Source organism: Heterodontus francisci, chromosome 3 (genome assembly GCF_036365525.1).
Source record: "Heterodontus francisci isolate sHetFra1 chromosome 3, sHetFra1.hap1, whole genome shotgun sequence".
Lineage (NCBI taxonomy): Eukaryota > Metazoa > Chordata > Chondrichthyes > Heterodontiformes > Heterodontidae > Heterodontus > Heterodontus francisci.
In genome coordinates, this window is record NC_090373.1 from 98,654,079 (window position 1) to 98,942,436 (window position 288,358).

Sequence of the window (288,358 nt, forward strand, 5' to 3'; positions counted from 1 at the left end):
AGAGACAGTTTGAACTCTGGGCTCACACCCACACGCACTGGATTGAGACTGCCATTTTTTATTTCATATGAGACCCATACACACAGTAAATAGAACAAATTTTCCTTCCATCCATCTGTGCTGGCTTTGAATCTGGGTCCTTGACGTGAAACACCAATGGCTAACTCACTGCACAATCCAGTTTCTCGGTGAAATCCTAAACCTTTGGTCTTCTGCTAACAATACAGGTGAAAGCTAAGTGTTACAAATATTGTCTGCATTATTTATTGATGGTATTTATTTTCCAATGAAATTTACAGAATTTTATTTTTAAATGCATTTACGGAGGATAGCAAGCAATGGTGTTCAAACAGCAATAATTGCATTAGGAATTCAGATGTCATCATGCACAGATTGATCCTAAAGTGGTTTCTATCCTTCAGGGTATAATTTGTCTCAGACTGTTTCTTTTTTTCAATTCATTCTCTGCATATGGCTATCCCTTGCAAGACCAGCATTTATTGCCCATCCCTATTGCCCTTGAGAAGGTGGTGGTGAGCTGCCTTCTTTGGACTGCTGCAGTTAGGCAAGTGGGGAATATTCCATCGCAGTCCTGACTTGTGCCAGGATCAGTCTCATGGCTCTTGCCTCCTCCACCACCAGGGCTTGAATATCTCCCGATACCTCAGTACAAAAAGCCTATTATTATAAATCTGATTTGCTTTCTTTATTGTGAGACATAAAGAGAATGGTGTGTTGTTCTATTGTAGACTTCTGTGATGAATTCAGCACATTGGCAGTCTCCCAGAGCTTTCTCTGTGTTCCTGGATTAATATTATTTTGTTAGGAATCATTTTATTATTATGTACGTAGCAATGTTCCCTCTAAGCCATACGAGTGCACAGTGAGCAGCAATCTGGAATGTATCATGCAGGGAACAAACAGGCCTCGCACAAGCAGCATTCCCTTTCAGACGTGTACATGCGCATCCACGTAGCAATCTTGAAGGGACCGCGCAGTGGAACAAATGGGTCATGCACAGCAATGGGAAATTAAAGGGAACATTGGTTTACAGTACTTACAAAGACATGAAAGAGAGGTGTGTTTCCTCCAAAGAGGTTATATGAGGAGCTGCTTATTTCTCTTATATTTCAATTTTATGAGAAAGCACCCCCCCTCCCCCAATGCTTTCTTTTCTTGTTAAAATCTTGGGATGTAGGCATTGCTGATAAGGTAGTCCATTTATTGCCCATCTTTAATTGCCCTTGAGAAGTAGGTTGTACACTTTCTTCTTGAACCACTGCTGTTTGTGTGGCGAAAGTGCTCCTACAATGCTGTTAGGTATCTTAGTTATGAATTTGACTCAGCAACAGTGGGGGAACAGCAATATATGTCCAACTCACGATGGTATGTGACTTTGAGATGATGATCCCATGCCCTTGTCTTTCTAGGTGGTGGAGGTTGTGAATTGAGAGAGATTGACAAAGAAACCTGTAGATAGTATACACTATAGCCACAGTATGCCAATGGAGGAAGTGAATATTTAAGCTCATGGATGAGATGCTGATCAAGTAGACTACTTTGCCTAGATAATATCAAACTTCTTTGGGATTCCAATACAGCTCATGGAATTTGACATCAATTTGGGCCAGCTGTGACATTAACGGCAGCCCCCAAATAGGTCCTGGGGGTGGGCGAAAATGGGAGGAGACGGGCAAATATGAATAAGCTGAGGCCTGCAGTATGCTATGGAGCCAGCGAGACCACTCCTGCTCCTCCTGGATCCACATTAAGGTAAGTTAACATTCAGAAACTTATCTTTGTATTGGTGGCCTCCAGCAGTTTCTTCATTCAGAAGAACTTAAAGATGTTTTGAGCTATTGTCTGAGATGCCTATATATTGTCTGAGCCAATATGGTGTTATTCAGGCACGGGACACAGCCTCACGAAAGTGGTGCTATTTCAGTTCTGCACCTGAAAAATGGATGTGATAGGGCCCAATTCCATCCCACAAACTCTGAAACTAACAACCAGAAACAATGGTCTTATGGGGTGGCAAAGCTGCACAACACGCTGTATTGTAATGCACAAAGTCAGAGAGTGGGGATCACTGGATCACATGTTTAGCTGTCTCCTCACAGTGATTTACCCACCTGGGCCATCCTAGGGAAGCACTGATTGGAAGGACAGGAGACTAAATCTGAAGAGTTGTCACTGTGAGCTGACAAACACATCCCAAACAGCTGGTTATTGAGTGATATTGGCAAAGATCTTCGAGCAGCCTGTGATGACATGACTCAGGTAGTTCCCAGACAAATTAGGAGGAAAATAATAATACCTTACAAAAAACAGAACTTTTTTTTTGCAGAATTTGCTCCATGCTGGGATTCTAAATTCACAGAGAGTAAGAGATCAGATTCATCATTATGAATATATCACACTGCTCAAATCAGTTTTGAAGATTTGGAAGAGGGGAAACAGGTATATATTAAAGGTTCCAAATAAACAAAATCTTTGTGAAGATTAATAATTAAACTTTAGGTATAAATTCAGGTAAAAATGTTTTTAGCTGTAAAATTTCAGTGACTGGCTGCTTTCTGTCCTGATAAAAATCAAGTCCCGTGATCAACTCCACATCCCTCACTCGTGCGGTGTGAGTCCAGATTCGCTGTTCAACCCATTGCGATTCCTCTTTGCCATCCTGCCAAAGAACACAGGATTCATTATCTACTAAGTAATAACTTTCACCTTTTTTCTGTTAAGATTATTAACATTCTTGTAATAAATCTTCTGCATTGTTAGATAAAATTAAGAGACTTCCTACTTACTGCTTACAGTTCAAAAAACATACTGGTTCACATCATTTTTATTGTTATGAAAATGCTTCCCTTTTTTATATTTGATACTTTTGAGGACTTGTGCTTTAAAAGTGAAAAGATTCCATGGATGTGCCTTTTAACAAGTTCACTGAAAGGACACTTGAGATGCTGTTTGAAAACAACCTTTGCTGGAAACCATGTGCTTTAGGTTCAATAAACAAAAGAACCTGGGTGACCTGGGGAAGATGTTTACAGAGAAGTGACATGTCAAGATTTATGTGTGGTCAGGAGGTTCTGAACTGCTGTTTGCGGTTTGGATATTGTTTTCCAGTTCAGTTGACGTGTGAACTATTTTAAAGATAGTTGGAGATCAACTTGACAAGGAAAAAACATGCAGCTCACCTATTTCTCTACCTCTTAGAAGAAACCTTGCAAAGATCCAGTGTGGGGGAGCTAAAATTCCTGATGCTGCATCTCTCCTGAGAAGCTGGAAAAACCTGCCAGATTATTTTTCTTTTTTCTTCAAGTATTAGCTAGATTTAGCCAAAGTATTCTTTTTTGTAACAGACCTCGGCAGACAGAATTTCTGTATTTTTGCCAGTGTGTGTATGAGTGTGTGTGGGGAATTTAAAAAGGGAACCTCCATATTTCAATTTGTGTGTTAATGCTTTATTTCATTGCTGGATAAGTCCTGTTTTATAATAAACTGATAAATTTGTTGTTTATTAAAGAAATCTGGTTGGCGTATTTTAATCTGTGACAAAGATTAGAGTATATGATTGACCGCATCTGTAACTGGGTAAACATTTAAATATATGTTGTGACCCATGGAGGAGTGAAACTAAATAAGACAGTGCACTCCTCCTGCTTCAGTCGTGACATTATACATACATGTCTTTAAGTAGTAAATCGATAAAATTAAAAGTCTTGTATGTAGTGTGCATTCACATTGTTTCCCTCATATAGATGTCCCCTCTTTTGGGGTTTTGAGCTTACGTTGTGCACTTGGGTCTTCCCTGAATGAAGAGGCTCAACCAGATAGCAGAGACCACAGGCTGAATTTTATCAGCGCTTTGAAGTTGGCGCCTTCCGACATGGAAGCAATGCTGCAGACACCCCATGATATTACGCGCAGGGGGTCATTTAAATGGAGAGGGCGGAGTGGCAGCCCCCGATGATGTAGAGGAGGCAGCTGCCGTGTTCCTGGCAACGTCCGGTGCCATCGTGCAGGCGTGGCGCCATTTTTAAAGGGCTTCAAGCCCTTAGAGGAAATTTAAATGCTTAAAGGAAGCGGTTCTTTAAAAATTTAAATAAAGATTTGTCCACACCTGCAATCTCCTCTCTCACCCACCCTCCCAATGCAGAAACAGTTTTTTGGCCTATCCCCCCCAAAAAGAGTGAGTTCTCACTCACAACCTTTCTCCCTGAACTTTATTCCCTTTGACCCTAACCTCCTCCCACTATCCCCACAGCCAATGAAAAAGGTTTTCCGCGCTCCTGCCCCACTCCCGCCCTAATAATCTCAGTCTTCCCCCTACCTACCAGTGTCTCACTTCGGAACACCGTATGGAGTTCCGAACGCGCGCGAGTTACAGTCGGTAGCCGTAAAATCGGTATGTGATGGCTGCCGTGACCAGGTAAGCTTATTTGCTTGTTTATTACACTCATTCAAATATTTAAATGAAGGCCCTAACTCAAAGCGTCATGGGTCGTGGCAGGGCAGTCCTGCAAGTATTTTACGGGCCTCCCCGCCACGATCAGGGAACAGGGAAAAAATAAACAAATAGATGCATTCTTAAGAAATACACCAAACCCACCATCGAAGGTAGAGGAAAACAATTATAATGTGACTGATAAACTATCCTTCCCCATTCTTCTCGACCTGTCTGCAGCATTTGACACTGTTGACCACACCAACTTTCTTCAATGTCTCTCCTCCATCATCCAGCTGGGTGGGACTGCCCTTGCTTGGTTCCATTTTTACTTATGTAATGTAGACAGAGAATCACCTGCAATAGCTCCACTTCCCACTCTTCTGTAGTGCCCCAAAGATCCATCCTTGACCCCTCATATTTCTCATCTACGTGCTGCCCCTTGGCGATATCGTTTGAAAACGTGTTCGTTTTCATATTTATGCTGGCACATCCAATTCTGACTCATCATAACCTCTCTCAACTCCTCCACTCTCTCTAAGTTGTCAGACTGCATGTTCTATATCCAGTACTGGATGAGCAGAAATTTCCCCCAGCTAAATATTGAGAAGACATTGTCTTCAGTCCCAACCACAAACTCTGTTCCATAGCCACTGTCTCCATTCCCTCTCCCTGGCAACTGTCTGAGGCTGAACCAGACTGTTTGCAATCTTACTGTTATACATGACCCCAAGATGAGCTCCAAACCACAAATCAGCAGCATCACTAAGACCACCTATTTCCACCTCTGTGACACAGCCTGATTCACCACCATCACCCCAACCCCTCCTCCCCGCCCCAGCTCATTTACTGCTGAAACCCTGATCCATGCCTTTGTTACCTCTAGACTTCACTAGTGCAATGCACTCCTGGAAGCCCTCCCAGGTTCTATCCACCATAAACAAAGTCATCTTAAACTCTAATGCCCGTGCTCTAACTCGCATCAAGTTCCGATCATCCATCACCCTGTGTTCACTGACATACATTACCTTTTGGTCAAATAATGCCTTAATTTTAAATTTTTCATCCTTGTTTTCAAATCCCTCCATAGCGTCACTCCTCCCTATCTCTGTAATCTCCTTCAGCCCTACAACCCTCCAAGATATCTGCACTCCTCCAATTCTAGTCCACTGAGCAGACGCGATTTTAATTGCTCCACCATTGGCGGCCATGCCTTCAGCTGCTGAGGCCCTAAACTCTGGAATTCTCTACCTAAACCTCTCCACCTCTCCATCTCTCTTCCCTCCTTTAAGACAGTCCTTAATACCTACCTCTTTGACCAAAGTTTTGGTTATCTGCTGTAATATCACCTTATACGGCTTAGTGTCACATTTTATTTGGATAACACTCTGATGAAGCACCTTGGGACATTTTACTATATTATAGGTGATAAATAAATGCAAGTTGTGTTTGTAGTGTGAATAACAGAATAAGATTTTGAGAGGGAAAGGACTAAAAGGTTTGCTGGCATTTTAAAAAAAGTGTTGCAAAGTGAAGTGGTTACAAAATTTCTCCATGGGTTCTGCCAATTTCCTGCCAGACAACCTCTGTGGAATTTCAGGAAAATATGTTCATGGTCTTTTTATATACAGAAGAGAATTTTCAATATAGAATTAATGGTCGAGCACTTTCTAGAAGGGTGGTGGGCACAGATTTAATAACTTTAGAAGGGAATTGGATAAATCAGGGAGGGGGAAATATTTGCAAGGGTGTGAGGAAAGGGCTGGGGAGTGGGATTAATTGGACAGCTCTTTCAAAGAGCTGGTACAGGCAGGATGGGACAAATGACCTGTATCATTCAATGATTCTCTGATATTTCTGCATTCTTCTGAACAAATATTCTGTCCACTATTTGTATTTGCAAGATTCTTGACAACAAACATATTCATTTTTTTGCAAGTCACAAAATCCTTCTGCATTAAAGGGACGCTCTCTTCATGAAAATGTGTTTCATAAGACATTTTTGTTTGTTTACAAAGAAAATGGAATGATATAAATATATACTGAAGTGCAATATTTTAGTTTAAAAATTCAGGTTGAGTTCTGGATTGGAATTTGGGGTAGAATGTGGTAGAGTATGGCTACCCGACCCGAACCCGACGACATGTGTTGGGTTCGGGTCGGCTCGGGTTGCATTTCCAGGTCCGGCATTTGGGCTCAGGTCAGGTTGGGCCAGGTCGGACACATTCTATCACCACTTAAGGTATGTGGCTCCAATGTTAATGTACTTTTTGGACTTGAAAGGTAGTTTTGTTACAGTATTTTTAAGCTTGTGCAGGTAAGCAACAAAGTGAAAAACTGAAGGTAGGTTAACTGATGGTCGGGTCGGGCACGGGAAAAAGTGAAAGGACTCGGGCTGGGTCGGGCTCGGGGTCGGATGTGGTTCTGTCGGGCTCGGGTTGGGTTTCATTTGCAGACGTGAGTCGGCCTTTAGAATGTAGCTCAGTTGTGTATCCACCTCGTTGAAACTAAACAGGGATAACCAATCAGGAGAGGGATGTCTCCACCTCCACATATCCTTGCAGCAGTTTTGGGGAAGTGGTGGGTGGGATGTGCATGTTTGGGTCATTCCAGGCTACCTCAGAAATCTTCGCAGATGTGCCTGCCGAAGGCCCAAAACAGGATCAAGAACGATTTGGAGACTGTCTAGGCTTGAAGCTAGCAAGTTGGAAATGTATCAAGGTCTGTACGCTTTTATAAAGCTGTGAATTTTTCGTCAACATAGATAAGGAGAAATTCACTGTTGATTCATGAACAGAAATTTTTCTGCTTTCTGCAAAATCTGCAAGTACAATTACAGGTCCCAGATTATCTATCGAACTAAGAAAAATACATAGTTCCATGTCTATAATTAGCTCCCCCTGATGATCTTCAGCAGTCATCTGAATGGATCGGATTCCTGACCCTGAAATAGCAATCATGTGCCAGCAGCAGAGGTGTCAATCAATGTTACTTACATTCCTCTTACAGAAAAAAGCTTAAAATAAAGCCTATGTAAATAAACCCATTGAAACTCCACCCCCTTGTCATTACCTGTTCCTTCATTACTTTCTGCATGTATTTTTGGAGGTAAGAAACCTGCAACCTCTGGTGTTTTAGACCATTATAAATATGAGCTTGCACAGCGGCAATACTTCCAACAATTGAAGCATTATGTAGATAAATGAATAAATTTATTGATAGATTTCATATATTACGCACTCTTGCCAGAACTGTTCTGTTTTACTTACTGGGCAGCTCTCGCTGTTATCTGGCCTGTGTGGTAGAATAAAGGACCTTGCAATCAGTGAGCCTTCACAATGCTGAAGAGTCTGTGTGGTATTCTTGCAGTTGGTAAGGACTATATAGTAGTGAGTTGGGATGGGGATCGCTGTGTCCTTGACATGCCTAGAGAAATAACATGCAAAGTAACCGAAAAAAATTCAACATTTATCATTAGGAGTACAGAAAAATAAATTTTAGGACTAAAGAATAAAATTAAAACATTTCTTGAAAATAAGCAACAGTTCAGTATTTTATAGCTATAATCTTGAGAGTTTGGCCCAACTGACAGCATTTGTTACCTGTCCATTAGACCATCAGTGAGCAAGCCACACAAGAATGGGCTGAATTTTATGCACCCTCTGCAGAAGAGTTCAGAGACAGGGGGGCCCAATAAAATTGCGACGGGCAGCAGGGGAGGGGGAGGGCCTGTCGCCTCACTGTCATAATGCAATTTTGTCAGGGGCGGGATAGACCGAAGACGGCCTTCCTGCCCAGAGGCCAATTAAGTGGTTGGTAATAGACCACTTAAGGGCCTCTTCCTGCCGTCGCTGGTATTTAACTAGCAGCAGCGGGGTGGGGCAGGTGCCACCATCACGAGGGGAGGTTGCCCAGTAAAATGAGGCGACTTCCCTGCGGGCTTGGGGATGGGGTCCCTCCTCCGTGGGCAATCTGTGGCCCATGAAGGGCCCTTGCCGGGAAAAACTTCACCTCCCTGAACTTCCCCTCCCCCTGCACTAAACGTCGACCATACCATCCCACCCTTGCCAGGGTTGTCAGTCTGGCCCCGGCAACCCTTCCTCACTCATCTTGGTTCGGGTTCCAGTGCTGGGCCTGGGTCCAGGGCCTCTTGTAGTACTGGCAGTGGCCACTACTCCTGGTGGCGCTGCTGATACTACTCAGCTGCCGGCCCTGTGATTGGCCGGCAACTCTTGGAGGCGGGATCCCCATCCTTAAGGGGACGGGGATCACGGTGACGGGCACTTAAGAGCCTGAGCGCTGGTAGATCGCGCTGATGGGTGGGTGGGGGCTCACCCATCTAGCTTGACGCTAGGAGCCCCGTTGGTGCAATAAAATCCAGCCTGATGTTTCCTGAGCCTGTATACTTCAGTGGCATCAAGATTGAATGTCACCAACAGACGCATTTATGTCAGGACTGTGGATTTTCAGGCCCACATAAATTTCTTCTGATTTGAAATGGGACACTGTTTCCAATCACTGTGCCATCACCTGAGAATTTATTTTTTGTTCCTGCCAGAGACTTAAAGTCTTGAAATGAAATAATACACTGTTCTTGGAAATATCTACTTGTCTATGATCACTGGTTTAGGACTGACTGGCCGCCTCCTGTTGCAGCCCCTTTATGGAGGAATCCTTATTTTATTAGATTCGTAGCCAATAATATTCCATAACTGAGTGAAAACTGAAATCATCTGTGTGAAGGCTAACATGAACGAGGGTTCCTTAAATTAGTTCCATCAGATATTTCAGCAATTCAAGTTGCCCCAAAAGCAATTTTACAAGCTCGCGGCTTTTAAAATAATGAAGGGATGAGGGCTGAATAAAGTTTGGAACATGCTACCAGATTATGCAAGAAGTGTGGATTTGCTGCAAGCGTTCAAAAGGGAGCTAGACAAGTTCCTGGTTAAAATCACGGTGTAAAAAGATTTATATGTGGTATTGAGTGATGTGTTTTATGGTCACATTAGTCTCCTGGTCCTCATTATGGTCGCCGTTAGGGGTCAGAGAGGAATCCCCAAGTTTTTTATTCTGGATTCTTATCTTTTTTTGTCTTTCTGGAAATTACATGGCTGCTGGTGAATAGGGACATTGGGGAACATGATGCTCAGTGATACCATGGGACAATCTCGATGAACCAGCTGGTCTTTTCTTGTCCATCATTTAGTGTAATTTTCCAGGATTCCATTTCTTTCCTGGGATCAGGGAACACAAGCGAGATCTATGCTGGTAGGTGCTATCTGTGTCCTAAGATGATGCCGAGCATGCATTTTTCATTTGAGTTTCTTATTTTTATTTTTCCCCCATCTTTGCTATTTCTCTTTTGATTCTGCCTGATAGATTGATTAGAAAGGGGAATTGCAGGGGTGTAAAAGAGGTTCATTGAACATCTGAATCATATTTTCTGATATTAATGTCTCACATATCGGGCCGGAGGTCAGCTTGTGCTCTTATTGTTGACTATTTCTTATAGCAGTGCAAAGTATTTATTTTTGCAAAAATTAAGATGCATCAAAAGTAGAATCAGGTCATCATTAAATGCATGGACAACTGCATAATGCCAAAGCATAGGAAAATCTTTGGTAAGCACACAGAACTTTGCTGTAAAAGCTGTTAATCATAAAACAAAGAAAATAAAACCCTGCATTTATATAGCACCTTTCACAACACCCAAAGTGCTTTACAACCAATGAAGTACTTTTGAAGTCATTGTTGTAATGTAGGAAACACTGCAATTTGCAAGGTCCCACAAACAGCAATGTGCTAATGATCTGATAATTTGTTTTCGTAATGTTGATTGCGGGATAAATATTGGTCAAGAAGCTGGGGCGATCTCCTCTGCTCTTCTTCGTAACAGTACCAGGGGATCTTTTACGTCCACCTGAGATAGCAAATGGAACTTCAGTTTAACATTTCATCCAAAAAGACAGCAATCTTTTAGGCCACTGGAGTGTCAGCCTAGATGTTTATACTCACATCTCTGGAACCCACAACCTTCTGACTCAGAGGCAAGAGTGCTACCACGGATATCATAATTTCCATGTTCCACAATGAAAACATTCTAGTAACTGAGTGACTAATTGTTATTCCAGAATGAATTCCATTTACACATCCAAACTAAAAGATTTTAAAGTTAGTTATTATAATATATTTTAAAAATATTCTTGCACTATGTTAAATAAATGCAATATATAATGGTAATGCTGAGCAAGAATATATAGTATCAGGACTTTCACGCAGTGTGGTAAACCTCCCTATAAATTGGCTTGCTTCTTCATGATATTTTATTTATGCTATTAGCCAATGACAGATCAAAACTGAGTTTTGTTTTCCAGCAAACTAAATAAAATACAAAATAAATGTGTTTTGCTTACTTTTGAATTTGCTCAAGAGTATCGAAGTGTCCATCATAATTATAGTCAAACACTGGTCCACTCATTACATTGATGCCATTTATCTGTGCAGCATCCCTCGGCAGCAAAATGTTGTGGAAGTATTGCCATATCTCTGTGAAGCAATTAGCCAGATGGAACTTGGTAATTTTGCAATTTAATGAAGGACAAGATCTGTTAAAAATTTCATTTCTATAAATGTCCATAACACTTCTCTTACATCCCATGATAAAAAAAGGCTTGTATCTTGCTGATTGTTTTCTAAGCCGTAATTTTCTATTTATTTCAGTTAACTGCTTCTTGCAATCCCTGAAATAGTCAAATCAGGTATCTCCATTAGCTTTTAGGATCATGTATTTTGATCTTGTGTAAACCCAAATTTTGTGTTTTTAAATTATTCAAATTTTTTGACAGCAGAAAATTTAAAAGTAGTATTATTGTTTATAATTTCCAGCAATATAATTTTGTGGTGCATTTTGAGGTTGTCTATAAAGTCAATGCAATACCAATAAACCTACAATTATAAAAATATTAAAAGTAACATCCTCCCACACATAATCAGTCAGTTATAGAACTGAAAGTCTTCCCAAGTTATCTCCAGCAGGCTCAGTCTTGCCAACCTCTTGGACATCAAACTTAATGTTGCTCTAGCTACATATCACCCTGGGATGCATTTGTGTTGATGAGCTTGAATTTTCTTTCGCATTGATTCCCATTGGTGAATTGGTATGGGTAAAGTAGCATAGTGTTAATGGTCCTAGACTCACGAGTTCAAATTCTACCATGGAAAGTTATGAAATTAAATTTGGTAACTTGTAGGCTCGCACCAAGGGGAAAGCAAATGACCACCAAATCTAGCAGATTATTGTAAAATTCTAATTAGCCCATTAATGTTTTTCAGGAAAGGGAAGTGCAGCCCCTCGACTCTTAATACTCTCCGGGCAGCTAGGATGGGCAATGCTAGGATGTTGCTCATCTCCCAACAGCAAATCAAAATATGGTACAGCATTTCCTTAGATTTCTGGTAATGAAAAAAGATCTGAAGAAGCTGTGCTGACTGCCTTCTGCTGGTAAACTGGGCTGCTTTGGTGTTTCTGGCACTCACACGGAAATGTGACTTAAGTACTAACAACCTTTGTGGTGCCTCCATTCATCTTGTAGGAAATTGGCGGCTTAGTCACATTTGTTTCCTGTATTGGATTTTGGATTCTGATGTTGAGTAAATCACACTCATTGGGCTGGATTTTAAGAAGCCCTTGACGTCGTGATCCGTGGCGGGGAGGGCTTGAAGATGGCTCCGGATGAGGCCCACCACAGACCTTGATGCCGGCAGGGCCCGGCCCGATCCTTCCAGCAGCGGCAAGGCTCTGTGGCGGCCACCCCAACCGCTGGACAACTGCACCACAATTAATATATTCAAATTAATTAAATTAATATGTTTACATATACTTACCTCAGATCTTGAGGGCCCGCCGCGATCTGCGGCACGGCGGTGGGCATTCCTCTGCTTTCAAATCCCCATCTGGGGAAACTAGGCACGACACTGGTGGGGAGGGGGGAGGAGGTAAGTGTATCAGTGTGGCGGGGGGGGTGGGGTGTTCAAATAAACATCACAGGTGGAAGGGATAGTGGGAAGGGTTGTACTTTAAACTTTGTGCCATTTGGTGGGGGGATGTTCAAGGTAAGTGCTTTTTTGGGGGGAAAGAGCAAATAGGTAAAGTAATTGTTATTGGGGGGTGGGAAAGGGGCATTGGAACTTTATTTATTTAATTTTTGGGGATATTTCTTTAAAAATTTAAATATCCCGGCAGGGTTGGCTGTCCTTTAAAAATGGCATCAGCGCCTGCGCACAGCCCACCCCCTCCACGAGATTGGGGGGAGTGGGCCGCCCCTGTATTTAAATGAGCCACCATGCTTGAGATTGCACCAGCTCCTTGACTTGTGGCCCGCATGGGCGGGCTACCATTTTTTGAGCTTGCCACCAAGATCGGCAGTGGGCTCATAAAATCCAGCCCATTGACTTCACTGGTCTATGGCTGGCTTGTACCACCTCCAGGGACAAGAAGTGAGTTTTATTCACAGACTTCCAGACAGAGTTACAATATTCCATCACTAGACTGCAAATTCTGTGCAAGATTCCAGTTATTGGAGCCTACAAATAAATGCATTGCTTGGTATGATAATGAATCATGCAAATTGCTCCTTTATGCTGAATTAATTCATGCCAGACAAGGCAGCAGTGGGAGCACTATAAATTGGCCTTATTGTCTCTGGGTCAAGGAGGCGAAAACACCAACCAGGATTTTCACTTGTGATCACTATTTAGAAACTGCATGTATATGGATGTCAGATGTGGACAGGCTTAACTATGAAGCTTCACTTAGTTCAATAAACTGCTAACACTTACTGTCTAAGATTGTATAGCAAGAATAAACACTTAGATGAGGTAATGGAAGCTGCTGCATCAGCCCAAAATATTAAGCCTCGTCATGCCATGCAAACCCACGTTTCCCAAATTTGGTAAGAAGACAATTATCTTTCACTTCCAAAACACAATTCATCTCCACTCTTACCCCTCGCTCTCTCTGTCATGGAAGTCCTAATCCATATTTTAATCACCTAAAGCTTTCCAATAACATAATCCCATTGGCACCTTTCAAAGGTGCTGCTCCTTGATACTCTGTTCACTCCAGATTTTTTTTTTATATTTCCAAAATATACTTTATTCTTAAAAATCTGTAAAAATTACATTCCCAAACAGTTTAAAACAGCATCAAGTCAAAAAATACAAACAGTGCAAAGGTGATCAGTTTCCTTCTATACAATTTTGAGTTGCCTCACAACCCTTCCATTTCATTGTCATGCCATATACATTTTTACATTTACAGCACAAAAAATTTTCCCGATACAGTTCAAGGGGTTTCCCATGAATCCAGCCCCTCAGTTCAGCTTGGTGGGGGGGGACCTTACACTGTGGTCTTTCCCCATTGAGCCTTTGCTGTGGCTGCCCCAAGCTTTAGTGCGTCCCTCAGCACGTAGTCCTGGACCTTGGAATGTGCCAGTCTGCAACATTCGGTCATGGATAACTCTTTGCGCTGGAAGACCAGCAAGTTTCGGGCAGACCAAAGGGCGTCTTTCACCGAATTGATAGTCCTCCAGCAGCAGTTGATGTTTGTCTTGGTGTGCGTCCCTGGGAACAGACGTAGAGCACAGACTCCTGTGTTACAGAGCTGCTTGGCTTGAACCTCGACAAAAACCACTGCATCTCTTTCCACACCTGCTTTGCAAAGACACATTCCAGGAGGAGGTGGGCAACCGTCTCTTCCCCACCACAGCCACCACGGGGGCATTGTGCAGAGGGGGCGAGACTTCGGGCGTGCATGAAGGATCTGACGGGGAGGGCCCTTCTCACCACCAGCCAAGCTACATCTTGGTGCTTGTTTGAAAGTTCTGGTGATGAGGCATTCCGCCAAATGACTTTGGCGGTCTGCTCGGGGAACCATCCGACAGGATTCCCCCATCTCCTTTTCCCGTAGGGCCTTGAGGACATTCCGTGCAGACCACTGCCCGATGGACCGGTGGTCAAAGGTGTTTTCCCGCAGAAACTGCTCCACGAAGGATAGGTGGTACGGCACGGTCCAACTGCATGGAGCGTTCCGCGGCAATGTGACCAGGCCCATCCTTCGCAACACCGGGGACAGATAGAACCTCAGCACGTAGTGACACTTGGAGTTTGCGTACTGGAGATTTACACACAGCTTGATGCAGCCGCACACGAAGGTGGTCATCAGAATGAGGACCACGTTGGGTACATTTTTCCCGCCCTTGTCCAGAGATTTGAACATGGTGTCCCTCCGGACCCGGTCCAACTCCAGATGTACTTAGAGAAGCCACTGTTTGTGTTCTGCACAATTCTAATCTCATTGGCTAAGCTATTTTCTAATAGTATTCATCCTATCCTTACACTTACATCTATCGACCACTGAAACTGAAGATCTAGATTGATATACTCCTTTTTGCCCTTATTCCTTCCTTTTGTTGCTAACATCGATTTCCTCTTCCTTTTTTTGTGTTTCTCACACAGTGGTATAAATTAACTTTGTAATTCCTGCACTGTGTATTTAAAAGTATACCAGTTCTCCTCCAAGCTTTGTCTTTCTAACAATCTATTTCAGCCCAGACCTGTTTGACTATTCCAAAAGCAAAATACCGTAGATGTTGGAAATCTGAAATAAAAACAGAAAATGCTGAAATACTCATAGGCCTGGCAACGTCTATGGAGAGAGAAACAGAGTTAATGTTTCAGTTCAATGACCTCTCATCAAGGTGATTATTTAAATTTCAATGTGCTTGCAACATGTTTCAATTCTATGCTGTCTGTTTCTTGATCTTTATATGTCCCTCCCCCCATCATACTAGTTTAAATCCTCCTCAATTGTTCTATTTACCATCTCCACCATTAGTATATTGGTTTATGTGTGGTTCAGGTGAAGAGCCTTTCAGTTATATAACATCCTGCTGTCTCAGAACTCATTCCAAAACCCCAAAAATCTAAACCATGCAATCTCACACAACTGCTGCTCCCCACTGCCAGCATTGCACAACATATCAAATATTTCATTACAGTTAAACCTTGTCTCCACCACAAACATTGAGAAATAAAGCAGCATACATCTGTGTTTAATTACGTGTTTCACAAGTCAGTGAAACGTATTTCACCAACATTACAGGGCCTTGCATTACAAAGCTTTTAGTCACCTGGATCCACATTAGTTCATCTGAAAAGACTTATAGGAAAATACAGCAGCCAATTTGTCCACAAAAAGCAATGAAATAAATGACCAGCTAAATATTGGCCAGGATACCAGGGAAATTTCCCTCTCTTCTTCAAATAGTGCCATGAGATCTTTTATGTTCACCTGAGAGGCAGACATAGCCTCATTTTAACATCTTATCTGTAAGACTGCACCTCCAAACATGTGCACACCCTCAGCACAGCACTTGAGTGTCAGGGTGGATGATGTGCTCAAATCTTTGGCACAGGGCTTGAACTGTCAATGAACCATCAACCGTCTGGCTAAAAGTGGTAAGTGTTGCCACTGAGCCAAAGCTGAGGCCTAAATATAGCCCGGGAATTAACACCTCTGTTAAAACAGTAATTTGAGGAGTTTCATAAATGAATATGTTAGGTGTCCATATTCATAGAAAGTTTAAGGCACAGAAAGAGGCCACTTGGCCCATCATGTCTGTGCCGGCCGCAAAACGATCCAGCTATTCTGATCCCACCTTCCAGCATTTCCTCCGTAGTCCTGCAGCTTACTGCTCTTGAGGTGCATATCCAGACTCCTTTTGAATGAGTTGAGGGTCTCTGCCTCAACTACCCTTTCAGGCAGGGAGTTCCAGACTATCACCACCCTCTTGTGAAAAGGTTTTTCCTCATCTCCCCTCTAATTTTTTTACCAATCACTTTAAATCTATACCCCCTTGTCACTGACCTCTCTGCTAAGGTGAATAGCCCCTTCACCTCCACTCTATCCAGGCCCATCAAAATTTTGTACATTTCAATCAGATCTCCCCTCCGCCTTCTCTGTTCCAAGGAGAACAACCCTAGCCTATCCAATCTTTCCTCATAGCTGCATTTTTCCAGTCCTGGCAACATCCTCGTAAATCTCCCCTGTACCCTCTCTAGTGCAATTACATCCTTTCTGTAATGAGGTGACCAGAACTGCACACAGTACTCAAGTTGTGGCCTAACCAATGATTTATACAGTTCCAGCATAACCTCCCTGCCCTTGTATTCTATACCTCGGCTAATAAAGGAAAGGATTCCCTATGCCTTCTTAATCATCTTCTCCATCTGCCCTGCTACCTTCAGGGATCTGTGGACATTCACTCCAAGGTCCCTTACTTCCTCTACACCTCTCAGTATTTTCCCATTAATCATGTATTCCTTTGCCTTGTTTGACCTCCCCAAATGCATGACCTCACACTTCGCCAAGTTGAATTCCATTTGCCACTTTTCTGCCCATCTGACCAGACCATCAATATCTTCCTGCAGCCTACAGCTATCCTCCTGGCTATCTACCACGTGACCAATCTTTGTGATGTCCACAAACTTCTTAATCATGCCCCTACATTTACATCCAAAATGTTAATATACACCACAAAAAGCAGGGGACCCAGTACTGAGCCCTGCGGAACACCACAGGAAACAGTCCTCCAGTCGCTAAAACAGCCATCAACAACTACCCTTTGTTTCCTGCCACTGAGCCAATTTTGTATCCACCTTGCTGCATTTCCCTGGATCCCATGGGTTTTTAATCTTTTAACCAGTCTGCTATGTTGGACCGTGTCAAAAGCCTTGATAAAATCCATGTGGACCACATAAACTGCACTACCCTCATCTATCTTCCCTGTTACTTCTTCAAAAGATTCGATCAAGTTGGTCAAATAAGATCTTCCCTTAACAAATCCATGCTGACTATCCTTGATTAACCTGTGCCTTTCTAAGTGACAGTTTATCCTGTCTCTCAGAATACATTCCAATAATTTGCCCACTACTGAGGTTAGACTGACTGGCCTGTAATTATTTGGTCTATCCTTCGCTCCCTTTTTAAACAAAGGTACAAAGTTAGCAATTCTCCAATCCTCCGGCACCACACCTGTATTCAGTGAGGACTGGAAAATGATGGTCAGACCTTCTGCTATATCCTCTCTTGCTTCTTTTAACAGCCTAGGAGACATGTCATCTGGCCCTGGTGATTTATCAACTTTCAAGGATGCTAATCCAATTAATACTTCCTCTTTCCCTATGTTTATCACATCCAATACTTCACACTCTTCCTCCTTAACTACAATATCTGCATCATCCCCCTCTTTTGTGAAGACAGACACAAAGTATTCATTAAGAAACATACCAATATCTTACGCTCCTACACATAGGTTACCTTTTTGGTCTTTTATGGGCCCTACTCTCTCCTTAGTTAACCTCTTACTCTAAATGTACTGATAAAACATCTTTGGGTTCGCCTTGATTTTGCTTGCCAATATTCTTTCATGCCCTCTCTTTGCTTTCCCAATTTCCTTTTTGATTTCACCCCTCCACTTTCTATACTCCTCTTGGCTTTCTGTAATATTAAGTTCTCGGTGTCGGACATAAGCTTTCTTTTTCTGCCTTATCTTACCCTGTAGCTCCTTGACATTGTAATGCTTAAGATGATTTACAAGCTGTAATTCATTGAACTGCAAATGTGCCTCTGCCGGTATCCTGCACAAACTTGCATATTGTAATCTTTATTCTAGTTAAGAGATCAATGTTGTTTTTGTCTCAGTACATTTTCTTCATTGATTTACCTTGTAATTCAGAAATCCCACATTTTGAGAATTAAAGCTGGCTTGCAGTTTGTATCACACTGGACTTTTCAAAATTACAGTACTGTACATTAATGAGATAGTTTAGCATATTCAGTAAGATGTTAAACTCATGGAATTGGGTAGTGAATGAGTTATCACTTGCTACAATTAAAATCCTTATAATAAAAGTACTGGTCAGGATTTTCTGTTCAAGTGGAGTACATCAGGAAATCCTTAGGAGCCACTTTGCAGGCTCTCTATGCACCCATCCCCACTCCCCAAGCATTCCATTAAACTCCCCATCTCCTGTTTGGCAGCCGCAGAGGCAACTGGCTATTGTGCACCTGGTCAGGGCAATCAAATGTAACTCAAAGTACTTCTATAATATATATTCTATGACATTTTGTATATAGTCTTGCAGTTCATTGAAATTCTTTATGGTCACCTCGCCCAGTGCATTTGAAAGCTCTCTCATCCATTAGAAAAACAGGGAGCCCCGTATACTTCCTTTTTATTTCATATTTCCAGCATCCACAGTATTTTGCTTTTTTTCCTATATCTAGATGAGTGTCGCTCCAAAAAATCATCCTAATTGGAAAAACTATCGGCTGGATTTTACAGCTCCCCCGACATCAGGGGTCGTGTTGTGGAGGGGGGGTGCGCGTCCAGAAAATGCCTCCGGGAGAGGCCCGCCACAGGCCTCAATGCCGGGGAAGCCCGGCTCGATATTGCCGGTGGCAGTGAGGCCTCGTGGCGGTTCCCTGCTGCAAATTTCTGAATATTTTTTAAAAGGCAAATAAATGAATTAACTAATTACCCGCTCCCGCCATCTGTTCTGTTCCAATATTGGTGCCATTGGCTGGTAATCCCATGCCTTCAGATCTCCGTTTGGAGATCTGAGGTGGATCACTGGTGGGGAGCGGGGAGCAGGTAAGTTTCTCTGTGTGGGAGCAGGGGGAATGGCGTCAGAGTAATTTAATTGGTCTGGGGATGGTGGGAAGGGGTAAAGTTTAAGGTTTATGAACTTTGTGGGGGGTGGGGGTGGGGGGGGGGGGGGGGGAAGGTCAAGTGCACCAGATAAGTGTTTTGGGGGTCTGGAGAGGTCTGGCACTTAATTTTATGGTTATTGAGGGGGGGGGGCGGGTTGGTGGGAGAGGGTCTGGATCAAGTAATTTAATTTTTTAATAACAATATCCCTTTAAATTTTAAATTGCAATGTAGGGCTCAAAGCCCTTTAAAAATGGCATCGGCGCCTGTGGCAGTGGCACCGGACACCATTGCCAGAGACGGACTGCCTGCCCCCTTCATGTCATTGGCTGAGGTGGGGGCGTGTGGGGGGCGGGGGTCTGCCCTGGCCATTTAAATGAGCCACCGCGTTTAATATCACGGTGGCTCCACTGTTTAAGGCCGCCAAAGCCGGCGGCAATGTAAAATCCAGCCTAATCCTTTGTAACATTTCAAGCGTGTAAATCAAAGTTCTCTACAGCCATTTAACCATTAGTGCACCACTACCACTGTGACCACATCACACACTGATATTCTCACTTGGACATGCTTCTCTCCATCTCTTCCCTTCTCCTCCTCCTTCTGCCCATTGTCCTATTTCCTCTTACCCCCACCCCATCTCCTACACTCTTCCAACAGGTTATACCATCCACTGTTTCCCTCCCCACATTAAAGAATAAATTTTAAAAGAGAAGCAGAAGAGAAAAGAGACACAGAAGCAAAAAAAGAGAGACAGAGGAACAGTAACACCATTGCATCAGAGACAGGTATTCTTTGATTTCCAGTGTGTCCTGCCACAGCAGATTACCAAATTTCATATGTATTCTTCTTCTTTCTTCTTTTGGGCCTCCTTATCTCGAGAGACAATGGATACGCGCCTGGAGGTGGTCAGTGGTTTGTGAAGCAGCGCCTGGAGTGGCTATAAAGGCCAATTCTGGAGTGACAGGCTCTTCCACAGGTGCTGCAGAGAAATTTGTTTGTTGGGGCTGTTGCACAGTAGGCTCTCCCCTTGCGCCTCTGTCTTTTTTCCTGCCAACTACTAAGTCTCTTCGACTCGCCACAATTTAGCCCTGTCTTTATGGCTGCCCGCCAGCTCTGGCGAATGCTGGCAACTGACTCCCACGACTTGTGATCAATGTCACACGATTTCATGTCGCGTTTGCAGACGTCTTTATAACGGAGACATGGACGGCCGGTGGGTCTGATACCAGTGGCGAGCTCGCTGTACAATGTGTCTTTGGGGATCCTGCCATCTTCCATGCGGCTCACATGGCCAAGCCATCTCAAGCGCCGCTGACTCAGTAGTGTGTATAAGCTGGGGGTGTTGGCCGCTTCAAGGACTTCTGTGTTGGAGATATAGTCCTGCCACCTGATGCCAAGTATTCTCCGAAGGCAGCGAAGATGGAATGAATTGAGACGTCGCTCTTGGCTGGCATACGTTGTCCAGGCCTCGCTGCCGTAGAGCAAGGTACTGAGGACACAGGCCTGATACACTCGGACTTTTGTGTTCCGTGTCAGTGCGCCATTTTCCCACACTCTCTTGGCCAGTCTGGACATAGCAGTGGAAGCCTTACCCATGCGCTTGTTGATTTCTGCATCTAGAGACAGGTTACTGGTGATAGTTGAGCCTAGGTAGGTGAACTCTTGAACCACTTCCAGAGCGTCGTCGCCAATATTGATGGATGGAGCATTTCTGACATCCTGCCCCATGATGTTCGTTTTCTTGAGGCTGATGGTTAGGCCAAATTCATTGCAGGCAGACGCAAACCTGTCGATGAGACTCTGCAGGCATTCTTCAGTGTGAGATGTTAAAGCAGCATCGTCAGCAAAGAGGAGTTCTCTGATGAGGACTTTCCGTACTTTGGACTTCGCTCTTAGACGGGCAAGGTTGAACAACCTGCCCCCTGATCTTGTGTGGAGGAAAATTCCTTCTTCAGAGGATTTGAACGCATGTGAAAGCAGCAGGGAGAAGAAAATCCCAAAAAGTGTGGGTGCGAGAACACAGCCCTGTTTCACACCACTCAGGATAGGAAAGGGCTCTGATGAGGAGCCACCATGTTGAATTGTGCCTTTCATATTGTCATGGAATGAGGTGATGATACTTAGTAGCTTTGGTGGACATCCGATCTTTTCTAGTAGTCTGAAGAGACCACGTCTGCTGACGAGGTCAAAGGCTTTGGTGAGATCAATGAAAGCAATGTAGAGGGGCATCTGTTGTTCACGGCATTTCTCCTGTATCTGACGAAGGGAGAACAGCATGTCAATAGTCGATCTCTCTGCACGAAAGCCACACTGTGCCTCAGGGTAGACGCGCTCGGCCAGCTTCTGGAGCCTGTTCAGAGCGACTCGAGCAAAGACTTTCCCCACTATGCTGAGCAGGGAGATTCCACGGTAGTTGTTGCAGTCACCGCGGTCACCTTTGTTTTTATAGAGGGTGATGATGTTGGCATCGCGCATGTCCTGGGGTACTGCTCCCTCGTCCCAGCACAGGCATAGCAGTTCATGTAGTGCTGAGAGTATAGCAGGCTTGGCACTCTTGATTATTTCAGGGGTAATGCTGTCCTTCCCAGGGGCTTTTCCGCTGGCTAGGGAATCAATGGCATCACTGAGTTCCGATTTGGTTGGCTGTATGTCCAGCTCATCCATGACTGGTAGAGGCTGGGCTGCATTGAGGGCAGTCTCAGTGACAGCATTCTCCCTGGAGTACAGTTCTAGGTAGTGCTCAACCCAGCGGTCCATCTGTTTGCGTTGGTCAGTGATTATGTCCCCCGATTTAGATTTGAGGGGGGTGATCTTCTTGATGGTTGGCCCAAGAGCTCTCTTCATGCCATCATACATTCCTCTGATGTTTCCGGTGTCTGAGGCCAGCTGAATATGACTGCATAGGTGTTGCCAGTAGTCGTTTGCGCAACGCCTAGCCGTTCTTTGTGCAGTACTTCTGGCTGCTTTAAGTGCTGCGGATGTTAAATCGCTGGGGGCTTTCTTGTAGTTCAAAAGTGCAATGCGCTTAGCGGCTATGACAGGTTCCAGCTCTTCATTATGAGATTGAAACCAGTCTGCATTTCTCTTCGCACTTTTGCCGTAGGTGGTCAAAGCTGACTCATAGATGGCGTTTCTGATGTGGGCCCACTTGGTCTCAGCATCCCCTGTGGGAGTGTTTTGAAGGGCTGTTACAAGTGAATTTAGAAATTTTTGTAACAGCTGTGGGTGAGAAATTCTGCTCGTGTTGATGCGCGGGTGGCCCTTCTGCTTGGAATGATGCAACTTCTTTGGTCTGAGTCTAACCTTGCTGCACACCAGGGAGTGGTCGGTGTCGCAGTCCGCACTGTGGAAGCTGCGTGTGATTTGAACACTGTTTAAGGCGGCTCGCCTTGTGACAATGAGGCCTAGCTGGTGCCAACGACGTGATCTTGGGTGCCTCCATGAAACCTGGTGACAGGGTTTAGTGTGAAAGAACGAGTTGGTGATGCAGAGGTTATGATAGGTACACAACTCAAGCAGTCTCTGCCCGTTCTCATTCATCCTTCCAACGCCATAGCGCCCAAGGCAGGAGGGCCATGAGTCATGGTCGGCCCCAACCCTGGCATTAAAGTCCCCCAGCAGGAATAGGTGTTCGGTGTTGGGGATGCTGCTAATGATGTTATGGAGTTGTTCATAGAACTGGTCTTTAGCTTCAGGTGCGGAACAGAGTGTTGGAGCATAGATGCTGAGTAGGTGTACTGGACCAGAGGTGGTGAGCAGTCGGATGGACAGTATGCGTTCCGAGCCATTTGAGGGAGGCTCTATCATGCTGAGCAAGGAGTTTCTGATGGCGAAGCCCACTCCATGCTGTCTTGGTTCTTCAGGATCCCTGCCCTGCCAGAAGAAGGTGTAGTCTTGCTCTGCTAGAGAGCCACTCGCGGGGAGGCGAGTCTCCTGAAGTGCTGCAATGTCCACATTGAGTCTACTGAGCTCGTTGTTAATGATGGCGGTCTTCCGAGAATCGTTGATTTGTGTAAGGTCTTCCGACAGGCCAGGACACATAGTTCTGACGTTCCAGCTTGCAAAGCGAAGGGCTGGTACCTTCTTTCCTTTTTTCATGTTGTTTGGTGCGGTGTATCAGTCCACCTTTCGGGCAATGACCCTGAGCTCCAAGCACCCATTGAAGCAGGCAGACTGTGGCGGGACAGAACCTTATTGACCGGGGGCTGCCCGGTTTGAGGCGGGCGGTAGCTGTCCAGTGAGGTGCAATGACCTCTCCCACCGACAAAGGCAACCCGTGGCGCCCAGTTTCTACGCCAATTTATCTGGACTTATAACCCGTAACTGCTGCCTTCCGTGTTGTTTCAGTCGCTGTGAGGCAACTATGGAGTGACCTCTCCATGGCGCATGCCTGGGCAAATTTATGGAGGTTGAGAGTTGCCCAGTCGTCAAAACCCCCCTCTCGGCCTTTCTGGTGGGGTCCAAAGGAGTGCAGGACACGACATTTGGCACCAGTATGGCTGCAGGAACTGCCGGAAACATGCCAAAGGTGACATGTGCATATATTTATATATATATATATATATATATACATCTTTATGTATGTGTGTGTGTGTATAATTGCCTGGAGTTTCCTGTTGTTTGTTTTTACCAGCACAATTCACCTAAAATCGGCCAAACCAGCATAAACAATTGAGGAATTTTAAGCCTATGTTATGTCAAGTGTAAAGCGATTTTCCTTGATCTTTAATGTTGATTTGAAAAAATTGTGCTGGAAACCTGCCCTGCCCATGGAATTAGCCATGCCCCAGATCAGATTAATAAGCATGGCAAGTTTCCACCAATTGTGCCCATTCAAGGCGGTTCTTCAAATTGAGCTTTTTTTTTTAAGTGCAAAAGCATTAGTAGACAACTTTTTAAAAATACTTAAATTTTACAAAATATTTAATTTACCAAGAAACAGATTAAAGTTCACCAATGAAACTGGTATAGTTTTTTAACATCATTTTCAGTTTTTTTATCAGGTCACTCACAGTTAGTGTATGGACACATATTATAAATTCTTATTTTTTGTGATAACACATTTTCAGCTGTATTATAAATGCACCAGGCTACCAATCTTAAATACATCAAGGAATATGTTTAATGCAGGAAAAGAATAAACAATTACATTCCATGACTCTACCTGATTATGCCGCTTTCCGAAGATTTTACATTTTTGATTATGTATATGATTTTGAACGGAAACCTGAACCATAGTTTCATTTCAGAAAAACGGAGCAATTTTCAGCCAGATTGCACCCAACTTGGTAACTCTACCACAATATATGTATGTACAATACACCTACATTTAATTTTAATACATTCCATTCTTAGTTGCTTAATTCAAATTTTCTGATAACTCATTTTTAGCATTAAATTTCCACTTTACTGTATTGTTTTCAGTGCTGAATTGAAATTATTTGATAATTTAATTTTTAGAAGTGCAAAAATCCCAATGACCAGGAACATACTTTATATAGCATACTTCAAACATTTAGTTATTTAGTAAAGAGACAAATTACACAGGAAATAATTGCATATTAATCTTACTTACTTTTGAATGCCTGATACATCGGCACAATGTTGCTGGTAATTAATGCATCGTATTGGTCAGTTTCTGTTTTATTCAGATCTGGAAAAAGATCATTATGTATTAATTAAAGAAAAAGAATGTTCTAATATGAACGACTGTGAACGTGAATCCTTTCCATCCCCTTGTATAAAACATTCGAAGCATATGGCAAAAAATAGTTTTGTTTTGCAAGGCTTGGACAACACATCTGAAGGGTTCATCTGTGGCTAGCTGTCATTCAGCAAACTGAAGTTTGGCATCAGTTCTAAATAGTGATCAAAATACTCAATCACAATTCCAAAGTTCAGCACTGACCATGGCTCAAGTAGGAGATTGGACTTGAATTCCCAATTCCAGCTGACATTCCTACTTGGGCTGCTCTGAGTATGTAGATTTACCAGTTTATGAATTACAACCTGAAAAGATGATTGACAGGTAGGCCCACTTTGAACGTAGCGTGGTGGTACCAGTATCAGTGATCTCTGTGGTTTAACTGAGAATCTTTTACATTCACATGCTCAGTGTCCTTTGCCAAAAGAAAGCTATGCTTAATGCACTTACTTGGAGGATAAAGAAAATCGTAGGTGATGTTTAACTCTGCTTTATAGTCTGAACACTTCTGGCTGATGTTTTCAGAGATTCGAGGATCAGCCCGCAGGCAGTCTGAAATCGCTGGTGGTAGAGGAGTAAAATTTGCCTGTTGGTGAAATACAGGAAAAGGTAAAAAAAAAATAATATTTTGCTTAAAAGAGGCATTTTGCTGGACTGAGCTCAGTTTCCCGGAACAGCTAGGAATTAACAGGTGTACAGTACATGTCAGCACCAGGTGAGCCCACAGGAGTATTTAAGTACAATTCAGTGACCTGGAACACTCTGAAAAAGGAATGAAAATTTGACTGAGGCCACTTTTATATCAAAATTACACACCACAACTAGCCCAAAATTGGGCCTCTTGAAAGTTTTTTGTATAAACTGCTGCCATCTGTTGTCTTCCATCACTTAGAAAAATATCGGGCCATTTACCTCACCAGAAGTACCCAGAGGAATATCCAAGGAGAGGGGTTGGAGCGGGCAATGTTATTGTGGTGGGGGGGGCAGGTGATGGTGGGGGAACACGATCATGACAACACTGGAGTCAGGGAGCACTCCTGCTCATTCAAACAAATTGTCTTTTACCTGGTGGCTTAGCTTGCAGTGGCCACTGAAGAATCCTGAGCAGGGTAGGCCCACACATTAGACCCCTCATATTTAATGGACCAAACCCTTGTTTTAGGTTGCTGCCAGGAATGCCTGAAAAATTTCATGGCCTAATTTCGAGGTGCAGAATATTGTTCCACAATATTGGACCTCATTGCAACTGTATAATGGGTGCAACAAGGTCCAATTCCTCCCCCAAAGGCGTTTTGGGCAGAAAGTGCACATCTTTGCTGAAAGTTGGCCACTTTCTTCTTTTAGTTTAGTTCTTCAGCCAGATCTGATGGCTTTTTCCACAAGTGACTGGTTAGCGTTTAGTTTTGTGACCCTTTCATCTGGGGGCACCCACCCAAACAACCAATTCTGTTGGGACTGCCCACCAGCATTATGCAAGTTGCCAGATATTTGCCATAGTTTCGGCGGCAGCATGAAATTGAGGATTTTTGATTCCGTTTCAGGGCTTTAAACTAAAAGAAGTTAAGGAGGGGTCACATAAGGGAAATTTAGAAATCTAATGAGAAAGGTCGAGACAGAAGATTTGGATAAAGACAAACAGATTGGGACAAGAAGGGACAGAGAGTTTAATGGCAATAGTGTATCAGTGAATAAGCTCCATGGAAAGAATAATGACAAAACGAAATGGTAAAATTAAAGGCTCTTTATCTAAATGCACAAAGCATTCATAATAAGATAGACAAACTAACAGCACAAATAGAGATAAATGGATTTGATCTAATTGACGTTACAGAGACATGGTTAAAATGTGACCAAGGTGGGATATCAATATTCCAGGGTACACAACATTTCAAAAGACAGGCGGAATGTAAAAGGAGGAGGAGTAGTCCTGATAGTAAAGGATGACATAGGACATTAGTGAGAAAGGATCCTGGCTCAGACGATCAGGAAGTAGAATCAATATGGGTGGAGATTAAGAATAACAAGGGTCAGAAAACACTGGTGGGAGTTGTTTATAGGCCCCCTAATAGTAGTTATAACTTTGGACATAATATTAAGCAATAAATATTTGGAGCTTGTAACAAAGTCAATGTGATAATTATGGGTGCATTTAATCTTAATAGAGACTGGACAAATCAAATTGATAAAGGTAGTCTAGAAGATGAATTTGTAGAATGCTTTTGTGACAGTTTCCTGGAACAATATATCTTGGAAACAACTAGGGATAAAGCTATCTTAGATCTAGTATTGTGTTATGAGGCAGGGTTAAATAGTAATTTCATAGTAAAAGGTCCTCAGGGAAAAAAGTGATCATAATACAATTGAATTTCATATTAAGTTTGAAAGTGACAGGCTTGAGCACAAAACAAGAATCATAAAGTTAAACAAAGCTAATTTCAGAGGTATGAAGCTAAGATTGATTGGGTAAATAGACGAAAAGGTATGGCAATAAATAAACAGTTGGAAACATTTAAAGAAATGTTTCAACATTTTCAACAAAAATATGGCCCATTAAAAAACAAAAACTCAGCAAGAAAGATCCATCCTCGGCTTACAAGGAAAGTTAAGGATAGTATTAGATTAAAAGAAGAGGCTTATAATGTTGTGAAGAATAGTAGTCAGTCTGAGAATTGGTGCTAGGGTGAAGGATGTCACGGAGCGGCAGCAGGAAATTCTGAAGGGGGAGGGTGAACAGTCAGAGGTCGTGGTACACATTGGTACCAACGGCATAGGTAGAAAGAGGGATGAGGTCTTGCAACAAGAATTTAGGGAACTAGGTAGCAGACTAAAAAGCAGGACCTCAAGGGTTGTAATCTCTGGATTACTCCCAGTGCCACGTGCTGATGAGTATAGAAATAGGAGGATAGAGCAGATGAATACGTGGCTGAGGAGATGGTGCAGAAGGGAGGGCTTTAGTTTCCTGGATCACTGGGACTGTTTCTGGCAAAGGTGGGACCTGTACAAGTTGGACGGTTGCACCTGAACTGGAATGGGACCAACATCCTTGCTGGGAGATTTGCTAGTGCTGTTGGGGGGAGGGGGTTAAACTAATTAGGCAGGGGGATGGGATACAGAGGGGAGATACAGTAAGGGGTGATGCACAGTCAAATATAGAAGAGAAACAGAGTCAGTCTGGAAGGCAGAGCAAATATCGACCTATTAAGGTACAAGTGAAAAAAGGCAAGGCTGGATTGCATCTATTTTAATGCAAGGAGTTTTACTAGTAAGGCAGATGAATTGAGGGCATTGATTAGCACATGGGATTATGATATTATTGCCAACACAGAAACATGGTTGAGGGAGGGGCAAGACTGGCAGCTCAATATTCCAGGATACAGAATCTTCACGCGTGACAGGGGCGGGGATAAAAGAGGAGGTGGTATTGCACTGTTGATCAAGGAGTCAATTACTGCAGTAAGGAGGGATGATATCTTAGAAGGTTCCTCAAATGAGGCCATATGGGTAGAACTTAAAAAGAAAAAGGGGGCAATCACTTGGTTCAGAGTGTACTACAGGCCTCCAAACAATCAGGGAGAGATAGAGGAACAGATATGTAGGCAAATCACAGACAGGTATAATAATAATACGGTAATAATAGTAGGGGATTTCAACTTCCCTAATATCAACTGGGATAGTCTTAGTGCAAAAGACTTATAGGGGGCGGAATTCTTAAAATGCATCCAGGAGACCTTTTTGAGCGAGCACATAGAAAGTCCTACAAGAGAAGGGGCAGTACTGGACCTAATCCTAGGGAATGAACCTGGGCAAGTGGTAGAAGTGTCATTGGGGTACATTTCAGAGATAGTGACCATAACTCTGTAAGATTTAAGGTAGTTTTGGAGAAGGACAAAGACGGACTGGAAATAAAGCTACTGAATTGGGGGAAGGCTGATTTCAGTATGATAAAATAGGATCTGGCCAAAGTGGACTGGGAGCAGCTATATGTAGGAAAGTCTACATCAGCTCAGTGGGAGTCATTGAAAGAGGAAATAGTGAGAGTTCAGAGCCAACATGTACCCATTAAGGTGAAGGGTAGGACCAACAAGTCCAGGGAACCCTGGATGTCAAGGGATATAGAGGATTGGATCAGGAAACAAAAGGAGGCTTATGGCAGATTCAGAGCACTGAAAACAGCAGAGGCACTAGAGGGGTATAGAAAGTGTAGGGGGTACTTAAAAAAGTAATTAGGAGAGCGAAGAGGGGACATGAAAAAACACTGGCGGGCAAGATAAAGGAAAATCCTAAGGCATTTTATAAGTATATTAAGGGCTAGAGGATAAGCAGGGAAAGAGTAGGGCCTATTCGGGACCAAAGTGGCAATCTGTGTGTGGAGCTGGAGGATACAGGTGAGGTTTTAAATGATTACTTTTCATCTGTGCTCACTATGGAGAAGGACGATGTAGGTATCGAGATCAAGGTGGGGGATTGTGATATACTTGAACATATTAGTATTGAAAGGGAGGAAGTATTAGCTGTTTTAGCGGGCTGAAAATTGGATAAATCCTCAGGCCCAGATGAGATGTATCCCAGGCTGTTATGTGAGGCAAGGGAGGAGATAGCAGGGGCTCTGACACAAATTTTCAAATCCTCTCTGGCCACAGGAGAGGTACCAGAGGTTTGGAGGACAGCGAGTGCGATACCATTATTCAAGAAGGGTAGCAAGGATAAACCAGGTAATTACAGGCTGGTGAGTCTAACATCAGTGGTTGGGAAACTATTGGAAAAAATTCTGAGTGACAGGATTAATCTCCACTTGGAGAGGAAGGATGTGATTGCATTGGAGAGGGTGCAGAGGAGATTCACCAGGATGTTGCCTGGGCTGGAGTGTTTCAGCTATGAAGAGAGACTGAAAAGGCTAGGGTTGTTTTCCTTAGAGCAGAGAAGGCTGAGGGGGGACATGATTGAGGTATACAAAATTATAAGGGGCATTGATAGATTTGAGAGGAAGAAACATTTCCCTTAGCGGAGGGGTCAATAACCAGGGGGCATAGATTTAAGGTAAGGGGCAGGAAGTTTAGAGGGGATTTGAGGAAAATTTTTTCACCCAGAGGGTGGTTGGAATCTGGAACACACTGCTTGAAGAGGTGGTAGAGGCAGGAACCATCACAACATTTGAGAAGTATTTAGATGAGCACTTGAAACGCCATAGCATACAAGGCTACAGGTCAAATGCTGGAAAATAGGATTAGAATAGGTAGGTGCTTGATGGCCGGCACAGACACGATGGGCCGAAGGACCTGTTTCTGTGCTGTATGACTCTATGACTCTAGAAACCAGCAAAGGGTGACCAAAAAGCTGGTAAAAAGGGTAAAAATAGAATGAGAGTAAATTAGCCAGGAAGATAAAAACAGATTTTAAAAGCTTTTACGAATGTATAAAAAGGAGAGTAGCTAAAGAAACCATTGGTTCCTTAAAGGAAGAGACAGGAGAAATTATCATGAGGAATGGGGAATGGCAGAGACATTGAACAAATATTTTTCGACTGTCTTCACAGTAAAAGACACAAATTACATACCAGAAATAAGGGGAAACCAAGGGGCTAATAAGAGTGAGGAACTTAAGGTAATTAATATAAGCAGAAAAAAAGCATTGGAGAAACTTAAGGGATTAAGAGCTGACAAATCTCTAGCACCTGGTGTACAACATCCTAGGGTTCCAAAAGAGGTAGCTGCAGAGGTAGTGGATGCACTGGTTATGATTTTCCAAAATTCCCTGGATTCTGGAATGGTTCCAACAGATTGGAAGTTAGCAAATGTTCAAGAAAGGAGGGAGAGAGAAAACAGGGACCTACAGGCCAGTTAACCTGACATCAGTCATCAGGAAAATGCTGGAATCTATTGTTGAGAAAGTCTTAACAATGCGCTTATATTGTGCCAATATTGGGGTTTCCACGCCTACTGAAAAACCCAACCCAAAGAGGCTACAAAGAGATATAGACAGTCTTGCTGAAAATAGAGACATGTTGTCAACGCTTTTTGTCTTGCACTCATCAGGACAATCGCAAGGGAAAACAACAACTTATACTGTATGAGAAGAGAGTGCTGATTGGTTGGCAATTGAAGTCTGATTGGTAGAGGCATTACTATGGCGAATGCACCAGTTTATGGTGACTGAAAAGACGTTCTGCCTATCACACAAATGAGTAATGTAATAGATGAATTTCAATGCCAGTGTGATACTATGTATATAGGCCATACATCCCAAAGACTGGCAAATCGTATCAAACAACATGTCTCTTCTGCTGTTCGCAACGGGCAAGGTACGAGCTGTACCCAACCAGCTCGTGTTTGCAAAACTCAAAACACAGTGTCCAACATTAGATGTGATTCCATGATTGGATAACATTTGCTAAATAATCCACAGTGCGCTAAGTATTACGTTGTCAACCAACTTATAATTGTCAGTAGGGCTCGCAGTGTGGCGCATTTGCACATACTGGAAGCTACATATATTAATACACAGGGCCCTGTTCTTTGCAGACAGAAAGAATATGTGCACACATTGCGTCTGTTTCAGCTGAACAAAATAAGTGATAGCCATTCACTGGTTCATTTCTCAGGGCAATGCCTTGACCAATCAGAGTCAAGCTGCCTGGTTTAAATTTTAAACAAGCTTGGCAGTTATCTGTCAGTGACTGTAAACTGGTATATTCGCCATGGCAACGCCTCTACCAATCAGAGTTCACTTGTCAACCAATCAGCACTCTCTTTTCATGCACTGTAAGTTGTTGTTTTCCCTTGCATTGGTCATTCTTGCGATTATCCTGATGAGTGCAAGACGAAAAGCTTCAACAACATGTCTCTATTTTCAGCAATACTCAAGTTCTGTACTACTAAATGAGTATAGGTATAGACAGGTTAAGTGAGTGGGCAACAAAGTAGCAGATGGAGTATAATGTGGGGAAGTGTGAGGTTATTGACTTTGGTTGTAAGCACAGAAAATCAGATTTTTTTTTAAAGGGAATTAAACTTTTAAATGTTGATGTTCAGAGAGACTTGGGTGTGCTTGTAAAAGGAACACAGAAAGTTAGCATGTAGGTACACCAAGCAATTTGGAAGGCAAATGGCATGTTGGCCTTTGTTGCAAGGGGATTGGAATACAAGAATAAGGAAGTCTTGCTACAATTATACAGGGTTTTGGTGAGGCCATACCTGGAGTGCTGTGCGCAGTTTTGGTCCCTATATTTAAGGAAGGATATACTTGCCTTGGAGGCGGTACAGCAAAGATTCACTAGATTGGTTCCTGAATGAGAGGGTTGTCCTACGATGAGAGGCTGAGTAAATTAGGCCTATACTCTCTGGAATTTAGAGAATAAGAGATGATCTCATTGAAACTTACAAGATTCTGAAGGGTAGATACTGAGAGTTTGTTGCCCCTGGCTGGAGAATCTAGAACATGGGGCACAGCCTCAAGATGAGGGGTCAATCATTTAGGACTGATACAAGGAGAAATTACTTCATTCAGAGAGTTGTGAATCTTTGGAATTCTCTACCCCAGATGGTTGTGGATGCTGCATCCTTGAGTATATTTAAGACGGAGATAGACAGATTTTCGATCATTTGGAAATCAATGGATATGGGAAGTGGAATTGAGGCAGGAGTTCAGTCATGATTGTGTTGAATGGCAGAGCAGGCGCGAGGGGCTGTTTGATCTACTCCTGCTCCTATTTCTTATGTTCTTAAGTTTGAAACCTGTGCCGTTATTACATGGAAAGATGATGAGACAGGATGGTTAAATCAGACACCGTCACCCCAAGCCACCCTCACGTACCTCTTGGGAGCTCAGGACACCCTCATGAACTCATTAGTGGCCCTTATTACCCTCGTGCACCTTCTAGTGGCCGGCAATACAGCAGATTTCTTTGCAGCAAGAAGCTGGTCTCCACCCTACCTTTTTGGCTGTAGAAGCTCCATGGTGCTGGACACACAGGGGAGATGGTGGCATAGTGGTATTGTCACTGGACTAGTAACCCAGAGACCCAGGTATTGTTCTGGGGACATGGGTTTAAATCCCACCACGGCAGAAGCTGGAATTTAAATTCAATTAATAAAAATCTGGAATTAAAAAGCTAGTCTTATATTGACTATGAAACTATTGTCGATTGTTGTAAAAACCCATCTGGTTCACTAATGTCCTTTAGGGAAGGAAATCTGCTGTCCTTACCTGGTCAGTCCTACATGTGACTCCAGACCCACAGCAATGTGGCTGACTCTTAAATCCTCTCTGAAATGGCTTAGCAAGCCACTCAGTTGTATCTAACCGCTACAAAGTCAATAAAACAGAATGAAACTGGACAGACCACCCTGTATCGACCCAACCCTGCCAAGTCCTTCTTACTAATCTCTAGGGGCTTATGCCAAAATTGGGAGAGCTGTCCAACAGACTAAATCAAGCAACAGCCTGACATAGTCATACTCACTGAATCATACCTTAGACAATGTCCCTGACACCACCATCCCCGGGTATGTCCTGTCCCACCAGCAGAACAGACCCAGCAGAGGTGGCGGCACAGTGGCATACAGTCAGGAGGGAGTTGCCCTGGGAGTCCTCAACATTGACTTCAGACCCTATGAAGTCTCATGGCATCAGGTCAAACATGGGCAAGGAAACCTCCTGCTGATTACCAACTACCGCCCCCCTCTCAGCTGATGAATCAATACTCCTCCATGTTGAGCCCCACTTGGAGGAAGCACTGAGAGTGGCAAGGGCACAGAATGTACTGTGGATGAGGTACTTCAATGTCCATCACCAAGAGTGGCTCGTTAGCACCACTACTGACCGAGCTTGCCGAGTCCTAAAGGACATAGTTGCTAGACTGACTCTGCGGCAGGTGGTTAAGGAAACCAACAAGAGGGAAAAACAAACCTGATCTCATCCTCACCAATCTGCCTGCCACAGATGCATCTGTCCATGACAGTATTGGTAGGAGCAACCATCGCACAGTCCTTGTGGAGATAAAGTCCCGTCTTCACATTGAGGATACCCTCCATCGTATTGTGTGGCACTATCACCGTGCTAAATGGGATAGATTTCGAACAGATCTTGCAATGCAAAACTGGGCATCCATGAGGCGCTGTGGGCCATCAGCAGCAGCAGAATTGTACTCAACCACAATCTGTAACCTCATGGCCTGGCATATCCGCCACTCTACCATTACCACCAAGCCGGGGGACCAACTCTGGTTCAATGAAGAGTGCAGGAGGGCATGCCAGGAGTAGCACCAGGCATACCTCAAAATGAGGTGTCAACCTGGTGAAGTTACAACCCAGGACCACTTGCGTGACAAACACCATAAGCAGCATGCGATAGACAGAGCTAAGCGATCCCACAACAAACCGATCAGATCAAAGCTCTGCAGTCCTGCCACATCCAGTCGTGAATGGTGGTGTACAATTAAACAACTAACTGGAGGAGGAGGTTCCACAAATATCCCCATCCTCAATGATGGGGGAGCCCAGCACATCAGTGCAAAAGATAAGGTTGAAGCATCAGCAACAATCTTCAACCAGAAGTGCGAGTGGATGTTCCATCTCAACCTCCTCCTGAAGTCCCCAGTATCACTGATGCCAGACTTCAGCCAATTCGATTCACTCTGTGTGATATCAAGAAACGACTGAAGGCACTGGATACTGCAAAGGCTATGGGCCCTGACAACATTCCAGCAATAGTACTGAAGACCTGTGCTCCAGAACTAGCCACGTCCCTAGCCAAGCTGTTCCAGTACAACTATAATACTGGCATCTACCTGACAATGTGGAAAATTACCCAGTTATGTCCTGTACACAAAAAGCAGGACAAATCCAACCCAGACAATTACCGACCCATCAGCTTACTCTCAATCATCAGTAAAGTGATGGAAGGTGTCAGTCGACAGTGCTATCAAGCTGCACTTGCTTAGCAATAACCTGCTCAGTGACGCTCAGTTTGGGTTCCGCCAGGGCCACTCAGCTCCAGACCTCATTACAGCTTTGGTTAAAACATGGACAAAAGAGCTGAACTGAAGCAGTGAGGTGAGAGTGACTGCCCTTGACATCAAGGCAGCATTTGACAGAGTATGACATTAAGAAGCCCTCGCAAAACTGGAGTCAATGGGAATCGGGGGAAACCTCTCTGCTGGTTGGAGTCGTACCTAGCGCAGTGGAAGATGGTTTTGGTTGTTGAAGGTCAATCATCTGAGCTCCAGGACATCACTGCAGGAGTTCCTCAGGCTAGTGTCCTAGGCCAACCATCTTCAGCTGCTTCATCAATGACCTTCCTTCAATCTTAAGGTCAGAAGTGGGAATGTTCGCTGATGATTGCACAATGTTCAGCACTATTTGTGACTCCTCAGATACTGAAGCAGTCTGTATAGAAATGCGGCAAGAGCTGCATAACATCCAGGCTTGAACTGATAAGTGGCAAGTAACATCCGAGCCACACAAGTGCAGGCAATGACCATCTCCAACAAGAGAGAATCTAACCATCTCCCTTTGACATTCAATGGCATTACCATAGCTGAATCCCCCACTATCAACATCCTGGGGGTTACCATTGACCAGAAACTGAACTGGAGTAACTATATAAATACCATGGCTACAAGAGCAGATCAGAGGCTAGGATTCCTGTGGTGAGTAACTCACCTCCTGACTCCCCAAAGCCTGTCCGCCATCTACAAGGCACAAGTCAGGAGTGTGATGGAATACTCTCCACTTGCCTGAATGGGTGCAGCTCCAACACTCAAGAAGCTCGACACCATCCAAGTCAAAGCAACCTGCTTGATTGGGAGCCCATTGACAAATATTCACTCCCTCCACCACCGAAGCAGAGTGGCAGCAGTGTGTACCATCTGCAAGATGCACTGCAGCAACACACCCAGGTGCCTTAGACAGCACCTTCCAAACCCATGACCTCTGCCACCTAGAAGGACAAGGGCAGCAAATACATGGGAACACCCCACTTGCAAGTTCCCCTCCAAGTCACACACCATCCTGACTTGGAACTATATCACTGTTCCTTCACTGTCGCTGGGTCAAAATCCTGGAACTCCCTTCCTAACAGCACTGTGTGTGTACCTACCTCCCATGGACTGCAGCAGTTCAAGAAGGCAGCTCACCACCACCTTCTCATGGGCAATTAGGGATGGGCAATAAATGCTGGCCTGGCCAGTGACGCCCACATCCCAGGAACGAATAAAAAAAATCTTTTTTGTCGGCAAAAGATGAGACAATGAAAATATCCATTACCACATGAAATAACTACAGCAACAATTGTCTTTAATTTTGCTCAAGTTGGTATTAATTTTGGAGTCTCACTAAGAATGTGGGGAAATAAGATTTTTTTCAGTGGTTTTTGTCTTCATCTGGATTATTTTAATGATACAAGGCTTTAACTTGCATAGCACAAATAAACCTTTAATAGTCTCCAAACCACAACCACTTCCCACATCTCGCCCATATATATCAGCATTCCATATGAGTTTTACTCAGGCTTCTTATTTTCTTTTGGTTGTTGATGTATCATTCTAGCTTTTACTTTTTCTCAACTTCTGTCTCTTTTTCCTCATTATCGGAACTTGAACTCCCAATACTGCATTTTTATCTCTTCTCTTTCGCTTTAGTCCCTCTCAGCCACTTGGGTTTATCCTTCTTGCTTGGTCTCCACTCCTCTCTGATCCTTTGTCTGTTCCTCATTTGTCTTTAATTGCACCCTCTCATTCTCTCTTTGTACTTTCCTCTCTCACATAATCTTCCTGTCTCTGCTTCATTACAAGTCCATTTTGAATTTCTTAATCTGACACTTCTCCAACTTTTTCCAGTTCTGATGAAACTTTAACTCTGATTCTTTCTCCACAGATGCTACCTGATTTGCTGAGTATTTCCAGCATTTTCTTTATCAATGTTTTTGAATTTCTTAATATCTTTAAGCCACTTGAATTTAAATGACAAACTTTTAATACAATAGACAACTGATTTGAAGTTAAATTGCATTGTGTAACATTATTATCCAAATAAATTTATATATTTTCTAAAATACGGGATAAACAAACCCGTTAACCCACTCATATGCTAATATCCTTCCAACAGTTTTAAAATGAAAAGAAAAAATAAAACCAGCATCTATTTGGTTATGGGTTTAAACCCCACTCCAGGGCTTGAACACATACTGTAGAATGGCACATTAATGCAGCACTGAGGGTGTGCTATATTGTCAGAAGTGCCATCTTTTATTTGAGACACCAGACGAGGCCTCAGCTGCCTTTTCTGCTGGACATTAAAGATTTCACAGCACTGTTAAAGAGAAATGAATTATTCCAGTATCCTGGCCTCTAATCATCTCAACCAATGTTACCTTAAACACATTGGGCTGAATTTTACAGACCCCTGACATCGAGGGTCATGGCGAAGGGGCTGGAAAAAGTCTCCAGGAGAGAGAGGGCCGCCATGCACCCCACTGCTGTGAGGGTCCGGCCCGATATTGCCAGTGGCGGCGAGACCTCATGGCCCCCCCCCCGCTCCCCCCATCGCTCGACGGCCGGACCTCCATTAACATATTGAAATAAACATAAATTAATGAATTGATTACCTTCACATTCCCGCTGTCTGTCCCGGTGCGATACTTGTGCCAGTGGCTGGCACTCCTGCGCCTTCGGACCCGAGGCGTAACTGGTGGGGAGGGGGGAGCAGGTAGGTTTCTCAGTGCAAAGGGGGTGGGGGAGCGGGGTCAAACTCATACCATTGATGTGGGGGATGGTGGGAAGGGTTATAGTGTAAAGGTTATGTACTTTGCAGGGGAAGGTCGGGTGGGCAAGGGAAGTGTTTTGGGGAGGGAAAGGGCAAGAAATTACTTCTTTGGTTATTGCGGGGGGGGCGGGGAGCGGTGGTGGGAGAAGGGCAAAATAAATGTTATCAACTTTTTTCCTTAAATTTCTCTTTAAATATTTAAATTGAAATGTAGGGCTTGAAGCCCTTTAAAAATGATGTCAGCTCCCGCACTAAGGCAGCTGATGTCAATGCCAGGGACAGACAGCCCACCCCTTCCACTTCATCGGGTGGGCAGTCAGTCCTGTCTATGTAAATGAGCTGCCGCACTGAATATTGCAGTGGCTCCGTGACGTGCAAGCCTTGCGGGCGGACCGCTATTGTTTATACCCACCAATCTCGATGGCGGGACTATAAATTTCAGCCCATTGTCAGCCTATTGCTTATGGAATTTTGTATTGCATAAAATTGCTGCCGTATTTGCATACGTAACGAGAGTGTCTGCACCTCAAATGTAAGTCATTAGATGTGTAGTCCTTTGGGACATCCAATGCATCCTGAGCTGATAAATAAAGGTAGGTTCTTTCTACTGCTTAAGACACTGAGAGTCTTCCCAGGCTAGCAGCAGAGGTTTCTGGAAGGCACATCCCAGTATTTATGCTGGGATATCATCCCCAATGATTTTCAACACCGATGTATTTTCCCTCTTCCTTCTCACCACCTTACTTCACTACTGCCATAGCTTATTTTTTTTATGTATATTTTTTGTCATTGCCATGATTTTCCATATGCACCAATTTTTCAAAAGCCAGTTTTACTGCCCATTTAACTCATCACCTCGTCTATGTCACAGCTGTTAATTTCACAGCATTTTTAATGTTTATTTTATTCATATTGTTAAACTGGACCAGATTCGACCCTTTGTATTAGAGCTTGTTATTGTAACCTGCTGCACCCTTCAAGTCCTGAGCAGCAGTATTCTAGATTTCTAATCAATGAGTGGGAGAGTTACTGGAAGCAACAAGCTTACCAATTTGGGAACAGTGTATGCACTCCACAAAGGCATTAAAATGTCATCACTATATCCAGTCACGTAAGATCCATGGGACAAGAGGCAATATGTGCTGTCCTTCTGTAAAACTCTGGGTCTTCCATAAGGCATGTTAAGAACTTCCGCTTCTTTAACTGAAAAGACACAAGGTTATCAACATGTCTGAGGCCAGATTAGTCCAAAAAACTTAAATTGTTAATCCCTCTCCATTTGTTAATTGTTTTGCGACTTCAACCTGCTGTAGCAAAGTGTGGTATAATGCAATTGTGTCTGTCATTCTCCACAAGGTGAGGTTAGATTTGTTATACACAGTAAAGACATATCACATTCCTAACTTTTAAGATATAAACTTAATTTAATGTGGACTCTTTGAAATTGACTTTTCCTTTAAAAAAAAGTGATTCCTGACAATGCAGCGGCACGCTGACATCATCAGAGTGTGCCAAAATGCGGACATGCACAGTTACATCTTGCCAGGACTTAGTGGCGCATGCGCGAGTGATGTCATCACACATCGCTAACATCATCGTGTATCCACTCCAAGTCCATCTTCGCACATGCACGATAAAGCATCATCGGATATTCAGCCCCTCACTCGGCTGGAGGAAGTGGCTGAGTGGGAGACTTTCAGGCCGGAGTTCTCCCCCCTCATCAACTCGCTCCAGGCCTCGACACTTTCTCCCCTCAGCCGCTCACTCCAGACCTTGCCCCCATTCCCCCGGTCAATTGTTCCTCGCTGCGCACCATCCCGCTTTCCGGCCGCTCACTCCCCCACCACCACCACCCCCCCCCCCACCCCAGCCACTAGCTCTAGGCTGCGCCGCATCTCTCCTCTTGGCCACTCGCTCCTACATCGCCCCGCCACCCCTTGCTTCTTCAGGCAGCGCATGGAGACTGATGAAACGTGGGAGTGAGAGGAGAGAGGCAGCACGGCTCAGTGCTCGCGGTTTGGGCCTGAGGGGGGTGGGGTGGTGGGAGCAAGTGGCTGGACAATGGGGTTGTGCAAGTGGGGAACAATTGGCCAGGGAAGTGGGAGGGGAGCAGCGAGGTCTGGAGCGAGCGGCTGGGGCGGGGGGGGGGGGGGGGGATGGGGGTGGGGAAGCGAGTTGACGAAGGGGGAGAGCGGCCAGTGGGGCAGGAGCTAGTAGCTGCGTTCAGGTGAAAATCAGTCCTGGTCAGTCATATAGACAAATCACAATAACGAATTGGCAGCATATATTATACCCTGCCCAATTTTCTTTCCCATCTATCGGGGTGACAATTCACTATCTTCCAATGGAAATCCAATCATAAAATTCCTTTTGCATTTAATAGGGTAACTGGAATATTAAATGGATCTGAGGATTACAGTTAGTATCCTATAACTAGATAATAGCATATTACTGGGCTTCCATTCAACTTAATGTAAGGTCAGTTTGCTAGAAAGATCTGGCCATGAGCATTTCCTGTGATAAATTGAGCAGCACCATCTTTAATCCTGGCAGCTGCCTGAATGTCACAGACACTGACGTTCCAGCTGAAGAGTCTGCATTTGTGCATGTGCAAACACTGCGCCACCTAGTGGTTGCATCGTCAGCAAACGCAGCCTAAAGAAAAAGTGGATAATTGCAGCAAAGATGGCCAAAGGGCAAATGACCTGGCGTGTGTATTCAAAAACTGCCCCACTGTCTTGAAATAACAAAAAGTTACATTCCAGACTAAGAGGTGTCAACTACATCCATCCTGAAACCATCAAGAGACATTCCTGAATTGAATGGGTTTCTTCTGAGACAAAGAAAGTGTGAAGTAACCGCGTCAAAACAGAATGGTCCCATCCAGACATCAATAGATAGCCATGGATTCCACATCCTGGTCCACTGTGTCGTCACACCAGGGGAGAAGGCTATGTGACAACTAACAGAAACTATAATGTGATGGATTTTGGCCTTAAGAAGCAACCCTCTGGAGAGATAGGAGAGATCACAATAACACCATGGAAAGCAGTCCAGCGAGAGGATGTGGAGATCCAGCCAAAACAAGGAAGAAGCCCTGCTGCGAATTCTACACTTCAACTTGCTGCAACAGAGAACTGAAAGTGACCACCAACTCCAATCTGATGTCTTAACCACCAGAAATCTACAACACCTCAACACAGTCAATTCTACAAATACCTAGGCCTGCACCTTTTAAAAAGACTGTCCTACTTAAAGGACTCAACAGATTTACCGTAAATCACAAACACCTACCGCACTTTGAACTACATCCTACTCTTTTCACTCTATCTATCTAATCTTGTGTATGTGTGTGAGTGAATGCATACGGAGGTCAGGATGTGACCATTTCAGAAATCGAGTAAAAATATAGTTATTTTTTTTAACCTACCATAAGACCTGTCATTTGTTTGTTTATTTAACCCTAAGAAACACTCAGGGACTAACTCATCGGTTGGAATTTTATGTTGGGCGGGAGGCCCTGACCACTGGCCAAAAAGACGGGCGTGAGCCCTCCTCTGCTGGGCCTGGAAGCCAAACCAGGATTTAACGGCCCCCCGCCCCCCCCCCCCCAACAGGCCCTTAATTGGCCTTGGGTGGGACTTCTGCCCCTCTGAGGCAGGAAGTCCTGCCTCCAAGAGCTGCCGGCCAATCAGCGAGCCAGCTGCTCTCAGTCCGAGTCATGACACCGGAAACAGTGGCCACTGCTGGGACTGCAGCCAGGGAGAGGAGCAAGAGGGATGCTGGCCCCAGGAAAAAAGGTAAGTGGGACAATAAGCTGGGCCCCGGCGAGGCAAGAGGGGGGGGGGTCGGTTGGGTGGGGGGGGGTGGAATGTTGCGTAGTCGGGGCGGTTGGGCCATGGGGTGGGAGGGGCCCTCTGAGAGGCACAGGATGCCCAATCAGGAGGGGCCCCCATAGCCCGGTTGTACTTGGCGGCCAGCAGGGGGATTTCAGCCGCCCGCCAGCCATTGGTAAAATACCAGCAGCGGTGGGAGGAGGCCCTTAAGTGACAGTTAATTGCCCACTTAAGGGTCTTGATTGGCCTGGGGCGGGCAGGTTGTTCCTCACCACCGCCGCCCCTCGTAAATTTGCACCTCCACCTGCGGGGTCAGTTGGGGAGGGGGGGCGTAAAATTCCGGCCAGTTTGCGGTCAGTTGGCAGGTGAACAGTGGGAACCACCTACACCCCTTACCACCTGTCTGTAACAGATTGACAGATGTGACGTTATGAGGAGGTGCTGAAGTGAGGACTGTGCATTTGCATGCAAGAATTGAAGATTATCTTAAATTGCTGTTGTTCATTTCTTCATGACTAACCACAGACTGGCATTGACAGAAATTGGAAACAGATCTGGCAACTATCTTGGTCTGACAGTACATACAAGGAAATATCAAGAGGAAGGAAAAATAGCCCTGATAGTTATAATGTGAGAACTCAAGCAAAAGCTTTCGCCTGCATACGAAAGCATCCATTTTAAATTGACGCTTATTCCTTTTAACTTTCAATGAACAAACAGCCTAATCCAAGTTCTTTCTTGCAAACTGCTAGCACACCCATTGATATTCAGATTAGAACACATAAAGAATTGCACCATTGTTTTCAGTGCATTGGTTTTTACGAGGTCACTGGACCTCTGTGTCACTTAGACAATTCCGCAGAAATAAGGACTAAAGAATAAACTAATGCCTGTGTATTTACAGCTATATAACCTGCCTGCACACACTACATGAAAATATACATATAGGGTACTGTCTTAACATTCTTTAAGTTTTGCAGCATTATCTTGGATGTTCCACTAAAATTGACACACACACTTCACCATTGAGCACTTCGTTAACTGAATCTCGGCAAACATGTTCCAGTGAGACAACAACATGTATAATAAGTGTGTAAAAGTTAATTATTATTCACTTTAACTAAATACCACATATTAACTTATAAGGTTTATAAAAAAATCTGACACCAATTGTTACAGAAAGTTCATCTGTAGCAATTCAACACTTAGTCTTAGGAGGCATGTCCTCCGTCCATTACATTTAATGTGGATTCTGACTTCTAAAAGATTGAGGTTGAATGCAAACAAGTTTGGAACACAAAAGTGAGTGGAAGAGTTGGAGCTTAGTTGGTTCGATGTGAAGTCTTGGAGAACAAAAAAGATTCAAAGAATGTTGGTACTTTGGGAGGTCGAGACAATATACACTGAATTTTACAGGCGCACTGAAAATCGTGATGGCATGCTCTGATCTTGGTCGCCCGCATGCACAGAATAGCCGTCACTGAGCCCCCGCAATATTTCGCGCAGGAGCTCAGTTAAATAAAGAGAGCGGAGTAGCCACCCCCGATGACGTAGAGGGCCGATTATTCCATCCCCAGCAACAGTGTGCGACTCCACCACGCAGGCATGATACCATTTTTAAAGGGCTTCAAGTCCTTACCAGTAATTATAATATTTAAAGGTGCCACTGCATGTAAAAGTGGAAATTAAGTTTAAATATAACTTTGAAACCCCTCTCCCACGCCCCCCATTGAGTAAACAATAAATAAAATGACCTATCTTCCCAAACAAACACTTTTTGTTATGCCCAACTTTCACCCCACAACTTAAGCACCTTTGACCCTCAACCCCTTCCCACCATCCTCACGACCAATTGGAATGGTTTACTCGCTCCTGTCCCTGAACTGATAATTTCACTTGTCTGCCCTCCCCACGTGTGTCACACCTTGAGAGTTCCTGCTAGCGACTGGAATATTGGCGTGGGAGGGCCGCCGGCACAAGGTGAGTTAATTTGCATGTTTTTAACTTCATCTTAATATTAAAATAAAGGCCCCACCACTGAGCGGGGTGAGGGGGCCCACACCAAGAGTCATAGAGTTATACAGCACAGAAACAGGCCCTTTGGCCCATCGTGTCCATTCCAGCCATCAAGCACCTAACTATTCTAATCCCATTTTCCAGCACTTGGCCCATAGCCTTATATGCTATTGCGTTTCAACTGCTCATCTAAATACTTCTAAAAGGGTTCCTGCCTTTACAACCCCTTCAGGCAGTGTGTTCCAAATTCCAATCACCCTCTGGTGATATTTCCTCAAATCCCCTCTAAACTTCCTGCCACTAACCTTAAATCTATGCCCCCTGGTTATTGATCCCTCTGCTAAGGGAAACATTTTCTTCCTATCTATGTCCTTCATAATTTTGTATACCGCAATCAGGTGCCCCCGGAACGTTCTGTGCTCTAAGGAAACAACCCTAGCCTATCCAGGCTCTCTTCATTGCTGAAATGCTCCAGCCCAGGCAACATCCTAGTGAATCTCCTCTGCACCCTCTCCAGTGCAATCACATCCTTCCTATAGTGTGCTGACCAGAACTGTACACAGTACTCCAGCTGTGGCCTAACTAGCATTTTATACAGCTCCATCATAACCTCCCTGCTCGGCTAATAAAGGCAAGTATCCCATATGCCTTCCTAATCACTTTATCTACCTGTGCTGCTGCCTTCAGTGATCTATGAACAAGGACACCAAGGTCCCTCTGATCCTCTGTACTTCCTAGGGTCCTACCATCTATTGTATATTCCCTTGCCTTGTTAGTCCTCCCAAAATGCATCACCTCACACTTCTCAGGATTAAATTCCATTTTCCATCGCTCTGCCTATCTTACCAGCCCATCTATAGCATCCTGTAATCTAAGGCTTTCCTCCTCACTATTTAGGAAACCACTAATTTTTGTGTCATCTGCGAACTTACTGATCATACCTCCTATATTCACGTCTACATCATTAATGTACACTACAAACAGAAAGGGGCCCAGCACTGGTCCCTGTGGTACACCACTGGTCACAGACTTCCAATCGCAAAAACAACGATCGACCATCACCCTGTGCCTCCTGCCACAGCCAATTTTGGATCCAATTTGCCAAATTGCCCTGGATCCCATGGGCTTTTACCTTCTTGACCAATCTCCCACGTAGGACCTTATCAAAAGCCTTAATGAAGCCCATGTAGACTACATCAACAGCTTTACCCTCGTCTACAAACCTGGTCACCTTCTCGTACAATTCAGTCAAATTTGTTAGCCATGATCTCCCTCTGTCAAAGCTATCCTTGATTAATCCCTGCCTCTCCAAGTGGAGATTAATCCTGTCGCTCAGAATTTTTTCCAATAGTTTCCCTACCACTGATGTTAGACTCACCAGCCTGTAATTACCTGTTTTATCCCTATTACCCTTCTTGAATATTGGTACCACATTCGCTGTCTTCCAGTACTCTGGTACCTCTCTTGTAGCCAGAGAGGATTTGAAAATTTGTGTCAGAGCCTCTGCAATCTCCTTCCTTGCTTCACATAGCAGCCTGGGATACATCTCATCTGGGCCTTGGGATTTATCCACTTTTAAGCCCGCTAAAACAGCTAATACGTCCTACCTTTCAATTTCAATTTGTTCAAGTTTATCACAAATCCCCTCCCTGATCTCTACACCTACATCGTCCTTCTCCATAGTGACCACAGATGAAAAGTAATCATTCAAAACATCACCTACATCCTCCGGCTCCACATACAGATTGCCACTTTGGTCCCTAATGGGCCCTACTCTTTCCCTGCTTATCCTCTTGCTCTTAATATACTTATAAGATGAAATTTTCCTTTATCTTAGTTTAGTTTAGAGATACAGCACTGAAACAGGCCCTTCGGCCCACCGAGTCTGTGCCGACCATCAACCACCCATTTATACTAATCCCAGACGAATCCCATATTCCAATAACATCCCCACCGGTCCCTTTATATTTCTTTACCACCTACCTATACTAGGGGCAATTTATAATGGCCAATTAACCTATCAACCTGCAAGTCTTTGGCATGTGGGAGGAAACCGGAGCACCCGGAGGAAACCCACGCAGACACAGGGAGAACTTGCAAACTCCGCACAGGCAGTACCCAGAATCGAACCCGGGCCCCTGGAGCTGTGAGGCTGCAGTGCTAACCAGTGCGCCACTGTGCCGCCCAGTGTTTTTTCATGCCTCCTCTTTGCTCTCCTAATTACTTTTTTTAAGTACCCCCCTACACTTTCTATATTCCTCTAGGGCCTCTGCTGTTTTCAGCCCTCTGAATCTGCCAGAAGCCTCCTTTTTTTCCTAATCCAATCCTCTATATCCCTTGACATCCAGGGTTCCCTGGACTTGTTGGTCCTACCCTTCACCTTTATGGGAACATGTTGGACCTGAACCCTCACTATTTCCTTTTTGAATGACTCCCACTGAGTAGACTTTCCTACAAGTAGCTGTTCCCAGTCCACTTTGGCCAGATCCTATTTTATCCTATTGAAATCGGCCTTCCCCCAATTCAGTACCTTTATTTCCGGTCAGCATCCCCAAAATACTCCCCCACTGACACTTCTACGACTTGTCCGGCTTCATTCCCTAAGATTAGGTCCAGTACCACCCCTTCTTTTGGAGGGCTTTCTATGTGCTGGCTCAAAAAAGCTCTCCTGTATGCTCTTTAAGAATGCTGCCCCCTTTAAGCCTTTTGCACTAAGACTATCCCAGTTGATATTGGGGAAGTTGAAATCCCCTACTATTATTACCCTATTATTTTACACCTCTCTGAAATTTGCCTACATATCTGCTCCTCTATTTCTCCCTGACTGTTTGGAGGCCTGTAGTACACTCCCAGCCAAGTGATTGCCCCCTTTTTGTTTTTAAGTTCTACCCATATGGCCTCATTTGAGGAACCTTCTAAGATATCATCCCTCCTTACTGCAGTGATTGATTCCTTGATCAATAGTGCAATGCCACCTCCTCTTTTAAACCCGCACCCCCCTCTCACCCCACCCCCCCACCTGGCACGCCTGAAAATTCTATACCCTGGAATATTGAGCTGCCAGTCCAGCCCTTCCTTCAACCATGTCTCTGTGATAGCAATAATATCATATTCCCATGTGTTGATCAGCACCCTCAATTCATTTGCCTTATTTGTAAGTCTCCTTGCATTAAAATAGATGCAATCCAGCCTTGCATTTTTCACTTGTGCCTTTACAGATCTATATTTGCTTTGCCTTCCAGACTGACTTAGTTTCTCTTCTATATTTGACTGTGCATCACCCCCTACTGTACCTCCACTCTGTATCCTACCCCCCTGCCAAATTAGTTTAAACCACCCCCCAACAGCACTAGCAAACCTCCCAGCAAGGATGTTGGTCCCGTTCCGGTTCAGGTGCACCCCATCCAACCTGTGGCACTGGGAGTAATCCAGAGATTACAACCTTTGAGGCCCTGCTTTTTAATCTGCTACCTAGCTCCCTAAATTCTTGTTGCAGGACCTCATCCCTCTTTCTACCTGTGTCGTTGGTGCCAATGTGAATCATGACCTTGGACTGTTCACCCCCCCACCTGCAGAATGTCCTGCAGCCACTCCGTGACATCCTTGACCCTCGCACCAGGGAGGCAACATACCATCCTGAAGTCACGTCTGTGGCCACAGAAATGCCTATCTGTAACCCTTACAATAGAATCCCCTATCACTATAGCTCTCCCACTCTTTGTCCTCCCCTCTTGTGCAGCTGAGACACCCGTGGGGTCACAGATTTGGCTCTTGCTGCATTCCCCAGAGAAGCTATCTCCCCCAACAGTATCCAAAACAGAAAATCTGTTAGAGAGGGAGTTAGACCCAGGGGACTCCTGCAGTACCTGACTAGTTCTTCTACTTTGCCTGGCGGTCACCCATTCCCTTTCTGCCTGAGCAGTCTTTACCTGCGGTGTGACCACCTCCCTGTACGTGCTATCCACGATGATCTCAGCCTTGCAGATGCTCCACAGTGTCCCCAGCCACTGCTCTAGATCCGAAATGCGGATTTCAAGTAGCTGCAGCTGGAGACACTTCCTGCACACGTGTTCACCCTGGACACTGGAAGTGTCCCTGATTTCCCACATTGCACAGGAGGAGCACTCACACTGCTGAGCTGCCCTGCCATGACTTACTCTTAATTTACTCCCTTAAATTACTCAAATATTGGAGATTATTTACACCAAGGTCCTTGATTCCTTAAAAAAAACTGTAGACCTTACCTTTCTCTTTACTTTAGTTACTAACCCAGCTATTTACTGATACTCCCAGCAGTTACTCACCAACCAATCACCTTGCAGCTTTCCTGTTACGTCATTCTTCGCTTTGTTTTCAAACTCTGGCGCACCTGGACTCCTCTCCACTGCTCTCCCGGAAGATGGGTGGCACAGTGGCGCAGTGGTTAGCACTGCAGCCTCACAGCTCCAGGGACCCGGGTTCGATTCCGGGTACTGCCTGTGTGGAGTTTGCAAGTTCTCCCTGTGTCTGCGTGGGTTTTCTCCGGGTGCTCAGGTTTCCTCCCACAAGCCAAAAGACTTGCAGGTTGATAGGTAAATTGGCCATTATAAATTGTCACTAGTATAGGTAGGTGGTAGGGAAATATAGGAACAGGTGGGGATGTTTGGTAGGAATATGGGGTTAGTATAAATGGGTGGTTGATGTTCGGCACAGACTCGGTGGGCCGAAGGGCCTGTTTCAGTGCTGTATCTCTAATCTAATCTAATCTAATAAGTGCTCTAGGCCGCGATCCTTGGCCTCTATTTAGCCTCTCCTTGCTCTGTGTTCTTCCTGCATGTCTGCTCCTCTCCACTGCTCTCCTAGAAGGTAAGTGCTCTAGGCCGCGATCCTCGGGCTCTATTTATCCGCTCCTCGCTCAGTGTTCTTCCCGCAGGTCCGTTCCTCTCCGCTGCTCTCCTGGAAGGTAAAATGCGGTGGGCTTTCTCGGCATTGGGGGTTGTGGCTGGCCTCCCCTGGAAGAAATTTCCGGGCTTCCCCGCTACAGCCCCCGGCGCCGGAGGGCTTGTAAAATTCAGCCCTAGGATTCTCTTTATTGAGGATTCTCTCAAAAAAAGAGCTGGACTGACCCGGCAACTTGGAAACTGAATTAGCTTACCCCACCACCTCTCGTAACAATGAGCATCAGATGCAGTGACTTCAGCCATCAACACTCTTTTACAGCACAGAAGGAGACCATTTGGCCTGTCATATCCATGCCAGCTCTCTGCAAGAGAAACTCAGCTAATCCAACTGCCCTTTCCCCATAGACCTGCAAATTTTTTCTCCTTTTAAAAGCCTCAATTGTATCTGTCTCCACACTCTCTCAAGGAGTGCATTTCAGATCCTAACCATTCACTGCGTCAAAAAGTTTATCCTCATCTCCAAGTGTGGTGCCCAGAATTGGACACAATACTCCAGTTAAGTATTATAAAGGTTTATCATAACTTCCTTCTTTTTGTACTCTATGTCACTATGTATAAAGCTCAGGATCCCACATGCCTTTTTAACCACTTTCGCAACCTGCCCTGCCACCTTTAATGATTTGTGCACATATACCCACAGGTCTCTTCATTCTTGCACCTACTTTAGAACTACATGGTGTATATGGATTTCAGTAAGGCGTTTGATAAGGTTCCCCACGGTAGGCTATTGCAGAAAATACGGAAGTATGGGGTTGAAGGTGATTTAGAGCTTTGGATCAGAAATTGGCTAGCTGAAAGAAGACAGAGGGTGGTGGTTGATGGCAAATGTTCATCCTGGAGTTTAGTTACTAGTGGTGTACCGCAAGGTTCTGTTTTGGGGCCACTGCTGTTTGTCATTTTTATAAACGACCAACGAAGGGTGTTGTAGGGTACAGAGGGACATAGATAGGCTGCAGAGCTGGGCTGAGAGATGGCAAATGGAGTTTAATGCGGAGAAGTGTGAGGTGATTCACTTTGGAAGGAGTAACAGCAATGCAGAGTACTGGGCTAATGGGAAGATTCTTGGTAGTGTAGATAAGCAGAGAGATCTTGGTATCCAGGTACATAAATCCCTGAAAGTTGCTACCCAGGTTAATAGGGCTGTTAAGAAGGCATATGGTGTGTTAGCTTTTATTAGTAGGGGGATCGAGTTTCGGAGCCACGAGGTCATGATGCAGCTGTACAAAACTCTGGTGAGGCCGCACCTTGAGTATTGCGTGCAGTTCTGGTCACCGCATTATAGGAAGGATGTGGAAGCTTTGGAAAGGGTGCAGAGGAGATTTACGAGGATGTTGCCTGGTATGGAAGGAAGGTCTTACGAGGAAAGGCTGAGGGACTTGGGGTTGTTTTCATTAGAGAGAAGGAGGAGGAGAGGTGACTTAATAGAGACATACAAGATAATCAGGGGGTTAGATAGGGTGGATAGTGAGAGTCTTTTTCCTCGGATGAGGATGGCAAACACGAGGGGACATAGCTTTAAGTTGAGGGGTGAAAGATATAGGACAGATGTCAGAGGTAGTTTCTTTACGCAGAGAGTAGTAGGGGCGTGGAATGCCCTGCCTGCAACAGTAGTAGACTCGCCAACTTTAAGGGCATTTAAGTGGTCATTGGATAGACATATGGATGTAAATGGAATAGTGTAGGTCAGATGATCGGCGCAACATCGAGGGCCGAAGGGCCTGTACTGCGCTGTAATATTCTAATTCTAAAAAATACATCCTTTATTTTATATTGCCTCATTATTACTACCAAAATGGACCACTTCACATTTCTCTGCATTAAATTTCATCTGCCACGTGTCCGTCCATTTCACCAGCCTGTCTGTCCCCTTGAAGTCTATCACTATCCTCCGCACAATACATCCAAGTTTTGTGTCATCTGCATATTTTGAAATTGTGCTCTTCTTATACCCTTTCTTTGCCTCTCTGATTTCCTTTATCATTTTCCCTCTGAACTTTTCATACTCAGCTTTGCTCTCACTTGTATTATCAACCTGTCATCTGTTATATGCCCCCTTTTTCTGTTTCATCTTATTCTCTAACTTTCCCGTCATCCATGGAGTTCTGGTTTTGGTTGCCCTACCTAGTTCCCTCATGGGAAAGTACCTCGACTGTACCTGAACCATCTCCTGTTTAAAGGCAGCCCACTGTTCCGTTACAGTTTTGCCTGCCAATCTTTGATTCCAATTTGCATGGAACAGGTCCATTCTCAACCCACTGAAATTGGCCTCCAATTTAGTATTTTTAATTTGTCCTTTTCCATGGCTACCCTAAACCTTATGATACCATGATCACTGTGGTGGTTATTTCGTACTGTTTATAAATATAATTTTCTTCTCTGAACTGGAAAGCATTTTACTCTGTTTACTACAATGGCGTGAAATTCTGTAACTAGCCACCAGTGATATTAGTGTAACATAGCCATGTCAACACTAAAAAGGATCTTGTGACACCAATCTAAATAACATTGCACCTGAATTTTCTCTATAGCTCCTGTGTCTAAAGAGAATGCAGCTAAACAAATTACATGCAAATAAAAGGATTGAGGGATATATTGAGAAGGCAGGTATTTAGGGTTGACATCTCTCAAAAATGGATGGACCTTTTCCTGTGAATCAGCTGTGGCTCAGTTGATAATACTTTTGCCCTGAAATCACACGTTCTGGGTTCAAGGTCCTCTCCAGGTCTTGAGCATAAAAATCAAGGCTGACACTCCATTGCAGTACTGAGAGAGTGCTGCACTGTTGGAGGCGCTGTCTTTCGGATGAGACATTAAACCAAGGCCCCATCTGCCTTCTCTGGTGAATATAAAAGATCCCATGGCACTCTTTCAAAGACGAGCAGGGGAGTTATCCCTGGTGTAAAAACAGAAAGTGCTGGAAATACTCAGCAGGTCTGGCAGCATCTGTGGAGAGTAGAAATATAAGATTTTCAGCATCCGCAGTATTTTGCTTTTATTTTAGTGTTATCCCTGGTGTCCTGACTAATATTTATCCATCAATCAACACCACAAAAACAGATTACTGATCATTATCACATTGCTATTTGTGGGAGTTTGCTGTGTGCAAATTGGCTGCTGTGTTTCCTGCATTACAACAGTGACTACACTTCAAAAAGTATCTCATTGGCTGTCAAGTGCTTTGGGATGTCCAGTGGTTATGAAAGACATATATAAATGCAAGCTTTTTTTTCATTCCAAATCCTATTCTCTGCAAAGGACTGAATTTTGATGGCAAAGTATGTGGAAACTGAACTGGACCAGCCACATAAATACTGTGACTACAAGAGGAGGTCAGAGGCTGGGAATTCTGCAGTGAGTGACCCATCTCCTGTCTCCCCCAAAGCCTGTCCACCATCTACAAGGCACAAGTCAGCAGTCTGACGGAATACTCTCCACTTGCCTGGACGAGTGCGGCTCCAACAAAAGTCAGGAAGCTCGACACCATTCAGGACAAAGCAGCCTGCTTGATTGGCACCTCATTCACCACCTTAAACATTCACTCCCTCCACCACTGATGCACAGTGGCAGCAGTGTGTACCATCTACAAGATGCACTGCAGCAACTCACCACTCCTCCAAGGACAGCACTTTCCAAACCCCCGAGCATTTCTACCTAGAAGGACAAGGGCAGTGAATGCATGGGAACACCACCATCTGCAAATTCCCCTCAAAACTACACACCATCCTGACTTGGAAATATATCATCGTTCCTTCACCGTCGCTGGATCAAGATCCTGGAACTCCCTTCCTAACAGCACTGTGGTGACCTGCACCAAACAGACTGCAGCGATTCAAGAAAACAGCTCACCACCAAGTTCTCAAGTGCAATTAGGGATGGGCAACAAATGCTGGCCTTACCATCGACACCCACATCCCATGAAATGAATTTTTAAAAAAACACTGGACTTGGTTTGTTGCTAACCCAAACTGATATAATAAAAGTTTTTATCTGATAGTTACATGTAACTTTCCCAAACTTACCCTAATAGGTGTTACATTGATGAGATCATGATTTAAACCTCTCCTGCATGTTGCTGCTGCTGGAAATTGCAAATTTCACAATACAGAGCAGCAAAGAAAAGATGCTGGTGAATACTTAAGCCATTCTATCCTATAGGGGTGGGGGGTACATTAGTCTTTGCATATATATGGGGATCCCACCAAATTAGGCAGTGCATTCACAGTTAATATTCTTCAAAGGTAACACTCGGACTATGAAAAATGAATGAAAATATCCTGTTCAAGATACAAAAAAGGGTCTTTTTCCCTAATTATTATTTGCACATTTACAAAAGATAATGGGCAATATTAACAGATCTGACTGTGTTTTAGGAATATTGGTGAAACATAAAAATTCTTTTGAAGACTGTCCTTTTCATTTGATTTGGGACTAAGAACTAAAGACCGTGAATTTTAGGTGCATTGGGCCCATTTTTCAGTAGTATGTGTGCTGTGCCGCCTCCAAAATAGCTTATATGGGGTGGACACATGATTCTGGTGCCACCCAAGCACATGCGCAGGGAGCATCCACCAGAAGTTTGCAGAGTAGGCAGATTGTGCCCTCAAGATTTGATGCCAGTGCTGTCACTTTAGAGCTCAATGTTCCAGCTAACACCATCTCTTACACACGCACAGCTGAACAGACGTTCAGCAGCAGGAAGGACCCCAGCACCACAGCTATTTAAGGGTATCATCAACTACTTTCAGGCTTGTTGCTGATTGATTTCTACTGGCTCTTGCTGCGATTGTACAAGTGTTTAAAGGTTTCCAGAGTTGTCTAAAGTTTCTGAAGTCTACAGGGTGTGGCATGTGTTGAAGGACTTGGTTCTGACTTCAAGGCTTCTGCACAGGCCACCTTCTCCCGGACATGGTGCAGTGATATGCATTCCCCTTGGAACACAGCATGACAGGGGGAATAAGCAGAGGCGGCACAGAGTAGGACAAGCTGCTGGAAAAGGGAGGAGAAGGAGGAGGGCTTTCAGCAGGAGGCAGAGTGCTCAGGGCACAATTCTCATACCTGAGCCTTAGCCAGGAACAATAGCCAGAATTTTGTTGAGCGGCAGGGGCCCCGACGATGGGCCTGAAAGCTGGGGGCATCCCCACCTGGGCTGCATTTTCCATTTGTCCGACACCTATTTAGTTGGCATCAGGGCTCCCTTCCCTTTAAAAGATGGGCTGCCAGTCAACTGGGAGTGCTGGCCACAGCTGGGACTGCACCAGCAGAGAGAACGCCATGGGAGCAGGCCACCTTCACTAATGGTAAGTGGAGTTTGGGGTCGCCAAAACCACTGAGGCAGGCCCTAGAGAGAGTGGGGTGGGGGAGTGGTGTTGGTGAGGGCGGGGGCGAGCTTGTCGCGAGGGTGGCCGTTGTCACTAGGAGGCCCATCCATGGGCCAGCCTGATTAGGAGGGCCCCCCACCCACCCAACCACCCCACCGAGCTAGCCAGATTTCACCAGGCGGTCTCTTCACGTGACAGAGGGTCTACTCGCCGCTGGTAAAATGCCACTAAAGTAGCTCAATTTGTCTCTGGGAGGGAGGGCCATCCTCCACCTTCCTCGCACCTCGTAAAATGCCATGGCCACGGGAAGGCAATGGGCACTTCACAACCCCCTTGCCTGTCATGGGCACCCCCAACCACCCGCCTCTCAGCTCTCCTTAGAGGGCTGCTAAAGTCCATCTCAATGTGTCTGACTTCTCAGCTTCACTAAATAGGTCATCACTGAATCCTGCCACCTACTGCAACCACAACTGTAGTCTCAGAGCAGGGTCAGAATGGCATTTGCTACAGGGATAGGCACCGACATGTTCCACCATGGACATTTGACAAAATTATTGGCTCAGCCACAGACATGGGGGCAATTAATCTGTATATAAAGTGTATAGCCAGTCTAATGCCAACAAAACACAGTCTGATTTGAAAGACATTTCTCCCTATAAATAAAGTATCTAACCATACAAATATCAATAGAGAGCAGCACATCTTTATTAGCTAGCTAGCAAAGCAAAATAGTATGCAATGCTGTTGACAGAATAGAGCTAGTTACACCATGTCACGGAGTGGTAGATGGACCTTATTGGATGACCTCTGTGGACTTACACTGTGTCAGGATTGCAAATCCATTCAATAAACAAAGAAACTCAAGGAGAGGATTGTTATTATGGTTATTGAAGGGAAGCAGGAAAAAAAGCTGCATTTGCTGACAATGCATTCACTAGGCGACGCAGTACTGGCACATACACAAATGCATCCTCATCCGTTGAAACTTCGCTGTTTGTGACGTCTCAGGCAGCTGCGCCTAATAAAGATGGCACCGCTCAATTACAAATTAAATCCAAATCCCCTCAACGGTTGCGATTGCTGCCTCCATCCCACCCCCAACAGTACTCTGCTCCCTCCTGCCATCTCGCTTCTCTTCACTGCTCACTCCCATGCTCGCCATTGCCTTCCCTCACTCAGCCACTCGCTCCTGGCCTCACCGCTTCCCTGCCTCGGCCGCTCACTCTGCGCTTCATCCCACCACCACCCCCGGCCGCTGGCTCCAGGCTGCAATTCTTCCCTCCTCTTGGCCACTCACTCGCATGTCGCCCCATCACCCCTCCCCCCTCCGCCTTGCACTTTGGCTGCTCGTTCCCCTCCACTTTGTCCCCCCACTTCTGTCTCTCTGTCGGACTTAATATATGACACAGAAAACCTTCAAATGGCATTGGCCACTCAGGTTATCTGCCTTCAAAATGGATAGTAAATGATACACATACAGTTACTGATCTTTGACAAACTTGTAAAACTTGTTCTTTAATCCAATTTGTTGCTGCCTGACCCGCTGCATATTTCCAGCACTTACTGTTTTTATTACAGCCACTTTCTGGTTGGGCTGTCTGCGATTGACTCATCTAACTGTGGTACCAGTGAATACAATTGGTCGTTTAAACATTACAAATTTTTACTATGTCTTCCCCGACAGTTTTTAAAACTGCAAATACAGCATGGATTTTGTGAGATACCTAGCATTCCTTTTGCTTGCACCAGTAGTCAATGTCTGCCCGCATACTTGTTATAGCGATGCAGAGTATTCCAGATCGATGTTCATCTGTCGGGAGTGACCTTGATCACGCTCTCCCTCCTCTCTCTCTCTATCTGTCTCTCTTTCTCCCCCTCCCTCTCTGTGTTCCCCCTCTCTATGTTACCCCCTCTCTATTGTTCCCTCCCCTATCTGTGTCATTCCCCCCGATGCTGTTTCCCCATTCTGTGTTATTCTCCCTCTGTGTAATTCCCTCTCTCTTTTCTCCCCTCTCTGTCCCCCCTCAATCTGTCCTCCCTTTCTCTGCCCTCTCTCTCTCTCTGTCCCCCTCTCGCTGTCCCCCCTCCCTGACCCCTCTCTCTCTGTCCCACCCATTCTCTCTCTCTCCATTCCCTTCTCTCTCCATCTACCCCTCTCTGTCCCCCCTCTCTCCCTGCCCCCATGGCCTCTCTCTCTCTCTCTGTCTGTCTCCCCCCTTCCTCTCTCCCTCCCTCTCCCTCTCCCTCTCTCCCCCTCTCACTCTCCCCATCTCCCTCTCTCTCCCCCTCTCCCTCTCCCTCTCCCTGCCCCCATGGCCTCTCTCTCTCTCTCTCTCTCTCTCTGTCTCCCCTCTCTCTGTCACCCCACTTCCTCTCTCTCCCTCTCCCTCCCTCTCTCCCTCTCTCCCTCTCTCTCCCTCCCACTCTCCCCCCCTCTCTCCCTCCCCCTCTCCCCCACTCTCTCCCTCCCCCTCTCCCCCACTCTCTCCCTCCCCCTCTCCCCCACTCTCTCCCTCCCCCTCTCCCCCACTCTCTCCCTCCCCCTCTCCCCCACTCTCTCCCTCCCCCTCTCCCCCTCTCCCCCTCTCCCCCACTCTCTCCCCCTCCCTCTCCCCCTCCCTCTCCCCCTCCCTCTCTCTCCCCCACTCTCCCCCCCTCCCTCTCCCCCTCCCTCTCCCCCTCCCTCTCCCCCTCCCTCTCCCCCACTCTCCCTCCCCCTCTCCCTCCCCCTCTCCCTCCCCCTCTCCCTCCCCCTCTCCCCCACTCTCTCCCACTCTCTCCCCCTCCCTCTCCCCCTCCCTCTCCCCCACTCTCCCTCCCCCTCTCCCCCACTCTCCCTCCCCCTCTCCCCCACTCTCCCTCTCCCTCACTCTCTCACTCACCTCACTCTCTCCCTCACCTCACTCCCTCTCTCCCTCTCCCTCACTCTCCCTCACTCTCCCTCTCCCTCACTCTCCTCTCCCTCACTCTCCCTCTCCCTCACTCTCCCTCTCCCTCTCCTCACTCTCCCTCCCCCTCACTCTCCCTCCCCCTCACTCTCCCTCCCCCTCACTCTCCCTCCCCCTCACTCTCCCTCCCCCTCACTCTCCCTCCCCCTCACCTCTCCCTCCCCCTCACTCTCCCTCCCCCCTCTCTCCCTCCCCCTCTCTCCCTCCCCCTCTCCCCCTCCCCCTCTCCCCCTCCCCCTCTCCCCCTCCCTCTCTCCCCCTCTCTCTCTCCCCCTCTCTCTCTCCCCCTCTCTCTCTCCCCCTCTCTCCCCCTCCCTCTCGCCCTCTCCCCCTCTCCATCTCTCCATCTCTCCCTCTCTCCCTCTCTCCATCTCTCCCTCTCCATCTCTCTCCCTCCATCTCTCTCTCCCTCCATCTCTCTCTCCCTCCATCTCTCTCTCCCTCCATCTCTCTCTCCCTCCATCTCTCTCTCCCTCCATCTCTCTCTCCCTCCATCTCTCTCTCCCTCCATCTCTCTCTCCCTCCATCTCTCTCTCTTCCCTCTCTCTCTCTTCCCTCTCTCTCTCTTCCCTCTCACCCCTCTCTCTCTCTCTTCCCCCTCTCTCTCTCTCTTCCCCCTCTCTCTCTCTCTTCCCCCTCTCTCTCTCTCTTCCCCCTCTCTCTCTCTCTCTTCCCTCTCTCTCTCTCTCTTCCCTCTCTCCCTCTCTCTTCCCTCTCACCCCTCTCTCTTCCCTCTCACCCCTCTCTCTTCCCTCTCACCCCTCTCTCTTCCCTCTCACCCCTCTCTCTTCCCTCTCACCCCTCTCTCTTCCCTCTCACCCCTCTCTCTCTCTCACCCCTCTCTCTCTCTCACCCCTCTCTCTCTCTCACCCCTCTCTCTCTCTCTCACCCCTCTCTCTCTCTCTCACCCCTCTCTCTCTCTCTCTCTCTCTCCTCTCTCTCTCTCTCTTCCCTCTCTCTCTCTCTCTTCCCTCTCTCTCTCTTCCCTCTCTCTCTCTTCCCTCTCTCTCTCTTCCCTCTCTCTCTCTCTCTCTCTCTCTCTCTCTCTCTCCCTCCCCCCCCCCTCTCCCTCCCCCCCCCCTCTCCCCCCCTCTCCCTCTCCCCCCCTCTCCCTCTCCCCCCCTCTCCCTCTCCCCCCCTCTCCCTCTCCCCCCCTCTCCCTCTCCCCCCCTCTCCCTCTCCCCCCCTCTCCCTCTCCCCCCCTCTCTCTCCCCCCCCCTCTCTCTCCCCCCCCCTCTCTCTCCCCCCCCCTCTCTCTCCCCCCCCCTCTCTCTCCCCCCCCCTCTCTCTCCTCTCTCCCTCTCTCCCTCTCTCCCCTCTCCCTCTCTCCTCTCTCCATCTCTCCATCTCTCCATCTCTCCCTCTCTCCATCTCTCCCTCTCTCCCTCTCTCCCTCTCTCCCTCTCTCCCTCTCTCCATCTCTCCCTCTCTCCCTCTCTCCCTCTCTCCCTCTCCATCTCTCTCTCTCCATCTCTCTCTCTCCATCTCTCTCTCTCCATCTCTCTCTCTCCATCTCTCTCCCTCTCTCCCCCTCTCTCTCCCTCTCTCTCCCTCTCTCTCCCTCTCTCTCCCTCTCTCTCCCTCTCTCTCCCTCTCTCTCCCTCTCTCCCCCTCTCTCTCCCTCTCTCTCCCTCTCTCTCCCTCTCTCTCCCTCTCTCTCCCTCTCCCCCCCCCTCTCTCTCTCCCCCTCCCCCCCTCTCTCCCCCCCTCTCTCTCTCTCTCTCTCCCTCTCCCCCTCTCTGTGCAATTCCCTCTCTCTTTTCTCCCCTCTCCCCCTCCCTCTCTGTGCAATTCCCTCTCTCTTTTCTCCCCTCTCCCCCTCCCCCTCTCTCCCTCCCCCTCTCTCCCCCTCCCCCTCCCCCCCTCTCTCCCCCTCCCCCTCTCTCCCCCTCCCCCTCCCCCCCTCTCTCCCCCTCCCCCCCTCTCTCCCCCTCCCCCCCTCTCTCCCCCTCCCCCCCTCTCTCCCCCTCCCCCTCTCTCTCCCCCTCCCCCTCTCTCTCCCCCTCCCCCTCTCTCTCCCCCTCCCCCTCTCTCTCCCCCTCCCCCTCTCTCTCCCCCTCCCCCTCTCTCTCCCCCTCCCCCTCTCTCTCCCCCTCTCTCTCCCCCTCCCCCTCTCTCTCCCCCTCTCTCTCTCTCTCCCCTCTCTCTCCCCCTCTCTCTCTCTCTCTCTCTCTCTCTCTCCTCTTCTCCCCCCCCCTCTCTCTCTCTCCTCTTCTCCCCCCCCCTCTCTCTCTCTCCTCTTCTCCCCCCCCCTCTCTCTCTCTCCTCTTCTCCCCCCCCCCCTCTCTCTCTCTCCTCTTCTCCCCCCCCCTCTCTCTCTCTCCTCTTCTCCCCCCCCCTCTCTCTCTCTCCTCTTCTCCCCCCCCCTCTCTCTCTCTCCTCTTCTCCCCCCCCCTCTCTCTCTCTCCTCTTCTCCCCCCCCTCTCTCTCTCTCCTCTTCTCCCCCCCTCTCTCTCTCTCCTCTTCTCCCCCCCCTCTCTCTCTCCTCTTCTCCCCCCCCTCTCTCTCTCCTCTTCTCCCCCCCCTCTCTCTCTCCTCTTCTCCCCCCCCTCTCTCTCTCCTCTTCTCCCCCCCCTCTCTCTCTCCTCTTCTCCCTCTCTCTCCCCTTCTCCCTCTCTCTCCCCTTCTCCCTCTCTCTCCCCTTCTCCCTCAGCCCCCTCCCCCCGCCGGTTACTGAGAGCAGGAACAGTGCTTCTGAACTGTGGACAGCTTCGGGACTTTTTGGCGGGCTTTTAAAAAAATTGGAACCTGCCCGAAAAACCCAAATCTGTCCAAAGTTTGGAAGCACCATTCCTGCTCTCAGCACCTGTCAGCTTTGAAACTGACAGGGTGATTTTTTATTTTACAGCAGCTCTGGTCATAAAGAAGAAGCCAATGGGAAATTTCTCATCCCTGAAATTACCAGTCACAGACCTCAAAATCTTCTACCACAGACACTGGTGTCTGTTTATGGACACGTTGCTGACCCCTGATTTGCCAATGGCTGTGATGGTGACTCTGCCCATGAACATTTTTGCATTTGGCTCCTTCTGGGCTGCAGCTGGAGATAATTGCAACATCTCCCAGTTTGCCATCCACTGTTGCATAGGGGAGATCACTGAAGTTCTGTATTCCAAGAGAGCTGTGAAAGAAGCAGTTGGAGTGAGCACACGGCTCTGCAAGGATTACAGGCAATAAACCAAAGGGCGGCTAATGGGCGACAAGGGCTATCCACTGACCAATGGCTCATGACTCTGATGCATAACTCACACACACGTGGGCACCATGTATAGACTGAAAGCCATGCTTCTACACAAAATGTGATCGAGCAGATCATTGGGGTGGTTCAGCAATGCTTCTGCTGCCTGCACTACTCTGGAGGAGCCCTGCAGTACTCAGCTGAGCATGTGTCAAGATTTGTCATGGTCTGCTATTTGCTGCACAACTTCACCAGCATGAAGGCATAGCCTTTGTCACCAACTATACACCCACCAGCTGAGCAGGAAGAGGTGAAAGAGGTGGAAGAGGAGGCAACCAACACAGCCACTTTCTCAAACTTGGTCTCAAACTTGTTTTTCATGTTTTTGCTTTCAGACAGAGCTGTTCATTATTCTGCCATTAACACTCTCTCTGTACAAATGCTTTGTCTTTTACTATGGCTTTAACCACTCCCTTTGCCTTTTGTTCAATGACATCTTGTAATTTAATCTTTCCTTCCTCCACTGTATCACACACACTTTCTCTTTTGCTCTTCTTCCCCCTTTCACTTGCTCAAACCCTATTACATTTCTAACCTTTGCTAGTTCTGATGAAAGTCACAGACCTGAAACGTTAACTCTGTTTCTCTCTCCACAGATGCTGCCTGACCTGCTGCAGATTTCCAGCACTTTCTATTTTTATTATAGCCACTTTCTGGTCGGGCTGTCTGTGATCGATTCATCTGACTGTGGTACCAGTAAATACAACCCCAATTACTAACAGTCCCACACCTGACCTGCCCTCTGTCGCTGAGCACCACAGTGTCCACTTGGCCAGAATTCAAAAATAAAAGCCACCTCAAAACAAACATTCCAAACTAAATTTATTATTTAAACATTGCCATATTGCATATAAACGTCAACTAATGACCCTTGTGTATTTCCTTATTGCCTGCCTTCCGTGTGCCTTTTCCTGGTCTACTGCTCCTACACAGTGCTACCCCAATTGCTGCAGCATAGCTGGTGGAAGGCTGCTGGCTTTCACTGGGGGAGATTGCAGATTGCCTTGCAGAATGATGTCAAGCAACACTGACCCTAGAAGGCCCAGCTTCAGACTACACCAACTTGGGATGGGGGCGAGGGAGGCAGCAGTCTGGCCTGACAGGCAACAGTAAGGGCACTGGCGGAGTGGCAGTGGTGGGAGGATAAATGCTGTCATTCTGAGAGAGGATAATAGGTTCATGTTCCACAGTGTCACTGCCACTCCCCTGGGGTGACGCCTCAGCAATTCTATTAATCTGCTGGTGGGCAGATTGCTGAACTGTTGTAACACCCTACAAATCCCTTGGAATGCTGATATCCACAGCTATGAGGGCAGCAGTCTGAGCCTTCATGGCAGCAAGCTGAGCTTGCAGGACTTCAGTCTGAGTTTCCACTGCAGCACTCAGATGTTGGGTAGCTTCTGCTTGTGCTGCACTGGAAGCTGAGATATCGACCATCAGACCGATCATCATGGCTGGGTCTGCAAGTGTGTTAACTGAGTTGGCCACCACTTCCATGCTGGCTCCAAGCTCTACACAAAGCCCTGTGCCAAGTTGGTGCCAGACTCCTCCATGCTCTTTGACATTGCACACAGGCTTTCTGGCAGGCCTGCCACTGCAACAAATGTTTCATTATGCATATCAATCAGCCTTCTTCTCAAAGGCACCCCATTGAAGTCCTCATGTGAGCCTTCTGCAGCAGAGCTGGTGTACGACCTCATCCTCCAGTAAGATGGTACCTGTGCTACCCTTGTCCCCTGCCCTGGCTGTAGCCCACTCATACGCAGTGTCTAACCATGTGCGGATCCCACCTCTAAGCTGTCCTCTAAAATAAACACAGTGTTACACTCGTAGCCATCAGCTCAGAGACTAAGAGTGAGTGATGATGTTTTGTCTCCATCAGTCTCTTCCTGCTTTATCACCTCTTTCTGTTCCATCACTGCTTGGCCAGGTTACTGTTTTTGGGCATCTGAGAGGAGAAAGGCACAAGGCTCAGGTTTTGGTGAAAGATGGGGAGATTGGAAAGCGAGGTGGTAAAGCAGCCATGCCTGGTGCTGCTGCCTCTGATTATGCACCACCTGTAAGAGAGGGAAGCGTGTTAGTGAGTGTGATGCAACGTGTTTGGGTGATGTAGCTGCCATGATTGAATAGCTGGCAGTGTGAGCAAGCTGTGGTGTGAGGTTTGCAGTCATGTGAGGCAATGAATGTGAGATATGGGTAGTAATTGATAGAGATTGTTGGTAGGTGAGTGATGGGGGTGTGGTGCATTGTGCAGTGTGTGAGGCTAGTGGGGCAGTTGGTGGGGTATGGCATTTGCAGCTCAACCACTTATGTTAGTTCATTGTACTTTCTTATAGCACTGCATCCAGGTCCTGTGTGCTAGAATCCTGGTATTGACAGCCACAACTATCTGGTCCCACTGTCTTCTTAGAGTTTGTCTGGCATGCCTACTGGCCCCCTGTAGATAGGTGACATCCCTTCTCCTCTGCACCTCATCAACCAAGGTCTCCAGTTCAGCATCAAAAAATTTTGGAGTCCACTCTCTGCCATGTTGTACCATAATTCAGTGTTCTTCCTGCTCACACTCTCTTCTGCAACCAGTTCCAGCACTTACCCCAGCCAGAATGCACCTCCCTCTTAAGACGTAGAGGCTGGCTTAACATATTGCAGGCTATCTTTGATTGGTGCTAACCTCACAATTTTGTGCCCACTGCTGAGGCATGCAGTCACTCATAGCATGCTCAGTGTTGGCTACACATTACAATCATTTTAAAATGGCAGGTAGCACAAAGCTTGTGTACCGCCTACACTGGAAGCAACAGGCACTGTTATTGATGTCCTATCAAATTTTGTGGCAAAAAGTCATTACCTGCTGTAAATCTGGTGGTATTCATGGCCACATCAGGTATAAAGTAGGATCATTGTCCATCAAAGATACATTTATTTGTCTACATTTTGGAAGATCAACCTCAGTTTTTAAGTTCCGAAGAAGGGTCACTGACCCGAAACGTTAACTCTGCTTCTCTTTCCACAGATGCTGCCAGACCTGCTGAGTGATTCCAGCATTTCTTGTTTTTATCTCAGTTTTTAAGTACCTGACCCTTGCCCTGACAGTTGGAAAGCATCCAAATGTGTTTTGTTTCAATTTGTTTCCAGATATAAATAGCTGAATATGACAAAACAAATTATATTCAATTGTGTACAACCGATGATGTGGTGATTCAAGGATAACTTTATAAAAAAGATCTGTAATCATGATAATAGAATAACAAACATTTTTTTTATTCCTTCATGGGATGTGGGCGTCGCTGGCTAGGCTAGAATTTATTGTCCATCCATAATTGCCCTTGAGAAGGTGGTGATGAGCTTCAGTACTCGGCGTGAAGGTACACCGGAAGTGCTATTGGGAAGGGAGTTCCAAGATTTTGACCCAGCAACAGTGAAAGAACGGCGATATAGTTCTAAGTCAGGATGGTGTGTGGCTTTGAGGAAGGACAGGAAGCTAGGAAAAGGGGGAGGGGTAGCTCTGTTAATTAATAATGCTATTAGCACAATAGAGAGGGATGACCTAAGTTCAGGAGACCAGGATGTAGAAGCAGTTCGGGTAGAGATGAGAAATCATAAAGACAAGAAGTCACTTGTAGGAGTGGTGTAAAGGCCACCTAACATTAACCACACTGTGGGATGGGGTATAACAGAAGAAATAATGGGAGCTTGTCAGAAAGGTACAGCGATAATTATGGGGGATTTTAACCTACATATAGACTGGAAAAATCAGATGGGCAGGGGTAGCCTAGATGAGGAGTACATAGAATGTTTTGGGGATAATTTCTTGCAACAATATGTTCTGGTGCCAACCAGAGAGCAGGCTATACTAGAACTGGTATTGTGCAATGAGGCAGGAATAATTAGTGACCTCATAGTTCAGGTGCCCCTACGTAGCAGTGATCATAATATGATTGAAATTTACATTCAGTTTGAGGGAGAGAAGAGTGGGTCTAAGACTAGTATTTTAAACTTAAATAAAGGCAATTATGAGGGCATGAAAGCAGAGCAGGCTAAAGTGAACTGGCAAATCAGGTTAGGGAGAGGTCAATAGAGATGCAGTGGCAGACATTTAAGGGGATATTTCAGAATACACAGAATAGATACATTTCAACGAGAAAGTAGAATTCAAAGGGTGGGACCCGCTATCCGTGGTTAACTATAACAGTTAAAGATAGTATCAAACTTAAAGATAAAGCCTATAATTGTGCAAAGATGGGAGGCAGGCCAGAAGATTGGACAGAATATAAAAAACAGCAAAGAAGGACTAAAAGATTGATAAGGAAGGTAAAATTAGAGTATGAGAGAAAGCTAGCTAGAAATATAAAGACAGATAGTAAGAGTTTCTATTGATATTTTAAAAAGAAAACAGATAACCAAAGTGAACGTTGGTCCTATAAAAAGTGAGTCTGGGGAATTAATACTGGATAATAAGGAGATGGCAGATGAATTGAACAGATATTTTGCATCGGTCCTCACTAGTGAGGTTACAAGTAACATCCCAGTATTAGCTGTAAGTCAGGAAATGGAAGGGAGGAGGAACTCAAGAAAATTACAATCATCAGGGAAGTGGTACTGAACAAATTGTTGGAGCTGCGGGCTGACAAGTCCCCAGGTCCTGATGGACTTCATCCTAGGGTGTTAAAAGAAGTGGCTAGTGACATAGTTGATGTGTTAGTTTTAATTTTCCAATATTCCCTAGATTCGAGGAAGGTTCCTTTAGATTGGAAAATAGCAAATGTAACTCCTTTATTCAAAAAGGGAGTGAGACAGGAAGCAGGAAAACTATAGGCCAGTTAGCTTAACATCTGTCTGAGGAAAAATATTAGAAGCTATTATTAAAGATGTTATAGCAGGCCATTTAGAAAAATTCAAGGTAATTAGGCAGAGTCAACATGGTTTTGTTGGAGTTCTTTGAGGGAGTTATATGTGCTGTGGACAAAGGGGAACCGGTGGATGTAGTGTACTTAGATTTCCAGAAGGCATTTGATAAGGTGCCACATCAAAGGTTATTGCAGAAAATAAAAGCTCATGGTGTAGGGGGTAACATAGTGGCATGGACAGAAGATTGGTTAGCTAACAAGAAACAGAAAGTAGGCATAAATGGGCAATTTTCTGGTTGGCAAGATGGAACGAGTGGTGTGCCACAGGGATCGGTGCTGGGGCCTCAATGTTTTACAATTTATATAAATGATTTAGATGAAGGGACTGAAGGTATGCTTGCTAAATTTGCTGATGACACAAAGATAGGTAGGAAAGTAACTTATGAAGAGGATATAAGGAGGCTACAAAGGGATATAGATAGGTTAAGTGAGTGGGCAAAGACCTGGAGTATAATGTGACAAAGTGTGAAATTGTCCACTTTGGCAGGAAGAATTTAAAAAAAGCATATTATCGAAATGGTGAGAAATTGCAGACCTCTGAGATGCAGAGGGATCTGGGTGTCCTAGTGCATGAATCGCAAAAGGTTAGTATGCAGGTACAGCACGTAATTAGGAAAGCTAATAGAATGTTATTGTTTATCGTGAGGGGAATTGAATATAAAAGTAGGGAGGTTATGCTTCAGTTATATAAGGCATTGGTGAGACCACATCTGGAGTACTGTGTACAGTACTGGTCTCATTTAAGGAAGGATGTAAATGCGTTGAAGGCAGTAGAGAGAAGGTTTACTAGATTAGTACCTGGAATGGGTGGCCTGTCTTACAAGAAAAGATTGGACAGGCTAGGCTTGTATCTGTTGTAATTTAGAAGAGTAAGAAGCGACTTGATTGAAACATATAAGATCCTGAGGGGTCTTGACAGGGTGGATGTGGATAGGATGTTTCCCCTTGTGGGAGAATCTCAAACTAGGGGTCACTGTTTAAAAATAAGGGGTCGCCCATTTAAGACAGAGATGAGGAGAAATTTTTTCTCTCAGAGGGTCGTGAGTCTTTGGAATTCTCTTCCTCAAAAGGCAGTGGAAGCAGAGTCTTTGAATATTTTTAAGGCAGAGGTAGATAGATTCTTGATAAGCAAGGGGGTGGAAGGTTATCAGGGGTAGGTGGAAATGTGGAGTAATCAGTTCAACCATGAACTCATTGAATGGTGGAGCAGGCTCGAAGAGTCTAGTGGCCTACTCCTGCTCCTAATTCATATGTTCAAATGTTTGAGGGGAACTTGCAGGTGGTGGTGTACCATGCATCTGCTGCCTTTGTCCTTCCAGATGTAAGAGGTCGCAGGTTTGGAAGGTGCTGTCTATCATCCTTTGCGCTAGGTATTACTTCAACCAGCAGAGAGGTTACCCCCTGATTCCCATTGACTCCAGTTTTGCTGGGGCTCCTTACTGCCATATTCAGTCAAATGCTGCCTTGATATCACGGGCAGTCACTCTCACCTCACCTCTTGAGTTCAGCTCTTTTGTCCATGTTTGAACCAAAGTTGTAATGAGGTCAGGAGTTGTGTGGCCCTGGCAGAACCCAAAATGAGCATCACTGAGCAGGTTATTACTAAGCAAGTGCCGCTTGTTAGCACTGTTGACGACACCTTCCATCACTTTACTGATGATCAAGACTGATGGGACGGTAATTGGCCGGGTTGGATTTGTCCTGCTTTTTGTGTACAGGACATACCTGAGCAATTTTCCACATTGCAGGGTAAATATCAGTGTTGTAGCTGTACTGGAACAGCTTAGCTCGGGGTGCGGCAAGTTCTGGAGCACAGGTCTTCAGTACTATCGCCAGAATATTGTCAGGGTCCATAGCCTTTGCAGTGTCCGGTGTCTTCAGTTGTTTCTTGGCATCAGTGATGCTGGGGACTTTGGGAGGAGGCAGAGATGGATCATCCACTCAGCACTTCTGGCTGAAGATTTTTACAAGTGCTTCAGCCTTATCTTCTGCACTAATGTGCTGGGCTCCCTCATCATTGAGGATGGGGATCCATTGGTTGTGGGATCGCTTAGCTCTATCCATCGCATGCTGCTTATGCTGTTTGACATGCAAGTAGTCCTGGGTTGTAGCTTCACCAGGTTGACACCTCATTTTGAGGTATGCCTGGTGCTGCTCCTAGCATGTCCTCCTGCACTTTTCATTGTACCAGGGTTGGTCCCCCAGCTTGCTGGTAATAGTAGAGTGGGGGATATGCCAGGCCATGAGGTTACAGATTGTGGTTGAATACAATTCTGCTGCTGCTGATGGCCACAACACCTCATGATGCCCAGTTATGTGTTGCTAGATCTGTTCAAAATCTATCCCATTTAGCACGGTGATAGTGCCACAACATGTAGATGGGACTTTGTCTCCACAGGGATTGTGCAGTGGACACTCCTACCAATACTGTCATAGACAGATGCATCTGCAGCAGGCAGATTGGTGAGAACGAGGTCAAGTATATTTTTCCCTCTTGTTGGTTCCCTCACCACCTGCTGCAGAACGAGTCTAGCAGCTATGTCCTTTAGGACTCAGCCAGCTTGGTCAGTAGTGGTGCTACCAAGCCACTCTTGGTGATGGACATTAAAGTCCCCCACCCAGAGTACATTATGCGCCCTTGCCACCCTCAGTGCTTCCTCCAAGTGGTGTTCAACATGGAGGAGTACTGATTCATCAGCTGAGGGAGGGCAGTAGGTGGTAATCAGTAGGAGGTTTCCTTGCCCAATTTTGACCTGATACCATGAGACTTCATGGGTTCTGAAGTCAATGTTGAGGACTCCCAGAGCAACTCCCTCCCGACTGTATACCACTGTCCCGCCACCTCAGCTGGGTTTGTCCTGCTGGTGGGACAGGACATACCCGGGGGTAGTGATTGCAGTGTCTGAGACATTGTCTGTAAGGTATGATTCTGTGAGTATGACTATGTCAGGCTGTTGCTTGACGAGTTTGTGGGACAGCTCTCCTAACTTTGACACAAGCCCCCAGATGTTAGTAGGAGGACTTTGCAGGGTTGACAGGGCTGTGTTTGCCGTTGTCATTTCCGGTGCCGAGGTCGATGCCGGGTGGTCCTTCCGACTTCATTCCTTATCAACTTTGTAGTGGTTTGATACAGCTGATTGGTTTGTTAGGTCATTTCAGAGGGCATGTAAGAGTCAACCACATTGCTGTAGGCCTGGAGTCACATGTAGGCCAGATCAGTTAAGGACAGCAGATTTCCTTCCCTAAAAGGACATTACTGAACCAGATGGGTTTTTACGACAATTTTTTACTATGGTTTCATGACGATCATTAGACTAGCTTTCTTTTGGTAACAAAAAAAGCAAGAATTGCTCAAATATCAGTGTGAAAACAATGCATTACACACTCTGATAATTTGGCAGAGCAACATTTCCAAATGAGAAATGCGTTGTTAGAATTTGGGACATTTCTGTAGGTTAGCAGCGAGCAAAACTGTTGTGATATCTGCAAGATTTGAGTTGGTGAACATTGGTTTGCAAGGTATGAACTCTCACCTTTGAGCTGAGGGATCCTTTGACTCTGCAAATGTTAAATTAATAATGTGTCAACAAATGTATCTTCTATGTCTCGTGGTACATGAGACAACTCATTTCTTCCACTGTTTTTACATCGAGCAGATTGTGCTCTGGGTCATTTCTGAAACAAAGCCCCTTTTTTACATCAATAAGTCTTTAGCATGCCTTACAACTCCCTACCAGGAGGACTGGCTAGATGTGATAGGAGTGGCGCCAATCCATTCCCATGAGATGCGAGTATCTCACTGGATGATCAAACACTAGAGCTTTGACCTCCTGCTTGCCAGATCTATTATGTGGGGGGTGGGCAGGCACTCTGCTCACATCAGACACAAGTACTCCACTAAATGTCAACCCTGTATTCAGGGATTGGTGCTCCCATCTTCGTTTGCTGACATATAATCTGCTTAAATTATGTATGTGGTTATAGGAACAGGAGTAGCCATTTAGACTCTTGAATCTATTCCACCATTCAGTGAGATCATGGTTGATTGTGACCTAACATCATATACCTGCCTTTGCCCCATATCCCCTAATAGCTTTGTTGAACAAAGATTTAGCAAACTTAGTTTTAAAACTGGCGTGGGTTCAATTGCCATTTGCGGGAGAGTTCCAAACCACCAGCACCCTTTGTGTGAAGAAGTGTATCCTAATTTCACTTTTTTTTGTTTGTTCATGGAATGTGGGCATTTCTGGCAAGGCCAGCACTTACTGCCAATTCCTAATTGCTCTTGAGAAGGTGGTGGTTAGCTACCTTCTTGAACTGCTGTAGTCCATCTGGTATAGGTACACCCACAGTGCTGATAAGTAGAGAGTTCCAGGATTTTGATCTGAAAGGTCTGGCTCTACTTTCTTACTCTATGTTACTCTAGGCTACTGTATATTAATCTGGGCAATAGATGGGAAGAAACTTTGATATCGCAAATCGTAAAGTTGGGAAAATAACAGAGAAAAGAAAACAGTAAGATACCTTTTCACAACAATACAAACAGGAGCTTCATGTGATAATACAGCTTATCATTTAAATCATTTAGTATGATTATAACTGCAAATCTCACACCTAGGATTAAGCCAATGTTGACTTCTCCAGTATTTACGCATAATATTCAACGGAATTACCATTGTGTATATGTGCACATATGTGTTTGTGGGGATAGGGCTACAATCAATACTTTGCATTGCTGAAAGTACTATAGAGTGCATTAATCTAACACTACTGAAAACAGAGTACTGAAAACAATTACATCTATTGCAGGAATATGCCATTCCTGAGAACATTTTCTTGGAAAATTAACTGTTCTTACAACACTGGTTTCACTCATGTCGAATTGTCTATCCTTCATGCAGATGTTGCATATTCATTGTGAAGAAAACATTATTCAGAAGAATAACAAGTAATCCCAAGATAAATCTTGTACATGAGTTACTTTTAGCTAGGAATTTATTCTGTAATAATTTGGTAGCTTTTTTTTTCCAATTACAAACTCTAAACTACAAACTTAAGATTCATCATACTCTTGCAGAATTGCTAAACATTTGACATGGCAAAACAATTATAAAAACAATATTTTATCTTACCTTCCATGTCTGTAAGGTTGATTCTTTGATTCATTTCCTGAACAGACAGTGTCTAAGGAACATAAATACATTCTGTTGATATCAAAGTTTACTTGGTGGCTCTGAAAGTAACATTGAACAATTCAGTATAATGTGAAATTAACATGAAATGGAGCAGCTAGTCCTCTACTTACTGAGGCATTACATGAACATCCCAGATTGTCATTTGGAATCAATTGGGAGAGTGCGCAGACAGATAAAGCAGATACCTCTGTAGGAAGAACAGGGCTATGAAAAGGATTCTTTAGCAGATGGTTTAGACTGCCATGAGACCCATTATTAGGTGCAGGTGTGATCTTCAACAAATCTAACAAGGGAAGAAAAATCACAGAGCAATCCTGTTACAAATACACAACTGTGCCTTTGGTTCTTTAGTATTTCTTTCAGTATTTATTCAAATCACATGCTTGAAGAAAGCATTATTTACTCACGACAACTGGCAATCTGTGAGTTAGAGCCAGTGGAAAAATAAACATTATTATGGAGCAAATAATAAGCAACCAATAAGTTTACAATCCGACAAAGGAAGTTTTACGTGGACTCTTTTCAAGGTCGGTACCTTGTTTTATTTCTCCAAAGAAACAGATTTACAGTCATGTGTCACATTAGCATCAACTGAGAATTGACAATAGATTTATTGTTCATGAACCATCCCTCTTCCACCGACACTAACATATCCACTCACTGTCAGCTCAAAAGGAAAATGCCATTGTCGTCAATGCTTTGACAGACTCTCTGGGCTGAATTTTCACTTTGGGGGCTAAAAATAGGAGCCGGAACTGTTTCTGATCCCGAACCCACTCTTGGGGCGAAGCAGTCACTCGTTGAGATTTTGACTGGGGCACCCATTTAATTGGCATGGAGATAGGTTCCCTGTCCAATAAAGGGCAGCGGGTGGGCTCTGGAAGCTGGAGGGCCAATCAGAGGCCTTCCAGCTTCAGATGAGCACCCGGTTGCAGTAAATGGTAAGTAACTGAGAGGGTACTTCAACACGAAGGCACCCTCTCAGGCACTTATTAAAACATTTAATTTAAAAATAGAAAAAGCAGCCAGCCCACCACTGTGGAGGGGGAATTCCTCTGCAGGGCAGCCTTTGGCTGCACCCCACCCAAGCAGGCAGGGAGGGGCTATAGGCCTGCCTGGAGCATTGCACTCCCCCCAGCCAACCACTGGGTGCCCACCTCCGGCAGTTGAACTGCCTCCCCTGTTGCGTTGGGAAACTAGAGGCTGATTGGAAAATCCCAGTCGGCTTCTTTTACCCACCGTTAGAAGGCTCTTAATGAGTCTAATTGGGGGTGGGGAGCCTTGCCTGGCCCTGAACCTGTCTCCCCAAAATGGCCGGTGCCAGGAATGGTGGAAGGAAACGGGTATTTTCGGGCCCCATCCGCCTCCATTCCCGACCTCGATGGGGCCCGAAAATCCTGCCCTCTATTTCAGTGCCAGACTTGAGAATGCATCTTCCCCAACTCACAATCAGATCTGGAGGTCTTGGTGATGCAGCTCCATGCGCCCCTTGGAAGTACTTACTCATTCACACAAAGAAATGAGATCATAGTCACCCATCCCACAATAAGACAGACATTATTTCATCAACATGGAACAGACTGTTCGAAATGTCAGTTTTTTGTTAAGAAAGTATGTAATCCTCATACAAACATAACTGTTATTGGATGTGGAACTTGTTTACATTAGGTCTAGCCAATTGGTTATTTTGTACACAATTCCACTCTGTGGTATGTTAATAAGAATTACAAAATATATTTTCATGCTACTTAAATAGTAGGTTCAGAAAGTATTACAAAAAAAATAGTTTCAGATTTCCTATCTACAGACAATGTCCCAGACACTGCCATCACCATCCCCGGGTATGTCCTGTCCCACCGGCAGGACAGACCCACCAGAGGTGGCGGCACAGTGGTATACAGTAGGGAGGGGGTTGCCCTGGGAGTCCTCAACATCGAGTACGGACCCCATGAAGTCTCATGGCATCAGGTCAAACATGGGCAAGGTAACCTCCTACTGATTACCACCTATCGCCCTCCCTCAGCTGATGACTCAGTACTCCTCCATGTTGAACACCACTTGGAGGAAGCACTGAGGGTGGCAAGGGCACAAAGTGTACTCTGGGTGGGGGACTTCAATGTCCATCACCAAGAGTGGCTTGGTAGCACCACTACTGACCGAGCTGGCCGAGTCCTAAATGACATAGCTGCTAGACTGGGTCTGCGGCAGGTGGTGGGGGAACCAACACGAGGGAAGAACATACATGACCTCGTCCTCACCAATCTGCCTGCCGCAGATGCATCTGTCCATGACAGTATTGGTAGGAATGACCACCGCACAGTCCTCGTGGAGACAAAGTCCCGCCTTCACATTGAGGACACCGTCCATCGTGTTGTGTGGCACTACCACCATGCTAAATGGGATAGATTTCAAACAGATGTAGCAATGCAAAACTGGGCATCCATGAGGCGCTGTGGGCCATCAGCAGCAGCAGAATTGTACTCAACCACAATCTGTAACCTCATGGCCCGGCATATCCCCCACTCTACCATTACCATCAAGCCAGGAGACCAACCCTGGTTCAATGAAGAGTGCAGGAAGGCATGCCAGGAGCAGCACCAGGCATACCTCAAAATGAGGTGTCAACCTGGTAAAGCTACAACCCAGGACTACTTGCATGCCAAACTGCGTAAGCAGCATGCGATAGATAGAGCTAAGCGAGCCCATAACCAACAGATGAGATCTAAGCTCTGCAGTCCTGCCACATCCAGCCGTGAATGGTGGTGGACAATTAAACAAGTAACTGGAGGAGGTGGCTCCACAAATATCCCTATCCTCAATGATGGGGGAGCCCAGCACATCAGTGCGAAAGATAAGGCTGAAGCATTTGCAACAATCTTCAGTCAGAAGTGCCAAGTTGATGATCCATCTCGGCCTCCTCATGAAGTCCCCAGCATCACAGATACCAGACTTCAGCCAATTCGATTCACTCCGCCTGATATCGAGAAACAACTGAAGGCACTGGATACTGCAAAAGCTATGGCCCCTGACAATATTCCGGCAATAGTACTGAAGACCTGTGCTCCAGAACTTGCCACGCCCCTAGCCAAGCTGTTCCAGTACAGCTACAACACTGGCATCTACCCTGCAATGTGAAAAATTGCCCAGGTATGTCCTGTACACAAAAAGCAGGACAAGTCCAACCCAGCCAACTACCGCCCCATCAGCCTACTCTCAATCATCAGTAAAGTGATGGAAGGTGTCATCAACAGTGCCATCAAGCGGCACTTGCTTAGCAATAACCAGCTCAGTGATGCTCAGTTTGGGTTCCGCCAGGGCCACTCAGCTCCTGACCTCATTACAGCCTTGGTTCAAACATGGACAAAAGAGCTGAACTCAAGAGGTGAGTTGAGAGTGACTGCCCTTGACATCAAGGCAGCATTTGACTGAGTACGGCATCAAGCAGCCCGAGCAAAACTGAGGTCAATGGAAATCAGGGGGAAAACCCTCCGCTGGCTGGAGTCATACCTAGCACAAAGGAAGATGCTTGTGGTTGTTGGAGGTCAATCATCTCAGCTCCAGGACATCACTGCAGGAGTTCCTCAGGGTAGTGTCCTGGGCCCAACCATCTTCAGCTGCTTCATTAATGCCTTCCTTCAATCATAAGGTCAGAAGTGGGGATGCTCGCTAATGATTGCACAATATTCAGCACCATTCGTGACTCCTCAGATACTGAAGTAGTCCGTGTAGAAATGCAGCAAGACCTGGACAATATCCAGGCTTGGGCTGATAAGTGGCAAGTAACATTCGTGCCACACAAGTGCCAGGCAATGATTATCTCCAACAAGAGAGAATCTAACCATCTCCCCTTGACATTCAACGGTATTACCATTGCTGAATCCCCCACTATCAACATCCTAGGGGCTACCATTGACCAGAAACTGAACTGGAATAGCCATATAAATACCGTGGCTACAAGCGCAGGTCAGAGGCTAGGAATCCTGCTCCCATAGAAAAGTTACGGCATAGAAAGAGGCCATTCAGCCCATTGTGTCTGCGCTGGCTGAAAAAACTAGTCTTTCAATCTAATCCCACCTTCCAGCACCTGGTCCATAGCCTTGCAGGTTACAGCACTTCAGGTGCTGTTCCAGGTACCTTTTAAATGAGTTGAGGGTTTCTGCCTCCACCACCGATTCCAAACACCCACCAACCTCTGGGTGAAAAGGTTTTTCCTTATGTCCCCTCTAATCCTTCCACCAATCACCTTAAATCTGTGCCCCCTGGTAATTGACCTCCCCACCATGGGAAGCAGGTCCTTCCTGTCTACTCTATCTAGGCCCCTCATAATTTTGTACACCTCAATTAAGTCACCCCTCAGCCTCCTCTGTTTTAAGGAAAACAACCCTAGCCAATCCAATCTTTCCTTTCCTCATAGCTGCAGTTTTCAAGCCCTGGCAACATTCTGGGAGCGGGCGGGAAAGTGGAGTTGAAGCCAAAGATCAGCCATGATCGTACTGAATGGCGGAGCAGACGTGATGGGCCATATGGTCTACCCCAGCTCCTATTTCTTACATTCTTATGTTCTTATGAACTGCTAGACTCAAGGTCTTATTTAATGTTCATTAGCACTGGATTAAACAGACATTTATGACAACAAATTCTTCAGAGCTGAAGGCTGCATGCAAGACCAAGTTTCCAACTTCAATTTCACACCTGCACAAGCAGTTCATTGCATAACGCATTCTCTCTTTATTGAAGTTAGACTTTGTTCTGTTGCCTAATGTCCACTCACACAAAAACAGCTAACTTTCATATGAATCCTTGGAGAAAGGAAATGGTGCTTCCCCATTCAGCAGCCAAGTGCACAAAATTGAAATGGAAAAAATTAAATCACAACTTGCTGGCCGTATAACAACACATTCTGACAGGCACTGAGCTTGAAATAACAGCTCTGCTGTCAGCCTAGGGCTGAAGCATAATTCTAATATAATTTGCAAATAATCGTTGTAGAAGGAAATCTTATGTTTAATTCTGAGTTACAATACTTGGCAGAACAGTTTGAAATGCCATTTATTCCAGTGTAAGTATATGATTGCAAGTATGGCTGGCCCAAAGGAAATGTTTATTTTAGAACAAGTACTAATGTTATTTCACCTCCTTCTTTGTCTTATGCAAGCAAAATGAGCTGGTTGAGGAAGGGGAAAAATCTGAGTGAGACCATTGCAAGATGGAATAGTTCAGTAGATTGACCCTAAAATTATATCACAGCAAGTTGCAGAAGCTAATTGTCCCATCACATTCACCTAGGAGCAAACTTTGCCAGAATTTTACTTTGATCAAATCAGGCAACCTCGGAGGTGGCTGCAGCGACAAATAGTGGGCGATGACGTCGGAATGGGTCCCCGACATCATGACGCAAGATCGATGGCAGGGGAGATGGGGACGCCGCTCGTTGTCCGATTTAAGGCAATTGACGGCCAATTGAAGTGATTAAAAAGTCGATTGACAGCCATTTTATGTCCCCTGTGTCATTTTACATTCTGCACATGGGCCACACGGGGGGGTGGTCGCAGACCTGGCAGCTTTAAATGAGTGGCAACCTCTCTCTCACTGAAGGAGTTTGAGGTACTGGAGTTTTCTGTTTTGTGTGTTTTATTTTGCAGTAAATTCCAAGGTCTGGGCTGATATTGCTGGCTCACCAGGACTCACTTGAGTGAGTAATACTCCTGGTAAGACCACAGATTCTGTGATTTATCCCAGGTAGGGGAGGGGTTTGCGAGTGCCTGTCCTTGCAGCAGGCAGCAAATAGCTGTCCCCAGTGCATCTTTGGGACACTGCAGCCATGGGCATTGTCCACTCTGGAGGAGGGACCCCAGCGAGGAAGGGAACGGCACAAGGAGGGACAGGTGGCCAAGTGGCCAAGGAAATCAGCGACCTGTTGTCCGGCTGCAGCCTGGTAATGGGGGAGGGGCAGAAGGCCACAGAGTGCACCAGGAACAAAGATCTGTGAGGAGATGAGTCTACTCAATAGGCAGGGTGTACCGGTAGCGGTTGCGCTTCCTACAGATGTCAGAGCACAGGTGCCTTAGAAGACTGTGCCTGGCCCGAGAGACTATCACATCCCTATGTAAGATGATGGCAGCAGAGGTCAGCTCCAACTGCATGGGTGACTATCCATTGCCGGTGGCTCTCAAGGTCACAGTCACTTTGGACCTCAGCACATCAGGCTCATTCCAGGCTCCCACAGGAGACATGCAGAATCTCTCAGTCATATGCACATCACTGCATAAGGCTGGTAACTGATGCCATATTCAGGCAGGCCAACCAGTTCATCAAGTTCAAGACTGATTTGACCAGTCAGGGACCATTGCCATTCAAGTGTAAGGTTGGCACACTTCTGGACCCTTGTGCAGGTCAGATATGCCCAGCATATGCCCCAGGACAGAGCTGCAGCCATTAACTCCAGATGAAGGGCTTTCACTTTGCAACATCAACATCTGGATACCCACCCATCTGAGTACAAAGCAACGAGGACTGAGATATACTACTTACCCTGGCAGAGCAGAGAAGGTCATTGACCTGCTTGTGGCACTAATCCATGTCCTCCTCACAACCCCACAGCTGATGACCTCCTTCGCAACTTCTATCCAGGCCTTCCTGGGAGGCCTCCTCCTTCTCTCTGGTGGGAAGAGGGCATCCCGCCTAGCCTCAGCCGCCTGGAGGGGGCATGCAGGGAGTCATCGGAGAACTGTAGGGCTACCCGGTTGGTTCTCTCTGCCATTGCCGCAAGTGGGTAATGGTCCTCCAAGGTCTCAGGTTGGTATTTGTGAAGGTCCAGTTTGTCGCCCTTTCAGGTCCAAGGACAGCTCCCGTTCCCCTCAGCCTGCTATACGTGTCCTCAATGTAGCTCCTGCTCCTGCTCCTGCTCCTGCTCCTGCTCCTGCTCCTGCTCCTGCTCCTGCTCCTGCTCCTGCTCCTGCTCCTGCTCCTGCTCCTCCCACCGTCCTCTGTGAAGCTTGCAGCATTCTCAGAGCCACTAAAGATGCTGACAGCCCTTTTAAATAGCTGCCAGCAACTTCGTCCGGCTCTTTCCCCGCCCCCGCCGCAACAGACCTACCCGCTCGCCTTTTCTGTTCACATCTCCGCCGGTGAAACGCTAATTGGACATAAAGCGCTCGATCGCGGCAGCAGTTGAGCCTAGAGTGGGAGTGCCTTCGGCACCTGCTTCTGCTTCCCGGACCAGGTTATGTTAAATTCCGGCCTAAATGTTTTTTTCAGGTCTGCAATGGGGAGTGTTAGTGTCATTGCACAGGAAAATTCAGCCCCATTAAGATTTCACTATCTGTTTAGTCCTCACTGCTGAGGTAGGATTGCTTCAGGATACTTTGAGTCACTACCTTCAATCATCTGTCGTATAGACATTCTGAACTAGTTATACTGCAATAACATTAAAGACAAGTCCATCATGGAGAATCCTTAGCATTCAAGGGCAGTTACAATGGTACATTTTATTTACAGCAACATTAATCGTTGATCATGTGTAATTTGGAGTTAAAATAAAACCATTCACTTACATGAATTTATTTATAATATGAAAGCACTTACCACACATCAGGTTGTAGAGTTCAATATTGTCAAATGGATCAACCTCTGTCTTATATCTGAAGCCTGGCCCATTACCTATGAATATAGCCTAGAATTTACCATCAAGAGAAAACATGGTTAATACAAGAAGAAAAAAAAACACAAATTTGTTTATCAAATAGGGAAAGCGCACATTAAAAGGGAATTATTGCCCTCAGATCTTGCAAAATAAAATGTTTCCACGGATGCAAGGCCTAATTCTGTGGTAAAATTTGCAATGGAAAGTTGTAATGGGCTTCCATGAGCACCACTACTTTCAAAACCCCAAATTTGTACTTAATTACTTCCAAGAAATTTTGCCGTTTTTGGCAGAAATGCCCGACAACAACAGTGGTAAATTTTTCTACTCATCACAATGATAAATGTTGGTTCTATTAAATGGAATATTTCTTGTCAATTTTGTATCCATGAGCTAATGTCACAAGTCAACAGTCCTGGTGGGGATCCTCACTTGTTGGAAGTGCATATTCAGGTGCACATTGCCCATGATTGTCTCATCATGGTCAGAAGATTGTGGGCATTGCAATCCGAACTTTATGATATGCTCTCCCATTGGGGGACATTCCCTGCTGGAAAATGGACTCATCAAATTACCTCCCCTTAGTGTCAGCATCAACCACTCTAAGGTCAAGTCAACTGTTGTCAAATGCAGAATTTTGATCTCACTACTCTGCCTGACAAATGTGCTGAGGCTCACCTCTGACTACACCATTGTGAATTCATCCATTTCCCACATTAGCCATCTTTGTGATATGCTTAAGTGGTAATGTAATAGCAAATTACTATGCTGCCGCAATTTCAATGAAGCACAATCATGCCCTGCGCCTGCGCAATTTTCTATTACGTGCTCATGAAGGGCGATATTCCATGCCAGGAATGCAGAAACAGGAAATTAGCCCAACCATGTTGGTTGGAGATTGGGTGGTTATGCATACCAAAATCATACCATGTTTAGAAAGAATGCATTCTAACTACACACAGGACAGAGGAGACCATCCCCCTATATGGCAATTGTGAGTTGTACGTTGTTATATATTCTAATTACTTACTTGCATGCTTTTGTATTCATTATCATAGCCATGATTTCCACCACCACAGAAGTTGAATGTCAACGGATCTCTGAAAATGATTTTTAAAAACAGGAACTTTATAAGAGAACGACAATGAATAGCATAGAATGGAAAAAATAAAGGACATGAAGATTAACAGCCTGAAAATACTGATAGCTTCCAGTGGTGGTCCCGCAGGTGAATGCAGGGTCAAAAGGAGGGTGCCTGACTTGCATGGAGCAAACACATGCTGCCGGAAACTCTGGCACCTGCCTGCTGTCCTCTTCCTGGTGTGGATGTCCTCAGTTAGCCCAGATGCACAGCTCTGTGGCCTCCAAACATATGCCTTGTATCATTGCTCAAGCCATAGTTCCCAAAGGACCATAGGCATCTCTCCCCATTAGAGAGAGACAGTTGATTATGTATAGCTTGAGGGTCACCACTCCTCAAGGGTGGGACAAGGCGAGGAGGCAGGCCTCCATGAACTACCACAGCTAGTACGGGGATTGAACCACGCTGTTGGTGTCTTTCTGCATCACATGGAATTCCACGTGTAGGGAGTCTCCGGCCCAATCTCCTTTAGGTCACTGGCTCTGTAATGGGTTGGCACAGACACTGCCTCTTATAAGGGCAAGTAAGAAATCCCAGTTTAGGTTGGAACTTGGCGTATCTAGGTCATGGCTTATTTCAGGGCCGTTCTGCCGACTCCCACCATCATGGTGGAAGTCCGCCAGAACTTTTTTTTTATTTGTTCATGGGATGTGGGCATCGCTGGCAAGGCCAGCATTTATTGCCCATCCCTAATTGCCCTTGAGAAGGTGGTGGTGAACTGCCATCTTGAACTGCTTCAGTCATTGGGATGTAAGTACACCCACAGTGCTGTTAGGAAGGGAGTTCCAGGATTTTGACCCAGCGACAGCAAAGGAACAACGATATAGTTCCAAGTCAGGATGGTGTGTGGAATGGAGGGGAACAGTTAAGGAAGTTCAGTTGCTAAGTAATTGCCATGGAGACTACTATTCTATGTTAGTGGTAATGTAGCAGACCAACAGTTTTTTTTTTAACTTTTAAACTTGTTACTTGACATGAGATAAAGTACCCAGGCAGTAATTTCAGCCACTTGTGGTATGGCAGTCCAGTACGAAGTGTAGTCATTTGTAGCTTCTGTTACTAAATGAAGCAGTCTGCAGTAATTTAAAAGTTTCTCAAAGTCCAGAACTCAAAACAATTTTAGGTCACCAAAATGCACTAATATGAAAAGCACCCAATACTAGTTAATTGGAAAATATATTTCTAGCATTTCTTATAGTTTTCCTTCCCATGTACCCTAATTTCCATAGTTAACACCCCAAGCACAGACTTCCAAGGAAATAACTCCTTTCATTTGCTCCTATCTTATAACTTCCTGATCCAAGGTTAAGAGATCCCATATTACCTATTTTAATGCTGATCATACTGAATGCTGTCAATCCCTGTTATATGTTGCATAGAAACAACAGCAAATTTCAAAACCAGATGCTTTGACGCAAGCTGCATCATTTTATGAAGCTTTCTATTGTTATTGTTCAATTCAATTGCTGAATGAATAATTAGTTGAGAGCAGTACAGTGATTTGCAAATTGGCTATTTTTCCATTGTTTATAAAAATATTTGTTTATTTAGAGAATACAGGCACAACTATATGCAAAAATCCTTTAATCAGTTATAATTCTATAATAATTGCATAATATAGCATTTTTCATGTCGAAGTAATTTCAAAACACTTAGCACAGTGCATTACTTTTTTTTGAAACACAGTGATCATTGTTACTCAGCCAAAGGAAGCAACATTCACATGAGCTGAATGATCAGTTAATATATTTTTTCAATGATATTGGTGAGGAGAGGAAAGTTGGTAAGGACACTTTTGTTATGAACGCTGGACTTTGTAGAATGGGGTTATGTTTTAAAAGACTGTGATCTTTAATGCTGTATAAATTGGGCATTCGGAGCAGACATGTGACCTCATTCCAATTCACAGCAGGGTGAGGATGATGTCAAGGTCAACGTCGCCCTAAATCCCTACCCAAGCGTATCCTTCCACAAGGGAACATCTCGCAGATCACCATCCATTGCATCATCAGGGAAGTGACAAGAGGCTCTGTATGGAAGGAGAGGGGACTTCATCATTTTCTCATTGATCAGAGAGAAACAGGGGGAGAGAACACGTGCATTTGCCAAGATGGCAGGATTCCAATTGGTGCAGAGTGCAATCAACTGCACACACGTGTCACTTTGGGCCCCACATGTTAATGGGGAGATGTTGCATAACCACAAGGGCCACCACTTTATCAGTTGGTGTGTGACCATGACCAGAAGATCCTCTTAATTCCTCCTTTCTAGTTGGGCTGAGAACATACTGATCAAGGAAGTTCTGAACACAATCCAGAAATTGCTCCCCCTCCTTACCCTTTTCTCCAAAATTATCCCAATTGATAGTTGGATAAAGTCCCCCAATATCACCCCTCTGTAGTTCTTGCACATCTCTGTGATTTCCCTGCAGATTTGCTCCTCTATCTCTCTCTCACTGTTTGGAGGCCTATTGAATACCCCGAGTAGCATGATCATACACTTGTTGCTTCTCAACTCTAACCAAATGGATTCTGCCCTTGCCCCCTCAAGGACTTCCCCTCTTTCCAACACTATAATGTCTTCCCTAATCAGTACTGCCACCCCACCTCCCTTTTTGCTTCTCTATCTTTTCTGAACACTTTATATCCCTGTATATTAAGCACCCAGTCCTCGTCATTTTTAAGCCACGTTTCCGTTATTGCCACTACATTATATTCCCATACTGATATTTGTGCTTGTAGCTCACCAAACCTATTCACCACACAGTGCATTTACATACATTGTCTTTGCATTCCTCGTAACCCTTCTCAGTCTGCTTCTGTCCAATATGGAACTACTTCCTTCTCTAATACTGTCCTTATTCCTCCTTCTGTATGATGGAGCTGATTCCCTGATATTGGTTCCAGTCCTGTTTAAGTGCAACCCGTCCCTTTTAAATAGGTGCCTTCTGCCCCAGGGCTGGTCCCAATGCCCCAAGCATCTGAAGCCCTCCCTCTTGCACCATGCCTCAAGCCATACACTGATCCTCCCTATCTTTTTATTTCTATTCTCACTAGGGTGTGGCACTGGGAGTAATCCAGAGATTACTACCTTCTCTTTACCAGATCCTACTCTTTAACTTCCTCCTTAGCTCCTGAAAGATTAGATTAGATTAGATTAGATTAGATTAGAGATACAGCACTGAAACAGGCCCTTCGGCCCACCGAGTCTGTGCCGAACATCAACCACCCATTTATACTAATCCTACACTAATCCCATATTCCTACCAAACATCCCCACCTGTCCCTATATTTCCCTACCACCTACCTATACTAGTGACAATTTATAATAGCCAATTTACCTATCAACCTGCAAGTCTTTTGGCTTGTGGGAGGAAACCGGAGCACCCGGAGAAAACCCACGCAGACACAGGGAGAACTTGCAAACTCCACACAGGCAGTACCCGGAATCGAACCCGGGTTCCTGGAGCTGTGAGGCTGCGGTGCTAACCGCTGCGCCACTGTGCCGCCCAGTGGCAATCTGACTGTAGGACCTCAATATCTACCCTTGATGTGTCGTTGGCATTAACGTGTACCACAACTTCTGGCTCACTCCCTTCTTTCTGCAAAATATTCGGCATCCTTCCCTTTCCTGGCACCAGGGAGGCAACACACCCATGTAGGACTCACAATGACGTTTACAGAAATATCTGTCTGTTCCCCTGACTATGGAATCTCCTATAACAACTGCATTTCTACACTTTTCTGTTCCCTCTGTGCAGACCCATTCCCATTGGTGCCATGGTCTGGACTGCGCTCCTTCAGGGTATCGTCACTCCCAGCACTCTCCAATGCTGTTTGAGAGTGGCACAGACCCTAAAAACTCCTGCACCTCTGCCTCTTCCTCATCTTCCGGATGGCCAACCACCTCGTATCCTGAACTCTTATTGCCTGTGGGAGGGCCACCTCATTTTTTTTTATTTGTTCATGGGATGTGGGCATCGCTGGCTAGACCAGTATTTATTGCCCATCCCTAATTGCCTTTGAGAAGGTGGTGGTGAGCTGCCTTCTTGAACTGCTGCAGTCCTTAGGGTGTAGGTACACCAACAATGCTGTTAGGAAGGGAGTTCCAGGATTTTCACCCAGCAACAGTGAAGTAACAGTGATATAGTTCTAAGACAGGCTGGTGTGTGGCTTGGAGAGGAACTTGCAGATGGTGGTGTTCCATGCATCAGCTGCTCTTGTCCTTCTAGGTGGTTGAGGTCGCGGGTTGGAAGGTGCTGTCTAAGGAGCCTTGGTGCATTGCTGCAGTGCATCTTGTAGATGGTACACACTGCTGCCACTGTGCGTTGGTGGTGGAGGGAGTGAATATTTGTGGATGAGGTGCCAATCAAGCAGGCTGCTTTTTCCTGGATAGTGTCGAGCTTCTTGAGTGTTGTTGGAGCTGCACCCATCCAGGTAGGTGGAGAGTATTCCATCACACTCCTAACGTGTGCCTTGTGGATGCTGGTCAGGCTTTGGGGAGTCAGGAGGTGAATTTCTCGCCGCAGGATTCCTAGCTTCTGACCTGTTCTTGTTACCACAGTATTTTCATGTTTACTCCATTTCAGTTTCTGGTCAATGGTAACGCCCAGAATGTTGATAGTGGGGGATTCAGCGATCGTAATGCCATTGAATGTCAAGGGGAGATGGTTAGATTCTCTCTTGGAAAGCACAATCCAGGAAACTCACCTCCTTCCTGATGCTCCGCAGTGACTCAAGCTGCCTCTCAAGCTTGGAAATCCTGTGCTCGAGATGAAGACATTTCCTACACACGTGGTCACCAAGACACGTGAAGTGTCCTGGAGTTCCCACATGGTGCATGAATTGCAAAGAACAAGTCGCAGCTGCCCATCCATGATCTAAAAAAAAACTCTATTCCCTCTTTTAGAATCTATTTGGCACCTTGTTTAAAGAATTAATTTTAATTAATGCCTCTAGACCTGCCCTATTCTTATACATTCACTCACTGATATACTCACCTTGATTGAGGTTATTAATTTCCTGGCTCCTAATTTGAAAAACTGCCCTAGTTTAGAGAGAGAAAAAGAGAAATATTCACCAACCAATCACTTACCCGCTTTCCTTTGACGTCACCCTTTGATTTTTTTTCTTGGTTTTCTCTCACAGTGCTCTTTCTCTCTCTTTGCCACTGCTTTATCCCTGCTGTGCTTTCGGATCTTTGGCGCTGTTCTCGCAGTGCTCTCTCTCATCCTCACTCTCTCTCCACCGCTACTTTACCCCCGCTGTGCTTTTGGATCTTTTGCGCTGCTCTTGTAGTGCTCTCTCTCATCCTCACTGACCTTAACCACTTGTGTGAGGTCATTGAACGTCTGGCACTGCTGCCAGGTCTTCGAGGTCAGACTCCAGGAACTGACCTCCTTGGCCACCTGTTCCCATTCCCGTGATGTGCCGTGAGGGCCTCCTGGCCACCTGTGGAAATATTGCATCTTTCCTCCTTTCCACCTGCTGGACTAATGTCTTCAGTTCTGAATTAGAAAACTTTGGAACCCTCTTTCTTGCCTGTTGCTCCATTTTCGCTGTTTTAGCTTCTCTCCAAGTCTTCCACAGACAGTCTGCAGCAACTTCTCTACAATGAGGAGCAGGCTACCTCTAAGACATGCAGGGTAGGTGTGCCACATGCTGGCCGTACATGCTGCTGGGTCCCCCACATTGTGCATGCAGCCAGTCAACAGCACGTTCCAAACTGGGTTGCACACTGAAATCACTTAGATGAGGCAGCACAATGTTTGCGTGCTGCCTGTCTCGACAGGACCAGGTGCGAGGTGATTACACATTGTGTTTCCCGCATCCAAAAACTGTGAGATTGGAATTTATCCCCAGTGGGAATTCAGCCTTGAGGTGCTGTTGGACAGGATGTTTTTTTCCCTTCTGAGAAATATGAGGAATTTGGTCCCTGTGAGGATTTGGTACTAGTGTGAGTTCAGGTTAATACTATTTACATTTTTAAGTGAAAAATATGAGGATGACAGTGCAGGAAAGCACAATATATGGGCCTCATGGATCCCCAGTTTGTCCAGAGGCAGCACCAAATGCCTGAAAATTGAAAAGCTGGAGCAGAAGATCTCTGTGCTGCAGTAGCAATTAGTCACAGTCCACAGCAACTGGAAGGATGAGGAATTTCTAGATCATGCTCTCCAGGACATGGTCACCCAACAAATAGTGTTAGACAGTTCAGAACATAAGGATAATATCAAAAGAGAGAAGTGGGTGGCTATCTACACTGGCAGTCACTGGTGCATGGAAATCTTAGATGCTGGATTTTCTCACAGTTTTATAACTTTGGACAGGTATGAGATAGACAGTGACAGCAACTCAGAGGAGGATGGTTCTGATCAATATTACGGCACTGCAGATTAAGGGACTACTCACGGGAGTCGAGGCAGATAAACTACAAGAATAGAAGAGAGATGGTAGTTGGGGATTCTACAATCGGGGTAACCTTTTTTTACAATCATAACTAGGAGTCCTGAATGGTACATTGCCTCCCTGATGTCAGAGTAAAGGATAGAAGGAAGAGAAAGCAGTCAAAAGACATTTATTTACTTAGAGATACAGCACTGAAACAGGCCCTTCAGCCCACCAAGTCTGTGCCGACCATCAACCACCCATTTATACTATTCCTACATTAATCCCATATTCCTACCACATCCCCACCTTCCCCTACCTATACTAGGGGCAATTTATAATGGCCAATTTACCTATCAACCTGTAAGTCTTTGGTTGTGGGAGGAAACCGGAGCACCCGGCGAAAATCCATGCAGTCACAGGGAGAACTTGCAAACTCCACACAGGCAGTACCCAGAATTGAACCCAGGTCGCTGTTGCTGTGATGCTCCGGTGCTAACCACTGCGTCACTGTGCTGCCACATGGTCCACTTTGGAGCCAATGACATAAATATAAGTACATTTGAGGTTTTGAAGAAGGAATTTGCAGAGCTGGTATTAGATTGGAAAATGAGACCTCAAGGGTCCTAATCTCCAGATTGATACCCGTGCCAAGCACCTGTGCAGGTTAAGGAGAGAAGTTAGAAAGATCAACATGTGCTTGCAAGTTTGGTGCAGGTGGAAAGGGTTTACATTCTTGGGGTATTGGAGTAATATTTAGAATAAGGGAACACTATAGGAAAGGAACAACCTTCACTGGTACCAAAACAGCAGCAATGTCAGAGAGAGCAAATACAAAATATGGCATGGGGTGAGGAATGCCTAGGTTTGAGAATAGAGAAAGAGAGAATAGGATGAATAAATTTATTAGATTAGAAGCAGAAGGCTTTGTATAAATAACTAAAGAGAAATAAGCAGGTTATCAGGTAGTGAGAGTTTAAAACACAAGTTGAAGGGGAAAGGATTTTTTTAAAAAGCGAACATGAAAACTCGGGAAAAAGTCAAAATCAAAAAATTAGACAGGATAAAATGGTATGGAAATGAATACAGAAAGCATTCTAAACAAAATTGGAGAGTTAGAAGCATTAATAACTATGGAGGGATATAATACAGTAGCTAGAATGGAGACGTGGCCTAAATTTAAATAGAACTAGGAACTTAATATGCCTGTACGTAATATATTCTGTAGAGATAGGGACGGGAAATGGGAGGTGGGAGATAAGGTAGAAGTGCTACTGAAGTATTCTATCATAGCACTAGAATGTAAGGATGGGTTGCATGAAGACAGAATCCATATAGGTAGAGTTAGGAAATAGGAGGGGAAAGGCATCATTCTTAGTTTGTGTAATAATTGAACAGTGGAGCTCAGAGAGAGGTGGACATCTGCAGGCAGTTCAGAGTGATATATGAAAGTAACCGAGGGGGTAGATTATAAATCAGAAAGCATGTGAATAAAAGAAATGACATACCGTCCAGCCAGCCACTGTCTGTCCAAGTACAGATGGACCTCCTTGTCTATTCTAAGGTTGTTGGCAAAGTGGAAACGCTTTGGCAGGTCATTGGACATATAAGGTATGAAATGCTGGTTAGGAAATCTGCACTAAAATAGAAGTCGTACAAAATAAATATAAGAATGATAACAGAAATCACAATTATATTGAAAATATTTAACTCTAATAACAAAACTTGTTTTCTATTCAGCGACAAAAGAAAAATGTTCTTATAAGGAGCAGGATGTTTGCCACTTGTGGAATTAATCAGTCACATGGTCCTAATTTATAATGTAATGTAGCAAGTCATTTGTATTGTGTCATTCCATACCGTAAATTTTTTGTCACATCATGAATTTTCAGCACTCTTCATTCATATTAATACACGAATAAATTTGCCATGATATTTTTCTGTTATTATGTAAAATGTATTATATTGTGAACATTTTTGTCTTTGCAATGTAGACAATGCAATCAATTGAGTCTTACCCCAGCCATATTGGTATGTCACATATCTAGATTTGATTGGGCATGTACCACAGAAGTGGTTAAATTGGTAGATTTAGAAATGAATGTAAAACATTTCCAGCCCAATGAAAACATAGTGAGGACAGTTTGTACCATAAGAAAAGCTGGTCAATGATCTGATCTTTCAATGATTTTTTTTGACATTTCCAGAATAGCCCTGGACTCCTGTACTTGATGTCATACAAATTACAGCACATAAAAAGACCACTTGACCCATCAAGCCTATGTTGATGCTACTTCCTTAATTGTAGGAATCTACTCTTAATCTCACTGCCCTGCACTTTCCCCCATATGTTTTTATATGCATCCTTTTCAAGTACTTAGCTAATTCCCTTCCAAGTGATGTTATAATCTCTACCTCAATAGTCATCTGTTATAAAGCACTCAACGTTCTAATAAAAAACCTATGTGAAAACATTTCCACTAGCTTTGCTCTTCTAGTGATAATGCTGAGTCTATTTCCCTTTGCCAATGAGTGGAAATAATGTAGAGGTGGGGAGGGTATGGGGGAGCACGGTATCATGGGGGAATTGACATGCTGGCTGGCTGTGAAGCGGGAATATTAGCGGCCGGAAGCCGTAGTTGGGGACCCTTGCAGACTATCCCCTGCAATCGGAAGGGAGGGAGCGACAGATCAGGACATAGTGGGGGTGGGGGGGATGAGGAAGAAAGTGGCAATTGGAAAAGTGGGAACAACAGGTCGAAGTTCGGTGGGGGGGGGGGGGGAGAAAGAGAGAAGCAATCGAGAGGGGAGGAGCTACAGATAAAGGCTTGGCGGGAGAGGAAGAGAGTGACAAGAGGGAAGATGGGAGTTACAGATCAAGGCTTGTTGGGGAGGTCGCCAATTGCGGGAAGAGGGAGCGCAGGGTGGAGGAGGGCCAAAGGCTTCCTTGAGGGGCCGGGCAGAGCACTCTCACTCCTCCTTGTTCACAAGGAGTGTGTAAAAAGCACTAACCTCCTGGAGCCAGCAGCTCCCATCTCCCACCTCCATTTCACTACTGAATTCCCAAGCCCTGGCAAACCAGTTCTGCAAAATGGTTAAATTTAAGTCATGCTCCCAACTTCGCTGTGGAAGCCTGAGTTAAGTACATTAATGAAGTGCTCTGCTTCTCAAGGGCAGGACACCTCAATGGCATGCTACCTTCTTCTTCTTTGGCCTCCTTGTCTCGAGAGACAACGGGTAAGCGCCTGGAGGTGGTCAGTAGTTTGTGGAGCAGTGCCTGGAGTGGCTATAAAGGCTAGAGTGACAGACTCTTCCACAGGTGCTGCAGAAAAAATTGGTTGTCGGGGCTGTTACACAGTTGGCTCTCTCCTTGCGCTTCTGTCTTTTTTCCTGCCAACTGCTAAGTCTCTAAGGCATGCTAAGGCATGCTACCACCATCATAAAAAAGGCAATGGTAGCATTGCCATTTAACAAATTTCAACATAACCCCCAACCCTCTTTTGCCCTTTGTGAATGAGTTAACATTGAAGCCAATGTTTTACTATTTATCTTCTCAAAACCTTTCATCACCTTAAAAAATCTATATCGGATCCTTTCAACCTTCTTTATTTCAATGAAAAAAATCCCTAATTCTGGAATATCAAAGAACATTACAGTGAAAGACTACTGTAGTTCACTTGTAGCATTAAAGTACAATACAGCTGGAACAGCCAAAGCTTTACAGCAAATGGAAATGATTTTCTATTACATTACTTACGGAAAGGTTTTTAACAACTCCTTCTGAATCAACTGAAAAAGAAACAAATCATTGTAGTTATTCCACAAAAAGCTGGTAATGAAGTCAGAGCTACTGTCTATTCCTTTGTTCTCTTCCTTTTCCCTCCACCTCTTGTGAAGGTACAAACACATCTTGGGTCCATCGGTGCTTGCTGCCTTCCACCACCACATTCAAGTCATCATACGACGTGTGTGAGCCTAGACTATGAATGTCAGTACACAATTCTTCTGTGCAGAACATCACAGTGCGGCCCAATCCTTTGCTTATCTGATCCCATTCCCAGTGTGATTGAAAGGTGATCAGGAGCAGGAATCCTGATGGATTCTGCTTCTTCTGAACCCAGCAGCAAGGAGGCCAATTGTGGCCAAAATATCATTGCTCCTGCTGCGATCAGCTCCCTCATCACAAAACTAGAAGTTCCCTGGTTTGATTAGTTCACCAGGTGATGCGTGCATCAACAGGGCCATGGGGGAACTCACCTTTATGTTTCTATGTTATTACTTAAGTTGTCAATAGTCAAACAGATAAATGGTGATTACTTTAAATCATTACCATTTCTTTGGCGACTGGCAGCCAGTTTCAGCAGCAGCAAGTAATGCCATGGAATGGTGAGGTGCAAATTGATTTCCCAATTCCAGCCCTCTAAATATCAGCCTCATTGCTGTGGGAAGCCACCAATTAGAGACCAGATATTTCACACAAGAAGGAACCTTGGAAAGCATCCTCTAGGATTGTCCTTATACCCATCATAATGGCCGCGTATGTGTAATATTGTAAGAGGAATATTGCAGGAGATCTAGGAGGAGAACCAATCCATTTGGTTGGCAGGTAGTGCATGGTGTGGTGCTGCAGGGACAAAGAAATGTAGTGGAGGACTCTCAAAAATGTTGTACAGAAGAAAATGTGAAAAAAGGAAGGGAATAAATGCCAATCTGAGATTTTGTAGATGTTCTTCTGGTTTTGCACCATAACATCAGCAGGAGACCAGCAAAATCTGCAGTGAAATGGTATGAATAGCTATTTTCAGCCACTTTCACTTCCTCTGTGGCAGTTCTGCTGACTTCTTATCAAAGGTCTGGGGCAAGACCAGAAGTACCTGAGATGAGGAGAAATTTCTTAACCCAGAGAGTGGTGAGCCTGTGGAATTCGCTACCACAGAAAGCAGTTGAGGCCAAAACATTGTATGTTTTCAAGAAGGAGTTAGATATAGCTCTTGGGTTTAAAGGGATCAAAGGATATGGGGCGAAAGTGGGAACAGGTTACTGAGTTGGATAATCAGCCATGATCATAATGAATGGAGAAGCAGGCTTGAAGGGCCGAATGGCCTACTCCCGCTCCTATTTTCTATATTTCTATGTAACCCCGGAAGAATTTTGGGGCCATAATCTTTAAAGCATTCTTAACAGAACAAACAAATAAATTAGAAAAAAATGCTAATTAACTGTTAATTTATAGGTAACCAATTTGACTAATTTGTGTTAATTTTCACTCAATATTTGAAGTTGTAATTTTAAATTCAGCACACATTGGAGGAATTGGCTCTACTGATATTTTGTACATCAAACTATGATTTTTAACAGATCATTTTGTATTTTATGTTAAAGGTACTTGCATGTTAAATAGTCCTCGGGAACATTTTTAGCTCGTATGCGAGCAGCTGGGCCACTATACACATATAAATTCTCCACTGTTTCAAAATACTTAGTCATATATTCAATTTGATCACAGTAAGTTTTATCCATTCCTGAAAGACAAAGAAATCCAGGGAAACAACTGTAAGACAATGTAAAATCATTAACATTTTGAAAATGCATTAACCACTTCAAGTACCACATTTTCCAAGAACGGCATTTGCATTTAGTGCAGAATGTAAAATACTAAATCTTTAATTTTAAAATTCTCGTTGAGACCATTTTTGTTAATATTGGCATAGCCTGTATATAATAAACACTAATACAACTACAGCTCTGTGCAGATATGATGCTTATTCATTGATAGATACACAAATTAAATAACATTTATATCTATGCACATCCAGCACAGATGGGGGTCAGCAGGTTCTGCAGGATTTTCCATCCATTATGAACAGAAACTCCTGAGCAGCCCATTACTCCCCAGACCTAAAATCCCACTATGTGCATCTGATGGGGTTTCTTTGCTGGACCCAGCTTAAAGGTTAGAAAAACATAAAGTGCTGGAAATACTCAGTAACTCTGGCAGCATGTGTGCCAAGAGAACAGAGTTAACATTTCAGGTCAGTGACCTTTCATCTTATTGCAACAAATAAGTGCATGTTTGAAAGACCATCAGCATCAGAATAGTATACCTGGAGATCTCAGAGTATAGCTGAACATGTTAGTGAACATTCACACTGAAGATATGCAGCCAGGATATTAACTGATCACCTGTAATTCTATTTTATTCTCTTAAATGTTTTATTCTAGTATCAGTTATTTATTTAAGCGGGCTTGACTGTATTTGTTTTGCTGTGCTGTGATTTATGGTAAAATAAAAAAGCCTGGAACAGCTTGATTTTTTAAATTCATTCATGAGGTGTGAGTGTCGCTGACAAGGCCAGCATTTAACTCTAATTACCCATGAGAAGGTGATGGTGAGCCACCTTCATGAACCATTGCAGTCCATGTGGTGTAGGGCACACCCACAGTGCTATTCTGTAGCAGTTTTTTTACAACTGACAGGCTTGTTAAACTGTTTCAGAGAGCAGTTAAGGATGGCAGATTTTCTCTCCTCAAGGACATTAGTGAACCATATGGGTTTTTATAACAATCTGGTAGTTTCATGGTTATTACTAATAAGACTGGCACTTTATTCCAGATTTATTAATTGAATTTAAATTCTCTCAGCTGCCGTGGTGGGAGTTGAACTCATGTCTCTAGAGCATTAAGCCAAATCTCTGGATTACTAGTGTAGTAACATCACTATGCTAACATCCCCCATATTATTTGCAATAGTGATTTTCCCCTCAGAATAGTAAATGTGCCTGTGTGATGGGATGTAGAAAATTTATGATATCACCGCTATATTAATCTCTTTTCAAACTTGCATTTCTTTGTTCCAATAAAATCCTTTAAGTCTATGCTTAGAGTGTATCTTTTGCATTGATGGCAAACAACATTAAAAAGATTATACCATGATCAGCTATAATAACGAGGTTAACACATTTGTGTAAGTTCTTCTGTTTGAGTCCATCCATCAACATTCCTACAATCTGATCAATTGACTGTAATGCTTCAACCACCTGCAAAATAGCAAGAGATAGTCACTTCTATTCAAGAGATGCAATACTTAATTACTTAAACAGCAGTTACTGCTTTACAATTCAATCCATCAACCTGAAGGACATAGTCCTACCTCAGATTTTTACCCCCAAATTATCCTGAATAAGTGGTACAGTATATGGAGAAAGCTGTTCACTTGTATTATTCTTAGGCTGAAGAAAGCTTGTGTTTTCGTAAATACATATCTAGAATTTTGCTCACTGGCCTTGCACAGTTGTACAATGTCCAATGTTAGTGGAGAGGCAATGGGATACTTAGATTTAATATCCTTAGAAATTCAAGAAAGAATGGAGAAAGGCTTGAGTTCTTTTAAGTTCAAAGTTTAAAAAGCTGACTGCTCTAAAAATGAGACATTTCCATTTCCAGATGCTCATGCTACTGATAGAAATTTACATAATTGTTTGGTATGTGTGATATCATTGTGGTGCAAAACATCTCACAGCACTAATGTGCACTATAATGGGGGGTTCTACACATTTCTGTGGATTCGTCCTCTAACTATTTAGGGTTCACTAAAGCAATATCACTGGAAGGTGGGCAGGTGCTGGCTGAGAATAATATAACCTAGAAAGTAAAGAAGTATAAAGAAACTGTGCTACCTAAGGAAATAGTTGAGACTGCTATAAGGTAAATATATCTGAATGTCAAAAGTATTGGAATAAGATGCCTTTTGGAGGCAAGAAACTAATGTTACAGGGATTACAGAGGTATGCAGCACCCCAGAAAATGGGAATTCATTATATACAGGTATAGGACACAGCAGAAGAATAGAACAGATAGGGGATAATAAGGGGTAGCTTTTTACTGTCAAGAGAGAACTTGGAAATCAGGGAGGGTGAATTGATAGCCCAGGAGAAGATGCAAATTAAATAGTTTACCTTCAGCTAACAAGAGGTAGAGGATGGGATTAATATTAGTGGTCCTGCAGAAGGGATGATAAATGTTTGATGAGAAGAAGCATATGGAAAGACAACAGCATTGTGTGAGCACCATTGCCATGAAGACTAGCAATTCAAGAACCAAATCCTTTTAGATTATCTGGCAATCAGCACCAATAAGGACCATGTCAAAATATATGATTTTAAGATGGCAAATATCAATGACATGAATTAAACAATGGTAATATGTAACTTTTAATGAAAGATAATGATTGAGGAAAATGGAATACTTTAAAACAATAATGTTGAGTATACAAGCTAAGTATATATCCAAGAAAAATAAGTATAAGCTAAATAGGCATTTTCCAAAATGGTTGATTATAACTATTTTAAAGACTTAATTAAACTTATAAATCATTAACTTACGCCGCCACTAACAGGTCCAAATGAATGTCCAGCGCTATCCGGTTCTTCAAAATATAGGGTGTAAAAGGTTGGCCTGATTTGACAGAATCAAACACTTAGTAAGCAACAATGAGATTTTCAGCAAACAAATATTGCTAATTTGAATGGTCATTTTGGTAAAACTAGCTGATTATTGGTAGCATTGACCACAGGAACACAAATTGTGTTTCTTTCTTCCCATGACTATTCGTCTGCTTGTCTCTAATTCTTTCTGTCTCCCTATCTCTGTTTGTGTGTGCCTCCCTCCCTCTCTCTGTATAGCTCTTACATGTTTCCTCTCATTGTCATCTGTCTTCTTATCTATCTCAGATCCTTTCTGTTAGTCTTTCTTCTCTCCATCTCCTCTCTTTTCTATGTATCTCCCATTCTTCATAAGTTGCTCTCACACATTTCTCTCTTTCCACAGCTCTTTCTGTATGCCTCTCATACTTTCCCTCTCTGTTTCTCTGTACGTTTCTCCCCTTCATTCTTTATCTATTTCTTTCTTCCTGTATGTTTCTCACTTTCTATTTTTCCTTTCATCTCCAATGGCAATGTTAAGCCAAATGTGGGGTAGAAAACTTCTGATGGCTGCAGAAATGAACTCATCCCTTCCTTGATACACAGGCAGAAATACTGGCTTAGGGTCTGAAGCCGGGGACCTGAGACCAGGAATCAGTGGGAAGGCCAGAGGCTGGGGTTGGAATGCAGCAGGGAGGCTGGAATGTAGCAGGGCTGGGAGGGAAAGTTAAACAGAAGGCCAGCGTGCAAGGTACAAGGGTTAGGAAAGGATGCAGAGGCCATGAGGTGGGACACAAAAGCCGACAGCAAGGCACAGAGGCTGAGGAGTAGGCTTGGAGGACAAGGAATGAAGCCTATTGCCTAGTGAATATGGCTATTGATGCCAAGCAGTAGAGCACAGTTATGGGATACAAAACCCAGGATATGGAGCGTAGAGGCAAGGGTGAAGCTCACAGAACTGATTCATGAAACTGCTCATAATTGGCAGACATCGGATGAACAGACATTCTTTTAATAATACATGCAAACAGATTGATTACTAATGAGGAATTATAAGACTGACCATAACCAAAAATGATTACCTCTCTGAAACAGGTAAGTTTAGCCATTTCAAGATAGTGAATACTCTTTCTTCATGTGGAATAGATCTGAAACATATAAATAGTTGCAAGGAAAAGTGAAAGACAGCAAAGAGATTTAAGATGAATACTTGGTTACATAGTTGATGTTATGATGCATTGAGCACTATTGTCAACTAGCTTCTTTCAGGCTTGGTTAAAAGGACATTGGCTAAATAAAAAAATGATAAACCTCTAAATTTGCAAACACTGGTGTGGCAATGTAATTCAGAATAAAACACATTATTCCATCGTGAAACCATTCTGCTGTCATTTTGTCAAGGTTCATTTACAGCCATTTTGTTTATCTTGATCAAAAATAATTAGGTAACTCTATGATATTAGTTAATTTTTAAATGAAATTCTGCTGTCCACTATTTTAATGAAGGTCACAACCTATTTGAAGTAATCAAGTCATTATCTTTGTTAAAACAGCAGACAAAAGAATTTCATACAAACGTGTCAGTTACTGACATATCACAGCACAATTTTAACTGTAATGTAATTATGAGGCTTATAGTTGAATTGAATCAGTCGAATTGCCTGGAATTTGCTTTAGACACTCGGCAGCAGTTTACCAGAACCACTAGAAATCGTCCACCCTTTTCAAAAAAACTGTTTTTCAAATGCGCCCTGCATCTATCGATATTTCTACGTGGGAGTGCAGCAGCTGTTTTGGGTGGTCACTGTCCACAGTAAAGGGAGAGCAAATATATTCCTGGGTAATAAGTGGAGACAATTTATAAAGAACAATATTAAAAAATCTTTGTTACAAAACAAAATAAGGGTAATTCATGATACTTTTGTCTCCTGTAACATTTAAAAATGAGAAAATCTGGTAGCACCATTAGCTTGTTCCCATCCCCCACATTCAGCCACATAGGCTGTAAGTTGTTTACGCCAGCATTAGAGAAAGGAGGAAGTGTCAAATCTGTCAACATTCATGATCACCTGTCAGTAGAAATGCCACTGCTGGATACTGGCAAATGACAAATCTCAGCTGCACGGTATTATCCTATTCATTGCATGTGAACCAGGCCTTCAAATTTTAGGGTTTCTACCAGTGAGACCTGATAATGCACCCTGAAAGATCAAATCCAAAATTAGGGTAAAGTCCAATTAAACCTTGAAACAGAAATAGTGGGCTGAATTTTCCCGGCCCTGTGGAGACGGGTTTAGCGGCGGAGTGGGCTGGGACAATAGGAGGGAGCCGCGTCAGGATAGCTCCTTGACATATTCCCACCAACAGGGGACTTTCCCAGGGGAGGGCTGGGAACAGGGTCGGCTACCTGCTCACAGAGGTGGGCAGCCAATTAGTGGTCATTTTGCAACAGTTTTTCCTGCCATCAGAGCATCCCCCCCAACCCCGCCGAGTGCAGAGGCTGCCAGCTCAATCGACACAGCCTTCCAGCAGCAGGCTGGATGGCCATCGGACTTGAAGGCTCCATGCTCCAATAATGGGGCCATGGGGATGAAAGGCTGAAACCACATCTGTCACTACTCCTGCGGTGGTGTTTCCCACTGCCGATGTCCCTACCGGCTTTGGGCCTCTTTATTTGATGACTTCATTACAGGCAACCAAGGGACCTCCATGTTGAGGTGCCGTTGTGCTCACCTGCCTACCTCAGCAAAGCCCACCTCTCCTGGTGGGGCTGCTGGCCTGACATCACTGTGGGCCCTCTGATTGGACATCCAGCATCGAGAACCCACCCGCCATCCTTAATAAGACAGCAAATGCAGAAGTGGCCAATTAGGAGGCTGTCTCCCGGGAGATTATGCCGGCGGGTGCTTTGACAACAGGGGCGGGCACAAGACCTCCAAATGGGCCCATGTCAGGGTCCAAATACCCACTGAAAAATTCAGCCCATCCTCCTTTCAGCAAAGGATATCTTAACATAAAAAGACTGCCCCTCCCTTGGCTATAATTGGGTAGGAAAATGTCACACAGAATACCTCACCCTTTTAGAAGACAAAAGTTTGGACTTTATCCAGGCAATGGGGGCCTTGATGTCTGGAGAAAGCAATGCCGAGAATGCCGCGTCGCCTCTTCTGTGGAAGGCCTGCCAAATCAAGTGCTAATTAGGCACTTAACTGGATAGCAGTGGGCCTTCTTCGGGATCAAGGATCCCAGCAACAGAGATCCTGCCCTCTGAGAGTTTCATTGAGCAGCGCCACTGCGGTGGTGGTGGCTGCTGCCAGTGGAGCTCCCACCAGAGGCCACAAGTAGGTAAGGGTGGGAGGAGTCCCACAGGGTGGGGGTCGCAGGGGAGGGATGTTGGGGGATTGGTAGCAAGGGCAGGGGGGTGGCTCTCAGTGGCCCCCCACCCCCTTCCCGATGCCAGATCCCTTGTTCAGGCACTAAATGCGTTTACCAAGGGATAACCCCACCCCCGCCCCTGGAGCCGGCAAGCAACCCACACGGTTTTTCCTGCCGTGCTTCCTGTGTGGCAACAGGGGCACCCGCCACATGGCTAATTGGGACAGCAGCGGCAGGATGAGGCCCTTAATTGGTTAGCACTGCAGCCTCACAGCTCCAACGACCTGGGTTCAATTCTGGGTACTGCCTGTGCAGAGTTTGCAAGTTCTCCCTGTGACTGCGTGGGTTTCCGCCGGGTGCTCTGGTTTCCTCCCACAGCCAAAGACTTGCAGGTTGTTAGGTAAATTGGCCATTGTAAATGGCCCCTAGTATAGGTAGGGGGATGTGGTAGGAATATGGGATTACTGTAGGATTAGTATGAATGGGCGGTTGATGGTCGGCACAGACTTGGTGGGCCGAAGGGCCTGTTTCAGTGCTGTATCTTTAAATATATAAAAATATACTTACTTATTGAAAGGTACAAATTTGTTTGGGTATGTTCCATTTATTTTAACTTCAGATCCAGGCCAGAAGAAGGTACCTGCTTTCAGACCCTGATGCATAGCTGTCAGCCACAACTATATGAAGAAGAAACGCATATTTAATATATGTTCATGTGATCAGTGATTCTTATGAAAATTGTTACGACAGGAGAACTCAGTGATGCAGTTCATTGGAATATTTCCTCTCAATCTGTGACCTATGGAGAATTTTAAGTTGCCTTGTCAGCCCGTGTCAATTTCAACACTCCCGGGTCAGACACAGAGTAAATCTCTCTCTAATCTGTCCCAACAATAGGTTGATTATTGTCTATAGATGTAAATGGTTAAGAACTGATGCTAACCTTGCCAGAATGGTACTGTGCTAATAACACTTATATTTACTGGGCCAGCTCTTTTGCATAATTATTTAAAGATCCAGTTGCAGAACAGAGTGGTTGTATCATTGGTGGAAGCAGAAAATTGCCTACAAGTGAAATTTAAAGGAGTGTAGACAATTAAAAGAACAATAGGGTGATAAAAATTCTGAAAAGCTTTAAAAAGGTTGGAAAGGCATCTGGACCCATTAACAAACTTTGCCAAGGCTGGTGAGGCAAGGGATTAAGAAATAACAGGAAAAAATTAAGGGAAAGAAAGACCAATTTCCAGCAAGTGATGGAGCAGCTCAGTATCTGACTCCCTGTTTGATGGCAGATTAAGAGGAAGTGGTGCTGCTTGAGTTGGTTGTACACCGTGCCCATCGTGTCTGTGCCGGCCATCAAGCACCTATCTATTCTAATCCCATTTTCCAGCACTTGGCCCATAGACATGTGTGCTATGGCATTTCAAGTGCACATCTAAATACTTCTTAAATGTTGTGAGGGTTCCTGCCTCTACAACCCCTTCAGGTAGTGTGTTCCGGATTCCAACCACCCTCTGGGTGAAAAAATGTTTCCTCAAATCCCCTCTAAACCTCCTGTCCCTTACCTTAAATCTATGCCCCCTGGTTATTGACCCCTCCGCTAAGGGAAAAAGTTTCTTCCAATCTATCCTATCAATGCCTCTCATAATTCTGTACACCTCAATCAGGTCCCCCCTCAGCCTTCTCTGCTCTAAGGAAAACAACCCTAGCCTATCCAGTCTCTCTTCATAGCTGAAATGCTCCAGCCCAGGTAACATCCTGGTGAATCTCCACTGCACCCTCTCCAGTGCAATCAAATCCTTTCTATAGTGTGGTGAGCAGAACTGTACACAGTACTCCAGCTGTTGCCTAACTAGCGTTTTATACAGCTCCATCATAACCTCCCTGCTCTTATATTCTATTCCTCGGCTAATAAAGGCAAGTATCCCAAATGCTTTCCTAACCACCTTTATCTACCTGTGCTGCTGCCTTCAGTGATCTATGGAGAAGTACACCAAAATCCCTCTGACCTTCTGTACTTCCTAGGGTCCTACCATCCATTGTATATTCCCTTACCTTGTTAGTCACCCAAAATGCATAGCCTCACACTTCTCTGGATTAAATTCCATTTGCCACTGCTCCGCCCATCTTACCAGCACATCTATATCATCCTGTAATCTAAGGCTGTCCTCCTCACTATTTACGACACCACCAATTTTCGTGTCATCTGCGAACTTACTGATCATACCTCCTATATTCACTTCTAAATCATTAATGTACACTTCAAACAACAAGGGTCCCAGTACCAATTCCTGCGGTACACCACTGGTCACAGGCTTCCACCCACAAAAACAACTCTCGACCATCACCCTCTGCCTCCTGCCACTAAGCCAATTTTGGATCCGATTTGCCAAATTGCCCTGGATCCCATGGGCTCTTACCTTCTCCCCCACTCTCTCCATATCCCTGCAACTTTTTCTCCTTCAAGTATTTATCCAATTCCCTTTTGAAGGCTACTATTGAATCTGTATCCACCACCCTATCAGGCTGTGCATTCCAAATCCTAACCACTCAATGCATAAAAAAACGCTTTTCTTCATGTTGCCTCTGGTTCTTTTGTCAACCACCTTAAATCTGTGCCGTCTGATGGACAGAAAAGACCCCTGGTCCATCCAGCCTGTCGCACACAACTGTGTTCCAATATATACATTCCCCTCTCCACCCAACAACAGCCATGGGATCTCCTGGGAGAGATGATCCCAGGCTAATTTGGGGGAAATTTCCTCTCTAACCCTTTTAGGTGATTAAAATTCGTCCAGGTGATTACTCTGACCCTGATAATTTCCTGCTGTACCCACCCTCTTGTACGAGGTGATCTCCACTCCAGCCAGCTCTCACATGAAGGAATTCAGAGACTCAGCGTTAAAGCCTGGCACGGGTATAAAATTAAAACCCGACAGGGGCCCGACCTGACAACAGCCAACCCAAACCTGACCTGGGCCTGAGTCTTTTAATTTTTTTTAAATGCCCGACCCGACCCGAAAATAACAAACATATTATTCAAACAGATAAAAATCGTAGATTAAAACGAAAACAATACGAAACAAAACAGTACAGTCCAGCCTGACCCCACCCGATCTCAAATGCTGGATGCAGAATACAGACCAGACCCGACCCAACCCATACCCGACACAAGTAGTTGGGCTTGGTCAGGTTCTGGTCGGGTAGCCAGGCTTTACTCAACATCCACTACATGAGCTGGCAGCCTTTTCCAGAGATCGACTACTCTCCGGGAAAAGAACCACCTCCTGGCATCTAACCTAGATCCAATTTAAAATATAATTTAAAATTGTGTCCCCTGGTCTTTCCTGACCTATGTAATTGGAACAAATAACATCAATAGAAGACACCCACGATATCAAGTGTCTTCCCCTTTCATGTATAATCCATATTTCAGTGTGCTAGGGAGTGGTGGAGGGCATTCCCATCCAAAACAGGCTGGAGTTTTATTATAATATTCCAATGATGCAACAGTAACATTCTCATGCTTCCCACCTCTTTTTCCAGCCTTTACACTAGATGCACATAACTTCCAAATCACACCATGTCAAGGCATGTCCAGGGTTGCTAAGCACTGAGCTGTATATGGAAGTAAGCAAACTTATTCCACAGTTCATAGGCAATTTCTTGTTGAATTTTCTTACTTCTTTTGGTAGGAGCAGGTTCTGCTGGCATTAATAGTCTCTGAATTTTGTGTTTATCAAAGTAAGGGATGTAAATGTAGTAAATTAACACCATTTTGGGCACCAGTGGTAAACTTTCTAAATTAACGGCCCCATCGTGTATGTGAGCCTTTATGCCAGAAGCACTAATTCTGAAAACGTACCTCTAGGTATGTAAGGGTTGGAATAAGATTTCTCTTTCTTAAGCTACTATTTTTAATGACAAATATTTTGCAATAATATGCAAGAATAAGTTGTCATTTGCAAATTTTCATGTGAAATCTGAGAGGATAGGTGAAGTATAAGCGAAACTGTGAGTGCCTGCAAAATGCAGAATTGAGGGAAGATGTATCTTGTTATGAAGGAATTCGTGTGAAATGAATGTCATGCAATGTAAGAAGAGTTATGTCTCCTCAAGATGTTGGATAAGATTATCATGGATTAATTTAATAATAATTGTTTTACTGATTCATTTGCCGATATCGAGTAAGGATGTGAAGGAATCCAGCTATAATAAGGGGTAATAAGGCTAAAAGAGTTATTTTCCTGTGAATTAGCATTTAAAAAATTAAAAGCAGGGTTCATCTTCCAAAAACATTAAAAGAAGTTCATAGGCATGTCTCTGACATGCCTCTGTGGTGAAGGGTTTGCCTCATCTTAGAGCAAAGAGGCAGGTTCTGATAAGAGGGGTTCACTCCTAAAGAGTCACGAACCTCATCACACAGTAAAACATTGATAACACAGTTTGAAACTGATCATGTGAGCTACCACAGTGTAATAGTTGATAAGATGGTCTTATGCAGACAGCCCTAAACCACAGTCAACTGAATTTTTGACAAAACTGACCAAACCCAAAAAACTGAATTATAATCTTGAAACACAGTTAGGTGACTAAGGAAATTGACCACCATGAGAGACTCCCACCTTGCTGCTAGCCTAGACTTTCTTAGAAATCAAAGAAGGTGGATCTTAACTGTAGCATAAGGTAATATAGGGCTGTTACTGGGAAGAATAGGTAAATAGTCTGTGAGTGTCATCACCAGAAGTGATGTAACAGAACTTGTACAGAACCTGTAGAATGCAAGTGGAAGCCATAGATGCAAGACATGTGTAAATAAACCCCTCTTCCTTTAACAGTCAGTCTGTCAGATATTCTGTACTAAGCCTTAATAGTGTCAGAATATTATATGGTGACAATGGTAAACTGAAGAAAAGATGAAAAAATCACTTCCCCTGCCTGAGGACTTCAAAAAGGTAGCTGGACAGAACCAAGCCAAGGTTTGCAAGGTATTGTACTGCATCAGGTCTCGCGCAGAAGCCAGACAAGGAGCAGGTCAGTGTGTTATTTATGCAATGGGGCGTGTGCAGATGACATCTTCATTACACAAGGCATAGACGAAGAGAAAGCTATGTATGACGATGTCATTCAGGCACTGGAGCCTTGCTTTAACGTGAGAAAAAACATAAACATCAAGCACACCAAATCAATAAGCGCTCTCAGCAGGGGGGAGGGGGGGAAATATTGATTCGTTTATCAATGACTAATATAAACTCACTGAAGGTTGCGAATATGGTAGTTTACAGGAAGAGCTAATTAGAGACAGGATTGTGGTCGGAGTGGCAGCCGCGCTCTCTTGGATCATCTGCAGTCGAGATATGATCTTACATTAACCAAGGCGATTCAGTTAAGCAGACAAGCAGAGGTTAGGAAATGTAACCGACTTGTCGTTCCAGGGGACAGGGAGAGTCTGATCTCGAAAACAACAGAATCCACTGAATATATAAAGAAAGTGAAAGCAAAAAATGGTGGTCAAAGACAGGAAAGGCGGGAGGAGCATCTAGAGGCAGCAGTGTCTCACTGCAGTTGGTGTGGCCGAGTGAGATGTAAGATTATTAGGTTGCTAAAAGTTACTACCCAGCATACTAATTGTTCAGATCTAGCTATTATAAACTAACAAATGACTTATTATCATAAACTAACATTTAGCTTTATTAGAACCTTTCTTTGTAGTATGATAAAGTGGAAAAACTTAGGAAATAGGGCACAGTATAGACAAGATGTCAAGGCAGAGGGATTCTGGGAGATTATGTCAAGTTTTAAAATGCTTACTTGCAGCAAAAGTGTGAGACCGTGGGAACAGACAGTGAAAACAGCTTCTGCGTAGATTTGTCTCGTAGTGAGATAAGGCATCCTCGAAAAGAAAAAGGATTGAGATAAAAGTAGTCAACACAAAGACCCCTTTTGTGTAATATTTGTGCAAATCCGAAAGGTTAGCAATCGTCACAGAACGATCCTTGGTTGGTTAGGAAAGGCATCCTTTAATACAAGACTAATCACTGATTGGGAGAGGGGGGGTTAACTGTAAAGCTGCCAGGATAAAATGAGTCCTGTCTTGCTACTGTGCGACAGAGAACAACAACAACAAGAGATGAGAAAGAGACCAAAAATTGAAAACCTAAGCTGCAAGAGAAAGAGTCGTGCGCTCTGCCATCCAGTCTCTAATATGAGTAGTATCTGTGTTTGACTGTTAATTACTGCCTGAGTTTGTGACTATGGTTTACCTGAGAACTTAACAAACTTGTCCTTACCTTTATCTCAATAAAGTCGATTCACAACAAGCTGCTGTGCTGCCAAGTCTGTTCCCACTTTAGAAGGGGGTATAAAGCACCCCTATCTTATCAAATCTTACAGAGGCACCGGCGAGAAAACTGCCCAGCTAGAGAAGCGGAAGCTTTCATATGTAAAAAGAGGGAACACTTCCAATTGGTATTCTGCAGAAAGAAACCAGTGCTGCAAAATTTTCCACTTTGGATACTGTTGGGGGAGATAGCTTCTCGGGGGAATGCAGCAAGAGCCAAGCACCACAGGTGGCTCAGCTGCACAGGAGGGGAAGAAAAGGAATGGAAGGGCTATAGTGATCGGGATGCTATCGTAAGGGGTAGGCATAGATAGGCGTTTCTGTGGCCGCAAACGTAGCTCCAGGATGGTATGTTGCCTCCCTGGTGCTAGGGTCAAGGATGTCACGGAGCGGCTGCAGGACATTCTGAAGGGGGAGGTCAGAGTCAGAGGTCGTGGTTCACATTGGTACCAACGATATAGATAGAAAGAGGGATGAGGTCCTGCAAAAAGAATTTAGGGAGCTAGGTAGCAGATTAAAAAGCAGGACCTCAAAGGTTGAAATCGTTGGATTGCTGCCGGTGCCACGTGCTGTTGAGTATAGGAATAAAGGGATAGAGCAGATGAATACGTGGCTGAAGAGATGGTGCAGGAGGGAGGGCTTTAGTTTCCTGGATCACTGGGACTGTTTCTGGCAAAGGTGGGACCTGTACAAGTTGGACGGGTTGCACCTGAACCGGAACAGGACCAACATCCTTGCTGGGAGGTTTGCTAGTGCTGTTGGGGGGTGGCGTTTCAGCTAATTTGGAAGGGGGGGCGGGTGGGAGGTACAGTAAGGGGTGATGCACAGTCAAAAATAGAAAAGAAACAGAGTCAGTCTGGAAGGCAGAGCAAATATCAACCTATTAAGGGACAAGTGAAAAATGCAAGGCTGGATTGCATCTATTTCAATGCAATCAGTCTTACTAGAAAGGCAGATGAATTGAGGGCATTGATTAGCACACGGGATTATGATTTAATTGCTATTACAGAGACATGGTTGAGGGAGGGGCAGGAATGGCAGCTCAATATTCCAGGGTATAGAATCTTCAGACATGACATGGGAGGGGATAAAAGAGGAGGTGGTATTGCACTGCTGATCAAGGAGTCAGTTACTGCAGTAAGGAGGGATGATATCTTAGAAGGTTCCTCAAATGAGGCCATATGGGTAGAACTTAGAAGAAAAAGGGGGCAATCACTTGGCTGGGAGTGTACTACAGGCCTCCAAACAGTCAGGGAGAGATAGAGGAGCAGATATGGAGGCAAATCTCAGAGAGGGGTAAAAATAATAGGGTAATAATGGTAGGGGATTTCAACTTCCCGAACATCAACTGGGTTAGTCTTAGTGCAAAAGGCTTAAGTGGGGGGCAGAATTCTTAAAATGCATACAGGAGAGCTTTTTGAGCCAGTATGTAGAAAGTCCTACAAGAGAAGGGACAGTACTGGACCTAATCCTAGGGAATGAAGCTGGACAAGTGGTAGAAGTGTCAGTGGGGGAGCATTTTGGGGATAGTGACCATAACTCTGTAAGATTTAAAGTAGTTATGGAAAAGGACAAAGACAGACCGGAAATTAAGGTACTGAACTGGGGGAAGGCCGATTTTGGTATGAAAAAACAGGATCTGGCCAAAGTGGACTGGGAGCAGCTACTTGTAGGAAGGTCTACATTAGACCAGTGGGAGTCATTCAAAGAGGAAATTGTGAGAGTTCAGAGCCAACATGTACCCATTAAGGTGAAGGGTAGGACCAACATGTCCAGGGAACCCTGGATGTAAAGGGATATAGAGGATTGGATCAGGGAAATAAAAGGAGGCTTATGGCAGATTCGGAGCACTGAAATCAACGGAGGCACTAGAGGAGTATAGAAAGTGTAGGGGGGGGTACTTAGAAAAGTATTTAGGAGAGCGAAGAGGGAACATGAAAAAAAACTAGCAGGCAGCATAAAGGAAAATTCTAAGGCATTTCATAAGTATATTAAGGGCAAGAGGATAAGCAGGGAAAGAGTAGGGCCCATTAGGGACCAAAGTGGCAATCTGTGTCTGGAGCCAGAGGATATATGTGAGGTTTTGAATGATTACTTTTCATCTGTATTCACTATGGAGAAGGACGAAGTAGGTGTCCAGATCAATGGGGGGGGGGGGGGTGCGGGATTGTGATATTAGCATTGAAAGGGAGGAAGTATTAGCTGTTTCAGCAGGCTTAAAAGTGGATAAATCCCCAGGCCCAGATGAGATGTATCCCAGGCTGTTATGTGAGGCAAGGGAGGAGATAGCAGGGGCTCTGACACAAATTGTCAAATCCTCTCTGGCCACAGGAGAGGTACCAGAGGACGGGAGGACAGCGAATGTGGTACCATTATTCAAGAAGGGTAGCAGGGATAAACCAGGTAATTACAGGCCAGTGAGTCTAACATCAGTGGTTGGGAAACTATTGGAAAAAATTCTGAGTGACAGGATTAATCTCCACTTGGAGAGGCAGGGATTAATCAGGGATAGTCAGCATGCCTTTGTCAGGGGGAGATCATGTCTAACCAGCTTGATTGAATTTTTTGAGGAGGTGACTAGATGTGTAGATGAGGGTAAAGCAGTTCATGTAGTCTACATGGACTTCAGTAAGGCTTTTGATAAGGTCCTGCAAGGGAGATTGGTTAAGAAAGTAAGACCTTATGGGATCCAGGGCAATTTGGCAAATTGGATCCAAAATTGGCTAAGTGCCAGGAGGCAGAGGGTGATGATCGAGTGTTATTTCTGTGAGTGGAAGCCTGTAACCAGTGGAGTACTGCAGGGACTGGTGCTGGGACCCTTGTTTTTTGTAGTATACACTGATGATTTTGACGTAAATATAGGAGGTATGATCAGTAAGTTCAAAGATTACACGAAAACTGGTGGTGTCGTAAATAGTGAGGAGGAAAGCCTTAGATTACAGGATGATATAGTTGGGCTAGTAAGATGGGCAGAGCAATGGCAAATGGAATTTAATCCTGAGAAGTGTGAGGTGATGCATTTTGGGAGGACTAACAAGGCAAGGGAATATACAATGGATGGTAGGACACTAGGAAGTACAGAAGCTCAGAGGGACCTTGGTGTACTTGTTCATAGATCACTGAAGGCAGCAGCACAGGGAGATAAGGTGGTTAGGAAGGCATATGGGATACTTGCATTTATTAGCCGAGGCATAGAATATAAGAGCAGGGAGGTTATGATGGAGCTGTATAAAACGCTATTGAGGCCACAACTGGAGTACTGTGTACAGTTCTGGGCACCACACTATAGGAAGGATGTGATTGCACTGGAGAGGGTGCAGAGGAGATTCACCAGGATGTTGCCTGGGCTGGAGCGTTTCAGCTATGAAGAGAGACTGAAAAGGCTAGGGTTGTTTTCCTTAGAGCAGAGAAGGCTGAGGGGGTACACAAAATTATGAGGGGCAATGATAGATTAGATAGGAAGAAACTTTTTCCCTCAGCAGAGAGGTCAATAACCAGGGGGCATAGATTTAAGGTAAGGGACAGGAGGTTTAGAGGGGATTTGAGGAAAAGATTTTTCACCCAGAGGGTGGTTGGAATCTGGAACACATTACCTGAAGAGGTGGGAGAGGCAGGAACCCTCACAACATTTAAGAAATTAGAGGAGGCGGTGGCGTAGTGGTATTGTCACTGGACGAGTAAACCAGAGACTCAGGGTATTTCTCTGGGGACATGTGTTTGAATCCCACCACAGCAGAAGGTGGAATTTGAATTCAATTAATGAAAAATCTTGAATTAAAAAGCTTGTCTAATGATGGCCATGAAACATTTGTCGATTGTTGTAAAAACCCATCTGGTTCACTAATGTCCTTTAGGGAAGGAAATCTGCTGTCCTTACCTGGTCTGGCCTACATGTGACTCCAGACCCACAGCAATGTGGTTGACTCTTACATGCCCTCTGAAATGGCCTAGCAAGCCACTCAGTTGTACCTAACCGCTACGAAGTCAATAAAATGGAATGAAACTTGACAGACCACCTGGCATTGACCTAGGCATCGGAAACGACTACAGCAAACCCAGCCATTGTCGACCCTGCAAAGTCCTCCTGAATAACATCTGGGAGCTTGTGCCAAAGTTGGGAGAGCTGTCCCACAGACTAGTCAAGCAAAAGCCTGATAGAGTCATACTCACGGAATCATACCTTACAGACAATGTCCCAGACACTGCCATCACCATCCCCGGATATGTCCTGTCCCACCGGCAGGACAGACCCAGCAGAGGTGGCAGCATAGTGGTATACAATAGGGAGGGAGTTGACCTGAGAGTCCTTGACTCCAGACCCCATGAAGTCTCATGGCATCAGGTCAAATGTGGCAAGGAGACCTCCTGCTGATTACCACCTACCACCCTCCCTCAGCTGATGAATCAGAATTCCTCCATGTTGAACACCACTTGGAGGAAGCACTGAGGGTGGCAAGGGCGCAGAATTTACTCTGGGTGGGGGACTTCAATGTCCATCACCAAGAGTGGCTTGGTAGCATCATTACTGACCGAGCTGGCTGAGTCCTAAAGGACATAGCTGCTAGACTGGGTCTGCGGCAGGTGGTGAGGGAACCAACAAGAGGGAAAAACATACTTGACCTCGTGCTCACCAATCTGCCTGCCGTAGATGCATCTGTCCATGACAGTATTGGTAGGAGTGACCACCGCACAGTCCTTGTGGAGACAAAGTCCCGCCTTCACATTGAGGATACCATCCATCGTGTTGTGTGGCACTATCACTGTGCTATATGGGATAGATTTTGAACAGATCCAGCAATGCAAAACTGGGCATCCATGAGGCGCTGTGGGCCATCAGCAGCAGCAGAATTGTACTCAACCACAATGTGACCTCATGGCCCGGCAAGCCCCCCACTCTACCATTACCATCATGCCAGGAGACCAACCCTGGTTCAATGGAAAGTGCAGGAGGGCATGCCAGGAGCAGCAGGCATACCTCAAAATGAGGTGTCAACCTGGTGAAGCTACAACCCAGGACTACTTGCGTGCCAAACTGCGTAAGCAGCATGCGATAGACAGAGCTAAGCGATCCCATAACCAACGGATCAAATCTAATGACCTTCCTTCTATCATAAGGTCAGAAGTGGGGATGTTTGCTGATGATTGCACAATGTTCAGCACCATTCGTGACTCCTCAGATACTGAAGCAGTCCGTGTAGAAATGCAACAAGACCTGGACAATATCCAGGCTTGGGCTGGTAAGTGGCAAGTAACATTCGCGCCACACAACTGCCAGGCAATGACCATCTCCAACAAGAGAGAATCTAACCATCTCCCCTTGACATTCAACGGCATTACCATCGCTGAATCCCACACTATCAACATCCAAGGGGCTACCATTGACCAGAAACTGAACTGGAGTAGCCATATAAATACCGTGGCTACAAGAGCAGGTCAGAGGCTAGGAATCCTGCGTTAAGTAACTCAACTTCTGACTCCCAAAGCCTGTCCACCATCTGCAAGGCACAAGTCAGGAGGGTGATGGAATACTCTCCACTTGCCTGGATGGGTGCAGCTCCAACAACACTCAAGAAGCTCGACACCATACAGGACAAAGCAGCCCGCTTAATTGGCACCCCATTCACAAACATTCACTCCCTCCACCACCAACGCACAATGGCAGCAGTGTGTACCATCTACAAGATGCACTGCAGCAATGCACCAAGGCTCCTCAGACAGCTCCTTCCAAACCTGTGACCTCTACCAACTAGAAGGACAAGGGCAGCAAATGGATGGGAACACCACCACCCGCAAGTTCCTATCCAATTCACACACCATCCTGACTTGGAACTATATCGCCGTTTCTTCACTGTCACTGGATCAAAATCCTGGAACTCCCTTCCTAACAGCACTGTGGGTATACCTGCCTCATGGACTGCAGTGGTTCAAGAAGGCAGCTTACCACCACCTTCTCAAGGGCAATTAGGGATGGGCAATAAATGGTGGCCTAGCCACCGATGCCCACATCCCATGAATGAATTAAAAAAAAAGTATTTAGATGAGCACTTGAAATGCCATAGCCTACAAGTGCTGGAAAATGGGATTAGAATGGGTGGGTGCTTGATGGCCGGCACAGACACAATGGGCCGAAGGGCCTGTTGCTCTGCTGTATGACTCTAAAATTTCAAAGGGAAACCTAAAGAAAATAAAAAGTTAACCAAGTACAGGATGTATAATGTGTTGAATTACCATTTCAAGGAGAAATTCACGGAGCAAGTGAAGATTCCTGGATGGCATTGATTCTTGTAGAAGGCAACAAGACAACATTCAAACTGGACACAGGAGCTGCAGTTTCAGTACTGTCAGACACAGGGCCATGACTGAAGAAGATAAGCCTTAAACCTGCAGGTATAAACTTGTATGGGCCTGGAGGCATTGAGTTGAAGGTAATAGGAGAGTTGAAAATGATTCTGAGTTACCGGCGAAAATAAATTCCTGAGAAATTATGGCCGGAATTTTGCCGATGTTGGCGGCTCAGAGTTTGGGGAAGCAGAAGTGGGTGAACAACTCACCCCCACTCCATGCCTCGCTGACGGCGCTATCGCATGCGAGGCAGCCAATTAGCGGCGTATTCCTGAAAGAAAAGGGCGTGCACGGGCTGGAGGCTGAGCACGGCGGGAGCTGGGCGAAAGCCAGAAGAGGTTGGCTCTGTGAGGCTTACCTGCATCAAGGAGGACGTTGGGAGGAGCAACTGCTGCAAAGGAAAAACAAGAGACTGAGGGTGAAAGGACTGGACGAGGACTTAAAGTGCCCTCCAACCCAAACTGAAAATAAAACAAAACCCCACCAAAACCCGCTTGCAGCAATGGAAGACAGAAGTGGCCGCATGGTCCCCCGCTTCTCAGAGGACTCCGTACATGTCCTCCTCCAGGCGGCTGAGGCAAGGCGGGAGGTCCTCTTCCTATCCGACAGAAGGAGGAGGCCTTCCCAGGTCACTAAGAAGGCGTGGCTGGAGGTAGCGGAGGAGGTCAGCAGCCGCGGAGTAGTTAGGAGGACATGGCTTCAGTGCCTCAAGCAGGTGAATGACCTTCTGTTCTCTGCCATGGTAAGGGGCATTCCACAGTCATCGTCTCTTTTATGTGACATGGGAGGGTCAATGGGTGCTGATGCTGCAAGGTCAAAGCTATCAATGGTCAGGGGTTGGCTGCAGCCATGCCTTGGGCCGTAAATGGGCACATTTGTGATGCACAGTGGTCCAGATGTGTTCCATCCGTGCACTTCACTGGCATTGGTTTGAGACGCAGCATTCAGCCTGAGGGATGAGTGGGTGATCTTTCAAGTAATATGTCTTAATTAATTGCTTTGTGGTCGACACAGGAGAAGACGGTACATAATGCCCGTGAGAGGTCCCGCACCGGTGACGGCGTTGCCAACCTGGCATACTTGAGCAGACTGGAGGATGATGCATTAATGCCAGCAGCGGATGATGGAGGACCCGCTATAGCTGAGGGCGAGGTCAGCGCACCTGGCCAGGACAGTGAGTTCCCATCGTGTGGTCGAGGGGGTGGGGGTGGGTGGGTGTGGTGCGGCGATTGTTTCAGGCACTGAAGGGTGCTCTCAAACTTAAAATCACACAGAAATGCCCACAATGCAGTCTATAACACGTCCTCCAGTCAGGAGTGTTGATCACATCATTCTGATTTTCCCTGCAGGTGAAACACAGCAGCGGCCAGGAAGCATCTCCAGGGCTCATCTGTCCACCTCTGAAGATGAAGAGGGGACCTCAGAGGATGCAGCATCACGTCCTCGCCCCGCACCAAGTGCCAGCTCAGAGACATTCACCTCAGTTAGGATGCATATCTCCTCACAGCCCTCCATTCAGAAAAGTACCCTTCCACTGCTGCCCTCTGTCTTCTATGACCGAGTCACTTCTGTATCCAGAAGATGACCCAATAGATGCTCGAATGGCCACATGACTGCAGTCTATTATGCCCTGGACCATGAGGAACCCAGCAATGGTGCTGAATCCTCGGGTTCTCTCGGCCTGACTGGTGGCATCCGTCTTGAACTTGATGAACTGATTGGCACACCTGAAGATGGCATCAGTCATAACCTTAATGCAGTGATGTGCTGATGCTTGGGAGACTCTGCACATGTCTTCCAATGAAGCCTCGAGCGAGCCTGATGCACAGAAATTCAGTGGTACTGGTACCTTCAGTGCGACTGACATTGGATGGCCACCCACGCAGTTGGAAGTGACCTCTACTGTCAGCATGTCACTCAGAGATGTGACAGTCTTCGACACTGGCACTCTGACAGTTGTAGAAAGCTCAAACGCGGGCGGTAGACCCTGCCTGCTGGGTAGGCTCGTCTCCTGACAGGTGGTTGCACCTGGGCCACTCTGTCACCTTCTCCCCCTGCCCCATTAAAAGGCTGCACTGGGCCAGCAGGTTGCTGGTTCCCCTGGCCAGTTGTCCTCCTGTTCTCCTTGGGGCGTAGTCCTCCTCATTAGATGAGCCGCCTCCAGAGTGCACAATTCCCATTGATGCTGTGTTCCAGAGATGCAATTAGTTCAGGTATTACCAGCCTGCCGTAAAGACAAGCACACACAACCCCCTCCCCTTCACCCAATAAATCAATACTGCTGGGGCCCGACCCAGAGTGACTAACACTCAGATGATCCCTGCTGAACAAGCAGAAACTACCCCAAACTTTAAAGTCATGCAAAGAAATATCAATGAACAAAGAACCAAAACAAAACCTCCAACTCCTTCACAGAGACACTGCCTGCTGCTCTTTTAAAGCTGCCGGGTTCCCGACACGTCCTTCGACAAAATCAGACAGCCGACGTAAAATGGCTGTCAATTGGTTTATTAACAACCTCATGTGGCCTTTAATTAACTCTAAGGTGAGTGGTGCCTCGATCTCGCCTGCCGTCCAACCAGCGTAAAACGGCGTTTAGGCGTCGTGACATAGGGGACCCGACACGACATCATTGCCCGCCATTTTACGCCTCGGAGGACTCCTGTTTTTGCACGGTAAAATTCCGGCCAATATATAATCAAGAATCAGAGTTGTTCACTCCTGAGCAGAAAGGCTTGCATAGACCTAATGCTGCTATATAGAGTAGAAGAGCTTAAAAGTACAGAGGAATAGCCAAGGAATTTCAGGGCTGAATTCCCTAAATTATTCAAAGGATTGGGAAAATTAGCAACAGCTTACCACAGTACTTTAAGAAAGAATGCAGAACCATTGTGTTTATATACACCGTGAAAAGTTCCACATCCACTCCTAGAGAAAGTTAAGAAAGAAACTGAGTTCATTACCAAACGGGGAGCCATTTCACCTGTTAGAAACCCTACAGGATGGTGCTCAGGTATGGTTTCAGTGAAGGAACCGAATGGGTCCATTCAAATTCACGACTGAATAAGGCAATGGAAAGAGAAATACATCCAATGTCATCAGTGGATGAGAGTTTATCAAAGCTAGGGAAGAGCTCAATTTTCACTAAATTGCACGCTAACAGCGGATTTTGGCAATTACCATTGGATGACGAGTCTAAATTCTCGAGGACTTTTATAACACAATTTGGGAGATTCTGTTCTAATAGATTACCATTCAGAATTACGTCAGCACCAGAGATCTTACAAAGGACGATGTCAAGATTCCTGGAAGGATTAGATGGGATCATCTGCCACATGGACACATGTTGATCCACGGTGCCAATCAGCAAGAACACGACCCAAGAGTGCGAGCAGTGTTGCAGAGATTGGAGGAAGCATGTCTAATGTTGAATGAGAAATGTGTCTTTACACAGCAAATGGTGAGATTTCTAGGTCATATTTTATTGATGGGTCAGGCATCAGAGCGGATCCTTAAAAGACGAAAATCATAAAAGACTTTTCAGAGCCCAAATAAATTACAGAGTTGCAAAGGTTTATGGGTATGGTCAATCAGGTGGGGAAATTTCTACCGAATTTAACCATGATAAATGAGCCCTGACGACAGTTGATAAAGAATGACAATGTCTGGTGTTGGAGAGAAGCCCAACAAGAAGCCTTTGAGAAAATCAAGAATATGCTAGTTTCTTCAGAAGTATTAGCACATTACGATCCAAAGTTATCAACCATCATAGCAGCGGATGCATCAGCAACAGCACTAGGTGCAGTCTTATTTCAGGTGCAGTGAGCTGGGAAACGCAGACCTGTATATTTTGCATCTTGTTCATTAGAAGAAGCAGAGTGAGTGGTACGTCTCTACCAGTTTAATATTCAGGTGATGGCCTTGATGCCTTGCTAATGGGAGCAGGATAGGTAGTTCACTCAAATTCTCCAGGTCATTGTTCTTGATAGGTTTGTGCGGACAATCCGTCTCCACCTCAGTGCATTGGATTGTGGAGTGCAGTGATGCATATTGGGGTGGCCAACTTTAGCTGCTAGTATAAAGTCACCTTTTATCGGTTTCTCTTTTTAAAATAATTTAATTGAGGTTTCCAACTAGTGGATTAAAAATCATCATTCGACACAGCACGTTTTCATGACAAAGTATTTTCTCTAACAACAGCAACTTTACATGCTACAGCTCAGAAATTGAGTCCAATCAGGAATGCTCAAAACGATGAAGTATGTGCAGCAATTAGAGAATATTGTGTGCATGAATGGCCAGCGTACATGCCACATAACCCAGTGTTAAGGCAATATTATCAACAAAGGGGTAATCTGAGCATTGTTAGCGATTTATTGATCTACGATGAGAGATTAGTTATCCCTAGGATACTAAGATTAGAGATCTTGGAAAGATTACACCAAGGACATTTGGGAATAACAAATTGCAGAGCCAGGGCAGGACAGTCAGTATGGTGGCCTGGTATATCGAAAGAAATTGAAGAGATAATATCAAGGTGTATCACATGTGCTATCAATCGTCATGAGATGAATCGTCATGCCATCATCTTTTCCGTCTAGACCATGGGAGCGTCTAGGTATGGATCTTTTCTTGCATAAAAATAAGCTATTGTTAATTGTTGTTGATTACTATTTGAGGTGGGTTGAAGTAAAGCAGTTTTACTGCTTCAGAGTTCAGAAGCTATAAACACATCCTTGAGAGAAATCTTTGCTACACACACAGAATTCCAGATATTGTGATATCTGACAATGAGCCACAATTTGCAAATGAATGCTTCAGAGGGTTTAGAGAAGCATATGGTTTTATTCACATCACTAGTTTACTGAGGTACCCTCAGGCTAATGGCAAAGCAGAGAGATGTGTAAGGACTGTGAAAGCATTGTTAAAAAGGCATGAAGATCTTCAATTAGCACTTCTAAGTTATCAATCAACACCACTTTAGCCCCATGCAAATTGTTAATGGGAAGAAGGTTGAAGATTCAATTTCCTATACACCCAAGAACACTCAAGCTACAAGTGAATGCAGAAGATTTGGGAAAAGTGAGGGAGTGAGAGGATGGAGAAAGATCTAATCAATCAGAGAATTATGACAGATATCACAGAACCAAAAACTTGACAGATATACAACCTGGAGAATCATTTTGGGTTAGATGTCAGAGAAGGTATGGAGAAGTGATAGAACAATCACCATATCCATGATCATACATTGTCCAAACTGACCAAGGAATGATAAAAAGAAACAGAAGGTTATTGGTTATGATATCAAAAATGCAGCAAATACAAGAGGACCAATTATCTCAAGAGGTTAATGAACCGATAATGCTACAATCAGCCATCAACCCAGAGGACAACCCGAGTGAAGAACATGCATCATCAAATAGTTCTTCTAAGTTCAAAAGAATGAGAGGGAAGAACTAGAAGACTCAAAATCCCAAACAACTTCCAAAGAAAGAAGAAAGCATTATGGCAGATTCGTAAAAATGCCACAGCAGTTAACAATCTGAAAGGAGAAGTCAAAGACTTGGGGAAGATGTAGTATAATGTAATATAGGTTTTTTTATTCATTTGGGGGATGTGGGCGTCGCTGGTAGGCCAGCATTTATTGCCCATCCTTAATTGCCCTTGAGAAGTCCGTGGTGAGATGTTACTGGGTAGAATATGTAAATAGTCTGTGAGTGTCATCACAGGAAGTAATGTAACTGAACTTGTACAGAACCTGGTGTAGAGTGTAAGTGGAAGCCATAGATGCAAGACGCGTGTAAATAAACCCCTGTTCCTGTAACAGTCAGTCTCTCAGATATTCTGTACTAAGCCTTAATAGCATCAGAATATTGCATTAACCAGAAATTAACAGTTATATAGCCTTATTTGGGAAATAGAAGGGTAACACTCCATACATTAAAAAACTAGTTATGCAGCTTAGAAACAGTATAAATATTGGAACCACACAGTGGATCTTTAGATTCGTTGGATTCAGTCCAGCGTTTCTCACTGTAAAGATTCTGCTACTCTGCAGTGGTAACGATAATTCTCCACTTGATTGAGATCGAGGTATCTCACTAAACTCTGTAGCTTTCTACTCAGGGATTTAAGGTAAATGCTGCTTTAAATATTGATGGATATCTCAAATATTTTACTGTAACAATAGTTAGACTTAAAACTTGGATTCTCTACTAGAAATAAGATCATACTTTCTTTTCTAAGAATTATTAATGTTACGATTGACTTACCATCAAATATGAATTGCATGTTTGGTCTTTAACAAACTTTCATACAATTTAGAAAATATATTGTCTCATATAGTCTTCTGAATCGCAAACTTGAGAACCCGTCTCTGTACACTCTTTAGTGGGGAATTACATTATTAAGGAGAGATGCTCAAACCGTTATAATATCTGGGTTGTTATAATCTTGCTAAAACTTGTTATAAATGCTATCTGGGAGATGGTAATGTTCTCAGCTGTTTCTTTTCCTTTGGGGAGAGTTAGATCAGTTCTTCAGACCCATTCAAGTGTCTGTGAAATCTGTCTTTCTCAACCTTAAGTGAGAGCGATCATCTGGGGAGCATGCCTGATCTGGGTTAGTCCCAAAAAGGGGATAGGATTATAGTCGACTTCAAGGATAGGACACTCTCTTTGATAATGCAGTAATCTGAGTAAATTTTACAGTTGCAGTAACTCAAGTAGTTTTAGAAATGCAGTAGTTTGAGTGATTCCAAAATGGAAACTGTATGTTTGAATAGACCCCTCTGACCAAAACGGGATGGTGGTCTCAAGGAAGTGCTTGCAATCAAAGAGTAACTGAAACTTGTGAGCCACATCAGCAATTGCTTTCGACTGTAAAAGATTGATGAACTAAGCTAATGAATGGAACAACGGCTGACTGTTGGTCCAACCAAAGAGGGGCAGAAAAACAGGATACCTCTGCAAGATGTGTCAGATGTCCAGTACTTTGAGGTATAAAGAGAGGATTTTAACCAACAGTATAAAGTAGAAGACAGGGAGAAGACAGGACAACCTTTATGGGTGGATGTAATGCTGGCAGGAGCTAAAGAAGCTAACAAGAAGGAGACAGCGCACGCTACTCTGGACAGTTATCGAACAGATGATAGATGATCTGTTTGGAACTGTAAATTACTGCCTAGATACTGTAATGGGCTGATTTCTGCCAATAAAAGGTTTGCTGTAACCGATCGCTATCAAGTTCAAATCCTTTGAATTCTGACAAGTATCAGACCAAACACCCCAGATTAAGCGTAGCATGGTGTCCTGTGGGCTGAAGTCAACTATGAAATACTGAAACCATCCAAATTTACCTAAGGCACAACACTCACAGGAAAAGGGAATTTTCATCCCATTAGTCTGGATAAATTCTTACCGAGGCTCCAGAGCTAAACAAATCAAAACAAGGAATGCTGGAAATACTCAGCAGGTCTGGCAGCATCTGTGAAAAGAGAAGCACAGTTAAAGAATCGGGTCAGTGACCCTTCTTCGGAACTGACAAATAATAGAAAAGTCACAGGTTATAAGCAATGAGATGGGGGTGGGGCAAGAGATAACAAAGGAGGTCCAGATTGGACCAGGCCACATAGCTGACCAAAAGGTCATGGAGCAAAGGCAAACAATATGTTAATGGTATGTTGAAAGACAAAGCATTAGTACAGATTAGGTGTTAATGCACTGAATATTGAACAGCAGCAAGTGCAAACCTGAAAAAAAAACAGTGGGTAAGCAAACTGAACAAACTAAGATGAAATGAAATAAATGCAAAAAAAAGATTTAAACAATGTAAAAAAGATTGTAAAAAAAAGAGAAAAAACAACTAAAAATGAAAGTAAAATGGGGGGCTGTTATGCTCTGAAATTATTGAACTCAATGTTCAGTCCAGCAGGCTGTAGTGTGCTTAATCGGTAGATGAGATGCTGTTCCTCGAGCTTGCGTTGATGTTCACTGGAACACTGCAGCAATCCCAGGACAGAGATGTGAGCATGAGAGCAGGGGGGAGTGTTGAAATGGCAAGCAACCGGAAGCTCAGGGTCCTGCTTGCGGACTGAGCGGAGATGTTCCGCAAAGCGGTCACCCAGTCTGCGCTTGGTCTCCCCAATGTAGAGGAGACCACACTGTGAGCAGCGAATACAGTATACTACATTGAAAGAAGTACAAGTAAATCGCTGCTTCACCTGAAAGGAGTGTTTGGGGCCTGGGATTGTGAGGAGAGAGGAGGTAAATGGGCAGGTATTACACCTCCTGCGATTGCAGGGGAAGGTGCCATGGGACGGGGACGAGGTGGTGGGGGTAATGGAGGAGTGGACCAGGGTATCGTGGAGGGAACGATCCCTTCGGAATGCTGACAGGGGAAGGGAGGGGAAGATGCGACAGTTAGTGGCATCGCGCTGGAGGTGGCGGAAATGGCGGAGGATGATCCTTTGGATATGGAGGCTAATGGGGTGGAAAGTGAGGACAAGGGGAACCCTGTCACGGTTCTGGGTGGGAGGGGAAGGGGTGAGGGTAGAGGTGTGGGGAATGGGCCGGACATGGTTGAGGGCCCTGTCAACCACAGTGGGGGGAAATCCTCGGCTGAGGAAAAAGGTCATATCAGAAGCACCGTCATGGAAGGCAGCATCATCAGAGCAGATGCGTCGGAGACGGAGAAACTGGGAGAATGGAATGGAGTCCTTACAGGAGGTAGGGTGTGAAGAAGTGTAGTCGAGGTAGCTGTGTGAGTCGGTGGGCTTATAATGGATATTAGTAGACAACCTATCCCCAGAGATGGAGACAGAGAAGTCGAGGAAGGGAAGGGAAGTGTCAGAGATGGACCATGTAAAGGTGAGAGAAGGGTGGAAATTGCCCCAAACACTCCTTTCAGGTGAAGCAGCGATTTACTTGTACTTCTTTCAATGTAGTATACTGTATTCGCTGCTAATAGTGTGGTCTCCTCTACATTGGGGAGACCAAGCGCAGACTGGGTGACCGCTTTGCGGAACATCTCTGCTCAGTCCGCAAGCAGGACCCTGAGCTTCCGGTTGCTTGCCATTTCAACACTCCCCCCTGCTCTCATGCTCACATCTCTGTCCTGGGATTGCTGCAGTGTTCCAGTGAACATCAACGCAAGCTCGAGGAACAGCATCTCATTTACCGATTAGGCACACTACAGCCTGCCGGACTGAACATTGAGTTCAATAATTTCAGAGCATAACAGCCCCCCATTTTACTTTCATTTTTAGTTGTTTTTTCTTTTTTTTTACAATCTTTTTTACAATCTTTTTTTTTGCATTTATTTCATTTCATCTTAGTTTGTTCAGTTTGCTTACCCACTGTTTTTTTTTCAGGTTTGCACTTGCTGCTGTTCAATATTCAGTGCATTACACCTAATCTGTACTAATGCTTTGTCTTTCAACATACCATTAACATATTGTTTGCCTTTGCTCCATGACCTTTTGGTCAGCTATGTGGCCTGGTCCAATCTACATCTCCTTTGTTATCTCTTGCCCCACCCCCACCTCACTTGCTTATAACCTGTGACTTTTCTATTATTTGTCAGTTCAGAAGAAGGGTCACTGACCCGAAACGTTAACTGTGCTTCTCTTTTCACAGATGCTGCCAGACCTGCTGAGTATTTCCAGCATTTCTTGTTTTCATTTCAGATTTCCAGCATCCGCAGTATTTTGCTTTTATTCCAGAGCTAAACAGTCAGCGTATCAGCCTGCCACATAACCCAATGCCCCATCAGCTGTATTTTTTTATCTACAGTTTTATATCAGTCTCATTTTTCAGCTCCATTGCCAGAAGAATGAATTTCTGAAAATAGCAGTTTAAAAATGCCACCTGACCTTAGCAATTCCACTGAAAGTAGCCTTCATCCATAAACAAATGGTAAAATAAAAAGGAAAACAAAATAAAAACTGTAAAGGCAACAGCAGATCAGTCAGCATCTGTAAAAAGAACACAGCTTCTGATAAAGGGTATATATATCCAAAATGCCATAACCTGTCTTTTGTGTTTCTAGATGCTGAGTGACCAGCTCTGCATTTACAGCATTGTTTTGATTGGTACTTTTTGTACTTTATAACTTTTTACTATCGATATTTAACACACAATGAATGTACACAGACACTGCAGTCCTAATTTAGATCAATGTTTCCTCTAATTTCCCATCACTGTGTGTAGCCCATTTGTTTCACTGCAAAGTCCCTTTCAGATTGCTGCTTGGCCGCGCATGCGTGCATGTTAAAGGCACCGCTGTTTGTGTGCAGCCTATCTGTCCCCTGCGTGGCACATTCCCGATTTCTGTGTGGTCGCACACACGTGCAGCTTAGAAGGAGCACTGGTTCATCGAGAATCATTTTCATACCATTCCTCATATGTAAATCTTCAGCTATCCAGATCTGATCTGATTTGTACTAAGTTCTAATTATACAAAACAGAAGTATTAGATACAATACTCACTGGCTGTCCTCCCCACCAAATTGGGTTGTTTTTCTCATCACCAGACAGTGAGAAGGACATGTCTAATTTATAATCATACATGTTATTGTCGACGATACCATGTGTTTCGGAGTACAGTCCCTAAAAATAAAAGTACATCGTATTTAACTTCAGATTAATTGAATTCATCACTTACTTTTAGTATTGCTACTTTATCCTGACAACAAAGAGTAATTAGACAGAAAAATTAGATAATATCAGCTAGATAATCAGATGGGGGTGAGAATTTACTTAATTGTTGAAATCAGTCAAATCCGAGGCTCAAAATACAGGTGGGTTCAAATGCAATCTGGCCTGAGGGTGAAGACAATATTTTCAGCAGGTGCCCGCCACACTAGGTTGCAACTTGGGAACATGCTTGGGCAATGGGAGAAAGATGTAGTATTTAAAAGGTGTAACGGTGAGCCGCCAGCAGACCCAGTTTCAAATGCTATTGATAACTGTTGATCAGCTCCCTTTCTAAGAGGGATGTTTAAATATTGTGCTCCCAATATTTTCAGCAGTCTTTCAGGCCAGGATTTTGGTCTGGAGACCCCGGTGCAGCCCACTTGCATAAATACACGGACCTGATGCCAGTACCTTGCTGGCTTCCAGATCACTTGGTGCAAAGCAGGTGGGAGCAGTGGCAATTCCACTGGGGAAAGCCATTCTGCTATCTCGAAATCCATCTAATATTATGGGCTTGTTACCCAGGCTCCAGGGAAGAAGCGCTTCAGTGTTTCTTCAGAGCCAAGATCCAGTGTTTCCACATCTGGACTGATTTTCCAACCCCACCACTCGGCTTCTTCCTCCCCAATTTTGTATTGCACCCTCAGCCCCAAGAAAATTTTGGGTCTAGGTAAATGACAATCTATCAGGGAGTAGACATTCTCCCTCATTTTTGAGGGTACATTTTACAAAAATACAGTCCCAGTGGGGAGTCTTGCCCACCTAGAGAGAATATGGGGAAATCACACTGAGTATTGCCATGATTTCACCAAATACAATCATGGTGTGCAAGGATCCACGCCAAAGTTCATATTCATAAAGCTGATCCTTAACAGTAATAGTATTTCCCTACTCCAGCAACTTCTAAATCTGAGGTGTTTTACATTGAATGTAAAGGAAGGTTAACAGCCATTTTGTATATTGCAATGAACATTTTCAAGAATGTGCCATGATGGAAATCTATCAGCATCTGTGTATAAAAGAGGTTTGCTTCTAGCTTTACTTCATATACCACACTTATTCATAGATGCAAAACAACCTTTAAAAAAGTATATTAAAAAAGCGAATTTGTCATTCCCTGCTGCTGTTCTGCTATTGGGATGATAAAAATTCTTCAGAGTCATTGTGGGAATGCAGTAACTTCCACAGAGGCACTGCCCAGTTCTCCATGGTACTCTTGCATACTGTAGTATCTGTTTGTAATTTTTATTATCCAAGCCAACCTGGACCAGCTGTGAAATCCAATTGAAAATATTAGAATTCCACAAAAATTTATCTGCTGGAAAGAGAGGGGTGTGTATTTAAACACAGGTGACAGCTTTTGCATCCCGAATATTTACAGTATCTGCAGAATTGATTTCAGTCTTTGATGACAGCAGACTGTAGAGTCCATGGACTAACTGGCTTGATACCATGCCTTTATGATAGTCCTTGTCCTTTCATTTCCAAAGCAGCACGTTCTCCAGAATGTTAATGGAAAGTCACTGGGGCTTAAAAACAAAACTTACCGTGACAATAGTGTAGTGGTTAGGAAACGTTTTGGTGGGGTACATCGCTCTCAGGTACTGGGAATGTGTTCCACAGGTCTCTGGAATAATGACATTATGTTTAATTCTATTTCTAAAAGGTCAAATCAAATTTCATGTCACTTCAGTTGTAGTCTCACAATGCCATGTCACTGTATTTTGAGTAACATGGTACAAAATCAATGTACTTGAGTTAGATATTACAGAAATGCTATCGTCTGAAGGGCATTTGCCCTATAATTATAGTTTGGCTGCAGTTATCATACCAATGCAACCTAAATCTGCAATCCGAGACTGATCTGACACCGCAACAAAGCAAAGTGAGTCTCCTTGAGATCAAAAATCCTTTTGTGCTGACATTAAACTAAGGGTGTAAATGCACTGAATGTATATGATGCAGAATTACTGCAGTTTGACTCACATTTGGAACATGATTTCATTCCTAGCAAGCCAACCTGAACCAGCTGTGAAATCCAATCAAAAATGTTAGAAATACCTTAAAATCTTTAAGCAGGGAAGAGATAAATCCAGGAAAAATATATTTATTGAAATGTGGTGAAATCTGGGACTTATTACTCAGCTTGATATTTCCAAATGAATCCTCAGTCCTAATTATAGATTAATTCTGAGGGAATGTATGCAAAAAAAAAGTCAGCTCCATATTTTCTGGCAAAAGCCATTTTCAAATGTGTCAAACAATCAGAAGATAGGGCAGATGTGTCCCTTTCATGTTTGGGTATATTGAATTGCCTGTCCAGAGTGCAATGCAGAAAGTCAGCCAGGGAGCTTTGTGTGCCCGTTAGTGACCCTGTGTGCTTTTCTGTCCATTATTTTAAATGGGTGGGAAATCAGGCTGGCTCCATTACAGGTGTGCAATTCTCCCCGGTGAGCCTTTACACTCAAGTGCTAAAAGAGCAAAATCTGTCCTTCATTTTTATAGTCCTTAATTTCAGTGAAGCTGATTTTTTTTTTAAACTTTGCAGCAAAATTTCCAAGTTGTTTGAAGAAGATTAAACAAGATTGCATTCTTCTTTAAACATGATTCTGGTCAGTCAGTCAGTCCCTGATCTTTACTATCAGCAGCAATATTCTTGTGGACTGAAATTTTGGGATCCCGTTCCACCAATGGAAGTGCTGCAAAATGAAACTCCAGTCCACCCGCTGCAGCAAAGGATGCAGACTCCCTCCCAGATTGGGGGAATGGGATCATTAGCATAGTGAGGGTGGGCGCCTGCCCGGATATGCTGGTGAAAGGTTGAACAGCTCATGTGCCCCTGCCAATATGCGGTTCCGAGGTCCTTCCTAGATTGAAGATCAAGTTAGGAAATGTTTCTTCACCTCCTAAGGGAAGCACGTGTCTTTCAAATAAAGATAAGCAAGCTCTTCTGGGTCAATTGCAATATTCCTGACTATTTCTGGGGCCTTTCCAAGAGCCTCAATGGAACTCAGGGACTAACTCTCCATTTAGGGCATTTAAGGGTGTAATGGGCCTAATTTCCAAGACAGCCCAGGAGCTCCCCAAGATACAATCCCCTGACATGGGATGTGGGGAATGTGGACATGCCCAATCCCCACCAGAATTTAGGGCATTTCTTATACAAGACAGAATCCTAGCAACAAGTGCCTGATTTTAACTCTGTGTAAGTGTTTTGAATGAGTTAAAATCAGGCCCAGGTATCAACACAAACTCCAGTCACTACTCCCACCACTTCAGTGGGTGACAAACCACTTGCCACGTTTGCTCTTCTGGTATCTCAGGCTGTTGATATTTAGTTAATTGTAAGATTATAAATATACCGTCCCCACTTAGGTTTTGATATAACCCCTTGTAAATATTAATAACAGCACCATCGTGCATCCTCTGGCGGAGAGAAATAAAGGAACAGATAAGGTAACAGACACAGTGGACAGGACTTTTAGCCCCAGTGGGGGCAAGCACGGAGGTGAGTGGGTGTGAAAATTCGCAATGCCGCCAGTGTGCTGGTTTGCCAGTTTCATCCCACCCTCGGTGGTGGGAACGGAAACAGCAGAGCTATATGCCCGCAAGCGGTGAGTAGGCACTTAATGATAGTTGAAGGCCAATTAAGGCCTATTGTCAGAGGGCGTCTGGAATTTTCCGGTTAGTCTGGGAGCCCCAGGCCAGCTGCCTTGAGGCGGCCTCCCAGTGGCAGACTGGAGTGGGGGGGTGGTGGAGGAGGCAGTGGTCCAGGCAGGCTCTGAGACCCTCCCCGCCTTCCTGGTCTCAGCTGTGGCCCTCTCTCTCACCTGAAAAGGCAAGCTTCTGCTTCTTCAGTGCTGCAGGGCCTCCTATTGACCCTCCAACTTTGAGATCCTGCCCATCGTCCTTAATTGGACAGCGAGTCCACACTCTAGTCACATTAATTGGCCGACAGTGTGGGCTTCTGACACCCATTTGACCCTGATGTTTATTTATTTAGAGATACAGCACTGAAACAGGCCCTTCAGCCCACCAAGTCTGTGCTGACCATCAACCATCCATTGATACTAATCCGACATTAATCCCATATTCCTACCACATCCTCACCTTCCCTCAATTCCCCTACCACCTACCTATACTAGGGGCAATTTACAATGGCCAATTTACCTATCAACCTGCAAGTCTTTGGCTACGGGAGGAACCCGAGCACCCGGCAAAAGCCCACACGGTCACAGGGAGAACTTGCAAACTCCGCACAGGCACAACCTAGAATCGAACCCAGGTTGCTGGAGCTATGAGGCTGCAAAGCTAACCACTGCACCGCCCCAACCACTGCGCCACTGTGGGGTTCCAAAGCCTGTAAGGACAATCCTGTCCAGAGTCATGGAGAAAGAGATTGAGCTAGATGTTTGTAAGATGATTGAGCTTTCAGGAAGATTTTAAAAGTGGAAAGGGAGGAAGAGAGCTTTCTATGTTTTGGACCCGTTGGAGTTTATGGAGGATGGAAGATTGGAAGTGAGTGATGAGAAGGTTCATGAAGTGCACTTTGGGGACACCTGCTGGTAGGAACTTGCACTGTTGAAAAGTAGTAGTCTCAGAAACTGTACATAGAAGCTGTGGGAATCTGTGCAAAGTGGAATACTAAGACATGAATTTCTTCAGCGCTATGGAGGCCTCGCACAGTTTTTCTGGGGCACAGTGCACCACCAGCCACCTCTGGCACAGCCCACTCGAGAAGGGCACCTGCTTGTGCCGGAAACCAATGAAGGAGCGCTATCCTGATGTCACTCAACCCAACCGGTTGATGTGATGCCAGGGTACCTAATTTGGACCATGCAGGTCAAGGCAATGTATTCGCCTGTCACCTTGCAAACAACAATGGGTAACCTGGATGATGGCCCTGTATTTGTGTTATTTAAAAGGACAGGCACCCAGATTGCACAGAAGGTAATATTTAAGAACATCTGCTATTGCAAAGTTAATGGAAGTACTCTGAAGTGATTTTAGAGGTGCTGTGGTGAGCTCCAGGATTTGGCAGGGAGTGTTACTGCCTCCTCACAGGGAAGGCAAAACATTTGGTAAGCTGTCCACACAAAGGCTGCAACAGGTTTGGGGGCTGCATTAGCAGTGCCTCTGGGTCTGCAGGATGACAGGGAGATGGAGCAGAGGCTGCAGACAGGGCAAGCTATTCACAGTGCCCTCTGCCAACTTTGAGCTGAACTCCTCTATGCTCCTTGACAGTGACAGGAGGCTGTCTAGCAGCCCAGCCAATGCACCCAGCATCTCAGCGTGCACGCCCATCAGTGCTCTGCTGTATGGTGCCCCACCGAGGTCCTCAACTGAGACCTCTGTAGCAGAACTCATCTGCGAACATGTCTTCTGGTGAGCTGGCAAACAAACCATCCGTTACCCCTGGCTTGGCTGCAGCCCACTCATGCCAGCATGACTCACCACGTGCTGATCCCAATTCTATACCTCTGACTGAAGTACGTGCAATGCCAGTATCTGAGCTGATGGCTGTCAGTGTCAGGTCAAATGTCAGAGCCTCTTCATTAGAGCTGTGCTGTTGCTCTCTTTCCTCCTCCTGGGGCTGCTGTGGCTGGGCAGGATGAGCTCAGAAGGGGAAAGTTGGTGTGAGGGAGGGGGTGCGGTGGGAAACACCATCCGCAGCTTGCTCATCATGCCAGATAGCAGGATGAGGGTGAGCTGGGAATTGAGAAGGGGCATCAGGCAGGAACATAACGTCATTCTCAATGTTCTCAGCAATGCCAGATGCAAGGGGCATGGTTGAATTCAGCACAATGATGCAGAGAGCCATCTCATCTGTCAGGCTCAGGATGTGCAGATGTCCTTATCCTTTGCCTGTTCTGTTCTGTTCTGTTCCTTTCAATTGTGTCCACCTTTCCTGCAAGAGTGGCAGAATGTCAGTGATTGTGCTGCACTGTGTTTGTGTGTTGTGCCTGTTGTAGCTGAATAGCTGGAGGTATGTGGAGGCAGTAAGAGGTGGGTGTGAGGCTAGTATCATTGGAAGGTGTGAGGGTGAAGAAAAAATCTGGATGTTAGGCGTGAGTCCTGAGTGCTAGGGAGTGCTGCTGGATGAGTGATGGGGATGTGGTGCATTGAGCAGTGAGAGGCTGGTGTTATGGTGGGTAGGAGGTGTTTTGTGAAGATGCATTCACTGACCTTGACCACCCACATGAGGTTATTAGACTTCTTTGGCATTGCTACCAGGTCATCGGGTTTGCACTTAGAGTTCTGTTAACAGTTTTGGTCCACTTACTTAATGAGGGATATACTTGCATTGAAAACAGTTCAGAGAAGGTTCACTAGGCTAATTCCTGGAATGAAAGGGTTGTCTTATGAGGAAACATTGAGCAGGTTTGGCCTATACTCATTGGCGTTTAGAAGAATGAGAAGTGATCTTACTGAAATATGTAAGATTCTGAGGGGGCTTGATAGGATGGATGCTGAGAGGATGTTTCCCCTCGTGGGGGAAATCTAGAACTAGAGGGCACAGTTTCAAAATAAGGGGTTTTCCATTTAAGACAGAGATAAGGAAGAATTTCTTCTCTCAGAGAGCCATTAATCTTTGGAATTCTCTTCCCAGAGAGCAGTGGAGGCTGGGTCATTGAATATATCCAAGGCTGAGTTAGACAGATGTTTGATCTATAAGGTGTCAAGGGTTATGGGGGGCCAGCAGGAAAGTGGAGTTAAGACCACAATCAGATCAGCTATGATCTTATTGAAAGGTGGAGAAGGCTTGAGGGGGTGAATGGCCTACTCCTGCTCCTATTTCTTATGTTCTTATGATCTTATGAGTTGACCTCCCTGACCCTCTATTCCCGCTCCCTTATGTGGGTTGTCTTTGAGGGCCTCCGGCTCCCTGTAGAACCAAGTTGTTGCTTCTCCTGCCCACAGCCACTACTAATGCTTCTAGACCTGCATCTGTCACTCTGGAACTTTCCTTCTGCCCTGGTGTTCCATTTTCCATCTTTTAAATTCCAGCAAGCTTATTCAGTGTAGCTTTCTTTTAAGAGGGACAGGCTGCCTTTAAGAACTGAGTGCTTCCTGCAACACATGATCTCAGCACAATGCTGTTTTGCCTCCTGCTGAGCACAGAGGCAGCTGGCAGCAAGCAACCCATTCAGCCCCATGCCACAGCATGGTACTGAAGGTGGGAGTACCAAATTTATGTCCTGCCCAACTCTAACAGAACCAGCATGGGCAGGTCACGAATCACGAGCTCTGTGCCCAAATAACGGGGCAGATGAATATTTAGCCCCTTGTATCTGGTTTAAATCTCAATTCAATAATGTCTCAAAAATTTATCATTTTTGTTTTACTACAGAGGTGGTTAGGAATTCAATACACATTTTTAAAAATACGATTTCATTGCTATTTTTAAAAACATACCTCAAGGATGATTGTAGCATTTTGAAGAATTACATTTGAATGCATTTATTTTCAAGGTAACTATGACACATATTTGAAAAGGTTAAATCATGGAAAAGAGCAAACAAATTGAAATTCTGCTGTATGTTATTGGTAACATAACACCTTGGTACGGAATTCCTTTTTTGATAAAGACATTAATCCATTTATTTGTTGCCTTTTTTAAAATAGCAGGCAGGAGCGATTCAGAGGAATGTGTTAACACTTTAAGTATTACTATTGTACAGCACATTTTCAACCCAAAGGTACATTTACTCTAACTCCGTATGGTTTTAAGTACAAGAACTTATTCCAGCAAGTTGGATGCTTTCAGCTTGTTTGTATTTTCAGTTACTTACTGAGTTTCTCAATAACTGGCAGCAAACTGTACCAGGTCTTTAAATACTCAGCTCTGAAACCATCTAATGAAATCAGTATCAAAGGTGGGTGAGGAAACCTGAAATTCAAGGACCACATGTTACGATATTATTTATTATTTCTGTATAGTTTACAGCAGCGTAATGAAGTACACATCATACCTTTATCTCAAAATAAATTCAGCAGCAAACCTAATACACTGGTCATACTGGTCAAGGTCAGCTAGTAAAAAGAGAACAAATCCTAAAACTGCACACAGGCATGTGGTTTGCTCTGACTACAAAGTTAAAGAATAAAGCTGCGAAAATAGTTTGGCATTTCTGGCACATTCCCAGTCTAAGGTCACAGGAGTGCAGTAAAATTAGTCCAGGACCTCATTGTGCCAGGCAGGTCCCAGCCTGCCCTCTAAGTCTCCAGGGTTGCCTGCTTGAGGCAGAACTTTAATTCACCCCAAATATGGCCTCCTAATAAAAGTGATAGTCAGGGAAAGGAATTCCCAGGTCGGCAACTTCCTTGGCCCCAGCCAGAGTACCTTCGGATAAGAATGTAAGAACATAAGAAATAGGAGCAGGAGCATGGCGGGAGCGGAAGTTTAAAAAGTATGCCAAAGCCCAGAGTCGGAGACCGGAGTCAGACAGAGCGAGAGAAAGGAGCAAGGCGGGAAACATCGAAAAGTGACATCAGAGTGACACCACAATCAACAGAGAGAGCAGGGAAGAAGCTACCTGTTTGGTGAGTAACTGGTAAGTGATTAAGGTCCATTCTAATCCTAACATTTAAAATAATAAAGGAACTAGTATTAAGCTTAATAAAATACATTAAAAAAAGAAAAATAAAATAAAAATTTGAATAAAATAATTAAGTAGTTAATTCAAACACATTAAGCATGGCAGGACAGGTAATGTGTCATGGCTGCTGCAGGTGGGAACTCCTGGATGCCAGTGTGATTCAGAGCAAACACGTCTGCAGTAAGTGTTTGCAGCTCGAAGAGCTTCGGCTTAGAGTCATTGAACTGGAGTCCGAGCTGCAGACACTGCAACATGTCAGGGAGGGGGAAAATTACCTGGACATTTTGTACCAGGAGGCGGTCACACCCCTTAGGGTAGGGTCTTCTGATTTGGTCAGTGGTCAGGGACAGGAGAGTGTGGCTGCAGCTGCGGTAGGTAAGAGGACCCAAAGGGCAGGATTGCAGGAGCCTCAGCCTTTGCAATTGTCTAACAGGTCTGAGGTTCTTTCAGCTTGTTTGGATGTGAGTGGGGACTGCAGGGTGGATGAGCAACCTGACCATGGCACCATGGTACAGGAAGCCATTCAAGTGGAGGGAAAAAAAAGGAATGTAGTGGTAATAGGGTACAGTACAGTTAGGGGGATTGACACTGTTCTCTGCAGCAAAGAGCGAGAGTCCAGACGACTCTGTTGCCTGCCCCATGCCAGGGTTTGGGACATCTGCTCAGGGCTGGAGAGGAACTTACAGTGGGAGAAGATCCAGTCATTGTGGTCCATGTAGGTACCAATGACATAGGCAGGACAAGGAAAGAAGTTCTGCATAGTCAGTATGAGGAACTAGGCGCCAAATTAAGAAGCAGAACCTCAAAGGTAATAATCTTTGGATTATTACCTAAGCCACGTGCAAATTGGCATAGGGCAAATAAGATTAGAGAAATTAATGCGTGGCTCAAAGACTGGTGTGGTAGAAGTGGTTTCCGGTTCATAGGGCACTGGCACCAGTACTGGGGACTGTGTTGGCTGTACCATTGGGATGGTCTGCACCTGAACCGTGCTGGGGCCAGTGTTCTAGCAAGCCACATAACTAGGGAAGTAGAGAGGGTTTTATACTGAATCGTGGGGGCAAGAGATCAAATTTGGGAAGATATGATAAATCAAGAAGTAGAGACAAGGCAATAGAGAAAGGTATCAATATGGGAAACGATAAACAGACTGTGACAGAAAGGGACAGAGCATACAAATCTAAGAGTAAATCAACAGATAAGGCTAGAGTTTAAAAAAATAATAAAAGGACACAACTAAAGGCTCTGTATCTGAATGCACGTAGCATTCGAAACAAAACAGATGAACTGAGAGCGCAAATAGAAGTAAGTACGATCTGATAGCCATTACAGAGACATGGTTATCAGGCAGGATGATATAGATTGGGACCTGAATATTGAAGGGTACATGGCACTTAGAAAAGACAGGAAGCTAGGAAAATGTGGAGGTGTATCTCTGTTAATTAATTATGATATTAGCACAATAGAGAGGGATGACCTAAGTTCAGGAGACCAGGATGTAGAAGCAGTTTGGGTAGAGATGAGAAATCATAAAGGCAAGAAGTCACTTGTGGGAGTGGTGTACAGGCCACCTAATATTAACCACACTGTAGGACAGGGTATAAAGGAAGAAATAATGGGAGCTTGTCAGAAAGGTACAGCGATAATTATGGGGGATTTTAACCTACATATAGACTGGAAAAATCAGATGGGCAGGGGTAGCCTAGATGAGGAGTACATAGAATATTTTCAGGATGATTTCTTGGAACAATACATTCTGGAGCCAACCAGGGATCAGGCTATACTAGACCTGGTATTGGGCAACGAAATAGGATTAATTAATGACCTCATAGTTAAGGCACCCCCTAGGTAGCAGCGATCATAATATGATTGAATTTTACATTCAGTTTGAGGGAGAGAAGAGTGGGTCCAAGACTAGTATTTTAAACTTAAGTAAGGGCGATTATGAGGGCATGAAAGCAGAGCTAGCTGAAGTGAACTGGCAAATCAGGTTAAGGGATAGGACAATAGAGATGCAGTGGCAGACACTTAAGGGGATATTTCAGAATACACAGAATAGATACATATCAACGAGAAAGAAAAATTCCTAGGGTGGGACCTGACATCCGTGGTTAATTGAAACAGTTAAAGATAGTATCAAACTTAAAGATAAAGCCTATAATTGTGCAAAGATGGGAAGCAGGTCAGAAAATTGGACAGAATATAAAAAACAGCAAAGAAGGATTAAAAGATTGATAAGGAAGGTAAAATGAGAGTATGAGAGACAGATAGCCAGAAATTTAAAGACAGATAATGAGAGTTTCGATGGATATTTTAAAAAGAAAAGAGTTAACAAAATGAGCGTTGGTCCTATAAAAATTGAGCCTGGGGAATTAATAATGGATAACAAGGAGATGGCAGATGAATTGAACAGATATTTTACACTGGTCTTCACTATTGAGGATACAAGTAATATCCCAGTATTAGCTGTAAGTCAGGAAGTGGAAGGGAGGGAGGAACTCAAGAAAATTACAATCATCAAGGAAGTGGTACTGAACAAATTGTTGGAGCTGTGGCTGACAAGTCCCTGGGTCCTGATGGACTTCATCCTAGGAGGTTCAAAGAAGTGGCTGGTGAGATAGTTGATGCGTTAGTTTTAATTTTCCAATATTCCCTAGATTCAGGGAAGGTTCTGATAGATTGGAAAATAGCAAATGTAACTCCTTTATTCAAAAAGGGATGGAGACAGAAAGCAGGAATCTACAGGCCAGTTAGCTTAACATCTATCTTAAGGAAAATGTTAGAAGCTATTATTAAAGACATATAGCAGGGCATTTAGAAAAATTCAAGGTAATCAGGCAGAGTCAACATGGTTTTGTGAAAGGGAAATCATGTTTAACCAATTTATTGTAGCTCTTTGAGGGAGTTACATGTGCTGTGGATAAAGGGGAACCAGTGGATGTATTGTACTTAGATTTCCAGAAGGCATTTGATAAGGTGCACATTAATGGTTACTGCAGAAAATAAAAGCTCACAGTGTAGGAGGTAACAAATTGGAATGGATAGAAGATTGGTTAGCTAACAGGAAACAGAGAGTAGGCATAAATGGGTAATTTTCTGGTTGGCAAGATGTAACGAGTGGTGTGCCACAGGGATCTGTGCTGGGGCCTCAACTTTTAACAATTGAAATAAATTATTTAGATGAAGGGACTGAAGGTATGGTTGCTAAATTTGCTGATGATACAAAGATAGGTAGGAAAGTGACTTGTGAAGAGGACATAAGGAGGCTACAAAGGGATATAGATAGGTTAAGTGAGTGGGCAAAGACCTGGAAAATGGAGTATAATGTGGGAAAGTGTGAAATTGTCCACTTTGGCAGGAAGAATAAAAAAGGAACATATTATCTAAATAGAGAGAGATTGCAGAGCTCTGAAATGCAGAGGGATATGGGTGTCCCAGTGCATGAATCGCAATATGCAGGTACAGCACATAATTAGGAAAGCTAATAGAATGTTATTGTTTATCGTGAGGAGAATTGAATACAAGAGTAGGGAGGTTATGCTTCAGCTATACAGGGCATTGGTGAGACCACATCTGGAGTACTGTGTACAGTACTGGTCTCCTTATTTAAGGAAGGATGTAAATGCATTGGAGGCAGTACAGAGAAGGTTTACTAGACTAATACCTGGAATGGGCGGGCTGTCTTATGAAGAAAAGTTGGACAGGCTAGGCTTGTATCCGCTGGGATTTAGAAGAGTAAGAGGCGGCTTGATTGAAACATATAAGGTCCTGAGCAGTCTTGACAGGGTGGATGTGGAAAGGATGTTTTCCCTTGTGGGAGAATCTCAAACTAAGGGTCACTGTTTAAAAATAAGGGGTCGCCCATTTAAGACAGAGATGGGGAGGAATTTTTTCTCTCAGAGGGTCATGAGTCTTTGGAATTCTCTTCCTCAAGAGGCAGTGGAAGCAGAGTCTTTGAATAATTTTAAGGCAGAGGTAGATAGAATCTTGATAAGCATGGGGGTGAAAGGTTATCGGGGGTAGGTGGAAATGTTGAGTAATCAGTACAGCATGAACTTATTGAATGGCAGAGCAGGCTCAAAGGGCCGAGTGGCCTACTCCTGCTCCTAATTCGTATGCTCGTATCCCTCTGAGGTATAGAATTTCAAAGGTTCACAACCCTCTGAATGAAGACATTTCTCCTCATCTCAGTTTTAAATGATCCTGAGGCTGTGCCTCTGAGTTCTAGACACCCCAGTTACTGGAAACAACCTCTCAGCACCTACCCTGTCAAGTCCTCTAAGGATTTTATACTTTTTAATGAGATCACTTCGCGTTCTTCAAAACTCCAGAAAATAAAGGCCCATTTTACTCAATCTCTTCTCATAGGACAGCCCTGCCATCCCAAGAATCAATCTCGTGAACTTTTGTTGCATGCCTCCAAGGCAAGCATATCCTTCCTTAGGAAAGAAAATCAAAAATCTACACAGACCAGGTGTGGTCTCTTCAAAGCCCTATATAGTTGCAACAAGCCCTCCTTACTCTTATACTCCCACCCCATGCAATAAAGGCTAGAATACAATTGCCTCCCCAATTACTTGCTGTAGTAGCATGTTAAATTTCTGTGATTCATGTACAAGGATACCCAAATCCCTCTACATAACAATATTTACTCATTTCTCACCTTTTAAAACTATTCAGCTTTTTCCATTTTTCATACCAAAGTGGATTATTTCACACTTCCCCATATTATATACCTGCTGGTATCTTCTTGCCCAATCAACTTCACTGGTCTATATGCCTTTGCAGCCTCTTTGAATCTTACTCACTGCTTACTTTCCCACTGACTTTTGTATCATCACCAAACTTGGATATCTTACACTCAGTCACTCATCTAATTCATTGATTGACATCGTAAATAGCTGACGCTCCAGCACTGATCCTTGCGGCATTCCATTACTTATACTCTGCCATCCTGAAAATTACCCATTTATTCCTACTTTGTTTTCTGTCCATTAACTAATCTTCAATCCCATGAAGCCTAATCTTGTGTAGCAACCTCCTGTGTGGCACCTTATCAAATTCCTTCATAAAATCTAAATACACTACATCCACTGGTTTTCCCTTATATACCCTGCTAGTTACACCCTCTAAAATCTCTAATAGATTTGTCAACACAATTTTCTCTTTCATAAACCTGTGTTAACTTGGTCAAATCATATTATGATTTCCTAAGTGTCCTGTTACCACGTCCTTAATAATAGATTCTAGCATTTTCCCTGGTACTGATGTCAGGCTAACTGGCCTATAGTTCCCTGTGTTCACCTCCTCTTTTGAACAGCAGGTTTACCTTTGCTACCTTTCAGTCCAGGGTGTCTGTTCGAGAATCATGAGAATTCTGGAAGATCAAAACCAATGCATCCACTATCTGTGCAGCCACCTCTTTTAGAATCCTAGGATGTAGGCCAGCACCATCGGGTCCAAGGGATTTATTGGCTTTTAGTCCAATTAATTTCTCCAATATATTTTCTTTACTAAAATTAATTAAGTTTCTCACTTTCATTAGACCCTTAGATCATACAATTTCCGATATGTCCTTTGTATCTTCTACCGTGAGGATGGATACAAAATATTCGTCTAATGTCTCTGCTATTTCCTTACTCTGCATTTATTTTCCTATTTCTGCCTGTGAGGGACCCACATTTACTTTTGCTAATATCTTCCTTTTTCATATTTGTAAAAGTTCTTACAATCTGTTTTTATATTTCTTGCTAGTTCACTCTCATTCTACTTTCTCACTCTCATTCCATTTCTTCGTCAACCTTCGCTGATTTTTAAAACCCTTACAATCCTCAGGCTTACAACTCTTTTTGGCAACATTATAGCCTATTCTTTTAATCTAATACTATCCTTAACTGCTCTAGTTAGCCATGGTTGTACCATTTTGTGAATTTTTTAATGAAATCTATATTTGTTGAAAATTATGAATTATTTCTTTAAATATTTGCCATTACTTATCTACCATCAAATCTTTTAATATAATTTCACAATCTACCCCAGCCAGCTTATCCCTTATAACTCTGTAACTGGCTTTGTTTAAAGGTAATCCTTAGTTTCAGGCTTAACCACATCACTCTCAAACTTAATATGAAATTCTATCATAGTATGATCACTCTTCCCCAGAGGATCATTTACAATTAGGCTACCAATTAACCCTCTCTCATTACACAATAATATATCTAAAATGGCCTGTTCTCTAGTTGGTTCCTCAAAATACTGTTGTTGGAAACTATCATTAATATATTGATCGACTTGACTTCCTAGCTACTTTTGCCAACTTGGTTTGTCCAGCCTTTATGAAGATTAAGACCCCCATGATTACTGTATTACCCTTGTTACATGCTTCTCTAATTTCCTGATGTATACTCTGCCCAACATTATGATTATTGTTAGGGGGCCCATAAACTACATCCACTAATGTTTTCTGCCTTTTGTTATTTCTTAGCTCTACCCATAATGAATCTACATCCTGATTTTCTGGGCTAAGATCCTTTCTCTCTACTGATTTTATCTCATTATTTATAATCAGGTCTAGCTACCACCTTTTCCATTTTGTCTATCTTTTCTGAAAGTCAAGTACCCTGGAATATTTAGTTCCCAACCTTGGTCACTCTGCACTCACATCTCTTTAATGGCTACTAGGTCAAACAATCTCTATTTGTGCCATTAATTAATCTATCTTTGTACATTCAGATATAGCGCCTTTAATTTTAACTTCTTACTATTTTTCTATTTTCCTCTGATGTGACCTTGGTCACGAATCCCTTTTAACGTTCTTAAACTCTATCCCTTCCTGACACAATCTATTTGATTTTACCCAAATCGCTACTCTGCTTTTTTCTCTTCAGACTTATAAATTTACCCTTACCTGAACATACCCTCCCCCTTATTAGCTTAAAGCCCTATTTGGCTGGTATGTCAGGAGAAATTAAATGTACCTGCCTCCAATCCAGTGAATGTGTGGCTCACCTGGGAGCTCATGCCTGGATCTTGCCCTGGAACCCTGCAAAATTCTGCCTGCTTTCCTGCTAGGTCCTTAAAAACTTGTGTTTTCGACCAGGATTGTTGCATTAAGAAAGACTTGCATTTATATAGCAACTTCCATGACCTCAGGATGTCCCAAAGTGTTTTACAGCCAATAAAGTACTTTTGAAGTGCAATCGCTATTGCATGTAGGAAATGTGGCAAACATTTTTCACACAGCAAGCTCCCACAAACAGCAATGTTAAAATGACTAGATAATCTATTTTAGCAATGTTGGTTAGTCATGACACTGGGCAGAACTCTCCTGCTCTTCAGCAAAATATTGCCACAGGTTCTTTTACATCCACCTGAGAGAGCAGATGGGACCTCAGTTTAAACTTTCCTCTTAAATATGGCACCTCCAACAGTGCAGCGCTCCCTCAGTGCTGCACTGCCATGTCAACGTAGATTTTGTATGCAAGTATCTAGAATGGGACTTGAACCCACAACTTCTGACTCAGAGATGAGTGTGCTCCCATAGCTGACATATAACAGGCCTGCGAATTTACTAAACTGGGTGAACTGGGTGTTAGAAAAATGATTTTACTCACAAAACAAAATGTATAATCTTCTAGTAAATTAAATAATGATTTCTTTTGATGTAATCTGTCCATTTTTCCAGTTCTAAATGCAAATGCCTTTTCCTGCTCCCTTTACAGCATAAACCATTGAACTGATGTGTTATTCACATTATAGCATCTCTTGTTAGGGTCTGAAATTCTGTTAGTGGATGATAAATACCTGGTAGTTCAAAATAATAGGGTGAACAGGTGTTGGGTGTTAATTAGTTAATTGTATTCAAATGTGTATATGTAAAGAGCCAGCCAGCACTGGCTATGTGTTGTTAGGAATGGAGAAGTAAGCTCTGTGGCAAGCAATAAACAGTCTCCACTTAAGCTTCCTGGTCTCAGTGTCTTCTTCACAAACAGGCTTTGAAGTTCCATAACATTTCTTACCCTGCAGGACATTGAGGAGCACTCATTTCTTCACATTCATCTTCCACCCAAGATGTTACGGCTACATAAGGAGAAAAATCACTAAAATTAGCTTTTGAAATTTGAAAGTGGCTCTCACGCTTAGATCACACTTGGTATTTTCATTAAATTAAATAAGGTGTTTTTCACCTACAACCATACCTACAATGGGTGAAACATAGGAGCAGGAGTAGGCCATTCAGCCCATCGAGCCTGCTCTGCCATTCAATATGATCATGGCTGATCATCCACTTCAATGCCTTTTTCCCACACTATCCTCATATCCCCATATGTCATTTAGAAATCTGTCAAACTCTGCTTTAAACATACTCAATGACTGAGCTTCTACAGCCCTCTGGGATAGAGAATTCCAAAGATTCACAGCCCTCTGAGTGAAGAAATTTCTTCTCATCTCTGTGGCTTCCCCCTTATTTCTAGACTCTCCAACCAGGGGAAACACCTTAACTGCATCTACCCTGTCTATCCCTTTTAGTATTTTGTTGGTTTCAATGAGATCACCTCTCATCTTCTAAACTCTTCATAGGACAGTCCCGCCATCCCGGGAACAAGTCTGGTGAACCTTCGTTGCACTCCCTCTATGGCAATAATATCCTTCCTGAGGTAAGGGGACCAAAACTGCACACAGTACTCCAAGTGTGGTCTAACCAAGGTTCTATACAATTGAAGCAAGACTTCACTACTCCTGTTCTCAAATCCTCAAGCAATAAAGGCTAACATACCATTGGCCTTCTTAATTGCTTGCTGCACCTGCATGTTAGCTTTCAGTGACTTATTGACAAGGACACACAGGTCCCTTTGTACGTCTACACTTTCTAATCTCTTATCATTTAAGAAATACTCTGCACATCTATTCCTCCTACCAAAGTGTATAACCTCACATTTTTCCACATTATATTCCATCTGATTATATTCCATCTGCCACATTCTTGCCCACTCACTAAGTCTGTCTATAGCTCTTGAAGCCAGTTTGCATCTTCCTCACAACACACATTCCCACCTAGTTTTGTGTCATCCACGAACTTGGAAATACTACATTTGGTCCCTATACCCAAATCACTGATATATATTGTGAACAGCTGGGGCCCAAGCACTGATCCCTGGGCTACTCCACTAATCACAGACTGCCAACGCGGGAATGACCTGTTTATTCCTACTCTCTGCTTTCTGCCAGTTAACTAATCCTTAATCCATGCTTGTAGATTACCTCCTATCCCATGTGCTTTAATTTTACTGACCAGTCTCCTGTGGGGGACTTTATCAAAAGTCTTCTGAAAATCCAAGTATATCATGTCCACCAACTCCCCTTTATCAATTCTGTTAGTAACATCCTCAAAAAACTCCAACAGGTTCGTCAAACATGATTTCCCATTCATAAATCCATGTTGACTCTGCCCAATCAGATCATTATTATCCAAGTGTCCATTTATAAAATCCTTTAGAACAGATTCTAGCATTTTCCCATGTAAGGTCTGTAATTCCCTGTTTTCTCACTCCCTCCCTTCTTAAATAGTGGGGTGACATTTGAGACCTTTCAATCTGCAGGAACTGCTCCAGAATCTATAGAATTTTGGAAGATGATCACCAATGCATCCACTATCTCCATAGCTACCTCTTTTAACACTCTGGGATGTAGAATATCAGGTCCTGGGGACTTATCAACTTTCAGCCCCATTAATTTCTCCAATACAACCTTCTTACTAATACTAATTGCCTTCAATTCCTCATTCCCCCTAATCCCTTGGATCTCTAATTCTGGGAGATTTCTTGTATCTTCTTTAGTGAAGACAGACACAAAGTAATCATTTAGCATCTCTGCCATTTCTCTATTCCCCATTATAAATTCTCCTGACTCTGCCTGTAATGGACCCACATTTTCTTAGCCAAACATTTCCTTTTTACATACCTGTAGAAGCTTTTACAGTCCGTTTTTATATTTTTCGCTAGCTGACATTCATATTCTGTTCTCCCTTTCTTTATCAGTTTCATGGTCCTCCTTTGCTCTATTCTAAAATCCTCCCAATCCTCAGGTTTACTACTTTTTCTGGAACTTTATAGGCCTTTTCTTTTAATCTTATACAATCCTTAACTTTGTTTGTTATCCACGGTTGACTGCCTTTACTTTTGGGGATTTTGTGCCTTGAAGGAATGTATAGTTGCTCTAAACTATTTATTTATTTATTTAGAGATACAGCACTGAAACAGGCCCTTCGGCCCACCGAGTCTGTGCCGACCAACAACCACCCATTTATACTAACCCTACAGTAATCCCATATTCCCTATCACCTACCTACACTAGTGGCAATTTACAATGGCCAATTTACCTATCACCTGCAAGTCTGTGGGAGGAAACCAGAGCACCCGGCAAAAACCCACGCGGTCACAGGGAGAACTTGCAAACTCCGCACAGGCAGTACCCAGAATTGAACCTGGGTCCCTGGAGCTCTGAGGCTATGGTGCTAACCACTGCGCCACTGTGCCGCCCCTATGTAATATTTCTTTAAAGACTATCCATTGCCTATGTACTGTCATACCTTTTAATGTATTTTCCTAATGCACCTCAGCCAATTTGCCCCTCATACCTTCATTTGAACCTTTTGTTCAAATTTAACACCCTGGTTTCAGATTGAACTACCTCACTTTCAAACATAATGTAAAATTCTATCATATTATGGTGACTCATCCCTAAAGGTTATTTTAGAAGACTGTTAATTAGCCCTTTCTCATTACATGAAATTAGATCCAAAATAGCCTGTTCTCTAGTTGGTTCCTCAACATACTGCTCTAGAAAACCATCCCTAACACACTCTAGAAATCTGTCCTCCACAGTATTAGTGCTCATTAGGTTTACCCAGTCTATATGCAGATTGGTGTCACCCATGATTACTGTATTACCCATGCCGGAATCCTATTGTCTCAAATACTTGGCACTTCGATACTTGATACTTCAATTTGTTCTTTAACTGACATTGCACCACAGGACCAATTACTTTCTGTCATTCAATTGATGAGATTTAGAGTCATAGAGAGATACAGCACCAAAACAGGCCCTTTGGCTCACCGGGTCCGCGCCGACCATCAACCACCCATTTATACTAATCCTATATTAATCCCATTTTCCCTCTCACATCCCCACCTTCCCTCAATTCTCCTACCACCTACCTACACTAGGGGCAATTTTTACAATGGCCAATTTACCTATCAACCCACAAGTCTTTGGCCTGTGGGAAGAAACCGGAGCACCCGGAGGGGACCCACACGGTCACAGGGAGAACTTGCAAACTCCGCACAGGCAATACCCAGAACCAAACCCAGGTCACTAGATCTGTGAGGTTGCAGTGCTAACCACTGCGCCAGTGTGGTGCCCTAATTGTGGATTGTTCTATGATAATTCAGTTATTATCATTATGTGGAAATCGATTACTAATGGAATCCCTCACAGATAAGTATTAGGACCAATACTCTTCAAAATCTATATTTATGATCTGGATGAAGGCGTTGAGGGCTCTGCAAGTCTGCAGATGACACAGTGGTTTGTGCCAGTGCCAGAACCTGGATGAAAACAGATTACATTTGGATCTAGATGTGATGAGGGAATGGAGCCACATCTCAGAGAAGAGATTTAATGTAGATAACTGTAGCATTAAGCATGTAGGCCAGGGTGAATGCTAAACTTGTGCAGTTAAAATTCTTTACCTTTACAAACGGTCTTGTAATTAGTGCAGCAATCACCATTTTGCGAACAATCATCAGAGCATGAACAGCGGCTCAAGGGTAAACGCATCTCGCCACAGCGGAACTTGTTACATGTCCAGAGCTCAGCTAAATTACAAAAATATCCAGTTAATCTACTTTCCTAAGAAGAAAATGTACAGAGTTAGAATGGGAACCATTGTTTAATATATGCCTGCCATTCTAAATTAGAAAGAAATAGCATTTTATCACACCTTAAAAGTATGTTAAACCATTTACTCCTTCTTCTTTGGCCTACTTATCTCGAGAGACAATGGGTAAGCGCCTGGAGGTGGTCAGTGGTGTGAGGAGCAGCGCCTGGAGTGGCTATAAAGGCCAATTCTAGAGTGACAGGCTCTTCCACAGGTGCTGCAGAAAAATTTGTTTGTCGGGGCTGTTACACAGTTGGCTCTCCCCTTGCGCTTCTGTCTTTTTTCCTGCCAACTGCTAAGTCTCTTCGACTCGCCACACTTTAGCCCCGCCTTTATGGCTGCCCGCCTGCTCTGGGGATATAATAAATCATTGTGCATGCCGTGACTTGTTATGTAGTCAAACACTGCCAGCACTTTTCACATAGTGAGATCCTTTTAACAACACTAAGATGAATGACTAGTTAACCTGTTTTTGTTTGAGGGAAGGTATTGGTCAGGAACTAGAAGATATCAATAGTGCAATTGGGAATTTTAAATTTATCTGAACCACTGGAACTGGCAGCAGAAGCTCAGGGGGGATTTTATACTCTCCCCCATAGTGAGTTTGGAAGCGGGGAGAACATTTAATCGGGTGGGATTGTGGGGGGATGAGGGTGAGTCAGCCGCCTTCCAGCCTGCACCCCAATTAAGTCCATGGCAGGAAAGCCCAACTGAGAGCCTCATCCTGCTGCTACCACTGCCCAGCAGAAGGCAGACCTGTCCCCATGCAGGGAGCATGCCAAGCAAACCTGTACAGGTTGCTTGCTGGCTGCAGGGGAGAGGGGGGGGTGGGTCCTGATGGGGTGGGTCCCTCGTTCAAAAGCACTTCGTGCCTGATCAAGGGACCCGGCTTCGGGGTGGGGGGGTGGTGCGGGGGTGCGCTGAGAGTCACCCTACTTCCCTTGCTGCTGATCACCCTAAAAACCCCTCCCCCACGACCTCCACCCCGCAAAACCCCTCGCACCATGACTCACCTATGGCCTGGGTCCCTCGATGCTTCTGGCCCTCCAATAGGTGCATTACCGGTCGCAGCCACCAGCTCCATGGTGGCGATGTTCAGTTAAAGAGCTGCCGGTCTCTGAATGGCCGGCAGCTCTCAGCAGGTGGGATTTCCGTCACTGGGGTCCTTACTTCCGGGGAAGGCCCGCCACTGTCTACTGAACTGCCTAATTGACATGTAATGCGATGAGCCTTCCCCAGAGCAGGCAGTGCAGGGCTCTCGCCCACTCTTCATCTGATGGCCAAGATCCCCATCGCCTGCATAAAATTCACCCCTCAGTTTAATATCTCACTTTAAGTCAGTTACATTTTTGGGTATCAACACTTGGAAAACAAATACCCACTCACTATGATCTGGAATGTGCCTCTATCTAGGTAATTGTGGTTAATCCAGGAATCAGACAAAGAACCCTGGTCATTGCATTTTGGTTTACTGGATGTACCATATGCCCTTGTGTGATTTTCTTGACTTTAGTAGATGGAACAAAGAACAAAGAACAAAGAACAGTACAGCACAGGAACAGGCCATTCGGCCCTCCAAGCCTGCGCCGATCTTGATGCCTGCCTAAACTAACACCTTCTGCACTTCCGGGGCCCATATCCCTCTATTCCCTTCCTATTCATATATTTGTCAAGATGTCTCTTAAAGGTCGCTATTGTATTTACTTCAACCACCTCCACTGGCAGCAAGTTCCAGGCACTCACCACCCTCTGTGTAAAAAACTTGTCTCGCACATCCCCTCTAAACTTTGCCCCTCAAAGAATGAAGACTCTAACAAACCATGTTTAATAATAAACATCTAATCCATTGGATTTATTAAAGGTTTTCAAAATTGTGAAATGATTTGAGAGTAAATAATTAGACTATTTCCACTAGTTGATAAATTGGTGACAATGAGGAATAAAGTGAGAATCATTGCTAGGTCAATGAAAGGGGAAGTGAGAAGAAATATTTTCACACATAAGTTTATTAGAGAATGAAATACTTAATCAGAAGTATCTTTTGAGGGGTAAGAAAATTGAATTAGAGCAATAAATCTAGTTGAAGAGTTCACTCTGGAACAGGCACAATGGATTTAATTGCCACCTTTATGCTGTAATTTCTGATTGTACATTCTGGATTTTATCTCAGAAGCAAGTTCTGTTTGGGGACCTGTGAGGTTGGAAAACCAGAAGAGCAGAAATCCTGAATGTCCTCCAGTTTTTGCTTTCAGAGCTCTTGTAAAATTTTCTGTCGGTTTCCTGCTGATAGTCTGGAAGCATTTTGGACAGGAAGCTTGCTACACAAGGCTACAGCATAGGAGGGCAGGTAGGTCGAGTGGTGGAGTCCCAATCAAGGGGTGGTGGTGGGGCGGGGAGAGGAGAGCGGTTCCAATGATGGTTGGGGAACAGAAGATGGTCTAAGGGAACAGATGACTGTGGCGGGGGGTGGGGGGAGGTGGTGGTGGTCCAATGGTGGTTGGGGGTAACAGATGGTAATCAGGAGGGGGGAGCAGATAGATCATGGTGGGAAAGGGTGGCATGTTACTGGGTAGCTTGTTGGGCCTGACGGAAGCACTCCTGCTCTTCCTATTCCACAAGCAGTGTTGGATTCATGGAAGCATTCATGGATTCAGTCCCTCTCAACTCCTTTCAGCTATTGGGATTTCCAAGGTCTGGGAAAACCGACCAACATGAGCTCATAACTGTTAAAATGAAGGCAGGAAGTCTCATTATAATATTCAAATGACTAACCCGCATCCCACGAGTGGATTGTTTGCTCACCCCTCATCTTGCCCCTGTTAAAATGAGGAGTGGGTAGGTTTGAGGCAAGTTGGGTTCCCGTTTTAATACTTTTGAATTTTACCCTCTGACCCAACACCAACCCACCCATTTTTGGAAGCTAAGATTCAGCCCTATAATTCTGAAACATTATTGAATTGTAATGAGTGTTTTGTAAAATCATTTTTCTTTAACAAATCAAAATATGTCCCAAACTATTGTTCAGAAATAGTCACATGAAAGAACTGGAACTTCAAACACATTTCCTACCTCCCCATATCACAAGCTTTTCAGTAAGAATAATGAATGGTGAAAAACGAGGGAAAGAGAAAGAAGTTTTGGAGAAACTATGCTGAAAATGTTTGTGGAATGTTATCTTTCTTACACGTACCTGGCTGAAGACAGACTTCTGCAAAATCCAAGCAACAGCTGCGAGTTTCTCTACAGAGACTGTCACAACGACAGCCCCTGACTTCCTCATCAGAGGGTGGATGGCATCGGTTTCTGCAGCTAACTGGAAACATGAATTGGTCATTATATAAGATAATAATAGATGGCATATGGTACATTGTTAAGTCAACTCTGTTTGTGAAGAAGTTCATGTTCAACAGAATTTGATCTTGTCAGGTCTAAAATCACATGAAGGCTGAAATAAAGGAACCTCTCATTGCTCAGTTGGTAAGTGTACAGTTCATCTAGTATTGGCCCAGAAGGGTTCCAGACTGAACCTCTTCGTTCCACTGATGTAACTGATCTCAGCATATTGGAGAAGAGTTAGCCAGGGTTCCAACTGCAATTTGCTTCAATAACCCTTCCTGGAATGCCTACATATGGCTGTAGGCAAGCTCAAGACTGGAGCTTTGATGTTTTCACATTCAAATAAAATTAATTGTCTAAACTTACAAATGAAGAATATCCACTTTGGCCATCTTTGGGAAGGCAAAAGTTTGGTAGGTGGACAATAGTGAGCAAAACAAAATTTGTGGGCATATATTGGAACACAGCTTTCTACAGTTGAGCAAACGGGCAACCAGTTTCAATTGTGAAATTCTTAATAATAGTCTTCAAAGGTGAAACATCTGGCCTATAAAATTTTCTGACTTGGGAAAGAGATGCAGGTAAGAGATAGTAATCAAAAAGAGAGAAAAAAGGCTGAAAATGAACAAGTTTAATTCAACAGAATAAGGTAGACAACGAAAAGCAGTTCCCATTAGGTACAAGAACTAGGGGTCACAGAATTAAGAGATGCAGGGTAAGTGTGTGAAGAACTTTTTTACATAGCAAATGGTAATGACTGGAACTCACTGCCTAGAAGGATGTTGGAAATGGAGATGATCAATGATTTCAAAAGAAAATTGAATGGGCACTTGAGGGAAATAAACATGCAGGGATATGGGGATAGAGCGGGGGAATGGGACTGAATCAATGGGCTAAATGGCCTTCTTCTGTGTCGTAATGACAGTATGACTCTATGAGAGTCAATTCAATGACCAGCTTGAACAATGCAGATCAAGAAGTCCCAGGTTTGATTCCCAATCTCAGGCAGAGTGGCAGTAAGGGTGCTACAATTGGCTTCATTACCCGGGTTAAAATTCTTGCTCCTGACTGCTAACCAGTTATCACCGCTGGAAGAATGGGTGTTGTACGAGGACACGACTGGGCTTGGTCTGTGATACCACTGCAACTGATTAGAGTGCTGGCAAATATTGTCAAGACCAATGAATGAATTATGGCCACACAGGCGAGGTACAAAAGAGCATAAGTAATTGTACTCCATACACATCACAAATTGTAAAGGCAGTTTTACAGGCAGCTGTAATATTAGGCCCATTGCATATGTAAATGAGAGGCCTTATGCTTGTTTTAGGTCCCTTTGCAGCAATTGGTTTGAGGTGAGTGGAGCAAGTGCCAGGCATACTCCACTGAGGAGTTTCCAGCAGTTTTCTGTGGCCTAAGCAGTGGCCCAACCAAAAGGTTTTTAATGAGTTATGTAAAGAATCAGTAAATTGACTCACTTTGTTCTTCCACCAGAGACTGACGAGGTTTCAAGCCCAGTCCAAGTCCAAGTCCAAGAGATACAACAATTAAACTGACAAGCAGAACCTGCCAAGAAAATGTTGTCACCTCATTAGCTCAACAAGATAACACAAGGTAATAATTATGAAATATGGTAACAGCCCATAGAACAATTGCTATCTTAGGGTCAAAGATGAAAATGCCTTATCGCATTGAAAATATTCTTACCAGAAAACTTACAAATGAATGTTTATGAAACAGGTGTGGTATATTTATAGCCCTCTTCTGAGATCAGTGTATAATGTAAATTATTTTGTTTTGACATAGTTTATGCAATACTCTTTAGATTAATCCATGAAGCAAACAATAAATACAGAAAATTCTCAGCATATTACTACAATTAATATAATCTGAACTAAGGATGCTTGGGGATAATAATTATAACCCTGGAGAATTTTCAAAATGTACAATTTATATGTTTTAACAGCTTTGCTCAATCACAATGTACTGACATCGACAGTAGCTCTCAATTTCTGAAAAACTTGCAATATCTGAAATTTATATTTACTAATTTTGTTGCAAATGCCATTGTCTAACTTTATAACAATTTTAATAACCCAGCCAAAACATTCATCTCCATAACAAAGTGATCCTTCTATCTGATTGTTTTTGAAACAGGGTTTGGGAGTTAAATTGGGAGAGTTCTGATGAGAGGTCATCAACGCAAAACACTAACTTTCACCATAGATGCTGCCAGTATCCGCAGTATTTTGCTTTTATTATATTTTTATACCTGTCCGTTCACAACCTCAGTGTTTTATTGGACCTTAAGCAATGCTTTTTATCCTAAATCCTCTGCATCACAAAGACCACAATTTCACCTCCACCTCACCTCAGCCCATCTGCTGTTGAAACTCTCATCTGTGCCTATCTAACCTCCAAACTTGAATATTCCAGTATTCTCCTCGCCAGCCTCCTATCTCCCTGCTCCATCAGCTCATCCAAAACTCTGCTGCCGAAATCCTATCTTGCACCAAGGCCTGGACACCAATTACCCCTATGCTTGCTGGCCTACATTGGTTACCAGTCCCCAAATGTCTCAAATTTAAAATTCTCATCCTCCTGTTTAAATTGTTTCATGACCTCAGCTCTCTCTATCTCTGACCTTGTATCCAGCCGTACAACTGCCTTAAAAGTCTGTATTCCCCAGACTCTGGCCTTTTTTGCATATTACCTTCCAGTTTGTCTCACCATTGCTGGCCGTGCCTTCAGCCGTCTAGGCGAGGACTCTTCAACCTGTGGCTCCGGAGCCGCATGCAGCTTATTAAGGACTCGTGCGGCTCTAGACCTTGATCGATCAAATCCATTTTGATGGTATTTCAAGAGTTTGTTTCATTTTCTTAGACTTTTATTAACATTGGACTTGAGAGAAAGTATCATTCAATTAACAACCTTTTTGTATAACCTTTTAAAAATTTTTTGAAATTATATATTGTTTTAAAGTTTGTTTTTCATTATTATTGGCATTTGAATAACAGCACTGCGGCTCTTAAGATATTGTGTTTTTGATTGCATTTAAAAAAATGGTCTTCTTGTTATCAAGGTTGCCGACACCTGATCTCGGCCCTATTCTCTGCAATTCCCTCTGTAAGTGCATCCGCCTCTCTCTCCTCATTTAAGACACTCCTTAAAACCCACCTTTTTCACTAGGTTTTTAGTTACCCCTTCCTAATGTTACCTTCTTTGGCTCAATATCCACTTTTGCCTGATTAATCATTTAAGCACCTTGGGACATTTTCCTGTGATAAAGGCATTTTATAAATGCAAATTGTTGAAGAGGAGTTTCTTTGCATGCACATTTTCCTTCCGTATACTTACCTAAGGCACTTGAGCTACACATTTTGATTCTCATCCCACTTGACTGGAGTGACATACCAACTTAACGTTGGTGTCAAACAGCCCCCGTAATTGCAGAATTTAAGTTGTCCATGTAGAGTAGACCCACATCAGCTATATTTCAAGAGTTATCCACATAAATTTACTTATGGCGTAACTTTATCCCTGTCAGAGATATTTTGACTTAACACAGGCACAAAGGGATGGAAATTGGTTATGGTCCATTTTGGGGCACATAATCAGTGGTTTGCCATTAGCATGTGCCCCAACCAGAATGCAAAGGCTGGCCCAAAACTGAGCATCATTTACATTATTTGGGCAAGTTGTTGGTGCCTGTTTCACCACCACAGGCAAATCATCCATTTTAAGTAAATTAATTCTGGAAAGCTTGTCTCAACAGCTGCAACCCCAACGTAAGTCACAGGAAGGAGGGGTGGAGCAGTAACAGGACCGGGAGGGGGTGCGGGCGTTGGTTGTGGTTGTCCTAGCAAAAGTGCTGTAGAGTCTAGGAGAGCACTCCTGTGATTTAAAAAAAACACTTTGGTCACAGTGACTGAAGAAACCTGCTCTGCTCACCCTGCACAGACCAGGCCTAAAACAGATGCTAGGCCCCTCATTTACATATGTAAGGGGTCCAAGACCCGTTTTAGGTGGCCACCAGGTATGCTTGAAAAATGGCCCAACCCAATAGCAGGTCAGACATCCTTAGTCTTAGTCCCCAAAATTAGCTGTTGTTGTACTTGTTTCAAGCAAGCGTAACAAAGTCCAATTTCTACCTAGAACATGTGTATTATTTAATCAGAAACACAGCCACTTTAATAAGAAAAGCAGCTTAAAATTTCTCACGTGGCTCATGTTCTCAATTACCCTTTTAAAAATTTATTTATTCTGCTTTAACTCTAGCCTTAAATTGCAAAGGATCGCTCCAGGGCATCATGTTAATCTTTCAAAAATGGCACCTTGATAAAAATGTGCAACAACTCACGCTGTAATCATGTAGTTAGATCTAAATCTGTGCAAAAAAAGAGAAACACTTGTATCAGTGCAAAATCTGGAGTGGAAACTATAACACATTTTGAAAATAGCTGTGATCTACTACAAATGATTCACTTTGGGTGAATGTTTAATTTAAGTTCCAACAATGAAAGAATGACTTCTCCCTGCTGCTCAGCTAATCTTGAACAAAATGCCAAGAAAGATCTGCTGCATAACTGGTGGATAGTACCATACAGAAGAGCCTATTTAGAATATGAGCACTACAAAATTAATTGTAGGCAAAAGATTTTGATTTAACTTCAGTGATTTCATATTGATTCAAAACATAAATGATCCACTTTCTCTATTTTCATTCTTGGGGTATTAATATGACTACACTTAACTGGGGATAAATTCCCACAAGGATTCTCATATTCATCTGCCACAACTTTGGCAAAAGAGCTGCAGGAAAATTGCTTCAAGACATTCTCATTTTTCTGGATTTCCATGGCTCTTTTTCCAAATTTACAGTGGACAAGTGGAAGAACTCTCATAGAAATTAACCCCTATTTTTTTTTATGCATGTTAATAGGCACATTATCCTCAATAGTGTACATTTCACTGTATGTGATACAATCATTTTGTTACAGACACTGAATATTTCTTGAATCAGTCAATCAGCTTATATACTTCCATAATTTAGCCTCATATTGCCATGAGGAAGATTTCCCAGACACTGACCATTTTTTTTTACTCCATAAGTTTCATAGGCAATATTTTGATTTGAATATGCTGTACTCATTTCTATTAGCAATGTCATTTTTGTCCCTCCTTAGTACCAGTCACAAGGTTATCCAAAACTCATTGAATTCAGATTTTAAAACATGGTATAAGATGGTCCCGTTGTAAATGAAGTGAAGAACTGTGGCATGTAACTTTTCATATTGGGTCGATGGTGCAGTTGTTTAATTACATCCATAATTGGAGTGTTGAAGATTACCTACAATTACATCAGTGCTAGTTGGGTGACTGGAGCACAGCTTCATCAGTTAATTCTTTTAAAGTACCATAGATCACAGCATATAAGTCGACCCAGCATACAAGACGATCATATTTTTCCAGCCCCAAAAATCATGTTTTTGTATATACTCAGTTTATCAGTCAACCCCCACCCCCCCCCCACCACTTTTCAGCCACAACATTAGTAGTTAGCCTCAATTTTTCACCCAACAAATGCTTGTTTTGCTTACCTTATAACTGGGTCAAGCAGGTGATATGGGCTGTGTTGCGAAGATGCGCAGAGTTTAAGACACGCCCACACAGAGCAGACCCTGCATGGTGAACGATGAAGAGAAAATGGGTCCTCCAGCAAAATTAATTAAGTTTTGTTTCAAGCTAAACTTTGTAACATTTGCTAACTTGTGAAATAACTGTGCTACTATGAGAGAATTCAGTGTTAGTGAAAAACTGGTGCGAGAATGGAACAAAGAACAAAGAAAGAACAAAGAACAAAGAAAATTACAGCACAGGAACAGGCCCTTCGGCCCTCCAAGCCTATGCCGATCCAAATCCTCTATCTAAACCTGTCGCCTATTTTCTAAGGGTCTGTATCTCTTTACTTCCAGCCCATTCATGTATCTGTCTAGATACATCTTAAAAGACGCTATCATGCCCGCGTCTACCACCTCTGCTGGTAATGCGTTCCAGGCACCCACCACCCTCTGCGTAAAGAACTTTCCACGTATATCCCCCCTAAACTTTTCCCCTTTCACTTTGAACTCGTGTCCTCTTGTAATTGAATCCCCCACTCTGGGAAAAAGCTTCTTGCTATCCACCCTGTCTATACCTCTCATGATTTTGTACACCTCAATCAGGTCCCCCCTCAACCTCCGTCTTTCTAATGAAAATAATCCTAATCTACTCAACCTCTCTTCATAGCTAGCGCCCTCCATACCAGGCAACATCCTGGTGAACCTCCTCTGCACCCTCTCCAAAGCATCCACATCCTTTTGGTAATGTGGCGACCAGAACTGCACGCAGTATTCCAAATGTGGCCGAACCAAAGTCCTATACAACTGTAACATGACCTGCCAACTCTTGTACTCAATACCCCGTCTGATGAAGGAAAGCATGCCGTATGCCTTCTTGACCACTCTATTTACCTGCGTTGCCACCTTCAGGGAACAATGGACCTGAACACCCAAATCTCTCTGTACATCAATTTTCCCCAGGACTTTTCCATTTACTGTATAGTTCACTCTTGAATTGGATCTTCCAAAATGCATCACCTCGCATTTGCCCTGATTGAACTCCATCTGCCATTTCTCTGCCCAACTCTCCAATCTATCTATATTCTGCTGTATTCTCTGACAGTCCCCTTCAGTATCTGCTACTCCACCAATCTTAGTGTCGTCTGCAAACTTGCTAATCAGACCACCTATACTTTCCTCCAAAAGAAGAAGAAGGAATCCACCCTGAAGAAGATGCCCAAGACCAAATGTGCCATGAGATCAGGGACCAGTCACTTAAGAAGTATGTATTGGAATAGGTCCTCAAAAATCATCAGAATGGTTACATTGTCACCAGAAATGCAATGCGTATATACACACTTAAGTGAGCCAAATCAAACCCTGAGTCCAGCAAAGATTTCAGAGCAGCAGCAAGTTGGTGTAGCTGCTTTATGGAAAGAAAATGTCTAGTGTTGTGACAGAAGATCAAGATTGCTCAGAGACTACCAAAAGACCTCAATGCCAAAATTACCAGTTTCCAGCGATTCATCATTAGACAATGACAAAAAATGAGTACCCATTTTTCCATATCGGTAACATGAATGAAACGTCCATGAATTTCGATATGCCCAGCAACCAAACTGTGGAGTGGAAATGTTCAATAACAGTTCGAGTGAAACTACAGGACATGAGAAGACAAGATTCATGGTGGTACTAGCCTGCATGGCCAGCAAAATTAAATTAAAGTGTATGGTAATTTTCAAGCATAAAACCATGCCAAACATCAAGTTCCCTGCAGGAGATTTTGTGCATGTCCATGACAATGGTTGGATAGACAAGGATGGATTGAAGTTATGGATTACAAATGTGTGGAATCGGTGTCCCAGTGGCCTACGTAAAGAATGCAGCTTATTAGTGTGGGACATGTTCAGATCCCAGATAACTGATGCGATCATGAGGTGCCTGCAAAGAAATAACACCCACATTGCAGTTATACCGGGGGGCTAAGGTCCTTAGTTGAACCTTTGCATGTGAGCCTCAACAAGCCATTCAAGCTCGCGTCGAATGGAATAGGTGAATGGTTGATGAAGAAAATACCTTCACAAAGAGTGGAAATACGTACGCCGCCCTGCTTGATTTTTTTAATGCTTTCATCATCAAATCTATTAGTGCACAAACTGTCATTAGATCATTCAAAAAATGTAGACTATCCAATTCAATGGATGGAGAGGAAGATGATTTGTTATGGAGGGATGATTGTGAAACTGAAAGTGCCATATCTGAGCCAGAGTGGGATCCTTATGATGATGCCCATAACTAAAGTGACTCAGAATGAATTTGATGAACTCTTTGCATAGATGCCGAAGACAATGAATTTGACGGGTTTTCAAATGCTTTGATTGTGGTTAAAGGTATCTTTGTAGAATTACTTTATTCAATAAAACGTACCACATTGATTTAGTATGAATTACTGTTTTTTTTCACATTTCAAAATGGCAACTACCCACACTGGCAGATCACATTTTATACTCAGTGTACAAGTCGACTCCCATTTTCTGAACGATATTTGGAGGCTTCAAAAGTCGACTTACACAATGCAATCTATTATAACTTTGAACTGCCAGCTGTAAACTCTGGTGATTAATTGCACTTGTGAATTGGTTGCTACTCACTTTAATGGGTTTATTGGAATATTGCTCAAGTATAAATGCCAATTCATGAATTTATTTTCTGGCAGGAGCTGTGTTAAATAATTAAAAGCAAGAGTAAACACCAGTAAATGTTGCAATAATGGCTGTAAGTAACTTTGAATTAAGGGAGTAAACCTCCATGGTTAATCTCCTGATTGTCAGAACTTCAGTGAAAGAGCCATGGAAACCACAGGAAAATAGCAACAACTGTTTTTCCTGAGTTGATGGTGGTTGAACTGGAGAATCCCTGTGAGAATTCATCCCCTGTCCCTAATCCCTGGTGTCACAAAATGCAATCCTGTTGTTTTTGTTGAGCTTTTTCTTCCTTTTGACCAAGATACTTCACAGGTCATAAAATCTACAGCAGCTTATACTTAACAATTTATTTCAACTATTTTTCTGGTTTTATATTTGTGTTTCTTGTATTTATTTCCTGTTGAAATTACTGAGCTGCTCATGAGCCATACCAGTGTAAAGATTACTCCCTATGCATTAAAACCCTAAAAACAGCCATGAAGGCATAAACCAGGTGTTATGATATAATTTGCCTAAAAGCTTGGCATGCAGCTCATGTCAAAATTTTATGATAGTTTATTTCATAGAAAGGTTGTATATTTTCCTTCATAGTGAGAACAAGCTTCATACTTGTATAACTGTATTTAAACCTTTGATCAAATAAATAATCATTGACAGCTTTAACATGGCCTTGCATTCCTGGGGGAGAGATGAAAGAACTTTGTGACATGCTGTCCAGAAAACACTGTCAATATTGTAATCAAATCGATCTTTTTACTCAGAGGTAAAATGGCAGCAATAGAAACATTTCCACAAAACATGGTGAAACATAATTCTTCTTCAATCAACTGCAGTATTTTAAGATGTGAAACTCGATGGGGCCTAAATTTAAGATCCCGCTAAAATGGGCACAGGGATTACGATATGTGATTAACCCACGCCTGTTGTTTGCAATGCAGGTATTTCAATGATCTCACCATCCAGCCAGTGTAAGGGGAGGCGGTGGCGTAGTGGTATTATCACTGGACTAGTAACCCAGAGACCCAGGGTATTTCTCTGGGGACATGGGTTTGAATCCCACCATGGCAGAAGGTGGAATTTGAATTTAATTAATAAATCTGGAATTAAAAGCTAGTCTAATGATGGCCATGAAACTATTGTCGATTGTTGTAAAAACCCATCTGATTCACTAATGACCTTTAGGGAAGGAAATCTGCTGTCCTTACCTGGTCTGGCCTACATGTGACTCCAGACCCACAGCAATGTGGTTAACTCTTACATGCCCTCTGAAATGGCCTAGCAAGCCACTCAGTTGTACCTAACCGCTACGAAGTCAATAAAAAGGAATGAAGCCAGACGGACCACCTGGCATTGACCTAGGCACCGGAAACGACAACAGCAAACCTAGCCCTGTCGACCCTGCAAAGTCCTCCTTACTAACATCTGGGGCTTGTGCCAAAGTTGGGAGAGCTGTCCCACAGACTAGTCAAGCAACAGCCTGACATAGTCATACTCACGGAATCATACCTTACAGACAATGTCCCAGACACTACCATCACCATCCCCGGGTATGTCCTGTCCCACCGGCAGGACAGACCCACCAGAGGTGGTGGCACAGTGGTATACAGTAGGGAGGGAGTTGCCCTGGGAGTCCTCAAAATCGACTCCGGACCCCATGAAGTCTCATGGCATCAGGTCTAACATGGGCAAGGTAATCTCCTACTGATTACCACCTACCGCCCTCCCTCAGCTGATGACTCAGTACTCCTCCATGTTGAACACCACTTGGAGGAAGCACTGAGGGTGGCGAGGGCACAAAATGTACTCTGGGTGGGGGACTTCAATGTCCATCACCAAGAGTGGCTCGGAAGCACCACTACTGACCGAGCTGGCCGAGTCTTAAAGGACACAGCTGCTAGACTGGGTCTGAGGCAGGTGGTGGGGGAACCAACACAAGGGAAAAACATACTTGACCTCGTCCTCACCAATCTGCCTGCCGCAGATGCTTCTGTCCATGACAGTACTGGTAGGAGTGACCACCGCACAGTCCTTGTGGAGACGAAGTCCCGCCTTCACATTGAGGATCCGTCCATCGTGTTGTGTGGCACTATCACCATGCTAAATGGGACAGATTTCGAACAGATCTAGCAATGCAAAGCTGGGCATCCATGAGGCGCTGTGGTCCATCAGCAGCAGCAGAATTGTACTCAACTACAATCTGTAACCTCATGGCCCAGCGTATCCCCCACTCTACCATTACCATCAAGCCAGGAGACTAACCATGGTTCAATGAAGAGTGCAGGAGGGCATGCCAGGAGCAGCACCAGGCATACCTCAAAATGAGGTGTCAACCTGGTGAAGCTACAACCCAGGACCACTTGCATGCCAAACTGCGTAAGCAGCATGCGATAGATAGTGTTTGGCGATCCCATAACCAAAGGATCAGATCTAAGCTCTGCAGTCCTGCCACATCCAGCTGTGAATGGTGGTGGACAATTAAACAACTAACTGGAGGAGGTGACTCCACAAAGATCCCTATTCTCAATGATGGGGGAGCCCAGCACATCAGTGCGAAAGATAAGGCTGAAGCATTTGCAACAATCTTCAGCCAGAAGTGCCGAGTTGATGATCCATCTCGGCCTCCTTCTGAAGTATCCAATATCACAGATGCCAGACTTCAGCCAATTCGATTCACTCCGCGTGATATCAAGAAACGACTGAAGGCAGTGGATACTGCAAAAGCTATGGGCCCTGACAATATTCCGGCAATAATACTGAAGACCTGTGCTCCAGAACTGCCGTGTCCCGAGCCAAGCTGTTCCAGTACAGCTACAACACTGGTATCTACCCTGCAATGTGGAAAATTGCCCAGGTATGTCCTGTACACAAAAAGCAGGACAAGTCCAACCCGGCCAATTACTGCCCCATCAGCCTACTCTCAATCATCAGTAAAGTGATGAAGGTGTCATCAACAGTGCCATCAAGCGGCACCTGCTTAGCAATAACCTGCTCAGTGACGCTCAGTTTGGGTTCTGCCAGGGCCACTCAGCTCCTGACCTCATTACAGCCTTGGTTCAAACATGGACAAAAGAGCTGAACTCAAGAGGTGAGGTGAGAGTGACTGCCCTTGACATCAAGGCAGCATTTGACCGAGTATGGCATCAAGGAGCCCTAGCAAAACTGAGGTCAATGGGAATCAGGGGGAAAACCCTCCACTGGCTGGAGTCATACCTAGCACAAAGGAAGATGGTTGTGATTGTTGGAGGTCAATCATCTGAGCTCCAGGACATCACTGCAGGAGTTCCTCAGGGTAGTGTCCTAGGCCCAACCATCTTCAGCTGCTTCATCAATGACCTTCCTTCAATCATAAGGTCAGAAGTGGGGATGTTCGCTGATGATTGCACAATGTTAGCACCATTCGTGACTCCTCAGATACTGAAGCAGTCCGTGTAGAAATGCAGCAAGACCTGGACAATATCCAGGCTTAGGCTGATGTGGCAAGTAACATTTGCGCCAAACAAGTACCAGGCAATGACCATCTCCAACACGAGAGAATCTAACCATCTCCCCTTGACATTCAATGGCATTACCATCGCTGAATCCCCCATTATCAACATTCTAGGGGCTACCATTGACCAGAAACTGAACTGGAGTAGCCATATAAATACCATGGCTACAAGAGCAGGTCAGAGGCTAGGAATCCTGAGGCGTGTAACTCACCTCCTGATTCCCCAAAGCCTGTCCACCATCTGCAAGGCACAAGTCAGGAGTGTGAAGGAATACTCTCCACTTGCCTGGATGGGTGCAGCTCCAACAACACTCAAGAAGCTCAACACCATCCAGGACAAAGCAGCCCGCTTGATTGGCACACTATCTACAAACATTCACTCCCTCCACCACCGACGCACAGTGGCAGCAGTGTGTACCATCCACAAGATGCACTGCAGCAATGCACCAAGGCTCCTTCGACAGCACCTTCCAAACCTGCGACCTCTACCAACTAGAAGGACAAGGGCAGCAAATACATGGGAACATCACCACCTGCAAGTTCCCCTCCAAGTCACACACCATCCTGACTTGGAACTGTATCGCCGTTCCTTCACTGTCGCTGGGTCAAAATCCTGGAACTCCCTTCCTAACAGCACTGTGGGTATACCTACCCCAAATGGACTGCAGCGGTTCAAGAAGGCAGCTCACCACCACCTTCTCAAGGGCAATTAGGGATGGGCAATAAATGCTGGCATAGCCAGTGACACCCACATCCCATGAATGAATAAAAAAAAACATGCTGTTGATTGGCTTAAGGGGTCCGTTATTGTAAATGGCAAACACCACTTAAAGCTAGCCTGCATTGCTTAAAGGGGAGGAGCATTGTGGCTGGAGGAGGTGATGGCATTTGTACAGGAAGAGAGTCTGACCTGGGAAATCTTGAAGAATGGCACAATATGGGAGAGAGCCGGTTCCAAGGTTTTTGGATGTTGCACTGGTGGCCTTGGTGGAGGTGGAAAGGAGGAGAGGTGTCCTGTATCCCCAGAGGGCATGGAGGCCCTCCAGTCACACGTTCAGAAGGCAGTGGGAGCATGTCGCTATGGAGGTAACTGCCCGGAGTCAAGCCCCAAGGACTTGGATGCAGTGATGAAAGAGGTTTAATGACCTCACACGGGTGATCAAGGCCAATGAATGCATCTTCAAATTCCGTTTCCTACCAACTGCACCACTGGCCTCAGATACTGCTCAATTCACCACACCTCCATCAGCTACCAACAATCAGGATTCATTTTTGACATTGATGTGCTCCACCTAATGCTCACACACTTAGCACTGCTGCAAGCCTCACACCCACATCTCTCTCACAGGTTGCATACACTTCCAGCTATTCAAACATGGCAGCCACATCACCCAGAGAGCAACACTCACTGACACAGTTCCTGCTCTCTTGCACACAACTACACAACTGGAGGCAGCAGGATCTAACTGGAGAGGGATAGGTGCATCTGCATGCCCTAATCACCATGGGGGAGATGACGCTGGTCATTATTAGGACAGCAATTCCTGAGGCCATGGTAAATGGCAAGGCTGAAACCATCAAAGTATCCTTATAACTAATCCTCCTCGCAGCCCACCTGCCCCTCCTCCCACACTTTCCTCAGATTTACAAGCTGCCGATGATGTAAGCATTCACCTGTTACCTTCTCCCCAATTCCCTCACCACAGCATTAGTCTTGTGCCTTTCTCCATTCAAGCACTTAAGAAGTGCAACCTGGCCAGGTAGTGGCGGAAGGCCACGAGAACAATGATAATGAAGAAGCACTGTCACTCAATTTCACACATTCAGCCACCAGCTCACATGCTGACACTACGCATAGAGGATAGCACAAAGCAGGATCTATATGTGGTGAGACATCAGGAACAAGTGGCCTTTAGCTAGGGCAGGGGTGAGGATAGCACAGAGGCCAGCCCACCAGAGGGTGGGTCCTCTGCTGCAGAGGATTCAGATGAAAGCTTTGTTGAGACAGTCTATAAAAGAATGTTGATGGGCATGCATAACGAAATGCTTGGTGCATTATGAAGTCTGCAAGAAAACCTACTGTCAATGTCATAGAGCATGGAGGTGTCCAGTACCAACTTGACACAGGGCTTTGTCCAGAGCTTGGAGCCCATCCTTTCCAGCATGGAAGTAGTGGTTGACTCTGTTGTGGACACTTGTGAACACATCCATGATGCAGCATCTGATGGCCGGTGTCGCAGCTTCCACTGCAGCACAAACTGAGTGCTGCCATGCAAGCTCAGACTGCTAATATCATGGCTGTGGATTACTGTGTGCAAAGGGAATCACATGGACGTGGCGGAATAATGGTAATGTCACTAGACTAGTAACTCAGAGACCCAGGCTAATGTTCTGGGGACATGGGTTCGAATCCCACCATGGCAGAAGGTGGAATTTGAATTCAATTAATAAAAAATCAGGAATTAAAAGCTAGTCTAGTGGTGACTATGAAACCTTTGTCGATTGTTATAAAAATGCATCGGGTTCACTAATGTCCTTTAGGGAAGGAAATCTGCTGTCCTTATCTGGTCTGGCCTACTTGTGACTCCAGACCCACAGCAATGTGGTTGACTCTTAAATGCCCTCTGAAATGGCCAAGCAAGCCACTCAGTTGTATCAAACTGCTACAAAGTCTGTGAAAAGGAATGAAATGGACAGACCAGCCGGCATCAACCAAGTCACCGGAAACACTGTCGACCCTGCAAAGTCCTCCTTACTAGCATCTGGGAACTTGTGCTAAAATTGGGAGAGCTGTCCCAAAGACTAGTCAAGCAACAGCCTGACATAATCATACTCACGGAATTATACCTTACAGACAATGTCCCAGACACTACCATCACCATCCCCGGGTATATCCTGATCCACTGACAGGACTACCCAGCAGAGGTGGTGGGACGGTAATATACAGTTGGCAGGGAGTTGCCTTGAAGGGAGTCTTCAATATTGACTCTGGATCCCATGAAGTTTCATGGCATCAGGTCAAACATGAGCAAGGAAATTTCCTGCTGATTACTACCTACCGCATCCCCTTGGCTGATGAACACCAATTAAGAAGCACTGAGAGTGGCAAGGGCACAAAATGTACTCTGGGTGGGGGACTTCAATGTCCATCACCAAGTGTGGCTCAGTAGCACGACTATTAACTGAGCTGGCCGAATCCTAAAGTACATAGCTGCTAGACTGGGTCTGTGGCAGGCAGTGATGGAACAAACAAGAGGAAAAAAGATACTTGACCTCGTCTTCACCAATCTACCTGCCGCAGATGCTTCTGTCCATGACAGTATTGGTAGGAGTGACCACCGCACAGTCTTTGTGGAGACAAAGTCCCGTCTTCACACTCAGGGTACCCACCATCCTGTTGTGTGGCAAAACCACCGTGCTAAATGGGATAGATTTCGAACAGATCTAGCAACTCAAAACTGGGCATCCATGAGGTGCTGTGGGCCATCAGCAGCAGATTTGTATTCAACTACAATCTGTAACCTCATGGCCCGGCATATCCCCCACTCTACCATTATCATAAAGACGAGGGACCAACCCTAATTCAATGAAGAGTGTAGGAGGGCATGCCAGAAGCAGCACCAGGTATATCTAAAAATGAGGTGTCAGCCTGGTGAAGCTCGAACACAGGACGTCTTGCATGCCAAACAGCGGAAGCAGTATGCAAAAGACAGGGTTAAGCAATCCGACAACCAACGGATCAGATCTAAGCTCTGCAGTCCTACCCATCCAGTCATGAATGGTGGTGGACAATTAAACAACTGACAGGAGGACGAGCCTCCACAAATATCCCCATCCTCAACAATGGGAGAGCCCGGTGCATCAGTGCAAGAGACAGGCTGAAGCATTTGTATCCAGCTTCAGTCAGAAGTGACAAATGGATGATCCATATCATCCTCCTCCTGAGGTCCCCAGCATCACTGATTCAGTCAATCCAATTCATTCCACATTATATCAAGAAATGACTGAAGGCACGGGATACTGCAAAGGCTACGGGCCCTGACAACATTCCGGCAATAGTACTGAACACCTATGCTCCAGAATTTGCCACACCCCGAGCCAAGATGTTCCAGTATAATTACAACACTGGCATCTACCTGACAATGTGGAAAATTACCCAGGTATGTCCTGTACACAAAAAGCAGTACAAATCCAACCCGGCCAATTACCGCCCTATCAGTCCATTCCCGATCATCAGCAAAATGATGGAAGGGGACAGCGCTATCAAACGACACTTGCTCAGCAGTAACCTGCTCAATGACACTCAGTTTGGGTTCCGCCAGGGCTACTCAGCTCCTGACCTCATGGATGGACAAAAGAGCTGAACTCAAGAGGTGAGGTGAGAGTGACTGCCCTTGACATCAAGGCAGCATTTGACCAAGTATGGCATCAAGGAGCCCTCGCAAAACTGGAGTCAATGGGAATCAGGAGGAAAACTCTCTGCTGGTTGGAGTCATACCCAGCACAAAGGATGATGGTTGTGTTTGTTGGAGGTCAATCATCCCAGTCCCAGGACATCATTGCAGGAGTTCCTTAAGATAGTGTCCTAGGCCCAACCATCTTCAGATACTTCATCAATGACCTTCCTTCAATCAGAAGGTCATAAGTAGGGATGGTTGCTGATGCTTGCACCTCAGATACTGAAACAGCCCATGTCCACATGAAACAAGACCTGGGTAACATCCAGGCTTCGGCTGAAAAGTGACAAGTAACATTCGCGCCACACAAGTGCCAGGAAATGACCAACTCAAATAAGAGAGAATCTACCCATCTCCCCTTGATATTCAACGGCATTACAATTGCTGAATCCCCCACTATCAACATCTTGGGGGTCGCCATTGACCAGAAACTGAACTGGACCAGCCACATAAATGCTGTGGCCACAACAGCAAGTCAGAAGCTAGGAATTCTGCATCGAGTAACTCACCTCCTGTCTCCCCAAAGCCTGTCCACCATCCATAAGGCACAAGTCAGGAGTTTGATGGAATAATCTCCACTTGCCTGGATGGGTGCAGCTCCAACAACACTCAAGAAGCTCATCACCATCCAGGACAAAGCAGCCCGCTTGATTGGCACACTATCCACCACCTTCAACATTCACTCCCACCACCAGCAGTGTGTACCATCTACAAGATGCACTGCAGCAATGCACCAAGGCTCCTTCGACAGCACCTTCCAAACCCGTGACCTCTACCACCTAGAAGGACAAGGGCAGCAGATGTATGGGAACATCACCACCTGCAAGTTCCCCTCCAAGCCGCACACAATCCTGCCTTGGAACTGTATTGCTTTTCCTTCACTGTTGCTGGGTCAAAATCCTGGAACTCCCTTCCTAACAGCATTGTTGGTATACCTACACCCCAAGGACTGCAGCGGTTCAAGAAGGCAGCTCACCACCACCTTCTCAAGGGCAATTAGGGATGGGTAATAAATGCTGGTCTAGCCAGCAATGCCCACATCCCATGAACGAATAAAAAAAACGTGGTGTCACAGCAATGCAACTGGATTCCTAGGATTGCTGAGGATCATTCTGGGGAGTGGCAGTGGCACCATGGAGCACGAACCTGCTGTCCTCTCTCAGGATAACAGGATTCATCCTCCCACCACTGCACTGCGCAGTGCCCTTGCTGCGTTGGTGCAATCCGCAGCCGGGCCTTCTAGGCCCAGAGCTGCTTGAGGGCATCATTCAAGGCCATGTGCAGTCTCCTCCCCTGAAGGTCAGCAGCCTTCCACCAGCCATGCTGGTAGCACCACATTGGAGCACTCGGACGGCAAAGGCACATGGAAGCCAGGCACTAAGGGATTCCACAAGTGTGATTTGTTGATTTTGTGTGAAATATGGTGCAATTTAATTTGTAAATTTGGTTTGGAATGTTTATTTTCTGGTAATTTTACTTTTACATTGTGGTTAAGAAGACGCTCTGATGGCCAGTCACAGTGGAAAGGTAAGGAGTGTGGGACTGTTGGTGATTGAAGAATTGGGGTTGTGGTTAGTAACACTGCACTCGGATACTTCACAGAAAGAACAGCCAGAAAGAGGCTGCCTCCTCCTTTTCTCCTCCTCCTCTTCCTCATGTTCTTGCTCATCATGCTCCTGCTCCTCACCTGCGTGCCAAATAGCTGGTGGCAAGTTGTCCCCCTCATGATGGTGAGGTTGTGCAGCATGCAGTAAACCCTGATGAATCTTTAAATATGCTCTGCAAAGTACTGCTGGGCTCCTCCAGAGCAGTCCAGTTAATGGATGCATTGTTTCAGCACCCCAATGTTTGACTCCATCACCTTTTGTGTGGCAACATGGCTTTGTTGTATGCATGCTGCGTACATGCGCATGCATTGTGCACCAGTGTCATCAGCCATGTTGTCAATGGATTGCCCTTGCCACCCAGTAACCACACTTTGGTTTGTCGTGGTCGCTCAAATGCAGCTGGCACAATTAACTGCCACAGAATGAAGGCATCATGATGCAAGGATACTGGTCATTAACCTTCATGATTCACTGCATTAACCTTCATGATTCACTGCATATGGTCAAACACCAGCTGGAGTGGAATCCCTTCTATTTGTGGTACTTGCATGAGTTGACAAGAGACGCCTGCAAAGAAATGTGCATGCGTCAATGGCACCTTCCCAAGGGGAAGCCTACGATCCTAGTGAAGCTGTGTGCTTGCTCAGCCTGCTTCTGTCTAGCAAGAGAGAATGAAATATAGTTAGCTTTCAATGAATGGAGAGCCTCAGTGACACCACTCCCCCCCCCCTCCCCCCTCCCTGATCTTTATGCAACAGTGGACAGAAAACTGCAAGATGATGCAAATATGTCCAGCTCCAGCCTGGAAGAAGCCAGACACATAGATGTTCATGGCCACTTTCACCTTCGCAGCCACTGGCAATACTGCCCCAGCCCTCCTCTGAGGTTGTAATTGCGGCTGCAGCAGGTGGCAGATTTCAGTGAGGATGTCTTTACTGAAGTGCAGATGTCTCACACATTATTCCTTTCTGATTCTCAGGTAGGAGAATTGGTCCCTGAACATGCATCTCTCGACAGCCAGTTGATGAAGGATATACTGGAGCCAATCTTTACACAGTCTTACATTTATTTACAGAGTTAAACATTACAAGCTTATGCCTCCTAACTCAACCACATCACAGTTTCAATAAGTGTCTCTTTATTTGTGCTCAAGTGAAACCCCAGTTAATGCTCACTGCCTGCATACTATTAACACTGAACATCCTGGGCAGATATGGCCTCAGGCTGAGAGCCCATCTTCCCTTCTTCCTCCTCCCTCTTCCAGCAGCTTGTCCTGCTCTGTGTAACCTCTGTTCATTCTCCAAGTCATGATGTATTCCAAGGGGAATGTCTACTAGTACACCCATGTCTGGAAGCATCTGGTCTGTGCAGAAGCCTTGAAGTCAGCAAAAAGTCCTTTAGTATCTGTCACACTACTCCCTTTAAACTTTTGCAACTTGACACAACTACAGAAAGAACTAAACATTTGTAGAATCTTAGCAACAGCCTGATGGAATCAATCAGCAACTACCCTGTAAGAAGTTGATGATCCCAATTTCTCTCCCTACAAGTTTTGTTAATTCTTATTACAGAAATTGTCTGAATGAGGTAATACGGATATATTTGAGAGTGTGAGGGCTTACAACTGATACTATTATGAAGTTGTTCCACCTCCAAGTGAACAGAAGTTCAGCAAAATTTATAATATCAAATCAATCGTAATTTTTATCAAGTTACTGCAGACAGTTCTGTATTAATTAAAATGTCACAGTTAACAATTTAAATTAATTTAGAATTATTTGGTCAAGTTCAATCTTGAACTTTATGCAAAAATGAATATATTCGTGTGAAACATCATTTCAGAATCAATTAAACGCTTCATAGCTTGGTAAATGTTCATTCGTAGATACAAATGTGTTAAATCTACTAAAACTATTTAAAACAAAAAAAAACAAGGAAATTCATCTACATGTTCCTTTAGACAATCATTACACTTACCGCACATAGTATTCTGTATGTTTTTAGTTCCTTATTTTCCTTTGGTGCAGTGTCCTCTTGAAAATTCATCATTAGATCCTGCGATGAATTCATTGTCTGAGTATATTCCTCAGCCAGAAACAAAAGTTCTTGAAGCTCGTTGAGAAGTAGCTGGCACACACACACGTTTTCCCCCCCCAATACTTCCTTCTTGTAATTCCTTACTCCCTCGCACCGTGTAAATCTCAAGACTCTCGTGACCTTATGTGATATTTAGATTATTACCTCTATGATTATTACTAATGGCAATAAATTCTAAGTATGGTTTAAAATCTAAGTCAATAACATGCTGAAATGTAATTAGTGAAGGATTGTAGTTGTATATTTGCTGTTATACGCATACGTTTAAAAATAGTGCCAACAAATTCCTACTCAGCAGAAGATATGTCTGATTTCATGGTTGATTATCAATGCCATGAGTACCTCCCATTTTTAAACCTTTCTTCGTGCCCAGTGACATCAGTTTGGGATATCTCCATTATCACAAGCTGATACAACGAATAAACATATCCACGTCAGCAACCAACATTATCAATTTAGAATGTTCCTTCAGATTAACTTCCATTAAACTTCATGACATACCCATAATTACAAAGATTGTTGCAGCCGATGTCAGCAGGCTGGCTTCTTGGTCCAAGGGAAGAGTTGAAATGCGCTTGCATAGGGGGTTTTTTTTCTTTGTTTAAAAAATTGAGTTGTCTCACGTTTTATGAAGTTATTACACAAAAGGGGGCACATCACAAATATTTTATGAAGCCATTGTACAATTCTGGGTACATTATTTTTATAAAGTTATTGTAGATTCACACGAATATTTCATAAACGTGCACATTCTTATAGTTCATGGTGTCACTGAACATCCTCAATGCATAGTGCTTGAATGGAAATAAAAATGGGGAGGGCTGAAAAACGGACTGCCAATTTGCTATTGCCCATTTACACTATCAACTAGAGTCAAAATTACTCCCAGTGAATGTTCTGTACAATCTTAAGCACGTCATGCCATTGTGTGAAGATGGCTCTCTTGTGCTACCTGTGGGTCTAGATGTCATTCCCCTGACACAGTGGGAGGTCTCATGCTAAGGTGTGATAACTGTTTGGCAGCTTAGTGGGTTGAACGACCTTAGCCTTTTCTGATTTAAGGCAGGTCACAGATAACTGTCTCTCACAGAGACAGAGGCCAAACTATGTTCTCACAAAGGCAGCAAGATCATGTCAATATTTTCAAAGGCTTCAGTTTAGCTAGGAAAAGAGCCAATATTCAGAGTTAGTAAGTTGGATCTTTATTATTTTTCACAATCAAGAAGCATAGGGTCATCAACAGTACTCACTGTGAAAACTGTATAGTACATATTCATGTACTTTATATAAAATAAACCTGAAGCTGTTTCTGTCTTAATAATGAGTGCTTCTCATCCATAAAGAGAGAACACACAAGCCAGAAGGGGTAACTTGCAAATGCTTAATTGAGGAAGGATCGAAGAATCCTCCAGCAGTTTACATGTCCCAGGAAACAGCTTGTGGCTCAAAGGCTACCAGGTATGCATGCACAATGCAGGATTTTGATTTGGCTTTTAATAGCACATGAACAGTAGAGATGCTCGGAGCTCTGTCAGCCGGTGATTATCCTTGATTTCCCTCTCTGTTAATTAAGGTCTATGAAACATAATTTACAGCTCACTACTTGTTTTGAAACCAGATCACATTCTTTTACTATCAACTGCTTCATCATTAGCAACTGCTTCTTTGGACAACAGTATATATTTGCAACACTGAGGAACATCCTGAATGTTGGTCTCAGCAACATTCCTTACCTGGAGAGCAGTGGAGAGTGTTAAAAATGTCCCTGCCCCCAAATGATTCAGCTGCTCAGATCTGTATTTAGAGGCTTGCTTTGCAAAACGTTACCCAACTCATTTCATCACTAGTACAGTCATTCAGTTGGACTACATGAAGTTTCTTAATCTAGGTTTGAATGTTTCAAATTTTGTGCTTTCCTGGTTGTAGTGGTCACTTTCTAAGTTTTTAAATTGCAGTCTTGACCTGGTCAATTCTCTTTGCTAGTAATCTGGAACCAGTGCCTAGTTAAGCTTCAAGTTTATCGGCTTAAACTTCAAAAGCAAGTCAGGATGCAAGTACAAATACTGCAAGAAAGGCCACAGACCTGAAACGTTAACTCTGCTTCTCTCTTTCCACAGATGCTGCCAGACCTGCTTGATATTTCTAGCGCTTTGTTATTTCAGATTTCCAGCATCTGCAGTATTTTGCTTGTATTAAATGAGATTCCAGTGTCTCAATTGATCCGGTGGAGCCCTGCATTATGCCCCAGCGAGGGTCTCGCATATCCTGGGGAGGCCTTGCATGACAAGGACATGATTGGTCGCCAGTACTCAACCAACGAGGAGGACGCAGAGGAGGGTGATGAGCAAGCAGCACTGGATGTTGAACCCCTTGCACTGGAGGACAGGCACATTGAGCGACAGGCCAAGGGGACAAGAGACAATCTCATACTTATCCGCTTCCAGCCACCCTGATGGCCTCTCAGAGTGAAATCAATAAAGACACCTATATGCATTCAGTCTGTCGCCTTCTTTCTATTTGGGTTCCATGCCTAGCGCCCAACTTAACCATGTGCTCTGGTGCATGTGAGACGCTTACCAAAGGACAGCTGTGCCTACACTGGCAGCCCATTAAGGGGGAAGGGGGAAGTCAGCATCTCACAATTAAGCATGAAAGAATAAGCATTTTCCACAATGAATGTTAACTTTGTTACGACTCGGTGAGAAATAGGTCTAGGGTTCCCTTTCAGCCTTCACCTGGTCTTACCGTGACAGGATTTAATTTTAAACACACCATGTTTTTAGCTCTCACTTGGTGAATCCTTGTTCACCGCTTTCCAAATATAAGGCAAAGAAACCAGCACAAACAGACTTTCTTACGATTAAAGAAAAGGTTGAAATTTATTAAACTTAAACTCTAATTCGATTGATGCCTATGGATACACGACGCGCCCATGCCAGCATGCATACGCGATACACACAAGCAAATAGAGACAGAAAAGAGCAGAAAAAAGTAAAGTGGAAAAGTTTGAGGTAATATCTGAAGAGTTTTTGTCACAATTCTTTGAGCTCACTGTAGAGTCCTTGATTGTAGGTAGATCTTGCTTTTCATTGGGGTCTTGTTCGCTGTAGAAGACTTTTCTCCCTTGGGGTTCATGTGGCTTCAGTGGATTCAGAGTCTTGTGAGAAAGAGATGGGAGCAGACAGGTAAGATCTTCTCAATCCAGGAGCAAACAGTCTTTCCAAGTTCACACTCTCTGCGGCCAGTTCAAAAGAAAGCCCTGGAACAGCCAGTTAGTCATGTGACCAGCTGGTCTAACTAGTCCTGGCCCCTGTGGATTGCACCTCCCCAGCAGGCCCTGGAATGCACTTCCCCACCCTTGTACTGTCTAGTGATCAACAGCCATTGTGAGTTGAATGTGTCAGGGAATGGTCCTTTGTCCTTCCAAGTATTGTCTGCTAATATGCAAATGTCTTTTCCAGCCACGGCTGGTCTGTTTAACAAGTCATTTCTTCACTCCAGCAATAGTTAAAAATCAATGTTCATGACAAAATTAATGTGCCTCATTTTTGGCAGGTGGGGGCCGAGCATGACAACTTCAATAATGAAAAAACTTTATTTGACATTTGTTTTATTTTATACCCGCGAAACCCCAAGTGTGTCTAGGTAGTTTTCTTAATGCATTTTCGAGTGCTTCTATGAAGTGCGACCCCATCGCTAGCTGCTGAACTGGAGCCAGACTGCTGATCATGCTCAGAGATAGGCACCAACATGTTGCACCACAGACAATTGACAAAATTATTGACTCAGCCACGGACATGGGGGCAATTCATTGGCAAATGGAATTCAATCCAGAGAAGTGTGAGGTAATGCATTTGGGGAGGGCAAACAAAGCAAGGGAATACACAATAAATGGGAGAGTATTGAGAGGGGTAGAAGAAGTGAGAGACTTTGGAGTGCATGTTCACAGGTCCCTGAAGGTGGCAGGACAGGTAGATAGAGTGGTGAAGAAGGCATATGGAATGGTTTCCTTTATTGGCCGAAGTATAGAATACAAAAGCAGGGATGTAATGCTGGAACTGTATAAAACACTAGTTAGGCCACAGCTGGAGTATTGTGTACAGTTCTGGTCACCACATTACAGGAAGGACATAATTGCTGTGGAGAGAGTACAGAGAAGATTTACAAGAATGTTGCCAGGGCTTGAAAGTTGCAGCAATGAGGAAAGAGTGGATCGGCTAGGGTTGTTTTCCTTAGAACAGAGGAGGCTGACGAATGACTTAATTGAGGTGTACAAAATTATGAGGGGTCTAGATAGAGTAGATAGGAAAGACCTGTTTCCCTTCGCGGAGATATCAATTACCAGGGGGCACAAATTTAAGGTAATTGGTAGAAGGATTAAAGGGGACATGAGGAAAGAATTTTTCACACAGAGGGTGGTGGGTGTCTGTTCACTGCCAGGAATGGTGATGGAGGCAGAAACCCTCAATGCATTTAAAAGGTACCTGGACATGCACCTGAAGTGCTGTAACCTGCAAGGCTATGGACCAGGTGCTGGAAGGTGGGATTAGATTGGGCGGCTAGTTTTTTTTGGCTGGCAAGACATGATGGGCTGAATGGCCTCTTTCTGTGCCCTAATTTTTCTATGGTTCGATGGTATATAAAGTGTATGGCCAAGCAAATGCCATCGAAACACAATCCGATTAAAAACACATTTTTCCCTATTTAGTGAGTACCTGGCATGGTTTTTGCTTGCACGAGCAGTCAATGTCTGCCTGCAGACTTGATGTAGCGATGCAGAGAATCCGGATAGATGTCCATCTGTTAGGTGTGATCTTGATCTCTTTCTCTCCCTTCTTGCTCTCTCTCTCCTTCTCTGTATCGATCCTTATCCCCTCTCTGTGTCCATCTCTCCCCCCTCTCTCTCTCCCCTCTCTGTTTCCATCTCTCTCCCTTCTCTCTCCCTTCTGTATCCATCTCTCCCCCTCTCTCTCTCCCCCGTGTCCATCCATCACCCCCTCTCTTCCTGTCTCCCACTCTCCCCTCTCTCCCCCTCCCCTCTTTCTACCTCCTCCCTCTCTCTCTCCCCACTTCCCCTCTCTCTCTTCACTCTGTGTCCATCCATCTCCCTCTCTCTCCCCCCTCTCTCTCTGTCTGTCCCTCTCTCTCTCTCTCTGTCCCACTGTTTCTCTCCCTCTCTCTTTCTGTCCCGCCTCTCTATGTCTGTTTGTCTCTCCCTCTCTCTGTCTGTCTGGCTGTCTCTCCCTCTCTCTCTCTTTCTATCCCTCCTCTCTCTCTATCCCCCCCCTCTCTCTTTCTCCCTATTTCTCTGTCACCCTCTCTGTTCCTCTGTCCCTCTCTCTCTTTCTCTCAGGCCCTCTCTCTCTCTGTCCCCCCCTCTCTCTCTGTCCCTCTCTCACTCTCTCTGTGTCACCCCTCTCTCTGTTCCTCTCTCTCTCGCTTTCTATCCTCCCCTCTCTCTGCCCCTATCTATCCCGCTCTCTCTGTCCCTCTCTCTCTCTCCCTCTTTCTCTGTCACCCTCTCTGTTCCTCTGTCCCTCTCTCTCTCTCTCTCTCTGTCTGTCGGTCTGTCTGTCTCTCCCCCTCTCTCTCTGTGAGAGTTGCAGAGCGTGGGAACTGTCCCCAGAGCAGTTCTGCCATTGGTCAATTCTGTTAAAATAAATTTCCAGCTGTCAGTTTCACATATGACAGGTGCTGGGAGCGGGAACAGCGGCTTCCGAACTCAGGACAAGTTCAGGGTTTTCGGTAGGCTTTTAAAAAAAAAATCGGAACCCGCTGGAAAAACCTGAACTTGTCCTGAGTTCGGAAGCTGCTGTTCCTGCTCTAAACACCAATTAGCTGTGAAACTGACGGCAGTGAATTTTTAAAAAGTCAGACTGGTCTAGAAAGAAGTCAATGGGAAATTTCTCATCCCTGAAATTACCTGCCATGGACCTCAAAATCTTTTACCACAGACACTGGTGTCTGTGTACGGACACGTTGCCAACCCCGATCATGCTGCCCCTTGGCCTATGAGGACTTTGGCGGGTGTCATCTGGCTGCCTGAGGCCTGGAGGGCCCCGGCTGCCTGAGGGTTTCCCGCACAGGTGCAAGACTCTCCTCAGACATAGTGGCGACAGGAGCTGGGCTCACTGGTGGAGGGGCTGAAGAGCTGCTGTCCACACTCAGAGTGCCCTGAGGGGAGCCCTCTGCTGTGGAGGTCAGCCTCTCCTCCTTCTTCTCAAGGCTCACTTGAAACTCCCTGCTCACCAGAGAAGGACAAGGAGCTGGAGAAGACTCCAGGTGCCTCGTCCTTCTCTCGCCTTGCCATTGCTGCATTGAGCTCATGGCCATGGCGATAATGGGCAGGTCTGCATGCATCTGTGGGATGTGGCTCTTCATGACAGTCACTAACCTCTCAATGGAGGAAGCCATGCACTCACATACCTGAGACATGGCACCATTCAAGGCATGGATGGACTCCTCCATCATCCACTTATGGCTGCGTGTGGCCTCTGGCATCTCCACCAGATGTTGCCTTACTTCTCTCTGCAGTTCCAGCATGGTCTGTGTTGTCAACACCAGAGTCTCATCATCAGCCTGGGGCTCAGCATGGGCCTGGCCACCCACAGTTCTCCGACTGTCAGAGGCCTCAGCTGTCCCAGCCTCCACCAGCTACTCAGTACGTGTGTGGTGCTCTGAGCAGCTTGTGACCCTGAATCTAAAGCTGAGCGGAAACCTACCGAGGTGAAAGTATCTGCACTGATGGAGGATGCAGGAGTGCATCCTATGTCTGTTCCTCCTCCTCAGAGGTTGCTTGCTGTCCCCCTTCAGCTGCAGCCTCCTGCATGAGAGAACACAAACATGTGTGGGTTCGGCAGTGCAAAGCTCATCATGATATTCATGCATGATGTGGATCTCCAGAAGTGTATTGGATGTCTTTTGAAGACAAGCCTCACTCTCTTACACAGGGACTCCAGTCTCACCATCTGCTACTGAGCGGCTGTCCCCACTAACTCCAGTGCCTTCTCCTCAGCTGTCAAGAGAGCTTGGATGTCTGGCATTTCTCTGCCAATCTGCAAAGTCTCCCTGTTGTTATGGGCCTGCTTGTCCTGCAAGTGGAAAGAAGGAGATAGTCATACTTCACAGAAAGATCAACATGACAGTGTTGCAGCCCCTTGTGCCCTGCTGGGGTTTCCGATATAGCTCACACTCCCACCAGCTCTCAAGAGAGTTCATGGGGTGAGCTGTGAAAGAAGGTGGCCTGTGGCCGAGATGCAGCCATGCATCAGTAGGATGTGGTGATGCCTAACCCCTTTGCCAGCGCTGTTGTTGTGCCTCCCTTCCATGTTCCACTTGTTCCTGCATAGCCACATGCAATCCCCAAAAAGGAGAGAGGTTTGGAGCAGTCACCTTGGCAGAATGAAGGAGGTCATTGACCCTCTGGTGGCATTGGTCCCATGTTTGGGGGGTGACCCCCACAAACTGCTGACCTCCTCTGTGATCTCCATCCAGGCTTGCTTGGTCAGGTGGGAGGACCTCTTCTTGCCATTGCTGGGGAAGAGGACCTCCCACCTTTCCCTTGCAGCCTGGAGGAGAATCTCCATAGAGGAACCACTAAACTATGGGGCCACGCGGTGTCTTACTTCTGCCATACTGCGGTGTCCTTCTCCAGGGGCTGGGGGTGCAGGAGTTACTCCAACACCAGTTTCAACAGAGAACAAAAAGCAGCAAAAGCTGCAATGCAAGCAGGGCTGGCAGGGCTTTAACTATGGCACTAGCATCTGCTCCGTAGTCATCTGATGCTGTATTCTGTGCCTCGAAGACAGCCCGCATTGCGTGATTGGACGGGCACTGCACCTCCATTATGATAATTGGCCACCTGCCACATGATTGCGATGGGCCGGCCGCACACATGATGAGCGGCGACAGCGCCCACTTCCGGGTCTGCCACCGGGACCCGCGACAGGTTCACTTAATTCAACCCTCAGTGTTTCTACTTTGGTTTCTGCTGCTCACATAGGGACTGGGAAGCCTGCTTGGGGGGAAAATAAAAGATGAATCCAATCTGAAAGATCCTTGACCATCATCTCTGTCCTTAGAATGTCAGAAGCTACAAGTATAACTGATGTCATCTGAGTCTGCATCCTTGTCTTCCTTAGCCTATCTATGTTTATAAATTCTCTGTACTTGCTTCTATCATTCCTTTTATTTATTCCCCTGCCATTGTCTCTCTGATACTGTGGTGTGATATTAACACCCCGCCCCTGCCTCCCACAGCAAGTGGGAAAGGATTGGGTGATGGGTGAGTGCAATTAAACCCCAACCCGCTCTGCACTATTCTGTTGCCTTTTATAGGGCAATGGTTTTCAAGGCATCCGAGTGTTCTGCTGTGGAGTTTCCAATGAACATATGGAGAGCAACTGGGGGACCAATTTGAAATTTACTGTAGCTGCACGGGTTTTCCAGGGGTCAGGAAACCTGGCAGAGAAAGGAAGGTGGGAGCTGCAGCTCCCCGAGGTGAAGTGGCTGTTTCAGCACGCCTTGTGGGCCAGGAGCAGGATGGGCCTGGAGCATCCACCACCAACCCCTCAAGGAAGTCTTTGGCCTCCTCCCAGCCCCACTCAATTGCCAATCTCCCTGCCTGAGCCCAGATTACAGCTATCCCCCCCGTCCCACACATCACCCCGCCAGCCCAGATTATTGACCTTACCCCGCTCCCTATGCCAAAACGTTTCTCTGTCCATTTGTCCAATTGTTAGGCGGGAGATGGAGCTACAAAATTTTAACCAGGTCCTTCTGTTGAGATTGTCAAGATTTGTCGGGTTCTTTGGACATTCCCCACCCACCCTGCAAATATCTGGGCTCCCCATTCTGATTTTATAACAATTTTTCTCATTCTTTGTGTATGTGTCTATCTCAGTCTTTCTATTCTCTGTTTTTCTATGCCTATCATTCTCTCCAACCCATTGGCTATATCTTATGAGGCTCCTTGGTTGGGAACAGAGACGAGAGGACACATAAAATTGCATTGGAAGGTGGGGGGAGGGGGGTGGGGGGAGTGCAATGGGGGGGGGGTGGAAGTCCTGTCTTCACATTGAGGATACCCTCCATCGTGTTGTTGGGCACTACCACCGTGCTAAATGGCATCGATTTTGAACAGATTTCGCAATGCAAAACTGGGCATCCATGAAGCGCTGTGGGCCATCAATAGCAGAAGAATTGTACTCAACCACAATCTGTAACCTCATGGGCTGGCACATGCCCCATTTTACCATTACCATCAAGCCGGGGGATCAACCCTGGATCAATGAAGAGTGCAGGAGGGCATGCTGGGAGCAGCACTAGGTACACCTAAAATGAGGTGTCAACCTGGTGTAGCTAAAGCCCAGGACTACTTGCGTGTCAAACAGTGTAAGCAGCATGCGAAAGACAGAGCTAAGCGATCTCACAACCAACGGATCAGATCTAAGCTGTGTAGTCCTGCCACATCCAGTCGTGAATGGTGGTGGACATTAAACAACTAACTGGAGAGGGGGCTCCACAAATATCCCCAGCCTTAAAGATGTGGGAGCCCAGCACATCAGTGCAAAAGATAAGGTTGAAGCATTTGCAACAATCTTCAGCCAGAAGTGCTGAGTGGATGATCCATCTCAGCCTCCTCCTGAAATTCCCAGGATCACAGATGCCAGACTTCAGCCAATTCGATTCACTCCGCGTGATGTCAAGAAACGACTGAAGTCACTGGATACTGCAAAGGCTATGGGCCCTGACAACATTCCAGCAATAGTACTGAAGACCCGTGCTCCATAACTTGCCATGCCCCGAGCCAAGCTGTTCCAGCACAGCTACAACACTGATACTTACCTGGCAATGTGCAAAATTGCCCAGGTATGTCCTTGACACAAAAAGCAGGACAAGTCCAACCAGGCCAATTACTGCCCCATCAGTCTACTCTCAATCATCAGTAAAGTGATGGAAGGTGTCGTCAACAGTGCTATCAAGCAGCACTTGCTTAGCAGAAACCTGCTCACGGATGCTCAGTTTTTGTTCCGCCAGGGCCACTCAGCTCCTGACCTCATTACAGCCTTGGTCCAAAGATGGACAAAAGAGCTGAACTCAAGAGGTGAGGTGAGAGTGACTGCCCTTGACATCAAGGCAGCATTTGACCAAGTATGACATCAAGGAGTTCTAGCAAAACTGGAGTCAATGGGAATCAGGGGAAAACTCTCCGCTGGTTGGACTCGTACCTAGCACAAAGGAAGATGGTCGTGGTTGTTGGAGGTCAATCTTCTCAGCTCCAGGACATCACTGTAGGAGTTTCTCAGGGTCGTATCCTAGGCCCAAGCATCTTCAGCTGCTTCATCAATTACCTTCCTTCAATCATAAGGTCAGAAGTGGGGATGTTCGCTGATGATTGCACAATGTTCAGCACAATTCGCGACTCCTCAGATGCTGAAGCAGTATGTGTAGAAATGCAGCAAGACCTGGACAATATCCAGGCTTGGGCTGATAAGTGGCAAGTAACATTCATGCCACACAACTGCCAGGCAATAACCATCTCAAGCAAGAGAGAATCTAACCATCTCCCTTTGACATTCAAAGTCATTAAGATTGCTGAATCCCCCACTATCAACATCCTCGGGGCTACCATTGACCAGAAACTGAACTGGAGTAGCCACAAAAATCTCGTGGCTACAAGAGCAGGTCAGAGGCTACAAATCCTGCAGCAAGTAACTCACCTCCTGACGCCCAAAACCCTGTATGGAATACTCTCCAATTGCCTGGATGGGTGCAGCTCCAACAACACCCAAGAAACTCGACACCATCCAGGACAAAGCAGCTCACTTGATTGGCATCCCATCCACAAACATTCACTCCCTGCACCACCGACGCACAGTGGCAGCAGTGTGTACCATCTACAAGATGCACTGCAGCAACACACCAAGGCTCCTTAGACAGCACCTTCCAAACCCATGACCTCTACCACTTAGAAGGACAGGGCAGTAGATGCATGGGAACATCACCACCTGCAAGTTCCCATCCAAGCCACACACCATCCTGACCTGGAATTATAACGCTGTTCCTTCACTGTCGCTGGGTCAAAATCCTGGAACTCCCATCCTAACAGCACTGTAGGTGTACCTACCACACATGGACTGCAGCGGTTCAAAAAGGCAGATCACCACCACCTTCTCAAGGGCAACTAGGGTTGGGCAATAAATGCTGGCCTAGCCAGCGATGCCCACATCCCAGGAACGAACGAAAAATAATCTTGTCCCCCGGAGGACCTTGCCGTTGGCAATTGCCACACCCCCAGGAAGACCACCCTCCACCCTCACTAACACCCCCTCCCCCATCACTGGGGCCTGCCTGATTGGCTCTGGTGACCTTGTCTCCACTTACCTCTCCCAGGGTCTCCCGACTCTTTGGTACTGCTGAACATCTAGCAGCACTGGCGGTGGCCACTGCTCCCTGTGCCACTGCCGGTACTGCAGACCTGCCAGCACTACAGATTTGCCAGCCTTACGGTTGATGGCAACTCTTGGTGGCGGGAGCTCACCCCTTAAAGGGACGGCTTCCCTGATGGTGGGCGGTAAATTGCCTGCCAGCTGTGGAATTGCAACGGGGGTCCGACAGAGGGCTGCGGCAGGGTCTCCACCCCAGCGTCCGCCTGCTGCTGGGACCCTTATCTTCAGAACAAAAGTCAGCCCATTTTCTCTGTGATTCTCTGCCTTGATTCCTTATTTCATTATTCAAATAATTCTAACTGTACCACTGAGCAACTTACCCTATTAGTTTTTTACCCTGATAAAAAAACTAATGGATAACTGGATACAGTTGCAGCTTCAAATCCTGTCAATTTTATGTCCTATTGCTTTTTCTTAATAACATCTTATTTATGTATGCCATACAAAAGCCCATTGAGTTTCAATTTTCACAGAAAATAAGGAATTGCGAATTGTGATCCTAAACCAGTAATAAAAGTACTGAATTCAATTTAAAGAAAGGAATTTAACGCATTCCGTCATTTTCAAGCAGTGTAGTTAGTCGTAGGCCTTTATTCAGGACTTTCTTCAGCTGTACATTATTATTTGAATTGTCAGCTTTTCTGAGTTTCATAGTTTGGCAGGCATGGGTTTTGTACTGTGATGGAGTCAGCAGTTTGTGAGACCAGGGGAGTAGCGTGTGCAGACTGTTGTTTAAACAGATGACTTGTTGAATCCTGTTAGGTGTACTGACTCCGGTTTCAAAGCTTGTTTTTTTGAGACTGTCCCGATCTTAAAAGTGAACTAAAAACTTCAGGTTTTTGGGGAAACCGAAACTGGTGGGAACCAGATAAGACACAGTCATTTGACCAGAGGCTTGTGACTAGAGTTATCCAAGCCCAGATTTCAAGATTGCAGAGTTGAAGCAGGCTGCAGGCTGTTTTGCAGACAAACTGCTGAGACTGAAAGCTGAATTTGGGAGTTTGCCACCAGCAAATACAAGCTGTTGCAGTTGTTTTCAGTTACTTAAGGTAATATCAGTGGAGCTACGCCATCAAGGCTGCCGTGAGCAGAACTAAGGATATTCTGGAGTGGTGTGCAGTTTTGCGAGAGATCGTACCTGTGGAGTTTGGGACTGCAGGGGATCTGCTGTCAGATGAAAATCAGTGATTGCATCTTGGAAGATGGGATCTGGCGATCTACCTGAAAAGATTCAGAGTTCTGAAGGACTTTATGGCTATAACTGGTGCCAAATATACTGAGTGGACTGCCCAGTAAATCCATGGGATCTGTCTTTGTTGTATCTGATAATCTGTAAAATTTATAAATATAGACCATGAACTGACTATTAAGTCATGTTTAATTTATATTGATTTTGGTTTGATTGTTAAAGTAAAATTTCTAAAAGTGGAATCTTGTCCATTTGGTTTTTCTATTGGGGTTGGTCTATAAATTTGATTTTTTTGGTTGATTGATCTCCACGGGAATCATAACAACTGGTATGAGATGGGGCTCCCAGCGCCAGGCCAGAAAGGTGGGGGGATCTCCATCTCTGCCGGTTCACGCCCTCTGCCACCATGCACCCCCCCCCCCCCCCCCTCCCCGAAGCCATCCTCCAGTCTTTTAAGTTAAAGAATCATGAGCCGGGATCTCTGTCCCTTTAAAGACAGGAATCCTGCCTTCATGAGCTGCTGGCCATCAGAGGGCTGGAAGCTCAGCAGCACCCCCAGGAGCAGTGGCCACGACCAGTACTGCAAAGCCTTCAGACCCAGGCCCAGACCCAGCACTGGAACCCTGGAACAGAGGTAGGTGAGACAGGGTCGCCAGGGCCAGTCCGGAAGGCCCCGGCGAGTGGGGTGGTCGTGCAGTTCAGGGGTCGGGGAATCCTGGGGAGTAAACTGGTTCTCGGTAGGGCTCCTGTATGGGCTACACATTGCCCACAGAGAAGGAACCCCCCCCGCACTGGGCCAAGCCTACAGGGAAGTTACAAGATGACTTCCCCGCATGGCGTGGCCCCCACTGGCAAGATCCCAGCGGTGGCACGAAGAAGCCTTTAATTTGGCCGCTAATATAAGAGCCTCAATTGGTTTCTGGGTGGGAAGGCCGTCATCGTCCTAGCCCACCCCCAGGAAGATCGCTTGGTGACGGGCCCTCCATAACCCCCCTTGCCACCTGTCGCAATAATTTGTACTCCCCCCGGCCTCTGACCCCGCCTCAGGGGGACCCATAAGATCCCAGCCACTGTCTGCGTGCAGTTCATTATCTTGAAATTCTTCTTCTTCTTCTTTGGCCTCCTTGTCTCGAGAGACAATGGGTAAGCACCTGGAGGTGGTCAGTGGTTTGTGGAGCAGCGCCTGGAGTGGCTATAAAGGCCAATATTAGAGAGACAGACTCTTCCACAGGTGCTGCAGAAGAAATTGATTGTTGGGGCCGTTACACAGTTGGCTCTCCCCTTACACTTCTGTCTTTTTTCCTGCCAACTGCTAAGTCTCTTTGACTCGCCACTCTTTAGCCCCGCCTTTATGGCTGCCCGCCAGCTCTGGCGATCGCTGGCAACTGACTCCCACGACTTGTGATCAATGTCACAGGACTTCATGTCGCATTTGCAGACGTCTTTAAAGTGGAGACATGGACGGCCGGTGGGTCTGATACCAGTGGCGAGCTCGCTGTACAATGTGTCCTTGGGGATCCTGCCATCTTTCATGCGGCTCACACGGCCAAGCCATCTCAAGCGCCGCTGACTCAGTAGTGTGTATAAGCTGGGGATGTTGGCCACCTCGAAGACTTCTGTGTTGGAGATACGGTCCTGCCACCTGATGCCAAGGATTCTCCGGAGGCAGCGAAGATGGAATGAATTGAGACGTCGCTCTTGGCTGACATACGTTGTCCAGGCCTCGCTGCCATAGAGAAAGGTACTGAGGACACAGGCTTGATACACTCGGACTTTTGTATTCCGTGTCAGTGCGCCATTTTCCCACACTCTCTTGGCCAGTCTGGACATAGCAGTGGAAGTCTTTCCCATGCGCTTGTTGATTTCTGCATCTAGAGACAGGTTACTGGTGATAGTTGAGCCTACGTAGCCGAACTCTTGAACCACTTCCAGAGCGTGGTTGCCGATATTGATGGATGGAACATTTCTGACGTCCTGTCCCATGATGTTCGTTTTCTTGAGGCTGATGGTTAGGCCAAATTCGTTGCAGGCAGCCGCAAACCTGTTCAAGCAGCATCGTCAGCAAAGAGGAGTTCCCTGATGAGGACTTTCCGTACTTTGGTCTTCGCTCTTAGACAGGCAAGGTTGAACAACCTGCCCCCTGATCTTGTGTGGAGGAAAATTCCTTCTTCTGAAGACTTGAACGCATGTGAGAGCAGCAGGGAGAAGAAAATCCCAAACAGTGTGGGTGCGAGAACACAGCCCTGTTTCACGCCACTCAGGATAGGAAAGGGGTTTGATGAGGTGCCGCTATGCTGAATTGTGCCTTTCATATTGTCATGGAATGAGGTGATGATACTTAGTAGCTTTGGTGGACATCCGATCTTTTCTAGCGTGATGCCACTACCAGTCACATCTTCCCCTCTCTTCCCCTGTCAGCATTCCGAAGGTATCGTTCCCTCCGCGACACCCTGGTCCACTCCTCCATTACCCCCACCACCTCGTCCCCATCCCACGGCACCTTCCCCTGCAATCGCAGGAGGTGTAATACCTGCCCATTTACCTCCTCTCTCCTCACTATCCCAGGCCCCAAACACTCCTTTCAGCTGAAGCAGCGATTTACTTCTACTTCTTTCAATGTAGTATACTGTATTCGCTGCTCACAATGTGGTCTCCTCTACATTGGGGAGACCAAGCGCAGACTGGGTGACCGCTTTGCGGAACATCTCCGCTCAGTTCGCAAGCAGGACCCTGAGCTTCCGGTTGCTTGCCATTTCAACACCCCCCCTGCTCTCATGCTCACATCTCTGTCCTGGGATTGCTGCAGTGTTCCAGTGAACATCAACACAAGCTCGAGGAACAGCATCTCATTTACCGATTAGGCACACTACAGCCTGCCGGACTGAACATTGAGTTCAATAATTTCAGAGCATGACAGCCCCCCATTTTACTTTCATTTTTAGTTATTTTTTCTTCCTTTTTTTTTACATTCTTTTTTTTACATTTTTTACAATCTTTTTTTTGCATTTATTTCATTTCATCTTAGTTTGTTCAGTTTGCTTACCCACTGTTTTTTTTCAGGTTTGCACTTGCTGCTGTTCAATATTCAGTGTATTTACACCTAATTTGTACTAATGCTTTGTCTTTCAACACACCATTAACATATTGTTTGCCTTTGCTCCGTGACCTTTTGGTCAGCTATGTGGCCTGGTCCAATCTCGACCTCCTTTGTTATCTCTTGCCCCACCCCCACCTCACTTGCTTATAACCTGTGACTTTTCTAATATTTGTCAGTTCCGATGAAGGGTCACTGACCCAAAACGTTAACTCTGCTTCTCTTTCCACAGATGCTGCCAGACCTGCTGAGTGGTTCCGGCATTTCTTGTTTTTATTTCAGATTTCCAGCATCCGCAGTATTTTGCTTTTATTATCCGATCTTTTCTAGTAGTCTGAAGAGACCACGTCTGCTGACGAGGTCAAAAGCTTTGGTGAGATCAATGAAAGCAATGTAGAGGGGCATCTGTTGTTTGCGGCATTTCTCCTGTATCTGACGAAGGGAGAACAGCATGTCAACGGTCGATCTCTGCACGAAAGCCACACTGTGCCTCAGGGTTTTCGCGCTCTGCCAGCTTCTGGAGCCTGTTTAAAGCGACTCGAGCAAAGACATTCCCCACTATGCTGAGCAGGGAGATTCCACGGTAGTTGTTGCAGTCACCGCGGTCACCTTTGTTTTTATAGAGGGTGATGATATTGGCATCGAGCATGTCCTGAGGTACTGCTCCCTCGTCCCAGCACAGGCAAAGCAGTTCATGGAGTGCTGAGAGTATAGCAGGCTCTATCATGCGGAGCAAGGAGTTTCTGATGGCGAAGCCCACTCCACGCTGTGGTGGTTCTTCAGGATCCCTACCCTGCCAGAAGAAGGTGTCGTCTTGCTCTGGATTCCAATTATGCTATGACATTATGGCCTGCAATTTCCTGCGTAATCGTGCCCAGATGCACGTGCATTCAGGCTGCAAATCAAGATGTGGCCTAATGGATCACAGAATTTTGGGCATAACTGAATTACACGCTTTGCCAACATGCCCAGATCACCTCGATCTTATACAACCTTCTAGCGATCTCTCCACACAGACGCTTCTGCACTCATAACAATGTTACAGCTTCCTGCAATTGCTCAGAGGCTCTTTTCAAATTACGACCAGATTTTTGGATGCAACAGGAAATAGTAATCATTGCCAGTAATCATTGTAATTTTTGAGTGTTTTAAGAAAATTGGCCTCAGTGAGACTTGCTTTGCGTTTTCTATTTCTTTCAATGAATTTATATGGCCTAAGCATGTCACATTAACAAATTGAATTTTCCTTAAATGAGTTGAAACTTGAATTTCCATTCTCAAAGTTTGCTTGGGCTCTGATTGTTTACACTGATTTACATCCAATTTAAGTTGGGATGTTTTCCAATGAGATTTTCAAGAAATTTGAGCGTAACTTGAGCTCGTCGGAACGGGTGAATTTCGGGTCAAAGTTTTGTGTTATGCCCGTGGAGTGGGGTGGTGTGGGGCGGGTGGATGGGATGCTTTCGGATCATCCTATTTTCCGGAGCTCCGCCGGTCTAGCGCTCAGTGAACACCAGGTGCCGCTGGAGGGCGCCGGCGTTGGCGCTGGCTCTGGCTCTTCACTCCCGGAGCCTCCGACCACCTTCGCGGCTTTCCTCCGCTCTCACTCTTCATTCAACCAGCCGATACCGGGCCTCGGTTGCTGACTCCAACCTGACACCTCAATGTTAAAGTGTCGGGTAGACTCTTAGTGCGGCATAAGCACTGAATACGCAGCCGAATCTTCTCGAACATTTGCTTCCGAATTGGGTTCAAACTTCCAAACAAGAAAGGAAACTTTAAGCCAGCAGCATTGACGTCTCACCGCCCCGGAACCAAAGTGCTGCATCGTTGGGGCGCGGCGGACGATGAGAGGCGAAGGTGTGAATAGTACCGGAAGCGGAAGAGGTCCGCGACTTTCATGGATTGCAGGGGAGAGAGTGGCTCAGGCCCAAGAGATGGCGGTTTCCATGGAGACGCAACTACAGAGCATCTTCGAGGAGGTGGTGGTGAGTGAGAAACATATAGGAAGAAAGTCTCAGAGAGTAGAGGGGTGGGAAGGGGGGGGACGGAAATCGGGTATTGTAGAGAGAAGCAGAGGTGAATGCATTCTGTAGAGAGGGAGAGGAAAATGGGAATCGCAATCGTACAGAGATGGATGGATTTGCAGTAATGTGACCAAGAGCCACAGATATAGAGTAAAATGCAAAGCGAGAGTATTGCACAGAGATTTACATTTTTACAAAATTCTTTGAAATGATTCACATCTAAAGATGCAGTTTCTTTACATTAAAGTACTTCTTTGAAATAATTTGGGAATCTTGGTTCTTTTATTTTTTACTTTCTGGGTCCGTTGGAAGTGGCAGGTGGTAGCCAGTCTGCTGCTATTCTGTGGAATGCTCTCGTGTTAGAAATTACTTTCCAGGTGGGCAGCGACATGACATTGTAGTCTTCTCAGATCTCCCATATTTAAATGGTAGGATTGGCAGCGCTCCAGTAGTGCTTCTTTGCTATGTTTTTACATTGGTGAAAAGTACTTATTTGTGGTTGGGGATGGGTAGTTTGGCCAGAGGTTCTGATTCTGATCATACTCCAGCAATCCTAGCTCAATGTGCATGCAAATCCATGTGAGACGAGGACAGGATTATGCTACGCCAATGGTTGAATAATCTGACAACGCTCACTGTCAAGGCAGACAGATGAATATAGACTAAAAGCAAAATGCTGCAGATGTGGGACATCTGAAATAAAAATAGAAAGTGCTGAAAATACACAGCAGGTCTGGCAGCATTTATGGAGAGAGAAACGGTCAATATTTGAGGTCTGTGACCTTTCATCAGAACTGGCAAAGGTTGGAAATGTAACAGGCTTTGAACAAAGGGAGCGAGGAAGAAGAACAAAAGGGAAGGTCTTCTTCCCCTCCCCCCTTTCACTTGCTCAAAGCCTATTACATTTCTAACCTTTACCAGTTCTGATGAAAGGCCACAGATATGAAACATGGACTCTATTTCTCTCTCCAGAGATGAATATAGACCACTTGTGCAGAATGCTAGAGGGAAACTATCACCATTGAACAAAGAGTTAGTAGCTTTAAGAGAGAATGAGAGAGATGGAAATTGGCAAGGTGGAAAATGACACAAATACTTTAATGTTTCCCTTACCTAACCTAGAAGGAACAGGCTTAATAAGTCAAAAAGGGTGCAGGAGCATAGAGGTTCTGGAACTGGATGAGTAACCCAGGCATGAATTCACATCCTGTCACGGCGTATTATAGAATCATAGAAAGTTTACGGCACAGAAAGAGGCCACTTGACCCATCGTGTCTGTACCAGCCGAAAAACGTTCCACCCATTCTAATCCCACCTTCCAGCATTTGGTCTGTAGCCTTGCAGATAACGGCACTTGAGGTGCATATCCAGACTTCTTTTGAATGAATTGAGGGTTTCTGCCTCAACTACCTTTTCAGGTAGTGAGTTCCAGACCCCCACCACCCTCTGGGTGAAAACACCTTTCCTCATCTCCCCTCTAATCTTTCTAGCAATTACTTTAAATCTATACCCCTTAGTCACTGACTTCTCTGCTAAGGTAAATAGGCCCTTCACTTCCACACTATCCTGGCCCCTTAAAATTTTGTAGATTTCAATCAGATCTCCCCTCAGCCTTCTCTGTTCCAAGGAGAACAACCCCAGCCTAACCAATCTTTCCTCATAGCTACATTTTTCCAGTCCCGGCAACATCCTCCTAAATCTCCTCTGTACCATCTCTAGTGCAATTACATCCTTTCAGTAATGAGGTGAACAGAACTGCACACAGTACTCAAGTTGTGACCTAACCAATGATTTATACATTTCTAGCACACGCTACCCTATACCTCAGCTAATAAAGGAAAGGATTCCATATGCCTTCTTAAATTGTGAATTGCAAATTCTGATATTGAATTCAATAAATCTGATGATTTCTTGGCTGGCACCCCAAAAATATGTAAAAACTCCACGGGCTCACTGTGGTTCACTAATGTTGTTCAGGGAAGGTGCTTGCTACCCTTACCAGGTCTGGTCTGCATGCCATTCCAGTTCCATACTCTTTTAATCTGTGAAGATTGGTTTTGACTGTGATCAGCCTGAGGACATGGTGAGGTGCACAATGACTACAACAGCCAAAAGTACAAGTATGCAGTGAATGTCAAAAACCTGAGGGAGTTGGGCACAATGGAGCTTATGAGTCTAATTGTTTTCCTGCAACATGTATGCTATCCTCCAACTGGATATATTCAATTTATGCATTGGCCTTAGAAATTATTTAAGATGTGTAGTTTAATTGTCTCATGCAAGTCAATATTTGACTCCAGCTTTTCAAGAACTTATCAATCTTTTGCTTTGATTCTATTGTGAAAATACTTCTGTACTTCAACTATGAAGAAATATTTTGAGGATTGGATGTCACTTCCATTACATTTGTATTGACAGTTTAATAGCTTTTGTTTTAGTTTTATATTTTCTCCTTTCCCCTGTTCATGTGCCCCCATCAATAATCCTTCCTGCCTTTTTATTGTTCCCCTGAGCATTCCTTGTTTTCATCCAAATTTCATGTGGCTATTGCACTGTTTTCTTTTCCAGAAAACTGAAGTAATTGAGGAAGCCTTTGCTGGGTGAGTACACGCTTTGACATTTTGCAGTTTAGGACTGTAGCTAATTACCGTCCGTTCATTGGTGTCATCATCTTCCCACAAGGTTGATTGCCATGGATCTCCACCTCTGTGCTACCCTTACAAATTCTGCATTGGTCAGCTGCATCCAGTCCATTATACCAATTTCTTCTCTGCTTCACCCTCCTACATTTTCTATCAATGTTTTCTTCCAACAATTGTCTCTGTTTACCTTTTGCTGTAATGATGTGACTGAAGTATTGTATCTTAGTCTTTTTAGTGTAATGCACTAATTTCCTCTTTTCTCCAGCCATTTCCAGCACTTCCTCATTAGTCTTTCTAGATGTGTAGGATATGCGGAACATCCTCCTATATGTCCACATCTCAAATTCATTCAGCTTATCAATAGTCTCTTTGTTTGTTGTCTGTGTCTCCAAAGCATATAACATAGATGACAAAATGTAGCACCTCAGCATTCTTTTCCTAAGATTCAGGTTCAGTTTCTTTGATGTTAACATGTTCTTCGTTCTGACAAAGCTATCTCAGTTCTCCTTTGGATCTTTCAATCACATCTCCAATCATCTGTGATAATCTGCTCAAGGGATGTGAAGCTTTTCACTTGTTCCAGGACTTGTCCATTTACTTCAATTTTCACTTCCAGAGTTAGGTCTCTGTTTATCACCAATGTCTTGGTCGTCTTCACATTCATTCTTAATCCATGTTCCACACTCTTTGCATTCACTTTCTTCACAATTTCCTGTAGTGCCTCTTCTGACTCTGCAATCAGTGCAGTGTCATCTGCATATCTCAAGTTATTGGCGTTTAACCCACCAATGCTGCAGTCTGGTAGATCTTCTATGTCTCTGAAGGTAGCTTCAGTGTACAGGTTGAACAGTTTTAGGGACATAACACATCCTTGGTGCACTCTCCTTTTGATTGGAAAACTGTCTGACAAGCCACTGTCAAGTCTCATCACCGCTGATTGATTCCATTACAGATTCAATTTCTAGTTTGTTTAAGCACTTCATTATTTTCTGACGGTGGATTCTATCAAATGCAATCCCATTTTCTATAAAACATACACAGGTTTTAGCACTTCCAGGTATCCTCAATGACTACTGTCAAGAAAACCTGCTATGCCAAAGGAGGATTTTTTAATTCATTGATTGGAAACCGACATTAAACTTTTAATGAAACAGAAAGAGCTGGAATTCTACAGTTAACATTTTAAAAAAGCTGGCAGCCAAGATGACCACTGCAGTTTGCATTTGAAAATCTTGCACATTCCAAGGCCTCGAAGGCAGTCATGTGACCATCTGTCCATCTCTGTGAATGCTGGGAGTTTCCCTCGGACAAAGCAGACAAGCCAGTGACCCATTCTGGGCAGACGCCAGAAAGGTGTGGGGGTGGGGGGGGGAGTGTGTGCGCATGTAGAAGACGTTGTGTGGGGCATACGAGGCGTAACTACTGGTCGCTGGATCCAAGATAACGACACCAGGGGAAGAAAGCCACCTGCAGTTCTGCCTACAAGGAAAGCATGAACCGGGTGGACCAGCCACAAACTGCACATTTACCAGCTAAAGACTTCAAGATCTTCAGATCTTCAGCCGGAAGACAACGGAATCATCCAACCACACTGACTATGTCTTAATTTTTATTTGTTCTGGACTCTAATCCAACCCCAAATCTACCCCTCATCACACTAATTTATTTGAGTGTGTGTGTCAATGTATACCATGCGTTTATTATTTGGTTTAGATCGGGTTTAGATTATTAAATATAATAAACTCACGCCTCTCTTTAAACTCAAGAAAACCTGTCTGGTTCTTTTATGATCACAACAAAGGTAAAACACTCAATGAAGTGGGAAGCACATCCACTGTTTAAAAAGGAGTAAACCCTGTTGCGGTCAAATAAGAGGAAGGACGAGAGGGGAGTCTTGTGACCCCTCCTCACCTGATCGTAACACTACTCTCAAGTTAAAGATGCCCTCTCTTCCTTTCTTTGGTCTGACCCCTGACTATCATCTATCTCTGCTTCTGTATATATTCTGCTTCTGTATATATTCTGCTTCAGACTTAGTGAGGGGGCAAGAACATGGCAGGTGGAATATAATGTGGAAAAATGTGAGGTTATCCACTTTGGTAGGAGGAACATATGTGCAGAGTATGTCTTAAATGGTAAGAGATTAGAAAGTGTAAATATACAAAGGGATCTGGATGTCCTTGTCAATAAGTCACTGAAAGCTAACCTGCAGGTGCAGCAAGCAATTAGGAAGGTTAATGGCATGTTGGCCTTTATCGCAAGAGGATTTGAATGCAGGAGTAGTGAAATCTTGCTTCAATTGAATAGAACCTTGGTTAGACCGCACGTGAGTACTGTGTGCAGTTTTGGTCCCCTTACCTTAGGAAGGACATTGTTGCCATAGAGGGAATGTAATGAAGGTTCACCAGACTTGTTCCCGGGATGACGGGACTGTCCTATGAAGAGAGATTGGGGAAACTGGGCCTGTATTCTCTAGAGTTTTGAAGAATGAGAGGTGATCTCATTGAAACTTACACAGTATTTAAAGGCATAGACAGGGTAGATGCAGCTAAGATGTTTCCCCTGGTTGGGGAGTCTAGAATCAGGGGGCACAATTTCAAAATAAGGGGGAAGCCACTTAGCACAGAGATGAGGAGAAATTTCTCTACTCAGAGGGTTGTGAATCTTTGGAATTCTCTACCCCAGAGGGCTGTGGAAGCTCAGTCATTGAGTATATTTAAAGCAGAGATCGACAGATTTCTAAATACAAATGACGTAAGGGAATTTGGGGATAGTGTGGGAAAAAGGCATTGAAGTGGAAGATCAGCCATGATCATATTGAATGGTGGGGCAGGCTCGATGGGCTGAATGGTCTACACCTGCTCCTATGTTCCTACAAACTGGTCATTTTCCAAAATGATTTTTAGAATCATTTTCATCACATGTTCATGAGGATTATTGTCCTTTGCTCTGAACACTAGGGCTTTTGGTTTCTTTGGGAGCTTAATGAACACTGCATAAATTACAATAGAACCCACTATTAAGGTAACTTCTTTGTCATAACCCCAGCTCCACCCCAGTGCAATTGCTTTTCTGCAAATGACAAATTAATAGTATCTAAGATGATGCTCTGAAATAAATATCTCAAAATTAAAAATAGTAACTAAGTTCAGACATGCATTTTCTTAATCTTTTATATCCGCTCTCTTTCTCTGTCCCATAGTCACTGTCCATGCTATCGAAATGTATATCAATGGCAGAGTGCTGAGTCCAGTCTTATCCACATGCACATATGCAATAAGAGTCATTGACTATTGATCAGGTGTGGAAACACCATTTCTTTCCTTTCTGAGCCCAGGACTCTGCTGCTAATTGTACCACTCCTACTGCTCACCCAGATAAGATTAGCTGATGCAGCACAGAAATATGGATTGAATTTTACAGCATCCTGCTCTGGATGATCGGAGTTTAGTTGCTCACTGTGTTATTGGGATGATAAAGTCAGTTTTTCACTTTTAATTGTGTTATATCTATGATGGCATGTCAGTTTAGCACAGTTAATCTTCATTAGACTCCAGGATCCGCCTCTATTGGCTCATAGTCAGCTCCCTACTCTTCCTTGGCTTTCTGATACCTCTAAACAACTTTCACCAGTGCCCTCACTTTGCCCTTCAAACAACTCCTGGAACCATTCCCTAACCTTAACCAACTCTGAACCTGGATATTGGTTTATGGATATTCTAAACTGACTCCACACTGTCTAAATCTCTGCCATCCCAGGGTAATATGAATTTCCTTTGTGTCCATTCATGTGAACATTTAGCAGCTACTCCAGAGTTTAGCCCATTACTTCTCTCTCCCTTTTTCTTCTTTTGACCTCTGTTGAGCCCTGCTCTCCTCCTCTTTCAGTTCCTGGACTTGCTACCTTTTATTTCTGCCCTCTTGGGTTCTTTCCCTGCCAATCCATACCCCAACCCATCGTTATTCTCTTGCTTCATAACTCTCCTGTCGCTTTCACAGGCTTTCATTCCCCTTTGAATTCACACAACTTCTATCTCTGTATTTCTCAATGTTTTCTAAAACACCCATTGAGGCACCTGTCGCTGCCTTTTTATGAGCAGAAACCCCAACCACCTCATTGATTCCTCGCTGACCACCTTACCATCATCTGGTTGGGGGGGCCAGCCTTGCCACCCTCCTCATTCCAATCAAACTCCTCACCAAAATTCCCGCTAAGCTGAACGAATGCACAACAATCAGGAATGTGCCTTGCAGGAGACAAACAGGCTACGCGTTAACAGCGATCTCTTTTAAGATGTGCAGCTGCATGGCAATCTTAAAGGGCCTGCACAGGGTGGGAAACGGGCCGTGCACAGTGTAGGGAAATTAGAGGGAACGTTGCTTTCCACCACTGTCCGCTTGGGACTGTGTTGACGGATCAACAGTCACCAGTTTCCCCTCTAGAAAGTCCATTCACTTGTGCACAAGGCCCTTGTCATTCACAACCTTATTGTTGACCATTATATTGACATCCTGGCGTGGAGTGAAACTTGGCTCGCACGCATCCCTTGCTGACATCCACAGATGTAGGGTCAGCTTTCAGAAGTATGTTAATCCCACCCAGCTCTACCTCACTGCCACCTCTGTTGACCTCTTGATGAAATGTCAGATTTTTTTCTGTCACCATCTAATTTGCAGTGTGTAGTTAGTCTGTCAATTAATTTCCACAGGACCTTGGGTCACTAACTTCAAGTTTTCCGCGTTAAACTACTGTACTATGATGCAGGGCATTTTTATTGGGTGCGGAAGCATCCACTAAAGCAGTTAAAATGAAGTGTACCAATAGTAATTAATTACTTTGGAGACTGTAGATGAGTAACTATCAAGTCTAGGACACTTAAAAACAATGCCGAAATTTTGTTTTTGCTGATTTTGACTGTTCAGGTGATCCTTTGGGGTGGAGAACAAACCAGCCTCCATATCCAAAGGATCATCCTCCGCCATTTTCGCCACCTCCAGCGTGATGCCACTACCAGTCGCATCTTCCCCTCCCTTCCCCTGTCAGCATTCCGAAGGGATCGTTCCCTCCGCGACACCCTGGTCGACTCCTCCATTACCCCCACCACCTCGTCCCCGTCCCAGGGCACCTTCCCTTGCAATCGCAGGAGGTGTAATACCTGCCCATTTACCTCCTCTCTCCTCACTATCCCAGGCCCCAAACACTCCTTTCAGGTGAAGCAGCGATTTACTTGTACTTCTTTCAATGTAGTATACTGTATTCGCTGCTCACAGTGTGGTCTCCTCTACATTGGGGAGACCAAGCGCAGACCGGGTGACCGCTTTGCGGAACCCCCGCAAGCAGGACCCTGAGCTTCCTGTTGCTTGCCATTTCAACACTCCCCCCTGCTCTCATGCTCACATCTCTGTCCTGGGATTGCTGCAGTGTTCCAGTGAACATCAACGCAAGCTCGAGGAACAGCATCTCATCTACCGATTAGGCACACTACAGCCTGCCGGACTGAACATTGAGTTCAATAATTTCAGAGCATGACAGCCCCCCACTTTACTTTCACTTTTAGTCATTTTTAGTTCTTTTTTTTTACATTCCTTTTTACATTTTTTACAATCTTTTTTTGCATTTATTTCATTTCATCTTAGTTTGTTCAGTTTGCTTACCCACTGTTTTTTTTCAGGTTGTTTTTCTTCAGGTTTGCACTTGCTGCTGTTCAATATTCAGTATATTCACACCTAATCTGTACTAATGCTTTGTCTTTCAACACACCATTAACATATTGTTTGCCTTTGCTCCGTGACCTTTTGGTCAGCTATGTGGCCTGGTCCAATCTGCACCTTCTCCTTTGTTATCTCTTGCCCAACCCCCACCTCACTTGTTTATAATCTGTGACTTTTCTAATATTTGTCAGTTCCGAAGAAGGGTCACTGACCCGAAACGTTAACTCTGCTTCTCTTTCCACAGATGCTGCCAGACCTGCTGAGTGAATCCAGCATTTCTTGTTTTTGTTTCAGATTTCAAAAAGGTTGTCTTTGTATTGCAGTTGCTCCTTTGCAAAATTAACAACTTGAGCTGTTAAACCTTTGAAGGCTTGTGGTACTGTATTTCCTTCGAGGCATAGGTTTTTGGGTGGCAGCACTTGTGTGTACTTTTATTAACGCTTTACTGAAGCTTTATATATGATTGTACTTTAAGAACATCTGAAATCAACTGCTATTTTATTTAAACACATCTTACAGTATGTTTATGGACACAGTTGAAGATGAGAAAACCAAGCTGATTAGTTGCCTTGGAGCTTTCAGACAACTCTGGACGAATCTTCCTCAGGTTAGACGCCATTTATCAGTGATTACTTGAAGCATATTTCTTGTTCCAGATAACTTTTTTTCAAACTTCATAAGGTTCTGCGAATAGTATATTGATATATTTTTGAACATCAGGAATCCCATGAACAGTGTGTGCAGTGGATTGCTCGCTTCATCCATGGGCAGCACAACCCCAAGAGGATTTCCTTTCTGTATGACTGCTTGGCCATGGCAGTTGAAAGCGGATTGCTGCCTCCCAGGTATAACTGAAAGAAGAAAGCAAACTTTTTGAATTATTTGTAACATAACTGATTTCTGTGTAACAAAAAGCCAAATATGTAATATTACAGGATTTGATATAATTCTATTGCTGTTTTGCACAGTAGAATTAGATACTGTTTTCTGTGAATATATTACATGCTCCCTTCTCCTTACTCTCCATTTTCATCATCTTCACTCCTTTCAAATCTAACACAGTCACTGGCTATAGCTTTTTGCTGTGTTTTTATCTAATGCTGAGGTTTTGTGCACCAGGAGACGTCCTGCTTGTTCCATAAATTATCTTAAAGGAATAATCCAGAGCAAAGTCCTCTCAGCATTTTCCTTGAGTATTTTGGAAAAAAGCCTCATTGTATCTATTTAATCAGTATTAAAATCCTGTTCGTGTGTCTGTAGTGCTATAGTGAGCCTTTGACATTACTGATTGGTTTGTACTGTTATATGACGTACCAACATTTTGAGCAACACTGCAGCTGATTTCTAATTTTCAATGCGCTGCTCAAATTGCAAATCGACCTCCGGAGCAACATCTAAAAATGGTTTCCTATGAAAAAGATCAAATTCACTGAAGAAATGGTGAATTAGTCAAAAACAAAGAATGCCTAAGAGTTAAGTTCAAATGTAGTGGTTATGTCTGCTCTCAACACTGCACCCTGATACTTGAGCTGAGTAGCATGCAGATCAGGTAGTTGCCTTGCATTTGAAGTTAACTTAACTAAGAAAGGTATTCTTTCTAATTTTAACCTTAACAATGGGTTCTTGCATCCCAGCACAAACTGAGTAGAACTGCAGGGATAAATTAGAGCGTGTTATATTGCTAGATAACAGGCTTTGATCCATTTGTTTCACTACCATGAGAAGTGATCCTTAAGAGTGAATGTCACTGCATGTCAGAGATTAATTTTCTCTGGAAATATGTTGTTTTGAGTAACATTTTAACTGTTGTCCTCAGATATAACTGCAGGTCCTGTAAACTATGCATTAGTACAAATTTGTGGAATAACAGTTCTGTGGTACATGTAAGTTAAAGTTAGTGGCAGTTTGAAAATAAAATTCCAAAATGCTTTTCTGTATTTGTTTACCAGACTGGTCTGTGAGTCTCTAATCAACTCTGACAATCTGGAATGGGAGCGAATGCAGCTTTGGGCCCTAACGTTTAAACTCATTCGAAAAATAATAGGTGGCGTTGACTACAAGGTACTGTACAAAGAGCTGATTAACTTGCCTTGTTGTTATTAACAGGAGAATTTCTATTTCAGTTTGTGAAGCAATTATGCAGGGCCTTGGTGAGGCCACACCTGGAATATTGTGTTCAGTTTTGGTCTCCTTATCTGAGGAAGGATGTCCTTGCTATAGAAGGAGTGCGGCGGAGGTTTACCAGACTGATTCCTGGGATGGCGGGACTGACGTATGAGGAGAGATTGAGTCGGTTAGGGTTATATTCGCTGGAGTTCAGAAGAGTGAGGGGGATCTCATAGAAACCTATAAAATTGTAACAGGACTTGACAGGGTAGATGCAGGAAGGATGTTCCCGATGGTGGGGGAGTCCAAAACCAGGGGTCATAGTCTAAGGATATGGGGTAAACCATTCAGGACTGAGATGGGAAATTTCTTCACCCAGAGCGTGGTGAACCTGTGGAATTCACTACCACAGAAAGCAGTTGAGGCCAAAACATTGTATGTTTTCAAGAAGGAGTTAGATATAGCTCTTGGGTCTAAAGGGATCAAAGGATATGGGGGGAAAGTGGGAACTGGTTACTGAGTTGGATGATCAGCCATGATCATAATGAATGGCGGAGCAGGCTCGAAGGGCTGAATGGCCTACTCCTCCTATTTTCTATGTTTCTAATGGCCTTGATTTTCTGGTGGTCATGATGAGGAAACTGTCAGCATTCATTATTGTTACTCCACTAAAACTGACAGCAACATCTGGAGTCTGCACATGCTTGGAATAACACGGAAATGGTATAATGCGGAAATTCAGAAGTTGATGTCAGTGATTCTATGCTTCTCCAGTGGGTGCACTGTTCATGCACCCCCAGACTGCAATCAATGGGAAAGCTATGAATTGATGGAAATTTCCACACTAATGCTGTTAATCTCACTGAAAGATTATTGATAAAGTTACATCTTGTTGAATGAGGTGCAACTGGGTTTTTAACGGTGCACTAACTTCATAATAACTGCTAAGTAACCTCACTGGCCCTGAAAAGCTAGCTGTATATTTGTGGAAAGCCAAATTTCTCCATAATAAAATTTCACACTTTTGTTTTTTCTTAATTTTGTTTTTATTTAGCTTCTATCTTAATCCAATCATAATCACTTATTTTGCTATCTGAAAATTTAAATTAAAATTGAAGGATTTATTGCTTTTACCTTCCTGGTTTGCTATGTGTGACTATTTCAATGTGATTGGTGGCTTAGCTGCTTGCTGACATCACTGCTGCTGATGATCACCTTAACCTGGCACCAGATTTAAGCTGCCGTCGAGAAAAGGGAAAACCATTGAGGTCTTTGCGGACAGTTTTCTTCAAGTGCCATTGTTTCGCCGCTGTCAGCAAATTCCAGCCCAATACACGTTGAACATATGAAATAGGAGCAGGAGTAGGCCATTCAACCCCTTCAAGCTTGCTCCACCATTTAATAAGATTGTGGCTGATCTGATTGTGGCCTCAACTCCACTTTCCCATCTACCACCTGCCCCCGCCCTGCCCCAATACCCTTTGATGCCCTTGTTAGTCAAGAATTTATCTACCTCTGCCTCCCTCTGATTAAATGTATGATTATTCATTTTCACTAATAAGTGAAATAGTACTTCTAAGTTTATTAGTTAAGAATACAAATTGTGTTTTATAGCTGTTGTAATGGAACTTTAAACAATCTGTGTTTGTGTCTGAGCTAATGCAGTTTTGAAGAAGCTTATTGGGGTATTGGGTTAGTGCACTTAGGAACATTTGTAGATTAATCTTTAAAATACAATTTAATCTCTCTTTTAGGGTGTAAGAGACCTGTTGAAAGCAATTCTAGAGAAGATTCAAACTATTCCTAACACAGTCAGTTCTGCTGTTGTACAGCAATTGCAAACAGCCAAAGATGTAAGTTTCTTGTAAAGCTTTTCCAGTCTTTGACCTGTGTGGGTACTTAACTTCCTTTAAGCAGGAAAATTATGGCTTTTGACTTTTTTGCAGAGTAACTATTCATTTTATGGATGGAAGGATACTTGCTTTTATTATTCCAGAAAACATATTAGGGTATAAATTCACCTATGCTGCACTGCTCGTAGGGAGCCAAGCTGAAAGGAGCATGCGTCTGAAATAGCGCTACAACACTGCAGTGCCAATTCTCTAATCTGCACTCTCTTTGAGTGCAGTTTCCTGCTTGGAGTGCAAGACCAATTAATGTTCCCAAAGTGTAGAATTAGGAATTGCATTCCTTTAGTTAACAAATTTGAAACAGTTTTATAAATAAACGGAATTACTGATTTTTTTTTTCGCAAAGTAGTCTGATTCATTAATAAAAACAAGAAATGCTGGAAATACTCAGCAGGTCCGGCAGCATCTGTGGAGAGAGAAGCAGAGTTAACATTTCAGGTCAGTGAAGAGTCACTGACCTGAAGCGTTAACTCTGCTTCTCTCTCCACAGATGCTGCCGGACCTGCTGAGTATTTCCAGCATTTCTTGTTTTTATTTCAGATTTCCAGCATCTGCAGTATTTTTCTTTAATTTTATTAATTTAGTCTGATTCATTAGTTGGTCTATTTTGCTGAAGAATGAAATTTTTTTGTTCTAAATTGATTTTGTCTAAATAAATGTTCCTTGCTTTACTCTTTCCAGGTTGTGGCATACATCTTGGACAGAAATGCTTGTCTGTTACCAGCATATTTTGCTGTTACTGAGATTAGAAAGCTTTATCCTGAAGGGAAATTGTCTCATTGGGTAAGAAACTGTTATTCTTTTCCTAAGAAAAGAAACCTGAGGATAAGTTTTATATTCTGCACTGTCAGTGAGCCTTGTCAGCAAGCGATATAGATGTGCAGAAAATATCCTTTTAAATGCAGGCCTTATGGAAGTGAGAAACACTAACTACAACATAAGGTTCTTTCTCTTCTACCATCGCTATCTGTTTCTGTTCATTCATATTCTGTATGTGTCACCTAGTGGACTGTCCTTAAACTGGCTATCTAAATCACTCAGCTGGATATACCTGCAATGGTACTTGCTGAGAGGAGCAAATGTTGCAGGATGCTCTGAAAAGCTAGCTTTGAAGAGATTAAGGAGAGCATATCAAGTGAGACTCAATCTCCTACACACTCTGCATCCCAGCTTTTGTGTGTGGGTAAATAAACATGCATCATGCAGTTAGATAGATTGATGTATGAAACAATTGAGAAACATATGTTACGACCAGGTGAGGAAGGGGTCTCAGGCTCCCCTCTTTCGCCCCTTCTCTGGTTTGGCCGTAACAGAGTTTATTCTTTTAACACAGTGATTTTAGCTACCACCTCAGTGAACCCTTGCTCACTGTTCCTCAAATATAATTCCAAATGAACCAATCAGACAGGTTTTGTTGGGTTTAAACAAGAAAGATGTAAGTTTATTAACCTTATCACACGAAACCAGATAGAATTACTAAAATATGCGACGCATCCACGCTCACATGCATACGAGAGGCGCACACACGCACACAAATCGATACAGAGGGGAAGAAAGAGTTGGGAGGTTGAAGTAAAGTCTGTAATAAATGGAATTCAAATACTGAGCTACAATGTCCTTAATTGAAGTTAAACTCTTGGAGTCCTTGGGGCCACATGCACAATCCAGGCTTGCTTCTCTGGTCCCAGAAGGCTGAAGAAAGGTTTTATACGTCTTCATGGGGGTTGACTGTAAGGTCCTGTAGTCTTTTAGACATAGTAGCTGCCACAGTGATTTCCCTGGGACTTTGCTGGAGAGAGAGAGAGATGCTTTCTTCTTGGCGTTCAGTTCCAGTTTCTTTCCTGCTGAGGCACAATTCAAAACCTCATTGTTACACCAGCAAGTGACCATCTTTTTGCTTAAAACAGCACCTTCTAGAAGGATCTTTGAAATTCAGGCTATTCAGACATACTTGATGGGGGTGGTGAAGGGGGTGGCGATTTGGCTGTTTCAAAGTTAAAGGGTGTCGATGGCTTTTGATCATCACTATTGACCAAACCAATCTCACTAATTGAATCAGGGAGCATCCCCATTTCCCAGCTAGACAGGGTAATTTACCTCTGTCTCTCAGCCAGCCATTGTCTTCCCATATGTGCGTGGCCATCTTTAGCTGTTCAGTTCTGTTTTTTAAAAGTTATTTGTATTGTCCAATAAAAAGTTCTCAAGCAAATTTCATGCGAGGAAATTAATATTTTTCCATTTGTGTGATTTTCGTCACATCAGATTGTAAGCAGCTTTGTAAGAATATCTCAAGAACTGAGCTGAGAAAAGGTCAAGAATGCCATGAAGTGAAGTGATCTGTAACTTTTAAAATAGAGTTGTCCAACATGCGGCCCGCAGGCCAGCAGACGGCCCACAGGACAGAATCCGGCCTGCCAAAGGTTTCTATCCGGCCCGCGGGTGTAAACTGTTCCCGGGGCTGTTCCTCATCCTCACCATGACTGGAGATGAGAAATTTCCCTTTGTCGTCTTGCGCAATGCCCTTTTTAAAAACATCATGTTGTCACTTTCACAGATGTCAGCTACTGATATCAGGAACAGCTGTTTCCCAACAGACTCGGGGTTTTCCGAAGTCAGCACCTCCACTGAGTGTTCCGCTCCCTGTAACTGAGAGAGGGGGGGGAGATACGGGGGTTGGGGGGAGAGAGGCAGAAGGAGTTGGGGGGAGGCGGAAGGTGGGGGGAGAGATAGTGGGGGAGGGGGGAGAGACGTGGAGAGTTGGGGGGGAGAGATGTGGGGAAGAGTGGGGGTAGAGACAGAGGCGGGGGAGAGACGGTCGGGGAGCGGGGGAAACAGGTGGGGGTGGGGGGGGTAACAGTGAGAGAGAGAAGAGGGGCACAGAAGGAGCAAAAAGGTTGGAGGACAGAGACAGCGCGGCACACTGCATGGGGAGTTGGGAACACTGAGTAAGCAACACTGAGTAGTCAGTGGGGAACACTGGAGACATGGGGGTGGAGAGAGAGAGGGGGCAAGATACAGAGAGAGGGTGGGTGCAGAGGGACAGAGAGAGGGGAAGAGGGAGACAGAGAGACATAAACGGGGGAGAGAGACGGGTAAGTGAGGGAAAAATAGTCAAAAAGACATTTACTTGTGGCACAGAAGGAGGCCATTCTGTCCATCGAGCCCATGCTGGCTCTCCACAGAGCTCTGCAGTCAGTCCCCCTCCCTGGCTCGCTCTTCGTAGCTCTGCAAGTCTATTCCTCTCAGATGGCCATCTAGCTTCCTCTTGAAGTCCTTGATCATCTCTGCTTCCACCACCCTTGTGGGCAGCAGGTTCCAGGCCAGTACCACCCACTGTGTAAAAAATGCTTCCTCATATTCCCCCTGCATCATTTGTGCAAAACTTTCAGTTTGTGTCCCCTAGTCCTGTGGAGGGGTGAGGAGTGGGTGGAAAGAGAGAGAGACACACGCACACAATGTGGGGAGAGGGGGGTGGGGGGAGAGAGATCAAAGTCTCTCCTGAAAGGTGGACATCTATTGAGAATACTCTGCATCGCTACATTGAGTGTGCGGGCAGAGACTGACTACTTATGCAAACATAAACAATGCCAGGTATGTCACTAAATCAGTTTTCAATATAGTGACAAGAAAGTAAGTCAAGAAATTAGTCTTCTCATTTTAAGTTTCTTCACAAAAATGCACATTTTTTGTTGTTTTTATTAGTAAGATATATTTTTAATGCCTTTATCTTTCGAAATTTGCTCACCGGCCCCCCGGGCCAAGCAAAAATCATAATGCAGCTCTTCGCCCAAAAAGGTTGGACAACCCTGTTTTAAAATTTCTACTCGGCAAAAAAATTTTTTTTATAAATAATATTTTCTAAATAAAAGGAAATGTTTTGAAGTGCTGAAAGCTTTTTAATTTAAAGATGCAATTGAATGACATGAATTAGAATACTTAATTTCAGGTGTTGTTACTGCCATCCTATATAGATAGCTTTTGTGCACCAACTTCTAAAATACTGCTTATGTCTATGTATAGATCTATACAGGAGCCCACATTTTCTGTGCAAGCTGGATGTTATTGTAGTTATTTGATTGTTCTTCTGTTTTAACAGACTGGCTTTAACACCTGCAGACTTCAACGGTTAAAACGTATTTCTTTATCTATTCCTCTTAAAATTGTCTTGTTTGGGAATTTTTCTTGCAGTTGCTAGGCAACCTGGCATCTGATTTTGTGGACAGCTTTAGACCTACTGCACGGATAAACTCCATATGTGGTAAGAGTACAAACTTTCTCTCTGATCTAATAAATGCATTAAATCTCAAGTGGAGCAAGCTGACAGTTTAAATGTCTGTTTACAATGTTTGTGACATCCATTCAAATTTCAGTGAAGACTGAAAGTCACTTCCTGCCTGATTATCATGATGTGCTTGATCAGTTCTCAGATAATTGAGGGTTTAGAACTCTTCATTACTTGAATTATTCACCTTGAAACTGACATACCTTTACTGTAAAAAAGCAAAATACTGATGCTAAAAATAAAGCAGAAAATTCTGGAAATACTCAGCAGGTCAGGCAGCATCTGTGGAGAGAAACAGAGTTAATGGGCTGAATTTTACTGATCCCACCAACATGGAGGTTGTGGCAGGGGTGGGTTGAGGACGGAAAATGCCTCCAGGCTAGGCCCACCACGGACCTCGACGTCGGGAAGGCCCAGCCCCATATTGCCGGCAGCGGTGAGCCCTCGTGACGACCATCCTTGCTGCTCGGCGACGGGAGCCCAATATAAACATGCACAGCATTTACATAACTGAATTAATTACTGTTGCACTTCCACCGTCCGGCCCAGGGCGATATTGGTGCCGGTGGCCGGCACTCCCGTGGGCATCTGAGGCAGAACACTGGTGGGGAGGGGTGGGAAACAGGTAAGTTTTTCATTGGATGGGTGGGGAGCGGGGTCAAACTCATCTGATTGGTGTAGGGGATGGGTGAGAATGGTTAAAGTGTACAGTTTATGAACTTTGGTGGGGGCCGAAGGTCAGGTGCACGAGTTAAGGATTTTGGTGGGGGGAGAAGGCAAGGAATTAATTCTGTGGTTATTGGTGGGGATGAGAGAGGGGCAATTTAAATGGATTAGAATTTTTTAAAATTAAAATTGCCTTTAAATATTTAAATTGTAAATTAGGGCTCAAAGCCCTTTAAAAATGGCATCAGCGCCTGCGCAAAGGCAGCTGACGCCATTGCTGGGGACAGTCCGCTGCCCCCTCCATGTCATCGGGGGTGGGGGGGCGGGGGGGGGCTGCTGGGGGGCAGTCCGCCCCGGCCATTTAATTGAGCTGCTGCGTTTAATATCCGGGCGGCTCCACGACGTGTGGCCTGCCACAGGTGGTCCGCCATTGTTTACTTCTGCCGCCGATCACACCAGCAGATATATAAATTTCAGCCCAATGTTTCAGGTCAATGACCTTTCATCTGAACTTTTACTGTATATCAAAAGTGTTTGTGAAGGCCCACTTTGTGCATGGTATTTCCATGTGTTCTGTAGATAAGTTAGGCATTTAAGTGTTTACTTAAAATGCAGATGTCACAGTAAATGTTTTAGCTCCAGTTATCCAGACAGAGGCACAGTAAGTTCTTTATAGGGATGGTTATGGTTGTTTGAATACAGATGCATAGGCATGGGCAGACACATCATAGGATCATAGGAAATAGGAGCTGGAGTAGGCCATTTGGCCTGTTGAGCCTGCTCAAATCATATATCAAATCAATAATCATAGCAACTTAAGTACAAAAGGAGGCCATTTGGCCCATTACACTTTGTCAGTGCGAGCTCCACATGGGAGCTATCTCCTCTGATACCACATCCCTGCTTTTCGCTGTATACTTCAGTAATTTTACTCTGTGTTTATTTAGTTCTCTCTTAAATGCTGTGATTTTTCACTCACAACCTCTCGAAACCTTCCAAAACTTTACTATTAAAAGAAAATTGTAAATGCTGGAAATCTAAAATAAAACTGAAAGTTCTAGAATTACACAGCAGGTTAGTCTGCATTTGTAAAAAGACAAGTAAATGTTATGGTTTAACCCATCAACTGATATTAAAACTAAAACAGAAAATGCGGGAAATATTCAGCTGGTAAGGCAGCATTTGTGGAGAGGAAAGTAGAGTTACAGTCTCAGGTCGATTGATGTTTCGACTGGGAGCTGTTACAAATGAACAGCTTATAAGGAGAAATAGAACCAGGGAAAAAGGGTGAGGAGAAAAGGAAATTAAATGCCTGTGATTAGGTGGAGGACAGGTGGTGGTTAAATTCTTCTTTCTTTTGGGCCTCCTTATCTCGAGAGACAATGGATACGCGCCTGGAGGTGGTCAGTGGTTTGTGAAGCAGCGCCTGGAGTGGCTATAAAGGCCAATTCTGGAGTGACAGGCTCTTCCACAGGTGCTGCAGAGAAATTTGTTTGTTGGGGCTGTTGCACAGTTGGCTCTCCCCTTGCGCCTCTGTCTTTTTTCCTGCCAACTACTAAGTCTCTTCGACTCGCCACAATTTAGCCCTGTCTTTATGGCTGCCCGCCAGCTCTGGCGAATGCTGGCAACTGACTCCCACGACTTGTGATCAATGTCACACGATTTCATGTCGCGTTTGCAGACGTCTTTATAACGGAGACATGGACGGCCGGTGGGTCTGATACCAGTGGCGAGCTCGCTGTACAATGTGTCTTTGGGGATCCTGCCATCTTCCATGCGGCTCACATGGCCAAGCCATCTCAAGCGCCGCTGACTCAGTAGTGTGTATAAGCTGGGGATGTTGGCCGCTTCAAGGACTTCTGTGTTGGAGATATAGTCCTGCCACCTGATGCCAAGTATGCTCCGAAGGCAGCGAAGATGGAATGAATTGAGACGTCGCTCTTGGCTGGCATACGTTGTCCAGGCCTCGCTGCCGTAGAGCAAGGTACTGAGGACACAGGCCTGATACACTCGGACTTTTGTGTTCCGTGTCAGTGCGCCATTTTCCCACACTCTCTTGGCCAGTCTGAACATAGCAGTGGAAGCCTTACCCATGCGCTTGTTGATTTCTGCATCTAGAGACAGGTTACTGGTGATAGTTGAGCCTAGGTAGGTGAACTCTTGAACCACTTCCAGAGCGTGGTCACCAATATTGATGGATGGAGCATTTCTGACATCCTGCCCCATGATGTTCGTTTTCTTGAGGCTGATGGTTAGGCCAAATTCATTGCAGGCAGACGCAAACCTGTCGATGAGACTCTGCAGGCATTCTTCAGTGTGAGATGTTAAAGCAGCATCGTCAGCAAAGAGGAGTTCTCTGATGAGGACTTTCCGTACTTTGGACTTCGCTCTTAGACGGGCAAGGTTGAACAACCTGCCCCCTGATCTTGTGTGGAGGAAAATTCCTTCTTCAGAGGATTTGAACGCATGTGAAAGCAGCAGGGAGAAGAAAATCCCAAAAAGTGTGGGTGCGAGAACACAGCCCTGTTTCACACCACTCAGGATAGGAAAGGGCTCTGATGAGGAGCCACCATGTTGAATTGTGCCTTTCATATTGTCATGGAATGAGGTGATGATACTTAGTAGCTTTGGTGGACATCCGATCTTTTCTAGTAGTCTGAAGAGACCACGTCTGCTGACGAGGTCAAAGGCTTTGGTGAGATCAATGAAAGCAATGTAGAGGGGCATCTGTTGTTCACGGCATTTCTCCTGTATCTGACGAAGGGAGAACAGCATGTCAATAGTCGATCTCTCTGCACGAAAGCCACACTGTGCCTCAGGGTAGACGCGCTCGGCCAGCTTCTGGAGCCTGTTCAGAGCGACTCGAGCAAAGACTTTCCCCACTATGCTGAGCAGGGAGATTCCACGGTAGTTGTTGCAGTCACCGCGGTCACCTTTGTTTTTATAGAGGGTGATGATGTTGGCATCGCGCATGTCCTGGGGTACTGCTCCCTCGTCCCAGCACAGGCATAGCAGTTCATGTAGTGCTGAGAGTATAGCAGGCTTGGCACTCTTGATTATTTCAGGGGTAATGCTGTCCTTCCCAGGGGCTTTTCCGCTGGCTAGGGAATCAATGGCATCACTGAGTTCCGATTTGGTTGGCTGTATGTCCAGCTCATCCATGACTGGTAGAGGCTGGGCTGCATTGAGGGCAGTTAAATTACAGAGGTGATAATGGCGTGCGACGAGGAGGCAATAATAGAAATTAGAGGATTAAAGATATATTGGAGACACAGAGAATATGTAAGCACTTATAGTGGAATAGCAGGGGGGAAGGGATGTATCAAAAATCTGGCAAATCAGAGAAGACTCCAATGCCAGGGAGGGAAGAAAAGAGCAGGTGATGCCAGGCATGTAGACCGCCCCCCCCCACCCCGCCACCAGAGAAGATGAAGCAAAATGACATTCTGGTAAATAACGGTTTTGTGTTCAATGTTGGGGTTGTGGCCTAGGGGGAGGTTGGAGGAGTTGTCAGAGTGATGACAGTCAACATGAACAAGGTAGAGGTTTTTGGCCAACAGAGCTTGTCCTTCTCCTTTACAGATGTTGGATGACCTGGGTTCCCTTTGCAAAACTTTGGTCACATCTATTAAATTGACCCTGCTCTGAATTGAGCAGGTAGGGTTGCAAATTGGACAAGTGAGAGAGAATTTTCTTTGTCTGTCCACCCCCCCACCCTGGAGGAAATTTGCGTAAAAATACAGGACTGTTTAAGTGGGAAAGAAAGTGACTAGGACTATATCCTATTATAATATCTCTCTCTTTCCCTATGTAATCTACTGATAATTCAGTCATTTTGGTGCTCAATAAAGTTTAGTTACTGAACAATTGAAAATGAGCAATGTAAGGAATGCTGCAAAGTGGGAATTTAATTCTTTAAAAAACAAATACATCATTTAAATTGAGGAAGTTTGAATTAAGAGGGCTAGTCACTGCAAGTTCCCGACCATCCTAACTTGGAACTATAAACGTGAATAGCACGTTTAGAGAGGTGGTCACACCGCAGCTGAAGGGACTTGAAGGAAGGGAATGGATGACCACCAGGCAGTCCAAGAGAAACAGGCAGGTAGTTCAGGAGTCCCCTGGGGTCCCGCTTGCAAATCGGTATTCCATTTTGGAGGCTGATGAGGCTGGTTCCTCCAGGGAGTGTGGACAGAGCCAAGCTTCCGGCACCACAAGCAGCCTGTCTGCACAGGAAGGGGGAAAGAGAGTAATAGGGGATTCTATAGTCAGGGGAACAGATAGGCGCTACTGTGGCCATCAAGGTGACTCCAGGATGGTGTGTTGCCTCCCTGGTGCCAGGGTCTGGGATGTCACTGAATGGCTGCAGGGCATTCTGAAGGGGGAGGGTGATAAGGCAGAGGTCATGGTACATGTTGGTACCAATGACATAGGTAGAAAGAGGGATGAGGTCTTGCATCAAGAATTCAGGGAGTTAGGCAGTAGACTAAAAAGCAGGACCTCTCGGGTTGTAATCTCTGGATTACTCCCGGTGCCACGTGCTAGCGAGTATAGAAATAGGAGAATAGCGCAGATGAATGCGTGGCTAAAGAGTTGGTGCAGGAGGGAGGGTTTTAGATTCCTGGACCACTGGGGACATTACTGGGGAAGGTGGGACCTGTACAAGCGGGACAGTCTACATCTGAACCAGAGGAGGACTAACATCCTTGCTGGCGAGTTTGCTAGTGTTGTTGGGAGGAGTTTAAACTAATTTGGCAGGGGGAGGGAACGCAGACTCCTAGCAGAATAGGGACACAGCTAATCACAGGAAAGCAAACAAGTCAGAGAGAGTACAGTGGAAGTAAGTTTCAAGGGAGTAAGACAAGGATGGATGGCCTCTACTTTAATGCCAGGAGTATTACAGGTAAAACGGATGAGTTAAGGGCAAGGATTGACACGTGGAATTGTGATATAGTAGCCATCACGGAGACATGGGTGAGAGAGAGGCTGGATTGGCAGCTCAATACCCCGGGATATAGAATCTTCAGGCGAGACAGGAGGGGGTAAAAGAGGAGGGGGCATTGCAATATTAGTTAAGGAGTCAGTTACTGCAGTAAGGAGAGATGATATCTTGGAGGGGGCAACAAATGAAGCTTTATGGGTAGAGTTTAGGAATAAAAAAGGGACAGCCACATTGCTAGGTGTTTATTATAGACCCCCAGATAGTCAGCGGGAAATTGAGGAGCAAATATGAGCTCAATTCGCAGAGGTGTGTAAAAATAATAATAGGGTAATTATATTAGGTGATTTCAACTTTCCCAACATTAATTGGGATAGTCATCGTGTTAAGGGCTTAGATGGAGTGGAGTTCTTAAAATGTATACAGGAGAACTTTTTAGCTCAATATGTAGAGGATCCAACAAGGGAGGGTGCAGTGCTGAACCTAATTCTGTGGAATGAAACCGGACAGGTGGTTGATGTGTTGGTGGGGGAGCATTTTGGTGATAGCGACCACAACATGGTACAATTTAAGCTTGTTATGGAGAAAGAAATAGACAAGTTGCGAAAAAAGGTTTTGGATTGGGGGAGAGTGAATTTTAGTAAAATAAGGCAGGATCTGGCCAAGGTGGACTGGAAAGAGTTACTTGTTGGGAAATCTACAGAAGAGCAGTGGGGGGCATTCAAAACGGAAATGGGGAGGGTACAGGCCCAACATGTTCCCTCGAGGGTAATAGGTCGGAGCAACAAGCCCAGAGAACTATGGATGACCAGAAACATTCAGGGTACGGCGAGAAGGAAAAGAGAGCAAATCAATGGAAACATTAGTGGAGTACAGAAAGTGTAAGATAGAGCTTAAGAAAGCAATTAGGAGAGCAAAGAGGGGATATGAGAAAGCTCTGGCTGGTAAAAGTAGGGAAAATCCCAAGATATTCTATAAGTATATCAATGGGAAGAGGATAACCAGGAAAAGAGTAGGACCCATTAGGGACCAAGTGGGAAATTTGTGGGTGGAGCCAGAGGACATTGGTAGGGTGTTGAACGAATACTTCACATCTGTCTTCACCCAAGAGAATGAGGATGCAGATAGGAACTCAGAGAGAGAAACTGTGCGGTTCTTGAGCAAATTGTCATAGGGAGTGACTAGGTATTGGAAGTTTGGAAGGCTTAAAAGTGGACAAATCTCCAGGTTCAGACGATTTGTGTCCCAGGATGCTGTGGGAGGTGAGGTTGGTATTGCAGGGGCTCTGACCCAAGTTTTTAATTCCCCTCTGGCCACGGGGGAAGTGCCAGAGGACTAATGTGGTCCCACTATTTAAGAAAGGTTGTGGAGATAAGCCAGGGAACTACAGACCAGTGAGTCTCACGTCAGTGGTAGGGAAACTATTGGAGAAAATTCTGAAGGAGAGAATGTATCTCCACTTGGAGAGGCAAAATTTGATTAGGAATAGTCAGCATGGCTTTGTCAGAGGGAGGTCATGCTGAACAAATTTGATTGAATTTTTTGAGCATGTGACCAGGTGTGTAGATGAGGGTAGTGCAGTTGATGTAGTTTACATGGATTTCAGCAAAGCCTTTGACAAGGTCCCACATGGGAGACTTATCAAGAAAGTAAATGCACATGGGATACAGGGTAACATGATAAGGTGGATTCAAAATTGGCTTAGCTGTAGGAGACAGAGAGTGATGACAGACAGCTGTTTTAGTGACTGGAAACCAGTGTCCAGTCGTGTACCACAGGGATCTGTGCTGGGTCCCCTATTGTTTGTCATTTATATAAACGACATAGATGACTACGTGAGGGGTCGGATCAGTAAGTTCGCGGATGACACAAAGATTGGCCGAGTGGTTGACAGTGAGGTTGAGTGTCTTGGGTTACAGGAAGATATAAACGGGATGGTCAAATGGGCAGAAAAGTGGCAGATGGGATTTAACGCTGAAAAGTGTGAGGTGATACACTTTGGAAGGAGTTATGTGACACGGATGTATTCAATAAATGGCCTGTCACTGGGAAGGTCTGAGGGACAAAGGGACCTTGGCGTGTTTGTCCATAGATCTCTGAAGGCAGAAGGGCAGGTTAATAGGGTGGTGAAAAAGACATATGGACACTTGCCTTTATCAATCGAGGCATAGATTACAAAAGCAGGGAGGTCATGTTGGAGTTGTATAGAACTTTGGTAAGGCCACAGCTGGAGTACTGTGTGCAGTTCTGGTCGGCACCTTATAGGACGGATGTGATTGCACTGGAGGGGGTGCAGAGGCGATTCACCAGGATGTTGCCTGGGATGAAACATTTAAGCCACGAAGAGAGGCTGGATAGGCTTGGGTTGTTTTCGCTGGAGCAGAGAAGACTGAGGAGTGACCTGATGGAGGTGTACAAGATTATGAGGGGCATGGACAGGGTGGATAGGGAGCAGCTGTTCCCCTTAGTTGAAGGGTCAGTTACGTGGGGACACAAGTTTAAGGTGAGGGGCGGGAGGTTTAAGGGGGATTTGAGGAAGAATTTTTTTACCCAGAGGGTGGTGACGGTCTGGAATGCACTGCCTGGGAGGGTGGTAGAGGCGGGTTGCCTCACATCCTTTAAAAAGTACTTGGATGAGCACTTGGCACGTCATAACATTCAAGGCAATGGGCCAAGTGCTGGCAAATGGGATTGGGTAGACAGGTCAGGTGTCTTTAATGCATCAGTGCAGACTCAATGGGCCGAAGGGCCTCTTCTGCACTGTATTATTCTGTGATTCTGTTTCTTTACTGACGCTGTTTCAAAATCCTGGAACTCCCTAAAAGCACACTGGGTGTCGCTGCACCAGCGGTTCAAAAAGGCAGCTCACCACCACCTTCTCAAGGGCAATTAGGGATGGGCAACAAATGCTGGCTTTGCCAGTGATGCCCATATCCCATGAAAGAATGTAAAAAAATTCTAATCTCGTTGAGACCTTGGGCCAAGATCTTTGTCTTCTGTTGTGGCAAGGTTGGTGGGTGAGAAATAATTGAACCACAATTGATAGTCACAATTTTGATGTCATACTTTCCCTCCTTTGCCGCCATCTCAGATTGTACTAGCTTATTTGCTACCTTGGTGTTTTATTCAACCCTGAACTGAGATTCTGACCTGTCCATCACAAAAAGTACATATTGGCGAAGTCTGACACATCACTGTTGCTATTCCCTGCCTCAGCCTTTCTGCTACTGAAACCCTTATCCATGCCTCTGGATTCAACTATTTTACTGCTCTTTTGGCCATCCTCCCATTGTCCATTCGCTGTGAATTTCCAATTCAATCAGAACTCTTGTTTACACCCTATCCCACTGCAAATCCTGTTCACCTATCATGTGTGCTCACAGCCTTGCAGCCAATGAAGTGCATTTGAAGCGTGCTGTTGTATGCAGGCTTCCAATCTCCTAATTTCTCAAGTTTAAACTTCTTATTGTTGCGTTTAAATCCCCTAATGGCTTTACAGCTCCCTATCTTTGTAATTACGCTCCTCGCTCCCCCGAACTGAACGTTCCATTCTTATTACACTTGTGAATTACCCGCCATTGATGGCAGTGCTTTCAACTGCCTAGGCCCTACCATCTGGAACATCCTCTGCAAACATCTCCAACTCCCTTTCCTCCTTTGACCTCTCCCACACCCATCCCATCCCCCTTAAAATACATCTTTTTGACCAAGCTCCTAATCTCTCCTCCTTTGACATGGCTACCTCTTTTTGTCATACCTCTACTTTGGGGCACTTTTCTACTTTAAAGATGCGATATAAATGTAAATTGCAGTTGTTAAATAATTGTTCCTAAATCAGCTGACATCAACTATCTTCCTTGAATCTTGCTGATTACCTGCAAGAAACATACATTTGCTTTTTTATGAAGTTTATATTGAATTCCATTAATATTTTGTTAAAAAACGAAAAAATCCTCACTTCAGATTACTTTTTTTAAAACTACTGGAAGCTAAATTTGAGAATTGAACATTTTGATCATATGTTCCTTCATTGTTCACAAACTAAGAAATCATTTATATGGTTGTGGATAATGTAAAAATAAATGACCAAAATGATAGCCTTATGTACTCTTGCTTACTTTTCTTTCTCTTTCACACATTGAATGACCAGGACGTTGCAGCCTTTTGCCTGTGGTGAATAACTCCGGTGCAATCTGTAATTCATGGAAACTGGATCCAACAACACTTCGTTTTCCTTTGAGAGGACTCTTACCTTATGACAAGGTAAACTTGTGTGACTGACTTCTTTCAGATTACCCATTCATATCTTCAAAGATTAGGCAAGTAGTAGTTTCACTCATTTCTTGGCGCCTGGATTTTGCAGTCAGAATAGAGGGTAACCAAGGGGCTAATAAGAGTGAGAAACTTAAGGTAATTAATATCAGCAGAGGAAAAGTATCGGAGAAACTTAAAGGACAGAAATCTGACAAATCCCCAGGACCTGATGTCCTGCATCCTAATGTTCTGAAAGAGGTAGCTGCAGAGATGGTGAATGCACTGGTTGTGATTTTTCAAAATTCCATAGATTCCAGAATGATCCCAGTGGATTGGAAGTTAGCACATGTGACACTACTTTCAAGAAAGGAGGGAGAGAGAAATAGGGGAACTAAGGCGGCGCAGTGGTTAGCACCGCAGCCTCACAGCTCCAGCGACCTGGGTTCAATTCTGGGTACTGTCTGTGTGGAGTTTGCAAGTTCTCCCTGTGTCTGCGTGGGTTTTCCCCGGGTGCTCCGGTTTCCTCCCACAAGCCAAAAAACTTGCAGGTTGGAAGGTAAATTGGCCGTTATAAATTGCCCCTAGTATAAGTAGGTGGTAGGGAAATATAGGGACAGGTGGGGATGTGGTAGGAATATGGGATTAGTGTAGGATTAATATATATGGGTGGTTGATGGTCGGCACAGACTCGGTGGGCCGAAGGGCCTGTTTCAGTGCTGTATCTCTAAACTAAACTAAACTAAGGCCATTTAGCCTGACATCAGGCATTGGGAAAATTCTCGAATCTGATTTCAAGGCAGTCTTAACAATGCACTGAGAAAATCGGAGTAAGGTCAGACAAAGTCAACATGGTTTTACAAAAGGGGAAATAGTGTTTGACAAATTGATTAGAGTTTCTTTAGGATGTAACTAGTAGGGTAGATAAAGGAGAACCAGTAGATGTAGTATACGTGGATTTCCAAAAGACATTCAGTGAGGTGTCAAACAAAAGGTTAATACACAAGATGGGGGCTCATGGATTTCAGGGTAATATATTAGCATGGGTGGAGGATTAGTTAACAGGCAGGAAGCACAGAGTAGGGATAAACTGGGCATTTTCAAGTTGGCAGGCTGTGACTGGTGGAGTGCCGCAAGGATCGTTGCTGGGGCCTCAGCTGTATATCAATAACTCAGACTAAGAGACTGAGAGTAATGTATTTAAATTTGCTGACGATACAAAACTAGATGGGAATGTAAGCTGTGAGGCAGATACAGAGGCCACAGAGAGATATAGACAGGCTAAGTGAGTGGGCAATAAAGTGGTAGACAGAGTATAATGCGAGGAAGTGTGAGGTTATTCACTTTGGTCCTAAGAATAAGAAGCAGAATTTTTTTTTATAAAGGCGTAAATCTTGTAAATGTTCAGAGAGACTTGGGTGTACATATAGCATGCAGGTACAGGAAGCAATTATGAAGGCAAATAGCATGTTGGCCTTTTTTGCAAGGGAATTGGAGTACAAGAATAAGGAAGTCTTGCTACAGTTGTACAGGGTTTTGGAGTACTGTGCGCAGTTTTAGTCTCCATATTTAAGGAAGGATGTACTTGCATTGGAGGCGGGACAGCAAAGGTTCACTCGATTGGTTTCTGGGATGAGAGGATTGTTCTATAATGAGAGGCAGAGTAAATTGGGTTTATACTCTCTCGAGTTTAGAAGAATGAGAGGTGATCTCATTGAAACATACAAGATTCTGAAGGGTCTTGACAGGGTAGACACTGCGAGGTTGTTTCCCCTTCTGGGGAATCTAGAACATGTGGGCACAGTCGCAGGATAAGGAGCTAATCATTTCAGACTGAAATCACAGAATCATAGAATAATACAGTGCAGAAGAGGCCCTTCGGCCCATTGAGTCTGCACCGATGCATTAAAGACACCTGACCTGTCTACCTAATTCCATTTGCCAGCACTTGGCCCATAGCCTTGAATGTTATGACGTGTCAAGTGCTCATCCAGGTACTTTTTAAAGGATGTGAGGCAACCCGCCTCTACCACCCTCCCAGGCAGTGTATTCCAGACTGTCACCACCCTCTGGTTAAAAAAATTCTTCGTCAAATCCCCCTTAAACCTCCTGCCCCTCACCTTAAACTTGTGTCCCCTCGTAACTGACCCTTCAACTATGGGGAACAGCTGCTCCTTATCCACCCTGTCCATGCCCCTGATAATCTTGCACACCTCGATCAGGTCACCCCTCAGTCTTCTTTGCTTCAGCGAAAACAACCCAAGCCTATCCAACCTCTCTTCATAGCTTAAATGTTCCATCCCAGGCAACACCCTGGTGAATCGCATCTGCACCCCCTCCAGTGCAATCATATCCTTCCTATAAGGTGACAACCAGAATTCCACACAGTACTCCAGCTGTGGCCTTACCAAAGTTCTGTACAACTCCAACATGACCTCCCTGCTTTTGTAATCTATGCCTTGATTGATAAAGGCAAGTGTCCATATGCCTTTTTCACCACCCTATTAACCTGCCCTTCTGCCTTCAGAGATCTATGGACAAACACGCCAAGGTCCCTTTGTTCCTCGGAACTTCCCAGTGACAGGCCATTTATTGAATACATCCGTGTCACATAACTGCTTCCAAAGTGTATCACCTCACACTTTTCAGGGTTAAGTTCCATCTGCCACTTTTCTGCCCATTTGACCATCCCGTTTATATCTTCCTGTAACCCAAGACACTCGACCTCACTGTTAACCACTCGGCCAGTCTTTGTGTCATCGCGAACTTACTGATCCTACCCCACACATAGTCATCTATGTTGTTTATATAAATGACAAACAATAGGGGACCCAGCACAGATCCCTGTGGTATGCCACTGGACACTGGCTTCCAGTCACTAAAACAGCTGTCTGTCATCACTCTCTGTCTCCTACAGCTAAGCCAATTTTGAATCCACCTTATCATGTTACCCTGTATCCCATGTGCATTTGCTTTCTTGATAAATCTCCCATGTGGGACCTTGTCAAAGGCTTTGCTGAAATCCATGTAAACTACATCAACTGCACTACTCTCATCTACACACCTGGTCACATGCTCAAAAAATTCAATCAAATTTGTTCGGCATGACCTCCCTCTGACAAAGCCATGCTGACTATTCCTAATCAAATTTTGCCTCTCCAAGTGATAGATTCTCTCCTTCAGAATTTTCTCCAATAATTTCCCTACCACTGACGTGAGACTCACTGGCCTGTAGTTCCCTGGCTTATCTCGACAACCTTTCTTAAATAGTGGGACCACATTAGCTGTTCTCCAGTCCTCTGGCACTTCCCCTGTGGCCAGAGAGGAATTATAAATTTGGGTCAGAGCCACTGTAATCTCCACCTTCACCTCCCACAGCATCCTGGGACACAAATTGTCCGGACCTGGAGATTTGTCCACTTTTAAGCCTTCCAAAACCTCCAATACCTTGTCACTCCCTATGACAATTTGCTCAAGGACCTCACAGTCTCTCTCTCTCTCAGTTTCATATCTATATCCTCATTCTCTTGGGTGAAGACAGATGTGAAGTATTCGTTCAACACCCTACCAATGTCCTCTGGCTCCACCCACAGATTTCCCCCTTGGTCTCTAATGGGCCCTACTCTTTCCCTGGTTATCCTCTTCCCATTGATATACTTATAGAATATCTTGGGATTTTCCCTACTTTTACCAGCCAGAGCTTTCTCATATCCCCTCTTTGCTCTCCTAATTTATTTCTTAAACTCCATCCTACACTTTCTGTACTCCACTAATGCTTCCATTGATTTGCTCTCCTTGTATTTGCTAAAAGCCTCTTTTCCTTCTCGTCATACCCTGAATGTTTCTGGTCATCCATGGTTCTCTGGGCTTGTTGCTCCTACCTGTTACCCTAGAGGGAACATGTTGGGCCTGTACCCTCCCCATTTCCTCTTTGAATGCCCCCCACTGCTCTTCTGTAGATTTCCCGACAAGTAACTCTTTCCAGTCTACCTTGGCCAGATCCTGCCTTATTTTACTAATATTTGCTCTCCCCCAATCCAAAACCGTTTTTTGCTACTTGTCTATTTCTTTCTCCATAACAAGTTTAAATTGTACCATGTTGTGGTCGCTATCACCAAAATGATCCCCCACCAACACATCAACCACCTGTCCGGCTTCATTCCCCAGAATTAGGTCCAGCACTGCACCCTCCCTTGTTGGATCCTCTACATATTGAGCTAAAAAGTTCTCCTGCATACATTTTAAGAACTCCACTCCATCTAAGCCCTTAACACGATGACTATCCCAATTAATATTGGGAAAGTTGAAATCACCTAATATAATTACCCTATTATTATTTTTACACACCTCTGCGAATTGAGCTCATATTTGCTCCTCAATTTCCCGCTGACTATCTGGGGGTCTATAATAAACACCTAGCAATGTGGCTGTCCCTTTTTTATTCCTAAACTCTACCCATAAAGCTTCATTTGATGCCCCCTCCAAGATATCATCTCTGCTTACTGCAGGAACTGACTCCTTAACTATTATTGCAATGCTCCCTCCTCTTAGCCCCTCCTCTCTCTCGCCTGAAGATTCTATATCCCGGGATATTGAGCTGCCAATCCTGCCCCTCTCTCAACCATGTCTCCGTGATGGATACAATATCACAATTCCACGTGTCAATCCTTGCCCTTAACTCATCCGTTTTACCTGTAATACTCCTGGCATTACTGGTCTAACTCCCTTGAAACTTACTTCCGCTGTATTCCCACTGACTTGTTTGCTTTCCTATGTTTAGCTGTGTGCCTATTTTGCTAGGAGTCTGCGTCCCCTCCCCCTGCCAAATTAGTTTAAACTCCTCCCAACAGCACTAGCAAACCCGCCAGCAAGGACGTTAGTCCTCCTCTGGTTCAGATGTAGACTGTCCTGCTTATACAGGTCCCACCTTCTCCAGAAACGTTCCCAGTGGTCCAGGAATCTAAAACCCTCCCTCCTGCACCAACTCTTAAGCCACGCATTCATCTGTGCTATTCTCCTATTTCTATACTCGCTAATCCAGAGATTACAACCCGAGAGGTCCTGCTTTTTAGTCTACTGCCTAACTCCCTGAATTCTTGATGTAAGACCTCATCCCTCTTTCTACCTATGTCATTGCTACCAACGTGTACCATGACCTCTTCCTTATCACCCTCCCCCTTCAGGATGCCCTGCAGCCATTCAGTGACATCCCGGACCCTGGCACCAGGGAGGCAGCACACCATCCTGGAGTCACGTTGATGGCCACAGTAGCGCCCATCTGTTCCCCTGACTATCAAATCCCCTCTTACTATTGCTCTTCCTCTTTTTCCCCCTTCCTGTGCAGACAGGCTGCTTGTGGTGCCAGAAACTTGGCTCTGTCCGCACTCCCTGGAGGAACCAGCCTCATCAGCCTCCAAAATGGAATACCAATTTGCAAGCGGGTCCCCAGGGGACTCCTGAACTACCTGCCTGTTTCTCTTGGACTGCCTGGTGGTCGCCCATTCCCTTCCTTCCTCAAGTCCCTTCAGCTGCGGTGTGACCACCTCTCTATCCGTGCTATCCACGATGCTCTCAGACTCGCGGATGCTCCACAGTGTTTCTAGCCGCCGTTCCAGCTCTGAAACCCGAGCTTCCAGGAGCTACAGCTAGATACACTTCCTGCACACATGCTGGTCCCGGGGACTGGGAATATTCCCTGATTCCCACATGCAGCAAGAGGAGCAAACCATGGCTTTAAGCTCTCCTGCCATGACTAAACCCTTTAAATTTAAAACTTTAGGGAATGAGGAGGAATTTCTTTACTCAAAGGGTTGTGAATCTTGGAATTCTCTACCCCAGATGGTTGTGGATGCTTCATCGTTGAATACATTTAAGGATGAGAAAGACAGATTTCTATCTCAGGGAGCGCGTGGGAAAATGGAGTTGAGGCCGAGGATCAACCATGATCTTATTGAATGGCAGAGCAGTCTTGAGGGGCTGTATGGTCTGCTGCTGGGTTACGGTAGAACCTGAAATATCTTCAATTATTTAAAAAGTTTGAAAAATTATTTTGAAAGTCTTGTAATCATAATGGAGACATTTAATAGCATTCTACAAATATAAAATTATTTTTTCAGGGCTAGCTTCAGGGTTGATTGGCAGTAGTTATTACTCATATCACTCTTTTAAAAACTCAGTTACACCTCATTGAGCCTTACCCTTTTATCGGGTTTCTAACAGCAATATGAGAGCTCAAAAAGGGAAGTTTTCACCAGATTTCCTAGCTCTAGGGGGCGTGTGCATGGATCCATAGTGCAGCCTATGGCGGAGCAGTGAATGACAGACCGCAATTTCAGGATTTCCATGTTGATGTACGTTTGCGCTAATTCCTGAAGTTGCAGTCAGATTCAGAGGGTAATAATGGCAGCACTGACAGTTCGCTGTCAAAAACCCTGCAAATTCAGGGCCCTTGTAACTTTTTTGGAGATCATTGGAGCCACTGCACAGACTATTTCACAGTGGCTTGTCCCTTTGTAACTATTTTCTTTTATTTTTAGTTTAAATGAACTATGTTTTGCTTCAGGCATGATCAGTTCAATATTGTTCATTAACTTAAATGACATTTCATTTAAAGATGGTTCAAGAAAGGTATTCATTGGGATTTATTTACAGATGTTCAACATATTAAATTTCTTACTTGTTTCTAGACATTTTTCTGTGAATTTCTACAGTTAGGATGTTTCCATTAAATATAAATCTACATCCTTTGCACATGTCTGTGAACTTGCCTATTTATACGAAGGTAGGGGGTAGGTTCTGTCATCTGTAAACAAAAGTTGATGTGTTCTGTTTTTGCTGTCTTTTATCATTAAAACAGCAAGCAGGAATTGTTTATTACCTTACAGGTCCCATTTTATGTTGTGTATTGTACATGTAAAGAATAACTGTGAAGGATCAGCTAAATTGATTGATACTGTGCTTCTAAATTTTGCGATCTGAACTCATTTCATGTTACGTGATTTTTTAAAATCAAGTTTTAAGTATGACTGCATAACCTGGGAATGGGAAGTGTCAATGATTCTAATGTCTAAGCTGCAAATTGTGTGTTTAGAGATAGTTGGACCTTGAATTGCATATTGACATTGGATATAAATTATGCTTAATCTTGTCATTTTGTTCATTACATCCCTATTTATATTTGATGCATTGTGAAATATCTGATTTTTGTGTGCAATCATTTTATGAGATGAGCTGTCATTTTGATTTGGTTGCTGCAGTAAATATTTTATAAAGTACAAGCTGGTCAGTATCTCAGTAAATAAATGAAGGTGGCAAATTTGTGGCTGTATTCTTGTTATCTTGAATCTTGTATAAATGTCACAACAATTGCTACTTGCACTTTGAATGACACAGTACATCACGTGGAGCTGTCAAATTGGTAAGTCACCACAGGAAAAAGTCCAATTTCTATCTGTTCGAGGTAATGCTGTATACCTAATGAGTCTGATCTTTGGATTCAGATGGTATTACTACTTGAACTATGCCATTTTATTTCAAAGTTCTTTGAACTTTTATGCTATATTGTTACCTTGTAGTTTTCTCAGCAGCCTCTGTTGTGTATGTAACTGCTACTAAATGCCAACTTCATCAGAGGTTTCATATTACAAAATACCTTTTGCTATTGTGTAATGTTCTTTCATATCTACAGTGAAGGTAAAGAGGAAAACATCCAGCAGTGAAGTGTCAAATGAAAAATACTAACAAAATGCCAGAAGTTTAGAATCTATGTCAATAAGATAATAATTCAACAAAAGTTAGGCCACAGCTGGAGTATTGCATCCAGTTCTGGTCACCACACTTTAGGAAGGGTGTTAGGCTCCTTGAAAGGGTGCAGAGGAGATTTACCAGAATGGTTCCAGGGATGAGGGATTTTAGCTACAAGGTTAGGTTGGCGAAGCTGGGGTTGTTCTCCTTGGAGTAAAGGAGGTTGAGGGGAGATTTGATAGAGTTGTGAAAGATTATGACAGGTTTAGATAGGGTAGACGAAGAAAAGCTCTTCCTATTAGCTGATATACAAGGACTAGGGGACATGAATTTAAGCTTTTAGCCAAGAGATACAGGGCAGATGCGAGGAAGAACGTTTTTATACGGCGAGTGGTAATGACCTGGAACTCGCTGCATACGAGGGTACTTGAAGTGGAGCCGATCAATGATTTCAAAAGTAAATTAGGTGGGCACTTGAGGGAAATAAACTTGCAGGTTGAAGGGGATAGAGCAGGGGAACAGGACCCACTGGATTGCTCTACAGAGAGCTGACATGGGCTCAGTGGACAGAATGGCTACCTCCTGTGCGGTAATGAATTTATGACCATGACTAAGTATGGCAAAGATGTTTTGCATTGGCCTTTTATTCAAAGAAGTGAGCATGTTGGGTGCTAACACTACTTCTAGCTTTGCCTGCAAGGAATCATTTGTCATGCCAGTGCTTAATCTGTTTAGAGCAAGAAGAAATCTTGGGTGCTTCAAAGTTTCATTTGTTTAAAAATGCATCATACTTATAAAATCTAGTTCTGCTTCCCCCTAACTGATAATACAAGGTATGTCTAGTGCTTTGAAATCCTGAAAACTGATTTGTTATGACCTGAGTTTTACTGGCTTTATTTATTTTCTTCAATCTAGAATATACTCACTGAACTTTTCAAGTGTTTTCATTACAACTTAGTACTATTATTAAAGTAACTGAATACAGTACATAATTAATTAGTAACAAAGATCTTATATTGGGCATTTTCATCTATCCAGATACTGGACCAATCAGTAAATTAGCTGATTTAGTTATTACTAAATTATGGCATTTCAGTGTTAAGGTTAACCTCAACTTTACAAATGTGCACTTTTTGGAATTGTAATCTCTGACACTTCTTGGCTGAATTGCTCTTACTTTGTGTAAATATATAATATATATATATTATATATATATATATTTTATATATGTATATGTATGTATATTCCTACCTGATGTAATGGTATTTGTGTGTGGAAAAAGAGAAATTTTAGTAAACCTTGACTCTGTAGTTTCTTCACAATATAAATATAGAAGTGGTAAGAATTTAATGTCTGTACACTAGGAAAATCTATGCACTATATTAAAATTCTTAGGTACATGTGCACTTTTCCCATTTGTAGTGGAAACTGTCTATGTGGAACAGTCGCACTGTAACTTCACCTTCCTGATGGTAGTGCTGCCATTTGCATATCACTTTTGCATTTCCCAGCTCCTGTAATGCTTAGAAACATGGGTGCATCATCCAACTGTACTTTTCTACCTTCCAAATTACAGTATATTTTGTTATTTAACTGTGTGTATAATACTAAATCAAATTATTATATAAAATACGTACAGTTTGTTTAACTTTAAAATAGCAACCGAATTCCATCTGTGCACTCTGGTCTAATTATCCCCTGTACTTCTAATCTTGATCTACCTGTAAGTATTTTTTGACCACGTGCAACATTGCAGAAAATTGACTTGTACATGCATGACTTTTGTCAAGTAGCTTCCTAGAGAACTGATTTGAAGAATTAGGAGCTATTTTGTAAAAAATAAACTTTGGGGACTGCATGGTTGGTAAGTAGGAATTTGATACCCTGGTTTTCCAACATATTTGGAGCAGAATGGTTTCAGAATAGATATTCATATGAAACTGGGCAGGGATCCTGTTTTCTGGTTCTGAATTGTGTTCCCCAGACCACAACATGGAACATGCGCAGGATGCAGTATTATTACGTGATGAATTTTGGGGCGATTCATAAATGAGCAGTTATTTAAAAACAAAATGGTTTGTAAATTTTAGGTCAAATTTCTGAAACCCACTTTAGCAGATTAAAATTGGAACATTGAACAGATTCCATAATTCCAGGTTTGGGATACTAGATTTGGAGTAACTAAGGTCTGAGTTGGTTTCAAGTTTACTTACAGTCTAACATGTTGCTCTTGACTGAGCTGTTGCAGTTGTTAAAAATCAGTTGGAAATTTTGTAGAATTCCGTAGGTACTTGATCATTCAGACAACAAAAAGGACCATTAAGGGAAATAAATGGTAGTTTTGGTGAGGAGAGCAATAGTCAATATAATTAAATGCTATTTACACTTCCAAACAATGAGATCATATTTTGTTAATGGACCTTTTAAGGAAGTTATTGATGCAAAGCAGATATAAAAAGGTTTGGGTGTAAATGCAGTGCAAGCTATTATAGGCAAACTTAAAATCATTGATCTTATAAAGACAATCTAGAATTGGAAAACCTGCTGTTAGGATTAAGTCGAAAGGCGTGTATCTTTCAATTTTATAGCAATATTTAACTTGGCAATGGTCTGGACCTTTGAATTCCATTCTGTACAGTTCAGATTAGAAGCATTCATGATGGATTTTATATGTTTGGATTTTATCCCGTTTGCTGAACGCTGGGCAAAGGAACTTAAGCTGGAGCTCCAATCCATACTGTACATCTTCCCAATGAAGCATTAGTATTAATGATCTTGGTGAACTATCTCAAAGTGACGCAGATTTTTTAAATAACTGCCGTCATGAGGCAACTGAAATCAATACAGAGCTGTCATAGAGAAAGACAAGCATTCAAGTTGAATTTGCATTTTATGGTGAAAATTGGACACCCATTTGTCTCTGAAACAGCTCAAATTTATCTGGTCAGTAGCACCACCAAAATTGCCATGGCAGAAAACTTGTTTTTTGCTGAAAGGATGGCATAAAAAAAATTAAGATTTTTGTCCCATTTAGATATTTCAATTTATTGTAAAGTGCACACCTCATAACATTTAGTTACATTTTCCAAACATGTTCAAAATCACATTTCTTTTTTTGGATCGGTGTGTGTGGTTTTCTGAGCATTTGTTTTGAAATCCTCTACAAAAGATTTAAATGAATGTCAAATCTGTGTGTTTTATTTCTCTTAGGATCTTTTTGACCCACAGACTGCTCTATTGAGATATGTTTTAGAACAGCCTTACTCCAGGGATATGGTCTGCAACATGCTAGGTCTGAACAAGCAGGTACTGTATCTCCCTGTATTTTATTATGGACTTGACTTCTAAATATAGCCTGCACTGTTCTTTTTCTCTTTTCTGTTGCTATGGCTAAGTAAGCAAACGGGTGTTCAGCAAAAAGCCAGATTGTAAGTTAGTGTTAGTTTATCTTAAAATGGATGTTACTTTTGAGTTACTTGAAATAGGGAAAAAAAAGTTTTAAAATCTTCTAGTTTGTATTGCCTTGTGGATGGGAATGGTAAAATATTGTAAATGCAGCCTCTTGTGAAAATAAACTGTAGAATTAATGTAAAGAAATACATGATTTGAGTTTTATTTACATTGCTTTAGCTATTAGGCCAGCCTCAAATATTAGAACTTGTACATTTGGTTTTTGTGGGGCTTGACCTGTCTGGGGCAACCTGAGGCTGGCCTCATAGTCACTGTTATGTCTTTCTTTTTTTCTTCCTTTATTTTTGTTCTGTCCTGTCTTGTCCTGCCCATCCTACAATGCTCTAGACCTTGAACATTGCTCAGGTATGTTTACAATCTTACTGTTGTATTGTGACTAACGAGATGCTGACTGCTTGGTAGCAACTGATGCCATTTAGAGAATAAAGTAGATCTGCATGCTGGTATACGTAGAGAATGCAGTGGTGTCTGTCGCTGTCTGCTACAGAATGTGTGATTGTTGCAATTCTTGCACCTAAGATTTTTACAGTTGTCATGGAGAAGTTGTTTAGCAAATGTTCTGTTGTTGACCTGTGAAAAGTAGTTACACTGCATATGTAAAGTAGAATCAACAGATGTGTTCAAAGTAGCTGTACTTTTGTTAGGGCTCATAAGGCATGCTTTCAAAGGAAATACAACTTTTTTATAGTTTCATAATCACAAATGGAAAGCATGCTAATTTTATATGTAGGTAGTAATAGAATATAGGTTCTGAAGAAACGTAATAAAATCTTTTTTACAAATTTGTTTACTGGAACACTTGTGGTTATGTTTCTTGTTGACCAAAGTTGAGTCTTTTAAATTAAAAAATATCCAGAACTATAAAGTTTTCTTTTGTTATGTAGATTTGGGGAGGAAGGAAAATCATTGCAGTGCTTGGCATTTTTTTTACGCTACATGCAAATTAGGTGCTTTCTGAAATATCTCATTGCAGTGTGTTTAGGTTAGCATTTCATGCTTTGTCAAGTTTCTTTTGCATAAGTAGTCAATCTTATGTATTTTGTTCATTACTGTAATAAGTGTCTACTTTACAGCATAAACAGCGTTGTCCAGTTTTAGAAGACCAGCTTGTGGATTTAGTGGTTTATGCTATGGAGCGATCTGAGACAGAAGAAAAGTTTGATGATGGAGGCACCAGTCAGTTATTGTGGCAACACCTCTCCAGTCAGCTCATTTTCTTTGTCTTATTTCAATTTGCTAGCTTCCCACACATGGTCTTATCACTTCATCAAAAGGTATGTTTGGTATACAGAAATGAAAAGTTATAAATGTATGTAATTTCAGACCTGCATTGCTGCTCAGATTTTGGTTCATGATTGACCAAAGTTAAACTTGCACAACATATTGTACCTTGCGTTTGTAAATTAACATATTACAAATCCAAATGGATATTGTACCAAAATATATAAATCTAGACATGCTGGAACTCATTAAGAAGTGCAGCAAAACTCAGAACAGTTTGGAATCAGTAAAAAAAACTGTTGTTTGCAAGTGCAAAAGGGATGCATGGAAGCTTGAATGGAATATGGCATTTAAATATGGATCTGGAACGAAAATAATATTGCAGGATTGGTATAGAAGAGTTGATAATATAGGAAAGGTATTTTAATGAAAATTGGCTTCAATAAACAAAGAGGTCAGGTCTCAGGCAGAGATGGTGCAGGAAACTCTAGGGGCTCTGTAATGTATACAGTGCTGGATACCTAGGAAATAATAAGGAATCTATTATCGTATTGGGTGTATGGTAAGGATTACTGAAGAATAGAAAGAAATTGAGGATGAGATTTGTGGGGATGCAGTGATAATAGCTGTAATTATGGGGAACTTGATAGAGTGGAGGTGAAGGGTCTATTTACCTTAGGAGAGAGGTCAGTGACGAGGGGGCGTAGATTTAAAGTGATTGGTCGAATAATTAGAGGGCAGATGAGGAAAAGCTTTTTCACCCAGAGGGTGGTGGGGGTCTGGAACTCACTGCCTGAAAGGGTAGTTGAGAAAGAGACCCTCAACTAATTCAAAAGGAGTCTGAATATGCCGTAATCTGCAGGTCTACGGACCTGGAAGGTGGGATTAGAATAGGTGGATTGTTTTTCGGCCGGCACAGACACAATGGGCCAAGTGGCCTTTTTCTGTGCCTCAAACTTTCTATGATTCTAATTATCTTAGACCAGGATAATTCAAGCATTTATAGTCAAGATGGGGAGGGTTTCTTAGAATCCATCCAAAAAAATTTCCTTAATCAGCAGGTCTGATTTTTAACTCTGTGGAAGTGGATGGGTTTTGAATAAGTTAAAATCTTGGCTGGTATGTTGCATGTCCAGCAAGGAGGAAGGCACTATGGATACATATCTGAAGAGAAAAAATTTGCACGTCTACGGGGGAAAGGCAGGACATGGAAGTGACTTGTTAGTCGGTGAACGTTAGGAAAATCGTGACCAGAACTCATTAGAATCACATTAAAAACAGATAAAAAGAGAAGTCCAATATAAAGGTGTTGGACTAGAAACCAAACAATTTCACTGCCCAAAAATGGGGCCCTACGCAGATTAAATAGTTGAGGAGAGCAGTAAATCAAAAAACAGATGAACAACAGGAGATATTAAACACAATGCTTAATTGATAGGTGAAAATGTTCTAACTAGAAAACAAAGATCATGGATTCCAAATGAAGTTTACAACAAAAATGAAATTTAAACAAAGACATATAATTATAATGGGATCGATGAAAATAATGAGAAATATGAAAGTTGTCAAAGGGAAGCAATGGGAAACATTAACAAGGATTATGGAAGAATTCTTGTGAGGATTTCATGAGCATATAAGAAGTGAAAGAATAATCAAAGAAGGAGTGGGCAACTTAGAGATGGAGACCATCTTGTATTTGAGAATGAGGCATTGACAAAGATTTGTGAAGTAATTTACCCCAGTTTTATAAAGGAATATGAAAATATGAGTGCCAAAGCAGGGTGCAGAAGGACCTCTACTTGAGATAAGTATTCAAACGGACGCATTTTTTGAAATAGTATTTGGACTAAAATTAGAAAGGTTATTGTGTTCAGTTAATATGTATAAAAATGCTGAAGGAGATGGGAAAGGGCGTAGTATTGGCACTAACCATAATTTTACACAAAATCTTTGAAAACTGTAATTGTGGCAAATGACTAGAGTGTAGCAAAAGTAATATCCCTGTTCCAAAAAATAAAGAAAGGGTAAACCAGGAGATTAGAGGTCAACTATTGATTGAGTTGAGTTCATAACACAAGATAAAGTTGAAAAAAGCATGGGTTAATCAGAGACATTCAGCTTGAATTTGTAAAGGGCATGCTGTGCTTGAATAACTAGTGTTTTTTTGTTGTTGAAGAATTCACAACGTAGTGAGGGGAGTGCAGTATTGGATGGCATGGGCATCACTTGAAGGATATGCTATGAAAATTAGAGTACATGGTAATTGAGGGAATATATTCCCTTGCCCTAAAAGGTAAGCTAGTTAACAGAGTGTGGAGAATAGAGAAATCTAGGGTTGCAGCTATAGATCTTTAAAGTTGGTAGTTAGGTTGAAAAGGGCAAATAAATTCTGAGTTTCATATGTGGGGTACTGAATTTAAAAAAAGAAGTGGTGTTTTATTGGTTAGGCCACAGTTTAAGTATTGCGTGCAATTCTGGACATCCCATTGTTGGAAGGTAATTCAAACATGGAAGGAATGCAGTGAAGAATCACTACAAAATGGGAGCCCTGCTCAGGCATCTCATGCATGATCATCATTCATGTTCTGTCACTGAAGGGCAACCTCTAAGTCCTATTTTCCACAAAACTACCTAAATTGAACTCTCTTCCCCCTCCATCCTCATTTCTGGCACTTGGTACAAAGATCTCTGGCTTCTCCCACTCTTTAAAAAAAATTTTGCTGGTGAAATCCTCCTTTCCAATGTGCAATCATTTGTTGTGTAGAATGGCTAAGGAATTTTTTTTGTAACTTTATTGTCTTTATCTTGCAGCTGGCAGGCCGAGGTCTAATAAAAGGGCGAGATCATCTCATGTGGGTTTTATTGCAGTTCATCTCTGGCAGTATCCAGAAGAATGCACTAGCTGATTTCCTCCCAGTGATGAAGCTGTTTGACCTGCTATACCCAGAGAAAGAAGTAGGATTTATACATCAAATCCATCAAGTTGCAGTTATTTAAGTGCAGAAGGAAGAGTGTTTCCGGATTCTGATGTGATTATTTTTCTTCGTTTGCAGTGCATTCCTGTGCCTGACATTAGCAAACCACAGTCTACTCATGCTTTTGCCATGACTTGTATCTGGATACATCTCAACAGGAAGGCACAAAATGATAACTCCAAACTGCAGATACCCATCCCTCACTCTCTCAAACTCCACCATGAGTAAGCTGCTAAATGTAAAATTTAAGGAGTTGGCATGTCTGCGTATAGCTCGGTGTAACATCCTTGATTTTTAAATCAGTAGAATGGAAACTTGCAGGCATTTTGCCTTTTTCCAATTAATGTTGCAGACAGGTGAGGTTTTCTGTTAACAGTGCTGCTTGTGATGGCCAATAAAATAGAGCTTGCTAAATTATTCTCTGTACTTTGTTTAAAATATATTTTAGTAGGAATACAATTAAAATTAGTAAGATTTTTTGTACTTCTTACATATGGTTGTTACATGTATGACATTACCATTAGTCCATGTCTATGACTTTGTACCAAAAAGGGTGTGTTTCTGAAAGGTAAAGGTGAATAAAGATAAAACATTACTATGCTCTGAAGAAGTCAACTTCTTCTCTTCAACATTCCTAGAGAAAAAAACCTCATAGTAAGTGCAAGACCCAAGTAATGAAAGAAAATATCTTTAGGGGAAGTCATTTCTTGGAAAACAAAAAGGCTGATTTCTTATTCAAAGCATCCTGTAATATTAGTAAAAGTCAAAAATTTACATTTATTAATAATCATAAATGAAATAAAGTAATTAACTTCACTGTTTAATTATTTTCAATACAGATTTTTGCAGCAAAGTTTGAGAAATAAAAGTCTACAGATGAACGATTACAAGATTGCCTTGCTATGTAATGCATATTCCACTAATTCTGAGTGTTTTACATTGCCTATGGGAGTATTGGTTGAAACAATATATGGGAATGGAAGCTTGAGGATATCTCTTCCTGGAACAAACTGCACGGCTTCGGGATCTGTTACCCCTCTGCCAATGAACTTATTAGATTCACTAACAGTTCATGCCAAAATGAGGTAGTCACTGGACTTTAATCTTACTGAACCACATTGTGGCCGAATAATGTTTTTTGTGAAGCTTTACCATTACTATCATTATCATTATTCATTTGCCAAGTTGATTATCAAATATACCCGATAGTGAAAGGAAGGAACAGTTCTCAAAATAAACTTGCATCATATAATTACTGATTTAGATCATTACATTTGGTCCAAAGAAATATTAGTGGTGAAATCATAAATAACTACCCAAGCATAAATTGCAGGGACTGTTCAGGGCACGATGTTTTTGCCCTGAAAAATTAATTTAGTCTATGCGGAGGTCACAATTAAGTGGCCTGAATGCTATCAATAAATGTGTTTCTTTGGCTCATTTTGGCTTTTGGATTATCACAAGGCTGCTTATATATTTTGGCAGTATCACAATAACTCATTATTTTCAGAGCTTTCCACGTATTTAAATTAGGTTTTTGTTTACTCTGTTGAACTGAAACTTTTTAAATTACCTGTTTGCAGCAATATAATTATAGTCAATAATTGAAGCATATTAATGCTGTTCTGTATCTATATTCTTGTAATGCTGAACCTTTGCTGATTTAAATTCTATTCTGTATTTCAGCCTCATTCACAGTATAGCTACAAGGGTGATCAAACTAGCCCATGCCAAATCGAGCCTAGCATTGGCTCCTGCTCTGGTAGAAACTTACAGTCGTCTCCTAGTTTATATGGAGATTGAATCTCTTGGAATTAAAGGTTTTATCAGTAAGTGTACTATTCTTGGATGAACCTGTGAATGATCAGCACACAGTTGACAGGTAAATTGGCCATTATAAATTGCCCCTAGTATAGGTAGGTGGTAGGGAAATATAGGGACAGGCGGGGATGTGGTAGGCATATGGAATTAGTGTCGGATTAGTGTAAAATGTGTGGTTGATGGTCAGCACAGACTCGGTGGGCCGAAGGGCCTGTTTCAGTGCTGTATCTCTAACTAACTAACTAACCTTGATTTTTTTCCCCCTGAGCCCAGACTTAATTTATGAAGGAGTTCTGAAGAAGGGTCACTGACCCGAAACGTTAACTCTGCTTCTCTTTTCACAGATGCTGCCAGACCTGCTGAGTGGTTCCAGCATTTCTTGTTTTTATTTCAGATTTCCAGCATCCGCAGTATTTTGCTTTTATATTAATTTATGAAGGATACATTTCTGAAGGCTAATGTTGCATAGTTTTGAGTTTGAAAATTAAAAATTGTATTTTGAGTACAGTAGAGCTAAAGGATTACTCCAGACTTGTGGAATACTGGTCAGATTTCTGAGCATTACTGATAAACCTTGCTTATTTGAATTGGGCCTTGAAGTATTCCTTAATAATGTGGAAATTAAATTCTGGGAATTGGTGGCACATAGTTTCATCTCTGCTGTCTCCCATGTCAAGCCTATGGAAAGAAATCTTGCTTTCCTTTCTATCTCTGGTTCTACGTAACCATCATAAGTTCATTTCCTGGTGAAAATTCTTAACATTATAGTCAAAAATATGGTGTTCATTTAGAGAAGCTACAATGGTGGTTCAGAGCAAAAGCAAAATACTGCTGATACTGGAAATCTGAAATAAAAACAGAAAATGCTGGAAATACTCACCAGGTCAGGCAACATCTGGAGAGAAAAACAATTAACTTTTCAGGTTGATGGCCTTTCATCAGAACCACGAGACTGGTTGTTGTGGAGACTGGAAGTGTGTTGTCAATATCTTAGCAGTTTCTGTTCAGCGGGCAGCTTGAAGTATTTTGTTCAGGACAGGTAAAAAGCAGCTTTAATCTCAATGTGATCTGATGTCTGAATACTCAGTGTGGAAAGTAGGAAAATGGTTTCTAGAATTTGTATTTAAATCTCGCCCAGTTTGGCAGCATTCATTCACTAGGTGAGTTCAAGATTGATTGCTGTCAGAAATTCTATGTAAAAAAAAAGGTCGATTCTGATGAAGGGTCATGGACCAGAAATATGAACTCTCTTTCTCTCTCCACAGATGCTGCCAGACCTACTGAATATTTCCAACATTTTCTGTTTTTATTTCAGATTTTCAACATCTGTGGTATTTTATTTTTGTAATAATTTGGACTGGTAGTGTAGAGGATAGTCTTCCACGATCAGCATAACTGTAGATATAGATATATTGAAAGTGCTTGGCATTGATAAGATTCCCAAAATATTATTCCGTCTCTTGGAATTGCAACTTGCTGAACATTTAAAATAAATTTAACTACAGTTCCCTGTTATAAGACAGTGCAGTTTTCAGCAGTGAATCTTTAGATTCATCTTGTGCTTACATGCTCTTTTTGTAATTGAATAGATGAAATTTCCAAAATAGCATACCTAGCCTTGAAAATTGCTTTGTTATATACTGTGGGTAGTGAATTTAGCTCTTTTGAAATATAGAACTGTAAAAAGGCTAACATAAACTTCATGTTGTATACAAGCCAGGCTAAATTTTTGCTCTTTTCTCTTTAGGCCAGCTTTTACCGAATGTTTTCAAGTCACATGCTTGGGGGATCTTACACACACTGCTGGAGATGTTCAGCTATCGCATGCATCACATCCAACCTCACTACAGAGTGCAGCTGTTAAGCCATCTTCATTCGTTGGCAGCTGTACCACAGACCAATCAGAACCAACTTCACCTGTGGTAAGCTATCTTTAATCTTTCAAGTGTAAAACTGGCTTGGTACTTCAATGCATTGTGTTTTTAAACAGGAGCAATAGTGTGGTAAAGGTGAGGATCTTGTAAATCGTATAACTTCACTGGACTGGAGTTATCTTTGAGCAATGAAAATTACAGCACAGAAGGCGGCCTTTGGACATTGGATATCATCAGTTCTATCTCCTTAGCTAGAACTAACCTAAATCCACATCGCTGTCTTTCCACAGATCTCTTAGCATTCTCACTTTCAAATACTTAGCAAATTGCCTTTTAAATGATGTAAACTCTGCCTCAGTCACTACATGTGGTAAAGTATTCCACATTCTAACAACTGTTTGAAATTTTGCCTTTTTGTTCATTCTCAGTCCAAGCCCCCATGTTACCAAATCACCAATCAGTGGAAACAACCTTTTGCTATTCGTACTCCGAAAACTTATGATAATTTTGAAAACCTATATTAACCCTTTCAAACAAACTCCAGATAAGAGGATTACAACTATCCAATGCTTAAAATGTTTATAAATGTTCTGAAGAAAGTGGCAGTTTCTCGGTATAAAATCTTACTTACTATGTTCCATACTATATTAAGGTCCCACATGGCAGACTGGTCACAAAAGTAAAAGCTCATTGGATCCAAGAGAAAGTGGCAAGTTGAATCCAAAATTGTCTGAGGCAGCAAGCAAAGGGTAACTAACGGTCAGTGGGTGTTTTTGTGACTGGAATGCTGTTTCCAGTGGGGTTCCGCAGAGCTCAATACTAGATCCATTGCTTTTTGTGGCACATATCAATGATTTGAATTTGAATGTAGGGGATATGATTAAGAAGTTTGCAAATGATACGAAAAAATAGCTGTTTGATCATGAAGAAGAAAGCTATAGACCAGGGTTGTCCAACATACAGCACACGGGCCAGGATCCGGCCCGCCAAAGGTTTCCATCCGGCCTGCAGATGCAAACTGTATCCGGGCCCGTTCCTCATTCTCGCCAGGGCTCCGTGAATGGAGATGGGAAATTTCTCGCTGTCATCTTGCAGAGCGGCCTTTGAAAAAACATAGCAAGTCAGTTTCGCGGCTGAAGCAGGAACGTGCTTCCGAACATCTGGCAGATTCATGGGTTTTCTGACTTTTTAAAAAAGCCTGCTGGAAAACCCTAAATCTGTCTGATGTTGGAAGTGTGTTCCTGCTTCAGCAGCTGTATGCTGTGAAAGTCAGCGCGATGTTTTTAAAAGACCTGAACAACCACAAAGCTGCTGTGCTGAGCACTCCCGCTCAGTGCAACTGTCAGAGAGAGGAGGGGATCAGAAAGTGGGAGGGGAAACAGAGAGGGGGAGGGGGGTACTGACAGCGAGAGAGTGGGGGGAAAACAAAGAGGGGGCTGACAGCAAGAGAGTGGGGGGAAAACAAAGAGGGGGGTGAACAGTGAGAGAGTGGGAGGAAAACAAAGAGGGGTGAACAGAGAGAGGGGGAACAAAGAGAGAGGGGGGAACACGGAGAGACAGAGAGAGAGATCAAGATCACTCCTGACAGATTGATATCTATCCAGAATACTCTGCATCACTACATGAAGTGTGCGGGCAGAGATTGACTACTTATGCAAGCAAAATGCTAGGTATGTCACTAAATCTGTTTTCAACATAGTGACGAGAAAGTAAGTCAATAAATTAGTCTTCTCATTTAAAGCTTCTTCACAAAAATGCACATTTGTTGTTGTTTTTATTAGTAAGATACATTTTTAATGGCTTTATCTTCTGAAATTTGCTCACCGGGCCTGCGGGCCGAGCAAAAATCATAATGCATCCCTCCGCCCAAAAAATGTGGACAACCCTGCTATAGACTCACAAAGATGTCAATGGATTACTCAGATGGGCGGAACAGTGGCAAAGGAAGTATAGTCTGGAGAAATGTGAGGCAATGCATTTGGGGAAGGCTAACAAGGTAACGGAATACACAGTAAATGGTAGGTTACTGAGATGTGTAGAGGATCAGCGGGACCTTGTAGTGCATATCCACAGATCCCTGCAGGTTGCTGGACAGGTAGATGGTGGTCATAGATACGGGGTGCTTACCGTTATTAGGTTATGCTGGAACTGTATAAGACACTTGTTAGGCCATAACTAGAGTACTGAGTGCAGTTCTGGACACTGCATTATAGGAAAGATGTGATTGCACTAGGGAGAATACTGAGAAGATTGAGGAGGATGTTGCCTAGACTGGAGAATTTTAGTTAACATAACAGGTTGTGTTATTTGGACCAGAGGAGGCTGAGAGGAGACCTAATTGAAGTGTATAAAATTGTGAGGGGTCTAGATAGAGTGGATAAGAAGGCCCCTCCCCCCCCCCCCCCTTGGCTGAGGGGTCCATAACCAGTGGGCCTGGATTTAGAGTAAGAGAAGTTTTCGAGGTGATTCAAGGGGAAAGTTTTCACTCAGAAGTTGAAAAGGATCTGGAACTCACCACCTGAAGGGGTGGTAGAGGCAGAAACCCTCATAACATTGAAAAAGTACTTGGGTATGCACTCGAAGGCTGTGACCTTCAAAGCTACGGACCAAGAAATGAAAAGTGGAATTAGGCTGGATGGCTAATTGTTGGCCGGCATGGACACGGTGGGCTGAATGGCCTCCCACTGTGCTGTAAGTTTCTATGATCCTGTATTGTCCCTCGGTCTCTTATTTAATGGAAACATTTGAAGTGTTAATGTCTGACATATTCTGCTTTATCAGTATTACCTTTATAATTGGAACACCCCAGATTTGTATTCTGTTCATAGATATTTTAAAAAAACTTGCAATTGCATGATCGTTTTATTTTAAAGAAATATTCTGTTTTGATGCTGATAAAGGCAATCATTTTGGAAATAACAGGAGTGTACATAACCTGTCAGTAATTTTTTAAAAATACAATTAGTTATGTACTTGTAAGTGAAAAGTGCCTTCTAGCTCTATCTACTTTTTAAAAATGTCTCCCAAATGTTTTGAGGGAATGCCTTTCTTTTGGGAAAAATTATTTATAGCACAGTCTCGTATCTTAAAGCAGGCTAACCATTTCAGGCTAGGTAAGCAGTCTGTTTTTCCCATATTGACTACTTACACTTGCAGAACAGAAATGGTTATTATTCTACAGCAGCAATGTGCGCTAATAAATTATGCCCTTTTTAAATTAGTGAATCATCTAAAGGTTGCACCCTCAATAATGAAGCAGAGAGAAGAAGTGGAGCGTGTGAGCAGGGATGTAAATAATGGAAGATGTCCCAAGGCACTCTGGACAGTAGTGTTTGTCATTATTATGTGGTCAAATATGGCAGCCTATTTGCTCCCAACAAGTTCCCACAGATGCCCATTTAATCTTTTTTGGTAATTTAGGTAAAGGGTTAAATGTTGGATAGAACACTGGGAGAACGCCTTGCTCTTTAATAGATCCATAGGATCACTTGCATCTATCTGAACAGGATGGGAACTCTGTTTAACACCTCATCTGGTAAACAGTACCTCTGGCAGTGAACCACTCTGTCAGTACTGCAAGGAAATAGGGTTAGGTACCTGATTACCGGAGAGAGCTTGAACCCCTGACCTGACTTAGGGGAAAGAGTGCCACTACTGAGCCAAGCCAATATTTATAGGGTTGGAGGTAATTGCAGAAGCAATGTAGAGCAAACATATTGTTAGACTGGTACATCAGGATGAACTTGAACACAGCAAGTGCTGGTCTAGAGCAGTCAATCATTTATTAGTCCAGTATTAGCTCGGTTCTGCTGTATTTTCATTGAAGCCATGCAGTTGAAATTATGTATAGTGGTATAGTGTTCGATATAATTATCAATGTAAGAAGGAACATGAAAGGTCATCAGGCTTACCCTCTTTTTTAGTTTCGTGAGCGGTACTGGGGCGCGGGGGGAGGGGGGAGGAATCTTCCTTTGCAGTCTTTCTTTCCTCACTCTGAGCTGAACTGAGAAAATGTTTTTATTTTTAAATTCATTGGGCAGTACCAGTAAGGTTGGCATTTATTGCCCATCTCTAATTGCCCTTGAGCTGCCTTCTTGAACTGTTGCAGTGCATGTGGTGTAGGTAGACCCACAGTGATGTTAAGTAGGGAATTCCAAGATTTTAACCCAGCGACAACGAAAGAGCAACAATATATTTCCAAGTCAGGATGGTGCATGAGTTGGAAAGGAACTTGAAGGTCGTGGTGTTGCCATGCACTTGCTGCCCTTATTTTTCTAGAGGTTGCAGGTTTGCAAAGTGCATTAGAAGGAGCCTTGACAAGTTGCTGCAGTGCAGTGAATGTTTAAGGTGGTGGATGAGGTGCCAATCAGGTGGGTTGCTTTGTCATTTCTTAAGTGTTCTTGGAGTATCCAGGCAACTGGAGAGTATTACATCACACTCCTGGTTTGTGCCTTGCAGATGATGGCAAGTCTTTGAGGAATCAGGAGTTGAAATATACGCTGCAGAATTCCCAGTCTGCCACCTGCTCTTGTAGCCACGGTATTGGCATAGCTGGCTCAGTTAAGTTTCTGGCCGTTGGTGACCTTCAGAATGTTAATGTTGGGGATTCAGCGATGGTAATCCTGTTGAATGTCAAGGGGAGGAGATTAGGCTCTCTCTAGTTGAAGGTGGTGATTGCCAGGACACTTGCAAGATGTGAATGTTGCTCGCCACTTATTAGCCCAAGCCTGAATATTGTCCTGGTCTTTCCATGTGCAAGCAGCGACTGCTTTGTTAGCAGAGGTGTTGCGAATGGAACTGAACTTTGCAATCATCAACGAATATCTGCTTCTGACCTATTGATGGAGAGAAGGTCATTGATAAAGCAGCTGTAGGTGGATGGGTCGAGGACATTGCCATGAGGAACTCCTGCAGTAATGATCAGGGGCTGAAATGATTGGCGTCCAACAACCAAAAACATCATCTTTTGTGCTGGTATAACTCTAGCCACTGGAGGGCTTTCCCCCTGATTTGCATTGACTTGAATTTTACAAGAGCTCCTTGATGACACACTTAGTCAAATGCTGCCTTGATGTTAAGGGCAGTCATTCTCACCTCACCTCTGGAATTGAACTATTTTATCCCATGTTTGGACCAAGGCTGTAATGAGGTCTGGCGCCGAGTGGTTCAGACCTAAACTAAGCATTGGTGAGCAGAAGATTGATAAGTGCCACTTGATAATACAGTCGACAACACCTTCCAACAGTTTGATGATTGAGAGTAGACTGATGGAATTGGATCAGTCCTACTTCTTGTGAGCAGGACAGACCTAGACAATTTTTCACTTGGTTGGGTAGATGCCAGTCTTGTAGCTGTACTGGAATGCTTGGCTAGAAGTTCGGTCAGTTCAAGAGCACAAGTCTTCACTACAGCCAGGATTCTATCGGGGCCCTCAGCTCTTGCTGTATCCAGTTCATTCAGCTGTTTCTTGATATCACGTGGAATGAATCAAATTGTTGAAGACTGGCATCTGTGATGTTAGGGACCTCAAAAAGAGGCTGAGATGGTCTATCCACTCATTACATCTGGCTGAAGATAGTTGCAAATGCTTCAGCTTTGTCTTTTGCACTCATGTGCTGGGCTCTGCCAATCTTGAGGATGGGGATGTTCATGGATCCTCCTCCTCCCATTAGTTGTTTAATTGTCTACCACCATTCACAACTGGATATGGCAGGACTGCAGAGCCTTTATCTAATTTGTTAGTTGTGGGATCGTTTAGCTTGGTATATAGCATGCTGCTTCCACTGTTTAGCATGAATGCAGTCTTGTGTTGTAGCTTCACCAGACATCCCATTTTTAGGTAGCCTAGTGCAACTCCTGACATGCTCTTCTACACTCTTGAACTGGGGTTGATCCCCTGGCATGAAGATAAAGGTAGAGTGAGGGATAAGGTAGGCTGTAAGGTTACATATTGCGATGGAATACAGTTCATCTACCGCTGATAGGCCACAGCACCTCATGAATGCCCAGTTTTAGGTGACTAGATCTTTTTTGAATCCATCTCATTTAGCATGGTGGTAATGCCACACAGCACGATTGTCCTCCATGTTAAGACAGGACTTCTCCACAAGGACTGTGCAGTGGTCACTCCTACCAATACTGTCATGGACAGATGTATATGCGACCGATAGATTTGTGAGGACGAGGTCAAGTAGGTTTTCCCTGTGTTGGTTTCTCTCACCACCTGCCGCAAGCCCAGTTTGGCAGCTTCAGGGCTCAGTAAGTGATGGTGCTACTGAGCCACTCTTGGTGATGGACATTGAAGTTCCCCCACCCAAGTGTGCATTTGCAACCCACTGTGCTTCCTCCAAGTGATGTTCAACATGGAACAGTACAGATCCATCAGCCGAGGGAGGGCAGAAGGTTTCCTTGCCTGTGTTTGACCTTACGCAATGAAAGCAAAAGAACTGAATTTACCAATGAACCAAATGAAAAAAAGGATAAGATTTCACTTTTCTACCTTTTGCTTTAACAATCAAACAAAAATCCACATTAATTAAACATGAATTAAGACACATAACAGTCAACATATGATACAAATTACACATTAGCTATCAGATGCAGCAAAGATAGATCTCATGGATTTACAGGGCAGTCCACAAGAGCACAAGAATTAGGAGGAGGGGTAGGCCATTCAGCCCTTTGAGCCTGCTCCGCCATTCGATAAGATCATGGCTGATCTCATTGTGGCCTCAACTCCACTTTTCTGTCTGTCCCCCATAACCCTTGATTCCCTTGTCGATCAGAAATCTATCTAGCTCCACCTTGAATATATTCCACTCAACATATATGACGCCAACTACAGCCTCAAGTTCTCCAGAGCTCTGAACTTCCTCAGGTAGATCTCCAGATCCTGTCTTCCAAAATGCAATCACCACTTGTCATCCGACAACAGTTCCCCTTCAATTCCAAACTCCACGGGTATGGTCTCCACCAAAAATGACACACTACTCCCCATCCTGTTCAGCTCTACTCACGGCAGTCTTGATGGCGTGAATCCACCAGTATTGCCTTAGCAATCGAAACAGCTGCAGCCACTCGTATTTGTCTTTGGTCAGCTCCTGGATTCAGCTTCCACGCTCTTTAGCTTTCCAAAACACTGAAGTTTTTAGTTTCATTTTTAGTTAGGGACTGTCTCCAAAAAACAAGCTTTAAAACCGGAGTCGTGCACCTAACGGAGCAATCAACAGGCCATTTGTTCAGACATCAGCTTGCACGTGCTCTTCCACTGGTCTCGCAAACCATGGACTCCATCACAATGGGCTTCACCTTCTTTGCAATAGCTTGAACATTGTTACATAAATTAGAAGTTGTTTTTGCACAGGTACATCTAACTTTCCATTTACTTTGATTTATAATCATATTCTTTTTTTTAAATTTAGTGGTACAGCACTGAAACAGGCCCTTCGGCCCACCGAGTCTGTGCCAACCGTCAACCACCCATTTATACTAATCCTACACTAATTCCATATTCCTACCACAGCCCCACCTGTCCCTATATTTCCCTACCACCTACCTATACTAGGGGCAATTTATAATGGCCAATTAACCTATCACCCTGCAAGTCTTTTGGCATGTGGGAGGAAACCGGAGCACCCGGAGGAAACCCACGGAGACACAGGGAGAACTTGCAAACTCCACACAGGCAGTACCCAGAATTGACCCGGGTCGCTGGAGCTGTGAGGCTGCGGTGCTAACCACTGCGCCACTTTAGCTACCTACCACAAAAAGTAAAGTTTTGGTTATGTACTCCTCACCCTCTTCATTTTTCAATTTGGACAAGATAACGCATTTTGTGCGCTCTTTCATTTAAGACCCTCCATCATCCTTCGGGTCCTTCATTTGTAAGTTGACCAAAACATGGCTTAACCAGCTAAGTGTTCTCACATGAACTCTCCATCAATCATTAGTGTAATTCCCTGTATTTTGTCAGCAACCCAATCTAATTAGTCTCATTTGTGAAATTACTGCTATACAAATTTAGATACGAATGGGATACAAAGGATTGCCATTTCAAATGAAGCCTCAAACTAATATTTTACAAATATTAAATAAATTGCCATCTTCAGGTATGATCCTAATCTAATGAAGGGATTGATTAGATTAGAAATTTGAAACATGAGATACTTGACCATTAAGATTTCTATATAAGGATTTCTGTACTCAATGTTAATCTGTAATACAACATCTCATTTGGTAATATTTTATACAAATAAACAATTTTGAGAATACTTTTTCCCCATCATGCCTGCAGCTTCAATAGGCCATATGCAATTTGTTTAATGGATTCCACTCTATTTCTTTAATCTCCTGAGGATGTATGTTGCTGTTTATGCTAGCCTTTTTGTGCATTAGAACCTAACTTTGCAAGTGGATACTTTATCATCATGAGCACTGAGTAGGCCAAGTGATTTCGTAGCCCTGGTGGGTGGGGTGGGAGGTGTTGGTGGTGGTCAGTAATTGTAGTTCATACATCTCAATACAGGCAGATGTAAGATCACTGGTGTAGCTTTGCACTGATGTGACTAGTGTACCTGGATTTTGCAATGATTCTATCACTAAATTTTAGAAAAGGTTTGAATATGGAACGATAACATCTACAATAACTTTCTAATTGTCTTTGACCATTTAGTGTTGAAAGCACAGCTCTCCGGCTGATCACCGCATTGGGCAGTTCAGAAGTCCAGCCCCAGTTTACTCGGTTTCTCAGCGACCCCAAAACAGTTCTTTCTGCAGAGTCTGAGGAACTTAACAGAGCTCTAATTCTAACTCTAGCTAGAGCGACACACGTGACTGGTACGTATTAATCTGAAAATTTAGTTGTGTTCGAACTGTATTGTGAATTTATCCATAATTGGAATTTGCTTACTTTGAGTCAAGTATCCTATAATCTATCAATTAACAACTTAAGTATTGCTTTGTTCATGGAATGTTTTTATATTTGTTATTGAGATGTGAACAACACTGGCAATGTTGTTTTTTTTTTGTTCATCACTGGATGCCCTGAGAATGTGGTGAGCCTTCTTGAACCACTGGCTCATAGTGGTAGTGTTTATATTAAGTAACAGTGGTTTGCTAGGCCATTTCAGAGGGAATCAGGAGTTGGCCACCTGGTGTGGGGTGGAGTCACATGCCGACCAAATCAAATAGGGATGGCACTGAGGAACATTAATGAACTAGCTGTGTTTTTGTGACAATCTGGCAGAAGCGTTCATGTTATTTTGCTTTGGTGCCAACATACAGCGGGGGAAAACCCTCCGCTGGCTGGAGTCATACCTCCAGGGGCGGCACAGTGGCGCAGTGGTTAGCACCGCAGCCTCACAGCTCCAGCGACCCGGGTTCAATTCTGGGTACTGCCTGTGTGGAGTTTGCAAGTTCTCCCTGTGTCTGCGTGGGTTTCCTCCGGGTGCTCCGGTTTCCTCCCACATGCCAAAGACTTGCAGGTTGATAGGTTAATTGGCCTTTATAAATTGCCCCTAGTATAGGTAGGTGGTAGGGAAATATAGGGACAGGTGGGGATGTGGTAGGAATATGGGATTAGTGTAGGATTAGTATAAATGGGTGGTTGATGGTCGGCACAGACTTGGTGGGCTGAAGGGCCTGTTTCAGTGCTGTATCTCTTAAAAAAAAACAAATACCTAGCGCAAAGGAAGATGGTTGTGGTTGTTGGAGATCAATCATCTGAGCTCCTGGACATCACAACAGGAGTTCCTCAGGTTAGTGTCCTAGGCCCAACCATCTTCAGCTGCTTCATCAATGACCTTCCTTCAATCATAAGAATCATAAGGTCAGAAGTGGGGATGTTCGCTGATGTTTGCACAATGTTCAGCACCATTCGTGACTCCTCAGATACTGAAGCAGTCTGTGTAGAAATGCAGCAAGACCTGGACAATATCCAGGCTTGGGCTGATAAGTGGCAAGTAACATTTGCACCACACAAGTGCCAGGCAATGACCATCTCCAACAAGAGAGAATCTAACCATCTCCCCTTGACATTCAACGGCATTACCATCGCTGAATCCCCCACTATCAACATCCTAGGGGCTACCATTGACCAAAAACTGAACTGGAGTAGCCATATAAATACCGTGGATACAAGAGCGGGTCAGAGGCTAGGAATCCTGAGGCGAGTAACTCACCTCCTGACTCCCCAAAGCCTGTCCACCATCTACAAGGCACAAGTCAGGAGTGTGATGGAATACTCTCCACTTGCCTGGATGGGTGCGGCTCCAACAACACTCAAGAAGCTCGACACCATCCAGGACAAAGCAATCCACTTGACTGGCACCCCATCTACAAACATTCACTCCCTCCACCCCCGACGCACAGTGGCAGCAGTGTGTACCATCTACAAGATGCACTGCAGCAATGCACCAAGGCTCCTTGGACAGCACCTTCCAAACCCGCGACCTCTACCAACTAGAAGGACAAGGGCAGCAAATGCATGGGAACACCATCACCTGCAATTTCCCCTCCAAGTCACACACCATCCTGACTTGGAACTATATCGCTGTTCCTTCGCTGTCGCTGGGTCAAAATCCTGGAACTCCCTTCCTAAGAGAACTGTGGGTATACCTACCCCAAATGGACTGCAGCGGTTCAAGAAGGCAGCTCACCACCACCTTCTCAAGGGCAATTAGGGATAGACAGTAAATGATGGCCTGGCCAGCAACGCCCACATCCCATGAATAAAAAAAAAAATACAAATTAAGACTTGTATTGAATTCAATTTTGCAAATTTCCACAGTGAAATTGGAACTTGTGGCCATAACTACTACAGTACTGTAGTGATCATGACCTCTGGGTAATCCAGTACCAACTAAAAGGCATGAAACTTCTAAATATTGAAGTTCAGAGAGACTTGGGTATACTCGCGCAGGAAACACAAAGTTAGCGTGCAGGTACAGCAAGCAATTATGAAGACAAATGGCATGTTGGCCTATATTGTAAGGGAATTGGAGTAGAAGAGTAAGGAAGTCTTGCTGTAATTGTACAGGGGTTTGGTGAGACCACACCTGGAGTACTGTGCGCAGTTTTGGTCCCCATATTTAAGGAAGGATATACTTCTATTGGAGGCAGTACAGCGAAGGTTCATTAGATTAGTTCCTGGGATGAGAGAGTTATCCTATGATGAGAAGCTGAATAAATTGAGCCTACACTCTCTGGAGTTTAAAAGAATGCGAGGTGCTCTCATTGAAACTTAGAAGATTCTGAAGGGGCTTGACAGGGTAGAAACTGAGAGGTGTTTCCACTGGCTCGGGAATCTAGAAAATTGGGGCACAGTCTCAGGATAAGGGCCGATCATTTCAGACTGAGATAAGGAGAAATTTCTTCACTCAAAAGGTTGCGGATCTTTGGAATTCTCCACCCCAGATGGTTGTGGATTCTCCATTATTGAGTATATTTCAGGCTGAGATAATCAGAATTTTGGTGTCTCAAGAAATCAAGAAATATGGGGAGTGGGCAAGAAAGTGAAGTTGAAGCAGAAGATCAGCCATGATCGTGCTGAATGGCAGAGTAGGCTCGAGGGGCAGTATGGTCTACTTCTCCTATTTCTTATGTTATGTGCTATAACCACTGCACTATCACACTCTCAATGCTACACTTGCTACTACTTGCATTATCCTCTGTTTATCCTGTCTTTTAAAAAAATATATAGACTTTTTTACAGGTTCAGAATCTATACAAGGTACCTGGTGTAAAGACATTCTACAGACAATCATGGTTTTCACCCCTCACAACTGGGCTTCACACACTCTGAGTTGTTTCCCAGCTCCATTACAGGTAAGATGATCTTTTGTTTGAGTTCTCAGTTAACTTGGTGAATATTAACACACTGTACATAAAAAGCACATGAGGTGGTATCCCCCAGCAACAAAAATCTTAATCTTGAGTATACTCTCTTGTTTCTGTAGCCATATTCGGCCAATATTAATGTGTCTTTCCAGTTTGTATTGCCCTGTTCTGCGATCCAATATTCATCAATCTTCTGCTGTGCACCAACTACATTCCAATGAGTTGTAGTGACATTCTTTCAGGGTAAATACCAATTTGTTGGCAACTTCTCAAAGCTCTTCACTCATGCCCTCTACCAAAGATAGCTGCTCAATGCAAGCCTGTGCTGCTTGTATGAAAAATCTACAATAGTACTGCAGGATGAACAATGAATCATTTTACTGGTGGCATGGGTATCAGAAATAATACAACCTAGCCACTATTTGATTCAGATCTCTCCAAACTGGCATAGAACACAATACCATCAGACCATACAGCTCAGATTAAAAGTTAATTATTTGCATTTAATAAGTAAAATTATGACAGAAACTAGAAAACAGTAAATTACAACAAACTGTCGTCATCAGTAAATTATTGACAAGAGTACTTAACTTCATATCATCTATTCCAAATCAAATATTTTGAAATATTAGCAGATTTCTTCAGTAAGTTTTGCACATGAATTCTCAATGAAAAAAACTTTATGATAAATAAAGTTTATAAAACCCCAATATGCTCCCTCCCCCTAGCAAAACAGGAAACTAATGAACATGGGCACCAACTTGGTTAATTGTCCCGTTTTTGTTATTGCCGAAGCTTATCCTGTTCTTCAGTCCAAGCTTAGCATAACGAAAGATTTAAAATATTTACTTTTTCCAATTAATCATTAGCAACTCCCTTTGAATTAATTCTTGCAGTGGCAGAGCAGAGACAAAGGAAATCCAGAAGGGTCAACAACTTAAAAGAGGCCAACCCCAACCTGAAATCAAACAAAACTTGCTTTTACTGAATTTGGACTCCAGACTAATGTTTGTGTGTTCTTTCCTGTAATTAAAGAAAAATTAGAGAGAAACTTTTTTTTATAACTTGAATCTCAAAACAGACACTATATGTATTTATCCAATCCACAACCCATCAGCTACAAAAAAAGTGGACTAAACCCTTTCAACAAACTATCAAAGAAACCATTTTCAATTGTCATATTATTGGGCCTGACTACAAATTTATGTAAGAATATAGAATTTCCTTATGAATTCAAACTGGTCAGGTCCTAGGCTCCATCACATCATTCCTTCGAGACAGATTCAAATATGGCATTGTTGTGTTCAGAAAGGACTTGGCTGCTGGACTGGGTCTGCAGCAGGTGGTGAGGGAATCAACAAGAGGGGAAATCCTACTTAACCTTGTCTTCACCAATCGACCTGCCGCAGATGCATCTGTCCATGACAGTGTTGGTAGGAGTGACCACCGCACAGTTCTTGTGGAGACGAAATCCTGTCTTCACATTGAAGGTACCCACCTTCGTGTTGTGTGGTGCTACCAACTTGCTAAATGGGATAGATTTCGAACAGAACTAGCAACTCAAAACTGGGCATCTATGAGACACTGTGGGCCACCAGCAGCAGCAGGATTGTATTCAACCACAATCTGTAACCTCATGGCCTGGTCTACCATTACCATCAAGCGGGGGAACCAACTCTGGTTCAATGAAGAATGAAGGAGGGCATGCCATGCATCCCTAAAAATGAGGTGTCAGCTTGGTGAATCTAAAACACAGGACTACTTGCATGCCAAACAGCGGAAGCAGCATGCAAAAGACAGGGTTCAGCGATCCGACAACCAACGGATCAGATCGAAGCTCTGCAGTCCTGCCACATCCAATTGTGAATGGTGGTGGACAATTAACCAACTGACAGGAGGAAGAGGCTGCACAAATATCCCCATCCTCAATGATGGAGGAGCCCAGCACATCAGTGCAAAAGACAAGACTGAAGCATTTGCATCCATCTTTAGCCAGAAGTGCCGAGTGGATGATCAATCTTGGCCTGCTCCTGAGGGCCCCAGCATCACGGGGCCAATTCGATTCATTCCACGTGATATCAAACAACAGCTGAAGGCACTAGAAACTCCAAAGGCTAGGGCCCTGACAACATTCCGGCAATAGTACTGAAGACCTGTGCTCCAGAACATGCCCCACCCCTAGCCAAGCTGTTCCAGTACAGCTACAACACTGACATCTACCCTGCAATGTGGGAAATAGCCCATGTATGTCCTGTGCACAAAAAGCAGGACAAATCCAACCTGGCCAATTACCGTCCCATCAGTCTACTCTTGGTCATCAGCAAAATGATGGAAGGTGTCGTCAACAGTGCTATCAAGCGGCACTTGCTCAGCAATAACCTGCTCACTGGTGCTCAGTTTGAGTTCCGCCAGGGCCACTCCACTCCCGACCTCGTCACAGCCTTGGTTCAAACATGGACAGAAGACCTGAACTCCAGAGGTGAGGTGAGAGTGACTGCCCTTGACATCAAGGCAGCATTTGACCGAGTATGGCATCAAGGAGCCCTAGCAAAACTGAAGTCAGTGGGGATTAGGGGAAAACGCTCCGCTGGTTGGAGTCATACCCAACGCTCAGAAAGATGGTTGTGGTTGTTGGAGGTCAATCATCTCACTCTCAGGGCATGATGCAGGAGTTCCTCAGGGTAGTGTCCTAGGCCCAACCATCTTCAGCTGCTTCATCAGTTACCTTCCCTCCGTCATAAGGTCAGAAGTGGGGATGGTCGCTGAGGATTGCACGGTGTTCACCATTCGTGACTCCTCAGATACTGAAGCAGCCCATGTCCAAATGCAGCAAGACCTGGGCAACATCCAGGCTTGGGCTAATAAGTGGCAAGTAACATTTGTGCCACACAAGTGCCAGGAAATGACCATCTCAAACAAGAGAGAATCTAACCATTTCCCCTTGATGTTCAATTGCATTACCATAGCTGAATCCCCCACTATCAATATCCTGGGGGTTGCCATTGACCAAAAACTGAACTGGACCAGCCACGTAAGTACTGTGGCTACAAGAGCAGGTCAGAAGCTGGGAATTCTGTGGTGAGTAACTCACCTCCTGTCTCTCCAAGGCCTGTCCACCATCTACAAGGCGCAAGTCAGGAATGTGATGGAACACTCTCCACTTGCCTGGATGGGTGCAGCTCCAACAACACTCAAGAAGCTCAATACCATCCAGGACAAAGCAGCCCACTTGATTGACACCCCATCCACCACCGATGCACAGTCGCAGCAGCGTTTACCATCTACAAGATGCACTGCAGCAACTCAACAAGTCTCCTTCAACAGCACCTTCCAAACCTGCGATCTCTACCACCTAGAAGGTCAGGGCAGCTGATGCATGGGAATACCACCACCTGCAAGCTCCCCTCCAAGCCACACACCATCCTGACCTTGAACTATGTCGCCGTTCCTTCACTGACACTGGGTCAAAATCCTGGAGCTCTCTTCCTACCAGCATTTTGGGTGTGCCGACACCCCAAGGGCTGCAGCGGTTCAAGAAGGCAGCTCACCACCACCTTCACAAGGGCAATTAGGGATGGGCAATAAATGCCGACACCCACATCCCACGAAAGAATAAAAAAGAGCTACTGCCGTCTCTTCACTGGTTACAATATGTAGTTTTGTTGATCTTGCTTCATTCAAGCAACAACTTGCTTCATTCAACATTCAAAAATGCTGCAAGGTGCTTCACTGAGGTGTGAGGAAAATGGTCACCAAACGGAGAAAGGAGAGTTTGGGAGGTGTAACTGTTATAATTTTGGGTATGCCACAGCTTTCTACTTAGATCAGTTATTTTAAGCAATCTGGTTGCCTGTTTTTTCCCAGAACTTGACTCCCACTGCGCTGTATTCACTGGCATGGCAGCAGAACTCGAGCATAATAATTAAACTCAAAGTGATCTGAACTTGATCCGTGGTTAAAGCACGTGTACTCATTTAATGCCCTTTAAGGCAGATTGAGTTTCCACTAGGCGAGTAATTTGGTTCATAAACTGCTTTATTCCATAGTGACAAAACTTAAAGAATGCTGAATCTGTACCAAGACAGTCATCAAACAGTTCAACTTCTTTTTGTGTACCATTTAAAAAAAAAAATAAAGAATATGAACATATAAAATGATGGACAGACCAGCTGGTCCATTAAACCTACCACTTCATGATGGCTGGAGTATTGTGACTTCCCAAGCCCTACTATAATGCAGTATCCTGGGAAAGGCGAAAGACCCAGTGCCAGTAAATGATAAAATACTCTGGAAAATTCCTCTCTGGCTCCCTTGGACAATCTAAAGCAATCCAAGAGATTACAAGGATCATGTGTTATCTGTAAAGCTACTTGTCTTCTATATGATGGCATCTGTGCCCCAGTCAAGAACTGGTCCAGCTCCCTCTTGAAGTCATACAGGAAGTCAGTACCCACTGGACCAGCTGGTAATGCAATCTCAAGACAGTACATTAGGCTAGCCCACTTGGATGGATTCTTGCATAATGTGAGAAGATAGATACTCTCTGTTCTGCTAACTGTGTGGAAGTGTTTTCTCCCTCTCAGCCTTTGTTACATGGATTCCCTTTTTGGTGCTTGTCTGAATTCTGGTGTCTTGATTTTTTTTTTAAACCTCCCTTCAAAGATTGGCAGGAATCAAAGAAATTTGTCAATGTCAAGATGCTGGATGTCTCCTGAATGACTAGGCATTGCAAACTTGTCCTAACTACAACCCATTTCATATTTGAAAATCTCTTACTTGTAATGGAGTGACAGTTCAGGATGGCTCCCTCAGGCAGTTCCAATCACTGCTGAAAGTGCATATTAAGAGCAACTGCTCTTGCCTGGGTCGTTTTTGTGGAAAAATCCCAAACTGTAACAGTAACCAAGAACTTGGCTAAAGGGATGGATTTAAAGGAGGAGAAAGTAGATGGTGGGATTTAGTTGGAGAACTGCAGTAAGGCCAAGGTGGTTGAAGGTCAGTGCTAGAGCAAAGAGAAAGGGATGTTCACAAGGGGTCAGAGAAATCAAGAATTTGGCAGGGTACAGAGGCAGGGAGGGACAAGCTGTGAAGGAATTTAGAAGAAGAGAATTTAAAATTTGAGATGCTGAAGGACTGGGAATCAACACAAATGAATGAAAACAAGACTGATGAATGAACTGGATTTGCTCAAGAATAGGATTTGGCCAGCAGAGTTTTGGATGAGCTGATGCTTTTGGAGGAGGAGAGACAAGCCAGGAAAGCATTGAAGTCTGGAGGTGAAAGAAAGGAGGGAAAGAGAAAATGGGGAACTACAAACTTGTTGGCATAACGTCAGTGGTAGGGAAAATGCTAGAATCTATTATAAAGGATGTGATAACTGGGCACTTCGAAAATAATGGTAGGATGGGGCAGAGTCAACATGGATTTATGAAATGGAAATCATGTTTGCAAACCTGTTGGAGTTTTTTGAGGATGTAACGAGAAGAATAGTTAATAATAGAATATTTGGATCTTTAGAAGGCTTTCGATAGATTTCCACACAAGAGATTAGTAAACAAATTAGAGCGCATGGGATTGGGCGTAACATACTGGCATGGATTGAGAATTGGTTAATGGACAGAAAACAGAGAGTAGGAATAATTGGGTCATTCTCAGGTTGGCAGGCTGTGACTAGTAGGGTACCACAAGGATCAGTGCTCGGGCCCCAGGTATTCACAATTTATATCATTGATTTGGATGTGGGGACCAAATGTAATATTTACCGATGGCACAAAACTAGGTGGGAATGCGAGTTGTGAAGAGGATGCAAAGAGGCTTCAAGGGGGTTTAGACAGGCTAAGTGAATGGGCGAGGACATGGCAGATGGAATATAATGTGGAAAAATGTGAAGTTCTCCACTTTGGTAGTAAAAACAGAAATACAGAGTATTTCTTAAATGGTGAGAGATTGGGAAGTGTTGATGTCCATGGGTGTCCTTGTCAGTAAGTCACTGAAAGCTAACATGCAGGTGCAGCAAGCAATTAGGAAGGCAAATGGTATGTTGGCCTTTATTGTAAGAGGATTTGAGTACAGGAGTAAAGAAGTCTTGCTGCAATTGTATAGAGCCTTGGTGGGGCTGCACCCGGAGTATTGTGTACAGAGTGCAACGAAGGTTCACCAGACTGATCCCTGGGATGGCGGGATTGTCCTATGAGGAGAAATTGAGGAGACTGGGTCTTTATTCTCTAGAGTTTAGAAGAATAAGAGGTGATCTCATTGAAACATACAAAACTTCCAGGGCTCAACAGGGTAGATACAGGAAGGATGTTTCCCCTGGCTGCAGGGGGGGTGGGGGGGACCTAGAAAAAGGGGAAACTGTCTCAGAATAAGGGATAGGCCGTTTAGGACTGAGATGAGGAATTGAGGAATTTCTTCACACAGACGGTGGTGAATCTTTGAAATTCTCTACTCCAGAGGGCTGTCGAGGCTCAGTCGTTGAGTGTGTTCGAGACTGAGATCGCTAGATTTCCAGAAATTAACGACATCAAGGGATATGGGGATAGTGCGGGAAAATGGCGTTAAGGTAGAAGATCAACCATGATTTAGTTGAATGGCGCAGCAGACTTGGCGGGCTGAATGGCCTACTCCTCCTCCTATTCCCTTTGTTCCGATGTGACAAAGGTATGAATGAGGGTTTCTGCAGCAGATGGACTGAGGAGATTGGAAATGTTTGTGATGGAGGGCATGTAGAATCGGAAACTCAGTTTGGAATTGAACAGGATGCTAAGGTTGCAAGTAGTCTAGTTAAGCCTAAGACCATGCCTGAGGAGGAGATAGAGTTGGTGAGAATGGTATGGAGTTTCTGGCAGTGACTGAAGATAATCGCTTCAATCTTACCAGTGTTCAGCTGGAGGAAATTAAGGCTCATCCAAGACTGGATTTTGAATAAGCGGTCTGTGACAGTATGGAGACAGTGGATGGGGTTGAGACAGATGAAGAGGTAGAGTTGACTGTCATTACTGTAAAAATGGAAACTTGCTCCATGTCTTCAGATGATGTAGTCAGGAGGCAGCATGTAAATGAGGAATAGGTGGGTGCCTAGGAAGAATCCTTGGGGAAACACCATAGCTAATGGCACTGGGGTGGGAAGAGAATACATTGCTGGGGATGCTTTAACAAAAATGGGATAAGTAAATTTGAAAAGAGAATGCAGTAGAGGGGAGCTATTGAAGGAGGCATGTGGACCACGTCATTGGCTGCAGAGAGGCCATGAGACATATGCATCATAGTCATAATCTGTTGCAGGTTTTAGGTTTGAATGTGATACTCTCCAGATGAAATCGCAGGTCTCTCCCATAAGCAGATCTCCCATCTTCTATGATCAGAAATTTAGCTTTATTGTACTGAGATCTGATGTAAAAGCAGAAAATGCTGGGAATGCTCAGCAGGCCAGGCGACATCTGGGAAGAGAGAAACAGAGTTAACCTTTCAGGTCAATGACCTTTTCATCAGAACAAAACAACAAAGAACAGTACAGCACAGGAACAGGCCATTTGGCCCTCCAAGCCTGTGCTGATCTTGATGCTTGTCTAAACTAAAACCTTCTGCACTTCCGGGGACCGTATCCCTCTATTCCCATCCTATTCATGTATTTGTCAAGATGTCTCTTAAATGTCGATATCGTACCTGCTTCCACCACCTCCCCCAGCAGCAAGTTCCAGGCACTCACCACCCTCTGTGTAAAGAACTTGCCTCGCACATCCCCTCTAAACCTTTCCCCTCGCACCTTAAACCTATGTCCCCAAGTAACTGACTCTTCCACCCTGAGAAAAAGCTTCTGACTATCCACTCTGTCCTTGCCACTCATAACTTTGTCAACCTCTATCATGTTGCCCCTCCACCTCTGTCGTTCCAGTGAAAACAATCCGAGTTTATCCAACCTCTCCTCATAACTAATGCCCTCCAGACCAGGCAACATCCTGGTAAACCTCTTCTGTACCCTCTCCAAAGCCTCCACGTCCTTCTGGTAGTGTGGCAACCAGAATTGCACACAATATTTTAAGTGTGGCCTAACTAAAGTTCTGTACAGCTGCAGCATGACTTGCAAATTTTCATACTCTATGCCCCGACCGATGAAGGCAAGCATGCCATATGCCTTCTTGACTACCTTATCCACATGTGTTGCCACTTTCAGTGACCTGTGGACCTGTACGTCCAGATCTCTCTGCCTGTCAGTACTCCTAAGGGTTCTGCCATTTACTGTATTCTTCCCACCTGCATTAGATCTTCAAAATGCATTACCTCACATTTGTCTGGATTAAACTCCATCTGCCATTTCTCCACCCAAGTCTCCAAGAGATCTGTATCCTCTGACAATCCTCATCACTATCCGCAACTCCACCAACCTTTGTGTCGTCCGCAAACTTACTAATCAGACCAGCTACATTTTCCTCCAAATCATTTATATATACTACAAACAGCAAAGGTCCCAGCACTGATCCCTGCGGAACACCACTAGTCACAGCCCTCCATTCAGAAAAGCACCCATCCACTGCTACTCTCTGTCTTCTATGACCGAGCTAGTTCTGTATCCATCTTGTCAGCTCACCTCTGATCCCGTGTGACTTCACCTTTTGTACCAGTCTGCCATGAGGGACCTTGTCAAAAGCTTTACTGAAGTCCATATAGACAATATCCACTGTTCTTCCTTCATCAATCATCTTCGTCACTTCCTCAAAAAACTCAATCAAGTTAGTGAGACACGACCTCCCCTTCACAAAGCCATGCTGCCTCTCGCTAATAAGTTCATTTGTTTCCAAATGGGAGTAAATCCTGTCGCGAAGGATCCTCTCTAATAATTTCCCTACCACTGACGTAAGGCTCCCCGGCGTATAATTTCCTGGATTATCCTTGCTACTCTTCTTAAACAAAGGAGCAACATTGGCTATTCTCCAGTCCTCTGGGACCTCACCTGTAGCCAATGAGGATACCAAGATTTCTGTCAAGGCCCCAGCAATTTCTTCCCTTGCCTCCCTTAGTATTCTGGGGTAGATCCCATCAGGCCCTGGGGACTCATCTACCTTAATGCTTTGCAAGACGCCCAACACCACCTCCTTTTTAATAATGACATGACCCAGCCTATCTACACTCCGTTCCCTAGACTCATCATCCACCAAGTCCTTCTCTTTGGTGAATACTGATGCAAAGTACTCATTTAGTACCTTACCCATTTCCTCTGGCTCCACACATAGATTCCCTCCTCTGTCCTTGAGTGGGCCACCCTTTCCCTGGTTACCCTCTTGCTCTTTATATATGTATAAAAAGCCGTGGGATTCTCCTTAATCCTGTTTGCCAATGACTTTTCATCACCCCTTTTAGCCCTCCTGACTCCTTGCTTAAGTTCCTTCCTACTTTCTTTATATTCCTCATGGGCTTTGTCCATTCCCAGCCTTCTAGCCCTTATGAATGCTTCCTTTTTCTTTTTGACTCGGCTCACAATATCCCTTGTTATCCAAGGTTCCCGAAACTTGCCAAACTTATCCTTCTTCCTCACAGGAACATGCCGGTCCTGGATTCTAATCAACTGACGTTTGAAAGACTCCCACATGTCAGATGTTGATTTACCCTCAAACAGCTGCCCCCAATCTATATTCTTCAGTTCCTGCCTAATATTGTTATAATTAGCCTTCCCCCAATTTAGCACCTTCACCCGAGGACTACTCTTATCCTTATCCCCAAATACCTTAAAACTTACGGAATTATGGTCACTGTTCCCGAAATGCTCCCCTACTGAGACTTCGACCACTTGGCCGGGCTTATTCCCCAACATCGACCTGAAACCTTAAACTTTGTTTCTGTATAAATATATGCTGCCTGATCTGCTGAGTATTACCAGCCTTTTCACTTTTTATTTCAGATATCCAGCATCCACAGTATTTTGCTTTTGTATTTGTGTGATCTGATGTAACAATGAAATGTTCCATTTTGTGAACTGACTACTGTAATCTCACATATATCCCCATGTGCGATCTTCTATTTTCAGGAAGGCAGATTCATGCAGTGTTAGTGAGCCAAGAGAAATTGTGAAACAGCAAAACAGTTTATTTTACACACTTGTTGATTTCCCACAGAATTGCATGCAGGCAGTCAAGACCACGTCCTATCTTTAGGCCAAGCAAGGTTAAAGTATAGGGAGATAATCTGGTTGGGGCAGGGCTGGGAAAGGGGCGGACTAAAGAGGACAAGTATATCAGTGGGGCTGGCATGGAAATGTACCTCAATTATTTCATAATGCTTTTGTAACATAGAAAATAACAAAGAATTCCAAACTATCCCTATTAGTAAGCTAAATTTACTTTACTGAGTAGCAATTCTCAGAGACTGATCAGCACTAAACTTAAGGGAGTTCTAATTCTGACTTTCTAGATTCTGCAGATTTTTCCTTCCCTGGACCGGAAACCAAAGGCTTAACCTCTAATCCTCCCCCAGCTCACCATGTCTGGGAATTGGCCATTTGAACTGTTAAGCAAACTACTATCACCCCTTGAAGGCACTCCAGTATAGTATGAATGAACAAAAACAAAAAACTCTGAATGCTGGAAACCTAAATTAAAAGCAGAAAATGCTGGTAAAGACTTGGCAAGCCTCATCTGAGTGTTTTCTAGCATTTTCTGACATTGAGTAAATGTTTACTGCAATGTCTTAATGAACCTGTATTGTCTCTAGCAGTAGTATGTGGGAAGCAGTACTTCTCCAGCTGGTTCATCTGGATCTAGTTTTTGTATGCAGCAGATTTAGCCCTTTATGTGTGGAATTTAACTTAATATGAACATCTTGATGTAATTTACCTAAAATGCCCTCACAGGTCAAATAGTCAAAAATCTGTAAATGTGATGCCGTCACACTGAATGTTGTTTGTGATTTTGGGTTATTTTGGTGATGGATGTTGAAGGAAAGCCTGATTGGATAGATTCAAACAGCGATGCAGGACAGCTGGGTATAAATCTGGAAGGCAACATGTTCAGATACCTTAGGAAAACAGTTGTTTGCCTTTAGTAATTAAACTATACAGGATTCAGCAAGATATTGCAATAACATAGGGATAATCCATGTTTTCTAATATAGTTTTATTGAAAGGTATCAGTAGTGCAAGGCAAGTAGCTGTGAAGCACATACTTTCTGTAATGGTTTCAAAATCAGTCTTACTACTTTGTGAGTAGTCCTTGATGCAATGATATACAGTTCAGAAGTTGGTTGTAGTAACCCAATATCTTTAATGCTGATGCATTTTGATATAGGTTATGTAGGATGGCATCATCTTAAACTGTCAGTTTTAGCAACATATGCTGCGACACGCAGCTGTACCTGATCGCAACCTCTCTCATCTCATGTACTGTCGCTAAATTATCTGACTGCTTGTCTGACATCCAGTACTGGATGAGCAAAAATTTCCTCAAATTAAGTATTGGGAAGACCGAAGGCATCATCGTAAGTCCCTGCTGCAAACCGCATTCCCTAGCTACCAACTCCATCCCTCTCCCTGGCAGCTTTCTGAGGCTGAAGCAGACTGTTTGCAACCTTGATGTCATATTTGACCCTGAGATGACGTTCCAACTGCATATCACTAAGACTGCTTATTTCCACCTCCTTAACATCACCTGACTCTGCCCCTGCTTCAGCTCAGTTGCTGAAACCCTCATCTATGCCATTGTTACCTCTAGACTTTACCATTCCAACCTGGCCAACCTCCCACGTCCTCACCTCCATTTTAGGTTGTCCAAAACTCTGGTCGTGTCCTTGCTCACATCAAGTCTGTTCATCCATTATGCCTGTGCTCGCTGACCCACATTGTCAGCCATGGCTCAGTTGGGAGCACTGTTGCCTCAGATCCACAAGGTACCAGGTTTAAGTCCCACTCCAGTACTTGAGCACAAAAATCAAGTTTGACACGACATAGCAGTCTGAGAGAATGCTGCACTGTTGGAGGTGTGCCATCTTTTGGATGAAACTGAGGCTCCTTCTATGCTGTCGGGTGGACGTCAAAGATCCCATGGCACTATGTCGTAGAAGAGCAGGGGAGTTAACCCTGATGTCCTGGCCAATACTTATCACTTAATCAACATCACAAAAAACTGATTATCTGGTCATTATCACATTGCTGTTAGTGAGAGCTTGCTGCATGCGAAGTGGCTGCTGTGTTTTCTACATTGCAACAGCGACTGTGCTTCAAAATTACTTCATGTGCTATAAAGCACTCCAAGATGTTCGATTGTTGTGAAAAGCACTATATCAATGCAAGTCTTGATTTCTTTTTATTGGTTCCCGGTTAAGCAATGTTAAAATGCTAATTTTTGTTTTCAGCTCCCTCCATGGCTTCGCCCCTCACTAGCTCTGTAATGTCCTCAGCCTCACAACACTTTGAGATAACTGCTGTCCTAAATCTGGACTCTTGAGCATTTTTGATTTTAATTGCCACACCCTAGGTGGCCGTGCCTTCAGCTGCCTCGGCATAAAGCTCTGGAATGCCGTCCCTAAATCTCTCCACCTCTCTTTCCTCCTTTAAGATCCTCTTTGACCAGGCTTTTGGCCATTTGCCCTACTGTCACCTTATTGGCTCAGTGTCAAATCTTGCTTTATAATACTCGTGTGAAGCACCTTGGGATGTTTCATTACATTCGAGGCACTATACAAGTAGTAGTACAACACCATAGAGACAGGTGGGGATATGGTAGGAATATGGGATTAGTGTAGGATTAGTATAAATGGGTGGTTGATGGTCGGCACAGACTCGGTGGGCCGAAGGGCCTGTTTCAGTGCTGTATCTCTAAACTAAAACCATCCCCAAAGAGTGCATCTGTTTTCAGTTTGTTTGCTGCAGTTCATTCTCGTCTTCATTTTACTCTTTTATGAAGAAAGTATTCCTGTGTCCTAACTTCTTTAATTCACATTAAGTTAATCTGGTTGTAAAATGGATTATTAAAACAGTGATTGGATTCTTCAACATGTTATAAAAATATACCAGTATATGGATTATCAATGCTGCCCAGAAAGAAAAGTGAATGCAACCACAGGGCAAGTCATTTTAGGTTCTATTTCCATATCTACTCAAGATAACAGTCTGGGGAGTAGTGTCTGAAGTTTTATTTGGAAGTAAACACAAAGCAAGAGGGGAAATTACATTAATAACATTGTTTTAAAAGTTGGAGCAGAAATATTAGCAGATTTTAATTCACTAGCAAGTTGAAATCTGAAATAGTTCAACTAGATTACATGGTCTGAATTGAGTAGTTTAATGTTCAAATTCCAAAAAAATTAGACAACCATAATTTTATTTTATCTTAGTTTCATATATACATTTAAAATTACATTCCTTTGTGCACTTGCTTAATATTTTATCTACCTTTAGGCCTTTTTCAAGCAGAACAATGTGCCTCAGGAAAGTCGATTCAATTTAAAGAAGAACGTGGAAGAAGAATACAGGAAATGGAAGTCCATGACCAATGAGAACGATATCATCACTCACTTCTCCATGCAGGGATCTCCACCACTCTTCCTCTGTCTGCTGTGGAAAATGTTGTTGGAGACAGATCACATTAATCAGATTGGCTACAGGTGAACACCTTAAGATAAGAGATTTGTTATTCTGAATTTAATGGAGAAGTATTAAAAATTAGCAGCACTGTCTGCATGTTTGAACTATGCCCTGCAGAGTAGCCCTGATGCAGATCATCCAAATAACAGCATGGAGGTGATTGGCTGCCATTTCATTTATTGAATTAAAGAAAAAACTTTGACTTTCCTCCCCCACCATGCCATGGAACATTCTCTTAACTGAGAGAACAGAATCATTCCAAGGACTTTGTCAGTGTTACTGTGTGAGATTTTAATTGTCATCTTAGCTGTTGTTTTTTTGACTTCCTTTGGGGAAGAATTCTTGCCACTCATATACTGAAAAGTGATCAAGTACAAACGCACAACCTGCCATTGTGTGGCTGAGTGTTTGTGCACCAATATGTTCCCTCCTTTATAGGATGTTGCAGTGGCACTTGAATATGGTCCTTGCAATTCTTTGTGCACAAGACTTAAATTGCATTTTTTTAAAGCACAATATTTAGTTAACATATCTAACAAGATGCAGCTAATTCAACGGGAGGTTGTAATTATAGTGTGACAAATTCACCTGAGCAGCTTCTCATAAATATGGGTGTAGGAATTTATAATGGTAATATAAAAATAAGGACAGAATGTCTCACTTTAAAATAAGGACTGAATTATGTCCAACTAGCAGAGATCCACAAAGCATTTGTGGTGAAATTAGAATCTTGCAACAGAGCTTCATTAAATACAGTAATACAAAAGCAAAATACTGCAGATGCTAGAAATCTGAAATCTTTAGATACAGGATTTCTGGTCATTCTTTATATTACATTGAGTATACTTTACCTCCGTGTGTCTCTATTTAATATATTTTACCTCAGTCTCTCTCTCTTTTATATTGTGTTGGCTATATTTAACCACAGTCTCTCTTTCTTTGATATTGTATTGATTTAAATTTTTATCTCAGTCTCTCTCAATTTTATATTACAGTCTCGTAAGTATGTACTAAACTCACCTGATCTCGTGTTTGGAGCCAAATCTAAATGCCAAAAAAAGTTTTCATTTGCACCTCAGTCCTTCTCTCTTCTATATTCTATTTTACCTCAGTCTCTTTTTTAAATTCTACTGATTACATTTCACCTCAGAGTCTCTCAATTTTGCATTATACTGATTATATCTTGCCTCATTCTCTTTTTTTTCTTTAAATTCCATGATGTCAAACCTGTTCTATCCCAATCTGTCTCCAAAACTTTCCCGTACCAATCACCTTAGTCTCCTCCCCCCCCCCCCGTGCCTCTGTGCGCCAGGCACCACCCACCAAAGATGTGTCCTCCCCATTCACCAGGTGCCTTGTATTGAATCAATCAAAAAAACTCTTACTCAATACACGCTGTACTTTGTCACAACAAAATCAACCAACTGTCAGCCCACAATTGCAAAACTTCACCGGACCTAACAAAACACTCCAGGAACCAAACCCAACAGAAGTTGTCCCATTGAAAAAGTGGGTCTCTGTCTACAATCCCTATTTTTTCTCTTTTACATATTATATTTTACCTCTATCTCTCTTTTAGATTATATTGGCTATATTTAACCGTAGTGTCTCCCTATTTGATATTACATTGATTAAATTTTACCTCAGACTCTCATTTTATATTATAGCCTTCTGAGTGTGTACACTCTCTCTGTATGTGTGAAAACGTTGAACACATTCACTGTCGATGTGATCTCTCGTTTGGAGCCAAATCTAAATGCCATAAAAGTTCTCATTTGCACAATTCACCTCCCTCGCAGTCGAAAATGAGGCTGATAAACTGAGTGCTGGCTCTGCCCACCAGTTCAACACACCGACTAATCAGAAAAATGTGGACTGACAGAAACTGCGTCTTATTATAGTAGATTATCTTCCGCCCTGTAATTGCACTTCACCTGAAGACTACAATTAATTTCAGTGTGCAGTGCTACAGGAGATAGACCTGCAGTACTTATATGTATGGTAGTGAGATGCTGTTTATAACAGTTGTCAGTTTTCAACTGATGAAAAATAACTTTCAATAAGTATTTCTGCTATTTTTCATAGTCAGTTAAATGAATTAAACTTGCTTTGTAATGTTGTTTTTCCATTAAGATTGCACCAGTGAAAATGTATTTATTTCAATTATTTGTTATGGCAAAATATGTCAGCAACACATTCAAAATAAAGTAAATGTTCATAAAATGCCAATTTCTGTGTTCTACTGCTTCCCAAATAATATTTTTGTTTGTGTATTTATAACCATGTTACTCTGTTACATTATTTTTCTGTAAATTATATCCTTTTGAAAAGAGATCTGTACTGTTCTCTTGACTGCAGAGTGTTGGAGAGAATAGGAGCTAGGGCTTTGGTAGCTCACGTTCGAACATTCGCTGACTTCCTTGTCTATGAGTTCTCAACCTCTGCTGGAGGACAGCAACTGAATAAATGCATAGAGATCCTCAACGACATGGTGTGGAAATATAACATTGTCACCTTAGACAGGTTGATATTGTGCCTGGTAAGTGAAGTACACTGTTATTCCTTTTTAATGGTATTTAAAAAGTGTTTTAAGAATGGAAATATGTTATGCAGCATGGTCGATATTTCCGACCAAAAAGGTTTGATTGTGAGGCACTAAAATATTGTAACTTAAATTCAATAATGTTCACTTTTTCAGTATATACCTTAATCATAGCTTTTGTGATATTAATGTTCCTCAAAGTAAGCACTGAAATTTCTTTCTATTTTTGATACCCATTTTGAGCCCTCCCAAATAAGATCCAACAAGAATTAATAAATCTGTGCTGAGCTGGGTTGGGATTTAGAACCTGTGGTTGTCCTGATTGTCTTCGTGTCCACCGGCACAACTAACTATTAAGAAATCTTTTGGCAGATTTCAAAGTGAATTACGCATAATTCCTTGTAAAACTGGGTTGCTATGCTGATATTGTAACTGATGGGCAGGATTTCTCTCCTCTTGTGTCAGTAGTTCTGCTCTACTTGATTCTCCCCTCCCTGCCAAAGTAAAATATAGTTGGTCTAGATTTTGCAGTTAGTCGAGAAGCAACGGCAATTATTGCTGACCTCGAAGAAAGCTGCTACCAAGATCTAGTGACAGCTGCATTGTAGGTTTCTCCTTTCCCATAGGCATTTAAAATCTGGTGCCAAGTCAAGGGGATCCCCGGCATGCAACAGCAGTGATGACAGCAAACAGGGTATGCAGCCAATTGTATTGATGTATCCTCACAAACAGCAAAGCAGAAAGTTGAAACCACTGAATCCCTTCACTTTTAATTTAAATTTTCAGATAGCAAAATAAATGGTTGATTATGCATTAAGGTAGAAGATAAAATTATTGACAAATTTGAAAAATATTTTAAACTGTGGAATTTTTTTTATCGTAATGGAGAAATTTGGCATTCTACAAATTTAAAATTAGCTTTTCAGGGCCAGTAAGGGTATTGAACAGTAATTATGAAGTTAGTATGCTGTTAAAAAAAAACAGTTATACCTCATTCAACAAGATGTAACTTTTTCAAGGGTTTTTGCGGTGAGACTAATGGCGTGAAAGTGGAAGTTTTCATCACTTCACTGATTGCTTAGGATTGCACTCTGGGAGGTGGTGCCTTAATACCCCTCAAGGGTACAATTCACTGACAGCAACTTCTGGATTTCCGCCTTGTTCTGCATATGTGCGGGGAGTCCTGCAGTTCTTTCAGTTTCAGTGGAGTAATGGCAGCAAATGCTGAAAGTTTTGCCAACGTTAACTACTGCAAAGGTTAGGCTGTAGTTGTTAAATGTGTGGGGCACAGCAAAGTATCCAGCCCCTGAATTCCTCCAAATTATAGATATTTAGCCTGCCTTCTGTCGCCCTTCCCCCACCTCCAGTCTATTGTATAGAAGAAAATTGACTGCCTTGTTAGCAATGACCTTCAAAAACCTCTATTGTAATGGAAGTTTGGATTTTATTTTTAAATGTAGGCCTTGCGAAGTCATGAGGGAAATGAGGCCCAAGTCTGTTACTTCATTATTCAGCTACTGCTGTTGAAACCAAATGATTTCAGAAACCGCGTGAGTGACTTTGTGAAGGAAAACTCCCCAGAGCATTGGCTACAGAGTGACTGGCACACAAAACACATGAACTACCACAAGGTGAGTGACTGCCACTGGACATCTCCTGTCTTTTATGTCACATATAAAACTAAATTATTGATGCAGGGTTTTGTAGATTAAGTAAATATCAGTGGGAAATCCGTGGTGTACATTTTCCATTTCTATTTGAGAGTAGTTTTTCATGTATTTTGTTCATCAGTATTGGTTCACACTGAGCACTTCATGTATACAAGACTTCATAGCCTTGACACACACAAAATGTAGCATCTTTTAAACTTTTAATTTAATCATTCTTTAAAAATTAAGCCATTTGCTTTCTAAAACCTCGCCATTTGAAAGGCATTTATTACTGTGTGTTAAATGGATTGTGTAGTTGTACTGCTGTAGGTAAATAGATTCTTTCAAATACAATCTGATAATGAAATTCCTGTAGGATTTCCAATGAGAATAATGTTTCTGTTTGCATTTTGGAGTCCATGTGAGTCTAAAAATACAATTTTTGTAAAAAGTTTAGTACCATACACCTCCAGCCAAAGGGAGTCTCATACTATTTTCCAAATGTTATTTTTTGGGTACATGTATGTCAGTACATGTATATTTATGACAAAGTTATAATGACAAAAATTATTTAATGACAAAGTTAATTAACCTTTGGGTCTTGGTTCCCTTTTAAATGTTGTGCTAATGATTTAGGGCATGTATAGCCTTGTTCCAGTATACAGCACTAAATTGAAATCATTTGAAATGAATTGGGATGCACTGCAGCAATGCACCAAGGCTCCTTAGACAGCATCTTCCAAACGCGCGACCTCTACCAACTAGAAGGACAAGGGCAACAAATACATGGGAACACCACCACCACCACCTGCAAATTCCCCTCCAAGTCACACACCATCCTGACTTGGAACTATACCGCTGTTCCTTCACTGTCGCTGGGTCAAAATACTGGAACTCCCTAACAGCACTGTGGGTGTACCTACCCCACATGGACTGCAGCGGTTCAAGAAGGCAGCTCACCACCACCTTCTCAAGGGCAATTAGGGATGGGCAATAAATGCTGGCCTGGCCAACGACGCCCACATCCCATGAATGAATTTTTAAAAAAAGTTTCGTACTGCAGAAAGGTTGTTCATTTTTATCATTCACTGGAGGAAGAAATATATTTATTTCAAAGTTATAACGACAAAAATTATGTAAAGACAAAGTTAATTAACCTTTGGATCTTGGTTCCTTAAAATGTACTGAGCGTGAAATAGGACAAGAAAAGTCTTTTTGTTAAATTATTAATCCACTGTTATTTTTGTACACTGTTGGACCTGTTACTTTATTTTGCTGCCAGAGTACCTGGTGACAGCAATACATGAGGCAAGTTTCCCCATACCTCCATCTGAGCATATTAGACACCCAGGAGCAGAGCCTAAGGGAAAGTCAGGTGGAGAGGATCGCACCTCCATGAGAGTCTGACTGATTTTTCATCCATTAACTTAAGTAAAGTTAACATCCCACTTTCTAATCGGTATTCAGTTCTGAGTACCGATGGAAAAGAAGGTTCCTCTGAAGAATGCACCGAGAGTCATAACCGGAATATCATGGGTGACTCAGCTGTGTTGGGATGGAGAAAAAGGGACAAGAGGGCAATAGTGGGAGGGGATTCTATGGTTAGAGGAACAGATAGGCATTTCTGTTGCCTCCCTGGTGCAAGGGTCATGGATATCACTGGGCGGTTACAGAGTATTCTGGAGGGTGAGGTGCACAGCTGGAGGTCATGGTACATATTGGTGCCAATGACATAGGTAGAAAGAGGGATGAGATCCTGCAAAAAGAATTTAGGGAGCTAGGTGGCAGATTAAAAAGTAGGACCTCAAAGGTTGTGATCTCTGGGTTTCTTCCGGTGCCACAGGCCAGTGAGTATATGAATAGGAGGTTAGAGCAGATGAATGCATGGCTGAAGAGATGGTGCAGGTGGATCACTGGGCCTGTTTCTGGCAAAGTTGGGATCTGTATAAGTTGGACAGGTTGCACCTGAACCGGAACGGGACCAACAACCTTGTTGGGTGGTTTGCTGGTGCTGTTGGGGGGAGGGGACGGGGGGGGGTTTAAACTAATTTGGCAGGGGGATGGGATGCAAAGTGGAAGTACAGTAGGAGGTGTTGTACAGTCAAATATAGAAGAGAAGCTAAGTCAGTCTGGGGGGCAGAGTAAATGTAGACCTGTTAAGGCTCAAGCAAATAATGCAAGGCTGGATTGTATCTATTTTAATGCAAGGAGTCTTGCTAGTAAGGCAGATGAATTCAGGGCGTTGATTAACACGTGGGAATATGATACTATTGCTATCACTGAGACATGGTTGAGGGAAGGGCAGGACTGGCAGCTTAATATCCCAGGGTATAGAATCTTTAGACGTGATAGGGGAGGGGGTAAAAGAGGACGTGGCATTGCACTGTTGATTAACGAGTCAAGTACTGCAGTAAGGAGGGATGATATCTTAGAAGGTTCCTCAAATGAGACGATATGGGTAGAACTTAAAAACAAAAAGGGGGTAATCACTTGGCTGGGAATGTACTACAGGCCTCCAAACAATCAGGGAGAGATAGAGGAGCAGATGTGTTGGCAAATCTGGGAGAGGGGTAATAATAGTAGGGGATTTCAACTTCCCCTATATTAGAGGGGATAGTATTAGTGCAAAAGGCTTAAAGGGGGCGGAATTCTTCAAGTGCATACAGGAGAGCTTTTTGAACCAGCACATTCAGAGTCCTACAGGAATTGGAGCGGTACTGGATTTAATCCTAGGGAATGAAGCTGGGCAAGTGGTAGAAGTGGCAGTGGGGGAGCATTTCTGGGATAGTGACCATAACTCTGTAAGATTTAAGGTAGTTATGGAAAAGGACATAGAGGGACTGGAAGTAAAAGTACTGAATTGGGGGAAGGCAGATTTCAATATGATAAAACAGGAGCTGGCCAAAGTGAACTGGGAGCAGCTTCTTTTAGGAAAGATAGGAGTGGGAGTCATTCAGAAAGGAAATAGTGAGGGTTCAAGTCCAACATGTTCCCGTAAAGGTGAAGAGTAGGACCAACAAGTCAAGGGAACCCTGGATGTCAAGGGATGTAGAGGTTTGGATAAGGAAAATAAAGGAGGCTTATGGCAGATTCAGAGCACTGAAAACAGCGGAGGCCCTAGAGGAGTATGGGCATGAAAAATCTCTGGCAGACAAGATAAAGAAAAATCCCAAGGCATTTTATAAGTATGTTAAGGGCAAAAGGATAACCAGGGAAAAAGTGGGGCCTATTAGGGATCAAAGAGGCAATCTGGAGCCGGAGGACACAGGTGAGGTTTTGAATGATTACTTTTCATCTGTGTTCACTATGGAGAGGGATGATGTAGGTGTAGTGATCAGGGAGGGGGATTGTGATATAAGTGATCAAATTAGCATTGAAAAGGAGGAAGTATTAGCTGTATTAGGAGGTTTAAAGGTGGATAAATCCCCAGGCCCAGAGGAAATGTATCCCAGGCTGCTATGTGAGGCAAAGGAGGAGATAGCAGGGGCTCTGACACAAATTTTCAAATCCTCTCTGGCCACAGGAGAGGTACCAGAGGACTGAAGGACAGCAAATGTGGTACCATTATTCAAGAAGAGTAGCAGGGATAAACCAGATAATTATAGGCCTGTGAGTCTAACATCAGTGGTAGGGAAATTATTGGAAAAGGTTTTGAGAGACAGGATTAATTTCCACTTGGAGAGGCAGGGATTAATCAGGGATAGTCAGCATGGCCTTGTCAGGGGGAGATCGTGTCTAACCAATTTGATTGAATTTTTCGAGGAGGTGACTCGATGTGTAGATGAGGGTAAAGCAGTTGATGTAGTTTACGTGGAGTTCAGTAAGGCTTTTGATAAAGTCCCACGTGGGAGATCGGGTAAGAAGGTAAGAGCCTATGGGATCCAGGGTAATTTGGCAAATTGGATCCAAAATTGGCTTAGTGGAAGGAGGCAGAGGGTGATGGTCGAGGGTTGTTTTTGCGAATGGAGGCCTGTAAAAAGTAGGGTACCGTAGAGATTGGTGCTGGGACCCTTACTGTTTGTAGTGTACATTAATAATTTAGGCGTGAATATAGGAGGTATGATTAGTAAGTTCACAGGCGACACGAAAATTGGTGTCGTAAATAGTGAGGAGGAAAGCCTTAGATTACAGGATGATATAGTTGGGCTGGTAAGATGGGCGGAACAGTGGCAGATGGAATTTAATCCTGAGAAGTGTGAGGTGATGCACTTTGGGAGGACTAACAAGGCAAGCTAGATAAACAGCACAAGTAGGTAAGGTGGTTAGGAAGTCATACGGGATACTTGCTTTTATTAGCCGAGGCATAGAATGTAAGAGCAGGGAGGTTATGTTAGTGCTGTATAAAACACTGGTTAGGCCACAGCTGGAGTACAGTGTACATTTCTGGTCACCACACTATAGGAAGGATGTGATTGCACTGGAGAGGGTGCAGGGGAGATTCACCAGGATTGGGGTTGCCTGGGCTGGAGCATTTCAATTATGAAGAGAGACTAGATAGGCTAGGGTTGTTTTCCTTAGAGCGGAGAAGGTTGAGGGGGACCTGATTGAGGTATACAAAATTATGAGGGGCATTGATAGGATAGATAGGAAGAAACTTTTTCCCTTAGCGGAGGGGTCAATAACCAGGGGGCATAGATTTAAGGTAAGGGGCAGGAGGTTTAGAGGGGATTTGAGGAAAAACAAATTTCACCCAGAGGGTGGTTGGGATCTGGAACACACTGCCTGAAAAGGTGGTTGAGGCAGGAACCCTCACAACATTTAAGAAGTATTTAGATGAGCACTTGAAACGCCAGAGCGTACAAGGCTATGGGTCAAGTGCAGGAAAATGGGATTAGATCGGACGGGTGCTTGATGGTCGGCGCAGGCGAGTTGGACCGAAGGACCTGTTTCTGTGCTGTAAAACTCTTTATCACTCTATGTAAATGGGAACCACTCTTAAGGGTATGTGATCCATAATGCCCAGTTTCTACTGTATGCTGCTTCCATGTTATCCAATACAACTAGGCAAAGCAATATGAAAATCCCCCTCCGCTTCTTCATTCCAGTTGTTTCTGTAATATTGTCAGATAACAATTTTGTAAGTAAAACACTTAGTGGGTCATTTTCACCTTCACTGCTTAGGTGGTGAACAGGCAGAGCTGATTACCAACATGTTATAGAGTCTGCTTGATTTTAATTTCCATCAGTTTCAATGGAAATGAATATCGGTTGAGTTCTATAATGGCTAAGTGATTTGCTTCCCAGTTTACCCAAGCGATGGTGGTCAAAATTACACCCATAATGTTTTGGTCTAATTGTTAGTACTTTACCTTGTTTAAATAAAGGTACTATGTATTGCTTTCAGATTGATATCTGTAGATTTTTATCATGCAATGTTAAGCAGAATGGTATGTAAGTAGAGTAAATGTTTAACTAAAATTAACAAATTGAAAAGAATTGTAGAGAGATACAAAGAAAAATGTACAGAAAAATATGAGTCTAAGAGTGCAAGATACAAAACATAGGTAGCTTTATACATTTGTATATGGATTTGTTTCATATAATAGTTTGGTAACTAAAGAGAAAAATGCCACTGGTTACATATTGGGATCAATATACTGAGAGAGAGAGAGATACAGCACTGAAACAGGCCCTTCGGCCCACTGAGTCTGTGCCAACCATGAACCACCCGTTTATACTAATCTTGCGTTAATCCCATATTCCCTACCACATCCCCACCTTCCCTCAATTCTCCTACCACGTACCTATACTAGGGGCAATTTACAATGGCCAATTTACCTATCACCTGCAAGTCTTTGGCTGTGGGAGGAAACCGGAGCACCCAGCGGAAACCCATGCGATCACAGGGAGAACTTGCAAACTCCGCACAGATAGTACCCAGAACCGAACCTGGGTTGCTGGAGCTGTGAGGCTGCAGTGCTAACCACTCTGCCACTGTGCCGCCCTGCTTCATACTTCGTTAATTGTATGCTAAGCCATCATTTGTGCCAAATCTCAAGATTAAATTTGATAATAGTTTGGAGTTGGAACATCAGGGATTGAATTGTTTTGGTTAAACATGCATCTTTTGGGTGTAAATTGGCTGCCGTGTTTCCAACATTAGAACAGTCATTACACTTCAGTGGCGCAGTGGTTAGCACCGCAGCCTCACAGCTCCAGGGACCTGGGTTCGATTCTGGGTACTGCCTGTGCGGAGTTTGCAAGTTCTCCCTGTGTCTGCGTGGGTTTTCCCCGGGTGCTCCGGTTTCCTCCCACATCCAAAGACTTGCAGGTGATAGGTAAATTGGCTGTTATAAATTGCCCCTAGTGTAGGTAGGGAATATGGGATTACTGTACGGTTAGCATAAATGGGTGGTTGTTGGTCGGCACAGACTCGGTGGGCCGAAGGGCCTGTTTCAGTGCTGTATCTCTAAATAATAAATAAACTTCAAAAGTACTTCATTGGGTGCAAAGTGCTTTGGGAAGTTGTGAAAGGTGCTATATGTATAATATATATATGTGCAAGTCTGTCTTTCTCTGATTTTTGAGTTTTTTCCCCCCTTTGGGTCAAATAAATTGGGTGAAATTAGCAGTAAACTTATACATGTTTTTTCAGTTAAAAATATCATTGTTGTAATCAGAAAAAGTAAGGTTTAATCACTTTAGTTAGCAAAGCAATTTGGAAAGGAACAAATTAAATAAGTAAATCATGGATACTTACAACTCTCTTCACATAGTATAATTCTTAAAAATAACCGATATGCATTGATAGCTGCATCTTCTATGCCTCCTCCTCCCGAGAGCTTTATTCACCTGTCACTATGCTGATGATGCCTTTTGACAGAGATGAAATTGTTGCAGTAGAACATCTAAATTCCCACATTGCTGTCTCCAAGTTGTACGGTTCAACATATTCTTGAAGGTCACCTTTAGGAGGGTAATTTAATCTAAAAATTTGGAAGTTTAGTTCTGTGATGAATTTTTTAAATTTGTTGTTCTGATGTGGGCAAGGCCAGCATTTATAGCCCATCCCTAATTTCCTTTGAGAAGGTGGTGGTGAGCTGCCTTCTTGAACTGCTGCAGTCCATGTAATGTAGGTATACCCATAGTGCTGATAGGGGGAAAGTTCTAGGATCTTGACCTAGTGATAGTGAAGGTGACCTATTTACAAGTCACGATGGTGTGTGACTTGGAGTGGAGCTTGCAGGTGGTGGTGTTCTCGTGCATGTTGCCCTTGTTCTGCTCGTTGGTAAGAGTCACAGGTCAGAAGGTGCTTTCTAAGGAGTCTTGGCAAGTTGCTGCAGTGCATGTTGTAGAAGGTATATATAGTGCATTGGTGGTGGAGGGAGTGAATGGGGAAAAAGGCATTGAAGTGAATGATCAGCCTTGATCGTATTGAATGGCGGAGCAGGCTCGATGGACTGAATAGCGTACTCCTGTTCCTATGATTCGGGTGATGGATGGGGGTGCCTATCATGGTGCTGTGCTTCTTGAGTGTTGTTGCAGCTGCACTCATCCAGGCAAATGGGGAGTATTCTGTCATACTCCTAACATGCCTTGGAGATGGTGGACAAGCTTTGGAAAGTCAGGAGAAAGTTACTCACTGCAAAATTCCCAGCCTCTGCTCTGCTCTCCATAGCCACAGTATTTATGTGGCTGGTCCATTTAAGTTTCTGATCAATAGTGTCAGGCAAACCCCACCCCTCCCCACCTGCCAAGACTGAGGCACACATGATTTTACCACATGAACATTAAAACTTAAAATTGCAAGCCCCTGACTGGAAAGACGTTTGCATAGTAACTGACAGTGTAGGAAAAATGGGGACCCAGTCATTGCTTCCCCAATACACAGAAGAAGTAGCCAGACCAGTTTTGGTCACATGACTGACTGACTGTTGGAGGTTTTGAATTTGAACTTCCAACAGAGGATTTGAACTCAAAGTCGTGTGCTCCCATTTGGAATAGAACCTCCTTTCCAGTCCAGCCTGCCTCCTATGTGAACAAGTCTACGAAAAGTCTCCTACATGAACAAGGTTTAAGAAGAACACTGGGCCCCGATGAATAGCAAGACTACCTACAATCAAATGAGCTTGAAGCACAGTGAACAAGTTAATTCTTCTGATATTGCCTCAAACCCCTCTCTACTATATTTTACTCTCTTTTCTGTCCCTATTTTCATGTGTATATCGCGTGCGCATGCTAGCGTGGGCGTGTCATATATCTGTAGGCGTCAACCGTATTAGAGTTTAAGTTTAAGTTTTAATAAATTTCACTTTTCTTCTTTAAACCTGAGAAACCCTGGTATGTTGGTTTCTTTGCCTTATAATTGGAAAGCTGTGAACAAGGATTCACAAAAAGGGGAGCTCAAAACACAGTGTACTTAAAAATAAAACCCTGTTACAATAAGACCAGGTGAAGATAGTAACAGACCCCAGACACCTTTCGCACCTGGTCAAAACAATAGTGACCCCCAGAATGTCGATGGGGATTCAGCAGTGGTAATGCCGTGAATGTCATGGGGAGTGTGGTTAGACTGTCTCTTGTTTGAGAAGGTCATTAACTGGCACTTGTGTGGCCTGAATGTAACTTACCATTTATCAACCCAAGCCTGAATGTTGTCCAGGTCTTGCATGTGGGCAGGGACCGCTTCATTATCTGCACAGTTATGAATGGAACTGAACATTCTGCAATCACCAATGAACATCCCCACTTTTGATCTTATGAAGAAGGGAGGGTCATTGATGAAGCAGCTGAAGATGCTTGGGCTTTGGACACTATCCTGAGGAACTCCTGCAGCGATGTCCTGGGACTGAGATGATTGGCCTCCAACAACCACAACCATCTTCCTTTATACTAGGTGTGGCTCCAACCAACCAAGAGTTTTCTTCCTGATACCCACTAATTTCAAGTTTTACTAGGACTCCTTGATACCACACTCAGTCAAATGCTGCCTTGATATCAAGGGCAATCACTCTCACCACACCTCTGGAATTCAGCTCCTTTGTCCATGTTTAGACCAAGGCTCTAATGCGATCTGGAGCTGTGTGGTCCTGGCAGAACCCAAACTGAGCGTTAGTGAGTAGGTTATTGGTGAGTAAATGTTGCTTGATAGCACCTTCGATGTTATCCTATGCTCTCCGTCTCAGCTCTGATGCTAATGTGTTTAATATTTAACCCTGGTCCAGTTGTAGTGAAGCACAAGTAATGTCATTTTTCTTCCCTCATTCCAATTAAATTAGATACCAGAATAAGATATCTTGGGCGTAATGCATTTCAAGTAGTCAGCTGTTTCATCAACTTCATCTTGCCATCTACCAGTGTTCGGATCCATTAATTCAGTTGCAGACCATTTACAGATTCTGTTTTAATTACATAGAAAAATATCAATAACCATTGGACAGTACTGTAGCCAGATATGAGGTAGCCATTGATTGCCATTGTAAAATATTTTAAGATAACTGTCTGAAGTTAAGACTGCAGTGTTCACGCAGAGTGATTCTGTCCAAATTGTTGGTGAGGCTTACTGTTCTGGGTGACAGTCAAGGGGACCAGCTGTGTACCCACTGGATGAATGCAGTCCTTCAGCATATAAATTTGAAAGGTCTGGTATTTTATATAGAAATGAAGATAGGGCACTAGAGTCAAGTTTGGAAAGGAATAAGAGAAACCTTTGGCTTACAAGGCTGACATGGCAATCCTTCACTTGGAAGAGAAGGTCGTTCTGAGTTTTCGTTCAAGACAGAGCTCATTTTTGTTTTGATTGTGTTTGAAAACGATAATCTTCTTTTGTAAAGCATACAGATTTGGCATGATAAGTGAGGTATAGTGGCCTGAAAGCTCATCATATTCTGTGCAGTGGCTATTTAATAAATCATTAAAAAATTTGGTTTAAAAGGTTTGATGCCCATATGTTAACAATCATTATTGAAAACTAACCTTTTCACATAAACTGTTGCTCTTGAAAATAAGGTTGTGCTGCTAATTTTTAAAAAGTTTGGAATTAGAAGTGCAAAATGTTTACAGGAATTTTGTGTAGGTATAGACTCCATTTTGACATCGATTGCCTGAAGGCTGTCAATTATTTGCTGTTTATCTCTTTCAGAAATATCCTGAAAAGCTGTATTTCGAGGGCTTGGCTGAACAGGTTAATCCCCCCGTGCAGATCCAACCTCAATATCTCCCTATTTATTTTGGAAATGTCTGCCTTCGATTTTTGCCAGTGTTTGATATTGTAATCCACAGATTTTTAGAATTACTCCCAGTTTCAAAATCTTTGGAAACACTTCTTGATCACCTAGGAGGCCTGTATAAGTTTCATGGTAGGTTCTATGTGTTCCAGAATATTCAATCGATATTGTCTCTTTTATTTGTGCCTTAACCAGATAAATGTATTATTATTTGTGTAACTAAGCTTTTCTAGCTAGTCCAATTTTAGTCTTGTTTCTTTGTGTGGCTGGTGAACTCCATGTTATTCTTCACATGAAGGTTGCTCACATTTTTAAGCACATCAGTGAATGTAAGATAGAATTTTCAAGACCCTGCAAAACCAGCAGGATAACCTATTGGAAAATGCAAGTGCAGCACCTATGCTTCTTCTGATGAGCCACTTGCTGTGCATGAGACACGGTCGGTGGTGCAGAATCTCAGAAAATATTGCCCTTACTGGAAAGATATTACATGTTGTTATGGCTACGTGGTGCGACATGGGTAGTTCCCACTGTTCAACTCCCCACCTGACCGCAGCAAGTGTATTTGTATTAGAGTTTAGCACACAGACAGGGACCGGTTTTCTTGCAGATTTTAAAAAGCAGAAAGTCAATTATTTATTGATCAATATGCCTTATCCAAAAATTGTTACAACCACATCCACTAAAGCATTCACTTGCACGCACACACACCACACAAAAGAGACAGATAGAGAATAGAAAAAGGAAGGTGACTTTTAGTTGTGGGGGGGGGGGTGGGCGGGGACGGTGGGGGAAGGTTACGATAAACCTGTTGAATTCTTTTGGAAAGCAAGTTCTTGATGGATGCAGGCCTGAAATGATGGTAGATCTCCCTTTTGATTGAAGGTTCCATTGCAGACGGTGGGTTACTTCTAGCTCTCACTGCTGTTTAGTGTAAATGTAGGATTCTGCAGCAGGGCATGTGCTTTCTGGCTTGGCTAGAGCACAAGCTGTTAGGATGTTGCTCTCGCTCTCTCTCTGTCTCTCACTGATAGTCTTTTTTTAAGGTAAAGCTGTTATCTCTAACCTCCTGTTAGGAGACACTAGTCTCTTCCCCACGGTGATCGCACAATGACTCAGGATGTGGCTACTTCACACCTCCTTTGTTTCAGAAGAAGACATTCAATTCTGGAATATTTTAGGATAGGTGCAGGATGGGTTCAGCCGACTCCTCTTGGCTTTGAAGATTTGTCCTTTGTCTTTGTTAGACAGCTTGAGTACATAAAAGGCCAATTCCTTTTTCTATGGTGGCCATTTTGGACAATTGTTCACTTATTAAAATCAAGGTTTTTTTTTAAAGACAAAGTCAGTTTTTAGTCAGTTAGTCCACAGTTGTTGTATCATTGCACTTCCAGCGTGCGAGACACCTCCCCCAAAAGGGAAAAAATGAAATTCCTTGAATTTAAAATGATTTAATGAAACCCAGACAGAGTAGCTGGAGCTCTCTCCTAGTATTAGTTCCCAAACTTGACGGTCCAACCAATAAATTCCTTGAATTTCATTTTTTTTGGGGGGGTGGGGGGGGGGTTTGGGTTTGGAAGGGGAAAACAGAAACAGTAAGACAGTTTAGGGTCATACCACTTTACACATTGATTTCGTTCACTCTTCTGGCTTCCAGCCCTGAGCCTGTTATCAATTTGATTTGCACAGTGTTCTTTACATTCTGGACTGTGCGCTGGCTAGGACATTGTCTTTTCCTGCTATGTATGAAATTTTTATGTTGAATGGTTAGAGGATTAAACTCCATCGAAAAAGCCTGGTGTTTTTTTGCTTTGAATTTTTCCAGGAAGGTGAGTGGATTATGATCTGTGTGAATTTGAATCTCTTTGTGCCCGTGGCATAGACTTCAAAATGTTGAAGAGCTAAGAGAAGCCCTACTGCTTTTTTTATAGTGGAATATTTCTTTTGGTGTGTGTTCAGTTTTTTTGAGAAATAACCAATTGGTCTTTTCAAACATGAATCATCATCCTGGAATAGAATGGCGCCTACTCCAACATCACTGGCGTCAATTACCATTTTAAAAGGTTCATTGAAATTCAGGGCTGCCAATACAGTATGGTTTGTAGAATTGCCTTCAACTTTTCGAATGCTAACTGACATGGCTCTAACCAGACCACTTTTGCACTGCAAGTCTGCCAGGGAAGCTGCTAAAATGCTGAAATTGGGAACAAATTTCATTCCTAAGAAGCGCATGATTTCCTTCTCAGTTTTTGGAATGGGGAAATCTGCCAGGGCCTGCACTTTTGCTGTCCTTGGCAACACTTGACCTTGACCCACAATGTGGCCTAAATAAGTGACTTTGGCTTTGACAAATTCACTTATTGCCAAGTTGGCCACCAAGTGAGCACTCTGTAGGCTTTTGAAGAGTGTCTGTAAATGATTTAAATGGTCTTCCCAGGCTTGGCTGAAAACTAGCAGGTTGTCAATGAAAACAACAGTCATTTAGACTAGTTATCACTTGATTCATTAACCTTTAGAATGTGATTGGGGCATTTTTCAGACTTTGCACTGAAATAAGCCATTGGGGGTGACAGAGGCGAAGATTTCCTTTGCCTGTTGGGTCATTGGTATTTGCCAGTATCCTTTTAATAAGTCTATTTTGCTGATGAAGGTGGAATTGCCTACCAGATCTATGCCGTCTTCGATACAGGGGATTGGATAGGAATCTGTTTTTGCAACTGCATTGACCTTGCAGTAATCAATACAGAGCCTGGTTGAACCGTCCAGTTTGGGAACTAATACTATGAGAGAGCTCCAGCTACTCTGTCTGGGTTTCATTAAATCATTTTCCAGCATGTACTGGATTTCCTGCCAGACCTGAGCTAGCTTATTTGGGTTCAATCATTGGGGGTTCTGTTTTATTCGTGGGGTCTTTCCTACCTCTGCATGGTGCACTGTTAAAGGGTTGTCCCTGCTGACTTCCTTGAACTCCTTTAATAATGTGATTAGGTCCTGTCTCAGTTGTTCAGAGATAGTCCGGCATTGTATATAAGGCCTTTAAAAGTTTGGTGTTTTCAAATTTGGTGGTAGGGGTTCAGTTTTAGAGTTGTCAGCGTTCTTGTCCTCGTCCAGTTTGTCCTCCCACTATTCTCTTCCCCGATCACTTTTACTGCCTGACACACACTTACTGACCCGTGCAGTTCCCAACTGTAGTATCTTTTCAACATGTTAATATGACACAGTCTTTGTTTTTTCTTTCTGTCAGGAGTGTTAATTAGATAGTTTACCTTATTCATCTTTTTCCCCGACACTATATGAGCCACTAAACCTGGCCTTTAAAGGTTCGCCCGGCATGGGTAGCAGCACCAGAACTTAGTTTAAACTCACAGACTGCAGCTTTCTTATCTGCCTGCCATTTCATTTTTTTTCTGAGAGGTTTTGAGGTGCTCCTTTGCTGCTGCACAGGCCTGGGAAAGTCTCCCCCGTAAGGTGGTCACATAGTTTAGTGTCAAGGTTTCCTCCCTTTGATCTAGGATCTTTTCCTTGATCAATTTTAGGGGGCCTCTCACCTCATGTCCAAATATCAATTTGAAGGGAGTAAAACCTGTAGATTCATTGGGGAAATCCCTGGTAACAAATAGCAAGAAAATTACTCCTTTGTCCAGGTCGTAGGATTATTCACTACAGTATGCTTGGAGCATAGTTTTTAGGGTCTGGTGGTACAGTTCCAGAGCCCCTTGTGATTGTGTGGGATACGCAGAGGATTTCAATTGCATATACCAAGGCTTTGTATGACCTCCTGGAACATTTGGGATATGCAATTGGCTCCCTGATCGGACTGTATATCTCTGGAGAATCGGTATCTGGTGAAAAACTGGATTAACCCCTCGACTAGGGCTTTGGTAGTTAATTTTCCTCAAGGGTATTTTTTTTTAAATTCATTCATGGATGTGGGCGTCGCTGGCTAGGCCAGCACTTATTTCCCGTCCCTAATTGCCCTTGAGAAGGTGGTGGTGAGCTGCCTTCATGAATCGCTGCAGTCCATGTGAGGTAGGCACACCCATAGTGCTGTTCGGAAGGGAGTTCCAGGATTTTGACCCAGCGGCAGTAAAGGAACGCCAATATAGTTCCAAGTCAGGATGGTGTGTGACTTGGAGGGGATCTTGCAGGCGGTGGTGTTCCCATGCATTTGCTGCCCTTGCCCTTCTAGTTGGTGAGGGAACCAACCAGAGGGAAAAACATATTTGATCTCGTCCTCACCAATCTGCCTGCCGCAGATGCATCTGTCCATGACAGTACTGTCCACCGTGTTGTGTGGCACTATCACCGTGCTAAATGGGATAGATTTCGAACAGATCTAGCAATGCAAAACTGGGCATCCGTGAGGCGGGACTGCCTCATCTTTCACAGTGATGTGCTGGGATCCCCCATCATTGAGGATGGGGTATTTGTGGAACCACCTCCTCCAGTTAGTTGTTTAATTGTCCGCCACCATTCACAGCTGGATGTGGCAGGATTGCAGAGCTTAGATCTGATCCGTTGGTTATGGGATCACTTAGCTCTGTCTATCGCATGCTGCTCACGCAGTTTGGCATGCAAGTAGTCCTGTGTTGTAGCTTCACCAGGTTGACACCTCATTTTGAGGTATGGCTGGTGCTGCTCCTGGCATGCCCTCCTGCACTCTTCATTGAACCATGGTTGGTCTCCTGGCTTGATGGTAATGGTAGAGTGGGGGACATGCCTGACCATGAGGTCACAGATTGGGGATGAATACAATTCTGCTGCTGCTGATGGACCACAGCGCCTCATGGATGCCCAGCTTTGCATTGCTAGATCTGTTCGAAATCTGTCCCATTTAGCATGGTGATAGTGCCACACAACACGATGGATGGTATCCTCAATGTGAAGGCGGGACTTCGTCTCTGCAAGGACAGTGCGGTGGTCACTCCTAGCAGTACTGTCATAGACAGATGCATCTGCGGCAGGCAGAATGATGAGGTCGAGGTCAAGTATGTTTTTCCCTCTGGTTGGTTCCCTCACCACCTGCTGCAGACCCAGTCTAGCAGCTATGTCCTTTGGGACTCGGCCAGCTCGGTCAGTAGTGGTGCTTCCGAGCCACTCTTGGTGATGGACATTGAAGTCCCCCACCCAGAGTACATTCTGCGCCCTTACCACCCTCAGTGCTTCCTCCAAGTGGTGTTCAACATGGAGGAGTACAGACTCATCAGCTGAGGGAGGGCAGTAGATGGTAATCCGCAGGAGGTCTTCCTTGCCCATGTTTGACCTGATGCCATGTGACTTCATGGGATCCAGAGTCGATGTTGAGGACTCCCGAAGCAACTCCTTCCCTACTGTATACCAATGTGCCGCCACCTCTGCTGGGTCTGTCCTGCTGGTGGGACAGGACATATCCGGGGATAGTGATGACAGTGTCTGGGACATTGTAAGGTATGATTCCATGAGTATGACTCTGTCAGGCTGTTGCTCTCCCAGCTTTGGTACAAGCCCCCAGATGTTAGTAAGGAGGACTTTGCAGGGTCGACAGGGCTGGATTTGCCGTTGTCAATTCCAGTGCCTTGGTCAGTGCCGGGCGGTCTATCCGGTTTCATTCCTTTTTATTGACTTCTTAGCGGTTAGATACAACTGAGTGGCTTGCTAGGCCGTTTCATAGGGCATGTACGAGTCAACCACATTGCTATTGGTCTGGAGTCACATGTAGGCCAGACCAGGTAAGGACAGTAGATTTAATTGCCTAAAGACTTTAGTGAACCAGATGGGTTTTTACAACAATCGACAATGGTTTCATGGCCATCATTAGCTTTTTAATTCCAGATTTTTTATTAATTGAATTCAAATTCCACCTTCTGTGATGGAATTTGAACCCATGTTCCCAAAGCCATACCCTGGGTCTCTGGGTTACTAGTCCAGTGACAATGCCCCTCAGCCACTGCCTCCCCTCTGGGAATCTGGTGACCATATCCATGATAGTTAACAGGTACTGATGACCTGTCTTGGTTTTGGGTAAGGGTCCTATGCAGTCGATTAGAACTCTACTGAAAGGTTCTTCAAAAATAAGAATGGGTATCAGCGGTGCAGGTTTAATGGTAGGTTGGGGTTTCCCAATAATCTGGCAGGTATGGCAGAATTTAACCACATCCTTGTGGCGTTGTGGCCAGTTAAAGTGTCAGCTAATTCGGACTTGGGTCTTTCGGATACACATGCCCAGCCATAGGGATTTCATGGGCAATTCGCAGAATCTGTCTGCGATATTTAGGGGGGAACTGCAATTTGGTGAGCTACTGTCCACTCCCCCTCCTGCGGGTCACTGTGGGGGTCTCCATTTCCTCACTAAAATTTCATTTTTTAAATAGTATCACTCAGGCATCTTCTCTGCGTCTGCCTCAGAATAAGCTGTCTGTTTTTTTTAAAATCATGGTCTGCTTTTTGGGCTTCAGTTATGGAGGGTCTGTCATATACTTCCCCTGAATCTCCGAATAAAGTTTCAGCCAGACAGACCTCTGAGTCATCAAGCTAATTTTCTGGTTCGGCTCTCTGGTGGAGCTTGCTTGGCCATGGCTCTTGTTATTACACAGGCAGGAAAGATTCCAGGGACTTCCTCCAGTATTTGTTCTGTTTTCTTGGCCTCATTTGGCTGGTATATCACTGGGGCTGTGACCATCTTACCTCCAGCCAAATCATTGCCGAGTAGCAAGTCTATGCCAGCCACAGTTAGACCAGGGACAATCCCTACAGTAATTGGCCTAGAAACAAGGTCGCACTGCAAGTGGGCCCGATACAGGGGTACAGATGTGTCCTCCTCCAATCCCTTTTACCAGAACCTTTGCTTTTAGCGAGCTGTCTGGTGGGAAGGTCATTCCTTTACCCACCATAAGGGCTTGAATGGCCCTGGTATCTTGAAGCAGGACAGTGGGTTTACTTGCCTCACTAGAGGAGACGCCATTCATTTTAAAACAAAATCCTGATAGCCTTCAAAATGTTTCTCTACCTCTCCTGTACGGCAGTGTTCTTCGTGGAGTTCTTTACCACGGTTAGGGTCACAGTCAGGTCTGCCGGGTCACCCTTTTCTTTGTTAACCTTGTGTACTCCTACTAGATTAATGGGCTTTCCCTTTAACTTCCAGCAGTCAGTTTTGACATGTTCTGTTTTGCTGCAATGGGAATACGCAGGTCTGTGGTATGCATTCCTGCCCTCTGCATTTTCTTTCCTTTCTGGTGGTGGCCTTGTGTGCTCACCTTTTGTTTCCCTGTCGGTAACACTCCATCTATTATCACTTTCCCACTTTCTGCCCTTTCCGAACCTCTGGGAATTATCATGAAAGGCTTTTCCCTGAGTGAAGGGTTTATGTGTGAGTTCAAAGTCATCTGCCATGGTGGTGGCTTCTCTCACCCTGTGAATTCTTTGTTGTTCTTTGTGTGTTATACTACTTGGGATGCTATTTTTGAATTCTTCCAGCAACATCACTTGCCTCAAATTTTCATATGAGGGTTCTAGTTTGAGAGATCATATCCAGCAATCAAAAGCCATATGTTTAATTATTTTGAATTTCAATGTAAGTCTGTGGTCTTTTCTGGATATGTTGAAACTTCCGTCTATATGCTTCCGGTACCAGCTCATATGCATTTAGACTTGCAGTTTTAGTTTGTTCATAATCCGAGGAACTTGCTTCTGATAACGGAAAAAGCTTCACGAGCCCTGTCAGCAAATTTGCCTTGTAAGAGGAGGGTCCAAAATTCTTTCTGACATTTTAGCCTAGTAGCTATTTTCTCAAATGAGATAAAATATGACTCAACTTTCTCATTAAATTTTGGCACTAGTCTTGAGTGTCTCAGCACATCAAAGATTTGCTCTGAATTGGGAATAAGGTTTGAGTGGCTGGCAGCATTTCCATTTTGGGTTTGCAGTCTCTGTAACACAAACCTTCTTGCTGCTTCTCTCTTTGCATCTCCCTTTCCACTTTTTCCTTCTGAAATTGCATCTCTTCCCTTTTCAACTAAATTCTAACTGGAGATGTTCTTTGAGATAGTGATTCCACGCTGTCATCTTCTGGCTCAGGGGTAAGTTTAAAATGGTTGGCTAGACTGCTTTTTTTTGTCTGAAAGTGATTCCCACCCCTGTAGCTAAGCTTTTTAAATCTTCAACACTTAATTTGTTTAACTTATCATGGGATATCTCTCCCTGCTCTACAAACTCCTTAGCATTAAATGTGACCATCTCATTTGTTTGTAGCACCGTAGAGAAAAAACAGAAGAATACAAGAAAACTTGTTTATTTTTCCACAGTTATATAGGTCAATTTTCCTTCTGTTTTCCAAACCCCCTCTTTGTCTGGCGGTTCATCCCAGCTGAGCCCCCAATTTGTTACCACCACATGGTGCAACATGGGTGGTTCCTACTGTTCAACTCCCGACCTGACTGCAGCAAGTGTATTTGTGTTAGAGTTTAGCCGCTTGGTATTTTATTTTTCAAATAAACAGACAGCGACAGGTTTTCTTGTAGGTTTTAAAAAAGTCAATTGTTTATTGATCAATTCGCTGTATCCAGAAGTTGTCGTAACTGCATCTATTCGCACGCACACGCACCAGAAGAGACAGATAGGGAAGGGGAAAAGGAAGGTGTTTTTTAGTGGAGGGAAAGTTTACGATAAACCTGTTGAATTCTCTTGGAAATAAAGTTCTCGATGGATGCAGGCCTGAGATGATTTCTCTGTTGATTGAAGGTTCCGTTGAAGATGGTGGGTTACTTCTAGCTCTCACTGCTGTATAATGTAGATGTAGGATTCTGCAGCAGGGCATGTGTTTTCTGGCTTGGCTGGAACACAAGCTGTTAGGATGTTGCTCTTGTGTTCGCGCTCTCTCGCTCCTTCTTTCTCTCTCTCTTTCACTGTCCCTCTGGCTGTCTTTTTAAGGTGAAGATGTTATCTCTCATCTCCTGTTAGAAGATGCTGTCGTCTCCTACCCATGGTGATCGCACAATGGCCCGGGACGTGGTTACTTCACACCTTCTTTGCTTAAGAAGAAGACATTCAACTCTGGAATGTTTTAGGATAGGTGCAGGATGGGTTCAGTTGACACCTCTTAGCTTTGAAGATTTGTCCTTTGTGTTTGTCAGACACTTTGAATATTTCGGTGGCCATTTTGGACCATTGTTCACTTTTTTAATAAAGGTTCTTTTTTTAAAAGACAAAGTCCGTTTTTCAAAACTCTTCAGAGTTAGTCCATGACTGTTCTGTCATCACATTTCTGGTGTGCGTGACAAAGTCAAATATCACTGTAGGAGCAACATTTTATGGCATCTCTAAGTTATAGGTTGAGTGTTTTGCAGGGGAGAACATAGGGAAAAAAATTACAAGGCATGTGGTGGAAGTAGATTTAATAATTTTTAAAAAGGCACTGAATAAATACTTAGAAAGGAAAAATTTGCTGCAACGAGAAAGCAGAGAGATCGTGGTGAGGGCGGGTGTTGGTGATTGCTGGGTGTGGGAGAGAATCGGGAGTCAGTGATTGTGGATGGACAGATCATGGGATAGGTTTACTGGGTAGCTGGTTTGGCCTGGAGGAAGTACTCCTGCTGCTCCTGGACCACAAACCATGCTGTAAAGACAAATATGGATCCAGCCACTCTTGCCTCCCTTTATCTGCCAGGTTTCCCAAGGCCAGAGAAAACTGAGCTCCATGGGTGAAAAATAGAAATCACTTTGAAATGAAGGCATGCAGCCTCCTTAATAGGTTTTACCAATGGAGTCACCCTGAGAGCTGATTGGTCACTCGTCCCTTCACCATTAAAACCGGAAGTAGGCAGATTTGGGTCAAGTTTGACATTTTTATCAGTTTAACCTTCCACCTGACCCAAACCTATTTGTTTTGGGTGTTAAAATTGCCCCTCCACCCCTCCCAAATAACACGAGTTTAAAAAAAAAAATTCCCAGCGTCATGATCTGGAATGCATTGCCTGGTTGGTGGAAGCAGATGTCGCAACAACTTTCAGAAGAGAGTTGGGTAAATCAGAAAAGTGAAGGATGCACACTGGGACCTGCTGCCAGAGAAGATTGCTAAGCAACAAGCTTCTAATGTTGAATCAGCGGAGCATAGTCGGTAGACCTTGGGAAGGATGGAGTGATGGATATGTTGAGGCTTTATGGGAGAGGGGGCAGTGGCTTAGATTCCTGCATCAAGTAGAGATTTTGAAAGATGGAGTGGGCAAAGGTAAAGAGGGCATTTGAGATGAATATACTTGATTGTCCACACCACACAGTGATCTCGAAACTGTTTCAAACCCCAACCCAGGACCATGCTCAAAATGAATAGGATATGTGAGAGCCTGCCTTTCACAGTAGAAGTGCAGTATTTAAGTATTGTTGTTCTGAGTTCTAATATTCAGGTTTTCTCCGAGAGGAAAAGATTGACTACCTGATCCTTTATAAAATCAAGCAATAATACAGTACAGAAGGAGACCGTTTGATCCCTTGTGTCTGTGTCTGCTCTTTGAAGAGCTATCCACTTAGTCCCACTCCTTGCTCTTTTCCCCATAGCCCTGTCATTTTTTTCCCCTTCAAGTATTTATTCAATTCCTTTTTGAAAGTTATTGTTGAATCTGCACCACCACCTGCACTTGCCCTCCAAGCCATGCACCTTCCTGACTTGCAACTATATCGCCGTTCCTTCACTGTCGCTGAGTCAAAATCCTAGAACTCCCTTCCTAACAGCACTGTTGGTGTACCTATATCCCAAAGACTGCAGTGGTTTAAGAAGGCAGCTCACCACCACATCTCAAAGGCAATTAGGGATGAGCAATAAATGCTGGTCTAGCCAGCAACACCCACATTCCACGAAAAAATATTTTTAAAAATCTGCTTCTACCACCCTTCCAGACAGTGCATTCCAAATCATCAAAGCTCACTGCATAAAAATGTTTTCCTCATGTCATCTCTGGTTCTTTTGCCAATCACCTTAAATCTGTGTCCTCTGTTTACCCACCCTTCAGTCCCTGCAGTTTCTCTTTTTTTACTCTATCTAAACCTTTCATGATTTTGAACACCTCTAGCAAATCTCCCCTTAACTTGCCCTGCTTTGAGGAGAACAATCCCAGCTTTTCTAGTCTCTCCACGCAACAAGTCTTTGAACATGCTTAAATGGACAATCAGCCGAGGAGTGGTACTGGTGTTATCTGTGCAAATATTATTACACTCCTGATTGTGGGGAGTGTTTGCATTTTTGTTTTGAAAAATATGTGGATTTTATTTTTACTTAAAGTTCACTAAAATGTAGCATGACAGACATATATTCTTCAGACAATCGAAAAAATAAATTTTTGCTTCCATTGTAGACCGGCCTGTGACCTACCTGTACAACACTCTTCATTACTATGAGAGACATCTGCGAGATCGCACAAATCTTAAACGCAAACTTGTTCATGCAGTGATTGGCTCTCTAAAAGATAACCGACCACCGGGCTGGTGTTTAAGTGAAACCTATCTGAAATCTGCCATGAATGCACGAGAAGATAATCCATGGGTTCCTGACGACACTTACTACTGCAAGTTAATCGGTCGATTAGTGGAGAATATCCTTCCTCTGAGCTAGCTAGTTTGTCTTGCGGCGCAAGTGAATACCACAAAAAGGCTTATGTAATTAACATAATTTCATCAGAGTATATATGAATCGCAATAAAAATGTTGATTATACAGGAAACAAATCGGATTGAAAATTTGTTAAAAATGTAATCTAAAGGTTTCTTCCAGAGATTGCAAGGATTTTGATGATTGTCATATGAAACTTTAGTAGTTACTACTGCTGTGAAGTAATTCATTGCTACTTGCAGAATTTTTTGAAGAGAAGTGCCCAAGTGTATAGAAAGTAGTCAAGAAACTTTAAAACAGGCATTGATAGTTCCAGCTGATTGCAGTGTTTTATTTGTAGTTTATGCACTTGTGTAGTATCTAAGTTGGTTCAGCTGCTACTGATATAATTGCTATATCTGCCTATTAAGACACAGTTTCATTATTGGGAATGAAAATATAGTTCTTTATTTTGCTGAAGTTTGTGATCTTCTATAATGCCACTTGAGCAGGGACCAAGGAAGCACTTATTTTACTCTTTTTTTATAATATATATAAGTATTAACCATATTAGTAGAATTATTTTAAATATTGTGTAAATGTTTACTATGTCAGAATTTGTTTTTCAATCCATGTACTTGGGTATGGCTCTGCATAGTCTACATTTTATTTTGCCTTGTGCTTGTGGAAAGGTTAATTCACTGTTGCAAATGAAGTAATATTTCCCTTAATCCAATACACCACCTATGGCAGGAAAATCACCTGGTCCGTTTCCAAACTGTGACTGGAGATTCAATGAATTTCCCAACCCAGCAGCACATGCCCTTCATGTAACCTGTGTGGAACTTATGGCATTGTCTGTTCCAGGGAAGGAAGTAGGCAATGCACTTCTTAATGTCGTACTTAAGAGGTAACTTCATTCAGCAATTAACTTTATTCAGCTTGGACAAGAATGGATTTGAAGGAATGATTTAGTTTTAATATGCAAATCAATTACATTTTGCATAATGCAAGGGAAAAATATTTTGCTAAAATGTGATTTGAATGAATTCTATGATTGCACCAGTTTCAGGCTTCCTGGGCCAACTTGTCAGTTAGTTCAGTGTTACAGGTGGTGAGAACCAAAAGTCAACCCATCCTGTGAAGTGTGAAAGTTTGAATTAGTGTAATTTTCTTTACTGCCGTGGCGTGTACTTGTGCACTATGCATTGTAAAGATCACAAATATATCTTGACCCCAATGCAACCATTACAGCAGATTTTTAATTAATTCCTTTTATCTCTTCCCGTCGCACCCTCCAATGCAAAAGAAGTTGTATGGTTTTGCAACTATGAAGTTGTTTCTATCAAGTCTTGTGTGGTGGGGGTGGGAGATGGTTTATAAATTCTGCTTTTTTGTAGAATAATAATATGGAAATCAATCTTTGTTTAAAACCTTAATTTTGTGTAAAATTTACTGTGGGTTTCTAACTTAGTCCCTTCAGAACTCATGATTCTTTGGGTGCTTCTCCTTGTTAATATTGTGTCAAGAATCTTGTACGGTTTATTTGTAAAAGCAGGTTTGTGTTTTTGCCAGCATGATCTGATGTTCTGATGAAAGGTCATCGACCTGAAATGGTAACTCTATTTCTGTCTTCACATGTGCTGCAAAACCAGCTCAGTATTTCCAGCATTTTCTGTTTTAATTTGATTTCCAGCATCCCTAGTATTTTGCTTTGATGTTGGTGTTTTTGTCATTTGCTTCTGTACTAGTAATTTTTTTTCTTCCAGTCAGCCATTGGTGCCGAGAGAGAACATTACTGCCTGGATGAATGCAATTGGACTTGTAATAACTGCATTACCTGTAAGTTTTGAAATTTTATTCTGAGTGCGTATTAAAATTGTTGAAGTCAATGACCCTTTGAATTGTGGATCCTGAATTCAGGGTTAATTTATAAACCAAGTAAACCTGTGAGGATTCTTCTAACATTTTAGTGGAAAAAGATATTCTGTCAAGCCTCCACAGTCTGGGGTTAGAGCTTCTCTATGAAAATCCATTGGCTTTATGGTAACATGATAATGATGCCAATGGCGTATTGTTATCTTCAGCCAGAAGTGAGGAGTGGGTGATTAATCTCTGCCTCCTCCTGAGGTCCCCGTCATCACAGATAGCAATCTTTAGCCAATGTGATTTACTCCACGTGATATTAAGAAACAGTTGAGTGTAATGGTCACAGCAAAGGCTACAGGCCCTGACAACACCCGGTTGTAGAGCAGTGGTGGGAAAAGTGTTCAATAAAAAGCAATAACACAAGATAAATTGGAAATAGTGAAAAAGAATTGTAACATTGAAAAAAGGACGTGTTAATAATGGAGAATAGAGGGAATACTTTCTTCCACCTCAGGTTAACTAGTTTCCCTACATAGCAAATCAAAGAAGTTCGAAATTAATTTAAATATTGAGCTACTTTTATAAATAAAAACACAAAGAACCAAGCTTGGAAAATTCCACCTGGCAGGCATTCCAACCTGCATTACTTTCCAATGTTAGTGAATTTTGAAAAACACAGCAGCTGCTGTGAGTATTTCTTAAAAAGGTCTTATTAAGTCCTTACTCTTTTGGCAACTGATTGCGCAGAAGATCCCGAATAGTTGTGCATTAGAAAGCTGTACTTCATTCTTTTACATTTTATAAGGTCCATAGTTTCATTAAGCTGAATACTGACAGGAAGTTAAAGCCTAAAATCTGAAATGTTTAAGCTTTGCTAACCAGCAAGTGTGGGAGATCACAAACTTCCAGAGCATGACTGGCCCCCCTTATTCTCACAGTTATTCTCTGTGACCTTGTCCTATCAACACCTTCTCTTTGGTTATGTCTTGCCCCACCCCTGCTTTATTTACTTAAAATTTGTTACATTTCTAATATTTGCCAGTTCTAATGAAGGGTCACTGACCTGAAACATTAACTTTGCTTCTCTCTCCCTTGATGCTGCCAGACCTGCTGAGTATCTCCAGCATTTCTTGTTTTTATTACAAACTTCCAGAGTTTGCTAGATTTTAAAGCTTTCTGCTTACACACAGTGCACCAAAATTAATATCGGAATGCACAGCAGTGTCAGGAATACCTTTACTTGTATAGCAAAACTAAACTATAATAATATTTAGAACTTAAAGTTGAAAATTTTGCTCACCCTGTCTCTCATATTGATCATTTCTCCTACCTTTTTTGGGGAGCCAAGCCTCCACTCATCCCAAACTAGCATTCTGCCATAAATGGAGGAATGGCTGGGAAAGCAGTGCCTCCCAGTCAGGAGTATTCTCACTCTTGGCCTGAGGGAAGAGCAACAAACTGGTTGCTGAGTAAAAGCAGAAATACTGCCTTGACGATCAGTGGATGTGGGATTTACCTAGGCCGTGGGCGTTACTTGGCTATTATCTTTCAGCTTTTTAGAATTGGGAGGGGAGGTTGTAAATCACTGGGTCACTGAACATTTTTTGCCCTTGTCGAAGGGGAGGTCAGCATTTTGCATCCTATCCTTGCTGGCAGGAGCCAAGATGGACGCACCTAATAATGCAGGCACCTGCCTGGCATTTTTAAAGCTCGGCGATTGCTCCCTGAACCTGCATGCTTCAATGGCATCGGCACCAGAGGGCATCTTTGGATGGTTTGTTTATGTCGGAATCAGTTGCCTGTGGATTTTTGGATGTGTTTCAGTTGCTGTTTTTATCTTCCTCCTGGCTTCCGCCATTCATTTGGAGGTGTGCAGATTGCAAACTGAGTGTGGAGATTCGAGTTTGGTGAGCTGAGATTTTAAGTGTTATCTTTATAAAAGTCTGGTCTGCAGTTAGCATTTAACTGGGATTTACCCTCTAGATAAACTAGGGTTAAGAAAGTAAAGTTAAGTTTCTTACAGTCTTAGGTAGGGATTAATAGGCTGTACTGCAGAGTAGCTGATTAGTTAAGTAGCTGACCAGTCAAATCTGGTTGCTGCAGTTTTAGCTTCAAAAGGATAAATACAGAGGTCTGGGTGCAGCCTGCAAATGGGTGCAGATTGCAAGCTGAGTATAGAGATTCGAGTTTGGTGAGTAGCGAGTTTGGTGAAGGGGGGAGGAGGTGCTCCATTTTCTACTTTTTTAACCCTCCAGTTTTTTGGTTCCTGCTTTGGTGCAGTGGAAGGAGCTGTTTGGTGAGTACCCGGTAAGCTAGTCTACTTGTGATAAATAGTCTCTAAAGTTAATGTATGGCAGGGCGGTTCTGCTGAGTGGAATGTACAGCCTGTGTCATGCGGGAAGTCACTGACACACCATGTGTCCTAGACAAACACATCTGCAGGAAGTGTCACCGGCTGCAGAAGCTTGAGCTCCGGGTTTTGGAACTCGAGCAGCGCTGGAGTCACTGTTGTGCATCCATGAGGCGGAGCACTATGTGGATAGCACATTTAGGGAGGTGGCCACATCACAGTTTAGGAGCATGCAGGCAGGTAGGGAATGGGTGACTGCCAGACAGTCTAAGATAACCAGGCAGGTAGTGCAGGAGTCCCCTGATATGATCTCTCTCACTTATCGGTTTTCCATTTTGGATACTGGTGAGTGTGATGATTCCTCAGAGGGAGAGGGGTGCAATCAGAGCCATGCTTGTGGCACCACAGGTGGCTCAGCTGCACAGGAGGGGAGGAAGAGGAGTGGAAGAGCAGTAGTGATGGGGGAGATTGGTTCAGAAGGTAAGAGCCCATGGGATGCAGGGCAATTTGCAAATTGGATCCAAAATTGGTTTAGTGGCAGGAGGCAGAGGGTGATGGTCAAGGGCTGTTTCTGCGAGTGGAAGCCTGTGACCAGTGGTGTACCGCAGGGATTGGTGCTAGGACCCTTGCTGTTTGTGGTGTACGTTAATGATTTAGACGTGAATGTAGGAGGTATGATCAGTAAGTTCGCAGATGACGTGAAAATTGGTGGTGTGGTAAGTAGTGAGGAGGAAAGCCTTAGATTGCAGGACGATATAGATGGGCTGGTAAGATGGGCAGAGCAGTGGCAAATGGAATTTAATCCTGAGAAGTGTGAGGCTATGCATTTTGGGAGGACTAACAAGGCAAGGGAATATACAATGGATGGGAGGACCCGAGGAAGTACAGAAGGTCAGAGGGACTTTGGTGTACTTGTCCATAGATCACTGAAGCAGCACAGGTAGATAAGGTGGTTAGGAAGGCATATGGGATACTTGCCTTTATTAGCCGAGGCATAGAATATAAGAGCAGGGAGGTCATGATGGAGCTGTATAAAATGCTAGTTAGGCCACAGCTAGAGTACTGTGTACAGTTCTGGGCACCACGCTGTAGGAAGGATGTGATTGCACTGGAGAGAGTGCACAGGAGATTCACCAGGATGTTGCCTGGGCTGGAGCGTTTCAGCTATAAAGAGAGACTGAAAAGGCTAGGGTTGTTTTCCTTAGAGCAGAGAAGGCTGAGAGGGAACCTGATTGAGGTATACAAAATTATGAGGGGCATTGATAGATTAGATAGGAAGAAACTTTTTCCTTAGTGGAGAGATCAATAACCAGGGGCATAGATTTAAGGTAAGGGGCAGGAGGTTTAGAGGGGATTTGAGGAAAAAAAATTTCACCCAGAGGGTGGTTGGAATCCGGAACGCACTGCCTGAAGAGGTGGTAGAGGCAGGAACCATCGCAACATTTAAGAAGTGTTTAGATGAGCACTTGAAATGCCACAGCATACAAGGCTACGGGCCAAGTGCTGGAAAATGGGATTAGAATAGGTAGGTGCTTGATGGCCGGCACAAACGCGATGGGCCGAAGGGCCTGTATCTGTGCTGTATGACTCTATGACTCTAAACATGACTCCAGGATGGTTTGTTGCCTCCCTGGTGCCAGGGTCAAGGATGTCACGATGAGGCTGCAGGACATTCCTCCGGGGGGTGGGGGGCGCACGGGGGGGGGCACAGCCAGAGGTCATTGTCCACATTGGTAAGAAGGGGAATGAGGTCCTGAAAGCAGATTTTGGGGAACGAGGAAGGAGAGTAAAAAGCAGGACCTCAAAAGCAGTAATCTCCGGATTACTCCCAGTCCCATGTGCAAGTGAGCAAAGGAATCAGTATGAGATCATTTAGGGGATAGTGATTATTGTATCATAAGGTTCAGGCTGACTATAGAAAAGGACAAAGAGCAATCCAGAGTAAGAATAATTAACTGGGGAAAGGCCAACGTCAGTGGGGTAAGAATGGAGCTGGGGCAAATAAATTGGTGTCAAAAGCTGGCAGGCAAACTGGTAGGTGAACAATGGGCTACCTTCAAAGAAGAAATAGGGCACAGACAAGGTATGTTCCCTCGAAGTGGAAAAGTACGGCAAACAAATCCAGAGCTCCTTGGATGACAAAGGAGGTAGAGATTAAGATAAAGAAGAAAATGTGTGCTTATGACAGATGCCACGTAGAAAATACTATTGAGAATGTGGATGAATATAGAAGGTCCAGAAGGGAAGTGAAGAAGCAAAGAGAGAGCATGCAAAGAGACGAGCAGCTAGCATGAAAGGAAATCCCAAAGTTTTCTATAAGCATATAAATGGGAAAAGGAGGAGTGGGGCCGATTATGGACCAGAAAGAGGATTTACACATGGAGGCAGAGGGCATACCTGAGGCATTCCTTTACCAAGGAATAAGAAGCAACCCAGGCAATGTTAAAAGAGGAGGTAAGTCAGACACTAGAGGGGTTTAAAATTGATAAAGAGGAAGTATTAGATAGGCTGTCTGTACTTAAAGTGGATAAATCACCAGGGTCGGATGAGATGCATCCAAGGATACTGAGGGAAGTGAGGGTGAAAATCGCAGAGGCATCGGCCATACTTTTTCTGTCTTGGACTCTGGGGTGGTGCCAGAGGACAGGAGAATTGCAAACGTTACACCCTTGTTCAAAAAGGGGTGTAAAGGTAAGCCCAGCAACTGCAGGCCAGTCGGTTTAACTTCGGTGATGGGAACATTTCTTGCAAAGATAATTCGGGACAAAATCAATAGTCACATGGACAAATGCGAGTTAATTAAGGAAAGCCAGCATGGATTTCTTCAGAGAAAATCTTGTTTAACTAACTTGCTGGAGTTTTTTGAGGAAGTAACAGAGGGAGTTGATGAGGGCAATGCTGTTGATGTGGTGTACATGGACTTTCAAAAGGCATTTGATACAGTGCCACACAACAGACTTGTGAGCAAACGTGTAGCTCTTAGAATAAAAAGGGCAGTAGCAACATGGATATGAAATTGGCTGAGTGCCAGGAAACAAAGAGTAGTGGCTAATGGATGTTTTTCGGGCTGGAGGAAGATTTGTATTGGAGTTCCCCAGGGATCAGTGTTGGGACCCTTGCTTTTCCTGATATCTATTAATGACTTAGACCTTGGTGTGCAGGGCACAAAGTCTGCAGATGATACGAAACTTGGAAGCATTGTGAACTGTGAGGAGGATAGTGTAGAACTTCAAAAGGACATAGACAAGTTAGTGGAATGGGCAGATGGGTGGCAGATGAAGTTCAATGCAGAGAAATGTGAAGTGATTCATTTTGGTAGGAAGAACATGGAGAGACAATATAGAATAAAGGTTACGATTCTAAAGGGGGTGCAGGAGCAGAGGGACCTGGGTGTACATGTGCATAAGTCATTGAAGGTGGCAGGACAGGTTGAGAGAGCGGTTAATAAAGCATACAGTATCCTGGGCTTTATTAATAGGGGCATAGAGTACAAGAGCAAGGAAGTTATGTTGAACTTGTATAAGATACTAGTTCGGCCTCAGCTGGAGTATTGCGTCCAATTCTGGGCGCCGCACTTGAGGAAAAACGTGAGGGCATTGGAGAGAATACAGAAAAAATTAATGAGATCGGTTCCAGGGGTGAGGAATTTCAGTTATGAAGGTAGATTGCAGAAGTTAGGACTGTTTTCCTCGGAGAAGAGAAGGCTGAGAGGTGATTTGATAGAGGTATTCAAAATCATGTGGGGTCTGGACAGAGTAGATAGAGAGAAACTGTTCCCACTCGTGAAAGGATCGAGAACGAGAGGGCACAGATTTAAAGTATTTTGTAAGAGAAGCAAAAGTGACATGAGGAAAATCTTTTCCATGCAGCGAGTGGTTCAGGTCTGGAATGCGCTGCCTGAGAATGTGGTGGAGGCAGGTTCAACTGAAACATTCAAATGGGAATTAGACAGTTATATGAAAAGGAAGAATGTGCAGGGTTATGGGAAGAAGGCAGGGGAATGGAACTGAGGGAGTTGCTCTTTCAGAGAGCTGGTGCAGACACGATGGGCCGATTGGCCTCATTTTGCGCTGTAACGATTCTGTGACTGAGGGCAGAACTTCCAAAAGTCAGCCTATGCCTGAAAACTAGCTTTAGAGGTTTTTGCGTTCCCCCCCCACCCCCCCATTAATTGAAAATCCTGCTGTGAAAAATGGTGTCACATTCCAAGTCAAGATTGGCAGAAAATGCAGTAGCTCTAGATAAGCAAACACATCAGCCCCTGAAGTCAGATCACGTCTGGATAAATTCAATTGTCTGCAGTATCATATGGTTAATAAATTGCAAATTTAGATACAGTCTCCAACCTCTGCACAGGTATAAACACCCTTGATATATGTGGGGAAAAACTGTAATAGAACAATGAAATGCTTTTTGAAGTTTCCTTGTAAATAATTCCTACGTAAAAAGAAACTTAAGCTCAGAGACATCCAGCCTGGGGTGTTAATGAGTTTGAGGAATGTATTGCCAGGGTGACACAGGACAGAAGGGAGCAAACTTTGGCAGCATTTCAGGAGGAAGAAGTTGCATGTGCAGTCATTGTTATCAGAAAGGCGTGGAAAATGCTTTTACCACATGCTGTAAATGGAGACTTGTTGATATGGTTCCACTGGTTGCAAAATGCTTCATATTGAGAGAGTGGAGTATGTTTCTGCTGCCATATAATGACATTGAGTAAGGGAGCATGTGGAGGCAATGTATGTCCTACAGCTGTAACTGCTGGGCTGTTTTCTTTTCACATCCTCCTTTTCTAAAGCACCTTTGATGCCTAATTAATATAGGAAAGAAAATGAACTAGACTAAGTGAGGTGGAATTGTTAGAAGATGGAGGGTATGATGTCAGTATGTTTTTACAGCCTTATTTGCATATGCTCATCCAAAAATGAATGGGTACTTCTCCAACCACAAGTTACAACAATGGAAAACAGGTAACCTATTGGATAAGCTCAGCTGGTATATTGGTACAGCAGCACACCAGACCACTCCAATTCTGAAATAAAAGCAAAATACTGCAGATGCCGGAAATCTGAAATAAAAGCAGAAAGTGCTAGAATTACTCAGCAAGTCAGGCAGCATCTGTGGAGAGAGAAGCAGAGTTAACGTTTCAGGTCTGTGACCTTCTGATGAAAGGGTGTGGTGGGGCCTTCCTTTTATGGCCCACCCC

At 43.8% G+C, this 288,358-nt stretch overlaps 2 protein-coding genes and 1 long non-coding RNA gene across 6 annotated transcripts in view; 2 read left to right on the forward strand and 1 right to left on the reverse strand.

Moving 5' to 3' along the window:
* Positions 1-259: 259 nt before the first annotated feature.
* Positions 260-164,562, reverse strand: LOC137358745 (ectonucleotide pyrophosphatase/phosphodiesterase family member 3-like). Of its 2 annotated transcripts, XM_068025043.1 has the most exons (25): positions 164,129-164,562; positions 145,774-145,861; positions 144,150-144,272; positions 140,772-140,897; positions 137,040-137,100; positions 128,215-128,312; positions 121,969-122,048; positions 120,215-120,334; positions 97,613-97,722; positions 94,753-94,818; positions 93,632-93,704; positions 92,179-92,287; positions 90,641-90,772; positions 89,008-89,039; positions 86,759-86,889; positions 78,754-78,823; positions 77,666-77,753; positions 70,192-70,364; positions 70,019-70,070; positions 38,732-38,886; positions 25,376-25,511; positions 24,797-24,874; positions 10,864-10,996; positions 7,720-7,876; positions 260-2,680 (listed from the first exon to the last, which is right to left on the reverse strand). In XM_068025043.1, exons 1-25 carry the CDS (start codon positions 164,219-164,221, stop codon positions 2,510-2,512), a joined length of 2,655 nt encoding a protein of 884 aa, XP_067881144.1. In that variant the 5' UTR covers positions 164,222-164,562; the 3' UTR covers positions 260-2,509. The 2 variants fall into 2 exon arrangements, with proteins under 2 accessions (XP_067881144.1, XP_067881145.1); XM_068025044.1 differs by lacking the exons at positions 144,150-144,272; positions 145,774-145,861; positions 164,129-164,562 and adding an exon at positions 141,973-142,070.
* On the forward strand, positions 145,794-166,735 carry LOC137358769 (uncharacterized). Its single transcript, XR_010971291.1, has 3 exons — positions 145,794-145,909; positions 165,592-165,706; positions 166,366-166,735. It is a non-coding gene; the product is annotated as an uncharacterized lncRNA (long non-coding RNA).
* Positions 166,736-181,554: 14,819 nt separating this feature from the next.
* Positions 181,555-288,358, forward strand: part of med23 (mediator complex subunit 23) — a 130,504-nt gene continuing 23,700 nt past the window's right edge. The window contains exons 1-26 of one of the 3 annotated variants that reach the window (XM_068025046.1): positions 181,555-181,969; positions 184,577-184,608; positions 190,882-190,969; positions 191,083-191,207; positions 192,312-192,423; positions 194,223-194,321; positions 195,060-195,161; positions 198,567-198,636; positions 208,416-208,528; positions 219,470-219,565; positions 220,058-220,075; positions 220,804-221,004; positions 223,763-223,906; positions 224,005-224,150; positions 224,766-225,011; positions 225,613-225,755; positions 227,495-227,669; positions 236,293-236,456; positions 239,320-239,444; positions 252,841-253,046; positions 255,385-255,565; positions 257,029-257,199; positions 267,299-267,515; positions 278,705-278,941; positions 279,681-279,846; positions 280,706-280,778. In XM_068025046.1, coding sequence (XP_067881147.1) covers positions 181,829-181,969; positions 184,577-184,608; positions 190,882-190,969; positions 191,083-191,207; positions 192,312-192,423; positions 194,223-194,321; positions 195,060-195,161; positions 198,567-198,636; positions 208,416-208,528; positions 219,470-219,565; positions 220,058-220,075; positions 220,804-221,004; positions 223,763-223,906; positions 224,005-224,150; positions 224,766-225,011; positions 225,613-225,755; positions 227,495-227,669; positions 236,293-236,456; positions 239,320-239,444; positions 252,841-253,046; positions 255,385-255,565; positions 257,029-257,199; positions 267,299-267,515; positions 278,705-278,941; positions 279,681-279,846; positions 280,706-280,778 — 3,591 coding nt within the window. In that variant the 5' untranslated portion in view covers positions 181,555-181,828. The remainder of the gene's footprint in view (positions 181,970-184,576; positions 184,609-190,881; positions 190,970-191,082; positions 191,208-192,311; positions 192,424-194,222; positions 194,322-195,059; positions 195,162-198,566; positions 198,637-208,415; positions 208,529-219,469; positions 219,566-220,057; positions 220,076-220,803; positions 221,005-223,762; positions 223,907-224,004; positions 224,151-224,765; positions 225,012-225,612; positions 225,756-227,494; positions 227,670-236,292; positions 236,457-239,319; positions 239,445-252,840; positions 253,047-255,384; positions 255,566-257,028; positions 257,200-267,298; positions 267,516-278,704; positions 278,942-279,680; positions 279,847-280,705; positions 280,779-288,358) is intronic. The other 2 variants (XM_068025047.1, XM_068025050.1) reach the window with 2 other exon arrangements.

Bases quoted from the DNA above. Each gene is read 5' to 3' on its own strand.
- LOC137358745 (XM_068025043.1), bottom strand. From the start codon at position 164,221: ATGAATTCATCGCAGGATCTAATGATGAATTTTCAAGAGGACACTGCA. The intron at 120,335-121,968 runs GTAAGTTTTGTT...TTTTATTTTTAG, and splicing joins ACCACTACACTATTGTCACG to GGACTGTACTCCGAAACACA. The intron at 2,681-7,719 runs GTAAGTAAAACA...GTTCTTTGGCAG, and splicing joins ATAACAGCGAGAGCTGCCCA to GATGGCAAAGAGGAATCGCA.